General features: G+C 42.9%; 6 protein-coding genes across 16 annotated transcripts in view; 2 read left to right on the top strand and 4 right to left on the bottom strand.

The window, feature by feature from the left end:
- The first annotated feature begins 28,670 nt into the window (after nucleotides 1–28,670).
- ACBD5 (acyl-CoA binding domain containing 5) lies at nucleotides 28,671–85,797 on the top strand. Of its 5 annotated transcripts, none has more exons than XM_056519364.1 (14): nucleotides 28,671–28,815; nucleotides 36,122–36,246; nucleotides 38,368–38,488; nucleotides 40,903–40,975; nucleotides 50,517–50,631; nucleotides 50,760–50,792; nucleotides 64,119–64,277; nucleotides 65,949–66,158; nucleotides 69,898–69,998; nucleotides 71,486–71,654; nucleotides 74,520–74,719; nucleotides 77,549–77,596; nucleotides 80,515–80,624; nucleotides 85,358–85,797. In XM_056519364.1, the coding sequence occupies exons 2-14, from the start codon at nucleotides 36,171–36,173 to the stop codon at nucleotides 85,368–85,370; spliced, it is 1,428 nt and encodes a 475-aa protein (XP_056375339.1). In that variant the 5' UTR covers nucleotides 28,671–28,815; nucleotides 36,122–36,170; the 3' UTR covers nucleotides 85,371–85,797. The 5 variants fall into 5 exon arrangements, with proteins under 5 accessions (XP_056375339.1, XP_056375341.1, XP_056375340.1 ...); XM_056519365.1 differs by having other exon boundaries at nucleotides 28,672–28,815; nucleotides 69,901–69,998; XM_056519366.1 differs by lacking the exon at nucleotides 50,760–50,792.
- Nucleotides 85,798–97,635: 11,838 nt separating this feature from the next.
- LOC130273105 (NXPE family member 4-like) lies at nucleotides 97,636–133,597 on the bottom strand. Of its 3 annotated transcripts, XM_056519369.1 has the most exons (7): nucleotides 133,539–133,596; nucleotides 132,196–132,277; nucleotides 112,185–112,295; nucleotides 105,724–106,463; nucleotides 102,791–102,852; nucleotides 101,741–101,959; nucleotides 97,636–99,103 (listed from the first exon to the last, which is right to left on the bottom strand). In XM_056519369.1, the coding sequence occupies exons 2-7, from the start codon at nucleotides 132,259–132,261 to the stop codon at nucleotides 98,559–98,561; spliced, it is 1,743 nt and encodes a 580-aa protein (XP_056375344.1). In that variant the 5' UTR covers nucleotides 132,262–132,277; nucleotides 133,539–133,596; the 3' UTR covers nucleotides 97,636–98,558. The 3 variants fall into 3 exon arrangements, with proteins under 3 accessions (XP_056375344.1, XP_056375346.1, XP_056375345.1); XM_056519371.1 differs by lacking the exon at nucleotides 101,741–101,959 and having other exon boundaries at nucleotides 133,539–133,597; XM_056519370.1 differs by lacking the exons at nucleotides 132,196–132,277; nucleotides 133,539–133,596 and adding an exon at nucleotides 127,776–128,106 and having other exon boundaries at nucleotides 97,637–99,103.
- A 5,903-nt stretch (nucleotides 133,598–139,500) lies between these two features.
- Nucleotides 139,501–173,056, bottom strand: MASTL (microtubule associated serine/threonine kinase like). Its single transcript, XM_056519375.1, has 12 exons — nucleotides 172,876–173,056; nucleotides 167,288–167,425; nucleotides 162,921–163,060; nucleotides 159,215–159,303; nucleotides 155,876–155,982; nucleotides 154,887–155,019; nucleotides 153,459–153,631; nucleotides 149,916–151,106; nucleotides 146,375–146,501; nucleotides 141,786–141,899; nucleotides 140,557–140,658; nucleotides 139,501–140,400 (listed from the first exon to the last, which is right to left on the bottom strand). The coding sequence occupies exons 2-12, from the start codon at nucleotides 167,405–167,407 to the stop codon at nucleotides 140,243–140,245; spliced, it is 2,454 nt and encodes an 817-aa protein (XP_056375350.1). The 5' UTR covers nucleotides 167,408–167,425; nucleotides 172,876–173,056; the 3' UTR covers nucleotides 139,501–140,242.
- A 10,698-nt stretch (nucleotides 173,057–183,754) lies between these two features.
- On the top strand, nucleotides 183,755–231,503 carry YME1L1 (YME1 like 1 ATPase). Of its 2 annotated transcripts, XM_056519374.1 has the most exons (19): nucleotides 183,758–184,053; nucleotides 199,003–199,134; nucleotides 200,365–200,527; nucleotides 207,861–207,953; nucleotides 208,149–208,258; nucleotides 208,416–208,566; nucleotides 212,976–213,059; nucleotides 213,534–213,616; nucleotides 214,312–214,402; nucleotides 214,844–214,996; nucleotides 216,621–216,753; nucleotides 217,151–217,213; nucleotides 220,770–220,882; nucleotides 224,215–224,370; nucleotides 226,018–226,169; nucleotides 227,360–227,486; nucleotides 227,568–227,641; nucleotides 230,101–230,187; nucleotides 230,893–231,503. In XM_056519374.1, the coding sequence occupies exons 1-19, from the start codon at nucleotides 184,021–184,023 to the stop codon at nucleotides 231,034–231,036; spliced, it is 2,142 nt and encodes a 713-aa protein (XP_056375349.1). In that variant the 5' UTR covers nucleotides 183,758–184,020; the 3' UTR covers nucleotides 231,037–231,503. The 2 variants fall into 2 exon arrangements, with proteins under 2 accessions (XP_056375347.1, XP_056375349.1); XM_056519372.1 differs by having other exon boundaries at nucleotides 183,755–184,053; nucleotides 227,360–227,641.
- A 15,061-nt stretch (nucleotides 231,504–246,564) lies between these two features.
- Nucleotides 246,565–255,690, bottom strand: LOC130274522 (patched domain-containing protein 3-like). Its single transcript, XM_056522957.1, has 4 exons — nucleotides 254,968–255,690; nucleotides 253,242–253,363; nucleotides 250,057–250,202; nucleotides 246,565–248,447 (listed from the first exon to the last, which is right to left on the bottom strand). The coding sequence occupies exons 1-4, from the start codon at nucleotides 255,688–255,690 to the stop codon at nucleotides 246,565–246,567; spliced, it is 2,874 nt and encodes a 957-aa protein (XP_056378932.1).
- Nucleotides 255,691–279,631: 23,941 nt separating this feature from the next.
- The window catches only part of LOC130273109 (patched domain-containing protein 3), a 40,551-nt gene continuing 31,824 nt past the window's right edge, over nucleotides 279,632–288,358 (bottom strand). For all 4 annotated transcript variants that reach the window (XM_056519381.1, XM_056519383.1, XM_056519379.1 and 1 more), the window contains 2 exons: nucleotides 282,610–282,755; nucleotides 279,632–282,499 (listed from right to left, as the gene is read on the bottom strand). In XM_056519381.1, the coding sequence (XP_056375356.1) occupies nucleotides 280,836–282,499; nucleotides 282,610–282,755 (1,810 nt within the window). In that variant the 3' untranslated portion in view covers nucleotides 279,632–280,835. The remainder of the gene's footprint in view (nucleotides 282,500–282,609; nucleotides 282,756–288,358) is intronic.

Raw genomic sequence — 288,358 nt, forward strand, 5'->3', positions numbered from 1 at the left:
CTGCTCTGGTCTGAGATTGAGTAGACCAGAGCAGAAGATAGCCGATAACACTGATCAGTACTATGCCCTATGCATAGCACTGAACAGTATTAGCAATCAATGGACCCTATGGACCATTAAAGTGTAAAAAAAAAAACCCTAAGCATTAGTGGTAGCGATAAAATCTACAGTTCGCGATGCAAAAAATGAGCCCCATACTGCCCTGTATACAGAAAAATTAGAAAGTTATAGGTGGTCAAAATAGGGCAATTTTAAACGTACTAATTTTGTTTAAATAGTTAGATTTTTTTTTATAGCGGTACTATTATAGAAAAGCAAATAACATGGATATCATTTTAATCATATTGACCCACAGAATAAAGAAAACATGTCATTTTTACCGTAAAGTGTAGTGTGAAAATAAAATCTTCCAAAATTAGAAAATTGCGGTTTTCTTTTCAATTTTCCCACATTAATAATATTGTTTTGGTCGCGCCGTACATTTTATGGTAAAATAAGTGATGAAATTACAAAGTAAAATTGGTGACACAAAAAATAAGCCCTCATATGGGTCTGTGGATGGAAATATAAAAGAGTTATGATTTTTAGAAGGCGAGGAGGAAAAAACGAAAATGCAAAAATAAAATTGGCCTGGCCCTTAACCCCTTAAGGACGCAGGGTTTTTCCATTTTTTTAACTTTCGTTTTTTCCTCCTTACATTTTAAAAATCATAACCCTCTCAATTTTCCACCGAAAAATCCATATTATGGTTTATTTTTTGCGTCACCAATTCTACTTTTCAGTGGCATTAGTCATTTTACCCAAAAATTCACGGCGAAACGGAAAAAAAAATCATTGTGCGACAAAATCGAAGAAAAAACGCCATTTTGTTACTTTTGGGGGCTTTCATTTCTACGCAGTGCATATTTCAGTAAAAATGACACCTTATCATTATTCTGTGGGTCCATACGGTTAAAATGATATCCTAGTTATATAGGTTTGATATTGTCGTACTTCTGGAAAAAAATCATAACTACATGCAGGAAAATGTATACGTTTAAAAATGTCATCTTCTGACCCCTATAACTTTTTTATTTTTCCACGTACAGGGCGGTATGAGGACTCATTTTTTGTGCCGGGATCTAAAGTTTTTAATGGTATAATTTTTGTTTTGATCGGACTTTTTGATCACTTTTTATTCATTTTTTAATGGTATAGAAAGTGACCAAAATACGCTTTTTTGGAATTTGGATTTTTTTTGCGCGTACGCCATTGACCGTGTGGTTTAATTAATTATATATTTTTATAGTTTGGACATTTACGCACGCGGCGATACCACATATGTTTATTTTTTTTTTTTTATTTACACTGTTTTATTTTTTTATGGGAAAAGGGGGGTGATTCAAACTTTTATTAGGGAAGGGGTTAAATGACCTTTATTAACACTTTTTTTGCACTTTTTTTTTGCAGTGTTATAGGTCCCATAGGGACCTATAACACTGCACACACTGATCTCCTATGCTGATCACTGGCGTGTATAATCGGCGCTTGACTGCTCCTGCCTGGATCTCAGGGACGGAGCAGTCATTTGTCGATCGGACACCAAGGAGGCAGGTAAGGGCCCTCCCGGTGTTCTGTAAGCTGTTCGGGACTCCGCGATTTCACCGCGGCGGTCCCGAACAGCCCGACTGACTAGCCGGGATACTTTCACTTTCGCTTTAGAAGCGACCGCCGCTTCTAAAGGGTTAATACCGCACATTGCCGCGATCGGCGATGTGTGGTATTAGCCACGGGTCCCGGCTGTTGATGAGCGCCGGGACCGACGCGATGTGATGCGGGGGTTGCAGCGCGACCCCGCTTCATATCGCGGGAGCCGGTGCAGGATGTAAATATACGTCCTGCGTCGTTAAGGGGTTAAAGGGGTACTCCGGTGCAAAACTTTTTTTTTTTTTTTTTTAAATCAACTGGTGCTAGAACGTTAAACAGATTAGTAAATGACTTCTATTAAAAAAATCTCAATCCTTCCAGTACTTATTAGCTGCTGAATATTACAGAGGAAATTCTTTTCTTTTTGGAACACAGAGCTCTCTGCTGACATCATGACCACAGTGCTCTCCGCTGACATCTCTGTCTATTTTGGGAACTGTCCAGAGCAGCATATGTTTTCTATGGGGATTTTCTTATACTCTGGACAGAAGTAATTTACAAATCTGTTTAACTTTCTGGCACCAGTCGATTTAATAAAAAAAAAAAAAAAAGTTTTCCACCGGAGTACCCCTTTAAGACCAAAATGGGCCTGGTCCTCAAGGGGTTAAAGTCAGTCTTTCTGGTGTAGTGCATCAGTATTCAACATACTACAGACAAGACAAGCAGATCTACTTCAGAGAAACTCCTCTCTGCTGCCCTCTGCCTGTGGAATCAGGTTCAGGACTCCAGCACCTACACAGACAGAACTGAAGTATAGGAGTGAGTTTAACTGCAGAACCTTCAGTCACTCCCAAAACCGGGACCCAGACTCCAGTCTTATGTCACTGAGGCAAGAACCACAGAGATACATACCTCCCATTCAACATTTTACCAGCTGCTTGCTCACAATAGTTATAGATAGTGTGAGACAAAGACAGAAATTGTGGTCAGGGATCACTACATTTCCCCAAGGTACTTGTCATAGGTACCTACTAGGTTTCAGAAAGTGCATATCTCATCCAGGGAAAGCTAGGTGAGATCTGTGAAATCCAGAATAGTGTGAAATCCCTAGCTGCTAAGGAACCTTTGGTACAGTCCATTTTCAGGCATGGATTTTTATGGAATGACTGGCAGGTTGGTAGTTGAGTCTTTCATTTCCTTTCAGGATACTTCAGGTTTTCAGTGTTGCCAAAAATCAGCAGAGGTGCTGAAGACAGCTGGTTACTGGGATTTAAAGGGGTACTCCAGTGGAAAACGTTTTTTTTTTTTTTTTTTCTTAAATCAACTGGTGCCAGAAAGTTAAACAAATTTGTAAATTACTTCTATTAAAAAATCTTCATTCTTCCAGTACTTATTAGCTGCTGAATCCTGCAGGGGAAATTATTTTCTTTTTGGAACACGGTGCTCTCTTCTGACATCACAAGCACAGTGCTCTCTGCTGACATCTCTGTCCATTTTAGGAACTGTCCAGAGCAGCATATGTTTGCTATGGGGATTTTCTCCTACTCTGGACAGTTCTTAAAATGGACAGAGATGTCAGCAGAGAGCACTGTGCTCATGATGTCAGCAGAGAGCCCTGTGTTCCAAAAAGAAAATAATATCCTCTGTAGTATTCAGCAGCCAATAAGTACTGGAAGGATTAAGATTTTTTAATAGAAGTAATTTACAAACCTATATATGCAAACAAATAATGTCCGAGCACTGGCGCTTATGGAATAAATAAGCTGCTATGACACCCACTAGTGGTTCCCTGTTATACCCCTAAAAATACCGTAGATAAAGTACAAGAACTTAAATAAATAGAGTGTCAGCGCTAAAAATGATGGTGCCCGGCACCCGCCACGAGGTAACAGCACAAAGACTCTCACGAAATCAACGTCCAGAGGCACCGTCATCAAGACCTTCACATTGAAACCGTAAGTGTAACGACGTTTAACCCCTTAATGACGCAGGACGTAAATGTACGTCCTGTTGAGGTGGTACTTAACGCACCAGGACGTACATTTACGTCCTGTGCATAACCGCGGGCATCGGAGCGATGCCCGTGTCATGCGCGGCTGATCCCGGCTACTGATCGCAGCCAGGGACCCGCCGGCAATGGCCGACGCCCGCGATCTCGCGGGCGTCCGCCATTAACCCCTCAGGTGCCAGGATCAATACAGATCCCGGCATCTGCGGCAGTGCGCGATTTGAATGAATGATCGGATCGCCCGCAGCGCTGCTGCGGGGATCCGATCATTCATAACGCCGCACGGAGGTCCCCTCTCCTTCCTCCTTCCGGCTCCCGGCGTCTCCTGCTCTGGTCTGTGATCGAGCAGACCAGAGCAGAAGATCACCGAGAACACTGATCTGTTCTATGTCCTATACATAGAACAGATCAGTATTAGCAATCTTGGTATTGCTATGAATAGTCCCCTATGGGGACTATTCAAGTGTAAAAAAAAATGTAAAAAAATGTAAAAGTAAAAGTAAAAAAAAAGTGAAAAATCTCCTCCCCAATAAAAAAGTAAAACGTCCGTTTTTTCCTATTTTACCCCCAAAAAGCGTAAATTTTTTTTTATAGACATATTTGGTATCGCCGCGTGCGTAAATGTCCGAACTATTAAAATAAAATGTTAATGATCCCGTACGGTGAACGGCGTGAACGAAAAATATAAAAAAGTCCAAAATTCCTACTTTTTTAATGCATTTTATTAAAAAAAAAAATTATAAAAAATGTATTAAAAGTTTTTTATATGCAAATGTGGTATCAAAAAAAAATACAGATCATAGCGCAAAAAATGAGCCCCCATACCGCCGCTTATACGGAAAAATAAAAAAGTTAGAGGTCATCAAAATAAAGGGATTATAAATGTACTAATTTGGTTAAAAAGTTTGTGATTTTTTTTAAGCGCAAAAATAATATAAAAGCATGTAATAATGGGTATCATTTTAATCGTATTGACCCTCAGAATAAAGAACACACGTCATTTTTACCATAAATTGTACGGCGTGAAAACGAAACCTTCCAAAATTAGCAAAATTGCGTTTTTCGTTTTAATTTCCCCACAAAAATAGTGTTTTTTGTTTGCGCCATACATTTTATGATATAATGAGTTATGTCATTACAAAGGACAACTGGTCGCGCAAAAAACAAGCCCTCATACTAGTCTATGGATGAAAATATAAAAGAGTTATGATTTTTAGAAGGCGAGGAGGAAAAAATGAAAACGTAAAAATTAAATTGTCTGAATCCTTAAGGCCAAAATGGGCTGAGTCCTTAAGGGGTTAATACTATCAAAGTACAGTATATATTGTTGAATAAAAAAATATTAACAGACAATACATAATTATACCAGCAGTACATCTAAAATATATTGCCATCATCATCTTCTTGCAATAATGGTAATTTAACTAACAAAAATCACCATCAGCACCATCATTTTTAGCGCTGAAACTCTATTTATTTAATTTCTTGTCATTTACCATTTAATGAAGAAATGGAACTGTTTGGCTTTCTAGAGTAATAATTCATCAACATCAGCGTTCTGTACTCCCTTCATACTCCTGTTATCATCGTACTCCTGTCATCACTCACTTTGAGAGGTAAACATAGGGTTAACCTCAGGCAGCGTTCACTTATAAGTATCAGCTAAGTGTCCACAGGGCGCATCCAGACGAAGGAAATCCGCTGAATTTCCGAAACGCGTTGATGATCCAGCTTTGTGGACTTACAAGCACCCATAGTGACGTCACTATTCATCACCTACCATCGCGACTTACGGAACAGACGCAGTTTGGTTGAGGCGCTACCTGCCGGAGCGCTCTCCCACTGCCCGCTCATACCCGGAGGTTCACAGAAGTACGAAGGATAGCTCCATCGGAGTAGCTTCCACGGGAGTTTTCCACGGGAGTACCCTTTTAACCTTTTAAGGACCAAGGACGTATGAGTATGTCCTTGGTCCCGCTCCCGTGATATAACGCGGAGCGACGCGGCTAAAAGTGAAAGTAAAAAGTGCCGGTTAGCTCAGGGAGCTGTTCGGGATCGCCGCGGTGAAATCGCGGCATCCCGAAAAGCTGTACTACAGGAGGAAGGTCTCTTACCTTCCTTCCTGCAGTCCGATCGCCGATTGAATGCATCAAGCCTGAGATCCAGGCTTGAGCAATCAATCGCCGAAAACCCTGATCAATGCATCCCTATGGGGATGCATTGAACACAGTTAAAGATCAGTAAATGCAATGTTATAGCCCCCTATGGGGGCTATAATATTGCAAAAGAAAAGTGTAAAAAAAAAAAAACATTAACCCTTTGAATTATCCCTTCTCCTAATAAAAGTTTGAATCACCCGGCATTTCCAATAATAATAAAAAAAACAGTGTAAATAAAAACAAAAATAAACATATGTGGTATCGCCGCGTGCGGAAATGTCCGATTTAAATAAATATACTGCTAATTAAACTGCATGGTCAATGGCGTATGCGCAAAAAAATTCCAAAGTTCAAAATAGCGTATTTTTGGTCACTTTTTATATAATGAAAAGATTAATAAAAAGCGATCAAAAAGTCCGATCAATGCAAAAATGGTACCGACAAAAACTTCAGATCACGGCGCAAAAAATTAACCCTCATAGCGCCCTGAACACGGAAAAATAAAAAAGTTATATGGGTCAGAAGATGACAATTTTAAACGTATACATTTTCCTGCATGTAGTTATGATTTTTTTCTGAAGCAATACAAAATCAAACCTATATAAGTAGGGTATCATTTTAACCGTATGGACCTAGAGAATAATGATAAGGTGTCATTTTTACTGAAAAATGTACTACGTAGAAACGGAAGCCCCCAAAATTTACAAAATGGATGTAATTTTTCAATTTTGTCGCACAATGATTTTTTTCCCCTGTTCCGCCGTAGATTTTTGGGTAAAATGACTGATATCATTACAAAGTAGAATTGGTGGTGCAAAAAAATAAGCCATAATACAGATTTTTAGGTGCAACATTTTAAGAGTTATGATTTTTTAAAGGTAAGGAGGAAAAAACGAAAGAGCAAAAACCGAAAAACGCCCGGTCCTTAAGGGGTTAAAACAAGGTGTAACTTAGCCCTAGACTGAGAGGAACGTGAACCTCTGCCGTTATGCCGTTATGTGCCATATTTGCTCTATGGAGCTTATCTCCCACAATAGAGACACATTTTTGTAATTAGGAAACGTTATATATATATATATATATATATATATATATATATATATATATATATATATAACATGGTTCAACTATATATTTTTACCTCTTCATGTTGTATTCATGTTAGGCATAAGAACAAGGCAGACAATGTGCCTATTAAAATTAGATTACACAAATTATATTTTTATAAATTCTTCATTATAACTGAGGTTTGAATATTTATTCATTCAGGAAATTTGCTGTAGAACTAAAACATTAGATCCATGAAAAAATTTTAATGAAATCAGATGCGGAAAGTTGAGCATCTGTAACAGCGAAGTCTGTCACTATACATTTTGGTACTTGGGTCTCCAGGAGGTGAAGTATTAGATACCACTATTCATGTTAGGCTTAAAGGGGTACTCCGGTGGAAAACTTTTTTTTTTTTTTTTTTTAAATCAACTGGTGCCAGAAAGTTTAACAGATTTGCAAATTACTTCTATTAAAAAAATCTTAATCCTTCCAATACTTATTAGCTGCTGAATACTACAGAGGAAATTATTTTCTTTTTGGAACACAGAGCTCTCTGCTGACATTATGACCACAGTGCTCTCTGCTGACATCTCTGTCCATTTTAGGAACTGCCCAGAGCAGCATATGTTTGCTATGGGGATTTTCTCCTACTCTGGACAGTTCCTAAAATGGACAGAGATGTCAGCAGAGAGCACTGTGCTCATGATGTCAGCAGAGAGTGTTCCAAAAAGAAAATTATTTCCTCTGTAGTATTCAGCAGCTAATAAGTACTGGAAGGATTAAGATTTTTTTAATAGAAGTAATTTACAAATCTGTTTCTGGCACCAGTTGATTTAAAAAAAAATTTAAAAAAATAAAAAGTTTTCCACTGGAGTACCCCTTTAAAGGGGTACTTCACTACCCCAGTGTTCAGAACATTTTGTCGTGATGGGTCGTGATGTCCTGGCCATGGATGTCCTGGCCATGGATGGTATTATTATGGCCATGGATGGTATTAACCCCTATGTGTTCGTGACGCCAGTGTGGTTTTCGTGGGTTCCGGAACACCACAGGCCCGGATTCTCCACTATCCCACGGGCTAGTAGTGAATAAAGAGTCCACAACCAGTTGAGGGTAAACGGAGGCTTTACTGAATAGAAGACTGGTGTAATTATCTTCACAGCTAAGGCCAGAATTCCCAGAGACGTGACCAGTACCCAGAGGACCTCGCAGCTTACTGGACCAATACTTGTAATTAACTTGACTTGGACTTGTAATTTAGACTTGACTGTTATTAGACTTGACTTGACTATGTGCAGGACTTGACTAGATTCAGTGACAGCCGACATAGACTTGACTAACTGGAGACTTGTAGCTTTGTGGTACTCCAGATGCTGAACACTGGTCTCTAAGGCCACTGGTAGCTGCTTCAGCAAAGACTTGTTCTCAGCAGCAGGTGGTAAAGCTAAGAGAGCGAATTAAAGATGGCTGCCCCTTGTAAAGTGAGGGGGTTGGACTATAGACCATTGGTCAAGCTGTGGGTCATAGGTCAAGCCTGGTGATCTCTGGGAGTACATGTTGCAACAAATCATATAACAATATAACATGACATGTGATCAGACTTACTCACACAGGTCCTGGAGTCCTCCAAAAGTCCTATATACTATCTATACATTAGAGTCCTATCTATGGTCTGAAAGCAATACATACCACACTTACTAAATTAGCAAGATAACACAGGGAGTCCCTGCAGGGGAGCCCCCAGGTCACTCAACCTGACAGGGCCTACAGGTAATGCAGTTCTATGTACCTGTAGTGGGACACCACAGTAACTTCTCTGGTTGTTTTCAGTCATGTCTCTACTGGTATTTCCAGTCGATTCCTCATTTGGATCATCCACCATCTCTTCTTTCTCATCTCTTATAGGCTGCCTTCTTGCTAAAAAAAAACCAGAACTATTATGGCAACTGCTGTAAAATAACTCACCAACCCCATTCATTTCTATTTGTTTTGAGAAGAGAAGGAACTGTCCCAATTGCTTTTGTGTGATGGACGGTAAGCACATTGATACACCACCCACTTCTTGTGAATGGTAGTACAATTACAAGAAAAAGTGAATCCTTAAGAATTAAAGGGGTACTCCGGTGGAAAACTTTTTTTTAATATAATTTAAATTAACTGGTGCCAGAAAATTAAACAGATTTGTAAATTACTTCTAAAAAAATCTTAATCCTTCCATTACTTATTAGCTGCTGAATACTATAGAGGAAATTATTTTCTTTTTGGAACACAGTGCTCTCTGCTGACATCACGAGCACAGTGCTCTCTGCTGACATCTCTGTCCATTTTAGGAACTGTCCAGAGCAGCATATGTTTGCTATGGGGATTTTCTCCTACTCTGGACAGTTCTTAAAATGGACAGAGATGTCAGCAAAGAGCTCTGTGTTCCAATAAGAAAAGAATTTCCTCTGTAGTATTCAGCAGCTAATAAGTACTGGAAGGATTAAGATTTTTTAATAGAAGTAATTTACAAATCTGTTTAACTTTCTGGCACCAGGTAATTAAAAAAAAAAAAAAAAAAAGGTTTCCACCGGAGTACTCCTTTAACTGGGCTTTTACATTGATAACTAAGGCCTTGTTCACATCAGCGTTGTGTTCCATTGATAGGAACTCTGTTTCTGAGTCCGTCTAAATCACAGGACTTTAACGGGGAAAATAAATACTGTATGCAGTAGTTCTTTTACCACGAAAACAACTGACACCTGACGGAAACCGGATAGACCCCATTCATAGTCAATGGGACCAATCAGGACCCGGCAGTGTCCATTGTGCTCCGTCCCATTCATGTCGTCCATTTGCACAAAAGAATAAAAAAACGACCGCCCATTGAACGGGAAGGAGCACAACGCTGATGGGAACTCAGCCCAATAAAATGTAGTGTGATTCTTATCTGAGGCACAATTATAGACAAACAATCTAATTTATGCACAAAGAGTCATAGTAAGGATAGGGGATACGTTTCTGATTGTCGGGGTCCGACCGCTGGGGCCCCGACTCGCTGGCCAGAGAGCATGTGTCGACCACCGCACTGAAACGCCCCATCAATACAGCACTATGGCAGAGCCGGAGCACTGCCTTTAGCAATTTCTGGCTCTGCCATAGCGCTGAGCGGGAATGTCGGCAGGAGATAAGTTCTTCTACACTGGACTACTCCTTTAATGGAGCACATTTATCCAGATTTATAAAACTATCTGGTTTTGCCTATGGAAACCAATCACAGCTAAGCTTTCATATCTTAACGAATGTTGGTAAAATGAAAGCTGAGTTGTGATTGGTTGCTATGGGCAAATCGGTCGATTGAGAAATCTGGGCAATTGAGTAAACATCCATAGTGCAAGGGAAAAATGTAAATGAATCCTTTAATTTGATAACCTGTAGACCTTTCTTTAGTAGCAATTAGCTCCAGGAATATTTTTAGCTGCAATTAAGATTTATACAACACTGGAGATGAACTATTTGCATTTCCTCTCTGCAAATGTGTTTTAGGTGATCCATATTTCTGGATTGTGTACACAGCCCTCTTCAGGTCTTGCCACAACATCTTGATAGAGTTACGTTCAAATTCCTATAATTCCGGCCATTACAGCAGGAGTTCAGGATCCCTTTAAAGGACATCTGCAGCGATAAAAAATAATCCCCTATCCACAGGATAGGGGGATAAGTGTTTGATCGCGGGGGGTCCGTCCGCTGGGACCCCCGCGATCTCCCAAACGGGCTCCGGTAATGCCACTCTGTGAGAGCGGCTAATTCACGTAGCGCCGCGTAATGCACGTAGTGAGGGCGAGGGTACGCACCCTCCCCATACAGTTCTATAGTAGAGGTGGGGAGGCACGAATGCTGCATCACCGCTTCTCCCATAGAACTACATGGAGGAGGCATGCCGGTCCAAGTGTCATGCTGCGACCCGGAATGCCTCCTGCACGGGAGAGCCACGGCAGAGCCATGGCCCCGTGCAGGAGATCGTGGGGGGGGGGTGTCCCAGCGTTCGTACCCCCCTCGATCAAACACTAATCCCCTATCCTGTGGATAGGGGTACATTGTTTTTTGTTTTTTGCTACAGGTTTCCTTTAACAAGGGCACTACTAATACAATTTTTTTAATATTTCATTCATTACATTCATTAATCCTTCCAGTACTTATGAGCTGTAGTTGAGTTGTTCTTTTCTGTCTGACCACAGTGCTCTCTGCTGACACCTCTGTCTGTCTCATCAACTGCTATGGAGATTTGCTCCTACAGTGGACAGTTCCCGAGACAGACAGAGGTGTCAGCAGAGAGCACTGTTGTCAGACAGAAAAGAAGAACTCAACTTCAGCAACTGATAAGTACTGGAAGGATTAAGATATTTTTTTATATAAAAGTAATTTAACTTTCTGGAGCCAGTTGATATGAAAAAAATTTTTTTCACTGGAATACCCCTTTAAGGATAAAGTTTTAAAAAAATGATAGTAACCTCTTGTGGGCAGGACCCGCACGCCTCTTTTGAATATTTAGTGTGTAATATTGTAATGTCTGATATTTGTCTTTGTTTGTATCCTCAAAGTAGTAAAGTGCTGCAGAATTTGCTGCCACTATATAAAAAAATATTATTAATATTATTAATAATTCTTAAAAAAATATGCTTTTACTCCAAAGTTGTGATAATTTGAATATTCAATACTCCTGTTCCATTGAAATTTCGGAGACCTTAGCAAGAACAGTATTGGCTTGTATCCAGACCACCCCACTTTCTTGGTAGACACACCATTTTTCTTCCTAGTAGACAAAGCTTTGTGCTCCCTACGCAACTGGACTCAGATTGCCTTAAAGGGGAACATAGGCATGCGCAGCCTATTGCATTAGGGTGTGCACCCTAAAGCACAAACTCACTCCGCGCATGCGTGTGTGTGTGTGCTTATGTATGTATATATATATATATATATATATATATATCGCATACATATACACACACACACACTTGCTTGCATAGTGTAGGAGGATTGTATCCAGGGCCGGTTTTAGGCTTAACATGGCCCTGGGCAAAATCAGAAGTGGGGTCCCAAAAGTCGTAGTAGTGCACTAATCAGATTAGCACTATTAGTCACTTCAAATACCATAAAAAATATCTAAAAAGCAAAAAATAAAAAAATGGTACCGATAAAAATGACCCTCACATCCCCATATACAGAAAAATAAAAGTGCTATAGGGATCAAAATAGTACAATTTTATATTTTTGTATAGTTCCCCCACATTAGGTTGGCAGTATAGTTCCCCCACATTAGGTTGGCAGTATAAATCTCCCACATTAGGATGGAAATATATTTCCCCCACATTAGGTTGGCAGTATAGTTCCCCCACATTAGGCACAGTATAGTTCCCCCACATTAGGTTAGTAGTACAGTTCCCCCACATTAGGTTGGCAGTATAGTTCCCCCACATTAGGTGCAGTATAGTTCCCCCACATTAGGTTAGTAGTACAGTTCCCCCACATTAGGTTGGCAGTATAGTTCCCCCACATTAGGTTGGCAGTATAGTTCCCCCACCTTAGGTTAGTAGTACAGTTCCTCCACATTAGGTGCAGTACAGTTCCCCCACAGGTGCAATATAGTTCCCCCACATTAGGTGCAGTACAGTTCCCCCACATTAGGTGTAGTATAGTTCCCCCACATTAGGTGCAGTATAGTTCCCCACATTAGGTGCAGTACAGTTCCCCCACATTGGGTGCAGTATAGTCCCCCACATTAGGTGCAGTACAGTTCCCCCACATTCGGTGCAGTACAGTTCCCCCACATTAGGTGCAATATAGTTCCCCCACATTAGGTGCAATATAGTTCCCTCACATTAGGTGCAATATAGTTCACCCACATTAGGTGCAGTACAGTTCCCCCACATTAGGTGCAGTACAGTTCTCCCACATTAGGTGCAATATAGTTCCCCCACATTAGGTGCAGTACAGTTCCCACACATTACCCCAAATTAGGTGCAGTATACTTCCCCCACATTAGGTGCAGTACAGTTCCCCCACATTAGGTGCAGTATAGTTCTCCACATTAGGTGCAGTATAGTTATAATTGTAGGGAGAAGGACAAGTCTAGATTTACCATGAGGCTTACGGGACTAATTCTACCCCTGATCTTATATTTGCCAAGGGGTTCAATGGGCGGAGCCAAAGGGTTGTCAAAATTAGGTTTTGCCTAGAGTGTCAAAAATCCATGCACCAGCCCTGACTAGACCTCCCACTTGATTGTATGTTTGCTGGTGTTTATAGGGAGGCATTTGATGTGGATTTGAAAAAAAAATAGTAAGTTGAATAGTAAAACTCATGTTTTTCTTTACTTGGCAAACAGAAGAACGCTTTTACTATAAGATGGGGGCACAGAGGGGGGAATATTCCAAATAGAATTTTTTTTTGCACCAGATTGGTTGAAAAAGTGATGCGGCACCCAGCAAGCTTGGAGCAGTGTGCACGTTGTAGTTTTGGGTCTGCAGCTGACCACAAACTAGGACTCCCAGCATGTTACACCATAATCTAAATTGTACTCCCATATAGATGTGTGGAGTTGTAGTTTTGGTCATCATAGATTGTATCAGGGCATGCTGGGAATTGTAGTTGGTAACTGCACCTCCCAGCATTGCATTCCTTCAAGGAATGCAATGCTGGGATTTGCAGTTACCAACTACAATTCCCAGCATGCCCTGATACAATATATGGTGACCAAAACTACAACTCCCATTATGTTGCACTGGGGGTGCTGTGTGTGTGTGTGTGTGTGAAGTGCTGTGTGTGTGTGTGGAGGGGGTGCTGTGTGTGAGTGTGGGGGGGGGGGGTGCTGTGTGTTTGAGGGGTGCTGTGTGTTTGAGGGGTGCTATGGGTGCTGTGTGAGGGATTGCGTACATAATACATGCATAATATAAAATATATACATAATACATAAAAAATAAAAAAATAAAATTTTATTTCAGCAACCGAGTCGGTGCTGTAGTCGTTTTTAGTATATTTGCTGGTAGAAGAGCACGGACTGCAGAGAACAGGCCGTGTCCCGTGTATCAGAACAAAGGAAAAAAGAAAGTGGCCTCTTTCAAGGTGCTTGTAGTATTAAAACATCAAACCTTTAATCTGTATACATTAAAAATAGAAAAAGGTGACATCAATCATAAAAAAGAAGCGAAACTCCAACACGTTTTGAGCAAAATGTCGCTCTTAATCATGGCTATATGTAGCCCAAAACGCACTGGAGTTTCACTTCTCTTTTATGATGTCACCTTTTTCTATTTTTAATGTATACAGATTAAAGGTTTGATGGTTTAATACTACAAGCACCGTTATCCTTGGAAGAGCTGGAGGAAACTTTATTTTTTCTTTTGTTCTGATTCATAAGACATATATACATACGTCATACATACATACACACATCATACATGCATAACCTACACACACATATATATATTATATATATATATATATATATATATATATATATACACACACATACATACATAATGCATAAATACATACTATATGCATACAAACATCATACATATATAATACATGCATACATCATACATATATATGCACACCATACATAATACATACACAAATCCATTATATATACATAGACATCATACATAAATACATCATACATACATAACATACAGTACATACATAACATATATATGGTATGTATGTACTGTATGTTCTGTATGTATGATGTGTGTATGTATGATGTATTTATGTATGATGTCTGTGTATATATAATGGATTTGTGTATGCATTATGTATGGTGTGCATATGTATGTATTATATATGTATGATGTTTGTATTTATGCATTATATATATATATATATATATATTATACATACATAATGCATAAATACAAACATCATACATACATAATACATACACAAATCCATTATATATACACAGACATCATACATAAATACATCATACATACATAATACACACACCATACATACATATTACACACATGATACATACATAATACACATCATACATACATACATAATACACATCATACATACATAATACACACATCATACATCCCACCCCCCTCCCGTCCTCGGTCTGTGCACTTTTCTTACCTGCGGCAACCATGTTGGGGTCAGAGGCCGGGCACGTCCACTCCCATCTGCTGCACACTTTGCACCATCGCCCACTTCTTCCTCATGCCGAGGAATGGACACTCGGTGCCAGGAGTTGCGGCCAGGAGCATCCCAGTAGGTGGAGGCAGACGTGCGCAGCTGCGGGGCAGCCCCTGCGTCTGCAGTTAGCGCAGCAGTGTGCGCAGCCGAGGAAGGGGGAGGAGCGGCCCGGAGGAAGGGGAAAAGAGTGGCCCAGAGGAAGGGGGGATAGAGCGGCCGGAGGACAGGGGATAGAGCGGCCCGGAGGACGGGGGATAGAGCGGCCGGAGGACGGGGGATAGAGCGGCCGGAGGACGGGGGATAGAGCGGCCGGAGGACGGGGGATGGAGCGGCCTGAGCCGCAAATAAAAAAAAATGCATTTTTAAACATCCGGTGTGCCCTGAAAGTCTTTCAGGGCACACCGGATGTTTAAAAATGCATTTTTTTTAAAATTTGCGGCTCCGGCCAATCTATCCCCCGTCCTCCGGCTGGTGATGTCGGGGATGTCCGGTGGGGCTGGGGTTTAGTAGTGAGGAATAAAAAAATAAAATAAAAGTCCTGCAGCAGCGGGCCGCGGCTGCGGTGATTAGGGTGTGCCTGTGCACACCCGGCACACCCCGTGCGCACGCCTATGAAGGGGTACTCCGCTGCTCAGCGTTTGGAACAAAATGTTTCGAACGCCTAGAGCCGGCGCCGGGAGCTCGTGACATCATAGCCCTGCCCCTACACGACATCACACCCCACCCCCTCAATATAAGTCTATGGGAGGGGGTGTGACAGCCGTCACGCCCCCTCCCATAGACTTGCATTGAGGGGGGGGTGATGTCATGAGGGGGCGGGGCTATGACATCACGAGCTCCTGGCGTTGGCTCTAGGTATTTGAAACATTTTGTTCCAAATGCTAAGCGAAGTACCACTTTAAACTTCTTGTCAATCTCATGGCTGCTGAGATTGTCCGCAATTGTCCGCAATTTCCCTCAAGCATTGTGCTTCTTAAAGGGGTTATCCTGGAAAAAACTTTTTTTTATCTATCAACTGGCTCCAGAAAGTTAAACAGATTTGTAAATTACTTCTATTTAAAAAAATCTTAATCCTTTCAGTACTTATGAGCTTCTGAAGTTAAGGTTGTTCTTTTCTGTCTAAGTGCTCTCTGATGACACCTGTCTCGGGAACTGCCCAGTTTAGAAGAAAATCCCCATAGCAAACCTCTTCTAAACTAGGCGTTTCCCGAGACAGGTGTCATCAGAGAGCACTTAGGCAGAAAAGAACAACCTTAACTTCAGAAGCTCATAAGTACTGAAAGGATTAAGATTTTTTAATAGAAGTAATTTACAAATCTAACTTTCTGGAGCCAGTTGATATATTTAAAAAAAAGTTTTTTTTCCTGGATAACCCCTTTAAACTTTTTGTCAATCTCATGGCTGCTGAGAGCAAATATGTCCGCAATTTCCTTCAAGCATTGTGCTTCTTACTCCTATTTTAGGGGAGGGGAATGTTTCCCAGACTGCATTGCCAAATACGCCCGGACATGCAAACTTCGTTTCTTGTTACTCATTTGAAATGGAAAACATGAAACATTGTTTCCTTTCCTCAAAACACCAACATTTGTTTGTAAAGCGTCTAAACTGTTTGTAAACAATTTTAAAACAATTTAAAAAAAAAAAACATCCATTACCAGACAAAGTTTTCTCGGTTTCCAAGTGAGTACAATGGTCCCTCAACATACGATAGTAATCCGTTCCAAATGGACCATCGTTTGTTGAAACCATCGCATGTTGAGGGATCCGTGCAATGTAAAGTATAGGACAGTGGTCTACAACCTGCGGACCTTTAGATGTTGCAAAACTACAACACCCAGCATGCCCGGACAGCCATTGGCTGTCCGGGCATGCTGGGTGTTGTAGTTTTGCAACATCTGGAGGTCCGCAGGTTGTGGACCACTGTTAGAGGAAGTTGTACTCACCTGTCCCCGTCGCTCCGGACCGTCACCGCTCGTCACCGCTGCCTGGGATGTCGCCGTCCATCGCTGTCGCCGCATCCCCGAGGTGTCCCCAACGCTCCGGTAAGGCCTCTGCTTCCCCTGCATCCGCGCTCTCCGTCGCTGCCATCACGTCGCTATGGGATGACGGGACGGCGTGCGCGGCGACGTGATGATGACGATGGAGAGCGCCGATGATGCAGGGGATCCCTAAGAGGATGTGCCGGAGCCCCGAGGACAGGTAAGTGATCATCAGCGGACCACATGGGGCACCGTAAACGGCTATCCGGTGGCAGCTGAAGCAGTCGGCGCTGCCGGATAGCCGTTTATGCGATGGCCCCGATATACAAAAGCATCGTATGTTGATGCTGCCTTCAACATGCGATGGCCTCTGAGAGACCATCGCATGTTGAAATTATCGTATGTCGGGGCCATCGTAGGTCGAGGGGGTCACTGTACAGGGTTTAAAGGGTACCTCTCATCAAAAAAAAAACTTTTGATATATTATAGATTAATGTATGCAGAATAACTTTACAATTGCATGTTATTAAAAAAATATGCTTCTTTCTATTTAATTTTCCACTTTGAAGAAATGACCACTAGGGGTCTCCCTACCAGTCCTGGCAGCAAGACTTTTCAGACTCATGCTGGAGTCCTAAACACTACGAGCTGCCAGTCTGCTTTGTTCACAAAGGAGAACACTCAGAGCTGCCAGCCTGCTTTGTTCACAGCCTGTTTGGCTGTGAACAAAGCAGGCTGGCAGCTCTGAGTGTTTAGGACTCCAGCATGAGTCAGAAATGCTTGCTGCCAGGACTGATCGGGAAAAATACAATAGAAAGAAGCATATTTATCATTAACATGCTATTGGAAAGTTATTCAACATTCATTAATCTAAAATATATCAAAAGTTTATTTGATGAGAGGTACCCTTTAAAGGGGTACTCTGCTGCCCCAGCGTTCGGCGGAACACTTTGTTCTGAATGCTTGGAGAGGGCGGGGGGGTTTGAGGTGTGAGCGTTGGGTTGCTGCCACGCCCCCTCCCATAGACTTGCATTGAGGGGGCGTGGTGTGACATCACGAGGGGCGTGGACATCACAGCAATACCACTGTCACGTCATGTCATGTCACGCCCTCACCACCTGCTCTGATCTGTCGAGTTTTCCTCTATATTTTCACTATATTTTTCCTTTATATTTTCACTATATTTTCTGTGGAAACCTTAGTAAATATGTAGTTTGTGAAAATGTCAGGAACGCGCCCCGTTTCGGTGGCCACACCTCCTTTACCCAATGGGCACGCCCCCTTTTTGGGTTTTCTTAGTAAAATGGAGAGTTAGGGTGGGTTCACACCACGATTTTTCTATACAGTTTTTGGATATGTTTTTTTTTTTTTTAAAACATATGCACCCGTACAGCAAATCGTGGCCATAGACTTTACATTCAAGACCGTATGCACCATATTGTATACGGTTGTCTCCGTTTTTCACACCACACGTTTTCTTACTTTTTTTTTTTCTGGACAGAAAACCATAGCCTACCACGGTTTTTGATCCGGGTGAAAAACCATATTAAACCGTATACGTTTTTTTTTTTTAACATGGGAGTCAATGGGAACCGTACAGAACCGTATGTGCGTACAGTTCCATCCAGTTTTCACCGTACGGTTTTTGACTTTGCACAGTTTTTTTTCTTGGAATTTCAATCAAACAAGTGAAACTTTATTCACAATGGAGTGAAAAGTTCAAAACGTATATGTTTTTTTTCTTTAAAAACGGATGCAACCGGACATCATTTTTCAAACCGGATACGGTTTTAAACCGTATACAGATAAAACTTTGTACACACGTTTTGATACAGTTTAGTCAGGTTTTGAGGAATCCGTTTTGTTTTTCTTTTTTTGCTAAAAACCTGATAAAAAAAACTGTATTGAAAAAACGTGGTGTGAACCCAGCCTTAGTCGGGTTTTTTCAATTCTAGCGCAAATTATGGCGCAGACAGAATCTGGCGCATAACCCAACAAAACATGTCGGGTTTGCAATAGTAAATGAGGGCCCTTATGTCTTTGTATACAACTGTTAAGAAGAAGAAAAAAATACACATTTAAAGGAGTACTGTGGTGCAGGACAACTTATCCCCTATCCAAAAGATATTGGATAAGTGTCTGATCGCAGGGGGGGTCCGACTGCTGGGACCCCGGAAAAGAGAGACATTAGGAAAAACAAAGCGTCTTCTTATCAGAGCTTTAGTATTCTTGCCTGCAACCTTTTCTGTTAGCAGAATCGACCCTTAGGGGCATATTTATTAAAACCTGTGCAAAGGAAAGTGGTTCAGTTGCCCATAGCAACCAATTAGCTCACTTCTTTCATTTTTGAAAAGGCCTGTGAAAAATGAAAGAAGGGATCTGATTGGTTGCTATGGGCAACTCAGAAACTTTCCCTCTGCACAGGTTTTGATAAATCTCCCCCCTAGTACATATTGAAGCTGGGGACCTCTACTGGTCAGCTTCTGTCATGATTCTTTTTTTTACATTGTTAAATGTTTTCTCCTGTATGCATTCATGTTGTTCCTGTGTGTTATTACACGTTTCCTTCAATATTTTATGGAATAACTAATAAAGTTCAGGCTACAATGATTCTTTCCATAGTTTTAAAAAGAATGTTTTTTTTTTTACATAAAATCGTACTGAAGGTAAAGGTAGCAATTCCTTAAAGGGGTTATCCAGGAAAAAACTTTTATTTTATATATCAACTTGCTCCAGAAAGTTAAACAGATCTGTAAATTACTTCTATTAAAAAAATCTTAATCCTTTCAGTACTTATGAGCTGCTGAAGTTGAGTTGTTCTTTTCTGTCTAAGTCCTCTCTGATGACACGTGTCTCGGGAACCGCCCAGTTTAGAAGCAAATCCCCATAGCAAACCTCTTCTACTCTGTGCAGTTCCCGAGACAAGCAGAGATGTCAGCAGAGAGCACTGTTGCCAGACAGAAAACAACAACTCAACTTCACCAGCTGATAATTATTGAAAAGATTAAGATTTTTAAATAGAAGTAATTTACAAATCTGTTTAACTTTCTGGCACTAGTTGATTTAGGAAAAAATTTTTTTTTTTCAGTGGAGTACCCCTTTAATATAATATAGGAAACAGGCCGTGAAGACCTTTTAAGGCTGGGTCCACACTACGTTTTGTCCTATACGGGAGCGCATACGGCAGGAGGGAGCTAAAACCTCGCGCTCCCGTATGTGACCGTATGCGCTCCCGTATGTCATTCACTTCAATGAGCCGACCGGAGTGAAACGTTCGGTCCGGTCGGCTCATTTTTGCGCCGTATGCGCTTTTACAACCGGACCTAAAACCGTGGTTGAACATTTGGAACAGGCGACACACACACACTTTGGGGGAGATTTATCAAAACCTGTGCAGAGGAAAAGTTGCCCAGTTGCCCATAGCAACCAATCAGATTGCTGCTTTCATTTTGCAGAGGCCTTGTTAAAAGTGAAAGAAGCGATCTGATTGGTTGCTATGGGCAACTGGGCAACGTTTTGATAAATCTCCCCCTTTCTCCATATTTATATATATTTATTTTTGGACGTATTCCCTCTACTTAGGCAGTTTTCAGTTTGGGATATGGTTCTTCGTGGTCACACATAAGCAAAAAGGTCATGGATGTGACATTTACATTTCACAACACTCGTGATATATGTTTGGTTGAAATGAATAAGCTTCTAAACACTTATATCAAATTTAGGTCCCATGCACACAGCCATACCTCCCTAGAGATGAGCGAACTTACAGTAAATTTGATTCGTCACGAACTTCTCGGCTCGGCAGTTGATGGCTTTTCCTGCATAAATTAGTTCAGCTTTCAGGTGCTCCGGTGGGCTGGAATAGGTGGATACAGTCCTAGGAAAGAGTCTCCTAGGACTGTATCCACCTTTTCCATCCCACGGGAGCACCTGAAAGCTGAACTCATTTATGCAGGATAAGTCATCAACTGCCGAGCCGAGAAGTTTGTGACGAATCGAATTTACTGTAAGTTCTCTCATCTCTACTCCTAACCATCCAGCTCCAGCAGAGTCCTACATTTTTGGTGCTGTAATGGGAAGCCTGCTGCATGCCCTGATGTCTTTACTGTGCACTTGTTTAGTAGTCTTGTAAGCTGCAGGTAGGGTTGCCACCTTTCTTGCAAAAAATTACTGGCCATGCTAATTTGCATAATTAATTATATATGCGTGACATCACAGGATACACATATGCAGGAACAATTTTGTCTTATTCTGACCCCTATAACTTTTTTTTATTTCTCCTTATACGGGACCTGTATGAGGGCTAATTTTTTGCGCCCCGATCTGTAGTTTTTAACAGTACCATTTTTGTTTTGATGTGACTTTTTCATCGTTTTTTTTTTTTATTAAATTCGGGAGTTGCAGTTAACTCCCAGCATGCCCTGATACAGCCTGTGGCTCAGCAACTGCCCAAAAATGAAAACTACAACTCCCAGCATGTTGGACTATATAGTAGTATATACTAAAAGTCAATGTTTCTCAACCAGGGGTGCCTCCAGCTGTTGCAAAACTACAACTCCCAGCATGCCCGGACAGCCGTTGGCTGTCCGGGCATGCTGGGAGTTGTAGTTTTGCAACAGCTGGAGGTGCTCTGGTTGGGAAACACTGGTATAGTATATGGTGCAACATTCCGGGAGTTGGAGGATTGGTTGGAGAAATACCGGCTGCTGCATTATTTTTAATTTAAAAATACCGGCAAGGTGGCCAAAATACTGGCTGTGCCGGTAAAATACCGGCCAGGTGGAAACCCTAGCTGCAGCCTTACATGGGCTTTACCCACCAAGATGCCTGGACAGGAAACCAGCAGGGATAACCACAGAGGAACGCATGCTTTTGCATTGGGCTCACTTGCTAAATGTTACACGACAATTACCAATAACGTGATATCCCGTGATGGCAACGGCCACATTGACTCTTAGGCCGGGTTCACACCACGTTTTTGCACTACAGTTCCCGTATACGTTTTAAATGTGAAAACCGTACGGAACCGTATTGAAAACCGTATGCATTGCCTCTCCATTGAAAACCGTATGCCAAAAGATTCATCAGGTTGTGTCCGTTTTGCATCCTGTACGGTTTTGTCAGTTTTTTTCCCGTACCCAAAACCATAGCCTACCACGATTTTTGGTCCGGGGGAAAAACCGTATTGAAACGTATACGTTTTTTTTAAACATGGGAGTCAAGGGGAACCGTACAGAACCGTATGTGCTTACGGTTCCATCTGGTTTTCACCAGACGGTTTTTTACTTTGCACAGTTTTTTTTCTTGGAATTTCAAATCAAACAAGTGAAACTTTATTCATAGTGGAATGAAAAGTTAAAAACGTATATGTTTTTTTTTCTTTAAAAAAAAAAAAAAAAAACGGATGCAACCGGACATAATTTTTAAAACTGTATACGGATTAAAATTTGTACACACGTTTTGATTCAGTTCAGTCCGGTTTTGAGGAATCAGAAACCTGATACAGGAACTGTATTGCAAAAACGTGGTGTGAACCTAACCTTAGATAGGTGTTGAACTCTCGTCAGCACAGCAGAAGGCAACATTTGCCAGTCATGAGTAGACATGAACTTAAAGGGGTATTCCAGGCAAAAACTTTTTTTTATATATCAACTGGCTCCGGAAAGGTAAACAGATTTGTAAATTACTTCTATTAAAAAATCTTAATCCTTCCAATAGTTATTAGCTTCTGAAGTTGAGTTGCTGTTTTCTGTCTAACTGCTCTCTGATGACTCACATCCCAGGAGCTGTGCAGCTCCTATGGGGATATTTTCCCATCATGCACAGCTCCCAGGACGTGACATCATCATTGAGCAGTTAGACAGAAAACTTCAGAAGCTAATAATTATTGGAAGGATTAAGATTTTTTAATAGAAGTAATTTACAAATCTGTTTAACTTTCCGGAGCCAGTTGATATATAAAAAAAAGTTTTTGCCTGGAATACCTCTTTAAAGAAACATAAACCATGTGGTTTCATAAAATATGAAGAGGGTACAAAGACTGAGTGAACCATGGACAGATATTCAACCAAGCCACGCCTAGTTTATCAATTCTGGACAGGAATATAGCAGGTATAACCACCTGGAAAATGTGCTCATGCATTTGGCCCACTTGCTATGTGTCCCATGACAATGATATCACATCCGACATTACTGTCACCTGGTGTGGTGATACATGATGCCCACCATCTGCTCACTCAAAAGGCATGCTTTACCTATTTCCTGCCCACTCTTAAAGAGGTGCTCCAGTGCTTAGACATCTTATCCCCTATCCAAAGCCGCACCCCGTTTAAAATCAGTCCCCGGAGCGTGATCACTCCGGGTCTGATCACTGTCGATCACGGGGCCGGAGCGTTGTGACGTCAAGGCTCCGCCCCGTGTCACGACCCCTCTCATAGGCTTGCATTGATCAGTAATCAGATCTGGAGCACGCCACACCCTGTGGACTGATTTTAAACGGGATGCGGCGTGCAAGATCACGGGGGTCCCCAGCGGCGGGACCCCGCGATCAGGAATCTTATCCCCTATCCTTTGGATAGCGCCGGAGTACCCCTTTAAAGCTAAGCACTTGCCTGCAGCACCTTCTGAGGTCTATGTCCACCATGGCCCATCCAGACTACAGGCTCACATGGTCCTGATGCAGATAATATGGATAATAATAAGTAGGTTAGTACAGTCTGACAGGTAGTAGCTCTACCTGGTCTGAGGAATGCTGTAGTGCCAGTTCACCTGGCATACCAAAGAGCTCATAAGCTGAAATATTAAAATTCATATTAAACATTGTGGTATGGGGTGTGACGCAGGGCAGATGGAATTACCCTAGGGGCAGATAGCATTAACTCCTTGTATTCGTGACACCAGGGCGTGGTTTATCCTCAATACCACCTGAAGGTAATACCACTGGATCCTGGGCTAGGCACAGGGGCAATAATTACTCTGACGCCAAGTTACAGACAACAGTAGCTTTACTGAGTGACAGATGGTTCAGTCTATACAGTTCAGCCAGGGCCCACGGAGGTGACCAGTGACTTCAGAGACCTTACGGGCAATTTTAGTGCAGGCCACTCTGACTTGACAATAGATGATTGCGACTGACTTGACTTGAGACTGACAATGTTGTGGTTGTAGCTTATTGTAGAATTGTGTCTGCTGGACTGACTTAAGGCCTCCTATGGACTCCAGACACACTCTTGGACTTGACTGTACTGCAACTCAGCAGAAAGAGAGTGAAGAGACTCCTCCCAGGGCTTTTATAGGGGAGACTCTGGTGGGGTCCCATAGGTCACCCTTAAGTCACATGGTCACTGATACCTCCTGGGTTACACTCACATGACAACTCACATGACAACTGGTGATCAAATGTTAACCCCGCGTCATACCGGGTCAGTCCCGGCGGCTAATGAAAGCCGGGACCCTGGGCTAATAGCTTGCGGCACCGATCGTTGTGACGCGCGCTATTAACCCTTTAGACGCGGTATTCAAAGTTGATCACTACGTCTTAAATGAAAGTAAAAGCTTCCTGGCAGCTCAGTCGGGCTGTTCGGGGCCATCGCGGTGAAATCGCAATTTCCCTATCAGCTAGAACACAAGCGGAAGTCCCCTTACCTGCCTCCGTCGCGTTTAGTCGGCGATTGATTGCTCCAAGCCTGAAATCCAGGCTTGGGTAATCGACCACCGATAACACTGATCTTTGTCGTGTCAATGCACGCCAATGTTCTGTGTATGAGATCTGTATGTGCAGTGTAATAGCCACTGGGGGGAGCTATAACACTGCAAAAAAAAGTGTGAAAAAAAAGTTACTAAACATCATTTAACACCTTCCTTAATAAAAGTTTTAATCACCCCGCTTTTCCCATAAAAAAAAACTGTTTAAAAATAAACATATGTGGTATCGCGGCGTGCGGAAATGTCCAAACTATAAAAATATTTCATTAATTAAACCGCACGGTCAATGGCGTACGAGCAAAAAAATTCCAAAGTCCAAAATAGCGTATTTTTGATCACTTTTTATATCATGAAAAAATGAATAAAAAGTCCGATCAATATAAAAATGGTACCAATAAAAAAATCAGCCCTCATACTGGCCCATAGGCGGAAAAATAAAAAAGTTATAGGGGTCAGAATATGACAATTTGAAACGTATACATTTCCCTGCATGTAGTTATGATTTTTATTTAGAAGTACGACAAAATCAAACCTATATAAGTAGGGTATCAATTTAACCGTATAGACCTACAGAATAAAGATAAGGTGTCATTTTTACCGGAAAATACACTGCGTAGAAACAGAAGCCCCAAAAATTACAAAATGCCGGTTTTTCTTCAATTTTGTTGCACAATTAATTTTTTTCTGCTTTGCCGTGGATATTTTGGTAAAATGACTAATGTCACTGCAAAGTAGCCATAATATGGAATTTTAGGTGCAAAACTTAAAGCGTTATGATTTTTAGAAAGTGATGAGGAAAAAATGAAAATGCAAAAACTGAAAAACCCTGGGGTTAAAGTAATAACACTTTCTATATGCATTATACAGTATAACACATGGCAAACAATATATACATAAGGGGACAGGTGTAAGGGGGCCCAGGGGACACTGTAAGGAAGTTGCCTGACAGGGCAGCAAGGGTACTGGGCTACCACACCACCATAAATTGTGTTTAACTGTATAGAACAAGGCATATGCAAGGTTCTGGAATAATAGCGGATGGACACGCAGTAAAATGCAGCAATTAAAAACTTTTTCTGTGCACCCAAAATAATCATAACCTTAGTAGAGTCTCTCTCAGGTAGCCACAGGTCCCAACGGGTCTACAGGCCCACCAGCCACAAAGGTAACACTGGGATAGTTCAAACTTGCTGGCAGCCATAATTAACTATGGATAGTCTCTTAAAGGGGTACTCGACCCTAGACATCTTATCCTCTATCGAAAGGATAGGGGGATAAGATATCTAATTGTGGGGGTCCCGCCGCTGGGAACCCCCGCAATCTCTGAGCAGCACCTGGTGTTCCTTTAGAATGCTGGGTGCAGGGGGCAGGCGTCGTGACGTCCCGGCCAGGCCCCCTGATGATGTCACACCACGCCCCCTCAATGCAAGTCTATGGGAGGGGGCGTGGTGATTACCACGCCCCCTCCCATAGACTTGCATTGAGGGGGCGTGTTGTAATGTCACGAGGGACTTGACCGTGACGTCACGACCCCCGCCACCTGCTACAAGCGTTCGGAACAAAATGTTCCGAACGCTGGGGCAGCGGAGTACCCCTTTAAGTCCCAAGAGGAACTTCCCTGCTACAGGGATACTGCTAAGGCCTCTCCTATGCCTGTCTGGTACATTGCTACTCGCTGCTTTGCAGTTGCTTGCTCTTACTTTTGACCTCCAGGTATCGCTCAGCCTACAATGGTAGCCCTGCTCACCAACATAGTTCTGGACACCAAAAAGAACCACAGATAGCACAGATGGTCTTTTCTCTGTATTTTGAGCACTGAAACTCCTGGCTCCTCAACTTCGTGCCGCTGATTGTCCTCTCATTTAATAGCCTGCCTTAGTCCTTGTTCACATGGCCGAAAATGTGCGTAATGTCTGCGCAGAAAAAACAGGCAAACAGGCAAAACAGACATTCTGCTCATTTGACAGCAGAAAGAATAGATAGAATATCTATTCTTTTTTTATGAATTTTTTTATGAAGATGCAGGAATAGGGATTTCCGTGCCATAAATATCAGCCATGGAAATTCCAGTGACATGAATGGGACTCTGCTGCAGAGCTGCACGATTGTCCATGCGGAATATTCTGGCAGAATTCCGGACAAAGACAGAAATGCATTTCCGAGCATATTCAGCCAAAATAATTTTACGCTGCACAAATTCAGCCATGTGCACGGTGCAGCAAATTCCCATCGAAAACAATGGGACTCTGCTGCAACAGAATTTTCCGATCTGAATTTTTCCGCACCCATATCACTGATCAGTTAGATTGCTTTCACTGTTGAATGCAATCTAATGATTACCTATAATTGTCATCTTGGAGACTTTAAAAGTGTTACATTAAAAAAAATATTTAAAAAAATTAAGAAACATTTAAATCACCCTTTTACCTATTTTACAAAAAAACATCAAAACATCAAAATATAATGTCTATGACCCGCAGGATGTAAAAAGAAATACCAAATGACAGAATTGCTGATTTTTGTTCACATCGTATATCTGAAAAAGAAATTAATAAAAAGTGACCAAAAAGTCTCATCCAAACAAAAATTGTACTGATAAAAACCACCAGATCACACCGCAAAAAATAAGTCCTCATACAGTCCTTAACACAGAATATAAAAGTGTCAAAGGGGTCAGAAGAGGACAATTTTAAGCATACTTATTTTCTTACAATAAGTTATAATTTTTTTGAATTAGTCAAATAAAACAAAATCTATATAAATTTGAAATCGTATTGACTTACAGAATAAATGTAACATGTCATTTCAACCGTAAAATGCACTGTGTAGAAACGTATTTGCTAAATTGTGAGTTTTTTTTCCCCCCACCATAGACTTTCTGGTAAAATAAATTATGTACAGTAATTACAAAGTACAATTGGTCCTGCATAAAAATAGCCCTCTTGTATGGGGAAAAATGTAAAGACTTAGGGCTAACAAAAAGTGCTAATGAAAAAAATAAAAAAATAAATGAAAACGCAGAAATGAAAATTGGCCGCGTCCTTAAGGGCTCGTTCACACAGCCGCCTTCTCCCGTCCAAAAATGCCCGTTATGCAACCCATTTGCTAATTTTGCAAACGGGTTGTAAAGGGCTGTAAACGGATCCCATTGATCTCAATGGGATTTTTTTACAGTCCTTTATCACCCGTTTGCACCCGTTATGTTTCTAACCCGTTATTTTTGACGGCCAAAAGACGTTCCATGCCCAATTTTTTTGCCCGTCAAAAATAACGGGTGAAAAACGGGTCTTTTAAATTTAACGTTGAAGTCTATGGGAGACGGGTTACAAACGGGTTACCCTTTAATGTACCCGTTTGCCCCCGTTAATTTCAATCCGTTTTTCACCTCTATTTTCTTCTGAGCATGCTCAGAAGAGGTGGCATGAACCAGGAATTAACGGATTAAAGGATTAACGGATTAAAATGGGTGCAAACGGATATAATATAGGAGTTTTCAACCGTTAAAAAAAAAAAAAACGGGTTACTAGACCAGTTTGCACCCGTTGGTAACCCGTTTTTTTCACGTTCCGTTATTTTACTTGAACGGGTGACTATCGGGACGGGAACCAACGGCTGTGTGAACTTAGCCGAAGGGGTTAAACAGATTATGTGAACACTAAGCCACAAGGCAATCTAGTGTTTCCCAACCAGGGTGCTTCCAGCTGTTGCAAAACTACAAATCACAGCATGCTGGGCGTTGTTGTTTTGCAACAGCTGGAGTAACATTGGTTGGGAAAACCAGTATACTTCACTAGATAATTTACAAGATAATATATTACAGCAAATAAAGGATTCTATGTGTGCTTTATTATTTTACTTTTCTCATTATCCAATCCTCACTACAACAAAATGGCCGCCCCAATGTTTACAATTTGTTTCTCCGCTGGCATGGAAATGTCTGTATGAATAAAGTTATTCGGGAAAAAAACAAGAAAAAAAAAACAACCTTTAGCGATCACGCGTTGCTGTGTTCGTGATCTCCCTTAGGACTACACTTCCCGGGACGCTTTGCGGCGGGTTATGACAGATGGGGACACTATGACGGCTCCGGGCTCTGCAGGTGTCTTTTCAGGTGATTTGCTGTCTATGGCGCCGTCCTCAGCCGTCGCGCAGGCTCTACAATAGGTGGCATTAGTTGTGCGCTTTGTTTGCTGCGCCCGGCCGCACGTCACCCTGACCTTTGTATCCAGGGATGGGGTGAAGCTGTCGGCTGTGTTGTCATGGCGTTCTCTGCTTGGCTGGAGATGCTTTAGTGATTGCATAGGCTTATTGTGCTGTCAAGGCATGCTGGGAGTTGTAGTTCTGCAAGAGCAGGAAAACGGCGGACTTCCCCTTTAAGAAGCACTGTGGCTGTCAGGGCATTCTGGCATATTGCTATTGCAGAACTACAACTCCCAGCATGCCCTTAAAGGTTGAGGTCTTAAGGCAGTGTTTCCCAACCATGGTGCCTCCAGCTGTGGTGAAACTACAACTCCCAGCATGCCCGGACAGCCTTTGGCTGTCCGGGCATGCTGGGAGTTGTAGTTTCGCCACAGCTGGAGGCACCATGGTTGGGAAACACTGCTTTAAGGGGAAGTCTGCGGCTTTCTAGCTGTTGCAAAACTACAACTCCCAGCATGCCTTGGCAGACACAGTGCTAAAAACGGAAGTCTATGGTTTTATACTGTTGCAAAACTACAACTCCCAACATGCCCCTACAGCCAAGTGCCTAAATGGGATGTTTACAGTTTTTCAGCTGTTGCAGTACTACAACTCCCAGCATGCCCTGACAGCTACAGCGCTTTAATAGGATGTCTGCATTTTTTTTTTTTTTTTAGCTCACAGATACATCTGTGGTTTTCCAGCTATTGCAGAACTACAACTTCCAGCAAGCCCAGACAGTCTTTGGCTGTTCGGTCATGCTGGGAGTTGTAGTTTTGCAACAGCTGGAGGCACTTTAGTAGGGAAACACTGTTCTCATGACCTGTATCATAGGATGCTTGTAGTACATGTCTGCAGACCTGTGGTCGAATAGTAAGTGTGGCGGACAGGATATGAGGACGAGATCTGAGGGGTCAGGATATGAGGACGAGATCTGAGGGGTCAGGATATGAGGACGAGATCTGAGGACAGGATTTAAGGTCAGGCTATGAGGTTAGGATTTAAAGGGGTACTTTGGTGGAAAACATTTTTTTTTTTCAATCAACTGGTGCCAGAAAGTTATACAGATTTGTGAATTACATAATTATTTAAAAATCTTAATCCTTCCAGGACTTATCAGCTGCTGTATACTCCACAGGAAGTTATTTTCTGTCTGACCACAGTGCTCTCTGCTGACACCTCTGTCCATGTCAGGAACTGTCCAGAGCAGGAGTGGTTTGCTATGGGAATTTGTTTGTACTCTGTACAGTTCCTGACATGGACAGAGGTGTCAGCAGAGAGCATTGTGGTCAGACAGAAAAGAAATTCAAAAAGAAAAGAACTTCCTGTGGAGCATACAGCAGCTGAAAAGTACTGAAAGGATTAAGGTTTTTAAATAGAAGTAATTTACAAATCTTTTTTACTTTCTGGCATCAGTTGATTTAAAAATAAATTGTTTTCCACCGGAGTACCCCTTTAAGGTCAGGATATAAGGATGGGGACATGAGGTCGGGATATGAGGATGAGAGCGTCATTGCTTCTTTTCCTCTCCTACAAGGTTTAGGTAGGAATAGAGATGAGCGAATTTACAGTAAATTCGATTCGTCATGAACTTCTCGGCTCGGCAGTTGATGACTTTTCCTGCATAAATTAGTTCAGCTTTCCGGTGCTCCGGTGGGCTGGAAAAGGTGGATACAGTCCTAGGAAAGAGTCTCCTTCTACTGTATCCACCTTTTCCAGCCCACGGGAGCACCTGAAAGCTGAACTAATTTATGCAGGAAAAGTCATCAACTGCCGAGCCGAGAAGTTCGTGACGAATCAAATTTACTGTAAATTCGCTCATCGCTAGGTAGGAAGACCGGGCAATGCTGGATACTCTGCTAGTGTATGACTAAATAGCCAACTGGGTGTTACCATTTAGGGGCGTGTCTCTACACTGTCTGCTATTATAAACTCTGATTGGATAGTCTGACAGTGTAGGGACATGTACCCAGCTGGCAAGACCCTGTTTGCTTTTTAGTCAGACATTTCCGATAAGAACAACAGAGGAACGGCACAACACCGAGCTATAAGAAAAAATGTTCCAGAATTGTTATTTAAAGCACAACTGTCATGACATTTTGGTGCAATAACCTGCACACAGCCTTTGTACTATGTGCAGGTGGTGGGTATAGCAATGTTTTTACCTCATATTTGGCGGCTTTCATGACTGCAAAAAAGGGTTTTATTCAAAGCCACTGACGGTCGGATAGGCGTGGCGCGAGGTACGCGATGCCCCGCCGCCGCCACGCCCACCCCCACGCCTTCCCCGTATGTCTGCGCTGGGACCTGTGTGTGATTGACACACAGGTCCCAGCGCATGCGCCCTTCAGCTAATCGAACCTGCGCGCTGCTGTGTGTCATCCAGCAAGCGCTCGCTCCCACTGCCGTCTTCCTCCTTAGTGCGCCTCTGCAGAGCAGCTCGCAATCAGGTTAGTTCTCAATACTAGGTGCAGAGAGGAAGCGCGCTCTCTGCACCTAGCACTGCGCAGGCGCACTGAGGATGAAGACGGCGGCGGGAGCGAGCACTTGCTGGATGACACACAGCAGCGCGCAGGTTAGATTAGCTGAAGGGCGCATGCGCAAGGACCTGTGTGTCAATCACACAGAGGTCCCAGCGCGGACATACGGGGAAGGCTTGGCGGCGGCGGGGCATCGCGTACCTCGCGCCATGCCTATCCGACAGTCAGTGGCTTTGAATAAAAGCCTTTCTTGCAGTCATGAAAGCCGCCAAATTTCAGGTAAAAGTATTGTTATAACCACCACCTGCACATAGTACAAAGGCTGTGTGCAGGTTATTGCACCAAAATTTCATGACAGTTGCGCTTTAAAGGGGTACTCCGCTGCCCAGCATTTGGAACAAACTGTTCCGATTGCTGGAGCCGGCGCCGGGTGCTCATGATGTCATAGCCCCCACCCCCTCAATGCAAGTCTATGGGAGGGGGCGTGACGTCTGTCACGCCCCCTCCCATAGACTTGCATTGAGGGGGTGGGGCTATGACATCACAAGCTCCCGACTCCAGCATTCAGAACAGTTTGATCCAAACGCTGAGCAGTGGAGTACCCCTTTAATGGGGAATACAAGGATTTACTAAAACAGGTCAGAAGAGGTGACCAGTCCTATTTAAAGAGGTCGCCCATGAAGCCCTGGCAGCTTTCCCCAGAATTAATCCAGGTCCCCACAATCAACTCATTGTGGCGGTAGTTGAAGGCCATGTGACTGTTCTCCATGGTTTACATACAGACGGAGCAGGATATAACAGTGTCTGCCTGGAAGCCAAATATCTTTGGATTTGCTTATAAAAGTAACCAATGAGCCTACAGGCAACAATACTGTACCAGGGTCACAGGTCCCTGGCGTATTTTTAATATTTAAGGAAAACTTTCAAATATCAATTTACAGACCTTAAACCCTTACATTGTGCATAAAATGTTCCGATTTTGCTTTACTTAGTCGTCATTCACTTGGATAAGGATCCTTCCCTCGGGGTATTTGTCAGTGTTTACCAGCCAGGGTGCCTCCAGCTGTTGCAGAAACTACAACTCGCATCGTGTCCGGAAAGCCAACGTCTTGCAACATCAAGATCACATCACGTTTTGGGGATATGATAGTCTGATCTGGCGTGAGAATTTGAAAACCGTCTGCTACCGTATCCCCACTCGACCTGTACTGTACCCCATTTATTTGAATGAGCCAGAGGAAGTCAGTAGAGATGAGCGAACTTACAGTACATTCGATTCGTCACGAACTTCTCGGCTCGGTGGTCGCTGACTTTTCCTGCATAAATTAGTTCAGCTTTCCGGTGCTCCCGTGGGCTGTAAAAGGTGGATACAGTCCTAGGAGACTCTTTCCTAGGACAGTATCCACCTTTTCCAGCCCACTGGAGCACCTGAAAGCTGAACTCATTTATGCAGGATAAGTCATCAACTGCCGAGCCGAGAAGTTCGTGACGAATAGAATTTACTGTAAATTCACTCATCTCTAGAAGTCAGCTAGTGACTGTGGTCGGCTCATTTTTGCACCGTATACGGTTTTGTTGCAGACCACTGTTTTCAGACCGGCAACAAAACCAGATACGGTCAAAAAATGAGGTGACCAGAGTCACTAGATGACTTCATCTGACTCATTCAAATGAATGGGGTATGGCATTACCATATCCCCAAAACGTGATGTGAATGAGCACTCACAGTTATTTGGGGCACGCAACTTACTGTTGCATAACCCCTGTCTCTATGTAGCTCTAACCTTCAAGGAGTACTCTGACATTTACCAACTTATCCACAGGATCTCCCCAAGTCTTCCCACTGCATGGAGCGCAGGGTCAGTAGGGGGATTCAAAGCTCTGTTCTGGGATACGTTGTTTAATGTTGGAGTACCCCTTTAATAGCTCAGAATGCATTGAATTGAGCATTATGGTGTGATATAAAGGGGTGCTCTGGTGGAAAACAATTTTTTTTAAATCAACTGGTGCCAGTAAGTGAAACAGATTTGTAATCCTTCCAATACTTATCAGCTGCTGTTATGATCCACAGGAAGTTCTTTTCTTTTTGAATTTATTTTCTGTCTGACAACACTGCTCTCTGCTGACACCTCTGTCTGTTTCAGAAACTGTCCAGGGCAGGAGAGGTTTGCTATGGGGATTTGCTTGTACTCTAGACAGTTCCTGACATTAACAGAGGTGTCAGCAGAGAGCACTGTGGTCAGACAGAAAGGAAATTCAAAAAGAAAAAAACCTTCTCTGTAGTATACAGCAGCTGAAGTACTGGAAGGATGAAAAAAAAAAATTTAATAGCAGGGATGTGGAATTCCTATAGCCCAACGCCCGGGACATGCAGTTCCGGGCGCCGGGCAGGTGAATTTTTCCGGCCCTTAGCCCAGCTTCGGGCAAGCAGGGCCGGACATGACAAGTGTGGCGGCGCTCAGCAGTCTGTATGGAGAAGGCTCTCGACTTGTGCCCGCTCCATACTCTGCAGCCCCCGGCTGTTCTCAGTAGCTGGGGGCCGCCGATAATAGCCAGCATGCGGCGATTGCCGCGGCGGCATCTAAAGGGATATGTGAATGCTCCCTGGTGGGCTAGTGGGGTGGATCGCGCCCCCCACTATAGAGGTAGCCGGAGGGCTTACCTCTGTTCCCTAGTGATCATGGCTCTGTCATTGATAGATCCTGGCTGGACTAGGCTCTATCAATGGATCGCAGAGCACACAGATCAATGGATTTCAATAGAACTGTATTGATCTGTATGAGGAATCTAATGATTCCTCCTAAAAGTCTAATAAAGTATAAAAAAAAAAATTAATAAAAGTTTAAGGGGTTAAAAGATACACATTAACCCCTTCCATGTTAAAAGTTCAAATCACCCCCTTTTCCTTTATAAAAACATGTAAACATAATAAAAATAAACATTTAGTATCACTGTGTGCGTATTGTACAGACTATTAAAATATAACATTATGTATCCCATACGGTAAATGACGTAAATGTAAAAAAAAATACCAAACCACAGAATTGCAAGTTTTTATAATATCCCAGAAAAAAAAGAGTTAAAAAGTGATTAAAAAGTCGGATTAATACCAAAATGGTACCGATACAAAAAACAGCTGATGGCGCAAAAAAATGAGCCCTCATACAGCCTGGTATGCGGAATTTTTTTTTTTTTATAAAAACTACAGGGGTCAAAAAATGGCAATGAAAAAAAAATTCTAAAAAGTTCAGAATTTTTTTCAAATTAGTAAAGCATGACGGAAAGTATACAAATCTGGTATCGCTGTTATCAGGCGGCCTAAAGTATCAAAACAACATGTTATCTCAACCACAAGGTAAATGGCGCAGAAAAGAAAAACACGAAATTTGCTATTTCAATTTCACTTCACTGATTTTATATATATATATTTGGTTCGGAGAATATGTTATTGAAAAATTTAAAGGTATCATTATAGTAGGTAGTTATGGCTATTATAGGGCGAGAGTGTAAAAGCGAAAATTGGCCAGGACAAGTGGACCGTCATGGGGGACAAGTATATTTTGCTCCGTTTTAGTCCCGTAGACGAGTAGTTTTTTATTACTATTATTTTATTATTTATTATTATTATTAACTTTTTTTTTTTTCCAAATCAACTGGTGCAAGACAGTTAAACAGATTTGTAAATTACTTCTATTCAGGGGGTGTAGAAATTTAAAGGGGTTATCCAGGAAAAAACTTTTTTTTTTATATATCAACTGGCTCCAGAAAGTTAAACATATTTGTAATTTACTTGTATTAAAAAATCTTAATCCTTTCAGTACTTATGAGCTTCTGAAGTTTAGGTTGTTCTTTTCTGTCTAAGTAATCTCTGATGACACCTGTCTCGGGAACCGCCCAGTTTAGAAGAGGTTTACTATGGGAATTTGCTTCTAAACTGGGCGTTTCCCGAGACAAGTGTCATCAGAGAGCACTTAGACAGAAAAGAACAACCTTAACTTCAGAAGCTCATAAGTACTGAAAGGATTAAGATTTTTTAATAGAAGTCATTTACAAATCTGTTTAACTTTCTGGAACCAGTTGATATACATAAAAAAAGTACCCCTTTAAAAAAAATACCCCTTTAAATTTCTACATCCCCCTGAATAGAAGTAATTTACAAATCTGTAAGTTGATTTGGAAAAAAAAAAAAAAGTTTTCGACCGCAGTACTCGCTTGAGTAACATGGGGGAGGGGGGGGGGTGGAGATTCATCAAGACCTGTTCAGAGGAAAATTTCACCAGTTGCCCATAGCAACCAGCTCGCTGCTTTCATTTTTTTTTTAAAAAGGCCTATGAAAAATGAAAGAAGCGATCTGATTGGTTGCTATGGACAACTGTTCCACTCTTTCTCTACACAACGTTTAATTAATCTCCTCTTTAGTCTTTTGGAGTCTACATTGCAGGTAATGTCACATTTGGTGGGAAAAATCACGTAGCGCTATTTTTCTAGGAAAAACAACAACCACCACAACAGAAACCATCGGAACCGGTTTTCATTCAATATGGGGGGGTCGTGCAAAGGATCTGGCTGTATGGGGACACGTGGAGTCCCTTTATCTGTGTAGTACAGGGTTAACGGGGGCTCTGCGTGCCACCACATGGGGCTCCATTTCAAAGATTTTCCGTAAAATATGTCACCTAATGAAGCTTTCCGTATGTTTTTACTGCCAAATTCATACAGAATCTTTTTTTATTTTTATTTTTTCTCCTTTTCTTCCAGGATTTTGATCTTTCAGGATTAGTCTTTTTGCAATCTCCTCATCTGCAATATGGCGGACACAAAGCCCCTTCACCAAACAAGATTTGAAGCGGCCGTCAGCGTCATCCAAAGTCTTCCTAAGAATGGTAAGAATATGGCAATAGCATAAAACAGTGTTTCCCAACCAGGGTGCCTCCAGCTGTGGCAAAACTACAACTCCCAGCATGCAACTTTTCAGACATTTATAGCATAAAACAATGTTTCCCAACCAGGGTGCCTCCAGCTGTTGCAAAACTACAACTCCTAGCATGCAACTTATCAGACATTTATAGCATGTAGCAGTGTTTCTCAACCAGGGTGCCTCCAGCTGTTGCAAAACTGCAACTCCCAGCATGCAACTCATTAGACATGTATAGCATGTAGCAGTGTTTCTTAACCAGGGTGCCTACAGCTGTTGCAAAACTACAACTCCCAGCATGCAACTTTTCAGACATTTATAGCATAAAACAGTGTTTCTCAACCAGGGTGCCTCCAGCTGTTGCAAAACTACAACTCCCAGCATGCAACTTTTCAGACATTTATAGCAAAAATCAGTGTTCCTCAACCAGGGTGCCTTTATCTGTTGCAAAACTACAACTCCCAGCATGCCCGGACAGCCAACGGCTGTCCGGGCATGCTGGGAGTTGTAGTTTTGCAACAGCTGAAGGCACCCTGGTTGAGAAACACTACTTTATCCTATAAATGTCTGATAGATGCAGGCCCGGGACCCCGACCTATCTTGACATTGAGCCTTCCCATCCCGGCTCCAGCCTGGTTGTGGTCACCTGAGGTGATCACGAAGCTGAAACCCGTCAAGACAACTGTTTCATGCAATTTGCATAACTCCCTCAGTTGTTAATAGGAATTGCGTAAAACAACGTAGCACGGCGAGCGACATAGTTTCTGTAACTCCAGAGGGGTATCCCCTTCTTGACATTTATATCAAATGCACAGGATATAGCATCAATGTCTGATAAATGTGGGCCCCACCTCAGGGCCCCCTATCCCATTCTGGGCCTGCCTGATCTGTCTGAGGCTGGGTTCACACCACGTTTATGCAATACAGATTAAAAAAAAAAAACTTATTCCTCAAAACCTGACTAAACTGTATTGAAAAGTGTGTACAAATTTTAACCCGTATACAGTTAAAAACCGTATACGGTTTAAAAAATTATGTCCAGATTCATCCGTTTAAAAAAAAAAAAAAAAAAACACGTTTACGTTTTTAACTTTTCACTCCATTATGAATAAAGTTTCACTTGTTTGATTGAAATTCCAACAAAAAAAACTGTGCAAAGTCAAAAACTGTATGGTGAAAACCGGATGGAACTGTACACACGTACAGTTCCCATGTTAAAAAAAATAAATAAAAAAAAGGATAAGGATTAATACAGTTTTTCACCCGGACCAAAAACCATGGAAGGCTACGGTTTTGGGTACAGGAAAAAAAACTGACAAAACCTTACAGGATGCAAAACGGATACAACCTGATGCATCTTTTGGCCTACGGTTTTCAATGGAGAGTCAGTGCATACGGTTTTCAATACGGTTCCATACGGTTTTCACATTGAAAACGTATACGGGAACTATATTGCAAAAACGTGGTGTGAATGCACCCGTAGTGTACTGTTTTGGGCACGGGAAAAAAACTGACAAAACCGTACAGGATGCAAAACGGATACAACCTGATGCATCTTTTGGCATACGGTTTTCAATGGAGAGTCAGTGCATACGGTTTTCAATACGGTTCCATACGGTTTTCACATTGAAAACGTATACGGGAACTATATTGCAAAAACGTGGTGTGAATGCACCCGTAGTGTACTGTTTTGGGCACGGGAAAAAAACTGACAAAACCGTACAGGATGCAAAACGGACACAACCTGATGCATCTTTTGGCATACGGTTTTCAATGGAGAGTCAGTGCATACGGTTTTCAATGCGGTTCCGTGCGGTTTTCAAATTGAAAACGTATACGGGAACTGTACTACAAAAACGTGGTGTGAACCCGTCTTTACCCTCATGCTTTACACTGCAGCTCAGCTTTAGGTCACTGCTGGTGGAGGTGATGATAGCGCAGGCAGTGTTATTGTAATGTGTTACTATTTAGGTATCTGATTGTGTAATGCCTTAGGTACGTGTCCAGGTTAGTGAATTATGATCACATGTAGAATAAGTAAGATATAAATAAGAGTTTCACCTTACTGAACTGTGATCTTTCTCTGCAGGCTCTTTCCAGCCATCCAATGAGATGATGCTGAAGTTCTACAGTTTTTACAAGCAAGCGACACAAGGCCCGTGCAATGTACAAAGACCTGGATTCTGGGATCCTGTTGGTCGATACAAATGGTGATTCCCTATACCTGTGCAGTGTATAGATAAAGCAGTGGATTATGTTGTATCTATTTGTGTACAGTGATCCTTCAACTTACAATGGCCCCAGGTTACAATATTTCCAACATATAATGATCTTTTCTGGACCATTGTAACTTGAAACCAGACTCAACATACAATGATACAGACAGTCCAGATCTGTGAAACGTGTCAATGGCTGAAAGAACCGACCAATCGGAATGGGCATTCACTGGTAATTCACCTGTATTACTGAAGCGTATGCACTGACTGGCTGTCTGGTAGCGCCCCCTACAGTACAGGGAGGTATTACATGTTCTGTACCTGTGCCAGGATTAGCTGCTCCTGTGGACACCAGGTGAGGGCGGCTCCATGTTACTTTTTTAGGACACTGTGTGTACTGTACAGGACCCTGAAGAAGCTCCTGTCCTCTACATAGACAGTGATTACAGCTCCCAGCAGATCTTTCTTACTTTTATATGTAAGGACTTGATTTATCTATATTAGTTTTCTACTTATTTTCCTTTAATCCTCACTTTTTCCTATTTTTGGATGACATTTTGTTGGCTTCAGAACCAATTACCAGGTTTTCATAGAGTTTTATGTTCTCAACTTACAATGGTCTCAACATACAATGGTTTCAACATACAATGGTCGTCCTGGAACCGATTAATATTGTAACTTGAGGGATCACTTGTACTGGTTACTTTGTCATAGCAGACATCACTACCCTGTGTATCACAGGCTGCCTGCTTGTGGTTTAAAAGCTGGAACCTTTACCCTTTGTACTAATGTTTATCTGTTGATATAGCCTACAGATTGGCACCATGTATTTGTTTGTAATTGATTTTTTTTCTCATCAAGTGAAAATCACTTACTTAGTATAGTGAAACCTTGAACAATTAAAACAACAAACTCCACCCCATTTGAGAACCGTTTAGGGTACTTTATAGATGCAGGATCTGCTGCTTATTTTGCTGCACATTTTCTGCAGCTGATTTTTCTACACATTGAAGTCAGCAGCAGAAAATATGCAGCAGGTCCTATATGTGTGAACACAAGTGGATTTTTGTGCTGATTTTGCGCAGCTGATCTGCTGCTTTTTATTTTCTGCTGCTTATTTCCTGAAAATCCTGATTGCAGCATCCGCAGAAACATTGAACCTACAGTATTTCTGCGTATTCCACTTGGAAATGCATTCTGGCTATGAAGATTTTACATTTCCCATCGGTCCAAGTGCTGCTGAAACATGCAAATGCCCATTTTCCACCATGTGAACATAGCCTTAGGGTAGTGTCACACGAAGCAAATCCGCAGGGTATCTGATCCTGCGAATGCGTTACTGACTGTCCCTAGTGTGAGCCTCCTGCTGTGCCCATGCGTCCTGCTTTGTCTGCTCGTAGCAGCACTCCACTGCTACGAGCAGACACACATTGATCTGTGAGTTGCCGAGTCTCCTGCTAGGAGCAGATAAAGCAGGACGCACGGTCTCAGCAGGAGGCTCACTCTAGGGGCGGTCAGTAGCGCATTTGCAGTGTCAAATATGATGCGGATGCGCTATATGTGACCCTACCCTTAGGGTACGTTCACACGAGCGGACCCACAGCTATTTTACGCTGCAGATCCGCCACTGAAGGACCGCTACATGGTGGCTTAACATGTGTCTGCTCGGAGTGGCAATACGAGCAGACAAACTGAAGCGATGTGTGAGTCGCCGCGCATGCGCAGTGTACATGCACGCATCACGTCCGCCCCCTCTGCTCCATGAGCTAGGCAGAGAGCGGCAGCGATGTGCGAGTATACTGCACATAGAAGTGTGTCTGCTCTTAGCAGTGTATTGCCGCTCCGAACAGGCACATGAAAAGCCACCATGTAGGGGTCCTTCAGCGGCGGATCCACAGCATAAAGTACTTAGGGTACGTTCCCACCTGACGTATATTTTGCTGCATATTTGCTGCTGCATATTTTCCTACCCATTGACTTCAATGGGAAATAAAATACGCAGCAGCAAATACGCAGCAAAATACGCCAGGTGGGAACGTACCCTTAAGCTGCATTCTGCTGTCAGAGTTGGAAAAGCAACTGAAAAGAATTAGAATTCCCTGCAGCTGCTGTTGTCTAACTCACCAGCTGGTACAGCATAAGGTTACATGGGTGACAGATGAATATTAGGCAGTTGTTTTGCATTATTACTCCATAATATCAAAAAGAGTCTCCTGAAGCCTATTCCAATGATGTGTCAGGTATGCGATAGCTGTTTTAGTTCCACACTCCAATGGTCCATACCGTATAAACCAGCTATTTTAGCCAGTCATGGACCATTTTAGAAAGCATTTTAATAATGACCTTGTATCACGTTTGATTTTAAGAACTTTTCTTTCTTTTTTAAGTTGTTGAGTTAAATTTTCTAGGGATGCCTGGAACTCATTGGGTGACATGTCTAAGGAAGATGCCATGATTGCTTATGTTGATGAAATGAAAAAGGTAAGAAGTTGTAGAGTACTTTTAGATATTCTTTATGATAAAATTCTAAGAAAAGTCTCAAAGAAAAGTATTCTCCTAGCCCATAGAATAGTAAAAGGAAAGCTCATCATATTAAAGGGGTACTCCAGTGGGAAACTTTTAAATTTTTTTTTTTTTTTAATCCTTAATACACTGGTGTCAGAAAGTTATACAGATTTGTAAATTACTTCTATTAAAAAAATCTTAATTCTTTCCAGTACTTATTAGCATCTGTATACTACAGAGAAAATTATTTTCTTTTTGGATTTCTTTTCTGACCACAGTGCTCTCTGCTGACACCTCTGTCCATTTTAGGAACTGTCCAGAGCAGGGGAGGTTTGCTATGGAGATTTTCTCCTGCTATGGACAGTTCCTGAAATGGACAGAGGTGTCAGCACAGAGCACTGTGTTCGTGACAGAAAAGAAATCCAAAAAAAGAATGAATTTCCTCTGTAGTATACAGGCGCTAATAAGTACTGGATGGATTAAGATTTTTTAATAGAAGTAATTTACAAATCTGTTTAACTTTCTGGCATCAGTTGATTTAAAAAAAATTAAATAAAATAAAGTTTTCCACCAGAGTACCCCTTTAAAGTCTACGATGAAACTTAAAGTTTCACTCTGTTCCCTATGTGGTTTGTGTTTCTGCAAACATTACTATAGCCAAAGGCTTATTGTGCTTGTGCTTATACCAAAATACTCTTCCACCTACCTAAGGAGGTACCCCTGAACTTACACTAAGGTTCACTCTAAATTTAGGGACTTGATATTTTTATGATCTGCTTAGTTGGACTGCATGTATTCTGGACTATTAAATAAGTTTTCCTTTAATGACAATTTATTACCAATCCAATAGATCATATAGCTGGTTAGGAAACACTGGCATAGATGGTAAGTCTTTGATCAGGTGGGGTCCAACTGCTCTGACTCCCACTGGTTACAAGCCCTCCATTCAAAGTCTATGGGACTGCAGAACATAACTGAGTGCTGTGCCATATTTTGCATACTTGACCGCCACTATTGGTTTTGCAATTGCTTTAATTAGAAAATTTTCAGTACTTCATTCTGAAAAAGCCAGTAAAACAACTGCCCCCCCCCCCCCCCGCCTGCTTGGACACATACTAGTCCTGCTGTGTCCATGCGTCATCACCTAAGTCATGGACACACTTCCTTGATTGACAGATGTGAGCGCAGGGCTCACAGCTAGAGGAAAAATCTTCCCACTGTCATCTTGTGTCCCGCTACTGTCAGGGAGGACAAGCTGGGAGTTGTAGTTTTGCTAATGCTAGGGGAGATGTGAGCAGACAGCAAACTGAGGGAGGGGGCGGAGACATGCACAGTGAGGCCACGCCCCCTCCCTTTGACAGGAATTCAGACTAGTGAGCTAAATTAAAAGTGTAATAAAAAAAAAAAAAATAAAGGTGCTAAAAAATGTTTTTTTTGTTTGATCTGACAAGTACGCTTTAAAGAATTATTATTATGGGAAAATCCCTTTAAGTAAGAAGCACAGACTGTTGACCAGAAGATCTTTCCCCAAAAGCTATAGCTTCCAATTATCTTATATGGGGGGGGGGGGGGGGAAGGGGACAAATACCGGCCTTTTAACTGGTATTAACAGAATATATAGTGTGCAAAGAAACTGATCACCTATCGTGTTGCGCTCCGAGCACAACACCGAAAATTGCCTAAGGGGGTGGGCATTGATAGCAGCAGGAGTCCGTGTCTGTCCATACCCTGGATTCCTGATACGGTCGTAGAACTGGAGAATTCAACATCATGCGGCTGTGTGGGAGAAAGAGGACACTTCTCTGGCGCTTGCTGGATGTAGGTCCGCAATGAAGATTTCAGACTTCAGAGTGGTAGAGGTAAAACAGCGTTTTTATTTGAACAGATTGGAGGGACAACGTGTTTCGAGGGGACCGCTCCCCTCTTCATCAGGTCATGACCTGATGAAGTGGGGAGCCCTCCCCTCGAAACGCGTTGTCACCCCCATTTTGTTTTAAAAAAAAAAGGGTGTTTTACCTCTACCACTCTGAAGTCTGAAATCTTCATTGCGGACCTACATCCAGCAAGCGCCAGAGAAGTGTCCTCTTTCTCCCACACAGCCGCATGATGTTGAATTCTCCAGTTCTACGACCGTATCAGGAATCCAGGGTATGGACGGACACGGGCTGCTGCTGCTATCCATGCCCGCGGTGTTGTGCTCGGAGCGCAACACAATAAGGTGATCAGTTTCTTTACACACTATATATTCTGTTAATGCCAGTTAAAAGGCACAGGGTGCGCCCTCTGAAAAGGGATTAAATCATAATACACAAAAATGTGCAAGGCTTTTGGATTCTTGTTTCACTTGATGGAGGCTTTGGACTACCCCATAGCCCAGTTTTCCCCAACCAGGGTGCCTCCAGCTGTGGCAAAACTACAACTCCCAGCACATGCTGGGAGTTGTAGTTTTGCCACATCTGGAGGCACCCTGGTTGGGAAATACTGCCATAGCCCTTAGACTGGGGGTATGCCCTAGGGCTGGGCGGTATACCGGTTCATACAGAATACCGAAATTTTTGTGCTGCACCATATGAATTTTAACCCATACCGCAATACCGGTTTGGCCCCTCCCTCTCGGGAATGAATGAATCAGCCCAGCGCTGCGCTGTCCCCACATCGGGGAACTAATCCTATGTGACCTGCGAGCGCTGTTCTGCCCCCCCCACCCCCCCCCCCAATTAATTATCAGCCCAGCGCTGTCCCCATCAGGGTTCTACTCACATGTCACCCGCATGCGCTGCCCTCCTCGTCCCGTTTGTTGTAGCCGCAGGCGCTGACACTCTATACCAGTGGTCTCCAACCTGCGGACCTCCAGATCTTGCAAAACTACAACTCCCAGCATGCCCGGACAGCCGTTGGCTGTCCGGGCATGCTGGGAGTTGTAGTTTTGCAACATCTGGAGGTCCGCAGGTTGGAGACCACTGCTCTATACTGTGCGGTATCCCTATGCCTGGGCTGCAAAAAATAAACAAAAAAAAACTTTAAAACTCTCCTCCCGTTGGTCCGGGACCGGCCTCACTTGTTTCCTGGGGACAGGAACGTCGGACAGCCGTCAGCCTATCACCAGCCGCAGCGATGTTCCGCCTCGGCCGGTGATAGGCTGAGCCCACTGTCATGTAAGGAGCCGGCTTCTTACATGACAGTGGGCTCAGCCTATCACCGGCCGAGGCGGAACATCGCTGCGGCCGGTGATAGGCTGACAGCTTTCCGACGTTCCCGTCCCCAGTGTAAGGCCGACGTAGGTGCGTTAAAGTTTATTTTGTTTACCTTTTTGCAGCCCGGGCATAGGGATACCGCACAGTATAGAGAGTGCCAGCGCCGGCGGCCACAACAAACCGCACGAGGAGGGCAGCGCATGCGGGTGACATATGTCAGTAGTACCCCAATCGGGCTCTGGGCTGATGATTAAAATAGGGGGGGGGCAAGAAATACCGTTATATACAGTGGAACCGCCAAAAGTTTAAAAAATACCGTGATACACACATTTGGTCATACCGCCCAGCCCTAGTATGCCCTAAAAATCTGATGTCTAAAGTCTGTTCTAGCCAAAAAGTACTGGGCCTCCAGCTGTCTTTAGTAAGTGATAAATCATATTATACAAAATTGCACAAAAGAACTAAACTCTCAACCCATTTGCTAGAAAATGAAGCTCTTGCTATCCCCTTCTAAAAGCCTGCTGTAGTAATGTGAATTTCCGAAATATCTTCTCAGCATAGACCGATGATCTGGGTCATTAGATTTCTACAGGAAAATGATAAGTCCTCCTCCGGGATTTCATTACAGCTAAGTGTCTGTCTGTGGTAACATCATCCAGGAGCCGCTCACACCTCTCTTCCCCGCCACCTCACTTATCTTCTAGGACGTGTAGCGTCCTCTAGAATTTCACAGAAGGATAAAATGTTCTGTCAAATATCCGATCGTGAGATGAAAACCAGATAACGGCTTAAAGGGGTACTCCACTGGAAAACATTTTCTTTTAAATCAACTTTTAAATCAATCCTTCCAGTACTTATCAGCTGCTGTATGTTCCACAGGAAGTTCTTTTCTTTTTTAATTTCCTTTCTGTCTGACCACAGTGCTCTCTGCTGACACCTCTGTCCATGTCAGGAACTGTCCAGAGCAGGATAGGTTTGCTATGGGGATTTGCGCCTACTCTGGACAGTTCCTAAAATGGACAGAGGTGTCAGCAGAGAGCACTGTGGTCAGACAGAAAGTAAATAAAAAAATAATAATAATAACTTCCTCTGTAGTATACAGCAGCTGATAAGTACTGGAAGGATTAAGATTTTTAAATAGAAGTAAATTACAAATCTGTTTAACTTTCTGGCACCAGTTGATTTAAATTTTTTTTTTCTCAGTGGAGTACCCCTTTAAATACCTTGCGCAGTTTACGACGGGCGGAGCTCTGTAGCTTATTTAACTCGGGCTGATGTCTTCATGAATATGGGTTATGTTTGATATCAGGTGATCTGAAAGTAATTATAATATTTGGGTCACCGAGAGCGTGTGTACCCTGGTCGGGAAGGAAGCGGGTCTGTAATTGCTGCGCTAAATGGACTAAATGGATGTAATGGTAGATGTGGGAATGTTTATAATAATTGCTATAATCTAAAATAGAGCTGGACTGATCTACGTGGAGACTGTATTTCCTTGCTGTGGTTTGGCAGAGCTTTGATGACGGACTTGCATCATACACTGCTTGAATTGCGGAATCTGTGTCTATATAGGAGGCATGTTATTAGCGAAATATCTCAGTAGTGCAGCCTCAGGCTTTGTTCTTGTTAAGGGGGCCATACACATTATATAGCTTTTCCTTCTGACCTTCCCCATGTACATGCATACTTGACTCATCTGAGCCTGCATGTATTCTTGATATTAGAATATTACCGTATTTTTCACCCTATAGGACGCACCCTATTTTTAGGTGCAAAATCAAAAAAATTAAAGATTTTGAACCCAATAGTGACCTTCAACCTGCGGACCTCCAGATGATGCAAAACTACAACTCTCAGCATGCCCGGACAGCCAACGGCTGTCCGGGCATGCTGAGAGTTGTAGTTTTGCAACATCTGGAGGTCCGCAGATTGAAGACCACTGCATAGGAGGTAATACTCACGTGTCCCCGCCGCTCCGGACCCGTCACCGCTGCCCTGGATGCCGCTCCATCGCTGTCGCCGTGTCTGTATATAACGGTATTTCTTGCCCCCCCCCCCCCCCCCCAATTTTAATTATCAGCCCAGATCCCGATTGGGGTACTACTCACATATGTCACTCGCATGCGCTGCCCTCCTCGTGTTGTTTGTTGTGGCCGCCGGCGCTGACACTCTCTATACTGTGCGGTATCCCTATGCCCGGGCTGCAAAAGGTAAACAAAATAAACTTTAACGCACCTACGTCGGCCTTACACTGGGGACGGGAACGTCGGAAAGCTGTCAGCCTATCACCGGCCGCAGCGATGTTCCGCCTCGGCCGGTGATAGGCTGAGCCCACTGTCATGTAAGAAGCCGGCTCCTTACATGACAGTGGGCTCAGCCTATCACCGGCCGAGGCGGAACATCGCTGCGGCTGGTGATAGGCTGACGGCTGTCCGACGTTCCTGTCCCCAGGAAACAAGTGAGGCCGGTCCCGGACCAACGGGAGGGGAGTTTTAAAGTTTTTTTTTTTGTTTATTTTTTGCAGCCCAGGCATAGTGATACCGCACAGTATAGAGCAGTGGTCTCCAACCTGCGGACCTCCAGATGTTGCAAAACTACAACTCTCAGCATGCCCGGACAGCCATTGGCTGTCCGGGCATGCTGGGAGTTGTAGTTTTGCAACATCTGGAGGTCCGCAAATTGAAGACCCCTGCATAGGAGGTAATACTCACTTGTCCCTGCCGCTCCGGACCCGTCACCGCTGCCCTGGATGTCGCTCCATCGCTGTCGCCGTGTCCCCGTCGCTCCGGAACGTCTCTGCTGCCGGCCGGGTATCCTCGCTCTCCGTCGCCGCCATCACGTCGTTACGCACGCCGACGCACATATGCGACGACGTGATGACGAGGAAGGAGAGCGCCGGCCATACAGGAGATCCCTGAACGGAGAACACACCGAGGAGGCAGGTAAGGTCCCTCCCGGTGTCCTGTAAGCACTAACCCGGCTATTCAGTCGGGCTGTTCGGGAACGCAGCGGTGAAATCTGAACAGCCGGGTTAGTGTCACTTTCCCTTCAGACGCAGCGGTCAGCTTTGATCGCCGCGTCTGAAGGGTTAATACAGGGCATCACCGTGATCGGTGATGTCCTGTATTAGCCGCGGGTCCCGGCCGTTGATGGCCGCAGGGACCGCCGCGATAGGGGTGTATTCGCCGTATAAGACGCACCGACTTTTTCCCCCCAGTTTTGGGGAAGAAAAAGTGCATCTTATACGGCGAAAAATACGGTAGTTTTTTCTCTCTGTGAATTCACATTCTTGATATTAGTATTTCCCAACGAGTGCGCCTCCAGCTGTTGCAAAACTAAAACCCCCAGCATGCCCGGACAGCCTCTGCTGGGGGGGGGGTTGTAGTTTTTGCAACAGCTGAAGGCACACTTGTTGAAAAACACTGCTCTATATAAAATGAGAAATAAGCTGCTGCCAGACTCCTTCCTTAAAGGGGTACTCCACTGGAAAACATATATTTTTTTAAGTCAACTGATGACAGACAGGTAAACAGATTTGTAAATGACTTCTATTAAAAAATCGGAATCCTTCTAGTACTTATAATCTTCTGTATGCTCCACAGGAAGTTCTTTTCTTTTATAATTTCCTTTTCAGTCTGACCACTGCGCTCTCTGCTGACACCCCTGTCCGTGTCAGGAACTGTCCAGAGTAGGAGAGGTTTACTATGGGGATTTGCTTCTACTTTGGACAGTTCCTAAGACAGACATAGTTGTCAGCAGAGAGCACTGTGGTCAGACAGAAAGGAAATTCAAATAGAATAGAACTTCCTGTGGAGCATACAGAAGCTTATAAGTACTGGAAGGATTAAGATTTTTTAATAGAAGTAATATACAAATCTGTTTAACTTTCTGGCACCAGTTGATTGAAATCTTTTTTTTTTTCTAGTGGAGTACCCCTTTAAGAACAAAAGAATTGTATAGCAAAATGCAACTGTACATACGTATTGTACATATTGAAAGAGAGAGCTGCTGGGAGAGCATGTGACACGAGTGTAAAGGGGGTAGAAAACCACTGTCACTGACTATGCTGCTGACGGCTGATCCCCCTCAAAACAAAAGGTTCGGGCTGTTTAAAAAAACACATGCCAACATGGCGTCTTCCTGACATCTGCTTCCAGGAGAGAGTTGATAGGTCACCATATATGTTAGATGGTTGGCCTTTTCCATTGAAATTGGTGGATTCTGCCAACAGGTATCTAATGTGTTTAGGCAGCTTAAAGGGGTACACCGCTGCCCCAGCGTTCAAAACATTTAGTTCCGAACGCTGGGTGTGGGCTGCGGGAGTCGTGACGTCACTGCCACGTCCCTCAATGCAAGTCTATGGGAGGGGGCGTGGCGTCTGCCACGCCCCCTCCCATAGACTTGCATTGAGGGGGGCGTGGCCGAGACGTCACGACCCCTGCTGCCTGCACCCACCGTTTGAAACTAAATGTTCTGAATGCCAGGGCAGCGGAGTACCCCTTTAACTCTAAACCAACATAAAGATCAAGATATTAAAGGGGTATTCCAGGAAAAAAAAACTTTTTTTTACATATATATCAAGTGGCTCCAGAAATTTAAACAGATTTGTAAATTACTTCTATTAAAAAATCTTAATCCTTTCAGTACTTATGAGCTGCTGAAGTTGAGTTGTTCTTTTTTTTTTTTATCTAAGTGATCTCTGATGACACTTGTCTCGGGAACTGTCCAGAGTAGAAGCAAATCCCCATAGCAAACCTCTTCTACTCTGTGCAGTTCCCGAGACAAGCAGAGATGTCAGCAGAGAGCACTGTTGCCAGAAAGAAAAGAACAACTCAACTTCAGCAGCTGATAATTATTGGAAGGATTAAGATTTTTTTAATAGAAGTAATTTACAAATCTGTTTAACTTTCTGGAGCCAGTTGATCTACAGTGGTCCCTCAAGTTACAATATTAATTGGTTCTGGGACGACCATTGTATGTTGAAACCATTGTATGTTGAGACCAGAACTCTATGGAAACCTGGTAATTGGTTCTAAAGCCACCAAAATGTCATCCAAATATAGGAAAAAGTGAGGATTAAAGAAAAATAAGTAGATAACTAATATATATAAAGCAAATCCTTACATATAAAAGTAAGAAAGATCTGCTGGGAGCTGTAATCACTGTCTATGGCAGCGTTTCCCAAGCAGGGAGCCTCCAGCTGTTGCAAAAAAACAACTCCGGGCATGCTGGGAGTTGTAGTTTTGCAACAGCTGGGGGCACCCTGCTGGGAAACACAGATCTATGTAGAGGACAGGAGCTTCTTCGGGGTCCTGTACAGTACACACAGTGGGGGAGATTTATCAAAACCTGTGTAAAGGAAAGGTTGTCCAGTTGCCCATAGCAACCAATCAGATTGCTCCTTTCATTTTGCAGAGGCCTTGTTAAAATTGAAAGAAGCGATCTGATTGGTTGCTATGGGCAACTGGGCAATTTTCCTTCTGGACAGGTTTTGATAAATCTCACCCAGTGTCCAAAAAAGTAACACGAAGCGGCCCTCACTTGGTGTCCAAAGGAGCAGCTAACCCTGGTACAGGTAAAGAGTACAGAACATGTAATACCTCCCTGTACTGTAGGGGGCGCTACCAGTTATCAGTCAGTGCATACGCTTCAGTAATACAGGTAAAGAGTACAGAACATATACCTCTTTGTACTGTAGGGGGCACTACCAGTTATCAGTCAGTGCATACACTTCAGTAATACAGGTAAAGGGTACAGAACATGCTATACCTCTCTGTACTGTAAGGGGCGCTACCAGACATCAGTCAGTGCATACACTTCAGTAATACAGGTAAAGGGTACAGAACATGTAATACCTCTCTGTACTGTAAGGGGCGCTACCAGACATCAGTCAGTGCATACGCTTCAGTAAGACAGGTGTTTTACCAGTAAATTGCCCATTCTGATTGGTCAGATCTTCCGGCCATTGACAGGGTTTGCGGATCTGGACTGTACGTAGTATTGTATTTTGAATCTGGTTTCAACTTACAATGGTCCAGAAAAGACCATTGTATGTGGAAACTATTGTAAGTTGAGGGATCACTGTATAAAAAGTTTTTTTTTTCTGGAATACCCCTTTAAAAGCTATTTATATATACTCTGAAGGCTTTTATATATATATATATATATATATATATATCTACTCCAAAGGCTTTTTTATTTATTTTACATATTTATTTATGTATGGATTTATCTATCTATAGATAGAAGAAAGTTTATAATTTAAAAAAAATTAATGAAAAAAATCACATTCTTGTGCTATTGTGTGACGTTTTGGTAACTAGATTCTTGAGACAATGCCAGTCACGGAGAAAGTGGAAGAATTGCTCCAGGTTATCGGTCCATTTTATGAACTGGTGGAAGATAAAAAACATGGGCGAGGATCTGGTGTAACTTCAGGTCAGGCCAAAACTCCTTTCTATTCTTTTTCTTTTAAATAGTGTATGTTTATTGTTCTCATCTACCACTTTCTCCAATCAAAACTCTCTGCTATCTTTTTTTATTTTTTATTTCCTTACGCATGCCAGTACGACTGGACCGAGTTACTAGGTCTTTAGAAGGTATGAAGGAAAATTCTGTTCTCATTTCTATGTTTCTTTCTTCTAAAATAAAAGTATAAAACATTTTTTTTAAATTTACAGCATGCTGCCATCATACTGTTAAAGGGGTACTCCGGTTAAAAACTTTATATTATATATATATATATATATATATATATATAGTCCCAAAATAATGCAGCACTACTTATCCAGTCCAGCAAACAATAGTGGTGCCAGCGTCCAAAAAAAAGACTCGATCAAAGTCCTCCATAGACAGAAACCAAAAACAGGCGCAGCACTCTAAAAAATAGTGTGATTTAATATCTCATGTCAGCATTACAACGTTTCAACTCCTCCTGGAGCCATTTTCAAGCATAGTGATATACAAACACCACAGGGCTTTTATGCCCCAAACAATTAATTAGTGCAAAGCAATTCATAAAGTGCCAATCAAATAAATATCATATAAAAATATAAACAGTGCATTACATAATTATATAGCACATAGTGCATCAGTGTAAATGAAGTGCTATGGTGCATACAGTGCATAAAAATATACAAAAAGTTAAAATACAGCTTGAAAATACATCTCAAGATATGATTGCATATAATCATGCAATCATAAACACCTGTGTATATAATGAACATCATAAAATAGTACATACTGCATAGTAAGGAGGAAACATCCACCTGCTCCTACAATGGCGCCGCAAGCGTGGGCTCCTAGCTACTGCGTCTGCGCAGACAGGCTGTGAATACTTCCGCATACACACTCGCGGTCATGTGACTCACACGCTCACGTGATCCGCTACCCCGGCAACGGCCACCGCTATCTGCGAGGCAGTATACAGAGGCAGCCGGAGCACGATCGCAGGCGACAATCCAGACCGCGAGATGTGCATGTATAGAAATGAAGAAAACAAGAACACAGGTATCAGCAAAGAAGGGGGCACAAACAGGACCGTGGATTCAGATGCCAGAACAAGGGGGTTACACAGCGCATAACAGAATAGAAGAAGATTCAGAGCAAAAAGCATGAAAAAACGAATAATAAAAAGAAAAAAATTAAAAATAATAATAAAAATAAAAAATAAATAAAAAAATAAAAATAAAGATATAATCCATAAAGCATTGTTTCTTTTTTGTTTCTTTTTTACAATAGTGTTTTCATTGTTTTTATAGAATCTTAGTAGGGTTACACCTTGTTGGGCCAGGGATAGATAACTGACTTAACCCCTAATAGGGCCAAGGAGTCATCCATCAAAGGGGGGACGCCTGTGTTCAGGACCGTCAAGCCCTCACCCCACTGGATTCACCCCACCTGGGCTATATTCAAGGGCGCCCGCTTATCCAGCAGCGCTGAACCCTAGGCATACTGCCTAGTTTACTTCCAAATAAAAAGAACAGAACATAAATAAAAAATTAAATAAATGAATAAAAATATATGCAAAACAATATATTCTTTTTTTCTTCATATAAAAAATGAAAAAAATATAAAAACAGAAATGGAAAAAATAGAAATTTTTGAAAGATACCCAGAAAGATGTACTATGCGCATATATACCCCACATGATGGAATCCACCAACCACGGTCCAATCAGTACCACAACAGTGCTCAATCTGTGTAACTTTATTTAATTCATACAATAATAATGATACAAAAATTATAATTTAAAGATATTGTGGAAATTTATCTTAGTTCACATATGTTGGAGTAGGTGATGTCTCCTCCTGCGGTTGAAGAAATCTAAAAAATAAAATAAAAAAACATATTATTAGAATCGTGACATTATATTTGTATATCACATTACATATGTATAGAGGAGGTAAGTATAACAATGGATAAATGGAATTCAGGGGCTATTTATAAGCCACCTCTCTGTGTAAGTTTTCTACATAATATTGAAATCCGCATTAAGACCATAGGGACGTAGTGTTTTGAGTTTATGTATCCACCATAATTCACGTCGTTTCAAAATAGCTAATCTATCACCCCCTCTCACAGGATGTGGTATATGATCAATTGCCATAAAACGTAGGTCCTTCTCCAAGTGGCCAAGCTCAGTGAAGTGCTTGGACACCGGGAGATCTAACCGACGTTTACGTATGCTAAACCTGTGGTTATTAATTCTAGTTTTCAAATTCAAAGTAGTTTGCCCCACGTAGACCAAATTACATGGGCAAGTCAGAATATAAATTACCCAGGTTGAGTCACACGTGAGATAAAATTTAAGAGGGTATTCCACCCTGGAATCAACTGGTGCCAGAAAGTTAAACAGATTTGTAAATTACTTCTATTAAAAAATCTTAATCCTTCCTGTACTTATTAGCTGCTGAATACTACAGCAGAAAGTCTTTTCTTTGTGAAACACAGAACTCTCTGCTGACATTACGAGCACAGTGCTCTCTGCTGACATCTCTGTCCATTTTAGGAACTGCCCAGAACAGCATATGTTTGCTATGGGGATTTCCTTTTACTCTGGACAGTTCCTAAAATGGACAGAGATGTCAGCAGAGAGCACTGTGCTCATGATGTCAGCAGAGAGCTCTGTGTTTCAAACAGAAAAGAATTTCCACTGTAGTTTTCAGCAGCTAATAAGTACAGGAAGGATTAAGATTTTTTTATAGAAGTAATTTACAAATCTGTTTAACTTTCTGGCACCAATTGATTAAAAAAAAAAAAAAAGTTTTTCACCGGAGTACCCCTTTAATTCTATATTTTCAATGCATTTTAGAAATGAATGCCCATGTGTGACAACTCAGATCCAGCAGCTTTTTTTATTTTTATATTAATTCTCCTGCATGGATTTGATGCTGCAGGTTTCAATGTTATCAATGTTATTGAACACAGCAATATGAATGTACCCTTTTAGGGTGTATTCACCCGTTCAGTATCCTGTGCATATTTGATGTGCAGGATTTGAAGCTGCAGATTTTTTTGCTGCAGATTTCAATGCAAGCTAAAAGGCTTACCACTGATTCAAATCTGCAGCATCAAATCCTGTGCAAGATACTGTACGTGTGAATACACCATAGGGGCTATTCACACATACGGTATCCTGGTCATATTTGATGTACAGGATTTGGTGCTGCACATTTCATTGTAAACTAAATGACTTTAAATCTGCAGCTTCATATCCTGCGCATCAAATATGTGCAGCTAAGTTTTTAGGCCTAGTGGTCAGAATGGAAACTGCAAGATTTTAGGATTATTTTTAATTATAGATAGTTTAAAGGGGTACTCCGGTGGAAAACATTTTTTTTAATCAACTGGTGCCAGAAAGTTAAACAGATTTGTAAATTACTTCTATTAAAAAAATCTTTACCCTTCCAGTACTTTTTAGCACCTGTATACTACAGAGGAAATTCGTTTCTTTTTGAATTTCTTTTTTTCTTGTCCACAGTGCTCTCTGCTAACACCTATTGCCCGTATCAGGAACTGTCCAGAGCAGGAGAAAATCCTCATAGAAAACCTATGCTGCAGCAGAGAGCACTGTGGACAAGACAACAAAAAAAGAAATTCAAAAAGCAAAGAATTTCCTCTGTATACAGCTGCTAAAAAGTACTGGAAGGATAAAGATTTTTTAAAAGAAGTAATTTACAAATCTGTTTAACTTTCTGGCACCAGTTCATTGAAAAAAATAAAAATAAATAAAAGTTTTCCACCGGAGTACTCCTTTAATGGAACATCACCAAAAAATTTTAAGAAAATGTGTTTAACATAAAAAAAAACCTGATAAAAGCAATAGGTCCTTTTCTGAAGGCACATTCCCTATAACAACAACTTCATCGTCCATAAAATACCGCCGCAAAATGAATTTTAAAAGAGAAAGATAGAGAGCTATGTTGGTATTATGCAGGTACTGTTTGTCATTTCTTTGTATATATTTTTGCATCTTTTGTTTCCTGTTTTCGACTATGTTTGTCCTCTTCATATTGTAATAGGTGCTGCCCTCCAGCCGGGTGTTCAGGGTAAAATTCCACTTTCGCTGGCCAGACAGTTTTTGGCTGTGACACACACTATTTGTTTACTTAATCCACCGTATCAGTGCAAAACATTTTCATGCAAGTTCCTATTTTGTAACCGGCTTAGGATATCTAAGTTTATAGTGGTTGAGGGTTATAACTCCGTGTGCCATCCCGGAGGAGGGCATGTTTATTAAGAGCGAGCTGTAATGTTATGTGTATGTATTCTATAGGGCCTAGTTCTACAAACTGTGGACCTCCAGCTGTTGCAAAACTACAACTCCTATCATGCCCGGACAGCCAATGGCTGTCCGGGCATGCTGGGAGTTGTAGTTTTGCAACAGCTGGAGGTCCACAGTTTGGAGACCACTGCTATAGGGTATGTACCTGTAGAAGCTATCGGATCACATTCTTTTAAAGTCCTTTAGACTAGCTAATTTTGCTGCTCCTTGACTCCGCCCATTGGCTTCACCCTTTGACACGTCCCACCTTACTACTAGGGTGACACGCTATGACAAACCTTTTCCTTTTTACATAATCATCTTACTGGGGTAATACACTGTAACAAACCCCCTCCTCATGTAATCACCTTACTACTGGGGTGACACACTATAACAAACCCTCTCCTCATGTAATCACCTTACTACTGGGGTGACACACTGTAACAAACCTCCACCTCATGTAATTACCTGACTACTGGGGTGACACACTGTAACAAACCCTCTCCTCATGTAATCACCTTACTACTGGGGTGACACACTGTAACAAACCTCCACCTCATGTAATTACCTGACTACTGGGGGGACACACTATAACAAACCCTCTCCTCATGTAATCACCTTACTACTGGGGTGACACACTGTAACAAACCTCCACCTCATGTAATTACCTGACTACTGGGGTGACACACTATAACAAACCCTCTCCTCATGTAATCACCTTACTACTGGGGTGACACACTGTAACAAACCTCCACCTCATGTAATTACCTGACTACTGGGGGGACACACTATAACAAACCCTCTCCTCATGTAATCACCTTACTACTCAGGTGACACACTGTAACAAACCTCCTCCTCATGTAATCTCCTTACTACTGGGGTGATACACTGTAACAAATCTCCTCCTCATGTAATCTCCTTACTACTGGGGTAACACACTGTAACAAACCTCCTCCTCATGTAATTACCTTAGTACTGGAGTGACACACTGTAACAAACCTCCTCCTCATGTAATTACCTTAGTACTGGAGTGACACACTGTAACAAACCTCCTCCTTGTGTAATTACCTTAGTACTGGAGTGACACACTGTAACAAACCTCCTCCTCGTGTAATTACCTTAGTACTGGAGTGACACACTGTAACAAACCTCCTCCTCATGTAATTACCTTAGTACTGGAGTGACACACTGTAACAAACCTCCTCCTCATGTAATTACCTTAGTACTGGAGTGACACACTGTAACAAACCTCCACCTCGTGTAATTACCTCAGTACTGGAGTGACACACTGTAACAAACCTCCACCTCGTGTAATTACCTCAGTACTGGAGTGACACACTGTAACAAACCTCCCTTTCTAGGCAGCCGCCTTCTCTGCCTATGGGTGGCGCCGGCCCTGCAGACAACGTGGTGTTGATAAGTATTAATGTATTGATTGTCTGGATACTAGCTGAGCCAGATGATCACTGTATGCATTGTGGTAGGCAAAGGAGCCTTGATAACCAACTTCTGCTGATGCAGCGCACTTTATACCAATACGATCGTGCATTATAACCCTGGATATTTCCTCCATTACCTTCCTTATTAACTGCTAACAAATTACCTAATAAAAGCCTTAAAGGGGTACTCCGGTGAAAACATTTTCTTTTCTTTTAAATCAACTGGTGGCAGAAAGTTAAACATATTTGTAAATTACTTCTATTAAAAAATCTTAATCCTTCTGGTACTTATTAGCTGCTGAATGCTACAGAGGAAATTCCTTTCTTTTTGGAACACTTATGACATCACGAGCACAGTGCTCTCTGCTGACATCTCTGTCCATTTTAGCAACCATGCATAGCAGATGTATACTAAGGGCAGCATGGTGGCTCAGTGGTTAGCACTGCTGCCTTGCAGTGCTGGGGACTTGGGTTCAAATCCCACTAAGGACAACAATAAATAAAGCATTATTATTATTATAATATTGTCAGCAGAGAGAACTGTGTTTGTGATGTCATCAGAGAGCATTCCAAAAAGAAAAGAATTTCCTCTGTAGTATTCAGCAGCTAATAAGTTCAGGAAGGATTAAGATTTTTTAATACAAGTAATTTACAAATATGTTTAACTTTCTGCCACCAGTTGATTTAAAATAAATAAACTTTTTTTAAAATAAAGAAATTCAAAAATAAAAGAATTTCCTCTGTAGCATACAGCTGCTAAAAAGTACTGGAAGGATTAAGATTTTTTTTTATAGAAGTCATTTACAAATCTGTTTAACTTACTGGCACCAGTTCATTTAAAAAAATAAAAAAAAACTCTTTTAACCCCTTCATGACCCAGCCCATTTTCACCTTCATGACCTGGGCATTTTTGAAAATCTGACCACTGTCACTTTAAACATTAATAACTCTGGGATGCTTTTAGTTATCATTCTGATTCCGAGATTGTTTTTTCGTGACATATTCTACTTTATGTTATTGGTAAAATTTCACTGATATTTGCATCCTTTCTTGGTAAAAAATCTAAAAATGTCATGAAAATTTTGAAAATTTAGCATTTTTCTAACTTTGAAAGTCTCTGCTTGAAAGGAAAATGGATATTCCAAATAAATGACATATTGATTCACATATACAATATGTCTACTTTGTGTTTGCATAAAAAAATTGACAAGTTTTTACTTTTGGAAGACATCAGAGGGCTTCAAAGTTCCGCAGCAATTTTCCAATTTTTCTCAAGATTTTCAAAATCGTAATTTTTCAGGGCCCAGTTCAGGTTGGAAGTGGATTTTAAGGGTCTTCATATTAGAAATACCCCATAAATGACCCCATTATAAAAACTGCACCCCCCAAAGTATTCAAAATGACATTCAGTAAGTGTTTTAACCCTTTAGGTGTTTCACAGGAATAGCAGCAAAGTGAAGGAGAAAATTCTAAATCTTCATTTTTTACACTCGCATTTTCTTGTAGACCCAATTTTTGAATTTTTACAAGGGGTAAAAGGAGAGAAATAACCCTAAAATTTGTAACCCAATTTCTCTCGAGTAAGGAAATACCTCATATGTAGATGTAAAGTGTTCGGCGGGCACAGTGGAGGGCTCAGAAGGGAAGGAGCGACAATGGGATTTTGGAGAGTGAGTTTTTCTGAAAGGGTTTTTGGGGGGCATGTCCCATTTAGGAAGCCCCTATGGTGACAGAACAGTGGACCCCCCCCACATGTGACCCCATTTTGGAAACTATACCCCTCATGGAATTTAATAAGGGGTGCAGTGAGCATTTACACCCCACTGGCGTTTGACAGATATTTGAAACAGTGGACTGTGCAAATCAAAAATTTTATTTTTCATTTTCACAGATCACTGTTCCAAAAATCTGTCATACACCAGTGGGGTGTAAATTCTCACTGCACCCCTTATTACATTCCGTGAGGGGTGTAGTTTCCAAAATGGGGTCACATATGGATATTTATTGTTTCGCGTTTGTCAGAACTGCTGTAACAATCAGCCACCCCTGTGCAAATCGCCTCAAATGTACATGGTGCACTCTCCCTTCTGGGCCTTGTTGTGCGCCCCCAGAGCACTTTGCGCCCACATATGGGGTATCTCCGTACTCAGGAGAAATTGCGTTACAAATTTAGAGGGTCTTTCTTCCCTTTTACCTCTTGTGAAAATGAAAAGTATAGGGCAACACCAGCATGTCAGTGTAAAAAATAAATTTTTTTACACTAACATGCTGGTGTAGACCCCATCTTCACCTTTTCATAAGGGGTTAAAGAAGAAAAAGCCCCCCAAAATTTGTAAGGCAATTTCTCCCGAGTACGGCGATACCCCATATGTGTCCCAAAACTGTTGCCCTGAAATACGACAGGGCTCCAAAGTGAGAGAGCGCCATGCGCATTTGAGGCCTGAATTAGGGATTTGCATAGGGGTGGACATAGGGGTATTCTATGCCAATGATTCCCAAACAGGGTGCCTCCAGCTGTTGCAAAACTCCCAGCATGCCTGGACAGTCAATGGCTGTCCGGCAATACTGGGAGTTATTATTTTGCAACAGCTGGAGGCTCTGTTTTGGAAACCGTAGCATACCAGACGTTTTTCATTTTTTTGGGGAGGGGGGGCTGTGTAGGGATATGTGTATATGTAGTGTTTTTTTACTTTTTATTTTAGGTTAGTGTTAGTGTAGTGTAGTGTTTTTAGGGTACAGTCACATGGGCAGAGGTTCACAGCAAGTTTGCCGCTGGAAGTTTGAGCTGCAGCGCAAAATTTGCGCCATCTCAAACTTGCAGCACTCACTGTAAACCTCCGCCCATGTGAGTGTACCCTGTACATTCACATTGGGGGGAGGGGGCAAACATCCAGCTGTTGCAAACTCCGAGCATGCCCTTTGGCTGTCTGTGCATGCTGGGAGTTGTAGTTTTGCAACAGCTGGAGGAACACTGGTTTGGAAACACTAAGTTAAGTAATAAACTTTCAAGTGTTTTGCAACCAAACTTAGTGTTTCCAAACCAGTGTGCCTCCAGCTGTTGCAAAACTACAACTCCCAGCATGCATGGTCTGTCAGTGCATGCTGGGAGTTATAGTTTTGCAACAATTGCAACAGCTGGAGGCACTGTGGTAGGAAATGGACAATGTTGCCCAACTAGTGTGCCTCCAGTTGTTGCAAAACTACAACTCCCAGCATGCCCAGACTGCCTAGGCATGCTGGAAGTTGTAGTTCGGCAATATCTGAAGGATCATATGTTGCCGAACTACAACTTCCAGCATGCTTGGGCAGTCTGGGCATGCTGGGAGTTGTAGTTTTGCAACATCTGGAGGTCCACAGTTTGGAGACCACTGTATAATGGTCTCCAATCTGTGCTCTTCCAGATGTTAGAGAACTACAAGACTGGACAGACTGAGCATGCTGAGATTTGTAGTTTTGCAACATCTGGAAGAGCACAGATTGGAGACCATTATACAGTGGTCTACAAACTGAGGACCTCCAGATGTTGCAAAACTACAACTCCCAGCATGCCCAGAAAGCCAAAGGCTGTCTGGGCATGCTGGGAGTTGCAGTTTTGAAACTCCCAGAGGCAGCAGTGAGATCGCTTTACGGCGATCTCACTGCTGTCAATGAAGATGTCGCACTGCTGCCGGAAACTCACCTCCGGGACGCCGCTCGCCGCCGGGACCGCTCGGACGGGTAAGTGACGCCGTGGGACGGGTCAGGGACACTTAGCAGAGTGGTGTGTGTCCCGATCCCTGTGATCGGGACTCACACACCCCGCTGCTAAGTATTTTCATAGCGAAACGCTGCTATCAGCTAGTCAGATTTGACCAGCTGATAGCAGCGATCGCTGGGGGTGGGGTGGGGGATGAAACCCCCCGTGGTCGCATGGTAAGATGGCTAGCTATCAGTGATAGCCACCATCTTTCCGGGCGCTGCGGGGTGCCGCGAGTAGCGGCAAAAATGTTCATGACGTACCTGTATGTCATGGGTCGGGAACACCTTGCCACCCATGACGTACAGGTATGTCATAGGTCGGGAAGGGGTTAATGTTGCCAGAAATGGGGAAGAATCTAAAGAGGAGATAGAAGCTGAGGGCACAGGAGGAGGGGAGAGGCATAACATGGTGAACTGCAGCACAGTATGCCAATGAATAAGGGGACACAGGTGCACAGAAATCCGTTCCATCTCTTCAACTTTTTTGCTGCAGTTAGTGGGGATGTTTTTCTGGCGTTCCATTAGAGGTTTTGCTGTGGGTTCCCAGTTCTTTTGTTATGCCCAGTGGTTTCCCACTGCCGGCCTCTTCTCCAGTGATGACATCCAGTACCTGCTGTCCATTTGTTAACCATGTATTTTCTTGACAATGTTCTGTAAGTTATAGTTTAATGCAGAGTCTAATCCAGATCTTCAGCCAACCATAACATTACATAGCCGCCCTCCAAAAGTTGTCTGGCCAGCAGTAACTACACCTGATCCCCACAGTTTCAGATTGGGCAAACGTGTTGTTTCCATGGAGCAGGGAGGGATGAGTGGCAGCTGGGCACCTCTGGTACTATTGACCCGAGGAATACATTAGAGGAGCTGCCAAATAAATCCAACGGCCAGCTGGCACACATACACATAGCTTCTCTGAAGACCTCGCTAATAAACTAATGTCTATAGCAGTGTTTCCCAACTAGGGTGCCTCCAGCTTTTGCAAAACTACAACTCCCAGCATGCCCGGACAGCCTTCGGCTGTCCGGGCATGCTGTGAGTTGTAGTTTTGCAACAGCTGGAGGCACACTGGTTGGGAAACACTGGTCTATAGACAACTTCTGAGCATCTTCTGGGTAATGCAGTGAATCAGCATCAAGGACGGAGGTTGTCCGGGCATGCTGGGAGTTGTAGTTTTGAAACAGCTGGAGGCACACTGATTGGGAAACACTGGTTTATAGACAACTTCTGAGCATCTTCTGGGTAATGCAGTTAGTGAACATCAAGGCCGGAGGCTGTCCGGGCATGCTGGGAGTTGTAGTTTTGCAACAGCTGGAGGCACTCTGGTTGGGAAACACTGATCTATAGACAACTTCTGAGCATCTTCTGGGTAATGCAGCAAATGAGCATCAAGGCCGGAGGCTGTCCGGGTATGCTGGGAGTTGTAGTTTTGCAACAGCTGGAGGCACTCTGGTTGGGAAACACTGGTCTATAGACAACTTCTGAGCATCTTCTGGGTAATGCAGTTAGTGAACATCAAGGCCGGAGGCTGTCCAGGCATGCTGGGAGTTGTAATTTTGCAACAGCTGGAGGCACACTGGTTGGGAAACACTGGTCTATAGACAACTTCTGAGCATCTTCTGGGTAATGCAGCGAGTGAGCATCAAGGCTGGAGGCTGTCCGGGCATGCTGGGAGTTGTAGTTTTGCAACAGCTGGAGGCACACTGGTTGGGAAACACTGGTCTATAGACAACTTCTGAGCATCTTCTGGGTAATGCAGCGAGTGATCATCAAGGCCGGAGGCTGTCTGGGTATGCTGGGAGTTATAGTTTTGCAACAGCTGGAGGCACACAGGTTGGGAAACACTTGTCTATAGACAACTTCTGAGCATCTTCTGGGTAATGCAGTTAGTGAACATCAAGGCCGGAGGCTGTCCAGGCATGCTGGGAGTTGTAGTTTTGCAACAGCTGGAGGCACCCTGGTTGGGAAACACTGGTCTATAGACAACTTCTGAGCATCTTCTGGGTAATGCAGCGAGTGACCATCAAGGCTGGAGGCTGTCTGGGTATGCTGGGAGTTGTAGTTTTGCAACAGCTGGAGGCACACTGGTTGGGAAACACTGGTCTATAGACAACTTTTGAGCATCTTCTGGGTAATGCAGCGAGTGACCATCAAGGCCGGAGGCTGTCTGGGTATGCTGGGAGTTATAGTTTTGCAACAGCTGGAGGCACACAGGTTGGGAAACACTGGTTTATAGACAACTTCTGAGCATCTTCTGGGTAATGCAGCGAGTGATCATCAAGGCCGGAGGCTGTCTGGGTATGCTGGGAGTTGTAGTTTTGCAACAGCTGGAGGCACCCTGGTTGGGAAACACTGGTCTATAGACAACTTCTGAGCATCTTCTGGGTAATGCAGCGAGTGAGCATCAAGGCCGGAGGCTGTCTGGGTATGCTGGGAGTTGTAATTTTGCAACAGCTGGAGGCACCCTGGTTGGGAAACACTTCTGAGCATCTTCTGGGTAATGCAGCGAGTGAGCATCAAGGCTGTCTGAATGGTGTCACAATAGATCCATGTATAGGAGGTGACAGGAGAAGATGATTGTTACAACTCTGGTATATTCAGCAGATATACTGTAGCTCATCCCTTGAGTAATGAAAAGTTGTGTCATTTCGAGATGTACTTTGTGTATGGGAATTGAGAGATATAGAGATATTGTTGTAAATATTTGCTAAGTGGCATAGTAAGGCTTCTTTTTAGAAGGGTGGATGACGACGTAATACGGTCGATGCTTAGCCTTTACACGGTCCAGTCATTGTGAGTGAAGCGGATTGCTTACTGTCAGTAGCACTTATCCTGTGTACCCGGGTATGTGATTTATATAGGGCCACACAATCTATCTGATCAGCCAATGAACAAGTGATTTCACATTCATCCACTAGTCATTTGGTCTATTACATGGGGCAATATTTGGACAGGGGCTATTTGGACAACAATTGTCCCGTATAAAAGGGCCTAGGTAAAGAGTATTTTTTTGGGGAAGTATAACATCAATGTTCTGTAGGCCATCAAAGTCTGTTCCTCAGGACTACTGTCGATTAGCAGCACTGGATCACTAATACTGCAGCTTAAAGGGGTTATCCAGGAATAAACTTGTTATATATAACTGCCTCCAGAAAGTTAAACAGATTTGTAAATTACTTCTATTAAAAAAATCTTAATCCTTTCAGTACTTATGAGCTGCTGAAGCTGAGTTGTTCTTTTCTGTCTGGCAACAGTGCTCTCTGCTTGTCTCGGGAACTGCACAGAGCAGAAGAGGTTTGCTATGGGGATTTGCTTCTACTCTGGACAGTTCCCGAGAAAGGTATGATCAGAGAGCACTTAGACAGAAAAGAACAACTCAACTTAGGCAGCTTATAAGTACTGAAAGGATTAAGATTTAACTGCTCTCTGATGACACGTGTCTCGGGAACTGTCCAGAGTAGAAGCAAATCCCCATAGAAAACCTCTTCCACTCTGTGCAGTTCCCGAGACAAGCAGAGGTGTCAGCAGAGAGCACTGTTGCCAGACAGAAAATAACAACTCAACTTCAGTAGCTGATAATTATTGGAAGGATTAAGATTTTTTAATAGAAGTCATTTACAAATCTGTTTAACTTTCTGGAGCCAGTTGATATATATGTGTGTTTTAGTCCTAGAAAATCCCCTTTAGGGTATGTTCGCACACAGAACACTTTTTGCAGGTTTGCTGCACAAAGTGGGGGTCGGCTGCGCCCTCCATGCATCTCTATGGGAGAGCCCAGCTTGTGTATCTCCGGCTCTCCCAATGTGGAGCTTTCCTGTATCCATAGAGCGGCTTATAACAAAAGAATATGCATATTAGTCATTTTTTTTCTAGCTCGCTGCATGCTTTCTTATACAGATCGTTAGAATAAAAGAAACCTGCGCTGCCATTGCAGGAACGTGACTTACAATGCGGTTAGATCAGTATTTGACTCTCCCTTCCTGTAGATCTAAGCTCTGCCCTGACGTCCACACCAAACTGTAAGGCTGTGAACGGGAAAGCGGAGAGTAGCGACAGCGGAGCAGAATCTGAAGAGGAGGAGACCGGAAAACTGGAGGAAGAGGAGGAAGAGGATGGTAAAGAGGAGACCGAGTTAAGTGAGCAAGGTATTAAGAGACAGGTGTACTGTATTACATTCACTATAACTATGATAACATAAAATACTTTCCATAGTAATATCCATGTTGGAATGGGATAATGCTTTTATAACCCATACATTTTATTGTACGATATGTTCATATTTAAGGAGTCTGGTTTATTTGTGGCCAAATAGTGAATCTTAAAGGGGTACTCCGCTGCTCAGTGTTCGGAACAAACTTTTCCCAATGCTGGTGCCGGGAGCTCATGACGTCTTAGCCCCGCCCCCTCATGATGTTACCCCTCCCTCTCAATGCAAGTCTATGGGAGGGGGCGTGACGGATGTCACGCCCCCTCCCATAGACTTGCGTTGAGGGGGCGGGGTTATGACATCACGAGCTCCCGACTCCAGCGTTCGGAACAGTTTGTTCCAAAAGATGAACAAACGGAGAACCCATTTAACGTCATCTATTGGAGTGGAAGGGGAGAGGCCTCTCACAGCAGCCAGAGAACACTGGGTCAGAGAGGAGGAACACCAAGGTCCCCAGACATGTTGAAATTTTGCCTAGAAAGGGGGAAAAACCTGAGAAAAAGGGATGATGGAGTTTCAGTTTCTTCCACTTAGTGCAGATCTCAGATTCATCCACCTAATAGCAATCACCTTCCTAGCTAGAAATAGCACTTCTCTGAGAAAGGTGCGGACATGGTGGGGACACTCCTCCTCATCCTGGATTCCAAATAATCATATCAGTGGTTCTGCAGGGAGGTGGAGGGGTCTAATTGGCCGGGATTTTTAGGGTACAGCCACACGTACAGGATCTGCTGCATATTTTGTGCAGGTGATTTTGCTACCCATTAACTTCATTGGGTAGCAAAATCGGCTCCACAATATATGCAGCGGATCCTGTACATGTGAACGTACCTTAAACATCCTGCTGACTGTCCAGGTGGCAGGTGCAGAAAATAGTGTGGAAAACGGAGTATAAGGTTGAAATATAATGATGAGAGCCTTCATTTTTCTTTTTCTCTCCCACAAGGGTTAAAGGGGTACTCAGGCGGAAAACTTTTTTTTTATAAAACTCAACTGGTGCCAGAAAGTTAAACAGATTTATACATTACCTCTATATATTCTGCATGAGAAGATTTGTAAATTACTTCTATATAAAAATCTTAATCCTTCCAGTACTTATTAGTGGCTGTATACTACAGAGGAAATGGTTTTCTTTTTGGATTTCTTTTCTGTCTGTCCACAGAGCTCTCTGCTGACACCTCTGTCCATGTTAGAAACTGTCCAGAGCAGGAGAAAATCCCCATAGCAAACATATGCAGCTCTGGACAGTTCCTAAAATGGACAGAAGTGTCAGCAGAGAGCACTGTGGACAGACAGAAAGGAAATTCAAAAAGAAAATAATTTCCTCTGTAGTATTCAGCAGCTAATAAGTACTGGAAGGATTACGATTTTTTTAATAGAAGTCATTTACAAATCTGTTTAACTTTCTGGCACCAGTTGATTTAAAAAAAAATAATGTTTTCCACTGGAGTACCCCTTTAAGTAGGAAGCCCAGGCAATGCTGGGTACACAGCTAGTGTTCCTATAAAACAAGTAATAATATAGTGCACGTTTAACATTTGCATGTGGCATGTTGTCCATTGACCAGTAGAAGGATTTCTATGGACAGCTTTTCTTTTCCTTTTCCTAGAGGAGAAAGCAGTGAAGGAAGATGCCACCCCTGAGCCGTGCCCGGATATTACACTTTCCAATGGTTTACACGTAAATCACAGCGATTACATTCCACACATTCCCTGTCATGTACCCAACAAGTCTGATCTCAATGACACAAGAAATGACACGAATGGGAAGCCAAAGACCACACAGGAGGAGACTGTGAAAGATGTGGAAGCCAGTAAAGGTCAGTGTGCCCTCCCTGTCATCCATACATTGTACAGCATCGGTATATAGAAATGAGGATTCAAGAACATGCTGACAAAAGCCTGTCAACCTCTGGGAATGAGCATCTATTGTGCTATAAAGCTTGCTATTACTATTTACCCCCAAACCAGGGGCGTAACTATAGGGGGTGCAGGGGTACAGTTGCATCTGGGCCCCAAGACACCTTTGCACCTTAAAGGACTACTCAGCCCCTAGACATCTTATCCCCTATCCAAAGGGGTCTGATCGCAGAGGTCCCGCCACTGGGGACCCCCGTGATTTCGGCTGCAGCCCCCCAGACATCCGATGCACGGAGCGAACTTCGCTCCATGCTGGATGACTGGCGATGTGGGGCGGAGGTTCGTGACATCATGGCCACGCCCTGCTTGTGACTTCACGGTCGCGCCCCCTCAATGCAAGTCTATGGGAGGGGCCGTGACGCCCATCACACCCCCTCCCATAGACTTGCATTGAGGGGGCGTGGCCATGATATCACGAGCGGGGCGTGGCCATGATGTCACGAGCCTCCGGCGCTGCACCTGATACTCTAAACGAACGCGGGGTACAGCAGGGAGATCGTGGGGGTCCCGCCTTTGGATTCGGGATAAGTTGTTTAGGGGCGGAGTACCCCTTTAAGACTTCAATAGTATAAATGGCACATGGTAGACATGGGCCCCGTTACCGATTTTTACATTAGGTCTCATAAACTGCAAGTTACGCCTTTGCCCCAAACTATGAACAGCGTGCGCCTCCTAATACATTTAGGGGGAGATTTATCGAAAACTGTGCAGAGGAAGAATTGCCCAGTTGCCCATAGCAACCAATCGAATTGCTTCTTTCATTTTTCAGAGGTCTCTTTAAAAATGAAAGAAGCAAGCTGATTGGTTGCTATGGGCAACTGGGCAACTTTTCCTCTGCACAGGTTTTGATAAATCTCCCCCTTAGTGTATTGTACTTCAGTACACATTGGCTTAAAGGGGTATTCCAGCTGCTAAAAATACATTCCCTTTCCATAGGATAGGGGATAAGTGTCTGATAGCTGGGGGACCGACCTCTGGGACCCCCTGAGATCTCGAGAATGGGGACCAAACTTCTCCCACCCTAAAGTAGCAGGTCAACGCGCACTCCATTCATTCTCTATGGGCTATCTTCAGTGACTCCGCAGGGAATGAATGGAGCATAATTCCCCCCAAAATGAGACACATTTCCTATTCTGTAGATAGGGGATACATTTTTAATTCCTGAATTATTCATGTAAGACTATAGTGGGAAAACTAATCTTAATAAATTCTTCCCTTTGAGTCAGCAATAGAGATGAGCGAACTTACAGTAAATTCGATTCGTCACAAACTTCTCGGCTCGGCAGTTGATGGCTTATCCTGCATAAATGAATTCAGGCTTCAGGTGCTCTGGTGGGCTGGAAAAGGTGGATACAATCCTAGGAAAGAGTCTCCTAGGACTGTATCCACCTTTTCCAGCCCACGGGACCACCTGAAAGCTGAACTAATTTATGCAGGATAAGTCATCAACTGCTGAGCCGAGAAGTTCGTGACGAATCGAATTTACTGTAAGTACGCTCATCTCTAGTCAGCAAGGAATGCTGGGAGATTTCAGATGTAAGGCTTGCCGAATTGTAAATGCAGCTCTGGAATCAGTACAACATAAGTTATGTGATGTATTCTATATACCACTGTTTCCCAACCAGAGTTCTTCCAGCTGTTGCAAAACTACAACGCCCAGCCTGCCCGGACAGCCTCCGGCTGTCCGGGCATGCTGGGAGTTGTAGTTTTGCAACAGCTGGAGGCACACTGGATGGGAAACACTGGTCTATAGACAACTTCTAATGCAGCGAATGAATAATGCAGCGAATGAGCATCAAGGCTGGAGGCTGTCCGAGTATGCTGGGAGTTGTAGTTTTGCAACAGCTGGAGGCACACTGGTTGGAAAATATGTATACATATATATTCTGTAGTTTTTATTTAGAGGGAAGCATATGTTTTAGTAGGTTAATTCTAGAAATATGGATTAAAGAAAGTGCTGATTCTTTCAAGTGACCTTATGTCGCCCCACCTGGCGTGTACTGTTTAGGAGGGCATTGAATAGCAAATTATATGTGCTTTACTCATCCCGTGACCAGCAGGGTGTGGATGGGGGTTGGAGCACAGACTAATACTTTAATCTCCTATATCTGTATTAGTATTGTAGGAAAACCAGACAAGTTGCTTCGCACCCATACATAATATAACCGTTTTGCATGGTGCTGAGAAATACTCCTATTATTATTTTATTATTCCTTACAGCTCCTAAAAAAGAAATATGGCACCAAAAAAGACTATATGAATAATGATCATTCATGTTACCTAATAGAATTTAAAGAGTACCTGTCATGATCTTGTTAAATGTTATAATCCTCCCAGTTCACTGCCCCCATCATGATAAACCCCCCCCTGCCTTTATTTTCATTATTTTTTAGTTTTCTACCTTGATATTGCTCTGTATTTTCTGGTCAGTCTCAGTCACATTCACAGACTGGGAAGGGGCGTTACCAAGCAGGCGTGACATCATCTGAAGCCACACAGGGGAGAACTTCCTCCCTCACTCTGCTACACACAGCCCGGAGCAGTTCAGTGTGAGATGAGCTATGATTGGATAAGGCTGCACACACACCCCCCTTAGCACTCCAGACTGCATTTCCTGATTTTGGACTTCTGCCAGGTCAGAAGTCCTGTGCAAGAGATGGGGAAAATGTGCTCTGGCAAGTAGGGAGACACCTAGTGGCAGCTTTTTTAAACACAAATGAAACATAGAAAACTTTTATTTTTATTTTTTAAATAAAGTACATTAAAAAGTAATTCAATAGCAAAAATTAGTTTTTTTCCGGTGGAAAACTTTTTTTTTTTTGCCAGAAAGTGAAACAGATTTGTAAATTACTTCTATTAAAAAATCTTAACCCTTTCAGCACTTATCAGCTGCTGTATTCTCCACAGGAGCACTGACCACAGTGCTCTCTGCTGACACCTCTGTCTGTCTGAGGAACTGCCCCGAGCAGGAGCAAATCCCCATAGCAAACCTATCCTGCTCTTTACAGTTCCTGAGACAGATAGAGGTGTCAGCAGAGAGCACTGTGGTCAGACAGAAAATAAATGTAAAAAGAAAAAACCCATCTCTATAGTATACAGCAGCTGATAAGTACTGGAAGGATTAAGATTTCTAAATAGAAGTGATTTACAAATCTGTTTAACGTTCTGGCATTTAGTTGATTTAAAAAAAAAAAAAATGTCACCGGAATACCCCTTTAACTAAATTCGGCCCCAATATGCTGACATATACCACAGTCGTAGAGTCCTTTACTAATACAAACCCAGCTTTACTCAATATCCATACTTTTATTTTTAGCCCCTTAAATCTAGGTTGAAAATTATTACCAGGGAGGCTATAGAGCATACAGTAAAACCTCTCCAAAAGACCACCTCTTTGAGAAGACCACCCCCATAGGAGATCATTTTTAAATGCAATTTTGGGTGGTCTTCTCAAAGAGATTATGCTGCTAAGTGGTCAGTGGTCTTCATACGTGCTGTCAGGAACCGGAGGTGTCACCCATAGCAATCTCCAGCAGATTGATTGCTCTTGGCATCACCTTCAGATCACTGTCCTTGGCGTTAACTCCCTGTAAACATTCTCCAGAAGTCAATATTAACCATTAAACTCCTATCTCCCAGCAGATGATGGCACAGAGGATATTGCTGCAATGCAGCACTTAACGAGTGACTCCGACTCGGAGATATTCTGCGATTCCATGGAGCAGTTCGGACAAGACGATGTAAGTTGGGGTTTCCTTCCATGATAAGTGAACCTGGCATCGATGCAGCATTTTATAATGGATTCAGTGTTTCATTAACTATCTGGCACTTGAAGAAATTCCGGGAAAGCACATAAGAGATCTTTTCTCCTAAATGTTCCTTTATGTATCCTATTTCCAATGTACCCAAACAAAAGAGCGGTCTTTAGTATATTCTTTTTGGCAAACAGTAACATCACATGTCCTGGTTGTCCTTCTAATTCTTTTTAATGGCTAACTCCACCCATAAAGAAAAATTTAGTTCTGACGCCCATATATTTATCTGTGTCCTCAATGTCAATTTTCCATGGTAGGAAAGTTTGAAATAAAGCACAAGATCAAGAATATAGATCAGTTTAACACTAGGGGTGCCTCCAGCTGTTGCAAAACTACAACTCCCAGCATGCCCGGACAGCCATTGGCTGTCTGGGCATGCTGGGAGTTGTAGTTTTGCAACAGCTGGAGCTGCACCCAGGTTGCAAAACACTAATATACATTTTATATATATATGTGTGTGTGTGTGTGTGTGTATATAGAGAGAGATAGATAGATAGATAGATATAGAAATATATACACATACATATATGTGTATTATTTATTTTTATATATATGTTTTAAATATATATATTTATATATCTCTATATAGGCAGGGAGCCACAATAGACTTTCCATCTCCATCAAGCTAGCCCTACTTTTTTAACAAAAAAAAAACAAGGTTTAGAGGACTTTCTTGAACTCTTTAAAATTTTAGCAAGAATGGAAATAAACTTTTGGAAAAGATTCAGCATAAGAAAGTCTCCATTATTTCTTTCCTTCAGATATCTGATACTTTGGACTTAAAGGGGTACTCCTGTGGAAAACTTTTTTTTTTTAATTTTTTTTTTTATGAACTGGTGCCAGAAAGTTAAACAGATTTGTAAATTACTTCTATTAAAAAATCCTAATCCTTCCAGTACTTTTTAGGGGCTATATACTACAGAGGAAATGCTTTAATTTTTGGATTTCTCTTCTGTCAAGACCACAGTGCTCTCTGCTTACCTCTGCTGTCCATTTTAGGAACTGTCCAGAGGAGCATATATTTGTAATGGGGATTTTCTCCTGCTCTGGACAGTTCCTAAAATGGACAGCAGATGTCAGCAGAGAGCACTGTGGTCGTGACAGAAGAGAAATCCAAAAATTAAAGCATTTCCTCTGTAGTATACAGACCCTAAAAACTAATGGAAGGATTAAGATTTTTTAATAGAAGTAATTTACAAATCTGTTTACATTTCTGGCATCAGTTGGTTTTAAAATAAAAAGTTTTCCATGGGAGTACCCCTTTAAGGATAACTTGGGTGGGATATTACCATCCAGTCCAATCTAACTCTGTGCCTGTTAGCTTTTACTTAGAAGGTTGTCCATTGAAATCCCAGTCAGACTGAGCATTTTGTAATTCTCTCTTCCAATGTTGACATGTTGTCAATTTGCAGGTTGATCATAGTCAGCTGGTGGAACGCGCTCTGATGACCGAACCTGATGTGAGAGCTGGAGGAGAAGCGAAAGAAGGTGGAGAAGACGGGAAGGCCTGTGGACGAACCCCCCAAAAGGACAAGTCTGGGAATGAAAAGACAGATTACTTTACATCTAGAAGAGGAAGAGGTGACCACTTAGTATAGGTTAGTAGTCTCCAAGTTGTGGACCTCCAGCTGTTGCAAAACTACAACTCGCAGGAGGCCAGTACAATCGTTGGCTGTCCGGGCATGCTGGGAGTCATAGTTTTGCAACAGCTGGTGGTTCACAGTTTGGAGACCACTGGTATGGGTAAACCAACATCACCTGATATGTCTGATAAGTCAGAAGATCTCATTGGAAGGGGTATGTGCCTTGCGACCACTACTGATCACTAGAAAAAAGGGGCCACAGCACTTCCTGTTCACAAGTGCCTCGCCAACATTGGCTGCTGATATGGAGATTTCAAGATCTTAAAGGAGTACTACAGTATAGAAAAACTTACCCCCTATCTTTAGGATAGGGGATAAGTTTCAGATTGTTTAGGGTCCGACTGCTGGGACCCCCCCGATCTACTGTACAGTGCCCCGGCTCTTCTCCTGAATGGGGCATGTCGACCACCGTACAAAGCATTGGCCGACACGTCCCCTCAATGCATCTCTATGGGAGAGCCGCAGCGCTGTACTCGGGAATCTCCGGCTCTCCCATTGAGCTGCATTGAGGGGTTTGTCGGCCGCTGGTTTGCCCGGTTGTCAACACGCTCCATTTGGAAGGAGAGCCGGGGCGTTGTGTGGATCTTCGGCTATCTTAAATGTATCCCCTATCCTTAGGATAGGCGATACGTTTTTCTATCTTGTAGTAATCCTTTAAAGGGGTATTCCGGAAGAAAAAAAATGTTGCCAGAAAGTTATACAGATTTGAAAATTACTTTTGTTTAAAAATCTTAATCCTTCCAAATCCTTTTCAGCTGCTGTATGCTACAGAGGAAGTTGTGTTGTTCTTTCCAGTCTGACCACAGTACTCTCTTCTGACACCTCTGTCTGTCTCAGGAACTGTCCAGAGTAGAAGCAAGTCTGCATAGCAACCTCTCCTGCTCTGGACAGTTCCTTTCACGGACAGAGGTGTCGGCAGAGAGCACTGTGGTCAGACTGGAAAGAACCACACGACTTCCTCTGGAGCATACAGCAGCTGATAACTACTGGAAGGGTTAAGATTTTCTTAACTAAAAGTAATTTACAAATCTGTCTAACTTTCTGGCACCAGTTGATTTATAAACATTTTATTTTCTCTGGCGTACCCCTTTAAAGGGAAAACATTATATATATATATTTTTTTTTTAAAATCAACTGGTGCCAGAAAGTTAAACAAATAGTCTGGGAGAATCAGTGGTCATACATATTAGAGAGTCACTGGCTGCTTTGGCCAACTTTTTTAGGGCCTTTAGGGTCTGTAGTTGGGATCTCTTATTCAATGCAATGGAACAGCAGTCACTAAAATACAAGATGGGTTATTTAGGGTTTCTCCACGTACCTATAGTTTAAGAGCAATAAAAATATTTATTTTATTATCTGTGTGGACATTTTGGACAACAGAATCAAAGAATGTCCTTAAGTTGCGCGAACCCTGCGTGAATACGTTGATCATGTTATCCACACCTCCCTTAGGCTGCATTCACATCTCGTTTTTACACTACGGGTGCCGGATCCGGCTGGGGGAGGGGTATACTACGGTTTTAGGTCCGGTCTCAAAACTGGATACGGGTCAAAAATGAGCCGACCGGAGTCACCGTTTGACTCCAGTCGGCTCATTAAAGTGAATGGAGTTCAGCGCTTGTCCGGCTGGGGTGCGGGAGAGCCCGGTTGCCCCTCCCCCAGCCGGATCCGGCACCCGTAGTTTAAAAACGAGATGTGAATGCAACCTTAATACCTATGCATTTGTGAAATAATTTCCATTACAATCCACATCCACCAATCACATTTACAATTTAGTGAAGCGTTTCTGAACCAGGGTTCCTCCAGCTGTTGCAAAACTACAATTCCCAGCATGCCTGGACAGCCTTTGGCTGTCCGGGCATGCTGGAAGTTGTAGTTTTGCAACAAGCTGGAGACACACTGGCTGGAAAATGCTCATTTAGTGTATGTAGCCCGGCCTATACCACAAGAGAGCTCTGTGCTCCAAAAAGAAAAAAATTTCCTCTGTAGTATTCAGCAGCTGATAAGTACTGGAAGGATTAAGATTTTTTAATAGAAGTCATTTACAAATCTGTTTAACTTTCTGGCACCAGTTGATATATAAAAAAAAAAAAGAAGTTTTCCACCGGAGTACCCGTTTAAAAAGGTTCCACATGAACCTAAACCACAACAAGGGGGCCCTTCAAAACCCTCCCAGGGTGCCTGCCCTCAATATATACACAAAATTACTACATATGCATATGGACAAGAAAATACATAGTTTCAATGGATCAATTCAATATTACAATATCCTGTACATAATATGACTTAATAAACTTAATCCATAGCAAAGGAGCAGTATATACAAAACCCTCCAATATGATGGAAGAAGGTACCAGAACAGAAACATAGATATGTACTGTAGAGATGAGCGAACTTACAGTAAATTCGATTCGTCACGAACTTCTCAGGTCGGCGGTTGCTGACTTTTCCTGCATAAATTAGTTCAGCTTTCAGGTGCTCCGGTGGGCTGGAAAAGGTGGATACAGTCCTAGGAAAGAGTCTCCTAGGACTGTATCCACCTTTTCCAGCCCACGGGAGCACCTGAAAGCTGAACTAATTTATGCAGGAAAAGTAATCAACTGCCGAGCCGAGAAGTTCGTGACGAATCAAATTTACTGTAAGTTCGCTCATCTCTAGTGTACAGGTACCAGGCAGGCGCCCCCTGAACGCCATGCGTTCTGTCGCCTGTGGGCAACTTTCTCAAGGTTACCGCTATGTGACTGTGACTTGGTTGTGTTGTATATAACCAATTTCTATTTTTTTTAACCTTTCTCCTGTCCAGTCAATCGGATGCCTCCTGTGGGAGAAGGATCCCGCGGGGGTCAGATGGGAAGCGGGGGAGATGGCGACCGATGGGGATCGGAGAGAGGATCCGAGGGCAATATTAATGAACAGATAGCCGTGGTACTGATGCGCCTGCAGGAAGACATGCAGAACGTGCTGCAGAGGCTGCAGACATTGGAGGCCCTTACTGCTTCTCAGGTAACTGTCCCGTATTCGTGTCTTGTAGGAAAACATATCTGGATAAGGTTTATATTCACTCATTTAAGATGATATGCAGTTTAAGGATCTATTGACACATACAGTATCCTGTGCATATTTGAAGCTGCAGATTTTATGCTGTGTTCAGTCATTTAGTTTACATTGAAATCTGCAGCTTCAATATACTGTACGTGTGAATAGACCCTAATGGACAAAAGTCAGTACTCAATTTTTTTAGCACCTTTTTAACATGAAAGAACACAGTTCGCTCTGAAGCAACTTTGTCTTGTGATCTCTCCATACACATAGACGTTCAGCCAAGCGCTCACGTGTTCTGAATGGAGAAAGGAGGGGTACACCACTGCCAGACTCCTCTGGCAGTGACTCATCTCCCAAAAAACAAAAGGGTCAAGCAGTTGAAATCCTACACACCCAATGCATAATCTGTTGGGGGAGACTTGGGGAGCCCCCATTTACATTAGGAAAACAGCTGATCCTACCAGAATCAATGAGTTTAGTCGACTCTTTTCTTATGTGTATGGAGACCTTTAGACTACTGCTTCTCTCGTTGCTGGCTGTTTTGCCACTGAAGGGAAGCTGTAGTCAGTCACAGTAACATTTATCACCATGACCACTGTAATTAACCCCTTAAGGACTCAGCCCATTTTCACCTTAAGGACTCAGAAAATGTTTGTTTTTGCATTTTCGCTTTTTCCTCCTTCCCTTCTCAAAATCCTAACACTTTCAATTTTGCACCTACAGACCCATATAAGGTCTTGTTTTTTGTGTCACCATTTGTACTTTGTAATGACATCACTTATTTTATAATATAGTCTGTGACGAAATTAGAAAAAACATGCCATTTTGTAATTTTGGGTGCTCCCATTTCTACTGCATTTTCGGTAAAAGTGACACATTATCATTATTCTGTCGTTCCTTACGGTTACAAGGATACCCAAGTTATATGGGTTTCATTTTATTTTAATGCATTGGAAAAATTAAATTATAAATTAAATGCACCAAAATTAGTATGTTTAAAATTGGCATCTTCTGACCCCTATAACTTTTTTTTATTTTTCTGTATATGGAGCTATATGAGGGCTAATATTTTGCGCCGTGGTCTGTAGTTTTTATCGGTACCATTTTTGTTATGATGGGACTTTATTAATGCTTTTTACTAATATTTTTATGGTATATGAAGTGACCGAAAATGCACAACTTTGGACTTTGGTATTTTTTTACGTGTACGCCATCGACCATGTGGTTCAGCTTGGTTTTACGCACGCGGCGATGCCAAATGGGAAAAAAAATAATTAAAATGGGAAAAGGGGGCTTATTTTAACTTTTAATACGGAAGAGGTTAATGAACTTTTATTAACTTTTAAAACATGTTTTTATTTATTTTATACACAGCTCCGCTGAGCTGCTGGGATTTTTTTCACTTTGGATTTAGACGCCACGATTAAAGTTGAGGACAAGCAGGGCTCTGTACACTGAGGACAAGCAGGGCTCTGTATACTGAGGACTCTGTACACTGAGGACAAGCAGGGCTCTGTATACTGAGGACTCTGTGCACTGAGGACAAGCAGGGCTCTGTACACTGAGGACAAGCAGGGCTCTGTACACTGAGGACAAGCAGGGCTCTGTACACTGAGGACAAGCAGGGCTCTGTACACTGAGGACTAGCAGGGCTCTGTACACTGAGGACAAGCAGGGCTCTGTACACTGAGGACAAGCAGGGCTCTGTACACTGAGGACAAGCAGGGCTCTGTATACTGAGGACTCTGTACACTGAGGACAAGCAGGGCTCTGTATACTGAGGACTCTGTGCACTGAGGACAAGCAGGGCTCTGTACACTGAGGACAAGCAGGGCTCTGTACACTGAGGACAAGCAGGGCTCTGTACACTGAGGACAAGCAGGGCTCTGTACACTGAGGACAAGCAGGGCTCTGTACACTGAGGACAAGCAGGGCTCTGTACACTGAGGACAAGCAGGGCTCTGTACACTGAGGACAAGCAGGGCTCTGTACATTGAGGACAAGCAGGGCTCTGTACACTGAGGACAAGCAGGGCTCTGTACACTGAGGACAAGCAGGGCTCTTTGTGCTGAGGCTCTATAACATGCTCCTGGCTCACACAGCAAGATGACTGACAAGCCAGGAGCCTGCACAGAGCCCTGCTTGTCCTGTCCTCACTTCCTCTATTTGGACTCCTCATAGAAACATACAGGCAATAGCTGCAGGGACAGCATTTTTTCACCCAAAAATATATGCATTTTTTAACCAATATATAATTACAAATATACTTATAATGGTATTATCTATGTTATATAAAAGGTCTTAAAGTGTACATGTCGCCAACAAAAAATTTACTTCACATCTGATATGACCTAGACCATCAAGGAAGCATGCATTCACCTGTTCACTACCATAGATCACCAGGGAAGCAGACACTAGTAACCCAACTGAGCTTAGCTTTGGCTAATGCTAATAGACTACAGCCAATCTCTGTAAGAATGGTACAAGCACACCAAATTAAAGTGAATGGAGAAAGCTGTGTATTTACAGCGACTTCTTCAACTATCAGATCTGAGGTCAGGGGAAGGTTCTTAAGATTGGTGGGACCCCATCTGTAAGACATTTATGGTATATCCCGTGCACATGCTATTAATGTCTGAGATGGGAATACTGATTTAAAAGCCTTGAATGCTGGAGGCTGAAACCTGCCTCCAGCATTTAATCCAGTTTTAAATATTTTTTTGTAAGTAGTTTTTTAGGTCTTTGTTCCCATTTTGTTCAACACTTTTAATACATTTTTTATTATTTTAGGCAAGGTCAATGCTCCTGGAATCTAACCTTCATCAGTCAACTAACCAGGTAAAATGAAACACCTTATTGCCTTCTTTATAACACTGTTCAAAAAAAAAAGGAGGAACCACTAAGAAAACACATCCTAGATCTGAATGAATGAACTAATCGTATGAAATACTTTCGTCTTTACATAGCTGAATGTGCTGAGAACAAAATCGCACAAAAATTATCAATGGAAATAAAATTTATCAACCCATGGAGGTCTGGATATGGAGTCACACTGAAAATCACAGTGGAAAACCACACTACAGGCTGATCCAACTTTATGTAATGTCCTTAAAACAAGTCACAATGAGGCTCAGTAGTGTGTGTGGCCTCCACGTGCCCGTATGACCTCCCTACAATGCCTGGGCATGCTCCTGATGAGGTGGAGGATGGTCTCCTGAGGGATGTCCTCCCAGACCTGGACTAAAGCATCCGCCAACTCCTGGACAGTCTGTGGTGCAATGTGGCGTTGATGGATGGAGCAAGACATGATGTCCCAGATGTGCTCAATCGGATTCAGGTCTGGGGAACGGGCGGGCCAGTCCATAGCATCAATGCCTTCCTCTTGCAGGAACTGCTGACACTCTCCAGCCACATGAGGTCTAGCATTGTCTTGTATTAGGAGGAACCCAGGGCCAACCGCACCAGCATGTGAACTCACAAGAGGTCTGAGGATCTCATCTCGGTACCTAATGGCAGTCAGGCTACCTCTGGCAACCACATGGAGGGCTGTGCGCCCCCCCCAAGGAAATGCCACCAGACACTATTACTGACCCATCGCCAAACCGGTGAAGCTGGAGGATGTTGCAGGCAGCAGAACATTCTCCACGGCATCTCCAGACTCTGTCACGTCTGTGCTCAGTGTGAACCTGCTTTCATCTGTGAAGAGCACAGGGCACCAGTGGCAAATTTTCCAATCTCTGGGAAATGCCAAACGTCCTGCATGGTATTAGGCTGTAAGCATAACCCCCACCTGTGGACTTCGGGCCCTCATACCCCCCTAATGGAGTCTGTTTTTGACAGTTTGAGTGGACATATGCACATTTGTGGCCTGCTGGAGGTCATTTTGCAGGGCTCTGGCAGTGCTCCTCATGCTCCTCATTGCCCAAAGGTGGAGGTAGCGGTCCTGCTGCTGGGTTGTTGCCCTCCTACTGCCTCCTCCATGTCTCCTGATGTACTGGCCTGTCTCCTGGTAGCGCGTCCATGCTCTGAACACTATGCTGACAGACACCGCAAACCTTCTTGCAACGGCTCGCATTGATGTGCCATCCTGGATGAGCTGCATTACCTGAGCCACTTGTGGGGTTTGTAGACTCTGTCTCATGCTACTACTAGAGTGAAAGCACTGCCAGCAGTCAAAAGTGACCAAAACATCAGCCAGGAAGCATAGGAACCGAAAAGTGGTCTGTGGTCAGCACCTGAAGAACCACTCCTTTATTGGGGGTGTCTTGCTAATTGCCTATAATTTCCACCTGTTGTCTGTTCCATTTGCACAACAGCATGTGACATTGATTGTCAATCAGTGTTCTTCCTGAGTGGACAGTGTGATTTCACAGAAGTGTCATTGACTTGGAGTTACATTGTGTTGTTTAAGTGTTCCCTTTATTTTTTTGAGCAGTGCAGGTTGAGGTGTTCATTCTTTGTACTCCAGGAGACAATCGCCACATGTTATTTTAGGAAGTTGGATTTGGCTGCAGTGAATCAGCCACAACATTTGGATGCAATTCTCCCGACTAGACATACTTAGACTCGAGTGAAAACAATGGTGCATACTTAGACTATCTAGTCCAGTGTATCCCATCCAGGGTGCCTACAGCTGTTGCAAAACTAGTACTCCTAGCATGCCCAGACATTCAAAGGATGTTTAGGCATGCTGGGAGTTGTAGTTTTGTAACAGCTGGAGGAACTCTGGTTGGGAAACACTAACACTAAAACTAAAGTTAGAAAAACGGTTAGTTTACTTAATTTAGGCAAAAGCTGTACAGAGCATTTAAAGGGGTGTTCTGGCTTTAGACATTTTATCCCCTATCCAAAGGATAAGGATAAGATGCCTGATTGCGGGGGGCCCACACAAACAAGCCAGCAGCCAGTCACCTTATGTTGGATAACCCCTTTAAAGGGGTTCTCCGGTGCTTACAGGACTCCCGGGATCAGGCATCTTATCCCCTATCCTTTGGATAGGGGAAAAGATGTGTAAGCACTGGAGAACCCCTTTAAAGCGCAACTGTCATGAACTTTTACTGCAATAACCTGCACACAGCATGTGTACTGTGTGCAGGGGGTTTGTATAACAACCTTTCTACCTAATAGTTTCCTGCTTTTATTACCCTAAAAAAGGCTTTTTTATGAAAGCCACGGACAGTCGGGTAGACGTGGTGTGAGGTCCGCGATGCCCCGCCGCCAGCCATGCCCACCGACTGTAATTCAGCGCTGGAACTCTGTGTGATTGACACACATGTCCCAGCACATGCGCCGTTTACTTCTTCTAACGTGCACGCCGCTGCGTATAATGCTTGCGAGCGCTCGCTCCCTCCGCCGTATTTCTACTTAGGGCGCACTGCGCAGGCGCTCTGAGTAGAAAGACGGCAGCTGGAGCGAGCGCTCGCAAGCATTATATGCAGCGGCGTGCACGTTAGAAGAAGTGAACGGCGCATGCGCTGGGACCTGTGTGTCAATCACACAGAGTCCCAGCGCTGAATTACAGTTGGTGGGCATGGCTGGTGGCGGGGCATCGTGGACCTCACACCACGTCTACCCGACTGTCCGTGGCTTTCATCTAAAGCCTTTTTTAGGGTAATAAAAGCCGGGCACTATTAGGTAGAAAGGTTGTTATATAAACCACCAGCACACAGTGTGCAGGTTATTGCAGTAAAAGTTCATGACAGTTGCGCTTAAAAAATACTATTTAGCTCAATGGTAACTTATTTTCTTTCTTATAGAAAACATCTTGGTGGCCCTTTGAGGTCACATCAGGCACATTGGTGTTTGCAGTCGTCTGGCCATTTATTGCTCATTGGATAATACATCTATTCCTACAACGGAAACGGAGGTATGTTTTACACTGCGGCAATATCACCACTCTGTTCTGGATCCTCCTCGATGAGGCAGAATGGAAAGTTGCAGCGAAGAGACACTCTCGCTGTGGGGCCTCCTTCTGTAATCATAAATTACATCTTTTTCCCATCCATTTCAAGTGAACCCCATGTAACATCCCATTTTTCTGCTGGTTGCCAGTGGGTTGTAATGTAGCATGTAGCATATAAAATGTGAGTTTCAATGTTTTACTTCTATAACTGGGCTGGAAACTTCATAAGTGACAAAGTCAGCTTATCTGCAAGTTGAAATGGTTTGTTACCTATGACTTGCTTTAAAGTGTACTTGTCAGATCCAGCAGAACTGTTATATGTTACTCAGAACCTCATCCTGATCATGTACATGTAATCTTTGTCTCTATCACCCATATTTCACTAAAAAATATCATATTACAGCTGCTCATTGTCTTTTCAAGGGGAGGGAGTGTGTCCCTCTCTTGCCTGCACTGTGATGACTCCTCCCCCTCCCTTACTCTGCTGACTCCTAGTGGTGGGATTTTCGGAGGCAGTTTTCTTTAATAAAAAGTGAAAAGTATATTAGAAAAACTATTGTTTTGCCAAGATGAACAACATATAAAGAGTTTTTAAATGTTACACTGCCCATTTAATGTCTGTAACTATACTTACAATGCATTTAGAAAGTATTCACGTGACATTTAGCTCTGGAGCCTCCCATTTCATGTTTGAGATGTTTCTACACCAGTTAATTCTGTTGATTTGGAAAGAATAAAATAAAAAAACAACTGTTCCCTCATCATTCTGCACTTAATACCCCATAATGACAAAGTGATAACAGAATGTTAGGAATCTTAGCTAATTTATTAAAAAGGAAAAAAAAAATGAATGCAGTGACATAAAGTATTCAGACCCCTTAATAAGGACTTAGGTGAAGCCCCTTTGGCAGCTATTACAGCCTCCAGTCTTCCTCTTGGGGATGAGGCCACAATGTTTGCACTCCTGGATTTTCTGCCATTCTTCTCTGCAGATCTCTCCATTTCAGGTCTCTCCAGAGATGTTCTATTGGGTTCAGGTCAGTGCTCTGGCTGGGCCACTCAAGAGCATTCACAGAGTTGTCCTTTAAGGTGCTCCTGTGTTGTTGGCTGTGTGTTTAGGGCCTTTTTTGTCTGGTTGGAAGGTGAAGCTTTGGCCAAGAATATATCTGTACTTTACTTTATTCAGCTTTCCCTCAACCCTGGGCAGTCTCGCTGTCCTAGCTGTTGAAAAACACCCCCACAGCATAATGTTGCACTCGCCATGCTTCCCTGTAGGGATGGTATTGGGCAGGAGAAGTACCTGGTTTCCTCCAGACATGATGCTGCCCCCACCATGATCACTGTAGAGATGGTATTGGGCAGGTGATGGGCAGTGCCTGGTTTCCTCCAGACATGATGCTGCCCCCACCATGATCACTGTAGGGATGCTATTGGGCAGGTGATGTGCAGTGCCTGGTTTCCTCCAGACATGATGCTGCCCCACCATGATCACTGTAGGGATGGTATTGGGCAGGTGATGTGCAGTGCCTGGTTTCCTCCAGACATGATGCTGCCCCACCATGATCACTGTAGGGATGGTATTGGGCAGGTGATGGGCAGTGCCTGGTTTCCTCCAGACATGATGCTGCCCCCACCATAATCACTGTAGTTATGGTATTGGGCAGGTGATGGGCAGTGCCTGGTTTCCTCCAGACATGATGCTGCCCCCACCATGATCACTGTAGAGATGGTATTGGGCAGGTGATGGGCAGTACCTGGTTTCCTCCAGACATGATGCTGCCCCCGCCATGATCACTGTAGAGATGGTATTGGGCAGGTGATGGGCAGTGCCTGGTTTCCCCCAGACATGATGCTGCCCCCACCATGATCACTGTAGGGATGGTATTGGGCAGGTGATGGGCAGTGCCTGGTTTCCTCCAGACATGATGCTGCCCCCACCATGATCACTGTAGGGATGCTATTGGGCAGGTGATGTGCAGTGCCTGGTTTCCTCCAGACATGATGCTGCCCCACCATGATCACTGTAGGGATGGTATTGGGCAGGTGATGGGCAGTGCCTGGTTTCCTCCAGACATGATGCTGCCCCCACCATGATCACTGTAGAGATGGTATTGGGCAGGTGATGGGCAGTGCCTGGTTTCCTCCAGACATGATGCTGCCCCCACCATGATCACTGTAGGGATGGTATTGGGCAGGTGATGGGCAGTGCCTGGTTTCCTCCAGATGCTTAGAATTAAAGCCAAAAACTTGGTTTCATTCAACCAGAGCTTCTTGTTTCTCATGTGGGCTTTTTCTGAGGAGAGACTTCTTTTTGCCCACTCTGCCTTAACCCCTTAAGGACTCAGCCCATTTGGACCTTAAGGACTCAGACAATTTTATTTTTACGCTTTCGTTTTTTCCTCCTCCCCTTCAAAAAATCATAACTCTTTTATATTTTCATCCACAGACTAGTATGAGTGTTAGCGACCAGTTGTCCGTTGTAATGACATCACTCACTTTACCATAAAATGTATGGCGCAACCCAAAAAATATTATTTGTGTGGGGAAATTAAAAAGAAAACCGCAATTTTGCTAATTTTGGAAGGTTTTGTTTTCACGCCGTACAATTTATGGTAAAAATGACGTGTGTTTTTTATTGTCTGGGTCAATACGATTAAAAAGATACCCATGATTATACACTTTTCTATTACTGTTGCGCTTAAAAAAAATCGCAAACTTTTTAACCAAATTAGTACGTTTAAAATCCCCCTATTTTGAAGACCTATAACTTTTTCATTTTTCCGTATAAGTGGTGGTATGAGGGCTCATTTTTTGCGCCGTGATCTGTACTTTTTAATAATACCATATTTGCTTATACAAAACTTTTATTACATTTTTTTTTTTGGGGAATAAAATTTTTTGGGGAATAAAATGTTATAAAAAAGCAGCTATTTTGGACTTTTTTTCTTTACGTTCACGCCGTTCACCGTACGGGATCATATACATTTTATTTTAATAGTTCGGATATTTACGCACCCGGCGATACCAAATATGTATATAAAATAATTTGTTTACACTTTTTGGAGTTAATAGGGAAAATGGGACAATTTACGTTTTTATTGGGGGAGGGGGTTTTTCACTTTTTTTTTACTTTATTTTTTTACTTTTATTTTTACACTCTTATAGTTCCCATAAGGGACTATTTATAGCAACCATTCGATTGCTAATCCTGTTCAGTGCTATGTATAGGACATAGCACTGATCAGCATTATCGGTCATCTTCTGCTCTGGTCTGCGGGAAGGCAGATCAGAGCAGAAGACTCCCGGAAGGCAGCGGAGCCAGCTGAGGGGACCTCCGTCTGCCGTGCAGGATGATCGGATCGCCGCGGCAGCGTGGCAATCCGATCATCCTGTTAAGTGATCGCGATGCTGCAGATGCCGTGATCTGTATTGATCACGGCATCTGAGGGGTTAATGGCGGACGTCCGCGGGATCGCGGGTGTCCGCCATTACCGGCGGGTCCCTGGCTGCGATCCACAGCCGGGACCTGCCGCGCATGATGCCGACATCGCTCCGATGCCCGCGGTTATGCTCAGGACGTAAATGTACGTCTTGGTGCGTTAAGTACCACATCACCAGGACGTACATTTACGTCCTGTGTCGTTAAGCGGTTAAAAAACCCAGACTGGTGGAGGCTGCACACAGGATCTGCACACAGGATCTTTGGAGCTCAGCCAAAGTTATCATTGGGTTCTTGTTCCCCTCTCTTACCAAGGCCCTAGTTTGGTGGCTCAGACAGCTCTAGGAAGAGTCCTGGTTTATCCACGCTTCTTCCATTTAAGAATTATGGAGGCCATTGTGCTCTCAGGGACTTTCAGTGCAACAGAAATGTTTTTGTTCCCTTCTCCTGATCTGTTCCTCCACACAGTCCTGTCTCTGAGCTCTACAGGCAGTTATTTCCTTCACATGGCTTGGTTTTTGCCCTGATATGCATTGTCAGCTGAGAGGCCAGGGCTGTTTCTTTCCAAAATGTTCTATCAGTTGAATTTACCACAGCTGACTCCAACCAAAGTGTAGAAACATCTCAGAGATGATCAAGAGAAATGCTAGGCCCCATTTCAAGGGTCTGAATACATATGTCCATACATAATTTAACGTTTTTCAATTTTGACATATTTGCCAAAATTTCTAAAATCCTTTTTTACATTCTTATAATGGGGTATTAAGTGCAGAATGATGGGGGTATATATATATATATATATATATATATATATATATATATATATATATCAAAACGTAAGAACTGCTAAAGTGGAAGCTTTATTCATCACAAAACGCTATATTATTATTATTATTATTATATTTTTTATTTTTATTTATTTTTTAACATAATGCCCCAACATAACATAATGACAAAAAAGTCAAGGTGCCTGAAAACTTTCCGTATGTTTTATATAGATGGCCTATTTGTAGAGAGTGTCCCACGCTCTGCATAAGACAGTGTTTCCCAACCTGGGTTCCTCCAGCTGTTGCAAAACTACAACTCCCAGCATTCCCGGTTAGCCTTTAGCTGTCTAAGCATGCTGGGAGTTGTAGTTTTGCAACAGCTGGAGGCACCCTGGTTGGGAAACACTGGCATAAGGTCTTATACCGTTTAGTCACAGTCCCTTTAATATGTGGATTCATTCTGTACTTGTTTCCCCTCACCCTGTCTCTAGGAAGCCCACCTGAGCAGACAGTCAGAAGTAACTCTGGTTCGGAAAACCCACTCGGGACGCCCGGTGATTGTCCCCCCCTTGAGGAAGGAAGTGGCTGCAAGTTCCTTTATTTGCTCTAGTAAATTCCTTGCATTATGTGAATGATATAAAATAAGGACTAATTTTACTGAAGCTTGAATACGAGACATATACACTAAGCCGGCAGTAGTATTCATGTTTTCTTATCACATTGAATTTAATTAAAAGAAAACTAAATTATTTTTAAACTTCTCAGAAGCATGTAAGTAGATAAAATATACACTTATGAGGGTACAAGGCAGGTAGGCCGACACCATGGTTGTGATTTACACCAAATCGGACTGCGACGAATAATAATGTGAAACTGGAATTTTACTCCTGTAATATTTACTTTAGTAATAAAATCGATACATAAACACGGAGCGCCTGATCAGCTTGTCTTAAAGGGACAGTAAATTAGAAGAGGATTTGAATGGTCACTGTTGGGGTTCCAGACTAGATATAAAAATAATAAAACTTCATAGTTTGATAAAACTTTGTCAAACCTTTCCCTTTATAATATGGCTGTTTGTTCTGCAAGTCTTGTTCTGCCATATTACTCATCCAGTAGAGCTGCAATTCCAACCCAATCCCTGTTTTACAACTCCGCTAAGCTCCCATGACACTTACCACTGCTTCCCTGTTGTTATACCACTCCCTAACAGCAAAGCCTGCCAACCTGAATCATTGCTGATGCTGCTGTAATTACAGGATCTTGTTAAAGGGGTACTCTGGAGAGAAAACAACTGGTGCCAGAAAGTTATACAGATTTGTAAATCACTTCTATATAAAAATCTTAATCCTTCCAGTACTTATCAGCTGCTGTATGCTCCAGAGGAAGTTGAGTCGTGTAGTTCTTTTCAGTCTGACCACAGTGCTCTCTGCTGCCACCTCTGTCCGTGTCAGGTACTGTCTGGAGCAGGAGAGTTTTGCTATGGGGATTTTTTTCCGCCAAGATTTATCAATTTACCAAGCAATCAAAGCGCCAATGGCTAATGAACATTCACTGCATCCTAATCCCTGTTCTGACACACAGGAAACGGAAGTAAATGATATATTCGCTTACACACCCACAGAGTATAAGTGCACTCATGCATGATGCACACAAAGCCCCCGATTTACTATTGTAAACCCGACATGTTTTGTCAGGCTGTGTGCTAGACTCTGGCACATTGCGCCAAAAACTCTGTCTGCGCCACAATTTGCACCAGAATTGAAAAAAAAACCTGGCCAACTCTCCATTTAACTGAGAAAACCCGGTAAAGGGGCATGGTTGTTGGGGAAAGGGGGCGTGGCTACAAAAAAAGGGTGCATCCACAAAATTTTCACAAAAACCCTACACATTTACTAAGGTTTCCACAGAAAATGTGGTGGATTTGAACTGAGGAAAACCAGACAGATCAGAGCATGTGTAAAAAAAAAAAGAAGCTAAATGTAGGGTAAAGTGGAAAATGTAGGGAAACCTTAGTAAATACCATGGAAAATAAATTGTAGGGAATTAAATTAAAACCCACAAAGAAAATGACACTCCACTCAGGTAAATCAGGGACTTAGAGTATATTGTAGAACGGAACCCTTCAAACAGTCTTTCCAGCAAGCAAATAGACCGAAACAGGCAGGTGTCAGTAGTGCTTGGTTTATTGTAATTAGAGATGAGCGAACTTACAGTAAATTCGATTCGTCACAAACTTCTAGGCTCGGCAGTTGATGACTTTTCCTGCGTAAATTAGTTCAGCTTTCCGGTGCTCCGGTGGGCTGGAAAAGGTGGATACATTCCTAGGAAAGAGTCTCCTTGGACTGTATCCACCTTTTCCAGCCCACCGGAGCACCTGAGAGCTGAACTCATTTATGCAGGAAAAGTCATCAACTTCCGAGCCGAGAAGTTCGTGACGAATCGAATTTACTGTAAGTTCGCTCATCTCTAATTGTAATGATCCACTTACAGCAATAAGTTCCAACATACAAAACAAGCTGATCGGCTTTAGAGCAACTCCTCTCTGCTGCTCTCTGCCAGTGCTCACACACCTGTAAGATCAGGTTCAGGACACAAACACACACACAGACAGAACTGGAGAATAGGAGGGACTTTATATCCAGAACCGTATTTTTCACCCTATAGGATGCTCCGGCATATAAGACGCACCCAATTTTAAATGAGGAAAATCTAGAATACAATGTAAAGTATAGGTCACAGTGATCTTCAACCAGCGGACCTCCAGATGTTGCAAAACTACAACTCCCAGCATGCCCGGACAGCCGTTGGCTGTCCGGGCATGCCAGGAGTTGTAGTTTTGCAACATCTGGAGGTCCGCAGGTTGAAGACCACTGGTATAGGAGGTAATACTCACATGTCCCCGCCGCTCCGGACCATCACCGCTCCCCTGGATGTCGCCCTCGATCGCTGGGGTGTCCCCGTCGGTCCGGAACGTCTCTGCTGCCCGGTATCTTCGCTCTCCGTCTCCGCCATAACGTCGCTACGCACGCCGCTCCTATTAGATGACGGGGCGGCGTGCGGATGATGACGAAGGAGAGCGCCGGCCATGCAGGGGATCCAGGCACAGAGCAGACGACGAGGAATCAGGTAAGGTCCCTCCCGTTGCAGCTGGCTTAGTGTCACTTTCGCTTCAGACGCGGCGGTCAGCTTTGTTCGCCGCGTCTGAAGGGTTAATACAGGGCAGCACCACGATCGGTGATGTCCTGTATTAGCCGCAGGTCCTGGCCGTTGATGGCCGCAGGCACCGCCGCGATAGGTGTGTATTCGCCGTATAAGACGCACCAACTACCCCCCCCCCCCCCCCCCCCCCCGTTTTGGGGAAGAAAAAGTGCGTCTTATACGGCGAAAAATACGGTACTTCCAAAACCCAGACCAAAACTTCAGTCTTATGTCACCGAGGTAAGAAGCCTCAATGATACATACCTCACATCCAACATTTTATCAGCTGTTTGCTTACAGTATGTCCACCCACACTATATTCACACACATTCACTTACCTCACTTTATGCTGGATCCATAAGGCAGGTCTCCTCAGACTGTAGACTTCTCCCTCTCGCTCTCCGATAACTCGGATCCCTAAGTTTATTACATACCTCAAAAAACTAATTGTAATTAAAAACCCTACATTTTATATTACATATATTACACTGCAACAACATTCTCACATGTCACACAACAAGACATAGGGAAAAATGGGAATAAGTAAAAGGTAGGGTAGTCACAGGCCCGAAACCTTACTGAATGACAAACACACAAAGGGTAGACAGGGAAGGAGTAGGGTTTAGTCCTTTTCGTCATAGACGTCCGATGTGTCCATGATGGAGTCATCACTCAGCATCCTCGCCCTGTTCATAACCAGGTGTTTCAATAAGGTATCTTCATGAGGCACTATGCTTTCCTTTTCTGGGCTTCACTTACCTTGACCGCCATAAACCCACTCAAGCAGATGACTTTGCAATGACTCTATGCACTCTTGGATTATGGGGGTAAGATTGCTGCTTGAGGAAAAAGCCAAACTGCTGTGTTGAGTCTTACAGGCCATGCAATGCTCCACTTGGAAAAGAAAATATGCAAAGTACGGTAGCTCTTCTATAGAGGAAAGAGAGCTTACTCTCTGGTGCCACCTACTGGAAGAACATTTCTGCAATTCAACGTTCCGTTCCCTACTTAAAACTTGATTGTTAGCCAAGCCAGATTTTTTTTTCTCCAAAAGAACATTTACCGATGGGTAACTCTTCCTTTTGGAAGAGATTCTAGTTTGGCTAACAATCCCCAGTCATGTTTCAAGACTCTTAAAGGGGATTGAGCATTGAATTGCAGAAATGTTCTTCCATTAGGTGGCACTAGGAGTGTGTAAGGAAAAGCAGGAAAACTTACTAGCTGCTGAATGCTACAGAGGAAATTCCTTTCTTTTTGGAACACTGATGACATCACAAGCACAGTGCTCTCTGCTGACATCTCTGTCCATTTTAGCAACCATATGCTAAGGGCAGCATGGTGGCTCAGTGGTTAGCACTGCTGCCTTGCAGTGCTGGGGACTTGGGTTCAAATCCCACTAAGCACAACAATAAATAAAGCATTATTATTATTATAATGACATCAGCAAAGATCACTGTGCTCGTGATGTCATCAGAGAGCATTCCAAAAAGAAAAGAATTTCCTCTGTAGTATTCAGCAGCTAATAAGTACAGGAAGGATTAAGATTTTTTAATAGAAGTAATTTACAAATATGTTTAACTTTCTGCCACCAGTTGATTTAAAAGAAAAAAGGTTTTCACCGGAGTACCCCTTTAACTCCAGGCATGTTATTTCCATAGTCCAGGACTGCAAACACTGAGATCAGGCATCTGGCAATCTAGCATATAACTCACCGAATGTTGTTGTGCAATTCAGGAGGCACAACGCTCAACAGACTTAGTAGAAGCGCACGTCCTGGATGGAGATGGGAGTGGTGGTAGTTCCCCAGTAGATTGCAGCTCAATCCCTTTACTCGCATGGAGCATGAGCACATCAATGGTAGGAGAAATGCACCGGATCGTGCACAGGTAAGGGATGTTAGAAGCGCTATCAGCAAGGGGGGCAATTCATATAAAGTGCAAGGTTTATTAACATGTATACATGTAACGCGTTTCAAGAGAGCGCTGCCCTCTTCTTCAGACATGTTAGAACCAAACAAACAGCTCATTCAAATACAGGAACACGTAACAGGAAGTGACATCACAATTCAAAAATGTGCAAAAAAATACTGAACTATAAATGCAATTATAATGAATAAAAATAATTAAGGGATGTAAAAAAAAAAAAAAAAATTTCTTTGTTGTTTTCTCAATAATTTCATTCAAACCAAGGGGCCAGAGCGTGTTTAACTTAAAAATCCAAATAGACTCACAGTTAATGAGTCTTTGGTACCGGTCCGGACAATCAGCAGGTATAGTTTCCAAGATGCATAGGTTCACAGAATTCAGATTTCCACTGTGTTCTAGGGCAGTGTTTCCCAACCAGTGTGCCTCCAGATGTTGCAAAACTACAACTCGCAGCATGCCTGGACAGCCTTCGGCTGTCCAGGCATGCTGGGAGTTGTAGTTTTGCAACACCTGGAGGCACCCTGGTTGGGAAACACTGTCTAGGGTGATGTGCCGGGATAAGCTGTGCAAGGGAAATTTCTTGTTTATATTAAATCTATGCTTGTTCATTCGGGTACGCACAGGTTGAATTGTGCGGCCCACATATTGTAGCCCACAAAGACAGGTGATCAAATACTCAACATACATGGAAAGCTGCAGATTGCAACTTGGAAAGTCGATCCTCCTGGCGCTCAAGCGAAGATAGAAATAAATCCGATAATCCAAAAGGATAAAGTAAATTCTTTTATTCTAGCGCTGTGGACTACGCGTTTCAAGGGGTGGGACCCCCTCTTCGTCAGGTCCTCTGATAGGTTACATGTCAAATACGTCAGTTTTATTCAAAAAAAACGCAAAATTGGCGAGTCATTAGCAGCAAGATAAGACATCACACTTAAAACAGTATAAAACGCACAAAATATTGCCTTTGATGTCTCATGTGGGGCAGTGCTTGTATCTGCCGTCTCCCATCCAAACGCGCTGCCGCAGGGCAGGCTGTTTATCTGGCTATGATGCGTCCAGCTTCTCTTCCGAAGGGAACACAAGACATATTCATTATTTTGAGACAGCATTTACCACTGGTACACTCACAGTTCTTTTCTATTCAGAGCCATACTTATATCATGATCTCTTTAAAATTTTTGAATATTGGACAGGTAATTTTAATATGTGTAATATGATTATATTTCGTGCGTTTTATACCTTTGTAAATGTGTTTTAAGTGTGATGTCTTATCTTGCTGCTAATGACTCGCCAATTTCGCGTTTTTTTGTATAAAACTGACATATTTGACATGTAACCTGTCAGAGGACCTGACGAAGAGGGGGTCCCACCCCTTGAAACGCGTAGTCCACAGCGCTAGAATAAAAGAATTTACTTTATCCTTTTGGATTATCGGATTTATTTCTATCTTCGGTTGAGCGCCAGGAGGATCGACTTTCCAAGTTGCAATCTGCAGCTTTCCATGTGTGCATTCCTCGACCGCCCTGAATTACCTCAGTGACGGGAACGATCCAGGCTGCTCTCCGATTCCTCACCCGAACATTGGGTAATAAAAGCTACTACAGGTGTTGTGCTCTTAGCATAACACAAAAAGGTGAGCACCTTTTTTTTTTTTTCTCTTGTTGCTAGCGGTTACCTCTGCTCCATCAGAGTGACGGCACATAGTTGCGCTTTTGTCTGTTTTTGTTTTTCATATACCTCGAAATACTCAACATAGGAAGAGGAACAATCAAAATAACCTCTAAGGGGAAACCTCTCATTGGATTAATAGAATCCAATAAAAAGTTTGATTGCACATCACCTATAAATTCATCAGGGTTTAAAAAAATATTCTATTGCACATAATCCATTCTCTTCAATGATATTTGAATATAAAGCACTGACATCTAGTGTCAGGAAGGCAAAATCTTCATCTAAAGATAGTTCAAGTATGCAGGAAGACTCATAATCTTGTAAAAACAGGTCTACATAATGAGAGAGGTGACTACTTATTGCCCCATTGCCTGAAATAATTGGACTCCCAGGTGTTTTTTTTTATTTTATCCTTGTGAATTTTGGGCAAATAATAAAAAATTGGGAGCGAATAATTTTTAATTTGTAAAAAATTATTTTCTCTTTTATTTAAAATATTTTGTTCCACTGCTGATTGTATTAAAACATTATGGGGGAGATTTATCATTGCTTTTAGAGCATTTTTTTGTCTATGATTTGGCGCAGTTCAGGCACAAGCAGCATATTTAGTGACTTTTATGCACCTTTTGTTATAGACAGTTTCACTCTCTTTTTGCCTACCCGTAGAAGTTTTTCTTTTTGACCATGCAGTGGTCACGTATTTATCATTTGCGACTTTTGTCAAAAGCTATTTTGTGCGCAAAGTACTTTTTTAGACGCAAAGCTACACCACCTACCAGTAGGTGTGAGAATCACTTCTACCTTCCACAATTCGACCTTTAACCTCTTGCGGACGACAGCGTCCCACTCCTCTTCTATGACACGTGCTCAGGAGCTGAATGCGGGTCATAGCTGGGTGGTCCTGGCTGCTATCTGCTCCACTGTTTGCTCTTCCTACCGGTCTGGGATCACAATGATGGGGTACGCCCTTCATATCTTCCTTCCTGTATATTGATGGTTTCCACGGAGGCGTCACCTTGGCACCCGATGCAGTGCGGTCCGCCCCTACCGCCCCATTTTTTTAGGCAGTGCACTTAATGATAAAAATGACTCATTATCTTTATTTTGTAGGTCCATACTATTACAACTATACCCAATTTATGTAGGTGTTGTTTATTCTACAACTTTCAAAAAATTAATGCAAAACAAGAATTCTTATTATTGTCCTATTCTCACCTCCTATAATTTTTTTAATTCTCCATATGTATTAAGGTTAATTTTTTGCTCATTAAAGTTTTGAATTGACTTTTTGATCACTTTCTAATTAAACAGAAAAGAAAAATATTTGGTATAGCCAAATTCAGAAATGGGGACATTATTAGGGGGGAAGACTTCTGTGTGGGGGCACTAATGGGTGGAACTACTGTGTGCGTGTACTATAACAGGGCAGACTCCTGTGTTGGGGCACTATTATGTGGCAGACTCCTGTGTGGGGGCACTATTATGGGGCAGACTCCTGTGTGGGGGCATTATTATGGGGCAGACTCCTGTGTGGGGGCACTATTATGTGGCAGACTCCTGTGTGGGGGCACTATTATGGGGCAGACTCCTGTGTGGGGGCATTATTATGGGGCAGACTCCTGTGTGGGGCACTATTATGGGGCAGACTCCTGTGTGGGGGCACTATCATGTGGCAGGCTCCTGTGTGGGGGCACTAATGGGTGGAACTACTGTGTGCGTGTACTATAACAGGGCAGACTCCTGTGTTGGGGCATTATTATGGGGCAGACTCCTGTGTGGGGCACTATTATGGGGCAGACTCCTGTGTGGGGGCATTATCATGGGGCAGACTCCTGTGTGGGGGCACTATCATGTGGCAGACTCCTGTGTGGGGGCACTATTATGGGGCAGGCTCCTGTGTGGGGGCACTATTATGGGGCAGACTCCTGTGTGGGGCACTATTATGGGGCAGGCTCCTGTGTGGGGGCACTATTATGGGACAGACTTCTGTATGGGGGGCACTATTATGGGGCAGACTTCTGTGTGGGGGCACTATTATGGGGCAGACTCCTGTGTAGGGCACTATTATGGGGCAGACTCCTTTGTGGGGTACTATTATGGGGCAGACTTCTGTATGGGGGGCACTATTATTGGGCAGACTTCTGTATGGGGGGCACTATTATTGGGCAGACTTCTGTATGGGGGGCACTATTATGGGGCAGACTTCTGTGTGGGGGCACTATTATGGGGCAGACTCCTCTGTGGGGGCACTATCATGTGGCAGACTCCTGTGTGGGGCACTATCATGGGGTAGACTCCTGTGTGGGGGCACTATTATGGGGCAGACACCTCTGTGGGGGCACTATTATGGGGCAGACACCTCTGTGGGGGCACTATTATGGGGCAGACACCTCTGTGGGGGCACTATTATGGGGCAGACACCTCTGTGGGGGCACTATTAGGGTTTGACTACTGTGTGTGGGAACACTGTTTGAGTACTATGAATAAAAAGTTTGTATTAGTGTAGGTAGCTGGAAAAGTGTGAAGTAGAAGTTATTTGTCTTGCAGATTCTGAGGAGACAAGTCACAGCTGGAAGAAGTTGCCATTACCATTTAGGCCAGTAAGGAAAGTGAACGACTGATCAGAAAAATGTCACCGCACATAATGGCACTGTAGTCACTAAGTGATCACTATATGGGGGTGAAATTGGTCTGTATATAGCATTTTTTTGTACAGTAACAGTATGGCAGTATTTTTCAGTCATTAGGAGGCTATAATATGTGGTCATGGTGTAGATGATTATTTGTCCCCTGTATAGAGGTATCATTGGTAATATTGGTAATAAGGGAACACTAAGATAACACATCATAGATCTGAATGAATGAACTAATCGTATGAAATACTTTCGTCTTTACATAGTTGAATGCGCTGACAACAAAATCACACAAAAATTATCAATGGAAATCAAATGTATCAACCCATGGAGGTCTGGATATGGAGTCACACTCAAAATCAAAGTGGAAAACCAAACTACAGGCTGATCCAACTTTATGTAATGTCCTTAAAACAAGTCACAATGAGGCTCAGTAGTGTGTGTGGCCTCCACGTGCCTGTATGACCTCCCTACAACGCCTGGACATGCCCCTGATGAGGTGGGGGATGGTCTCCTGAGGGATGTCCTCCCAGACCTGGACTAAAGCATCCGCCAACTGCTAGACAGTCTGTGGTGCAACATGGCGTTGGTGGATGGGGTGAGACATGATGTCCCAGATGTGCTCAATCGGATTCAGGTCTGGGGAACGGGCGGGCCAGGCCATAGCATCAATGCCTTCCTCTTGCAGGAACTGCTGACACCCTCCAGCCACATGAGGTTTAGCATTGTCTTGCATTAGGAGGAACCCAGGGCCAACTGCACCAGCATATGGTCTCACAAGGGGTCTGAGGATCTCATCTCGTTACCTAATGGCAGTCAGGCTACCTCTGGCAAGCACAAGGAGGGCTGTGCGGCCCCCCAAAGAAATGCCACCTCACACCATTACTGACCCACCGCTAAACCGGTCATGCTAGAGGATGTTGCAGGCAGCAGAACGTTCTGGCTGTCTTTTAAATGCCTATAATTTCCACTTGTTGTCTGTTCCATTTGCACAACAGCATGTGAAATTGATTGTCAATCAGTGTTCTTCCTGAGTAGACAGTGTGATTTCACAGAAGTGTCATTGACTTGGAGTTACATTGTGTTGTTTAAGTGCTCCCTTAATTTTTTTGACCAGTGTATTAAAATTCAAATCTTTAGATCTATAATGTAGGACACAATTGTCATCAGGTACGGCAGCAAAGCAATGCCCTCTTGCATTATGGACCTACATTAAAGCAGTGAATTTGATTACACTGAAACAAAGTGCTAAACGTTTCCTTATGAGGCTGTATTCACACACAATAATTTGGGAAGGTTTTGTGCGAACACATGTAAAATGTCCATTTGACCAGGCCTAGGAAACAGAGCACACACTTTCCCACAATCCCCTTGCTTGCATGTACAGTGGAGACTAGGGCCTATTCACACTAGGTATTTTCCGAGCTGAATTCTTAATGGTATTCTGCTGCACCATTCACACAACGGAATTTCTATGGGGGACATTTTGCTGCAGAAATTCTGGACCCCAGACTCTGTGAAAGAATGAACATGTTCATTCTTTTGGTGGAATGTGCTCGGAAATGCATTGCTGTCTATGGAGATGGCACATTATAAATGTTCTTGGCGCTGGCTTGTTCAGCCAGCACCTGCTGTAGAATCTCTTCACGAAATATCTCCGGGCAGAGATTCTGAAGTGTGAATGAGCAATAACAGGTATCTACAAATACCTAGGAGATGGACCATACCATGTGTCATGAATCATATCAAGTACCAAGGGGAGTTTACACTGTGTTCAAATGGGTTATTGTTTTTTCCACTCTAGAAATACCCAATGACTTCAACTTTTAAAGAGTACCTGTCACCAAACTAAACTTTTAATATATTGTTTCTTATGTAATTTTAAGACATTTTTCTATATACATGCTGTTAAAATTCTCAACCTTTTTATATTTTTAATGTGATTGCAAAAACAGCCACTAGGTGGCTCTGTTCTGTTCCCTGCACAAGTCAAACAGTTAGTTTGGTCTCCACCCGGCTTGGCAGGAGACCAAACTCAGGACGTGCGTGCGGGGCATGGTGAGGCACAGCTTTCGCAGGCTTCAGTGATGTCGCCCCTGCTGGGGAACGCCCACTTTCTCCTGCCGGGGGCTCACACAATGTGAGCAAGGGGAAAGGTATGATACAGAGCTTGTTAAAGCTCGGATTTTTTTTTTAAGGGTAGAAGGGGTGTTAGGAGTAGTTAGGGAATATAATCTTAGTTAGTTTAGAAAATATGGTTTGATGACAGGTACACTTTAAAATAAATAACTAAGCATATTTTGACTTTTTGTTAGTAGATGCATAAATGAATCTGCCTATGTTTTGTGGTTCTGTGTTTTTTTTTTTTGTTTGTTTGTTGACTTGGCAATCAAAGTGTATAAAATTGAAAATTCTTGAAAAATAACATAATGGTATTTTTTGCCGAATTAAAATATTAATATTTTTTTTTCTAAAACTGACATTTGTAGTGAAAAAATATCACTAAAATGACCATTTATGAATATACACCCATTTATGAAATTGTTTTGTCCAAACAATTCTCAGTAAATTAAATTCTGATCCACCTTGTAATAAATAAACTTGTAAAAATAAATTCTATATACTGTATAAAATCAGAAGAGAAATCCAACTCCCAAAACAAATCAGATTAAAATCTCAATAATTTATTATGTCATATTAAAATAAACTGTAGAAGAATAGAAATGCTAAAACGATGCAAAACGCCAACACAGTTTGCATCGTTTTAGCATTTCTGTTTTTCTACACTTTTTTTATATGATAAATACTTCAAATTTTAATCTAATTTTTTGGGGAGCTGGATTGCACAGGATTGCACAGTTTTCTCTTTTCAAGATGCCAAACATCAAACTGAAGTTCTACGCTTGGATATTGGTTTTCTAGCAGGTAGTAGGTGTGTTCGGGGGAAGGGTGAGGGGTTGAGTTATGGTAACTAGTTAATTTTCCCCTATTAAGGAGATGCCCCCAGTAGGTACATAATTTCTCCCCATTATGTATTTACCACCAGCAGGTAGATAACTCCTCCATTAGGGAGAAGCCCCCCAGTAGGTAGGTATGTAATCCCCCCACCTTTACGTAGATGCCCCCAGTAGGTAAGTAGATATGTAGGGAATCCTTCCAGTATGTAGATGGGTAAGGAATCCCTTTACCCCTTCCCCAATAAGTCAATCTATAGGTAGATGCCCCTAATAGGCCCCCGTCCACATTACATTTGCCTAAAGTAAGCCACCTACTAGTTAGTGTAAACTAAAACTGGACTGTGAAAGCTGGTGGGAGTTTAGGTTGGTAGAGATGGGCAAACAGCAGTCAGAGACAGTGACACAGTTCAGACGCAGGGCTTGTTCTGCTTTTTATTTTCAAACAGAAAATACAGTTGTATTCATATTGGCACAAAACAAAACCTGCTTGTCTAGCACTAACTAATCACTTTAAGTTGCCCTCACTATACAGGTGGCTTACTACCAGGAGCCCGACAAAACAAACTTTAAAATGTGTTACCTCAGACAAACTGATTCAGTAGAGGAAAGCAAACCTAAGGACTTAAAGGGGTACTCCGGTGCTTAGACATCTTATCCCCTATCCAAAGGATAGGGGATAAGATGCCTGATCGTGGGAGTCCCGCCCCCATGTGACATCACGCTGAGTGCCCATGTGAGGTCACACGGGGGCGGAGGCGTGACGTCACACGCTGCCGGCCCCGTGATCAACAGTAATCAGACCCTGAGCGAACACGCTCCGGGGACTGATTACAAACGGGGTGCCGCATGCAAGATCACGGGGGTCCCCAGCGGCGGGACTCCCGCGATCAGGCATCTTATCCCCTATCCTTTGGATAGGGGATAAGATGTCTAAGCACCGGAGAACCCCTTTAAGGTCAAGTTCCTTACACAGCCTCTCTGTTACCTTTTTCTTTTCTTTTTTAGCCCAGTAACAATCTGGCTTCAGCACCTCTGCTGATCTCGGCTACTGTGAACCAACCCTACCAACCTTGTGATGCCACTGGGCGGCACTCTGGTTGTATTCCAAGGTACAGGGAGATGGTTCCCAAGCCTTCCTTATAAAGTTTCATTTCTTATAGCTCTTCAAGGTCAGATTTATGGTAAATGGGTTTATTTGACCTTCATCAAATCATTTACAGATGGCGTGCTCAGTTTCCCTGAGAGACTAGTTTTATATAGCAGTCTCATATCTTTTCCTAGCCTCAGTAAAGAAAGATAAAATTCTTAACAAGCCATGGAGAACGTCATGCTCAAAATATTATTAAGTGTGTATCCAAACGGATGAACAGACTCTATGCAGGAAGCCACCGTCATGTCCCACGCATCCACAAAGCCCACATTCATCCCTACAAAGACTTCCCTTAGCACCAGGTATTGGGTATAACCGTGGAAGTCACCAACCCTCTCTGGAAGAGTAGCAAATTGTCTGGTGTTTTCTGTCTTGATGATGACTTTGGTATCCGGACTCCGTAGGAACAGACGTTCAACGGCTCTGCGGATGTTTATAGCTCGTCTGATGTAGAGTGTTAGTGGAAACTGTCTAAAATGTTGTCCCATACTAATAACAAAGATGGTGTCTTTCCCTCCGCCACGTTGATCGATCTGACGACTTGTGTACATGTCCTCTTTAAAGTAATAGAATCCGAAGCTTTCCAGTGGAAAGCCATGTCTCTTGTAGGAGACATAAATGTCTTTATCCATGTTCAAAGCTTCTAGTGTTTTCTGCCAGGAATGCCATCCGCCCTCATGAAAACGGAAATATTTAACAACTGGTGGAGACAAAACGGTGGTCGCAATGAATTACAGATTATGTTTAGTTACTTATTAAATGTTACAACTGTTACAGTTTTATTCATATAATTATATTACACTATTACTGAAAATAAGTCTCTGGACCCATGTTGTGCAGCTAACTACTGACCCCTTCTCTAATCTCTATTTCATCTCTAAACTCCAGGAATTTTAGGTCTACTGCCATCTATTCCACTATCTCTCTGATAACTGTCTTGTCTGGTTTTAATACTTTACACTCTTAGGGTAGGGTCACAAACAGCGCATCCGCTGCATATTTCACACTGCGGATGGGCTGACGGCAGTCAATGAGGAACGGCAGAGTGAGCTCCCTGCTGTGGCCGATAGCTCTGTGTAGGACAATGGTAACTGCTGGCAGTCACAAGCGGACACACAGAGCTATCCGGCTGCAGTATGGAGCTCGTTCTGCCATTGCTCTGTGACTACCGCCAGCGCATCCACAACATAAAATATGCTGCAGATGTGCTGTGTGTGACCCTACCCTTACTTACAATTTGCTCTTACTAGTTACAAATGATCTTCTGACAGCTAAATTTAAACACCACTACATTCTGTAGATTCTTCTTGATCGCTCTGCAGCATTTCACACTGTAGATCACCAACTCTTAAACAGTATGCTCTACTCTCTATTCGACTCTGCTCTCTCCTGGTTTTCTTCCTTGTTTAGAGTATTATTTTCCGGCTCTACTTCTCCTCTTGAGTATTATTGTAATGTTCACCTTCTAGTCTGTGCAAGATGCTCCCTGGTTTGGTAAGGGTTACAGATCCCAGCCAGTGAGCTTAGAGAGCGGGTTATTTAATTCCAGATAACTTGCATTAAGCGCTGCTGATTTGGTTTGAATTCACTTCTCACTTTATCTCTGTATGTTCACATGCACTTTGTGTTTCCCATGGCATTCTGTCCTGTTATGCTTTTAGCCTTGTTAAATATTCTGATATTCTTGTTACTATGTGTACCTGGTCGTGTTTAGTCTGTCCTGTTAGTATATCATTGTGTATTGTCTGTTGGTGTGTGTTCACACCTGCTTTTATGAATCTGTATAGTATCTGTCCCCATGTTAGATGTATTTTGAGTTTCCTTCAAGGCTAGTTCCTGTTCACACAGTGGTGCGCCCTGTAGTTTGGAGCCTATTTGGATTTGGAATTTATGTCCCTCCATGATTGGAGTTTGGGTTTATAGTGTTATCCAGTTTCTCCTATGGTTAGTTCTATTTCCTGAGCTTCGCTTTGTCCCTAACTTAGAAGTCAGTTTGTTTGTATCTAGTGTGTATCTTGTTGTTGGTCCATGTTCAGACCAGTTGGTCTTTGAGCGTTTGTGTCTGTTCTTGTCATTCTAGTATTTGTATATCCTTGAGTTATAAAGTGTCTGTCTTTAGTCTAACCTTGTTCATCCCCTGCATTCCTGGATATATCTAACCGTATATAATTCCTAGTTTATCCCGTCTTGTTCATATTTTCTTATCTGCCGTTTATCTTGTTTTGATTCTTAGGCTGTTGGCTGTACACTATACTGTATTCCTTATACTGTGTTTCACTGATGTCTGTTTTGTGCTACTTTGCAGTTGTATTCCGTATTCTTCTGTATTGACTGTGTGTCCCTAACTTGTACAGTTCTTGTTTACTATGTTGACCATAATGCCCCTACACTTTAGATAGGAAGGGAATGGTACCCAGTTGTAAATGCCATTAGGGCAGTTGAGCAAGTAGGCAGGGAAAAAGGTTTGGGGTCAGCTTAGGGCTTATTCTTCCCTGCCTTATGTGACTTTACGTGACGCACGCTCAACCTTAACAATTATTTGCGCTACTCTTTACCTTTTCTTACTGTTGGGACTCCAAGGGGATCAGATCAGCCCATGTTGGAAAAATTAAGGTGTGATATATGATAACACCAACTTTTTAAATTTTGCGCTCCTGCTATGCACACTGTGCCTCTTGATTAATGTTGGAGTACATTTACATGCAACTTTTGAAAGCCCTGCTGCACACAGATTTGTGCTGGCCCGGCGAACCTTGATACATGTATCGTCACATGTACTGGAGATAAGTTATGATGCTATGCTGGACGACAGTCCTCTCACCAGCCAAGCCAGAACACCCTGCTCTGTACTTATAAGGGGCAACACCCCCAAACAGCAGAGAGAATTTTGGCTTGGCATTAAATCCAAATCATTTTCTGAGACTCTGTAACTGGAGCTAAGGGTCAGGGGTTGAGGTCACTATTTAGGGGGCATATATAAGGGGCAAAGAGTGAGGTCAGTATATAGGGGCATATAGTAGGTGGAAATTGTAAGGTCAGTACTGTACAGTATATAGGGGGCAGAGGGTGAAGTCAGTGCAGTACATTATACTGTATATAATGTATATACACAGTACTGACCTCACCCTCTGTCTCATATATACTGTACAGTATTGCATAGGGGGGCAGGGGATATTGGGGCAATGTGTTTAAGACTTTTAATACTCAAACATTTAATACTCACTATCTGATCCAGGATACACAGGAACTGGATTTGTTATATGATCTATCTACACAGGCAAACATCATAGCTCACATAATGAATCCTTCAGTAGAGGGGGACACAGGTGACACTTACTCTTGGTTCCCTCAGTTAAGTGTATGATGTACTGACGTAGCGTAGAGTCTCCGATGAGGAAGAGCTTCTTCCCCTGTAGACATTCAGTGAAGTCATCCTGTGTTTTATAGACTGTCATCTCACAATAATCCGGGTGCCAGGTGCGGTTGTAGAAGTGTCCACTGGGGACGGGAGAGCTCATCCCTGTCTGACATTTTGGCTTTGATGTTGATGAATAAGCTAGAAAAATGATTATAATAATAACTAGTAGTTGGGTGAACAGTAGACCTCTATCTAGCTACCTCATATCTATCTATCTAATCTAATATCTATAGATCTGCTGCATAACTATTTCACTATCTTTCTGTGTATCCATCTTATACCTATCTATCTGATATCTATTTATCTATCTCATATCTATCTAATTTCATATCTGTCTATTTATTGCATGTCTATAGATCTCATATGTATCTACCCATATCTATCTATCTATCTATCTATCTGTCATATCTATCTACTTATATCTATATATCTATCTATCTTTATTAGAAACACAAAGTAGAAACAAAGAGCACTAGGCACTGCTTGCTGTATCTGTAGTCATGGAAGTCTAGGGTTAAATCTTGCTAGCTTCTGTGTGGGGTGCAGATTCTCCTAGCAAACAATCATAGATATTAACTGTATCGAATAGATTCGAGAAATGCACTCACCACAACGTAGGGTATGCTGTATATTGCTGGTTTCTTTATTGAAGCCCAGATTAGACACGGTATACAACTCTTGCTGCTAGACAAGGATACGGCGGGGAGGACGGGAGTGATCCTCCCCGCTGTATCCTTGTCTAGCAGCAAGAGTTGTATACCGTGTCTAATCTGGACTTCAATAAAGAAACCAGCGATATACAGCATACCCTACGTTGTGGTGAGTGCATTTCTTGAATCTATTCGATACAGTTCATATTTATCTATCTTTATATTTATTCTTCTCATATCTATATATCTTTATATTTATTCTTCTCATATATATCTACTTATCTATCTCTATCTATCTATCTACCTACTTATAACTTACATCCACAATCCGTAATGACTATGGTCTTCAAACCTTTGGCCATTTCCACACCAATATTGGACCTTTAAGAAATTAAGAAAAAGACAGTTATCCATGAATTATTGCACAAACAACTGTAAGAAAAAAATCTATATAAATATTGTATTTTATTGTATATTATTGCTGGACTGAAGGTCTTTCCATTCATGGGAAAAAAAATCAATGGTCTAACTCTTTAACTTTTGCCTTCTCAGTGGTAGTTTTGAAAAAGTGGCTGGCTGAACCAAAGCTTTCAGACCATGGTGCTAAAGGGTCATACTGCCCCATACTTCAAGTTATCTAAGTCCTCTTTCTCAGAGGGTTCTGGAATAATGTGAAAAAAGGGCCAGTTCCTTGTACCTTAGAAATTAGGCTGTACATGCAAGGAGCTCACCAAGCACTTTGAGATACTAATGTTATAAGTTTCAGTGTACATGGATTGGTCATCATCCAACCTTTTCATAGCTCATATCCAGTTGTTGTACTCAAAAGAAGGCATGGCCAGTGGCAGAGATGAGCGAGCTGAATCTGGCGAACCCAGATTCGATCGAAACTTCAGGATTTTGCTGTCTCGAGCTTATACCGATTTGGCTTGCGCAAGCCAGTAAATAGCGTGAAAAACCTGAAAGCATGTTTTTGTTTTTTTTGTCAGGTGGAAGAAGCAGAGCGGGCAGGGGGCGGGGACATCTTAATCACAGCCTCTGAAGGGCTCATCTTTTGCTACAACAAATCCACAGCCTTTTTCAAGGCTCATACCTGCATATACCTGAATTGAGTTGTGTTCCTGAACTATCTCCAGTAAGGTGCATTGATCTGTACCACTTACCCACAAAGCGTATTCAAGTGGCACCTATATACCTATAAGGCCTGTCAACAAAATAGTGAATAAAATAGATTTCCAGAAACACCTTCAGTACACATTGTGCTGTCATCCCTACCACCCAAAAAGCATGTTTAAGTTACACGTATCTAGCCTGTAGTGTTATATGGTTCTGGTGCATTTAATATTGTTCAGCAAACACCTTCAGTACTCATTGTGCTGTCTCCTCTGCCACCCAAAAAGCGTGTTGAAGTTACACGTATCTAGCCTATAGTGTTATACTTTTCTGACACATTTAATATTGTTATGCAAACACGTTCAGTACTCATTGTGGTGTCTCCTCTGCCACCCAAAAAGCATGTTGAAGTTACACGTATCTAGCTTGTAGTGTTATACGGGTCTGGGGCATTTCATATTGTTCAGCAAACAACTTAAGTACTCATTCTGCTGTCATCTCTGCCAGTCAAAAAGAGTGATAAAGCTACACGTATGTAGCCTGTAGTGTTAATACAGATCTGTTGCATTTCATATTGTTCTGTAAACACCATCAGTACTTATTGTGCTGTCATCTCTGCCAGTCAAATAGCGTGTTGAAGTTACACGTATGTATCCAGTAGTATTAATATAGGTCTGTTGCATTTCATATACTTCTGAAACACCTTCAGTACTCATTGTGCTGTCATCTCTGGCACGTATCTGGCCTGTTAACACAGTTTTGTTGAATTTCATATTTTTCCGCAAACATCTTATATCTTTCTAGTTGTGTACATGAAAACACACATAATACTAAAAAGCCTGTGCATTCCAAACACATTAGGCTTCTAAAGTGAATTTATTTTTTTTAATTTTGGTTTTATTAAACGTGCCTTATATGTACCTTTATATATGAAAAACACATTTCAAAGCATTGAAACTTAAAGTTGACAAGTAGGTTGGTGAAAAATCTGCCAAAAAAGATAAAATGATCCCATAAAAAAAATATGTCTGGTAAAGGAATTGTTTGTTCCAGATGGCCTGTTTTCTCATCTCTGTCTTTGCCCCCTTACTGCTACGCAGAAGGATAGCACTGGCCACGAGGAGGAGTTAGGAGTTACCAGATGCAGGAAAGCAGGCACGGTGCTGTAGCTGTGGAGAGAAAGTAAGGCACAGGCAGGGTCCAAATTGGGGAATTAGGCATCTCCATCAGCACCTCATGTATCACATAGCCTGGGTAGAAGTATACCTAGTCCACCAATGCCTGCTCTCTGCTGGCTACAGGTAACTCTACCTCACCACCATCTGCTGTATGCTGGCTACTACTAGTAACACCAATCCACCATCACTCTACTTCCATCCAGGCCTTTACGTACACAAATCATCATCCACCATAAAAAGGGATAATTTTTGGGACACTTGGAAAAATCCATGTCATCTTCTTCACTTGCTAGACTAACAACCTGTTGCAACTCCGAAAAAGAGAACATTTTTTGCACGCTGGGATAAAACCATGGCATCTTCCCATGCCTCCTTGTGCATATTAACACAAGCAGGCATCTATTTACAACCAGGGATACTTTATGCCGCTTTATTTTGGTGTGAATAAGCCCTAGAAATAGGTGAGCTGTAATTGCTACCATGGGTTACCGCAAGTCGTCATAACTGAACCTTAAAAACACTTTAAAACTACTTGAATTCACTGCTAACAGTGTAAGAGTTGTAAGGCAGTGTTATATACATGTTTAGGGGCTATTTTCATTGCCGGTCGAGTCTGACCGTACTTGAGATTTCCGAAAAGTTCTGTGAACCAAACTTTTCAAAAGTACGCTCAACTCTAGTCAGTGGCATACCTGGTTAATGCCTAGGTTGATGCCGGGACCACTTGTGGCTGTATTAGCTTCAGCAAAAAGGGTAATTGAACCTGGAACCTTGCAGGTGCCTAATGGCCTGGAAAGGTCGTTTGTTGGGGGGCCTTTCTCCTTGAGTTAGGAAAAAAAAATGAAGGGTTTGACTTTTTATGGCCAGCTGACTGAAACTTGGAATTGGTATCTATTGGGCAGATTGCAATTATTATGTTCTAGGCATTACCCAGAACCTGGAGGTAGATTTTAGACCATACCTTGCAAATAGTGACCCCTCCCCCTCGGTAAGGTAGGACACTCGAGGATCCACAGCTCTCATATCATGTAAACATTCACAGGAAATGTTCTTAGGTTTAATACAGTAGAAGGCCTCTTCATAGAACTTATCTTTGTACTCACAAACCTCTTCGGTTGTGTTCAATTGAAAGTGACAGTCTGTGATAGCTTCCTTACCAAGGCATTCATATTTTCCATTGAAACCAAGTACCCCTAGACTGGCATGTCGTGCTCTCCAGAGGGCTGCAATCCCTTCACTGGGATGCATCAGTTGAATGGACACCTTGGTTTTATTACTGTCCACCCAACGCAATGGAAAGTGCACATGGTAGGATCCATTATGAAAGTCTTCAACCCTCCCAGACACAGCAGCTCCGAGTTTGTGAGAAAAGAGTCGTGATCTTATGAAGTCTCCTCCATAGGTTTTCCTGTCACCCAGATGATCGTACATATCAACTTGTACCACAAGGTCTTCTCCAAGACAGTAATGCTCCCTCCTGTTGACTATGGACACCTTACTGATTTTCGCACTTGTACTTCTATTAAAAAAGGTGAATGTAACATTTGGGATGATTCTTTGGATTTTGTTGAAGACTGAATTTATTTCAGACTGAAGATCAAACGATCTTGGCCGTGGAGCTGCTGCTTTATTCGGCTGGAAGGTGAAATTAATTCCCATGACTGGACCAAAACAATTTCCCATCAAGTGTTTTAGGGAATCCTGCAAATATGAAAGAAGAAGGCTTAAACACTATTGTGAAAGTTAATTTAGGATGTGCATTGTGGCATACAATCTAAGGCTTCTTTCACACTACAAAATTACTCAGTTTTAAAGTTCCGTCTGAAAATCGGCAATAAAACGGCAGTTAGAAAATCCTATACGGCCGTTATATTTTCCTAATAGCCGTTTTAACCCGTTATTGCCCATTATTAATAACAAACGTTATTTTGTGATGGACGATAGTAACAGGAGAATTAGTGCATGCACTATTTCTCCCGTTCATTCGCCCGTCACAAAATAAGGGCTGTTATTAATAACGGGCAATAACGGGTTAAAACAGCTATTAGAAAAATCCCATAGACTATAATGGGTTTTTCTAACGGCCGCATAGGATTTTGTAACTGCCGTTTTACTGACTATTTTCAGATGGAACTTCGAACGGATCTTTAAAACTGAGTAATTTTGTAGTGTGAAAGGGGCCTAAGGGTGCAGATTTTATTCTTGGTCCACAAGTAACGTGCATCAAAATCCACAACAGCTCATTACTACCAGATTTAATGACAGATTTTTGGCACAATTAAACTCAATGGAGAAAATCTGCACACAGTGCATAGCAGGTAAAATTCCATGTGCAAAATTTCTGCAGGTTGTAAAATCTCATCTGTTTGGCTGGTACCATAATCTGTTGTGGATTTTACCTGTGCGCATCCAGTGAACTGTATAGAACAAAAATCTGCACAATGCACCTATTATGTTGTGGGTTTTCACATTTGTGCAAGTTTACTGCAAATTTGCATAGGAACGTGTCAGGAAGTAGCTTGCACATTTGTCTTGCTGATTTTTGCAGCAGATTCTCTACTTGTGAACTTAGCCTTTGAGCTGTTTTCTTCCATCCTTTAGAATGTCACTGAGTTTAAAGGGAAACTCTCATTAAAACTAATTTTGCTATTGCACTCCTTATGGTAAATAAAAAATATTTCTAATATACTTTGTTTAACCCCTTAAGGACCAAGGACGTACCGGTACGTCCTTGGTCCTGCTCTTCTGATATAACGCGGGGTTACACAGTAACCCCGCGTCCTATCACGGCGGGCCCAGCGTCATAGTGAAGCCGGGACCCGCCTCTAATAGCGCGCAGCGCCGATCGCGGCGCCGCGCGCTATTAACCCTTTAGCCGCGCGCTCAGAGCTGAGCCGCGAGGCTAAAAGTGAAAGTGAAAGTTCCCGACTAGCTCAGTCGAGCTGTTCGGGATAGCCGGGGCTAATCGCGGCATCCCGAACAGCTGACAGGACAGCGGGAGGGCCCCTTCCTGCCTCCTCGCTGTCCGATCACCGAATGACTGCTCAGTGCCTGAGATCCAGGCATGAGCAGTCATGCGGCAGAATCGTTGATCACTGGTTTCTTATGAGAAACCAGTGATCAATGATGAAGATCAGTGTGTGCAGTGTTATAGGTCCCTATGGGACCTATAACACTGCAAAAAAAAAGTGAAAAAAAAAAGTGAATAAAGATCATTTAACTTCTCCCCTATTAAAAGTTTGAATCATCCCCCTTTTCCAATAAAAAAAAAAAACACAGTGTAAATAAAAATAAAAATAAACATATGTGGTATCACCGCGTGCGGAAATGTCCGAATTATAAAAATATATCATTAATTAAACCGCTCGGTCAATGGCGTGCGCGCAACAAAAATTCCAAAGTCCAAAATAGTGCATTTTTGGTCACTTTTTATATCATTTAAAAATGAATAAAAAGTGATCAATAAGTTCTATCAATGCAAAAATGGTACCGTTAAAAACTTCAGATGACGGCGCAAAAAATTAGCCCTCATACCGCCCCATACACGGAAAAATAAAAAAGTTATAGGGGTCAGAAGATGACAATTTTTAAACGTATTAATTTTCCTGCATGTAGTTATGATTTTTTACAGAAGTCCGACAAAATCAAACCTATATAAGTAGGGTATCATTTTAATTGTATGGACCTACAGAATACATATCAGGTGTCATTTTTACCGAAAAATGTACTACGTAGAAACGGAAGCCCCCAAAAGTTACAAAACAGCGGTTTTTTTTCAATTTTGTCGCACAATGATTTTTTTTCCCGCTTCACCATAGATTTTTGGGCAAAATGAATGATGTCATTACAAAGTAGAATTGGTGGCGCAAAAAATAAGCCATCCTATGGATTTTTAGGTGTAAATTTGAAAGAGTTATGATTTTTTAAAGGCAAGGAGCAAAAAACGAAAATGCAAAAACGGAAAAACCCCCGGTCCTTAAGGGGTTAAAAAAAATGAAGTTTTCTATGTTTTATTTGTGCTTAAAAAAGCTCCAGAGCACATTTTCCCCCATCTTATACACAGACTTAGGACCGAAGCCCAAACACAGGAAGTGCAGCCTGGAGTGCTGAAGGGGGTGTGTCCAGCCTCATCCAATCATAGCTCCTCTCATACTTAACTGCCATATGCTGTTGGTTGGACCCCCCCCCCCCCCCTCAGCACTCCAGGCTGCACTTCCTGTGTTTGGGCTTCGGTCCTAAGTCTGTGCATAAGATGGGGGAAAATGTGCTCTTGAGCTTTTTTAAGCACAAATAAAACAGAAAACTTAATTTTTTTTAAACATAGTATATTAGAAATATTTTTTATTTACCATAAGGAGTGCAATAGCAAAAATTTGTTTTAATGAGAGTGTCCATTTGATTAAATGTTATTCCCATTCTGGATGATTCAATTGCCATTCACTATGGATAATTGTGATAATCTTGGAGGTGCTGGTCATCTTCCTGGAGGTGTTATCCCTGAAGTTGTCAGCACCATTAAAACAATTGTATAATTATTCCCAGGATAATTGTAGAGCGACTGCAATATGTAATAGTCAAGATTGACATCCTTAGATAGATTTATCCCCTTAAAGGGGTACTCCGGTGAAAACCTTTTTTCTTTTAAATCAACTGGTGCCAGAAAGTTGAACATATTTGTAAATTACTTCTATTAAAAAAATCTTAATCCTTCCAGTACTTATTAGCTGCTGAATGCTACAGATGAAATTCCTTTCTTTTGGAACACTGATGACATCACGAGCACAGTACTCTCTGCTAACATCTCTGTCCATTTTAGCAACCGTGCATAGCAGATGTATGCTAAGGGCAGCATGGTGGCTTAGTGGTTAGCACTGCTGCCTTGCAGTGCTGGGGCCTTGGGTTCAAATCCCACTAAGGACAACAATAAATAAATAAAGACTTATTATTATTATAATAACGTCAAATAACATCAGCAGAGAGCACTGTGCTCGTGATGTCATCAGAGAGCTTTCCAAAAAGAAAAGAATTTCCTCTGTAGTATTCAGCAGCTAATAAGTACAGGAAGGATTAAGATTTTTTAATAGAAGTAATTTACAAATATGTTTAACTTGCCGGAGCCAGTTGATTTAAAAGAAAAAAGGTTTTCACCGGAGTACCCCTTTAAGGACTCAGCATTTCTCACTTTTTGCATTTTTGTTTTTTCCTCCTTACCTTTTAAAAATCATAACCCTTTAAATTTTTCACCTAAAAATCCATATGAGGGCTTATTTTTTGCGCCACCAATTCTACTTTGTAATGACAATACCGTAGTCATTTTACCCCAAAATCTATGGCAAAACATCAAAAAAACATCAAAAAAATTTATTTTGCAACTTTTGGGGGCTTCTGTTTCTACACAATAAATTTTTCGGTAAAAATGACACATTATCTTTATTCGGTATGTCCATATGGTTAAAATGATACCCTACTTATATAGGTTTGATTTTGTCGTACTTCTGGAAAAAATCATAACTACATGCACAAAAATGTATATGTTTAAAATGTCCTCTTCTGACCCCTATAACTTTTACATTTTTCCGGGGATGTATGAGGGCTAATTTTTTGCGCCATGATCTGAAGTTTTTATCGGTACCATTTTTGTTTTGATTGGACTTTTTGATCGCTTTTTATTATTATAATTTTTTTTGTATAAAAAGTGACCAAAAATACACTATTATGGACTTTGGATTTTTTTTATGTGTCCACCATTGACCGTGCAGTTCAATTAATGATATCTTTTTATAGCTCGGACATTTATCCACGCGGCGATACCACATATGTTTATATTTATTTTTATTTACATAGTTTGTTTTTTTTTAATGGGAAAAGCAGGGTGATTCAAACTTTTATTAGGGAAGGGGTTAAATCACACTTATTAACTTTTTTTTTTTTTTACACTTTTTTCTTGTAATGTCATAGCCCCCATAGGGGACTATAACAAGCAGTACACTGATTGCCAGCACTGATCAATGCTATGCCATATAATTGCATTAGTCAGTGTTATCGGCGGTCGATTGCTCATGTCTGGATCTCAGGCTTGGAGCAATCAATCGCCGATTGGACATGCAGGAGGCAGGTAAGGGACCCTCCTGATGCATCCTAGCTGATCGGGACACCACGGTTTTGCCACGGTGGTGCCGATCAGCCCGACTGAGCCTGGAATGCTTTTTTTTTACTTTAGACGTGGCGATCAACTTTGATCGCCATGTCTAAAGGGTTAATAACACACGTCATCGCGATCGGTGACTTCCGCTATTAGCCACATTCCCGGCTACCGTTAGCTGCCGGTACCGACCTAATATGACTGCATGACCCCGCATTAAATCGTGGGAGCGGGTGCCCTGCATCCTTACGGAGTTAATAGGATCCCTATTTATGTATAGGGAGCCTTGCTTAATAAGTAGATGGAAGTAATTTTGGCAAGGAAAACCACTATAGTACATTGTGGCAAATGGTTGTGCAAAGTTTGTATAGAAATGTCCTTTAAATAATTGTTTTATTATCTAATAAATTATATATGATTTATTATTTCATAATTTTATTTCTGTGTGTCCAACTCTCCACTTTCCTTTCAGGTCAACATTAAAGGGGTACTCCACCCCTAGACATGTTATCCCCTATCCAAAGGATAGGAGCTAACATGTCTGATGATGGGGGGTCCAGCCGTTTTGACCCGCACGATCTCCGGGCTGATGCTGCGGCGTTCATGAGCATGGAAGCCTGGGGCTTCCGTGTTTGTGATATTACCCCCTCCATTCATGGCCATAGACATGAATAGAGGGGGCGTGGCGTGACGTCCCAGAAGTCCCAGACTTCTGCGTTCATGAACGCAGCAGCACCGGCCCGGAGACGAAGCAGACAGGCTCCCTGTCTGCTTCAATGGGTGGAGAGATCGCTTGGTGGGAGAGAGATCAATCTGCAACTAATGCAACAGCTGTAGGCACCCTGATTGAAAACCACAGGTCTTTTGAATGGATGCAGCTCATTTATGTTTAAATGGGTGGGGTGGCTGATGTGTGGGAGGGAGGAAAATGGAATTATGTGATTTGTAGTCAAAAAAAGAAAACTCAAACAGGAAATACCAGTTCACAAAAAGCTAGCCACAGTGTTACAGTGTTATGGTAATCTCACAACATAGCCATTTATCCCCAAGACAAGCGCAGATCCTTCCTAAGCATGTCCATTACTATCTGTCAGGTAGGTACTAAAATAACCTTATGGTGGTTAACCCCTTTAACTGTTACTTAGAATGGTCTGTACTACTAATTCTCTTAAATATGTGATATTGTAATTTTGTTATTTATACAATAAAGAAATACAGTGTAAGCCATCGACCAACCAATTTAAGACTCTCCAGAGATTAGCTGATGATATGTTCCTCACCTGGAATACACTACTGTACCAGAGGAAACTCAGCAGGAAGATGGCGGCAAACAACACTGGTGCAAAGGACTTGTTTCTCACCAGAGCCATCGGAGAAAAGGCAATGGTGCCCTGTGTGAAAAATCAAGATTATACAATTTATAGATTATACAGTATGCATACATTACTGTCTGAATGTTAACAGTATACAGGGCCAAAATGATATCACCATAGCATGCTAAAATAATGCCAACATGCTGTGCTAAATACCACTATACAGTGCTTAAACAATTCTGCCATATAGTGCCCAAAAAAACGGATGATTTCTAAATAATACCACCATGAGATGTCAAAATAATACCATCACGAGATGTCTAAATAATACCACCACTCAATTCCAACCCAACGCTGCTTTACCAAAATAACATGTTAAAATAACCAATACTGTTATACAGGTCCCGAATAATAGCACCTAACATGGTTCAAATATTACCACCATACAATCAATGTTTAAAGAGTGTGAACCATGCAGTAGAATAGGGAAAAGATCAGTGCAGGCACTGCACGCAGTTTTTTACTAGCAGTCTTAGTATGGGAGCGCAGGCGGTAGAGGTGTCAGCTTATCGGGTGGTGCTCATTTGTAGAAAATCGCAGCATATGCATACAGTTCAGTATATAGGAGAACAAAGGCACTCACCCAGAGCTGTGAACAAACTTCTTCTTTATTTCACAGCACTGGGTGAGTGCATATTTTCTAAACTAAGTCAGATTATATTCCCTAACTACTACTAACACCCCTCCTGGTCTTAAAAAGTTTTCCGAGCTTTAAAAAGCTGTGTATTATACCTTTCCCCTTGCTCACATTGTGTGAGCTCCTGGAAGGAGAAAGTGGGTGTTCCCCTGCAAGTGCATTGTCACTGAAGCCTGCGAGAGCTGTGCCTTTCCTGACTTGCGGCAGGGAACAGAACAGAGCCACCCAGTGGCCACATTAAAAACATATAAATGTTGGAACTCAACATTACACACGTGGGACCGCCTGTACCAGCAGAGCAAAGCTGTGACTGACTTACTAATGCAGCAGACATATGATTTTTGGAGTCACTGTGACTTTCAGCTCAGACATTGGAAGCTTATCAGAGACACCTGTCATGTGCTCAGGCCTTTTGAAGAGGCAGCAAGATTTGATAGCAAGGACAACAGTAGAATTACTGATGTTATGCTGCTGATATTCCTTCTGGAGCAAACACTCCAGAAGGAGTGATGATAATGCAAGGAGGGATGGAGGAGGGTTAACATCTGGCTGGCAGCAATATAAATGTTCTTCTTGAGGAGGGGTTTGATGAGGTGGATAAAGAAGTGGGACCTGAGGAGGATTTGGAATCAGTCGTAGGGATAGAGGACAAGGAACCTACACAAGGTGAAAGTGATGATGATGTTGACGAGGACTATATTGACCAACCTTGGCAGTATAGGACAGAGGTAGACCAAGCCAGGCCCTTGGAAAAGCTAACAAGGATGGCTAGCTGAATGCTTTTGTACTTGCGCAGTGACTGGCATATTGAAGGAAAGAGATGAGTATGTGATGAAACTTACTCTTGAACCCTCGGTATAAAGCCAAATTGGGGTATTTACCAAGTGCACCGAATTTAGCAACCCCCCCTTGATAGTATGATAAATGTGTCGCCCTTAAAGGGGTACTCCGGTGAAAACCTTTTTTCTTTTAAATCAACTGGTGGCAGAAAGTTAAACATATTTGTAAATTACTTCTATTAAAAAATCTTAATCCTTCCTGTACTTATTAGCTGCTGAATACTACAGAGGAAATTCTTTTCTTTTTGGAATGCTCTCTGATGACATCACGACCACAGTTCTCTCTGCTGATGTTATTATAATAATAATAACGCTTTATTTATTGTTGTCCTTAGTGGGATTTGAACCCAAGTCCCCAGTGCAGCAGTGCTAACCACTGACCCACCATGCTGCCCTTAGCATACATCTGCTATGCATGGTTTCTAAAATGGACAGAGATGTCAGCAGAGAGCACTGTGTTCATGATGTCATCAGTGTTCCAAAAAGAAAGGAATTTCCTCTGTAGCATTCAGCAGCTAATAAGTACTGGAAGGATTAAGATTTTTTAATAGAAGTAATTTACAAATATGTTTAACTTTCTGCCACCAGTTGATTTAAAAGAAAAAAGGTTTTCACCGGAGTACCCCTTTAACCATCTCAGGACACAGGGCGTATGGATACGCCCTGCATTCCGTGTCCTTAAGGACCGAGGGCGTATCCATACGCCCGTGGGAAATCTGGTCCCCACCGCTAGCCGGTTGGGGACCGGAGCCGGATGCCTGCTGAAATCATTAAGCAGGCACCCCGGGACATCGCCCAGGGGGGTCCTGAGACCCCCCCATGTCGGCGATCGGAGAAAATCGCATGTCAATTCAGACATGCGATTTTCTCCAATTCCGGGCTGATCGGGTCTCTGTTGACCCGATCACCCAGAAAATAGGGCTGATCGGAGTTGTCAGCAACAGCCCCGATCAGCCTAAGGGATAGGAGTGAGGTCGCAGAGCTGCGATCTCCTCCTATCCCCTGCCATTAGTCAGAACAGAGTTCTGACCAATGGCAGCGCAGGACAGGGGGTTGCCATGGCAACCCCCGTTCTGCCTGCCTCTGGAAGTCGAGGGGATCTGGGAAGAAGATGGAGGCCGTACCTGCAGGAGAAGATGCCTGGGGATCTGGGATCTTCGCTGGAGCCTGCTGGATCCTTGCTCAGGTAGGGAATCGACGGTGGGGGGAATTGAAAGTGAAAGTAAAACTATCTTTACTGTGGCAACCACTAGGAAGGCCAAACTGCAACTCCCAGCATGCCCAGACAGCCAAAGGCTGTCTGGGCATGCTGGGAGTTGTAGTTTTGCAACATCTGGAGGGTCACAGTTTGAAGACCACTGTTACAGTGGTGCCCAAATGGTAGCCCTCAAGATGTTGCCAAACTACAACTCTCAGCATGCCTCGACTGCCCAGGCATTCTGGGAGTTGTAGTTCTGTAACATCTGTCCCTTCAGATTTAGCAATTTTCATGAAATTTTTGAAAATTGCTGCTCTACTCTGAAGCCCTCTAATTTTTTCAAAAAGCAAAAATATGTTCATTTTATGATGCCAACATAAAGTGGACATATTGTATTTGTGAATAAAAATAAAATTTATTGTGAATATCCATTTTCCTTACAAGTAGAGAGCTTCAAAGTTAGAAAAATGCTAAATTATCAAAATTTTTATGACATTTTGGGATTTTTCACCAAAAAGGATGCAAGTAACGCCGAAAATTTACCACCAAAATAAAGTAGAATATGTCACGAAAAACAATCTCAGAATCAGAATATTCGGTAAAAGCGTTTTCGCGTTATTAATTCGTAAAGTGACAGTGGTAAGAATTGAAAAAAAGGGCTCAGTCCTTAACCCCTTAAGGACGCAGGACGTAAATGTACGACCTGGTGAGGTGGTACTTAACACACCAGGACGTACATTTACGTCCTAAGCATAACCGCGGGCGTCCGCCATTAACCCCTCAGGTGCCGGGATCAATACAGATCCCGGCATCTGCGGCAGTTCGCGATTTAAATGAACGATCGGATCGCCCGCAGTGCTGCTGCGGGGATCCGATCATTTAGAACGCCGCACGGAGGTCCCCTCTCCTTCCTCCGTGCGGCTCCCGGCGTCTCCTGCTCTGGTCTGTGATCGAGCAGACCAGAGCAGAAGATCACCGAAAACACTGATCTGTTCTATGTCCTATACATAGAACAGATCAGTATTAGCAATCATGGTATTGCTATGAATAGTCCCCTATGGGGACTATTCAAGTGTAAAAAAAAATGTAAAAAAATGTAAAAGTAAAAGAAAAATCCCCTCCCCCAATAAAAAAGTAAAACGTCCGTTTTTTCCTATTTTACCCCCAAAAAGCGTAAAAAACATTTTTTATAGACATATTTGGTATTACCGCGTGCGTAAATGTCCGAACTATTAAAATAAAATGTTAATGATCCCGTACGGTGAACGGCGTGAACGAAAAAAAAAAAAAGTCCAAAATTCCTACTTTTTTAATACATTTTATTTAAAAAAAATTATAAAAAATGTATTAAAAGTTTTTTATATGCAAATGTGGTATCAAAAAAAAGTACAGATCATGGCGCAAAAAAGGAGCCCCCATACCGCCGCTTATACGGAAAAATAAAAAAGTTAGAGGTCATCAAAATAAAGGGATTATAAACGTACTTGTTACGCCTAGCGCTCCGGGTCCCCGCTCCTCCCCGGAGCGCGTACGGCGTCTCTCTCTCCGCAGCGCCCCGGTCGGTCCCGCTGACCGGGAGCGCTGCACTGTCATGGCCGTCGGGGATGCGATTCGCACAGCGGGACGCGCCCGCTCGCGAATCGCATCCCAGGTCACTTACCCGTTCCCGTCCCCTGCTGTCATGTGCTGGCGCGCGCGGCTCCGCTCTCTAGGGCGCGCGCGCGCCAGCTCCCTGAGACTTAAAGGGCCAGTGCACCAATGATTGGTGCCTGGCCCAATTAGCTTAATTGGCTTCCACCTGGTCCCTGACTATATCTGACCTCCTCCCATGCACTCCCTTGCCGGATCTTGTTGCCCTTGTGCCTAGTGAAAGCGTTTTGTGTGTCCTAAGCCTGTGTACCAGAACTTCTGCTATCCACCCTGACTACGAACCTTGCTGCCTGCCCCGACCTTCTGCTACGTCCGACCTTGCTTCTGTCTACTCCCTTGTACCGCGCCTATCTTCAGCAGCCAGAGAGGTAGAGCCGTTGCTAGTGGATACGACCTGGTCACTACCGCCGCAGCAAGACCATCCCGCTTTGCGGCGGGCTCTGGTGAAAACCTGTAGTGACTTAGAACCGGTCCACTAGCACGGTCCACGCCAATCCCTCTCTGGCACAGAGGATCCACCTCCTGCCAGCCGGCATCGTTACAGTAGATCCGGCCATGGATCCCGCTGAAGTTCCTCTGCCTTATATCTCTGATATCAGCACGGTGGTCGCCCAGCAATCCCGACAGATCGCCCATCTAACCCACCAGCTGTCGGAAGTGTCCACCATTGTGCAGCAACTTCAGTCGCAACTTCTGCAGCAATCATCTCCTCCGCCAGCTCCTGCACCCCTTCCGCAGCGAGTGGCCACTCCTAGCCTCCGCCTGTCCTTGCCGGACAAATTTAATGGGGACTCTAAGTTTTGCCGTGGCTTTCTTTCGCAATGTTCCCTGCACTTGGAGATGATGTCGGACCAGTTTCCTACTGAAAGGTCTAAGGTGGCTTTCGTAGTCAGCCTTCTGTCTGGAAAAGCCCTGTCATGGGCCACACCGCTCTGGGACCGCAATGATCCCGTCACTGCCTCTGTACACTCCTTCTTCTCGGAAATTCGAAGTGTCTTTGAGGAACCTGCCCGAGCCTCTTCTGCTGAGACTGCCCTGCTGAACCTGGTCCAGGGTAATTCTTCCGTTGGCGAGTACGCCATACAATTCCGTACTCTTGCTTCTGAACTTTCCTGGAATAATGAGGCCCTCTGCGCGACCTTTAAAAAAGGCCTATCCAGCAACATTAAAGATGTTCTGGCCGCACGAGATACTCCTGCTAATCTGCATGAACTCATTCATCTAGCCACTCGCATTGACATGCGTTTTTCTGAGAGGCATCAAGAGCTCCGCCAGGAAAAAGACTTAGATCTCTGGACACCTCTCCCACAGTCTCCATTGCAATCTGCGCCTAGGCCTCCCGCCGAGGAGGCCATGCAAGTGGATCGGTCTCGCCTGACCCTGGAAGAGAGGAATCGCCGTAAGGAAGAGAATCTTTGTCTGTACTGTGCCAGTACCGAACATTTTTTGGTGGATTGCCCTATCCGTCCTCCACGTCTGGGAAACGCACGCTCGCACCCAGCTCTCGTGGGTGTGGCGTCTCTTGATGCTAAGTCGGCTTCTCCACGTCTCACGGTGCCTGTACGGATTTCTTCTTCAGCCAGCTCTTCCCTCTCAGCCGTGGCCTGCCTGGACTCTGGTGCCTCTGGGAATTTTATTCGGGAGTCCTTGGTGAATAAATTCCGCATCCCGGTGACCCGTCTTGTCAAGCCACTCCACATTTCCGCGGTCAACGGAGCCAGGTTGGATTGCACCGTGCGTTTCCGCACGGAGCCCCTCCTAATGTGCATCGGACCTCATCATGAGAAAATTGAGTTTTTGGTCCTCTCCAATTGCACTTCTGAAATTCTCCTTGGACTACCCTGGCTTCAACACCATTCCCCAACCCTGGATTGGTCCTCAGGGGAGATCAAGAGCTGGGGTACCTCTTGCTTCAAGGACTGCCTTAAACCGGTTCCCAGTACTCCCTGCCGTGACCCTGTGGTTCCTCCTGTATCCGGTCTCCCTAAGGTCGTTATGGACTCTGCCCGCCTTAAGAAGTGCCTCTCCCCCCCTCCCAGTCCAGTCAGTCAAGCCTCGGTGCCTCCTCGTGGCCCTCGTCCTGGTGTCACACTGCCCCGTGCCAGGCCTCGCCCTCTGCCCTCCCTCCCCATTCCCACTCCTGCTGTACTGCCTGCCGTTGAGGAATCCCTCCATCCTTTCCCGGTGTCCTCATCCCAGGGGGGGCAGTTACCGGACAAAGAGAAGGGGAGACCTAAGGGGGGGGGGTACTGTTACGCCTAGCGCTCCGGGTCCCCGCTCCTCCCCAGAGCGCGTACGGCGTCTCTCTCTCCGCAGCGCCCCGGTCGGTCCCGCTGACCGGGAGCGCTGCACTGTCATGGCCGTCGGGGATACGATTCGCACAGCGGGACGCGCCCGCTCGCGAATCGCATCCCAGGTCACTTACCCGTTCCCGTCCCCTGCTGTCATGTGCTGGCGCGCGCGGCTCCGCTCTCTAGGGCGCGCGCGCGCCAGCTCCCTGAGACTTAAAGGGCCAGTGCACCAATGATTGGTGCCTGGCCCAATTAGCTTAATTGGCTTCCACCTGGTCCCTGACTATATCTGACCTCCTCCCATGCACTCCCTTGCCGGATCTTGTTGCCCTTGTGCCTAGTGAAAGCGTTTTGTGTGTCCTAAGCCTGTGTACCAGAACTTCTGCTATCCACCCTGACTACGAACCTTGCTGCCTGCCCCGACCTTCTGCTACGTCCGACCTTGCTTCTGTCTACTCCCTTGTACCGCGCCTATCTTCAGCAGCCAGAGAGGTAGAGCCGTTGCTAGTGGATACGACCTGGTCACTACCGCCGCAGCAAGACCATCCCGCTTTGCGGCGGGCTCTGGTGAAAACCTGTAGTGACTTAGAACCGGTCCACTAGCACGGTCCACGCCAATCCCTCTCTGGCACAGAGGATCCACCTCCTGCCAGCCGGCATCGTTACAGTACTAATTTGGTTAAAAAGTGTGTGATTTTTTTTAAGCACAACAATAATATGAAAGTATATAATAATGGGTATCATTTTAATCGTATTGACCCTCAGAATAAAGAACACACGTCATTTTTACCATAAATTGTACGGCGTGAAAACAAAACCTTCCAAAATTAGCAAAATTGCGTTTTTCGTTTAAATTTCCCCACAAAAATAGTGTTTTTTGGTTGCGCCATACATTTTATGATATAATGAGTGATGTCATTACAAAGGACAACTGGTCGCGCAAAAAACAAGCCCTCATACTAGTCTGTGGATGAAAATATAAAAGAGTTATGATTTTTAGAAGGCGAGGAGGAAAAAATGAAAACGTAAAAATTAAATTGTCTGAGTCCTTAAGGCCAAAATGGGCTGAGTCCTTAAGGGGTTAAGGGGTTAAGCAAAACCAAAGCAAAAAAAAACAAAACACTAAGACTTCAAAACTCACTTACAAAGACAACAATGATATATCTCCCCATATATGTAGTAATATTCAGTCACTGTATGGTGCTATTATTCAGTCACTATATAATGGTATTACTCATTTAACCCCTTAAGGACATTGGACATCAATGTACATCCTGGTGCCCTGGTACTTAATGCACCAGGATGTACATTTATGTTCTGTACATGAAGCGAGCATAGGAGCTGCGTTCGCTTCATGCACGGCAGGTCCTGGCAGAGTCATGATGGTCACCAGTGGTTTTCTTTTAAATTTCCCTCTCCAAATAAGAATTTTTTGGGTTTGCGGTACATTATAAAGTACAATCGGTTGCGCAAAAACAACAACAAGCTCTCATATGGGTCTGTGGATGGAGGAAAAAACTAAAATGGAAAAATGAAAATTGGCTGTGACCTCATGGGGTTTAGATATGGTGGTATTATGAGGTATTATTTAGTCACTATATAGTGGTATAACTTATTTAAGATATAGTGGTATTATGTGGTAATATTCAGTCACTATAAGGTGGTGTTACTCATTTAAGATATAGTGGTATTATGTTGTAATATTCAGTCATTATATAGCAGTATTACTCATTTAAGATATGGTGGTATTATGTGGTAATATTCAGTCACTATAAGGTGGTGTTACTCATTTAAGATATGGTGGTTTTATGTGGTAATATTCAGTCACTATAACATGGTATTTCTCATTCAAGATATGGTGGTATTATGTGGTAATATTCAGTCACTATAAGGTGGTGTTACTCATTTAAGATATGGTGGTTTTATGTGGTAATATTCAGTCACTATAACATGGTATTTCTCATTCAAGATATGGTGGTTTTATGTGGTAATATTCAGTCACTATAACATGGTATTTCTCATTCAAGATATGGTGGTATTATGTGGTAATATTCAGTCACTATAAGGCGGTATTGTTTCAAATTAATTTAAAAAAAATGTGCACAGAGGGAGATGCTGTAAAAACATCCATTCAATAGCACATAGGACAGAGCTGGGGTGTTGCAACGGTGTAGCAGAGTCTGGTGGTATTAACCCTGTGGGGTAAGGTGTTATTAACCCATGATTTGTCGTTATGCCAGGGTGAGGTTGTTTTCTGTATAAGGCCCTACCGACAACCGGCCCAAAAAACGGCAGGAAATAATGGAATGTCCACAGCAGGAATTATGAGATAACTGGAACTTTTACTTAAACTTCTTATAGAACAGTCTTTACAATTATGAAGTTTCTCTAGAGGCAACCGGGATGCAGGATACCTCGCAGGCTTGCTGGGACTTGTAGTATTGAGATTTATGCAGGCCACTGTGCTACTAATTATATGCTTGAGTTGAATAGTAGTCACTAGGAATTGTAGATAGAGCTTGATAACTCACATTTTATAGTGGCCGCAGGTTCCTTAGGCTTTGGCCTAGTTGAGATGAATTGAGTATATGCTGAGATTGTGCTTGCTTTGGATCCAGGAAATAAGAGAGTGAATTTAGAGACTACAGCCCCTTATATACTAGGGAGGCTGGACTAAAGCCCATTGGTTGCAATCCCTGTAGGTCCTGTACCCAGGGAACTCTGGGTACATCACATGACAGTATCACATGAAGATCCTATACATTTTAAGCATTTGTACAACCTTATAGATAATAGACAATATGTACAATACAGTGGGGATCAAAAGTTTGGGCACCCCAGGTAAAAAAAATGTATTAATGTGCATAAAGAAGCCAAGGAAAGATGGAAAAATCTCCAAAAAGGCATCAAATTACAGATTAGACATTTTTATAATATGTCAAGAAAAGTTAGATTTTATTTCCATCATTTACACTTTCAAAATAACAGAAAACAAAAAAAATGGCGTCTGCTAAAGTTTGGGCACCCTGCAGAATTTATATGCACTGCCCCCTTTGCAAAGCTGAGACCTGCCAGTGTCATGGATTGTTCTCAATCCTCATCTGGGAAGACCAGGTGATGTCAATCTCAAAGGTATTAAATGCCCAGACTCATCTGACCTTGCCCCAACAATCAGCACCATGGGTTCTTCTAAGCAGTTGTCTAGAAATCTGAAACTGAAAATAGTTGACGCTCACAAAGCTGGATAAGGCTATAAGAAGATAGCAAAACATTTTCAGATGTCAATATCCTCTGTTCAGAATGTAATTAAGAAATGGCAGTCATCAGCAACAGTGGAAGTTAAAGCAAGATCTGAAAGACCAAGTAAAATATCAGACAGAACAGCTCGCAGGATTGTGAGAACAACAATTTAAAACCCACGTTTGACTGCACAATCCCTCCAGAAAGATCTGTCAGACACTGGAGTTGTGGTACACTATTCCACTATAAAGAGATACTTGTACAAATATGGTCTTCATGGAAGAGTCATCAGAAGAAAATCTCTTCTACATCCTCACCACAAAAATCAGCGTTTGAACTTTGCAAATTAACATATAGACAAGCCTGATGCATTTTGGAAACAAGTTCTGTGGACCGATGAGGTTAAAATTGAACTTTTTGGCCGGAATGAGCAAAGGTACGTTTGGAGAAGAAGGGGAACAGAATTTAATGAAAAGAACCCCTGTCCAACTGTTAAGCATGGGGTGGATCAATCATGCTTTGGGCTTGTATTGCAGCCAGTGGCACAGGGAACATCTCACGAGTAGAAGGAAAAATGGATTCAATGAAATTTCAGCAAATTTTGGATGCTAACTTGATGCCATCTGTGAAAAAGCTGAAGTTAAAGAGAGGATGGCTTCTACAAATGGATAATGATCCTAAACACATCTCGAAATCCATGGGGGATTACATCAAAAGGCATAAACTGAAGGTTTTGCCATGGCCTTCACAATCTCCTGACCTCAACATAATTGAAAATCTATGGATAGACCTTAAAAGAGCAGTGCGTGACAGACAGCCCAGAAATCTCAAAGAACTGGAAGACTTTTGTAAGGAAGAATGGGCAAAGATACCTCAAACAAGAATTGAAAGACTCTTGGCTGGCTACAAAAAGCGTTTACAAACTGTGATACTTGCCAAAGGGGGCAGTACAAGATATTAACTCTGCAGGGTGCCCAAACTTTTGCAGTTGCCATTTTTTTCTTTTCTGTTATTTTGAAAGTGTAAATGATGGAAATAAAATCTAACTTTTGTTGACATATTATAAGAATGTCTAATCTGTAATTTGATGCCTTTTGGAGATTTTCCCATCTTTCCTTGGCTTCTTTGTGCACATTAATACAAATTTTTACCTGGGGTGCCCAAACTTTTGATCCCCACTGTACATTTACAATGCATTTATATAAGGTGTAACTGATGAGCAAAGGGGAAGAAGCCCTGCAGGAGAGCCCTATGGACTGCAGGGACTCTTCCTGAGGGGACTTAAGGCAGGAAGAGGACGGGGTCCTGTACCGGGACACCACACATGATTAGCTTAGATACAATGGGGGAGATTTATCAAAAACTGTGCAGAGAAAGAGTGGTGCAGTTGCTCATGGCAACCAATCAGATCACTTCTTTCATTTTGTGAAAAATGAAAGAAGCGATCTGATTGGTTACCATGGGCAACTGCTCCACTTTTCCTCTTCACAGGTTTTGATAAATCTCCCCCAATGTCTCTCTACAATGACTAGGCCTAAACATGTTCTTGTGGTTGTAATTATCCTCATTTTACAGATCACAGTAAATGCAGGTAATCCCTTTAATACTAGTATACCAGGGACATGCGTTACTTAGAATCTTTAGGATTTATTACCCTTTTCCAATTTGTACGTATTTGTTAGTTTGTTTAAAAAGTCAAGAAAAGTTCAGTTTGTGACAACTCTGGTGTTGATACGAGATCGGATGGTCACCGGTTATATTGCTTCATGCAAGTTCTTAAAATTGCCCCGGCTTACGTGATCCAACAAGTTGTTTAGTTTATTAGAGGAGCGGCTGATGTCAGTCACACAGTGCGGGGGAGGGGGAGAGGATGTAATTTTTGCCACTCGTCTACTCGTCGGATCGGAACACTCCATATAGCCTGAGATGGCTGATACCAGGGAGCAACAGATTTCAGCGTCAGCTTTCAGCTACATAGATATGAGATACTTTGCAGTCGGTGTGAAATTTCAGGTATGCAATATAGAAACTATAAAAGGACATGTAATACTTTAAAACTTCATAATGGTACAGTAAATGGTTTACCATTACATCAAGTCTCTTACATGGTCTATAGTACATATTATATTATGTATTACATGGTCTATAGTACATATTATATTATGTATTACATGGTCTATAGTACATATTATATTATGTATTACATGGTCTATAGTACATATTATATTATGTATTACATGGTCTATATTGTATTATGTATTACATGGTCTATATTATATTATGTATTACATGGTCTATAGTACATATTATATTATATATTACATGGTCTATATTACATATTATATTATGTATTACATGGTCTATATATTGTATTATGTATTACATGGTCTATATTATATTATGTATTACATGGTCTATATTATAAATTACATGGTCTATATTATATTGTGTATTACATGGTCTATATTATAAATTACATGGTCTATTTTATTTTGTGTATTACATGGTCTATATTATAAATTACATGGTCTATTTTATTTTGTGTATTACATGGTCTATATTATAAATTACAAGGTCTATATTATATTATGTATTACATGGTCTATATTATAAATTACATGGTCTATATTATATTGTGTATTACATGGTCTATATTATAAATTACATGGTCTATTTTATTTTGTGTTTTACATGGTCTATATTATAAATTACATGGTCTATATTACATATTATATTATATATTACATGGTCTATATTATATTGTGTATTACATGGTCTATATTATAAATTACATGGTCTATTTTATTTTGTGTATTACATGGTCTATATTATAAATTACATGGTCTATATTACATATTATATTATGCATTACATGGTCTATATTATATTGTGTGTAACATGGTCTATATTATATTGTGTATAACATGGTCTATATTATATTGTGTATTACATGGTCTATATTATATTGTGTATTACATGGTCTATATTATAAATTACATGGTCTATATTACATATTATATTATGTATTACATGGTCTATATTATATTGTGTATAACATGGTCTATATTATATTGTGTATAACATGGTCTATATTATATTGTGTATTACATGGTCTATATTATATTGTGTATTACATGGTCTATATTATATTGTGTATTACATGGTCTATATTATAAATTACATGGTCTATATTACATATTATATTATGTATTACATGGTCTATATTATATTGTGTATAACATGGTCTATATTATATTATGTATTACATGGTCTATATTATATTGTGTATTACATGGTCTATATTATAAATTACATGGTCTATATTATATTGTGTATAACATGGTCTATATTATATTGTGTATTGCATGGTCTATATTATAAATTACATGGTCTATATTATAAATTACATGGTCTATATTACATATTATATTATGTATTACATGGTCTATATTATATTGTGTATAACATGGTCTATATTATATTGTGTATTACATGGTCTATATTATAAATTACATGGCATATAATATATTATGTATTAAATGGCCTATAATACACATTATATATTACATGGTCCATATTATATATTATATTATAATATATACGGTACATACAGGCCCACATTTATCATTGTAGGTGTAAGTGAAGCATTTTTTTTGCACCTTTTTTGTGTGCTGTAATGTGTAGGAGCACCAAATATATTATATGGTCGCAGAGCATTTGATAAATTTTGTGCAGGTCACATTTTCTGAAATTTCTCTCTTCCCATACACCAAAAAGCTATGGCAGGTCTGGGATGGTGTCGTTTTAGAGACTTTTCAGTGACTTTGCGCCTTTTTTGCACCTTTTCAGAAAAAGGCACAGTTCATAAAACCCTTCCATATCATGTGTATTGCCAAAATCAGCAGAAATGTATAAACCCAAAGGGGCAAGAAAGGCGCAAATAAACCCTGCTTGCGTCTTTTTTGCGCCTTTTGTAGACACAAAAAAACGTCTAAAGACAATGATAAATATCGGTCATTATATATTACATGGTCTATATACATTATCATATACATTATATTATATACATATAGCATGCTCTATATTATATTAGATTATTACATTGTCTATATTATATAATATATTAAAAGGTATATATATATATATATATATACACACACATTATATATTACATGGTCTATATCAGTGGTGTTCAACCTGCAGACCTCCAGATGTTGCAAAACTACAACTCCCAGCATGCCCGGACAGCCAACGGCTGTCCGGGCATGCTGGGAGTTGTAGGTTTGCAACATCTGGAGGTCCGCAGGTTGAAGAGCACTGGTCTATATTATATTAAATTACATATGATATATTATATACATAATATACATATGACATGGTCCATATTACATATGACATATGATTATATATATATATATATATATATATAAATATGTGTGTATGTAAAAAATATATATTATATACATATTACATTTTATATTACATGGTCTATATCATATTACATTAAAACATGTTTATATTACATCGAGAAATGTCCTTATCTCTATAAACTATTCACTAGAGATGAGCGAACTTACAGTAAATTCGATTCGTCCCGAACTTCTCGGCTCGGCAGTTGGTGACTTTTCCTGCGTAAATTAGTTCAGCCTTCAGGTGCTCCGGTGGGCTGGAAAAGGTGGATACAGTCCTAGGAAAGAGTCTCCTAGGACTGTATCTACCTTTTCCAGCCCACCGGAGCACAGGAAAGCTGAACTAATTTGCAGGAAAAGTCATCAACTGCCGAGCCGAGAAGTTCGTGACGAATCGAATTTACTGTAAGTTCGCTCATCTCTACTATTCACCCCTCTTGGCTCCCATGATATAATAGTATATAACAGATAGAGGATATAGATCGGACCTGACCATCCGGTGTCTGTAATAGAATTGTGTTACCAGGTGTTGTTACCTGTTCATTTTACCCGACAGGTGAGTGTCTGTCCTATGAGTCTCCGCAGTATAAATTCCAGATTTTATTTTACAGTGCAAATAAATGCTGTTTCCCTAAGGCTAAGTTTCCACTTGGTTTCTTTCTGGCAGTTTTTGAGCCGAAGTCAGAAGTGGATCCATAAGGGAGGAGAAGTGTAAGTTCTTCCTTTATCTGTCCTATTCCTTTTGAATACACTTCTGGCTTTGGCTCAAAAACTGCCAGAAAAAAAACCAAGTGGAAACTTAGCCTTTATTTGAACCAATGGAGTTTCCTCTGTTGTTCCCTGTTATCAGCTGTACATGGCTGCTGTGAGATTTATTATAGGATTTCCGGGCATGCTGGGAGTTGTCGTTTTGCAGCAGCTGGAGGCACCCTGGTTGGGAGACACTGCTGTAACGTGTGTAATGTATTGACTGTAATGTATTATTCCCTATTGTCAGCCATTGCAGGAAGGAAAGCGGCCACATGCAGGACAACAACATATAAGCAATGGTTCCCTGTTGTGAGCCACTATGAATATAATCTGTTGTTTTTGTAATCGACCTTCTCAATTTGAAAAGAGGTCCTTAAAGGGTTCCTGTCATATCCCACAAACATGTTATATGTTTTTTAGTACCTAATACTCATCATGTTAATATCAATTTTGTGTCTAGCACCTATATTTCTTTCATAAATACCTTCTTTCTCTCTTGCTTCTTCACCCTGTGCAGGGGCCTGTCCGTCTTTCGCCCTCACTCTTCATGACTCCTCTTCCTCCTTCTGTTTGCTGTGACTAAATAAGGTGACGTCATCCAATCACTGTGCTGTAACCCCCTCCTTTCTGTTTTCAAAGGATTATGACGAGGCTGCCGTTGGCTTCTTATTCAGCCTGCATCTTATTTGCTGAAGTTTGTTTCTTCTTCAAACCTTTTCTAAATGTATTTATCTGCAGTAAACCTGTTTTTGTTTTTGTTTTGTTTTTATTACACAAATGTTGAATATTATCTTATATTAAAAAATCTAGCTTGTTTGAATCATTGCTTTAAAAAAAAACAAAAAAAAAACAGTGTTTTGAATAAGTAACTGATGATTACAGAGTCGGGAGGAGGGGAGGGAGGCAGTGAATAATGATTAGCCGGGCCGAGAGCCGAAGAAACGACGCTGACGTGACAGTGCCAGACGGCTGAATCGTAACCCCGCCCGTGCCACTTACTGCTAATTTGCATATTCAGAAAGGAGAGATCAGACAAACGGAGAAACAGATCCATGAATTGTAAGCATCGTTTTTCTCAGCGTCACTGGCACTACCAGGCAATACCACTGGTTTGTGCGGGTGACTATTGACAGTTTTCATTTAAGGTGGGACACTGAGTTAGGGGTGGGAATTGAAAGAAAAAGGGCCCCTACATAACACCCGACTGTTTCCAGGTAAACTACAGCCTTCGGCTGTCCGGGCATGCTGGGAGTTGTAGTTGGAGTCAAACTGGTTGGGCAACAATGCATTACAGAGAATAATATATGACATTTACTTGTCCTATAATAAATCTCTCAGCAGTAACATACAGCTGATAACAGGGAACAACAGACTGCCCTCCATTGGCCCACATTTAGGGGACAGCATTTATTTGCTTTAGAAAATCTGGGATTTATAGCGAGGAGACTCCTAGGACCGACATTGGTGCCGTGTGCTAACCAGCAAAAGGGTAACACCGGGTGACACCGTCCTATTACAGACACCGGATGATCAGGGCAGATCTATACTCCTCTATCTGTTATATACCATTATATCATGGGAGACAAGGGGGGGGGGGGGGGATGGTTTATAGAGAGAAGAATACATCTTAAAGGGGTAATATATACCGTAATATGCATAACAGAATATGTATATAATATGTAATATAGACCATGTAATATATATATATATATATATATATATATATATATATACGCTATAGACAATGTAATAGACTCGATGTAATGGTAAACCATTTACTGTTGCAAAGTTTTAAAGTTTTACGTGTTTTACGTGTCCTTTTATAGTTTCTATATTGCATACCAGCTGTAAATGATCTCATATCCGTGAAGCTGACGTGGAAATCTGTTGCTCCCTGGTATCAGCCATCTCAGGCTATGACTGTATAGAGTTTTCCGATCAGACAAGTGTCAAAAGGTGCCAAAAATCCCCCCCCCCCCCCATGTGACTGACATCAGACGCTCCTCTCATAGTGACGAAGACACTTTTCTATGAAGTAACGGATTATAAAGTAAAGAACTTGTTGTATCGCGTAGGTGAGGGAAATATTAGGAACTTGCATGAAGCGACATAACCGGTGACCATCCAATCTCTGTTATCTCTGCCAGAGGTGTCAAACTGAATTTTGCTTGACTTTTTAAACAAAAACAAAAAATCTACGTTGTTTTGTTTTTCAAACAAATTGGAAAAGTGTAATAAATCCTAGATTCTAAAATGAGGATAATTACATCCACAAGAACGTGTTAAAAGGGTACTCCGCCCCTAGACATCTTATCCCCTATCCAAACTTCAGATGTCTGGTGATGCGGGACAGAGGCTCGTGATGTCCCGGTCACACCCCGCTATTGATGTCACGGCCACGTCCCCTCAATGCAAGCCTATGGGAGGGGGCGTGACGGCCATCACGCCCCTTTCCTTAGACTTTCATTAAGGGGGCGTGGTTGTGATGTCACGAGCCTCCAGCACTGCACCCAACGCTCTAAACAAACGCTGAGTGTAGCAGGGAGATCGCGGGGGTCCCCAGCGATCAGACATCTTATTCCCTATCATTTGGATAGGGGATAAGATGTCTAGGGGCAGAGTACCCCTTTAAGGCCTAGTCATTGTAGAAAGACATTGGAAGGAATTTATCAAGCTGTGCTTACGTACACTGTTTTCCATTTAGAAAGTGTTTCTTACATGTCACAAATTTATAAAAATGTGGCACGCTATTGATAAATTTGTCGCATGTAAGCACCTGCTAAGAAATCACTTACATATGTCAAAAACCTACCGTATATACTCAAGTAAAAGCCGACCCTATTATAAGCCGAGGCCCCTAATTTTACCCCAAAAACCCAGGAAAAGTTATTGACTCAACTAGGGTGGGAAATACATCATCTCCCCATGTAATCATCCAGACCCTGATCATCACCGCCTGTCAATCCCTTCATCAGTGGTCTTCAACCTTCGGACCCCCAGATGTTGCAAAACTACAACTCCCAACTCCCTCGGCGGGAAGTTAGGGTGAGCTGGTCCGGGCCATCTATGCTGCAGGGACCGTCCGGTGGGGAGGATTAGTCGTTGCGAGCTGTCCATTTTCACCGGGGGGGGGCCTCTTCTCCGCACTTTGGGCCCGGACTAGTGACGTTGCCTTGACAACGACGCACAGGGATGTTGTGCATGAACGTCACTAGTCCGGGTCCGAAGCGCGGAGAAGAAGCCCCCCCCCCGGTGAAAATGGACAGCCCACAACGACTAATCCTCCCCACCGGACGGTCCCTGCAGCATAGATGGCCCGGACCAGCTCACCCTAACTTCCCGCTGAGGGGAGGTGAGTAGAAAACAAAGGGGGGGGGGGGGGGCTGGATGATGACGAAGGCCGCAGTGGTCTTCAACCTGTGGACCTCCAGAGATTTCAAAACTACAACACCCATGCTAGGAGTTGTAATTTTGCAACATCTGGAGGTCCGCAGGTTGAAGACCACTGATGAAGGGATTGACAGGCGGAGAGTTCACTCAAGTATAAGCTGAGGGGGGCGTTTTCAGCATGAAAAATCGTGCTGAAAAACTCTTTTTTTTTTTTTTTTTTGCTTACACTGCAATAATGTCTAGTCGGAGAATACGGCAGAAAAACAGGTTTTGCCATCTACATCTTCTGCTACTGAGAACATAGTGGTTCCTGGTGTGTCTGATGATGCCTCCCTAGGTGTAGTTCAAAGTCCATCCTCCCAAGGTGCATTATCCGAAATTGATCCTTTATTGTCCCAACCTGAAGGAGTAGTTACTGAGCGACAGACTAGTCAGGGCAAGAAAACAAATAATACGAATCAAGAAGTTGAAGTTCTTTTTTTTAGTTATTCTTGTTGTTAATATAAAATATTTTAAAATGCGACTGTTTAGGCTCCTAGATTTGTTTCATGTATTTACTGGTGTCCTCATATTTTTGTTTTGAACCTCAGGTTTGCTGACTTCCATGCTGTCCTTTAATGATGAGACCAGTGTTTTCGAACCAAGGTGCCTCCAGCTGTTGCAAAACTACAATCACTGCCGCATGATCTCCGACCCAGTGATATCTCCACCCATTCAAGCAGACAGGCTCCTTTAAACACATAACTAGTGATGTCACGTCTCGGGCTGCAGTACAACCTGGGAAAACCTAAGACGACATTAATTTTGTATGCTGCTAAAAAAACAAACAAAAAGAACATCATGGCCAAGTTCACCTAAGAATTGCGACACCACCATCACACACAGGTACAGACACTGTATCAGGAACTACCTTTACTTTACAGCCCCTGTAGCATAGTGAAATAAAGAGAAAGTCAGGAATACCCCTTTAATGCAAACAGGGGCGTACCTAGAGCATTTGGCACCCGGGGCGGACCCTTTGTTTGGCACCCCCCCCCCCCCCCACACACACACACACCCTCCCTCCCCCCTTAATTTCAACCCTCCCCCCCTTAATTGCACCCCCCTCCCTCCCCTCCCCCCAGGGGCTGACAACGATTGGGGCCCCCGGACCAAAAAAAAAGGCAAGGGCCCCTGCTAGTCTCTGCAGCTCGTCAATCTTCTGCCACGCTCCTATTCCACCCAAATCCCACGCACAATAGACAAAAAATTATATATGTAAGAAACACTTTAACATAGGTAAATTTCCATGACCAATAATACTGGTATACAAGGAGTAAATATATACCACCACTCAATAACTGGATAATACCGCCATACTGTACTGAATAAAGCCACTATACACAGACCAGTATACTATAAAGGATCTGTATACAATATAAGTGATTATATACAGGACCATATGGTGGTAGATATCAGCTGTACACAGGATGTGTATACCATATAAGTGATTGCAGTTACATTTAGGGACTCACAATTACGTATTTTCTGATCAGCGGCGTCCTCTTTCCTTTTCTTCTCCGTCCAGATAAGACCGCCATGTGGATCTCTTAACATCTGCAGGAAAAACATGTCAGACTCTGCATATATTCAGTGCCCTCCTCTCCTCTACACAATCTTCCCATCTATAGGCCCACAAACTGTAATGATGCCCTCCTTGGTGTCCTGCACAGTAAAAGGGCAGGTAGGTAGGTAGCCAGGTAACCTCCTCTTTCCCATAGGCATATGCAGAGTTACACCCCCCCTCTTTTCCATAGGAATATGCAGAGTTACACCCCCCCCTTTCCCATAGTAATATGCAGAGTTACGCCCCCCTTCTTTCCCATATGAATATGCAGAGTTACACCCCCCTCCTCTTTCCCATAGGTATATGCAGAACTACACCCCCTCCCTTCCCCATAGGTATATACAGACCTACACCCCCCCTTCCCCATAGGTATATGCAGACCTACACCCCCCTCCCTCCCTTCCCCATAGGTATTTGTAGACCTACACCCCCCCTCCTTTCCCCATAGGTATATGCAGACCTACACCCCCCTCCCTCCATCCCTTCCCCATAGGTATATGCAGACCTACACCCCCCTCCCTCCGTCCCTTCCCCATAGGTATATGCAGACCTACACCCCCTCCCCTCCCCATAGGTATATGCAGACCTACACCCCCTCCCCTCCCCATAGGTATATGCAGACCTACACCCCCCCTCCCCTCCCCATAGGTATATGCAGACCTACACCCCCCTCCCCTCCCCATAGGTATATGCAGACCTACACCCCCCCTCCCCTCCCCATAGGTATATGCAGACCTACACCCCCCTCCCCTCCCCATTGGTATATGCAGACCTACACCCCCCCTTCCCCATAGGTATATGCAGACCTACACCCCCTCTCCCCTCCCCATAGGTATATGCAGACCTACACCCCCCCTCCCCTCCCCATAGGTATATGCAGACCTACACCCCCCCCCTCCCCTCCCCATAGGTATATGCAGACCTACACCTCCCCTCCCCATAGGTATATGCAGACCTACACCCCCCCTCCCTTCCCCATAGGTATATGCAGACCTACACCCCCCCCTCCCTTCCCCATAGGTATATGCAGACCTACACCCCCCCTCCCTTCCCCAGAGGTATATGCAGACCTACACCCTCCCTTCCTCCCCTCCCCTCCCCATAGGTATATGCAGACCTACACCCCCCTCCCCTCCCCATAGGTATATGCAGACCTACACCCCCCCTCCCCATAGGTATTTGCAGACCTACACCCCCCCTCCCCTCAGATATATGCAGGGTTAAAAAATAAAAATAAAAAAGGATGCTCACCTGATATCCCACGCAGCGATTTCCTCAGCTGCAGGGCCGCTTCTTCTCCCCTCCACAGTACAGGCGCCGGAAGAGTGACATCATCAGCGCCTGTACTGCACGCTGCATGGGGGCGGAGGTCACGTCTCCTCTCTGTAGCTGTGGCTCACACATAGGGGACGCCTTCTGTTGGCTGTCTGCTGGGGATCTTGGACGAGTGTCCCAGATCCTCAGTAGTGGCGGCGGCGGGTCAGTCCCCCCCCTGGCACCCCCCTTGTGAGTGGCACCCGGGGCGCCCCCCCCCCCTTGGTACGCCACTGAATGCAAAACAAAGATACATTTACAGTAAGGAACATATTTTTTTAATTTAAAGTTGCTGGTATTTTGTGTGATTTTGACTAAAAAGGGGAAGCGGAAACATTTTTGAATTTGTGTGGTGATGTATGGTTTACTTTAGGTTAAAAGAATTTAAAGATATACTTAGTGATTTTTTTTTTAATTAAATAGGTAGTCCAGTGGTGAACAACTTATCCCCTATCCTAAGGATAGGGCATAAGTTTGAGATCGCGGGGGGTCCGACCGCTGGGGCCCCCTGCGATCTCCTGTACGGAGCCCTGACAGCCCGCGGGAAGGGGGCGTGTCGACCTCCGCACGAAGCGGCGGCCGACACGCCCCCTCAATACAACTCTATGGCAGAGCCGAAGCGCTGCATTCGTCAATCTCCGGCTCTGCCATAGAGATGTATTGAGGGGGCGTGTCGGCCGCCGCTTCGTGCAGAGGTCGACACCCGCTATCTGGCCGGAGAGCCGGGGCCCCGTACAGAGAGATCGCAGGGGGCCCCAGCGGTCGGACCCCCCGCGATCTCAAACTTATCCCCAATCCTTAGGATAGGGGATAAGCTTTTCACCACTGGACTACCCCTTTAATGTCACTTTTTTTTTTTTTACTTTTTACCTTTTTTTTCCTACTTTTGTTTTTTTTAATTTTATAAAGTGTTAAGGTATGTGATTTTTGGTAAGCCAACTTTTTTTGGTGTAGATTTGCGACTTTTTACCCTGTTTGCGACTTTTTGTGTGACATTTTAATAAAAGTCAGAGTTAGTAAATCCCTTACTAAAGCTATGTAAAAAGCAAAACTAGTGTAAAACAGCTGGATTGTGAGAAATCAAGTAGCCCAGCGTACCTCCAAAAGTCACACGTACGACTTTTTTGCACCAAATATACATGAAAAATCCTTTGTAAATCCCTTGATAAATTCCCCCATTGTATCTAAGCCTGTCATGTGCGATATTATCTAAATAAACAAAAGAGGAAGCTTTTGACTTCATATCCCGTCCTCATATATTGTCATATCCCAACTAACTATCCCGTCCTCCTATCCCGACCTCCTATCCCGTCCTCCTATCCCTTCCTCCTATCTCGTCCTCCTATCCCTTCCTCCTATCTCGACCTCCTATCCTGATCTCCTATCCCGTCCTCCCATTCTGACCTCCTATCCCGTCCTCCTATCCTGTCCTCCTATCCCGACCTCCTATCCTTACCTCTTATCCCGTCCTCCTATCCTTATCTCGACCTCCTCTCCTGACCTCCAATCCCTACCTCCTATCCCATCCATCTATCCCAACCTCCTATCTCGACCACTTATCCTGACCTCCTATCCAGACCTCCTATCCCATCCTCATATCCCCTGCTCCTATCTAGACCTCCTATCCAGACCTCCTATCCCGTCCTCCTATCCAGTCCATCTATCCCAACCTCCTATCCCGACCTCCTATCCCGTCCTCCTATCCCGACCTGTAATATGTGTACCAGGTATTGAAATATCTCCAGCTGTACGGAAGTTATGTGGGAACATATATTTCCCATTGATTTTCATGGGACTTAAAACAAAAGCCCTGACCCTCACAAAAGGGGGTAGTTAATGGTTAAATTAACTATCCTATATTTTAAGTGGACATATAAGTAACATGTGACCAAGTATTATGGAAAGATCTCCAGCCGTTTGGAAGTTATGCAGTAACATATATTTCCCATTGACTTGTATGTGGGTAAGGGTTAAATCACCTCTCCTATGTTTGTTGTTGACATATAAGTAACATGTGTGCCAAGTTTCATGTTAATATCTTTAGTCATTTGGATGTGATGCTGGAACATACACACATACATACACACACATGTTAAGTTTTATATATATATATATATATATATATATATATATATATATATATATATATATATATATATATATATAGATTACCACATAATGCCACCATATCTTAAATAAGTAAGACCACTAGATACTGACTAAATATTACCGCATATCACCATATCTTAATATGAGTAATAATACACTGCTCAAAAAAAATAAAGGGAACCCTAAGATAACACATTATAGATCTGAATGAATGAACTAATCGTATGAAATACTTTCGTCTTTACATAGTTGAATGCGCTGACAACAAAATCACACAAACATTATCAATGGAAATCAAATTTATCAACCCGTGGAGGTCTGGATATGGAGTCACACTCAAAATCAAAGTGGAAAACCCCACTACAGGCTGATCCAACTTTATGTAATGTCCTTAATACAAGTCCCAATGAGGCTCAGTAGTGTGTGTGGCCTCCACGTGCCCGTATGACCTCCCCACAACACCTGGGCATGCTCCTGATGAGGTGGGGGATGGTCTCCTGAGGGATGTCCTCCCAGACCTGGACTAAAGCATCTGCCAACTCCTGGACAGTCTGTGGTGCAACGTGGCGTTGGTGGATGGAGCAAGACATGATGTCCCAGATGTGCTCAATTGGATTCAAGTCTGGGGAACAGGCGGGCCAGTCCATAGCATCAATGTCTTCCTCTTGCAGGAACTGCTGACACACTCCAGCCACATGAGGTCTAGCATTGTCTTGCATTAGGAGGAACCCAGGCCAACCGCACCAGCATATGGTCTCACAAGGGGTCTGAGGATCTCATCTCATCTCTGGCAAGCACATGGAGGGCTGTGCAGACCCCCCAAAGAAATTCCACCCACACCATTACTGACCCACCGCCATGCTGGAGGATGTTGCAGGCAGCAGAACGTTCTCCACGGTGTCTCCAGACTCTCTTGTCTGTCACATGTGCTCAGTGTGAACCTGCTTTCATCTGTGTAGAGCACAGGATGCCAGTGGCGAATTTGCCAATCTTGGTGTTCTTTGGCAAATGCCAAACGTCCTGAACGGTGTTAGGCTGTAAGCAGAACCCCCACCTGTGGAAGTCGGGCCCTCATACCACCCTCATGGAGTCTGTTTCTGACCATTTGAGTGGACACATGCACATTTGTGGCCTGCTGGAGGTCATTTTGCAGGGCTCTGGCAGTGCTCCTCCTTGCACAAAGGTGGAGGTAGCGGTCCTGCTGCTGGGTTGTTGCCCTCCTATGGCCTCCTCCACATTCTTCTGATATACTGGCCTGTCTCCCGGTAGCGCCTTCATACTCTGGACACTATGCTGACAAACACAGCAAACCTTCTTGTCAAAACATCAGCCAGGAACTGAGAAGTAGCCTGTGGTCACCACCTAGCAATAATAATTAAACGCCAAACACCACTTGCTTGCTTTTTTCAATGCACAACAGCATGTGAAATTGATTGTCAATCAGTGTTGCTTCCTGAGTGGACAGTGATTTCACAGAAGTGTGATGACAACTTATCCCCTATCTAAAAGGATAGGGGATGAGTTGCCTGATCGTGTGGGGTCCCGCCGCTGGGGACGCCCGCGATCTCGCACGCAGCACCCTGCTCTCATCAGGCCCCGGAGCAAACATCGCTCCGGATCTGATGACTGCTGATCACAGGGCTGGAGTATCGTGACGTCACGGCTCCGCCCCCATGTGACGTCACGCTCCACACCCTCAATGCAAGTCTATGGCAGAGGGCGAGCACAGCTGTCTCGCCCCTGCCATAGACTTGCATTGAGGGGGCGGAGCGTGATATCACACAGGGTGGAGCTGTGACATCACGATACTCCGGCCCCGTGATCAGACCCGGAGCGGATGTTCGCTCTGGGGCCTGATGAGAGCGGGGTGCTGTGTGCGAGATATCCTTTAGATAGGGGATAAGTTGTCAGCATGGTAGTACCCCTTTAAGTGTTCCCTTTATTTTTTTGAGCAGTGTACTACCTGAAAGACTGAAGATTGCTCTTCATCAGATTTCCTTTTTCTTTTTACCATATATAAGATTTTACCATATATAATGTGTTGCCATGCCTTTTATGTATGTTAAAATCTACTGCTTGGTTCCCTTTTTTAAAAGGGTTTTCACATACATAAAAGGCATGGCAACACATTATATATGGTAAAATCTTTATCCTCACCATCCCCGGGGACATATTTGCACCCAGGGATGGTGAGGATATGAAGTTATAAAGTCTCCCCTGCCGCCCCATTAGGGTCTATGGACACATACAGTATTCTGGGCAGATTTGATGCGCATGATTTCAAGCTGGGTTCAGTCATTCAGCTTACATTGAAACCTGCAGCAGAAAATCCTGCGCAGAATACTGTACGTGTGAATAGCCCATTAGTAGTCCCCTTGGCCAGGAGTTATACTTACCAGGACCTGTCACTCTGGCCATAGTGGAGCCCCCTCAGCGTGGTTGACAGCCTGCATCACGGATCTACTCTGTCTGCTTAGGCAGCAGAGCGGTGACATGGGCCGTCAATCACACCGCGGAAATCAATACGGCCGGAGCGACGGGACCTGGTAAGTATAACTCCCGGCCAAGGGGGACTACTAATGGGGTGGCAGGGGAGACTTTATAACTTCATATCTTCACCATCCAAGAAACAGATGAATTAATCACATAGTCCACAGGAGTCAGCTGACAGAACTGACAGCATCCTCTTAGAACACATAAAACCATATACATTTTCTTGTGGTCTCCTCGTGACACATTTTTAATATGTATGTATTCAGTTGCAGAGCTGGAATAAAACAGATGACACTGTGGAAACACTGTAGGTGAGTGTTCATTATATGGACCAGTACTTCCTGGTCAGAACAGGAGATTGCAGGAAACACAGCAGGTACATGGGGGGTTGGGAGGTATATCTCACACAGGACATTTCTTAGATACCTGTTCATTTGAAATGTGTTTTGTTTCACACTATGCATTACTTTAGACCCATGTTGCTTTGGGAGACAACCGCTTTAAGGCCCACGAAGCCCCACACTGATTCTATAAGTGTTTTGGTTCACAACAAATGAGTTGACTGGGCAACTACAGCAGTGCAGAATTTTTAAAGGGGTATTCCAGGATTTTTTTTTATTTGACTATGCTACAGGGGCTGTAAAGTTAGTGTAGTTCATAATATAGTGTCTTTACCTGTGTGTGACGGTTTTCTCACAATTCATGTGATTTTCACCCCAATATTTACTTTTAACCGCATACAAAATGTCTGCTGTCTCGGATTTTTCCCAGCTTGCAATGCGGTCGAGACCTGACATCACTAGTCAGCTGATGACAGGGGAGCCTGTCTGCTTCAATGGGTGGAGGGATCAATCTGCAACTAATGCAACAGCTGTAGGCACCCAGATTGAAAACCACAGGTCTGCAGCTCATTTATGTTTCAATGGGTGGGGTGGATGATGTGTGGGAAGGAGGAAAATGTAACTATGGGATTTGTAGGCAAACAAGAAAACTGAAAACAGGAAATACCAGTTCACAAAAAGCTAGCCTCAGTGTTATGGTAATCTCACAGCATGGCCCTTTAGCCCAAGACAAGTGCAGATCCTCCCTAAGCATGTCCATTACTGTCTGCCAGGTACGTACTAAAATCACCTTATGGTGGAGAACACCTTTAACCACCTGAATTGTTGGAGTAGTATTAGGTTTAATTTTTCCAAATTTTTTTCCTACTTTCTGGTTTACTTTACCAATTTAGCTTTTTGTAATCTGAAATCAAAGTGAAACTGAATAAAAATAAAACTGAAACCTTGTAACAGTTCAGACATTATAATACTTTATTTTAAATTAAGATTTACAGTTGCATTTTCCAGGCTTAAAAAGGAAATCTGTCAAGAGTTTCATGCGGCCCGAGCTACGGATAGGATTCCTCATTACACCCTCCTTACCTATTTACCCTGACAGGCTACAGTGTTTCAGAGAAGTTATTGAGGTGAATTTATTAAGGTCTAATCTAATCTGCCCCAGGCTTGCATAGGGGGCATGGCAGAGGGATCAAACACTAATCTTCGTAAATTAACCCCATAAATATGGACGGGGAACAGGGTGAAAAATTATCTGGAGGGTCCTTTGTAGCGTCTTTCTCGACAGGTCTCTTCCTATACACAAATAGGAGAGAAGCCAGCTGGGACCTCCAAGATGACTTTTTGCCCCATTCTCATTTTTAAACTATGATCTCCCAGAAACCCTTTTATTCAGAGTAAATGTTTTGTGGCTGTACTGAGGGAGCCTGTCCTTGTTTCATGCTCCTCATGGTTCAAGCAGCAAGAAACTCCTGACAGGTTCCCTTTATTGTAAGGTGCACAGGTCAAGAGCAAAATATTTACAAAGTCTAAAATCAACATCCGCGGTCAAATTTTTTATACGTATGGGAATATCACACGCCTCATTAAAACTACAAAACGTAGGCAGCTTAGCTAAAAACCTGAATAAGTAATATAGGCAGTGTTCACATTCACAAACAATAAAAAAGTGAAAAAAGGAAGGTTCATGGGCAGAGAGTCCTACAGGCTGAATCCAGACACTTTAAGATCCTGGGCGTTATTTCTGGCTTCAAAGTAAGTGGTGTCCGTTTCATCGTCTGGCTGCGGAATGAAAGGCATTGGCTGGTTCTGCAAGATTTCCCATTCTATGCCATGGAAAAAAGGATGAGCCTTGAGTTCTGCACAAGAGTGAACATAAAAAGGTGTGAAAAACATAAGTTCCACATGCTACGCCATTTCCATCACATATAAATGAAGGTGAATCATATTGAAAATTAATTGTGTAATACAACAACTTTATTCCCACACAGCCAGTCCACTAGAAAATCCATTACCCTTTAATCCCGCTCTCTTTGTGTTGTCCAGGGTGAGGAGAATATTTATTGCATCTTGAGCGTTAACCGAAAGGGTTTCCTCATCTTCTGGCCAAGGAATATCTGCAGACACAAAAAGTGTGCATTATAGTAGAGAAGAAGCAGACTACAAGTCAACTTATAACCAACATTAGTTATAAGGGCAATCCACAACAGAGATGACCCGGCACTGCTACTTCACTATTCACTATACCGCTATGCTCTTCTCTATAGGTGACCTTCCCAGTGCTCACAAATGACAATCCAGTACATAATCCATAGTAGAAAAAGTAAGAATGGAGCACTCACCAGGTCATCCAGTAACAGCAAGCTTCTTTATTTCATGATAGCTTGACAGCGTTCCAACATGTGTGGGAGAGCGGAAGGAAGCAGAGGGGTGGGGGAGAGGGTTGGGCGACGGTCCGTATCGCGCAATCAGCGCTTCGTCAGGCCCCTATGGGGCCTGACGAAGCGCTGATTGCGCGGTATGGACCTAAGGGGCCTGACGAAGCACTGATTGCGCGATATGGACCTAAGGGGCCTGACGAAGCACTGATTGCGCGATATGGACCTAAGGGGCCTGACGAAGCACTGATTGCGCGATATGGACCTAAGGGGCTTGACGAAGCGCTGATTGCGCGATATGGACCTAAGGGGCCTGACGAAGCACTGATTGCGCGATATGGACCTAAGGGGCCTGATGAAGCGCTGATTGCGCAATACGGACCGCCGCCCAACCCTCTCCCCCACCCCTCTGCTTCCGTCCACTCTCCCATACATGTTGGATTGCTGGCAAGCTATCATGAAATAAAAGAAGCTTGCCGTTACTGTATGACCTGTTGAGTGCTCCATTCTTTCTTTTTCTACTATGGATTATGTATTAGTTTTTAGGGTGTTCTGAAGTTTTTAAAAAATATATATGTTGCTGGGACCACAGAAATAATAATAACCAAAAACACAAAACCTAAAATGTACCTACCCCAGTCCTCCGTAACGCCAGGTTGGCTCCTGAGCGAGACCTGCTGGCTCAGCCAATCACTGTCCATAACAGGACACCATAGCAGCCAATGATTGACTGAGCAAGAAGAACCTGCCCCGGGCACTTGTCTCATAAGCTGGAAAAGCTCTTAAAATGTAAGTTTTATAGATTAAAAGTATCCCTTTATCTGGAGAAAAAAAGCCAGACAGTGCATGTAATAAAATGGACATACCTCTTTTCAGAATATTCTGGAACACTTGAGCTGGAGTTTCATCATTAAATGGAGGTATGCCGGTCAGAAACTCAAAAAGACAAACTCCAAGGGCCCACCAGTCCACTGCTGGTCCTAAAGAAATACATACAAATCAGTAGAGTAAACTAGGTCACCCTGATCACTTAGTGTCTTGTGTTAGAAGTGTCAAGCCATGGCAAACCTTTCCACGTCCAGCAGCCAAACCAAGCAAAATCTGGCGCAGCTAGTGAGAAAGCATATATAGACCCAAGCTGGCGCAGTGCTTAATGCCTAGCCCTAAAAAGACCGTAAAGCCTAGGCTGTGAGGGGTCAATAGACTTTAAGTTGATATAAGTGGCAAAAGACATGTCTGAATCCACATCCACGTGTGGTAGCCAATGGACACACCTAAAAAGAGCAAAGAGCTTAGTGACAAGAATGAAGGCGCGCTCTTGATTTTGATCCAATGGTTTAAAAGAAACCAGTCATCAGATTTTTCCATACATAATGCGTGGCAGCGGGCATATATCTATCAATAATATATATTCCCTTACCAAGCCTGGAAGATGTTCCTGCCGGCAGTAATGGTGAGGATATGCAGTTTGAAAGTTGTTCCCAGCTGACCCATAAGTAGTCCCCTGGGCCTGAATTATACTCTTCTAGTCAAGTCTACTCCGGATGTCTTAGCAGAGCAATGAGGCATGTCCTGTCTGGGCTGTCACTCTCGATGAGGGGGCGAGATTACCGCTGGAGCAGATGGGGCTCCCATCCCAGGGGACTACTTACTGGCCAGCAGGGGACACATTTTTTTATTCACCATCGCTGCTGGCAGGAACATCTCCCGGGGATGGTGAGGAAGAGGATTTTATGATCAATAACACATTGCCACGTGTTATATATGGAGAAATGTGAAGACCGGTTTCCTTTAAAGTGCAGCTGCTGGTAGTTTGGTCTCTAAAGAGGCTGCTGTACAATACCACACACAACCTGTGGACGGGGTTTTTTTTTTTTTTGGAACAAAGTGACAACCCATTTAGCATATCAGCGCTATTGGTTATGTCACTTAGGTCCCAAAATGCAAGTCTCCAAGATGATCTGTACTTTATAGGTTCCTAAACCTAAAAATTAATGATTTTGCTCACAATGTCTATACCAAAAGAACAGCCAGAAAAACCTGCAAACTAAAAGCTTTGTAGAAATCTTACAAAGGGCTCAGAAGAAATCTGCCAAAAAAGTTACTTCTATTTTTGGCTGGACATGACCAAGGGCTAGGGCTTAAAGTGTACTTGTACATTTAAAAGGAAATCTGCCACGGAAAAAAAAACCATATCCCCCCCATCAACAGGATAGGGGATAAGTGTCTGATCGCAGGGGGCCCGAACGCTGTGATCTTCTGCACGAGGCTCCGACTGTGCCGCGCATCTCCCGTGCAGGAAGAGTGTCGGCAGCAGCACGACGTTCGGGCAACACGCCTCCTCCATGTATCTCTATGGGATGCAGTGTTCATGCCTCTCCCAATAGAGCTGTATGGAAGGGGGGTGTCTGTCAAGCTCAGTGAGGTCGACACCGGCAATGCCGATACCTCATTTTGGAGATCGTGGGGGGTCCCAGCGCCCAGACCCCCTGCGATCAGACACTTATCCCCTATCCTGTGGACAGAGGAGAATTTTTTTTTTTTGCTGCAGATGTCCTTTAAAATACTTTATGATTTTGTTACATTAACTCTTTAGCGTGGAGACATAGTCTGACCACAGCATCTATAGGATTGAAAGGGGGAGGGGGTGATGGCGGTGTACTGATGGTTGTCATGGCAGCAGAAAGCCAGCTGATGGCCTATCTGCTTAGCATGGAAGCCGAGGAGGCACGGTGAAGGACAGTTAAAAAATAAATAAATAATATCAATTAAAAGATCACTAATGTTGGTCCAAAAAGTTAAAATTAAAGTGATCAAAAAGGTAGCATGTATCCCAAAAATGGTACCAATAAAAAGTACAGCTCATCTCTCCTCTGTCTTCACTGGTGCCTATGGGGTCTGTTGTTGGTCGGTCCCAGCCCCGGACGGATTCTTTTGTTATGTGTTTTCTCATCTACTCTCTCTATGGTTTCTTTTTTTCTTTGTTGTCTTTGTCCTTCTTACTCTCGCAGCGTTTCCTCTACATGCCTTTTCATTCGCACTTCTACGTCTGTTATACCGTCTTAGTTCTGTACCATATGGTTCTTTTTTCCGTCCTTTCAGCCCATGGGCCCGGGCAGCCTTGGCTCTCTACTTGCTTGCTCCCTCACCTTATTACTTCCATACCCCTGCTCTGGTGTCTAGACTGTTTCCGCAGTAACTTTTACCTCAATATCTCTTGGTGCTTTCGCACATTTGTTCCAATGTTTTATTTCTTTATTGCTACCTGTATATTTTGATCCATTCTATTTCGGCCCATCAGGCCGTTGTTACCTTACGTTGTTTGCTTACTTAAGTCATTGTCATAACAAAAGATAAATGGTTACAAAAGAACTCAAATATGCTAAAATGGGAATCCGATATGGGGATAACCTTTTCTCAGACGGGATGGATTAACTCGCTTACAATAATAAAGAAAGCGACTGCATGTGCAAACATGTGGGAACACCACTGTAAAATTGTGAATAGATGGTACCATACTCCCAAAAAATTGTCATTGATACTTCCTCATATATCTCCTATGTGTTGGAGGGAATGTGGAGAACAAGGTTCCTTAAAACATATTTTTGTCACATGTCCTGTTATATTTCACTTCATATCTGATGTTAAAAAAAATTTGTTATCAAAACTGCGTCTTCAAAATTCCCAAATTAAAGAGGAACTGCTCTTACTATCATAGGCATAGATAACTTTCCAAAAAACATTCAAGTGCCAATTGTTCACATATGTCTAACGTTCAAATCATTAATAGCCTCCAAATGGAAAACTAAGGAAGTTCCCCATGTTGGAGAACTGATTAATACCTTGTTAACTAACTACACTTTTGAATTGGTCCTGGCTGGACAAAAAGGCAAGAGAGAGAGGTGCGAGTCTTTATGGGATTCATGGATAAAACTATATAAACCCCCATGATTACTCTCTTATTAGCACATGACCGGACTATACATTTCTATTTGAGGATGTGTAGAGATAGATGGTGTACATGACTATTTCTACCTGAATATATATATATATATATATATATATATATATATATATATATATATATATATATATATCTCTATCACTTTAAACCCAATAGTTAATTCTAAATTCTTACATTAGTTAAAGGGCAATACTGAAAGATAATAGTACTCGGTGGAGGATAAAATTGTTCGATATTTTCTTTTTGTTTATTTTAATTTTCCTTCTTTAGTTTCACTGGTTATAACTATGTTAGTCCAAACTTGGATACAATTGTTTTACTTGTATGTAATGCAATATATCAATACTTATATGACATATACACATAACATGAGACGGAAATGTACGATGTCGCTTCATAAAGAAGCTTCCCTCTTTATGTGTTGCATGTTACTTATGTTTGTATCAAAATTAAATAAAAAAAGTTTGTAAAACTTAAGTCATTGTCATAATTTGATTTACATAATAAACTTTCTGAATTTGAAAAAAATTAAAAAATAAAAATAAAGTACAGCTCATCGCAGACAAAAATAAAGAAATGGGAAGACAAAAATGGATTTACGTTAGTTGTGAAGAGAGAAAAAAAAAAAAAAAAAAAAAAGCTATATAAATTTGGTGTTGCCATAACCGTACCAATGCACAGAATAAAGCTAACGTACTTTTATATAGCACAGTGAATGCCATTTAAAACATCGGGGAAAAAAATAAATCTCTGAATCGCTTAGCTCAGTAAAAGCATTTCAAAGTTATTACCACTTTAAGGGTATGTTCACACTACAACTAAAGAGTGTGAACGGAATCTCCGCTCGCTGAATTCAGCGAGCAGAGATTCAGACTGGCAGCCGGCGGTGGCGGTAGGACCGCGCGGCACTGCCCCGTCACCATTGACGGCTATGCAGTACTCGCGGACTTCCGCGCAAAGAATTAACATGTTCATTCTTTGCGTGGAACAATTTCAGCGGCGGAACTGTCCGCCGCTGAAAATCTGCAGGGTGAACGGGTCTCGCAGAAGACCCATTCACACTGATGGTAATGTTCACTGTGCGGACTTTTACTCGCGGAATTCCGCAGTGTGAACATACCCTTAGGGACACAGGCCACATTAGAAAAAGGAGTCCAGGTCATTACAGTCAAAATAAGCATCGTCCTTAAAGGGTTAATGCAATAATGATGCACAGCGCAAAGACTATAGTAATAAATCTGAACTCTTCTATAGAAAGGAGCAAATGTTGTTAGACTGTGACCGAGTATAAAGCAGCTTCCCACTACCAAAGCGCTATCGGTTGACTTACCAGATACCAGCCATCCTGTGTACAAAGAAAAGATATGTTACAGTGAAAATTGCAAAACTTATTCCTACAAACTGGAAAAAAAAAAAAATGTGACCAATATTCCATTATTACTTAGGAAGACACTAAACTGATAATGGACCATTCAGTATGGAGACACTCACCATGGGATTTCCCAAGTAGCAGCTCTGGAGCTAAGTAGTCTGGAGTCCCAAGGATTTTCTCTTTCTCGGGCTGGACCGCTCCTCGTCGCACACTCTTTGGTGTCCTATATGGGGTTTCTGCCTGACCCTAGAAGTTATATAAGGATTACTTATTAGCCTTATAGGCCTCTAGTTTAGTGGTCTCCAAACTGTGGACCTCTAAATGTTGCAAAACTACAACTCCCAGCATGCCCGGCATGCTGAGAGTTGTAGTTTCACAACATCTGGATGTCCATGTATGCCACTAAAGTGGTTCACATATGCTACTAAAATGTCTGGTTTTGTTGGAACTAGGGACGTCCCGATACCAATTTATTTAAGATAGAGTACCGGTGGATTATAATTTTTATATATATTATATATATATATATATATATATATATATATATATATATATATATATATATATATATCACACATATTTATAATTTTATGTCAAGTGACAGTTTTTTTCTCTTCAAAGAGTACCTGTCATCAAACCATATTTTCTAAACTATCTCAGATTATATTCACTAACTACTCCCAACCCCACTCCTGCCCTTAAAGGGGTATTCCAGGAAAAAAACTTGTTTATATATATCAACTGGCTCCAGAAAGTTCAACAGATTTGTAAATTACTTCTATTAAACAATCTTAATCCTTTCAATACTTATGAGCTTCTGAAGTTAAAGGGGTACTCCGCCCCTAGACATCTTAAGATAAGATAAGAAGTCAGAACGCCGCGGTCCCGCTGCTGGGGGGCACCGCGCTATCATTACAGCACAGAGCGAGTTCGCTCTGCACGTAATGACGGGCAATACAGGGGCCGGAGCATCGTTACGTCACAGCTCCGCCCCTCGTGACATCACGGCCCGCCCCTTTCAATACAAGTCTATGGGAGGGGGCGTGGCGGTCGTCACGCCCCCTCCCATAGACTTGTATTAAGGGGACAGGCTGTGATGTCACGAGGGGCGGAGCCATGACATCACGCTGCTCCGTCCCCTGTATCGCCCGTCATTACGCACAGAGCGAACTCGCTCTGTGCTGTAATGATAGAGGGGTGCCGCAGCGGGGATCCAGGGGCTCCCCAGCAGCGGGACCGCGGCGATCTGACATCTTATCCCCTATCCTTTGGATAGGGGATAAGATGTCTAGGGGCGGAGTACCCCTTTAAGGTTGTTCTCTTCTGTCTAAATCCTCTCTGATGACACCTGTCTCGGGAAACGCCCAGTTTAGAAGAGGTGTGCTATGGGGATTTGCTTCTAAACTGGGCGTTTCCCGAGACAGGTGTTATCAAAGAGGATTTGGACAGGAAAGAACAACCTTCAGAAGCTCATAAGTACTGAAAGGATTAAGATTTTTTTTATAGAAGTAATTTACAAATCTGTTGAACTTTCTGGAGCCAGTCGATATATATAAACAAGTTTTTTCCTGGAATACCCCTTTAAAAAAAAAAAATTCCGAGCTTTGAAAAGCTGTGTATCATACCTTTCCCCTTGCTCACATTGTATTAGCTCCCGGCAGGAGAAAGTGGGCATTCCTCAGCAGTGGTGACGTCACTGAAGCCTGCGAGAGCTGTGCCTCACCATGCCCCGCACATACTTCCTAAGTTTGGACTTCTGCAAGTCCGGGTGGAGACCAAACTAACTTTTTGACTTGCGGCACATTAAAAACATATCAAAAAGGTTGAGAATTGTAACAGCAAGTAAATAGCAAAGTGTCTTATTTATAATAAGTTTAGTTTAGTGACAGGTACTCTTTAAATGGGAAAAAGGTTTTTTTTTTTCCTCTAGTTTTTATAAGAGGAAGGGTTTTTCTATATTTAAAAAAAATTATATACTTTTTTTTATTTCATTTAAACTTTTTGAAAAGGGGGGGGGGGGGGGGATACATTTTTATGAGGGAAAAGGTTTCACATTATTATAATTCCCCCCCCCCCCCCACCACAATTTTTTAGTCCTGTAGTCATGTAGACTATTACATGAAATCTGTATATGGCATACACTGATCGATGCTATGCCATAGCATAGCATTGATCAGTATTAACAGCGCTTCTTTACTACTGCCTGCAGTACAGGAGCGACGATTGAACAGAACGGTAAGGGACCTCTGGCCGCCCCCTAAGCTGACTGGGACTCTGCGATTTCACCGTGGTGATCTCATTTAGCATCCCTGAACAAACCAGCAGTTAATTTCAGGACTTTTAGACGCTACGATCAACTTTGATTGTGGCATCTAAAGGGTTAATGCCAGACATCACCGCAATTGGTGATGTTCAGCATTAGCCACGGGTCCCAGCTATGACACACACTCAGCTGTTGAGCGCGCTGCATAGTTCGGGTAGCAAGCACAGGGCACCTCTGTGGTACCTGCCGGCTAATATCGGATTAGGTATCGGGGATATTAGCACGAGTAAAAGTACTTGTATTAAGTCCAGTACCAGTCCTGATACCAGTATTGGGACATCCATAGTTGGAATTACAGGTGGCAATAGGGAAACATAGGGAAACATAGCACCCATTCAGAAGACTGGGTAACTATAAAATAATAATAATCATAAATTAATAAATAAATAAAGGGCATACTTGCTCCACTATTCCAACTGTGAGATCTTCGGTTCTCGTTGTGCTCCTGTTCTTCCTCCTTCCTACTCAGTCAGTGACTAAAGGGAGGAGCAGGACGTCAACAGAAGATCTCACAGCAATGTGCTTTTTTTGTATTGCACGGGTAAGTATGGATTTCTTTAGCAAATTTCAATGGATTTGCTGCTGAAATTTTCCACAGCAAATTCCGCATTTGAGGACTTAAAGGGGTACTCCGGTGGAAAACAAATGTTTTCAAATCAACTGGTGCCAGAAAGTTACACAGATTTGGAAATTACTTCTATATAAAACTCTTAAAGGACATCTACAGCCTAAATACACTTAACCCCCATCCACAGGATAGTGGATAAGTGTTTGATCATGGGGGGTCCAAACGCTGGGCCCTCCGATCTCTTGCACAGGGCCACGGCTCTGTCGTGGCTCTTCCGTGCAGGAGGCGTGCCGGCCGCTGCCGACATGCCTCCACCATGTAGTTCTATGGGAGAGGCGGGGATGCAGCAATCGGGCATGCCTGCCTTCCCCATAGAGCAGTATGGGGAGGTGGCAGCACAGCGCGGCAATGCCGGGGCCCCGTTCGGGAGATCGTGGGGGGGGGTCCCAGCGGTCGGACCCCCCACGATCAAACACTTGTGTGTTTAGGCTGCAGATGTCCTTTAATCCTTCCAGTACTTAGCTGCTGCATGCGACAGAGAGGAAGTTGTGTAGTTCTTTCCAGTCTGACCACTCTCTCCTGTGTAAGGAACTGTCCATTGTAGAAGCAAATCCCCATAGCAAACCTCTCCTGCTCTGGACAGTTCCTGGCACAGACAGAGGGTTTAATTTACTTTTGCAGTGATAGCTTTTTGCCTTAACACAGATTTGTTTCCCAGACTGTATTACAGGATTGCTCTATCGCTATAAAAAAGAACAGAAACTTGTACCTGGAAATTCAGGCACGTTCTATCCTTCTGCGCAGGAGTAACCATCAATGGGTAAGATCTGGTACACCCCAAAGAGAAGTGTATTTTATCCACCGACCCAACACTTATCCGAGAACGTTCTGAGAGGCTTGACACGTTTATAGGACTGTTGTAACTCCTGAAAGCCACTACGGCTCTTCTTGTAGACTTGTTTATAGTTCTTGTTGTTGCTGGAGATGCCAAAGAATCATTGACCGATTCTGAAAAACCAGCCACCATACACCTTCCGTTCCTTTGCTCTTTATGTTCAGATATTGCAGCTGCATTTGCTTCCTCAGAAGGGGATCCGCCATTCTCCTCACTCTGTGACTCGAAGGACAGTTCTTTCATGCTTTTATCTACATCACACAGCTCCTTCTCCAGCGGGTGTTCTGTAATAGACATATTAGGACAAGGCTCCGAACCCCCATCTGGACTTTGTTTCCAAGCACTGTCCTTCTCTGGTCCAGAGTTGATGTTCTCCTCCTGCTCACAATTCTCATTTAACTCGCACAACAAGTTCTTGGCAACTGGATTTCCCGAGCAATGATTTTCGGGAGTAACCGGAGCAGGGACAAAAGCATCTTCGAGTTTATTATCCTTCTCAATACTTTTATGGAGGCCACCGAGAAACATGGACTCTATCTCCATTGTCAGACCTGTACTGGGGTTGGCTATAACCTCTGAGAGTTTGCAGCCTCTCTTATACTGAGAATTGTTCTTTTTTTCCTTAAGCTCTTCTCCGGGACTCGTTTCAACAAGTGAAAAACTTCTTTTGACTCCGACCCTATCACCATTTTCATCTTCATTGTACTTTAAGGGATCCAAAGATGAACTTGCCAGCCAAGGAGGAGATTCCGGAGATCTGAGTAAGTCTTTAAATCGTCCATCTGCACTTAAGTTTTCCTTTTCTTCATGCAGGTTGGGGTCATAGAGACATTTCCTTATGATGCCTTTTGCATTCAGACCAGCAATGGGAGTATCTTCTAAGTCCATGTCATTGTGGATATCCAATTTCTTGCCGTTTCTGCGAATAACAATGGGGGAGATGGCCGACTCTAGATCTTTTATGCACTTGCCAACTTTTCCTAGCTGGAGTTTACTTAGTGACTTATCGGACATACTATTCTTTATTAAACGGCTGGAGCTGAGAAACGGAGGACCTTCTAAATCCTAGAGCAAAATTGACATGAAAAAACAGAATATAAGACCAGTAATAATAGTACATGGCAGTGTATGGGGAAAAAAAAAAAGTTACATTATGTCAAATATAGAAAAACACATTACGAGTTCAGAAATGCTACAGAGGTGCCCTATGTTCAGTATCCTCGCTCATTGGCAGAGTTAAAGTAGTACTCCGCTGCTCAGCGTTTGGAACAAACTGTTCCGAATGCTGGAGCTGGGAGCGCGTGACATCATAGCCCCGCCCCCTCATGCCTTGACACCCCGTCCCCTCAATGCAAGTCCATGAGAGGGGGGAGTGACAGCAATGGAAACTGACTGTAGTAGATTGCTGGAGCTCTTTGGGGTGCACACCGTGGGTACTACGGACACAGTGATGGGAAAAAAAAATCTGGTTTATTGGACGACGCGTTTCTGGAGCTCGTGCCCCCTTGGTCAAGGAGACTTGACCAAGGGGGCACGAGCTCCAAAAACGCGTCCTCCAATAAACCATTTTTTTCCCCCCATGGTGTACGCTGTATGTCCGTAGTACCCATGGTGTGCATCCCAAAGATTCATTATTAATCTTCCTCAGAGGGTTCCAGAGATCCTCTATAAATGCCCATGGGCTATGTCACTAAAATAATTATAGAAGATACGTAATACCATATACAACCTGGGCACTGTTTTTTGGAGGAAAGCAGCCATATTTATATAATCCTGGACAACCCCCTCAAACAGTCATCTTCATAAATTACAATATACATTTGCATTGATTATTAATTTGTTTTTTAAATAGTCTTAAAAACATCCTTCCATTGTGCCCCAGTAGACTCAAAGAGAAGGCTGTCAGATAGCTGTGTGTATTTCCGATAGGCCGGGTTCACACGACTGAATTTGCATGAATTTATAGCCAATTCACTTCAATGAAATTCCAGCAGCGGAAATTCTACTGTGGGAATGGGACAGCGGAAACCCATTGAAGTGTATTGGCAATAAATTCATGCAGAAATTCTACTGTGTTCACACGGCAGAATTTCTGCAGCAGCATCATCTGTCGTGGAAATTCGGCCATGTGAACAGAGCAGCAAAATCCTGATTCCAGTGTCCCCAAAAACATTCAACCTGTTCTATGTTTTAGCGGATTCCACAATATTTTTGCATTGCCATCTCTAATATGGTACATATCTGAGTGTTCCATGTTCCGCTGTCTGTGGAATATCTGCATGGAAATTTTCAGTGCGGACATTCCACAGTGTGAACATAGCCTTAGAGATCAGGAATTGTACACAGCTGCTCAAAGTGTAAACAGAGCATCAATGGAGGGCAGCTCACAGACTGTAGATAGGAAGGACAGCAAATACAAGACAGTTTTTTGTTTTTTAGAGAATCACATTAGCTGTGCACAAGTGTAAAAAGAAAGCAGAAAACCCACACAAACTAAACTCCTGAACAGACAAACCTCACATCCAGCATGTCTTACTGGGAGGACACATTAACATGAGAAGAACCTGAACCTAGAAGCAGGCTACAAAACTAAATATCAGGGGTCTGAAAATTAATTAAGGAATAGGGGCCCATTCAAACTACGTATTTTGAGTGGAATTCCACTCCACAGTTCCACTGCGGAAAATACAGTGCAGCAGCTTCCCATTGTTTTCCATGGGATTCTGTTGCACCATCCATACATGGAAATTCTGGACCCCAGACTGTGCCAAAAGAATGAACTAGAGGCGGCGCATTACTGAGCTGAACTAGCACCAGCCTGTTCTGGCGGCGCTCACTTTAGATAAAGATTTTTTTGTGTGTGAATGGGCCATAAAGATTGTAGACTCAAAGCTAAGGTCTCATTGTTATGTCTTTATTACATCTGCAAGTCCCTATCCCACTGCGGTACTAGAGATCTGAAATGACATAATCACAGATCACTACGATGCTCTCTATTCAGGCCATTAGACCCAGGGTCTGGCTAGAACTTGCGGCTGTAGTATGGACACAAAACTTGACTGTATTACCTTTCGGTAAAACCTGTCTAAACGCAACATTTAAGGCAGCTATCAATATACTGTATGTAAAAATATCCCCACCCAATATGTCGGTGGTCTCCATAGCATGTTTCATAATATCCAGACACCATTCCATCCTATGTTGGTTGAGAGACCGCAATAAGGATGTAATGTATTAATACATCACACTGTATGACCTGAAGGTATGGCAATACCTTGTACCTTGGTGTACATTTTATGGTCAGTAATGTAGAAGTTTTACAAGCTATTGAGCAGCCTGCCGATAAAAGCCTCCTTGGTGCACTGGTGCGGTATCGGCCTCGCCGAGATCATTTCCATACAAACTACATTAGCCAACCTGGTTTCCGGTTTCCCATTTTGGACTGCTGCAATATTCCGACTCCATGCTTGATAAGCACAACCGGGACTGACTGCTGGTACTGGAGGTGCCCAGCCGTCTCCTGAACTTCAGAAGGTTGGGTGTCAGACATTTAACTGGCATGCTGGGACTGGATGTGTTTACTTCAGGACCTGAAAGGAGAAAGCAGTGAGTGAGCAATCATCAAGGCATCTTTTATTTCTGGTTGCTTGATATTTAAGTATTCTGCCAGAGGGGTCTGCAAAAGGTGCTTGCAAAATGTTTCTCCATAGAACTGATGGCCTAGTGCAGTGGTCTCCAAACTGTAGCCCTCCAGCTGTTGCAAAACTACAACTCTCAGTATGCGGGGAGGTGTTTTGAAACAGCTGGAGGGCCACAGTTTGGAGACCACTGGCCTAGAACTACTACACAAAGCAGCAATGCAAGGTACTGCAGCCTTATCCCATTCAAGTAAACAGAACAATACCGCAGTACCCCCGCACCACCACTATTAATAGTTGACCCTTGAAAAGGTTGCAGCAGTTGTACAGCCATGGCCCCTGTAAACAGCTGGAGCCAGAAATCAGACCCTCCTTCTGATATCATATTGATGGCCTATCCTGAGGATAAACCATAAATTTCACAAGTCTGGATAAGCCATTTAAAGAAAGGTCTTCTTTAAATGTCTTATTCAGACTTGTGCAGCAGGTAAGCAGGGGTATAAATCAACCAATAGCTAAATAGGACTGGTCATTGTGATTCTGGGAATACCTCTTATTTCAAAATCCTCTCTATCAGTGAGATATAAGTCTCTACCTTAGGCCCCTTTCATACTACCGGTCGTTGGGGAGAATAGTGGGAGAAAAAAAATAAAAAAATACTGCTTGTGCCGTATTTTTCTCCCGCTGAAAAACAGTGGTGCCTGACAGACCCCATTGACTATAATGGGATCCATCGGGACCCGCTGTTGCCCGTTGCGCCCTGTCAAAATGGCAGCAGTCATAAAATAAAAAGAGTTTGACAGCCATTCTTGACTGGGCACAACAGCAGTGTGAAAGAGGCCTTAATAGGCAAATGAGGCTCAAGTACCCAGAGGGCGTTCCCTAGAGCCTAGACAACCCAGGTCCTCTTTATCTAGTGCCTGTCAATTAAACAGGGTAGGCAGATCTGTTAATAGGATGGGTTTGATACTACAGTGTACACAGCCAAGGCTTAATGTACACTGTTAACATCTTAGCACCACAGCTGTGTAGAATAGTTGATAAGAGGAAACACTGGGTGGTCAGTGCCTGGACAGCCGACTTGCATTACATCCAAACAGAAGGCGTAGAGAATTGTGGAGACCATGCATATTCTCACGCATCAGAAATGATAAGTCTGGAGATCCACTTGAAAATCAGCTGTAAATGTCTATTACAATTCACTTACATAATATTTGGAGCTTGCTGGCTCTCACTGTATTTTCTTTATTTCCCATTACAAGAGGTGTAGCGTTGCTCTGAGACGACTCATTCAGTATTGAGGAACTGGATCCCTGCACCTTACTGTGGACTGGAGAATTCTGTAGTGAAGGAAAAAGCAAAAAAGTTACCGTAAGTGGTCCTAAACTTTTCAAGACAAGCTGCCATGTGTATATATGAGGAATAGCACAATGTCTGGCTAAAACATTATATATAGACCCAGCAATGGGGTGACATATATAACACATTTACTGGAGCTGTCAGCAGCACCTATCTGTCTCTGTCTCACTCTGCAGATTTCTCCTTCTCCACCTCGCACGAAGCGGTGGTTGACCCGTGCCCTCCATGCATCTCTATGGAAGAGCCAGAGATACACGAGTACAGCGCACCGGCTCTCCCATAGAGATGCATGGAGGGAGTGTGCTGACCCCGTGCTCCGCTCTGTGAGGGGAATTTCTATGCATTATATATTTCAATACATTTTATTCATTTGATATTTGAAGCACGGTCTCAGCCATTAAATTATTGTACTAAACTACCAAATTTAACTTCTATATTATTACTGTCCTTGAGGTGTGGGCTGGTTTTTCTTTTTCATTTCAATTGGTTGCATATAAAAAATCTGCAAGGGAAATTGACCTACGGTGCAGATTTTAAATTTGCATCATGTGAAGTGTTGTGTTGTATCGATTCTGCGAGCAGCGATTTGTACAGTACTGTATGCACTTCTGATCACCACTGTACAGGAGCAGGGAGTCCAGGGATAAATAGGAGTCCCTGCTCCTGTACGCTATGGCAATCTGCGCCAAAAGCCGTTTATTTACTGCTGCAGCAATGGCATTTTTTCACTGCAGAAGATCTGTATCATTTGCACCACCACCTATATTTTAGCAATAATTTTGTTATTGTCATATTAACCAACCATTCATCTTTTGAGTCATTTCAGAAAATACTTACAAATCCAAGAGAGCTTATTAGGGATAGAACTTGTCCTGGAGTGCGGAAGTAGTCTCGATTGGGTTTGGCCATTGAAGGTGTTGTAAGAATATCCATCATGTTAATTTCTTAAAAAAGAAAAATGAATACATTTGTCAAGTATGAACTAAAATTTTACACAAATATCTTTCCACCATTGCATAAAAGATATATGAATTTATAGCATGTAAAACCCATGTCAGATTTAGAGAGGAACATAAGCTAATAGAATAATAAGACAAGTCCAAAGACTGCTGCCAGTGTGCGAGCTATGAATGACTAGGACCGGAGACTGCAAAAAGGCATAAACCTAAGGTTTACACAAATTGGAAAGTGTCTGCAAGTTTCCATCCCTGCACTTACTGGATTATAAAAGAGAACAATACATTATCTCTTGCTGACGTGTCAATTGCATAACACTACAACTACTAAACTTTATATAGGGCCAACATATTCCACAGCACTTTGCAATACAGAGGATAATGGTAGAGGCAAAAAGGAGTCATTACAGAGAAAAACTATTCACCATATTAAACAATGGGAATAAGGGTTCTGCTCACAAGAGCTTACGATCTATGAAGATATATGAGTGACACAAACGGTAGGGGTCATTGCTTTGTACAATGATACAGCCATCTAATATACTACATAAAGTAGTACACACAAGGTTAATGATGGTCACCAGCCAGTGTCTGTGTATACAGAAATTAAGTGAAGTTGGGTGCAAGGGGTGTGGGGGATACTGTTAAATGATAGGATCAAATTCAAAGGAGATGAGAAAATGGACTCAAAATTAACTTGCTTCGAATTTCCCACCAAAATTTGGATTCGTCCAAATGTGAATCTGGATTTGTTCCAGGCCCATTGTAAGTATGTACAGGAGCAAAAACAGCTGTCGGGAGTTATTGCTCATGTTCAAGTTTAAGTGTTACTGTTGCTTTAATAAACTTTTGACATATTGCACAGACATGTCAAAAATTTTGATTAGTTGAGGTCTCAGCGATGAGTCCCCTTCAATATTTAGAAACAGTTAGGTGAGGCATGCAGCAGCGCGCTTCCCTCCCTAGCTTGTCGCTCAAATAATAGACTTATAATGGAGCCCGTCTTCTGCAAGCGGTCAGATTGAGCTACGAGTCGAGTAGTGAAGCGCCCTGCCAATCACTTTTCCTGGCTATATCTAGAGATTGGTGCAGGTCTCAGCATTGAAACCCTGACTTATCTAAAAATTTTGACATGCCTGTGAGACATTTTAAAAGTGAATTTAAATAACTGTAATGGTTTAAAGGAGTATTGTAGTACAATATAACTTATCCCCTATCCGAAGGATAGGGGATAAGCTAAAGATCACGAGGAGTCTGACCCCTGGAACCCACCACGATCTTCTGTATGGGGCAGCGGCAATCCGCAGGAAGCCGACGCAGGAAGTCGCGGCAGACTTGCCCCCTCAGTGGGATACATGGAGGGACACATGGGATACATGGAGGGGGCATGTCTGCCGCCACATCATTGCGGAGGACGGAACATCCCCTTCCTGCAGGCTGCCGCAGCCCTGTACAGGAGATTGCGAGGGTCCTAGGGGTCGGACACCTCACAAGCTATAACTTCTCCCCTATCCTTTGGGTAGGGGATATGTTTTTTCCACTACAGTACTCCTTTAAATTTGCTGGGTCAGGCATGGAAAAATATTCACAGAGAGTTGTACATCTCTAGACAGGAGTCACTTAAGACCTGCCAAAAAAAGATGTGCAGTTAGGGGACACTTAAAGAGTACCTGTCATCAACAAAAACTTTTAATATGTTGTTCATAATCATTAATGAAGAGATATTGTAATATATCTTCATTAAAAATTATTAATATTTATACCAGTTTTTTCATTTTATACTTTTGGCCACTAGGGGTCACTCTTCTATGCCTGGTCTGCAGGCAGCTTCCTATGCTTTTCATAGTAAGTGTACAGCTTTTAGGACTAATGCTGAAGGGCTCTGGTCCTTCCACCGGAAGTTCAGTACTGTGAGCTACAAGCCTACACATGCCTCTCATATAACAGCCAGTCACCTCCCCCTCCCCCTGCTCTGTGTTCTCCCTGCCCCTCACCACACGTTATCTTATACATTGTATCATCTCACTGCACTCCCTGCTCTGTGCCCCCCCCGACATTCATCTTAATTACTGCCTCTGTAATTGCTCCCACCGCCCCTGTTTCTCAGCATTGACTTTTTAGTGCAGAAAGACACAGGAGAGAGAGAGACAGAGGCTGCCGTCCCTTCCCTGTACTTAGTCTGTATGCACACTGCAGAGCAGTGTTTCCCAACCAGGGTGCCTCCAGCTGTTGCAAAACTACAACTCCCAGCATGCCCGGACAGCTGTTGGCTGTCTGGGCATGCTGGGAGTTGTAGTTTTGCAACAGCTGGAGGTACCTAGGTTGGGAAACACTGCTGCAGAGGGAGAGCAGCATACAGGAAGACTGGCACAAGCAGAGTCCCGGCCAGGCTTCGTGTGACATCATGCCTGCCGGGACCCGCCTCCTTCCACTCCTCAGAAAGACAGTGCTCCTGAGCTAATGAAGAGGGATGAAAAAAGGTATTTCCACAGCGTTTTAAACCTCAATAAACACAGGGATAGGCATAGTTAGAGAAGGGGACAGATGGGAAGGGGGGTCAGGGAAAGTTTAGATGATGACAGGAACTCTTTAAAACTATGAATGTTGGGAGTTAATCTGATTATTCAGGTATCACACTCCAGAAGCATGGGGCAGCATGAGAAGAGCCTTGTCAGGAATGAGAATTTTCAACTATGGAGGATGTTCTAGTCTTCGACCATTGGCAGAACGTAGAGCCCAGGTAGGGTGGTTGACTGTGGTGTAGTACTGTGTTGAGCTTTGTGGATGACAGTGAGGAGTGTAAACTAAAATTCTAAGAAATGAAGGGGCAACCAGTGCAGCGACTGGCACAGGGGGAGGCACTGGTGTATTGACTAAAAAGAACGAGGAGTCTGGCTGCTGCATCCAGGATAAAATGGAAAATTTAGGGAAGGGCAATGATCAGACACGTATCCCATATCGGGTTAAACAGGCCACGGGCTCTCAGAGGGCACGTGCTCCATTTATGTCTATGGAGTGCCAGAAATGCCCAAGTACAGCACTCAGGTCTCTTTGGCGCTCCCATAGAGAATAAATGGAGCACGTGCCAACTGCAGTATGTGCTCCTCTCAGAGAGCCGGGTTCTGTTTAAGGGATCGGACACTTATCCCCAATCCTGTGGTAAAGGAATGAGCTGTTTTTTTGCCGGAGCACCCCTTTGAGACAGCACATTGACACTTACCTCTCTTTAGAGTTACTTTGGAGAGTCCGAAGTCTGTTAGCTTAATGTGACCTTCATTGGATATCAGCATGTTATCTGGTTTAAGGTCCCTGTGAAAAACACAAAGAACAATGGAATTGTACAGATTAACGCGGATTAAAGGAAAACGTGTACACAGACTAAAAGACACACAAAACTCCTATACAGATTAGACATGAGAAGCACAATGTTCTGCAGAAAATCTCTCTTGTGCAACTCTGCTCTGTGGTTATTCACATATAGCTGATCTGATCTCTGTAAATCTGATGCCAACATGACTGATGTAACAAAAGTGTTCACTTCTGGAATGGTGATTATTGGTGGGATGTGTCTGGTACTACACAGGGTACGCAGCCAAGGCTTCCAGCATTGTATACTGTTCACATCGGGGTGTCAAAGATGTTGAGAACAGTTGATTAAAGAGGTGCCAGGTGGTTTATTGCAGAGTTTTCAAATCGGTGTGCCTCTAGCTGTTGCAAAACTACAACTCCCAGCATGCCCGGACAGCCGTTGGCTGTCCGGGCATGCTGGGAGCTGTAGTTTTGCAACAGCTGGAAGCACCCTGGTTGGAAAACACTGGTCTGGTTTTACCAGGAAGACCTATGTAAAGTGTACCTGTCACCAACAAAAGGTTTTGATGTAATTTAGATAATACCATTATATGTATATTTGTAATATACATCGATTAGAAAAATGTGTATATTTTTGGGTGAAAAAATGCTGTCCCTGCAGCTATTCTATTGCCTGTGTGTGTCTATAAGGAGTCCATAATACAGGAAATGAGGGCAGAAGAAGCAGGGCTCTGCAGGCTCCTGGCTTGTCAATCATCCGACTGTGTGAGCCAGGGGTGTGTCGCTGATCCTCAGTGCACAGGGCCCCGCTTGTCCTCAGTGCACAGGGCCCCGCTTGTCCTCAGTGCACAGGGCCCCGCTTGTCCTCAGTGCACAGGGCCCCGCTTGTCCACCCACACTTCCTGTATTTGGACTCCTCATAGAGACACACACAAAAAATAGCTGTAGGGACAAAAATATTTTAACCAATGTATATTACAAATTTATATATATATATATATATATATATATATATATATATATATATATATATATATATATATATATATATATATATAGATTAGTTAGGAGTAGCCGTATTAGTCCAGTGATGCAAAAAGCAAAATCATCGGTAGTTGCAGTATCTTGTAATACCTTTTTTATTGGACTAACAAGATTTTGTAGAGACAAGCTTTCGGGATTCCTCCCTTTATCAAGTCATAAGCATTTCTGAGCTCACAAGGAGAAAACACAGGTTCTATCTCACAAAATATGCAGGGGTTAAAACAACATTAGTGGAGAATGGACATTAAGTTGGGCCATAAATTGTATAGCAATAGGACGATAGATACAGATAAGGATGAGGAGGGGGGGGGGGCTGGAGAGCAGAGGTGAGAATGGGGAATACGCTGGACAGACAATTTTACTACAGAACCATAGACTGAAGATAAGACTAGACAGGGGAGGGGGAGCAGGGGTGTGATGGTGTTAGAGCAGGGAGAGGGTAGAGAGTTTAGCAAAGGTTATAGGAAATTTTGATAATGGGATAAGAAGCTTAAATCCACATTAAGTCCTCTGTTCTTGGAGTCATAAAGAACTATCATTTTGGCTTCAAATGTCTTTCTTTCCTGGGTGTTCTTGAAGTTTCCTTTCAGGATCTTGATTTTGAGGTCCTGTAGGGAGTGACCTGTTTGAGTGAAGTGGTGTCCAACTGGGGTGCAATAGTCCTTTTCTCTATGGTTGTTGATGGACGATCTGTGGAGGTTCATCCTTTTGTTGAGTGGCTGACTGGTCTCACCAATGTAACATCCCAGGTCACACTTGGTGCATTGTATCATGTAGACTACATTCTCTGTGGTGCAGGAGTATTGTCCCTTGATGTTGTATGCCTTGTTGTTGTGGGAGGCCTCAGAATTTGTGCAGATGTGTTGACAGAGTTTACAGCGCGGTTTGGCGCAGGGTTTGGTCCCATTGTCTGTATCTGATGTTTCTGTGGGTAGTTTCCTATTGACCAGTTTTTGTTTTAAGTTGGGTGGTTGTCTGAAGGCCAAGATGGGTGGTTCAGGAAAGATTTGCTTTAACACCTCATCTTCTGCTAGTATTGGCTGCAGGTCCTTGATGATTTTGCGTATTTCCTCAAGGGTGGGATTGTATGTGGCTACCAGTGGTATGCGTGATGAGGTTTGTTTCTCTCTGTATTGCAGCAGGTGTTCACGTGGTGTTTGAAGAGCAGAGTGGATTTTCTTATGGATGGTCCTTGGTTTGTAACCTTTTTGTTTAAATTTCTCAGCTAGCGTTTGTAGATGTGTGTCTGTCATCAGGGTTGGAGCAGATGCGGTGGTACCTGATGGCTTGGCTGTATATTATGCCTTTCTTGGTGTGGGACGGATGGGAACTTGAATTGTGTAGATAGCTGGATCGGTCTGTGGGCTTTCTGTATACAGATGTCTGTATTGTGTCCTTGTTTATAGTTACAGTGGTGTCCAGAAAGTTTACACTTTCTGTAGAGAAGTCCATTTTGAGTTTGATGGATGGATTAAATGTGTTGAAGGCATCATGAAATTGTTTGAGTTTATCCTCTCCTTCAGTCCAAACAATGAAAATATCATCAATGTATCTGTAGTATCTGTAGGGTTTGTGAATTTGGGTATTCAGGAATCGCTCTTCAAGGTCAGCCATGAACAGATTGGCATATTGTGGTGCCATCTTGGTCCCCATAGCAGTTCCCATCGTCTGTAGGTATATTTCATTGTTGAAGCTGAAGTAGTTGTGTGTGAGAATGAATTCTATAAGTTTGGTGATGATCTGAGGGCTGTATTTCTGGTTGTGAGTCTGGGAGGAGAGGAAGAGTGAACAGGCCTCAATTCCATCTCTGTGTGGGTCACTCCCTACAGGACCTCAAAATCAAGATCCTGAAAGGAAACTTCAAGAACACCCAGGAAAGAAAGACATTTGAAGCCAAAATGATAGTTCTTTATGACTCCAAGAACAGAGGACTTAATGTGGATTTAAGCTTCTTATCCCATTATCAAAATTTCCTATAACCTTTGCTAAACTCTCTACCCTCTCCCTGCTCTAACACCATCACACCCCTGCTCCCCCTCCCCTGTCTAGTCTTATCTTCAGTCTATGGTTCTGTAGTAAAATTGTCTGTCCAGCGTATTCCCCATTCTCACCTCTGCTCTCCAGCCCCCCCCCCCTCCTCATCCTTATCTGTATCTATCGTCCTATTGCTATACAATTTATGGCCCAACTTAATGTCCATTCTCCACTAATGTTGTTTTAACCCCTGCATATTTTGTGAGATAGAACCTGTGTTTTCTCCTTGTGAGCTCAGAAATGCTTATGACTTGATAAAGGGAGGAATCCCGAAAGCTTGTCTCTACAAAATCTTGTTAGTCCAATAAAAAAGGTATTACAAGATACTGCAACTACCGATGATTTTGCTTTTTATATATATATATATATATATATATATATATATATATATATATATATATATATCTATATCTATATCTATATATCTATCTGTATTATCTACATTATAGAAAGAGTTTTTGTTGATGACATGTACACTTTAATGCTTATATACAGAGTTGAATTATTAGAAAATAAATATCTGTGACAACGCTCCTTACCTGTGAATTATTCCATGCCTGTGTAAGTAGTCGAGGGCCAGAGCGACCTCAGAAATGTACTTAACCGCCATATCCTCATCAAAGTAACCGTAGATGTGCAGGAGAGACTTCACATCTCCTCCAATGAGATATTCCATGACCTGACGGAAGACGCTGCTGTTATTTAGGTGGATCCATACAATGAGCGCATGTACATACTCTATAATACAGTGCAATATAAAATATGACACAAGGACTATTTGTCTTCACTTGGGTTCCATCATCCTATGTAGAACCCTGTTTTTTTTTTTTAAAGGAAATCTCTGCCAAAAATAACTTATTCCCTATCCACAGGAGCCCCCCCCCTCCCCCCGCAAACACCGAGACGGAATCCAGCACTCAGTGAGGAGCACGTGCTCAATTCATTCCGATGCGAGTGCCGAAAAGACCAGAGTACAGCTCTCGGGCATTATCAGTGCTCCCACCTAAATGAATAGAGTGTGAGCACAACACGCGCTCCTCACTGAGAGCACCAGGATCCCGTCACGGTAAATGTGGGGGCCCCCGCGGTTGGATCCCCCATAATCAGCTACTTATCCCCTGTCCTGTGGATAGGGGATAAGTTATTTATCTCCCGAGAACTATTTTAATGTAATTTTTTAATGCCACTGCCACCCGCTACATGCGTGTTCCACTCTTGCACGCTTCCGCACAGTGTGTGTTGAATACTGACCAATCCTGCAAACATTCTGCACTAGTGATGGTGGCCATGTGTTTTCTCTACAAACCACATGTGCCGTTCAGGAGCCTGGGAAAGCTAGTCCGGACATTCTCACCTAGCTTTTTTATGCTCCTGAATGTCATATGTGCACTCACAGGTACTATAGATAAGTCATGACAGTGAGACAGTATACAGTGGCATCTTCAAGTATTATACAGGATTAAGTACAGTACACACAGCTAAACAAAATCTTTGCATAGGGCACTATATGGAGTACAGTCAAGAAGTGTATGGTGCAACCCATACACCCATACATAATATGACATTTCACAATATATACCTGTTAAAAAAAAAAATGTACATTTTCACCTGAAATTCAAGCTCAAAATAGCCACCACTAGGGGTCGCCTGTCTTTTAGCCAGACAGACTAGTCTAGATTTAACAGCATACTGGATACCGGCCGTAAAGCATACCGGTATCCAGTATAGGAGATTTCTATTGAGTATGCAAAACTACAGATAAAGGATGTGTGGGCATGCTGGGAGCTGTAGTTTTACAACAGCTGGAGGCAACACTGCTCTAACACAGTTATTTACAAACATTGCAGCTTCAGTTGTTACTAAACTACAACTCCCAGCATGCTGAAATAGTCAAAGCTTTCTCGGACTCCTGAATGAAGAAGTTGATCAGACATTCAGGAGTCTGTGAAAGATGAATGGCACACATAGTGACAGCTATGCTGATTAGCATCCAGCTTTACTAGGAGAAGATAAAACAGATAGAACATGTATTCATAAAAATGCTGTACTTTTATCTAAAAAATCCTTGCACTAATTTTATAAAGATCTATTCTTATATTTATACATTTTATCCTGTTTTGAATTCACCATAATGTCTTCTGATTACTGCAGGCAAGCTCCAAGTATCTTCCTCTGACACATGACACAGCATAAAACCAGAGAGGAAAGGGTTACAGAGTAGAGAGTACTGATTGGCTGACTGCCCAGGCTTGCTCCTGTGAGGGAGACAGACCGACACGCCCCCTCCAGCCTGCACAATGAAAAAGTAACTCACCAGCAGATAAATGCTTATATCTCTGGATATATAGGTCCGAGACACATAAACATTATATGCACATGATCAGGATTGGGTCCTGAGTAACATATCACTTTTATTCTTTTTTTTGCACTATGACAGGTACGCTTTAAGGCTGGACCTGAGGGGCGCATGAGTGCAACACTGTCACTGACTGGTCACTGTACCACAGCATGACAAGCGTCCGAACATCGGGTGAGATACATTTTAGTGAAAGTAACTTCATGTTCAGGGCTGCTTTTTTTCCTGGGACATATAAAGAGCAGAGGACTTGGGTATGCTGAGTGCCCTGTTGTGCAGGAGTGCACAGGTCCTACAGGTATAGTGTGACCACCTGCTCCTGCCCACAACATACTTAAAGGGGTACTCCGGTGGAAAACTTTTTTTTTTTGATCAACTGGTGCCAGAAAGTCAAACAGATTTTTCCACTTTCGTTTTTTCCTCCTTACCTTTAAAAAATCATAACCCTTTCAATTTTGCACCTAAAAAATCCATATTATGGCTTATTTTTTGCACCACCAATTCTACTTTGCAGTGACATCAGTCATTTTACCCAAAAATCTATGGCGAAACAGGAAAAACAACATTGTGAGACAAAATTGGAAAAAAAAAAAAAAAACGCCATTTTGTAACTTTTGGGGGCTTCTGTTTCTAAGCAGTAAAATTTTCGGTAAAAATGAAACCTTATCTTTATTCTGTAGGTCCATACGATTAAAATGATACCCTACTTATATAGGTTTGATTTTATAGTACTTCTGAAAAGAATCATAACTACATGCAGGAAAATTTATACATTTCAAATTGTCCTCCTTACCCGTATAACTTTTTTTATTTTACCGCGTATTGGTCGGTATGAGGGCTCATTTTTTGCACCGTGATCAGTAGTTTTTAGCGGTACCCTTTTTGTATTGATCGACTTGTTGATCACTTTTTATTCATTATAAAAAGTGACCAAAAATACACTATTTTGGACGTGAATTTTTTTGCGCGTACGCCATTGACCGTGCGGTTTAATTAACTATATATTTTTTATAATTTGGACATTTCCGCACGCGACGATACCACATATGTTTATTTACACTTATTTTTTTTAAATGGGAAAAGGGGGGTGATTCAAACTTTTAATAGGGGAGGTGTTAAATGATCTTTATTCACTTTTTTTTGCAGTGTTATAGCTCCCATAGGGACCTATAACGCTGCACACACTGATCTTTTACATTGATCAATGGTTTCTCATAGGAAACCAGTGATCGATGATTCTGCCGTTTGACTGCTCATGCCTGGATCTCAGGCACTGAGCAGTCATTCGGCGATCAGACACCAGGAGGTAAGGTAGGAGACCCTCCTCGTGTCTAACAGCTGTTCGGGACTCCGCGGCGATCCCGAACCGCTCCCTGAGCTAACCAGCATGGTTTCACTTTCACTTTAGACGCAGCGTTCAAATTTGAACGCTGCGTCTAAAGGGTTAATAGCACGCGGCACCGCGATCACTGCCACGCCCTATTAGCCACGGGTCCCGGCCATTGTTAGAGGCCGGGCCCGACCCGCTATGACACGGGGCCACGGTTATAGAAAGGGAAAGGACTCAGGACGTACTAGTACGTCCTTGGTCCTTAAGGGGTTAAAAATCTTTATTCTTCCAGTACTTATTAGCTGAAATATACTACAGAGAAAGTTCCTTTCCTTTTGGATTTTTTTTTCTGACCGCAGTGCTCTCTGCTGACACCTCTGTCCATTTTGGGAACTGTCCAGATTAAAAGCATATCCCCATAGCAAACCTATCCTGCTCTGGACAGTCCTAGACATGGACAGAGGTGTCAGCAGAGAGCACCGTGGACAGACAAAAATAAGAAATCCATAAAAGAAAAGAACTTACTCTGAAGTATAAAGCAGCTAATAAGTACTGGAAGGATAAAGATTTGTAAATTACTTCTATTTAAAAAAATCTGTTGATTAAAAACAAAAATGTTTTCCACCGGAGTACCCCTTTAAAGGATAAGTCTCATGCTTATGGAGGCAGACATTTGGCAATTTTCGGCTCTCCCATAGAACTATATGGAGGGGACGTGGCAGCGTCGGCTTCGGGCAGTGGTCGTGACGCCCTCTTGTACTAGCGCACAGGGGCTCCAAAAAGGAGATTCGAGGGGGCCCTAGCAGTCGGACCCCCCGCAATCTTAAACTTCGGATAGTGGATACATTATTGAGCATGAGGCATGTCCTTTAATATCGCCCGCAAGTTTTACAACAAGTTCTGCAGGATCCCAATCCCAATGCAGTCCTCTAATCCAAAAGGGCTAAAACAATGACCTGTTCAATAGCATTATAAGGGTATGTTCACAAGGCGGAATGCCCGAGTGAAATGCCACCCAAGTCCCTATGATTTCTTTGCACACGGTGGAAACAAATGTCACGGAAATCCCAATTCCCCAAAAAATAGACATGTTTATTCCTTCCATGGATTTCGCTTGGAAATTCATTGCCATTGAAATGTGCAGAATGTCTGCCTGTATTTTCAAGCCAGATTTACATCTGTTTGTAGAGCAGTAAATCTGCCGTCTTTCAGGCACTTACCAGGTAGATATTGTTGGCCGACTGTAGAGAGTAGTATAAGTGTACAATAAAAGGGCTTTTACTCAAAGCCAGAGCGTCCCTTTCAGCCTGAACCTGGTGAACCATGTTCTTATTGATCATATCCGCCTTCTTAACCACCTGACAAAAAGAAGAACACATAGTATAAATGTAGAGGTCCACTGACTTCAAGGGGGTTGTACAGGTATTACACAAAAACACAATACTTAGCCTTTTTGCCTACCCAAACATTCAACAACAAATGCCCGAAGAACTTATCCCCCTATCTACAGGGTAGATAATCTGAGCAGTGGGGGAGAGACCACCAGGACCCCCCCGCTAAGAATGGGGACAATATTATGTCTGGAGCAAATAGAGCACATTGGCCCTGATTTACTAAGAGTGGAGTGAAGGTTTCTTTGTGGATTTTAATTCCCTACATTTTCCACGGTATTTACTAAGATTTCCCTACATTTTCCATTTTCCCTACATTTGTCTTTTTTACACCTGCTCTGATCAGTGGGATTTTCCTCCACATTTCCACATTTTCTGTGGAAACCTTAATAAATATGTAGTTTTTTTTGTGAAAATGTAACCACGCCCCTTTTTGGTGACCACGCCCCTTTTGCTGTTTTCTTAGCAAAATGGAGAGTTAGTCGGGTGGAGGAAAAGTAGGACAGTGGTAGGGTAGGGTCACTCGTGCCGCATCTTGATGCATATTTTCTTAAGCTGATTTTGCTACCTATTGACTTCAAATGGGTAGGAAAATTCTCAAATTTGCAGCAAAATATGGCACGTATGACCCTACCCTTAGTGTGTAAATGTGACTCGCGTGATGTGGTCATCTTTTCGTTTAGCCAATAAGGCTGCGTGGGCCACCGTGTTTTTGAGTCGCACACGTTTGGCAAATAGTCTAATTGGGGGAAATTTATCAAAAACTGTGTAGAGGAAGAAAGGTGGTGTTGCCCATAGCAACCAATCAAATAGCTTCTTTCATTTTTCAGAGGCCTTGTTAAGAATGTAAAAGGCGAGCTGATTGGTTGCTATGGGCAACTTTGCCTCTCCACAGGTTTTGAAAAATCTCCCCCATTGTGACTACCTTTGATCTAAATGTGGCCCATTAAAGTCAACGGAGGGAATTTACTATTGGTGCAATTTTTTTGCGCAACAGGAAACCTGCTGCACAAGTGCGTGCGCAAATGTATTATGTTACGCACGTCACACATCTGTGCAAATGACAGGAAAAATTTGCTGAATTTATTTATTTTAATTTTTTTGGCATTACCCAGGGCAGTGTTTTCCAAACATTGTGTCTCCAGCTGTTGCTGTTTGCAATAGCTGGAGGCACATTGTTTAGAAAACACTGCCCTGGATAATGCCAAAATATCTAAATAAATTATAATAATAAATTCAGCGCACCATCCAATGCATCCACACAACATGAACGTGTATAAACATATACACATAAGATCATGTTCACACTTGTTGGCTTTATGAGATGACTTATGGGTCACATTCTGGACTATAAAATCTACAACAAATGACAGTAAAATACAAATGTCGGAAATACGTTTTCAAAACCCCATTCACCTATAGCGGATCTTTTTGCTGCAAATGTTTAACCCATTCAGGTGACAGGCTCTCTGTGTCTGAACTGAATTTTCAACCAAGTCACTTTTTATTTTAATGAAGCGCTTGAAAGGAGAGGTTATACGCCATTGTGTCAAGTAATCTCTGCGTATACAAAACTGCTATAAAAGTAGAACAGATTGTGCGACTACGTACAGTCCTTCAGCAGTATAAACACCTGTATATTGTGTGCAGCACAGCTATACGCCCAGCCCTCCCTCACCATAGACCATTATAGGAGATTGTCAGCTCCTAGGACAATACTAAATGATTGCAGAACAATGGGAATTGATAAGGAACGTATAGTGATGGGGTCAGTGTTTACTTGTCTCAAAAGATGTGGTTTCAGCACAGGACCATTGGGTGTAATAACCGGCGGCGAGGATTTTAAATCTGCAGAATCTGTCAATTTAGGTCGCTAAATTCCCCTCGGAAAACAACAAGGTAGGTTAACGCTACTTCATAAGCTTTTATTTTATTTATTTTTTTATTATTATTTATTTAATTTATTTTATTGTTTTGCTGCAGTTTTTTTCCCCCCTTCACTTAAGTTGTCTTGTGTGCATTACCCTATGGGTATGTTTACACATGATGTTTTGAAAATGTGCCAATTTTGGTGTCCGAAAAAAGAGTGGTGCCACTTGACACTTTTTTCAGAGCTGCAGAAGCTCTCACTGAGGTTGTCAGGGATGGCCCGAGGGGGAGGCTTTCAAATGTGATTGACTGTGCTGTTATATACTGCTAAGTGTCGACATAAGAAAATATACACCAGACAGGATGTTGGTATGAACTCTCTCTCAGCATACTCGCAGCTGCCCCAAAAGAGTTCTGTTTAATCCAGGAAGTACATTTAGTTTTTCCATTGGACAAAGAAGGAGGTTTAGTTATGACATCAATATTAGAATGTTACTTTTTGATTGGTTGTTTGATTATTGTGTCCGTATATATTAGCATATTTAGTGTCCATTAATTTCTTGGCAGAAGTTTCTCTACTGGGAAATTCCAGAGTTCTTTGTTCGTCAGATATTTTGTCTTTTACTCCTTATCTCAGTTGTATCGGCGTCATGGCAAGGCCTCCATCGTAGTCACGAGCATATTGCAAGCTGATGTATATGGGGTAGGGAACAAATATATTTTTCCCATCAGCAATGGCATATTAGTATATTGATCAGTCATTAGAAACATAAGGGTCATCCCTATCAAGGTCAATGGCAGCTTCAACCCCCTATATCTCTGTGGGTTCAAAAGAAAATCAATGCTTCACACCAGAGCATACTGTGCTGCGTGGACATACCCCAACTGTGGCCCCTCGTGTTCCCATTAGAGATAACCAAGTACAGGACTTACGTACCTCTGGCACTATAAAAGAAAATGCACGAAGCATGTGCTGACCCCATGCTTGAGTTTGGCCGACCTATTGAGTATGCTCCCCAATCTCTCCGTCCATTTACATTACGATCATGCCCAGAATGGCACATACATACATCACTTACTGCGAATATGGGATGCTTAACATTTACACAGCCCCATTGTTTTTGGTGGCTCAAGTATAGCCAGATAGTGACTATGTTCAGAGCATTTCCCACACAAATACATGTTTCGTCTCAGTGTTAAATCATGGTCTGAGAAACACGTATACACTGAAGATAGTCACTAGTTAGTTATGTTCGAGCCATCTGTACACATCACTATCCCAATTTGACAGATTCCACAGTCGTAACGTGAACATGGCCGTATAGCTACCGTCCAAATGCTTGTCTGACCGACTGCTGCTTCCCCTACAGATGTGCTGGCTCGGCTGGGCAGAGCATGCATGTTCTTTCAGTTGGGAAACAGCAATAAGCTGCTGAAATCCAACATGCCCCTCAATCTCTCACATACCCCAATACTCATCAGATCAGTGTTCCCCAATCTCTCACAGATCCCTCTACACACCCTAATCTCTGAGGCCCCCAAAGTCATCAGATCAGTGTTCTCTAAAGTGGTGCTCTACAGCTGTTGAAAAATTGTCTCACCAATCTCTCGGCTGTCAGGACATGATTGGTGTTGTAGTTTTGCAACACCTGGAGAGCTAATGTTTGGGGAACACTGATCTAATGAGAAAGCTCATGCATACACTGATCTGATGAGAAAGCTCATGCATACACTGATCGGATAAGAAAGCTCATGCATACACTGATCGGATGAGAAAGCTCATGCATACACTGATCTGATGAGAAAGCTCATGCATACACTGATCTGATGAGAAAGCTCATGCATACACTGATCAGATGAGAAAGCTCATGCATACACTGATCGGATGAGAAAGCTCATGCATACACTGATCGGATGAGAAAGCTCATGCATACACTGATCTGATGAGAAAGCTCATGCATACACTGATCAGATGAGAAAGCTCATGCATACACTGATCGGATAAGAAAGCTCATGCATACACTGATCGGATAAGAAAGCTCATGCATACACTGATCGGATGAGAAAGCTCATGCATACACTGATCTGATGAGAAAGCTCATGCATACACTGATCTGATGAGAAAGCTCATGCATACACTGATCAGATGAGAAAGCTCATGCATACACTGATCGGATGAGAAAGCTCATGCATACACTGATCGGATGAGAAAGCTCATGCATACACTGATCAGATGAGAAAGCTCATGCATACACTGATCTGATGAGAAAGCTCATGCATACACTGATCTGATGAGAAAGCTCATGCATACACTGATCTGATGAGAAAGCTCATGCATACACTGATCTGATGAGAAAGCTCATGCATACACTGATCTGATGAGAAAGCTCATGCATACACTGATCAGATGAGAAAGCTCATGCATACACTGATCAGATGAGAAAGCTCATGCATACACTGATCTGATGAGAAAGCTCATGCATACACTGATCAGATGAGAAAGCTCATGCATACACTGATCTGATGAGAAAGCTCATGCATACGCTGATCTGATGAGAAAGCTCATGCATACACTGATCTGATGAGAAAGCTCATGCATACACTGATCTGATGAGAAAGCTCATGCATACGCTGATCTGATGAGAAAGCTCATGCATACGCTGATCTGATGAGAAAGCTCATGCATACACTGATCTGATGAGAAAGCTCATGCATACACTGATCTGATGAGAAAGCTCATGCATACACTGATCTGATGAGAAAGCTCATGCATACACTGATCAGATGAGAAAGCTCATGCATACGCTGATCTGATGAGAAAGCTCATGCATACACTGATCTGATGAGAAAGCGCATGCATACACTGATCTGATGAGAAAGCTCATGCATACACTGATCTGATGAGAAAGCTCATGCATACACTGATCTGATGAGAAAGCTCATGCATACGCTGATCTGATGAGAAAGCTCATGCATACACTGATCTGATGAGAAAGCTCATGCATACGCTGATCTGATGAGAAAGCTCATGCATACGCTGATCTGATGAGAAAGCTCATGCATATACTGATCAGATGAGAAAGCTCATGCATACACTGATCTGATGAGAAAGCTCATGCATACACTGATCTGATGAGAAAGCTCATGCATACACTGATCTGATGAGAAAGCTCATGCATACACTGATCTGATGAGAAAGCTCATGCATACACTGATCTGATGAGAAAGCTCATGCATACACTGATCTGATGAGAAAGCTCATGCATACACTGATCTGATGAGAAAGCGCATGCATACACTGATCTGATGAGAAAGCTCATGCATACACTGATCTGATGAGAAAGCACATGAATGCTCTGCTCAGCCGAGCGTGCACGTCTATAGGGGGAATCAGAAAGAACGGCAGTGCAATCTCTTGCAAAACTACTATTCCCAGCATGCCCCGGAGCCCAAATGCTGTCAGTGCATACTGTGAGCAGCAGGGTCCACCACTAAGCACTACAAGTCTCAGCATGCCCCGCACCACCTATCACACGCCTCTCTCTCACCTTCACGGCGAACAGCTTGCTGTTGTTGTTGTTCTTCTTTTTCCGGGCCAGATAAACCTTCCCAAAAGCGCCGCGGCTGATGGGCTTCACTATGGCGAAGTCCTCGATGGAGGGCGGCTGCGGGACCGAGAACTTCTTCTCCCCGCACAGGGACTGGTCCCCCTTATCCGCCGTGGACTGGTCCCCCTTATCCGCCGTCTCCGGGGCTCCCATTAACCCCATGTCACCCGCTCGCTCTGATGTCAATGTGTCTGCACGGGAGCCGCTGCAGTTTAAACGCGAAACACGCCTCCACGTGACGTCAGAAACCCTCCCTACCAATAACCTTCTAGCATTCTGGCAGGGATGACGGAAGGAGGGATTGGGACCAATCGCTGTAGAGAATTCTTGTTTTAACCGCGCCTCCCTGTGACGCATGGCGGCCATGATTACTGAGGGCAGATTCCCATATGTTTGTTTTCAAAACTTCGTCAAGTTCCTTCTAGTTTTCTGTGGCAGTTCTGAAGAATAAGCCGAGTATTAGTCAGCAGTCTATAGCCTGGCTTCTTCCCTAGGCCTCCAAACTGTGGACCTTCAGCTGTTGCAAAACTAAAAGTCCCAGCATGCTAAAGGCTGTCCATCCTGGGAGTTGTAGTTTTGCATCAGCTGGAGGCACCCTGGTTAGGAAACACTGGCATAAGCCCTAAGTTTCCAAACTGTGAACCTTGAGCTGTTGCAAAACTACAAGTCCCAGCATGCCCAGACAGCTGGTGGGTGACTTCGCCCCTATTATGTAGATGCAGCCAGTAGATAGCTAAGTGATTCACCCTCCTTTATTAAAGGAGTAGTCCAGTAGTGAACAACTTATCCCCTATCCTAAGGATGGGGGATAAGTTGCAGATCGCGGGGGGTCCGACCGCTGGGGCCCCCCCGCGATCTGTACGGGGCCCCAGCAGCCCAAGCGAAGGGGGTGTGTCGACCACCGCACGAAGCGGCAGCCGACACACCCCCTCAATACAACTCTATGGCAGAGCCGGAGCGCTGCCTTCGGCAATCTCCGGCTCTGCCATAGAGATGTATTGAGGGGGCGTGTCAGCCGCCGCTTCGTGCGGGGGTCGACACCCGACATCTGGCCGGAGAGCCTGGCCCCCGTACAGAGAGATCGCAGGGGGCCCCAGCGGTCGGACCCCCTGCGATCTCAAACTTAGGATAGGGGATAAGTTTTTCACCACTGGACTACCCCTTTAAGTAGAAGCTCTCAGCAGGAGGGTAGGTAGGCAATCTCCTCCCGCTATTAGTTAGCAACCCCCAGCTGGTAGGTAGATAATCCCCCCTCCCAATTAGGGTAGAAGCCCTGAGTATGTAGATAGTTAATTCTCGCCCCTATATAAGTTTAAAGTCCACACTATGCAGGTAGGAAGGTAATTTAACCCCACCCCAAAAGCCCCTAGTATGTAAGTAGATAGGTAATTTTATCACTTCTATTTTAAAATCTTAATCCTTCCAGTACCTAACTTTCTCTGTAGCATACAGCAGCTGATATTTTTTTCTTTTCTGGACCATTGTAACTTGAAACCAGACTCAGTATACAATGCTTTGGACAGTCCAGATCTGTGAAACGTGTCAATGGCTTAAAGAATTGACCAATTACAGTGGTCCCTCAACATACGATGGTAATTAGTTCCAAATGAACCATCGTTACTTGAATGCATCGTATGTTGAGGGATCCGTGCAATAGTAATATAGAAAGTTATACTCACGTGTTCCCACCGCTCCGGACCGTCAACGCTGCCCTGGATCGTCGCTGTCATCACGTTCCCCGGGGTGTCCTCGCTGCTCCGGATCGTCACTGCTGGCCAGGATCGTCGCTCTCCATCACCGTCATCACGTCGCTGCGCACTCCGCTCCTATTGGATGACGGGACGGCGTGTGCGGCTACATGATGACGACGAAGGAGAGCGACGGCCATGCAGCAGAGCCCAAAGAGGACGGTCCGGAACGTTGGGGACAGGTGAGTGACACTCACCGGACCACACGGGGCACCTTAAACAGCTATCCGGTGGCAGCTGAAGCAGTCTGCGCTGCCGGATAGCCGTTTATGCGATGGCCCCAATATAAAAAAGCATTGTATGTTGAAATTATTGTATGTCAGGGCCATTGTAGGTCGGAGGATCACTGTAGAATGGGCATTCACTGGTAAAACCCCTGGATTACTAAAGGGTATGCACTGAATTCCTGTCTGGTAGCGCCCCCAACAGTACAGGGAGGTATTACATGTTCTGTACTCTTTACCTGTACCAGGGTTAGCTGCTCCTGTGGACACCAGGTGAGGGCGGCTCCATGTTACTTTTTAGGACACTGTGTACTGTACAGGACCCTGAAGAAGCTCCTGTCCTCTACATAGACAGTGATTACAGCTCCCAGCAGATCTTTCTTACTTTTATATGTAAGGATTTGCTTTATCTATATTAGTTATCTACCTATCTTTGTTTAATCCTTACTTTTTCCTATTTTTGGATGACATTTTGGGGGCTTCAGAACCAATTACTAGGTTTCCATAGAGTTATGGTCTCAACATACAATGGTTTCAACATACAATGGTCATCCGGGAACCAATTAATATTGTAACTTGAGGGACCACTGTATTTGATGCTGCTTATTTCTGTGCTTGAAGAGAAGGCAAAAAAGCAGGGGCCTCCAGCTGCTCCAAAAATAGATGGTGGAGATTAAACTTTCACTTTTATTCCATAGTTTAAAAACAGAGGATATCCATAATGATAAAAAAAACACACACAAGGAAAACCGACGCGTTTCAAGCCAAATCTGGCTCTTAGTCGTGGCACATTATGTGAATAATGTGCCATGACTAATAGCCAGATTTGGCTCGAAACGTGTCGGTTTTCCTTGTGTGTGTTTTCTTATCATTATGGATATCCTCTGTTTTTAAACTATGAAATAAAAGTGAAGTTTTAATCCCCACCATCTATTTTTGGAGCAGCTGGAGGCCCCTGCTTTTTTGCCTTCTCTTCAAGTCCATGTCCAGGATACGGCCCGCTGTTTACCTGCCCTGCTCTCCTACCCATACTGGATCTTCAGTTGTTTCTACATAACACAGAGGTGAGCTGAATCTATCTTTCCTATGCTTTATTTCTGTGCTATCACCAAACAAAACAATAAAAGGATTGTATGCTGCTGAAAAACCATGAATTATCAACACCAAAAAGAATACATACAGCAACAAAGATGCAAAACAAAATATAAATCTTTATTCGACACATATGTGATAAAAACATAATAAAAGAAGTATAGGCACAGTGGGCATCGCTGGACAGAGTGCAAGGGGTAAAAAGCACAAACATTGGTACAAAAGTATAAAGGTATGTAGCAGACATTAGATGAATACAAATACAAGCATGAGTGGAATGAACCAGGATGTTTGAGAAAACAGCTACAAAGAAGTATAAGACAGATATCCAATGCAGAGCTATTTACCACCAGCACTTACCCCAACGTATGTTTCGCACGAAGCGCAATTGCGCTAAACGTATTCATTTAATGTGTCCTATTTGGTTTGTTTGATCTGCTACATACCTTTATACTTTTGTACCAATGTTTGTACTTTTTACCCCTTGCACTCTGTCCAGCGATGCCCACTGTGCCTATACTTCTTATATTATGTTTTTATTACATATGTGTTGAATAGAGATTTATATATTGTTTTGCATCTTTGTTGCTGTATGTATTCTTTTTGGTGTTGTTATTTCTGTGCTAGCAAAGGAGTAATAATAAACACCAACAGACTTTGCTTGCACTGAAATACGCAGCGTCAAAGACATTGCGTATACGCTACTTGTGACCCTACTTAAAACGAGTCAAAATGAGGCTCAGTAGTGTGTGTGGCCTCCACGTGCCCGTATGATCTCCCTACAATGCCTGGGCATGCTCCTGATGAGGTGGTGGATGGTCTCCTTAGGGATGTCCTCCTAGACCTGGCGTAAAACATCCACCCACTCCTGGACAGTCTGTGGGGCAACGTGGCGTTGGTGGATGGAGCGAGACATGATGTCCCAGATGTGCTCAATCGGATTCAGGTCTGGGGAAGGGGCGGGCCAGTCCATAGCATCAATGCCTTCCTCTTGCAGGAACTGCTGCAGGCTACCTCTGGCAAACACATGGAGGGCTGTGCAGCCTCCAAAGAAAATGCCACCCCACACCATTACTGACCCACCGCCAAACCAGTCATGCTGAAGGATGTTGCAGGCAGCAGAATGTTCTCCACGGCATCTCCAGACTCTGTCATGTCTGTCACATGTGCTAAGTGTGAACCTGCATTCATCTGTGAAGAGCACGGGGCATCAGTGGCGAATTTGCCACTCTTTGTATTCTCTGACAAATGCCAAACATCCTGCTTGGTGTTGGGCTGTAAGCACAACCCCCACCTATGAACTTCTGGCCCTCATACTACCCTCATGGAGTCTGTTTCTGACCATTTGAGTGGACACATGCACATTTGTGGCCTGCTGGAGGTCATTTTGCAGGGCTCTGGCAGTGCTCCTCCTGCTCATCCTTGCACAAAGGAGGAGGTAGCGGTCCTGCTGCTGGGTTGTTGCCCTCCTACGGCCTCCTCCATGTCTCCTGATGTACTGGCTTGTCTCCTGGTAGCGCCTCCATACTCTGGACACTATGCTGACAGACAGCAAACCTTCTTGCCACAGCTCACATTGATGGGCCATCCTGGATGAGCTGCACTACCTGAGCCACTTGTGTGGGTTGTAGACTCCGTCTCATGCTACCACTAGAGTGAAAGCACTGCCAGCATTTAAAAGTGACCAAAACATCAGCCAGGAAGCATAGGAACTTAGAAGTGGTCTGTGGTCAACACCTGTAGAACCACTCCTTTATTGGGGGTGTCTTGCTAATTGCCTATAATTTCCACCTGTTGTCTGTTCCATTTGCCCAACAGCATGTGAAATTGATTGTCTATCAGTGTTGCTTCCTTAGTGGACAGTGTGATTTCGCAGAAGTGTCATTGACGAAAGACTTGGAGTTACATTGTGTTGCTTAAGTGTTCCCTTTTTTTTTTGAGCAATGTGTGTATGTATATATTATATATACTCAGTACGGGGGACACTTATCAATGATCTTACCCCTTTTTGATGTTTATTATTAGACGCATAATTTTGCTCAGTGTCACTCATTGTGTCTTTTTTGGTGGAACATTTTCAGATGTTGTCTATTGTTCATGCACCGTGGAGCGAAAAATGTAGTGGACACTAATTTATTACCTGCGCAAGGTTTGTTTACGCTGTCAGACTTTGCGCATTGCCGACATTTTAAACGCAAGTATAGAACATCAAGGAGCCCATGTAGCAGCCGCCTGCAGCCAGACTACTACTACTCCCATCATGGAACAGACTCCATTCCATGATGGGAGTAGTAGTTCCCTGGCTGCGGGAGTCTGCAAATGGCTGGGGAGGCTACATTAGTGTTTGTACTACTACCCCCATCATGGAACAGAGTCTGTTCCATGTTGGGGGTAGTAGTACAGGGGATAAGGGATTGATCGCACCAGGTCTCACTTCTGAGACCCGATACGATTAGAAGTTATAAAGCAGAGGAGCAGGCGGCATGCTGTGCTCCCCTACGATGTACATACTACTGTGTAAACTTTCATTTTGAAATCCCCGGCCGGGAGCCCTGAATGGACGGCCCCGAGGAGCCATTCAGGGCTCCTGGCAGGGTTTTTAAACTACTTCTTTGACCCTCAAATATATGCCTACCCATGCATATTTATAATAATTCATTGGCCCCAGTGTGTTTATAATAATTCATTGGCCCCAGTGTGTTTATAATAATTCATTGGCCCCATTGTGTTTATAATAATTCATTGGCCCCAGTGTGTTTATAATAATTCATTGGCCCCAGTGTGTTTATAATAATTCATTGGCCCCAGTGTGTTTATAATAATTCATTGGCCCCAGTGTGTTTATAATAATTTATTGGCCCCATTGTGTTTATAATAATTCATTGGCCCCAGTGTGTTTATAATAATTCATTGGCCCCAGTGTGTTTATAATAATTCATTGGCCCCATTGTGTTTATAATAATTCATTGGCCCCAGTGTGTTTATAATAATTCATTGGCCCCAGTGTGTTTATAATAATTCATTGGCCCCAGTGTGTTTATAATAATTCATTGGCCCCATTGTGTTTATAATAATTCATTGGCCCCAGTGTGTTTATAATAATTCATTGGCCCCAGTGTGTTTATAATAATTCATTGGCCCCATTGTGTTTATAATAATTCATTGGCCCCATTGTGTTTATAATAATTCATTGGCCCCAGTGTGTTTATAATAATTCATTGGCCCCAGTGTGTTTATAATAATTCATTGGCCCCAGTGTGTTTATAATAATTCATTGGCCCCAGTGTGTTTATAATAATTCATTGGCCCCAGTGTGTTTATAATAATTCATTGGCCCCAGTGTGTTTATAATAATTCATTGGCCCCAGTGTGTTTATAATAATTCATTGGCCCCAGTGTGTTTATAATAATTCATTGGCCCCAGTGTGTTTATAATAATTCATTGGCTCCAGTGTATTTATAATAATTCATTGGCCCCAGTGTGTTTATAATAATTAATTGGCCCCAGTGTGTTTATAATAATTCATTGGCTCCAGTGTGTTTATAATAATTCATTGGCCCCAGTGTGTTTGTAATAATTACTTGGCCCCAGTGTGTTTATAATAATTCATTGGCCCCAGTGTGTTTATAATAATTCATTGGCCCCAGTGTGTTTATAATAATTCATTGGCCCCAGTGTGTTTATAATAATTCATTGGCCCCAGTGTATTTATAATAATTCATTGGCTCCAGTGTATTTATAATAATTCATTGGCTCCAGTGTATTTATAATAATTCATTGGCCCCAGTGTGTTTATAATAATTCATTGGCCCCAGTGTGTTTATAATAATTCATTGGCCCCAGTGTGTTTATAATAATTACTTGGCCCCAGTGTGTTTATTATAATTCATTGGCCCCAGTGTGTTTATAATAAGGCATTGGCCCCAGTGTGTTTATAATAATTAATTGGCCCCAGTGTGTTTATAATAATTAATTGGCCCCAGTGTGTTTATAATAATTCATTGGCCCCAGTGTGTTTATAATAATTCATTGGCCCCAGTGTGTTTATAATAATTCATTGGCCCCAGTGTGTTTATAATAATTCATTGGCCCCAGTGTGCTTATCCTTATTCCCCCCAGTGTCCTTATTTCCCCTCCCGCTGCCTGTTCCTCATCTTCCTGGAACAGGGCAGCTGCAGGACATGTCAGGAAACGGTGGCGGTGAATGAATGAACCCGACATGTCCCCGCTGCTGCCTTGCTCCTAGCGCAATCAGCACACCACCGGGACATGCCTATTCTCTGCTGCTCATCACCATCGGGTACAGAGATCAGCAGCAGAGAATAATAGACATGTCTCGGCGGTGCACTGATTGCGCTTGGAGCAAGGCAGCAACGGGAACATGTTGGGTGGTGGCGGGTGGGGGGGGGGGATATAAGGATAAGCACACTGGGGCCAATGAATCATTATAAACACACTGGGGCCAATGAATTATTATAAATACACTGGGGCCAATGAATTATTATAAACACACTGGGGCCAATGAATTATTATAAATACACTGGGGCCAATGAATTATTATAAATACACTGGGGCCAATGAATTATTATAAACACACTGGGGCCAATGAATTATTATAAACACACTGGGGCCAATGAATTATTATAAACACACTGGGGCCAAGTAATTATAATAAACACATTGGGGCCAATGAATTATTATAAACACACTGGGGCCAATGAATTATTATATACACACTGGGGCCAATGAATTATTATAAATACACTGGGGCCAATGAATTATTATAAATACACTGGAGCCAATGAATTATTATAAATACACTGGGGCCAATGAATTATTATAAACACACTGGGGCCAATGAATTATTATAAACACACTGGGGCCAATGAATTATTATAAACACACTGGGGCCAATGAATTATTATAAACACACTGGGGCCAATGAATTATTATAAATACACTGGAGGCAATGAATTATTATAAATACACTGGGGCCAATGAATTATTATAAACACACTGGGGCCAATGAATTATTATAAACACACTGGGGCCAATGAATTATTATAAACACACTGGGGCCAAGTAATTATAATAAACACATTGGGGCCAATGAATTATTATAAACACACTGGGGCCAATGAATTATTATAAACACACTGAGGCCAATGAATTATTATAAGCACACTGGGGCCAATTAATTATTATAAACACACTGGGGCCAATGAATTATTATAAACACACTGGGGCCAATGAATTATTATAAACACACTGGGGCCAATTAATTATTATAAACACACTGGGGCCAATGAATCATTATAAACACACTGGGGCCAATTAATTATTATAAACACACTGGGGCCAATTAATTATTATAAACACACTGGGGCCAATGAATCATTATAAACACACTGGGGCCAATGAATTATTATAAACACACTGGGGCCAATGAATTATTATAAACACACTGGGGCCAATGAATTATTACAAACTCACAGGGGCCAATGAATTATAATAAACACACTGGGGCCAATGAATTATAATAAACACACTGGGGCCAATGAATTATTATAAACACACTGGGGCCAATGAATTATTATATACACACTGGGGCCAATGAATTATTAGAAACACACTAGGGCCAATTAATTATTATAAGCACACTGGGGCCAATGAATTATTATAAACACACTGGGGCCAAGTAATTATTATAAACACACTGGGGCCAATTAATTATTATAAACACACTGGGGCCAATTAATTATTATAAACACACTGGGGCCAATTAATTGTTCTAAATGCACTGGGGCCAATGAATTATTACAAACACACTGGGGCCAATGAATTATTATAAACACACTGGGGCCAATGAATTATTATAAACACACTGGGGACAATGAATTATTATAAACACACTGGGGCCAATGAATTATTATAAACACACTGGGGCCAATGAATTATTATAAACACACTGGGGCCAATGAATTATTATAAACACACTGGGGCCAATGCCTTATTATAAACACACTGGGGCCAATGAATTATTATAAACACACTGGGGCCAATGAATTATTATAAACACACTGGGGCCAATGAATTATTATAAACACACTGGGGCCAATGAATTATTATAAACACACTGGGGCCAATGAATTATTATAAACACACTGGGGCCAATGAATTATTATAAATACACTGGGGCCAATGAATTATTATAAACACACTGGGGCCAATGAATTATTATAAACACACTGGGGCCAATGAATTATTATAAACACACTGGGGCCAATGAATTATTATAAACACACTGGGGCCAATGAATTATTATAAACACACTGGGGCCAATGAATTATTATAAACACACTGGGGCCAATGAATTATTATAAACACACTGTGGCCAATGAATTATTATAAACACACTGGGGCCAATGAATTATTATAAACACACTGGGGCCAATGAATTATTATAAGCACACTGGGGCCAATGAATTATTATAAGCACACTGGAGCCAATGAATTATTATAAACACTGGGGCAAATGAATTATTATAACCACACTGGGGCCAATGAATTATTATAAACACACTGGAGCCAATGAATTATTATAAGCACACTGGGGCCAATGAATTATTATAAACACACTGGGGACAATGAATTATTATAAACACACTGGGGCCAAGTAATTATTATAAACACACTGGGGCCAATGAATTATTATAAACACACTGGGGCCAATGAATTATAATAAACACACTGGGGCCAATGAATTATTATAAACACACTGGGGCCAATGAATTATTATAAACACACTGGGGCCAACGAATTATTATAAACACACTGGGGCCAATGAATTATTATAAACACACTGGGGCCAATGAATTATTATAAACACACTGGGGCCAATGAATTATTATAAACACACTGGGGCCAATGAATTATTATAAACACACTGGGGCCAATGAATTATTATAAACACACTGGGGCCAATGAATTATTATAAACACACTGGGGCCAATGAATTATAATAAACACACTGGGGCTTCCTCAGCTGCCAGCAACTGGGGGAACTACAACTCCCATCATGGAAATGAGTCTGTTCCATGATGAGAGTAGTAGTAGTCCCCCAGCACTGCAGGAGTCTGCTGATGTCACTTCTGAGCATGCTCAGAAGTAAACACAGTTCAGAAACGGATATTATAAACCGGGGTCAAACGGATGACATTAAGGCTAGGTTCAGACTACGGAATTCCCGACAGAAATTCAGTTGTAAAATTTCCGTCCGAAATTCCGCTTGCTAAAATGTCTAGTGTAGTGAAAGGAGTGGTTCTGCAGGTGGTGACCACAGACCACTTCTCAGTTCCTATGCTTCCTGGCTGATGTTTTGGTCCCTTTTGAATGCTGGCAGTGCTTTCACTCTAGTGGTAGCATGAGACGGAGTCTACAACGCACACAAGTAGTGCAACTCATCCAGGATGGCACATCAATCTCACACTTGAGAAAGGTGGTGTGAGACCACAGAAACATTGTCTTATTTTTAGCTGGAATAAAACACTTTTTTGCACTTTTGGATACTCCGGTGTGCTGCAGCCATCTTCTTTGTTTATATTTACATATATATATATATATATATATATATATATATATATAAAATAGTTTATTTAATAATAATAGTTTATTTATAGCAGTGCTATATATATATATATATATGTGTGTGTAAAGTACTTTTACACTATTTTATTTAGCTTTATTCTTCACTGACCCCCTCCCTCTCTGATCCCCTATTGACTCTGAATAAAGTCCATCCAGCGTTGGCCACCACTAGGTGTCACACTTTCCCTAGACAATGCTGTCACTATGGTGACAACAGCTTAGCAAGGGCCGGAAGTGACGTGACAACCCGGAAGTTCCTGGCTGTCGGGTTATCCTGGTCACCTTTGTTACATCACGCCGCCGGGTGGCAGACGAGTGGCCGGAGATCGAGTGAAAAAACACCGGGTTGAACTCCTCCCGGTGTGCGGACACCATGTTCTCGCTTAGCAACACGGTGCAGCCGCAGGTGAGTGACACCACGTGATCGCGTCATGTTCTAGAAGGAATCCACCGGCGCCGTGCCCCGTCAGTGACGTAGTGGGAATGTGACGGCGTCAGCGGTCGTGCTGGGACTTGTGGTCTCCCAGCAGCTGGGACAGACGTTATTTCACGGCACTGTGGAGACATGTGGTGTTGTCATGTGACTGTTGTCCTCCCAACTCGTGGCTCTGCAGCTGTTGAAAAACTACAACTCCCATCATGCCCTGACAGCCTTTGGCTGTCAGGGCATGCTGGGAGTTGTAGTTTTTCAACAGATTTGGGAGTCATGGCGTGAATATAAAATTTATCTAAGTTATCAGCCAGGACTTTTGTACTCCGTCTATTATGTTTTGTTATTGTTATTGTCTTATAACATAGAATTGTGATATTATTCATTTCACTTCTAAATGAATTAAAATCTGGCGCATCTTACACCGCCTACACGTCTGCACCGCCTAAAAGCTGGCTTAATTAACACATTTATGGTGCATTTGGTTACTTTTTGGCGCAGTTTGACCCCTGCGTGCTAAAAATAAATAAATAAATAAAAAAAGTAAAAAAAAAAGGGACCCACATGGTGTAAACATCATGTGTAAAGTATTTGAAAAATTGGCGATAATAAGGTGAGCTCCATTAGCGAATTTGTCGTAGGATATGAAAAAAAGAAAGCGCTGAAAGGGGAGATTTATCAAAGCCTAAAGCAACCAATCAGATTGTGTTGTTTTTTTTTAACCCTTAGAGGACATGCAACATATACATGTACCTAGCGCACTGTGGCGTACATGCCCGTGATTGGAATGTTGTGAGCAACCAGGACCTCATGGATAATGGCGGACATCACCCATCCTGCTGATGTCTGCCATTAATCCTTCACGGCATCTGAAGTATGTGGAGTTGTCCAGACTTACACTAAGGAAGGGGTTAAATAATCTTTATTATCTTTTTTTTCCACTTTTTTTTTTTTTTTTTTGCAGTGTTATAGCCCCCATAGGGGACTATAAAATATGCAGTACATTGATTCAATACACTGATCAATGCCATTGCATTGCATTGATCAGTGTTATAGACGATTGATTGCTCAAGCCTTGGAGCAATCAATCGCCAATCGGACGTGCAGGAGGCAGGTAAGGCACCCTTCTGCTGAGTCCTAGCTGATCGGGATATTGCAATTTTACCGCGATGGTCTGGATCAGCCCGTCTGAGCTGACGGGAAGCTTTCACTTTCACTTTAGACGCGGCGATCAACTTTTATTGCCGCGTCTAAACAGTTATTAGCCACGTGTCCTGGCTTCTGATACCAGCCGGGACCGTGCGGGTATGATGCGTGCTCCGCTCCTGAACTCGCTTCATAACCCTACCGTGCCGCAGCGCCGGTTAGAAACTGCGTTTTGCGGCAAGGGGTTAAAGGAGTACTCCCTTGGAAAACAATTTTTTTTTTTTAAATCAACTGGTGCCAGAAAGTTAAACAGATTTGTAAATTACTTCTATTAAAAAATCTTAATCCTTTAGTACTTATGAGCTTCTGAAGTTAAGGTTGTTCTTTTCTGTCTAAGTGATCTCTGATGACACCTGTCTCGGGAAACGCCCAGTTTAGAAGCAAATCCCTATAGCAAACCTCTTCTAAACTGGGCGGTTCCCGAGACACGTGTCATCAGAGATTACTTAGACAGAAAAGAACAATCTAAACTTCAGAAGCTCATAAGTACTGAAAGGATTAAGATTTTTTAATAGAAGTAATTTACAAATCTGTTTAACTTTCTGGAGCCAGTTGATATATAAAAAAAAATGTTCTTCCTGGATAACCCCTTTAATCCTTCCAGTACTTTTTAGGGGCTGTATACTAAAGAGAAATCCAAAAAGAAATGCATTTCCTCTGATGTCCTGACCCCAGTGCTCTCTGCTGACCTCTGCTGTCCATTTTAGGAACTGGAGAAAATCCCCATAGCAAACATATGCTTCTCTGGACAGTTCCTAAAATGGACAGCAGAGGTCAGCAGAGAGCATTGTGGTCAGGACATCACAGGAAATGCATTTCTTTTTGGATTTCTCTTTAGTACACAGCCCCTAAAAAGCACTGGAAGGATTAAGATTTTTTTAATGGAAGTGATTTACAAATCTGTTTAACTTTCTGGCACCAGTTGATTTAAAAAAAAAATAAAATAAATAAATAAAAAAAAAGTTTAACCCTTTAAGGGGTTCAAAAGGCCTCTGAAAATTGAAAGAAGCAATCTGATTGGTTTCTATGGGCAACTGCATCGCTCTTCCTCTACACAGATTTTTATAAATCTACCCCCTATATCAGTGGTCTCCAAACTGCGGCCCTCCAGATGTAGCAAAACTACAACTCCCAGCATGCCCGGACAGCCGTTGGCTGTCCGGGCATGCTGGGAGTTGTAGTTTTACAACATCTGGAGGGCCGCAGTTTGGCGACCACTGCCCTATATGGATAGGTTTGCTGCATGTTCCTGGAGATAAACAGATGGGTACACCTCACACGTTGTATGGAAGCAGCCGAACTCCGCACGTATCCCCCCCGACTATGACGACATTATGGGCAGGGGTTGTGCATATGAGGTCACCCCATGAGTGTATGCAGCAGGAAGGATCATTCTTGTAAGCCCACATGGTCACTTAGAATTAGCAGGGTGCTCGGGGCTGACAATAATGCACCTGCATACTATAGGACGGCATTGTATGGATGAGCACACTATAAAACATCTTGTTTAATGCTTGTAAAACCTCATAAATCCACCTATAAAACAGGCTGGATACTTGGTGTGGCTTGTTTTTTTTAATCTTTTGTTATTGTTTCTAATCTTTACAGCATTGTTTCCCAATCGGGGTGCCTCAAACTGTTGCAAAACTACAACTCCCAGCATGCCCGGACAGCCAACGGCTGTCCGGTCATGCTGGGAGTTGTAGTTTTGCAACAGCTGAAGGCACCCATGTTGGAAAATAAACACTGCTTCACCTAAACATTGCGGAGCTGGAATTGCTCAGACTAGATACAATTGTATCAAACACCCAGCTGTGAGCAGTGTAGAATGTGTGTGGGTTTTAGCCTCAGAATTTAAAGGGAATCTGTCACCAGTTTTGTATACAGGGAGGAACATGTCACTCAGCTATTGCAGTACGTTTCGGAGTAAATCATAGAGTTTCGCGATTCCAAGTTTTATGCTGCCCAGTGGTTTGGTTTCTATTTAAAGGGAATTTGTCAGCTGTATTTGCGATAAGAGCTGCAGACACCATTGGATAGCAGTTAGGGTATAAAAGAAGACCCGGAACTGATGGCGGTCACCAAGCTTATATATTTGCCTTTTTATTGCTCAGACAGGTGTCAAGGAGGCGGGGCTAAGCTGCTAAAGTGCTCCACCTGACGTGCTCTCCCAGAGGAGAGAACATCAGTCTAGATTGTACATCAGTCTAGGAGGCGCGGGGAGGGCTAGCCAGGCTGTGGCACTTGAGCAGCTTGGCCCCACCTCCCCGACACTTGGCTGAGAAAAAAAAAAGCTAATAAGTTTTCCAACCACCATCAGCTCCAGGAAATTACAGCTATCCAATTGTGTCTGCAACTCTTTGCGGTAAATAAAACTGACAGATTCCCTTTAGGGCACCATGACGTACTATCACAACAAGGTAATGATGCAGCCACAGTGGCAGTGCCTGCTCTATCTCCACTGAGATGTCTGGAAAACAGGCCTCGACAAATGTTAGGTGCCGTTTCACCATGGCAACAGAAAAAAAAAAAATATATATATATATATATATATATATATATATATATATATATATAAAAAACAAAGACGAGGTCCGGTGTGAGGTGGTTTTTTGCGCCCCCGTAGATCCATGCGTACGCTCCTCCCCCAGCTCTCCGAACATTTCCGAAGCTAGAACTGGGGGAGGGCAGAGCAAGGGGAGGGAGAAGGTCCACGCCCCCTCCCTCATCTCCCCTCCCTGAGCTCGGCTGCTCGGCTGGACGCAGATCTCTACGGCACGCCCCCTCAGTGAGGACGTAAATCTCCACTGCAGGTCCCCTCCCTCATCTCCCCGAGCTGAGGACGTAGAGCAGTGCTCCCAATGAGCTCTATGTGTAAAGGGGACATACTGTACGGGCTAAAGGGGGACATTTAGCCCCTGCAGTATGTCCCCCTTTAGCCCCTGCAGTATGTCCCCCTTTAGCCCCTGCAGTATGTCCCCCTTTAGCCCGTATAGTATGTCCTCCTTTACATAGAGCTCATTGGGAGCACTGCTCTACGTCCTCAGGGAGGGGAGATCTATGTCCTCAGGGAGGGGGCGTGCCGTAGAGATCTGCGTCCAGCCTAGCTCAGGGAGGGGAGATGAGGGAGGGACCTGCCGTGGAGCTCTATGTCCTCAGGGAGGGGGCGTGGCCGTGGAGATCTGCGTCCAGCAGCCGAGCTCAGGGAGATGAGGGAGGGGGCGTGAACTTTCTCCTTCGCCTTGCTCTGCCCTCCCCCAGTTCTAGCTTCGGAAATGTTCGGAGAGCTGGGGGAGGAGCGGACGCATGGATCTACGGGGGCGCAAAAAAACACCTCACACCGGCACCAGGCTGGTTGCAGATAAAAGCTTGCGTTATTTTATTGAAGATATCGCAGTACAAGGCACAGCGTCTGACGCGTTTCGCACGTGACCGTGCTTAATGGTAGACTACGATTAAGCACGGTCACGTGCGAAACGCGTCAGACGCTCTGCCTTGTACTGCGATATCTTCAATAAAATAACGCAAGCTTTTATCTGTAACCATCCTGCTGCCGGACCTCGTCTTTGTTCTTGTCTAATAATGGGCTGGAGACGGTACGAGCCGGTCCACTATGCGGATTGAAAATAATTGTTACACTGGAAACATAAAATGCAGTGTATGTGAAAGTATAATGCTTGAGAGTACAGCTTAAAGGGGTACTCCGCCCTTAGACATCTTGTCCTCTATCCAAAGGATACGAGATAAGATGACTGATGGCGGGGGACCCCTGCGATCTCGGCTGTGGCACCCCAGACATCCAGTGCTGGATGACTGGCGATGCAGGGCGGGGGCTCGTGATGTCACGGTCACGCCCCGCTCGTGATGTCTTGGCCATGTCTCCTCAATGCAAGTCTGTGGGAGGGGGCGTGGCAGTGACGTCACGAGCCTCCGGCGCTGCACCTGACACTTTAAACTAATGCCGGGTGCAGCAGGGAGATCAAACATCTTATCCCCTATCCTCTGGATAGGGGATAAGATGTTTAGGGGTGGAGTAGCCCTTTAAAGGAAAACTCCGGAAAGAGAGTGTGTGTTTGTGTGTGGTGGCGCTTTTTTTTTTTTTTTTTTCTTTCCCCCTTCTTATATTGGCCTTTGTGTCAGATATAAAAAAAATTTAAAGGGGTATTCCAGGAAAAAACTTTTTTTTTTTTAATCAACTGGCTGCAGAAAGTTAAACTGATTTGTAAATTACTTCTATTAAAAAAATCTTAATCCTTTCAATAATTATCAGCTGCTGAAGTTGAGTTGTTTTCTGTCTCGCAAAAGTGCTCTCTGCTGACATCTCTGTCTGTCTCGGGAACTGCTTAGTAGAAGAAGTTTGCTATGGGGATATGCTTGTAAACTGGGTGGTTCCCGAGACAAGTGTCATCAGAGAGGACTTAGACAGAAAAGAACAACTCAAGTTCATCAGCTCATAAGTACTGAAAGGATTAAGATTTTTTAATAGAAGTAGTTACAAATCTGTTTAAAGGGGTACTCCGGTGAAAACCTTTTTTCTTTTAAATCAACTGGTGGCAGAAAGTTAAACATATTTGTAAATTACTTCTATTAAAAAATCTTAATCCTTCCTGTACTTATTAGCTGCTGAATACTACAGAGGAAATTCTTTTCTTTTTGGAATGCTCTCTGATGACATCACAAGCACAGTTCTCTCTGCTGACGTTATTATAATAATAATAACGCTTTATTTATTGTTGTCCTTAGTGGGATTTGAACCCAAGTCCCCAGCACTGCATGGCAGCAGTGCTAACCACTGAGCCACCATGCTGCCCTTAGCCTACAGCTGCTATGCATGGTTGCTAAAATTGACAGAGATGTCAGAAGAGAGCACTGTGCTCGTGATGTCATCAGTGTTGCAAAAATAAAGGAATTTCCTCTGTAGCATTCAGCAGCTAATAATTACTGGAAGGATTAAGATTTTTTAATAGAAGTAATTTACAAATATGTTTAACTTTCTGCCACCAGTTGATTTAAAAGAAAAAAGGTTTTCACCGGCGTACCCCTTTAAATTTCTGGAGCCAGTTGATATATAAAAAAAAAGTTTTTTCCTGGATAACCCCTTTAACTAATAAATCTACTTACCTCCAGAGTTCCTTTGGTGCCTCTCGTGTCCTGCTCCGGTCCCCCTCAGCAGTCGCCTTCCTGAAGCTTTAGCGTGACTGAGGTCTACGGAAGCACCCCGACCCAATGTGTCATACTGCAGCTCAGTGAATCACTGGCCGAGGCGGGACATCACTGTGATCAGTGATTGGCAGAGCTGCAGTATGACACATTGGGCCCGGGTGCTTCCATAGACCTCAGTCACGCTAAAGCTTCAGGAAGGCGACTGCTGTTGGGGGATTGCAGTGCATTGTCGGCATCGCAGGAGTGCTGGAGGTTAGTAGACAACGATTTTCAGTCTGGTTCACAAACCGGCTACGGGTTGGGAATGAGACACTAGCCGACTCCAGTCGGCTCATTGAAATCGATGAGGTACGGCGCAGATCTGGCAGGTGGCGCTTTTGAAATTTTCCCGCCATATCAGGATACCAGATTCGCAATCCGAGATGTGGACGCAGCTTAATAAAACCTGTGTATATGTTACATGTATTTTTTAACCCTTCAGGCTGCATTCTTGGATGTTCACTTGTTTGCTTGTGAATTTGCAAATCTATGAGACATTTTTGGCGTATGTGTAAGTAACCCGTAGGGGGAACAGTATGTTGTGACTGTCCTGAACCAGGTAGACCGGTCCTAAACCCGGTTTATGTTCTCCTGTGGGCAGACGATAAGAACTTCTATCAGAAGTGTCAGAAGACCACAACCCATGAGCAATCCTATAGACCAGTGTTTCCCCACCAGGGTGCTTCCAACTTCTGCAAAACTACAACTCCCAGCATGCCCGGACAGCCAATGTTGGTCATGCTGGGAGTTGTAGTTTTGCAACAGCTGGAGGCACACTGGTTGGGAAACACTGTAGGTTTGTAGTATTACACCACTATAGCCATTTCCCTCTGTCCTATTGCGTTTCTCTGCTCTATTTTAGACAGTGGAGCTGTCTGTCTATAGCGGGGGAATGTGACAGGCGATCAGGTGATGGCGCTCTGTCATTGTGGCCTTAACCACCTCCCATGTTACACTGTGTCAGTTCTCTGGGTCAAAGTTCTGCGCTCTTGCATAACCAACACGCATGGGATTCTGTTACACTTGTGGGTAAAACAGATATTTGCTATAAAGCTGTTGTCATAAACAAAGGGGATATCAGGCAATTTTATAGTCACAATGAATCCTCATTGCTTAAAGGGGTACTCCTCCCCTAAAAATCTTATCCCCTATCCAAGGATAGAGGATAAGATGTCTGATCGCGGGGGTCCCGCTAATGGTCATCTGTAGCACAGAGCCGAAGTTTGCTCCGTGCCTGATGACTCACGATACAGGGGCCGGCGGTTCGTGCCGTCACGGCCCCGCCCCCTCATGTCACGCTCTGCCCCTTAATGCAAATCGGCGTGACAGTGGTCACGCCCCTTTCCATAGACTTGCATTATCCTCTATCCTTGGTCATAAGATAAGATGTCTAGGGGAGGAGTACCCCTTTAATCCTTCCTATTGTATGTTTTGGATTCTATCAGTATTTTTGATCTGATCTAGGGTGGAACTTGCCAAATAATGTCAGTATTATCTGATATCGGTAGGACCTACCAAAATCATCCTGTGGGCAACTCCCTGAATATAGGATTAGTCCCCCCCCCCCCATATGAATTTTGTGTCTATCCTGCTATGGTGGGCGGTCATTACATCATTGTGACACCATGACTAGAAATGAGCGAAGTTACAGGGATTCGATTCTGCACGAACCTCGCTGCTCAGTGGTTGCTGACTTTATCCTGCATAAATTAGTTCAGCTTTCAGGTGCTCCGGTGGACTGGAGACTCTCCTAGGACTTTATCCACCTTTTCCAGCCACCGGAGCATCTGAAAGCTGAACTCATTTATGCAGGATAAAGTCATCAACTGCTGAGCCGCGAGGTTCGTGCAAAATCGAGTTACTGGAAGTTCGCTCATCTCTAATCATGACCTGCAGTCACCAGTAATTTAAAATGTGAACTTATGAACTGCTAAAATCTCTATAATGCAATTCATATCTCTGGGCCTGACTATTTACACAGAATATTTAAAAGCTCATTGATTTACACTATGGCGGTAAGTTTTACAATATCATGAAATAACACACAGGTATGGTTATGAGTAATAAACAAAATGAGTATATAAAGACAAAGGATATACATATACAGTCATGGCTGTAAATGTTGGCACCCCTGAAATTTTTCAAGAAAATGAAGTATTTCTCACAGAAAAGGATTGCAGTAACACATGTTTTGCTATACACAGGTTTATTCCCTTTGTGTGTATTGGAACTAAACCAAAAAAAGCAAATTGGACATAATGTCACCAAACTCCAAAAATGGGCTGGACAAAATTATTGGCACCCTTAACTTAATATTTGGTTGCACACCCTTTGGAAAAAATTAATGAAATCAGTCGCTTCCTATAACCATCAATAAGCTTCTTACACCTCTCAGCCGGAATGTTGGACCACTCTTCCTTTGCAAACTGCTCCAGGTCTCTCTTATTGGAAGGCGCCTTTTCCCAAAAGCAATTTTAAGATCTCTCCACAGGTGTTCAATGGGATTTAGAGCTGGACTCATTGCTGACACTTCAGAACTCTCCAACACTTTGTTGCCATCCATTTCTGGGTTCTTTTTGATGTATGTTTTGGGTCATTTCCTGCTGGAAGACCCAAGATCTGGGACACAAACCCAGCTTCCTGACACTGGGCTGTACAGTGCGACCCAAAATCCGTTGGTAATCCTCAGATTTCATGATGCTTTGCACACATTCAAGGCACCCAGTGCCAGAGGCAGCAAAACAACCCCAAAACATCATTGAACCTCCACCATATTTCACTGTAGGTACTGTGTTCTTTTCTTTGTAGGCCTCATTCCGTTTTTGGTAAACAGTAGAATGATGGATTTTACCAAAAATCTCTATCTTGGTCTCATCTGTCCACAAGACGTTTTCCCAGAAGGATTTTGGCTTACTCAAGTTCATTTTGGCAAAATGTAGTCTTGCTTTTTTTATGTCTCTGTGTCTGCAGTGGGGTCCTCCTGGGTCTCCTGCCATAGCGTTTCATTTCATCTAAATGTCGACGGATAGTTTGCGCTGACACTGATGCCCCCTGAGCCGCAGGACAGCTTGAATATCTTTGAAACTTGTTTGGGGCTGCTTATCCACCATCCGGACTATCCTGCGTTGACATCTTTCATCAAATTTTCTCTTCACTCCATGCCCAGGGAGACTAGCATCACATGCTTGAAACAATCTTATTTTTCCACAATTTTGAAAGGGTGCCAATAATTTTGTCCAGATAATTTTTGGAGTTTGGTGTGACTTTATGTCCAATTAGCTTTTTTTTTCCCCTCCTTTTTTTTGGTTTAGTTCCAATACACACAAAGGGAATAAACGTGTATAGCAAAACGTGTTACTGCAATCCTTTTTCTGTGAGAAATACTTAATTTTCTTGGGGTGCCAACATTTATGGCCATGACTGTGTATGTATCTTAAATCAATGTTACACATATAGAACATTATTTAAGCGTTATTTAATATATAAGCACAATGACTACATATATGAAACATGTAAAATAAGAAATGTATAAAACATATATAGAAGCACGCTAAGCTTATGCTGATAGTAGCTATATAGAGGCTACAGAATTACAGTAGCTTCAAGTGACTGTGTTGTACACACATCAGTCACTACACGGTCAGCAAATTAAATCTATGGCATCACTCCCCGAGAGAATATTATTCCAAGATGAATACAGAATGGGCACCCCCCCCCCCCCATTCTTTAGATATAGAAAATACAAGTGACACAATTGTTAACACGAGCCCATCTGCCTAACCACACACAACGGAACAATAATTTAGATCCAGCATAATATATATACATTTGATCGGCAACTATGCTAAATGTCATGCCCCCTTTCTCTGTAGATGAAAGTTGGATGATCACTATATACTAAACATACTACAATCTCTAAATGGAGATTTAATATATCTATTCTCTATCTCAATTACCATAATGACATCCACGTCTTCGTAGGGATCGACCGATTATCGGTATGGCCGATATTATCGGTATCGGCAATTACCTTGCCGATAAGCCGATAATGCCCCGCCCCGCCCCCACCGCACCGCGACCGCCCCCGACCCACCGCATCGCACCCCCCACCATAGTGCCGGGTGGTATACCGGTATGGATTTTTGCCCATACCACTATACCGGTCGGGCCCCTCCCCCACCCTCCGAGTCAATAAAAAAAATTTAACTTACCCGTAATGGGGGTGGTCCGGGCCATCCATCCTTGCTGTAGTGTCCGGTGGCATTCCGGGTGGAGGGTGAACCAGTCCGGGCTCTCCTTCTCCGGGGGTCATCTTCTCCACTCTGGGCAGGCTCCGGCCTAGTACGTTGCATAGACGCCGCTACGCCTTGACGTCAGGTGCGTCGCTGCGCATGGGCGTCACTGCGCAGCGGCGTCTATGCTGCTTTACTAGGCCGGAGCCTGCCCGGAGTGGAGAAGAAGGACAGCCCGGATCGGTTCACCCTTCACCCGGAATGCCGCCGGACACTACAAGAAGGAAGGATGGCCCGGACCACCCTGACAGGTAGGGGGAGAGAAGCAGGTGGTGGCGGCGGCCTATGGCACCGCAAAAGCCACTGCAGTGCATTGATTTAAAGCGCCCGCTTTAAATCCATGATCTGCAGCGGTGTCGCGGGGGGATAAATAGCCGATAACTTATACCGGAATATCGGTATAAGTTATCGGCTATCGGCCCTAACCTGCACCGATTATCGGTATCGGCACTAAAAACAGATATCGGTCGATCCCTACGTCTTAGCTCTGATTCTTTCCATCTAAGAAGTTAACTTGTTACCAGTTGCATGTAACAAAGTGGCTATTGTATATAGGAACAAAGAAAAGAGGAAAAGACATAATACGTAACTATAATGTTACCAGGTATTTTTCCAGGACACACAGCAGCACCTGGGGCAGTCTCTCAGGGCCTTCATCTTGGCATGCGCCCACCCTTGGGGCGGGTGGAGACATCTTACTACCTCATGACTTCTTCTGGTGAACACTGTTCCCATCAACCGCCATTACTTCCTTTCCCCAGATGCTTTTAATCTCTTGTTGTCAATCAAGTAGATCCCGTGGTACGGACTTCTTAACCAATGGGTATAAATGGCCTAACACCCCCCCCCCCCCCCCTCCCTGTGACAGCACTGTCCAAATTCCCTTTCAGATGGTGCTATACAGTACCCATCTACAGGAAAATTACCAGTGACCACACAGATATAATTGAGACCTGGGACCTCTACCAGTATTTCAACAAATCATATATTTTGGCTTCATTTACCGTGAGATTTGGCCGTAACCTTTAGATTGTTTAGGAAATTTCTCATTATCGGCATTTTGTTATTGTAGAATTGGGAACATATTGGAATTGGCGTCAGCATATTTCAAGTAACTCCATTTAATGTATTTTAAAGCTAATCTTTGAATGAAGCAGTTTACACTTTACGTAACGATGGCTTGTTGTAGGCAAAAGGGAGTCTTACATGTTGGACTTAGCCCAAACTATCCGACCTCTCTACTGGATGTGTAATCTGTAGGCGCTGCAGAATCTGTAGGCGCTATATAAATAAATAAAAATAAATGTGATGTAATCGCCTATAAAGCTTTTGGTAGGGATCACACACTGTGCATACGAATGTCATTACTCGCCTGTAAATATGGAATTTTTGGGGTCTGACTGCCGACACCACCCACTGATCTCAAAGGCTTGACGTGTATCCCAGCAATATTCCAATACTTTATTTGGTTGGAAGAACATCGAAGGCCGAGTTCACATCAGCATTAGTTTCTGTTGAGAGGAGCTTCGTTCGCTACAAAAAACCCCCCAAAAAACCCCAAACAGTAATTTTTTTTTTGTCTGCTAAACAACGTATACCTGACCGAAACCCCCAGACAACATTCACAGTCAACGGGATCTGTCTAGACCCATAAAGGGTCTGTTGTGCACAAAAAAAAGTGGGTTTTAGTAGTGGTGTTTTTAGGGGCATAAGATGTCTGATCACAGAGGTCCCGTCGCTGCTGACCCCTGCGACGGGACGAGTTTGGAGCTTGCTTGTTTGTGACATCATGCCACGCCATGCCCCCTCCATTCATATCTATGGGAGGGGGTGTGACTGTTAGTACGTAGCCGTCACGCCTCCTCCCATAGACATGAATAGAGCGGAGTTCGCTCCGTGCATGGATGACTGCAGAGCCATACCGGAGAGAGTGGGTATTACCAGCGGCCAGATCCCCGCGATCAAACATCTTATCTCCTGTCCTTTGGGTAGGGGATAAGATATTTTTTGGCGGAGTACCCCTTTAAGGATTTCTATTGAAGAAATGGAGGGAAATAGACTAGTATGAAAGAGAAACACCATTTTGTCCAAAAAATGCCATAGTCTCAACATGCTGCACTTTTGGAAAACTGCAGTTTTTCTGTGGTTTTGGGCTTATACTGTGCGTAAAGGACATCTGTAGCGTTACAAACACTTATCCCCTATCCTCAAGATAGGGGATAAGTGTTAGATCGCGGGGGGTCCGACTGCTGGGGCCCCTGGCGATCTCCTGTACGGGGCCGCGGCTCTCCCGTGCAGGGGGCGTGCCAGCCGCAGCATGACGTTGCGGCCGGCACGCCTCCTCCATACATCTCTATGGGAGAGGCAGGGAGACAGCATTCGTGCCTCCTCGCATCCCCCATAGAGCTGTATGGGGAAGGGGAGGAGACGGGGCGTCACCGTCGACCTCTAGGTCGACGCTACGTGCCTTAGCGCTCACCATGCGCGCTTATGGCGGCTCCCCGTTAGGGAGATCGGGGGGTCCCAGCGGTCGGACACCCCGCGATCAAACACTTATCCCCCCTGTGGATAGGGGATAAGCGTAATGCCACTGCAGTTGTCCTTTAACCCCTTAACGATGCAGGACGTAAATGTACGTCCTGGTGACGTGGTACTTAACGCACCAGGACGTACATTTACGTCCTGAGCATAACCGCGGGCATCAGAGCGATGCCGGCATCATGCGCTGCAGGTCCCGGCTGTGCATCGCAGCCAGGGACCCGCCGGTAATGGCGGACACCCGCGATCCCACAAATGTCCGCCATTAACCCCTCAGATGCCGTGATCAATACTTAACAGGATGAGTATTTTTTCATGGAGTATTTTTATTTTATTTTTTTGCAGTTTTTCTAATCATTGTATATATACAGTATATATATTATAGCGGCATGCAATATCTGATGTGTATAATATGTGACACTTATTCTATTTTGTTAGAAACAAAATGACGTATATTCCTGTATAGAATTTACGAAGGAAAATCCCGCTTAACAGGATGATCGGATCGCCCGCAGCGCTGCCGCAGCGATCCGATCATCCTGCACGGCAGACGGAGGTCCCATCACCTGGCTCCGCTGCCTTCCAGGAGTCTTCTGCTCTGATCTGCCTTCCCGCAGACCAGAGCAGAAGATGACCGATAACCCTGATCAGTGCTGTGTCCTATACATAGCACTGAACAGGATTAGCAATCGAGTGATAGCTTTAAATAGTCCCCTATGGGGACTATTAAAGTGTAAAAAAAAAAAAAAAAAAAAAAAAAAAAAAAAAATTTTTTTTTTTTTTTTATATACATATTTGGTATCGCCGCGTGCGTAAATATCCGAACTATTTAAAATAAAATGTAAATGATCCCGTACGGTGAACGGCGTGAACGTATAAAAAAAAAAGTCCAAAATAGCTGCTTTTTTTTTATAACATTTTATTCCCCAAAAAATTAATAAAAAATGTAATAAAAGTTTTGTATAAGTAAATATGGTATTAATTAAAAGTACAGATCACGGCGCAAAAAATGAGCCCTCATACCACCGCTTATACGGAAAAATGAAAAAGTTATAGGTCTTCAAAATAGGGGGATTTTAAACGTACTAATTTGGTTAAAAAGTTAGCGATATTTTTTTTTTAAGCGCAACAGTAATAGAAAAGTGTATAATCATGGGTATTATTTTAATGGTATTGACCCAAAGAATAAAGAACACATGTCACTTTTACCATAAATTGTACGGCGTAAAAACAAAACCTTCCAAAATTTGCAAAATTGCGGTTTTCTTTTTAATTTCCCCACACAAATAGTATTTTTTTGGTTGCGCCATACATTTTATGGTAAAGTGAGTGATGGCATTACAACGGACAACTGGTCGCGCAAAAAACAAGCCCTCATACTAGTCTGTGGATGAAAATATAAAAGAGTTATGATTTTTTGAAGGGGAGGAGGAAAAAACGAAAGCGTAAAAATAAAATTGTCTGAGTCCTTAAGAAAAAATAAGTGGTTTTGTCGGTTCAGAATACATCCCTATTGACTTGTAGCTAACATTTTGCTGCTGCATTTTTTTTTTGTTAGAAAAATGCTGTGCAGCATTTATAACTTTTTTGAGGGTGTTTTTGAAAAAAAAAAAAAGTTAACTTAGACTTACTGATAACAAAAAACATTGGGCTCCCTTTTAATGTTTCCTTTTTTCCTTCTTCATAGGTTACAATACCACTTAGCCACCTTATTACTGCCTTCCACTCTCCCAAAACTGCAGTGTATTTTCCCAGCTCGGCCTCCTCTCAGGTTCTGCAGCGTGAATTGACCAGTGATTGTGAAGCCTACAGCGCTGAGGTAAGTACAATTCTCTACTATTATCATTAAATTGGGCCTTTAATTCTATGTGACTACTCTCTTGCTGCAAATTCTTCAGCTCGACTATAGAATCCTGGCTTCTGTCAGCGGCCGGCAAGCTGCCATAAAGTAGTCGCTGTACATGGAATTTGACTTTCCTGAGTTTAGACTTGCCATGCCCCCCCCCCCCCATACATGTGCACACTCAGCTAAGCCGAATGTGCATATGTTTGCATGTTTTTTCAGTGGGAAGTAGAGAATCAGAATGGGGCATGTTGAAGTTTGAAGGGGTTATCATGTTTGGTAAAAATGTTTAAAAGTCGCCAAATGCTTTTAAATTACAAATTATTGTTACTTACCATTCTTATACTGTGCTTTTCAGCCTCCGGTCAGCACCCTGCTCTTACCTCAGGAGCGGATGTCACATGACTGGCAGCTTCAGCGGTCCTGCTCTGTGTTCCTGGCATCACCTCAGATAGTGATGCCATGTGTAAGAAGTGTGACCCCTGAGACTGCTGACATGTGTTGTCTTTTCTTAACATAAGAATGGGGTGCTGACAGGAGGGTTAAGCACAGGATCTGAGAGAGAAGTAACTGTTTATTTATTTATTTTTATTTTTTTAATTGGCACTCTCATTAAAGCTAATTTTTACTATTGCACTCTTATGTTAAATAAAAAAATCTTTTTTATGTACTTTGTTTAAAATAAATGAAGTTATTTATATTTTATTTGTGTATTAAAAAAGCTGCCACTAGGTGTCTCCCTACTTGTCCAGAGCACATTTCCCCCCATCTCTTGCACATTTCTCCCAGTCTCCCAGTTCATAATCAGGAAATGCAGTCTGGAGTGCTGAGGGGTGAGGAGGTGGTGCAGCCTTAGCCAATCAGCTCATCTCACACACTGAACTGTTCTGGGCTGTGTGTAGCAGAGTGAGGGAGGAAGTTCTCCCCTGTATGGCTTCAGATGATGTCACGCCTGCTGGGGAACGCCCCTTCCCAGTCTGTGAATCTGACTGAGACTGAGCAGGAAATACAGAGCAATATCAAGGTAGAAAACTAAAAAAAAATATAAAAATAAAGGCAGGGGGTGGTTTATCATGAAGGGGACAGTGATCTGGGGAATTTAAACATTTAACAAGATCATGACAGATACTCTTTAAAGGATGATAACACATTTACATTTTGACCAACCTGTGATACTAGTATAACAATGTCCCTTTTTTTTTGCAGCCTCTTCTAAATCTCAGGGACCTGGGTTTGTCCGAGTTGAGGACCGCAGACCTTGATACACTTCTGGTCAGGCTTCTTCCTGGCTTCTTCTCTGATAAAAAGAAAACCTCCAGCTGGAATACATCATATGTATCTGCTGAGTCTTTCTTTGAAAACAGAAATGGTGAGTGCTGCTTGGACTCTATAAACCTTTATCGGACGCTGTTGGTTTTGTGTTATCTTAATGCTTGACAATGGCAAAGACACTGCTTAGTATCAAGAATGGCTGATTGCTGATTACATTATATGGTGTGAGAAGCTGTAGAGATGAGTGAACTTACAGTAAATTCGATTCGTCACGAACTTCTCGGCTTGGCAGTTGATGACTTTTCCTGCATAAATTAGTTCAGCTTTCAGGTGCTCCCGTGGGCTGGAAAAGGTGGATACAGTCCTAGAAGAATCTTTCCTAGGACTGTATCCACCTTTTCCAGCCCACGGGAGCACCTGAAAGCTGAACTAATTTACACAGGAAAAGTCATCAACTGCCGAGCCGAGAAGTTCGTGACGAATCGAATTTACTGTAAGTTCGCTCATCTCTAAGAAGCTGTCCTGCATACACTTCTCTCCGGGTTTAAAGGGGTTATCCAGGAAAAAACTTTTTTTATATATCAACTTATATATATGTAAATTACTTCTATTAAAAAATCTTAATCCTTTCAGTTCTTATGAGCTGCTGAAGTTGAGTTGTTCTTTTCTGTCTGATGACACGTGTCTCGGGAAATCCCCAGTTTAGAAGCAAATCCCCATAGCAAACCTCTTCTACTTTGTGCAGTTCCCGAGATAAGCAGAGATGTCAGCAGAGAGCACTGTTGCCAGACAGAAATAACAACTAAACTTCAACAACTGATAATTATTGAAAGGATTAAGATTTTTTTAATTGAAGTAATTTACAAATCTGTTTAACTTTCTGGAGCCAGTTGATATATAAAAAAGTTTTTTCCTGGATAACCCCTTTTAAGAGTGACACCAGAGCACCCTGTACAGTTCCCTCAACATTAAATGGTGATTGGTATCCACATTGGAGGTACTCTGTAAATGACTTAAAGGGAACCTGGCATCCACATTGGAAGTACTCTGTAAATTACTTAAAGCTTACCTGTCATAGTGCAAAAAAAAAGTGTTATGTTACTCATTACCTAATCCTGATCATGTGCATGTGTACTGATCATTTTTATGTGTCTAGGTCCTATATATCCCTTACAAATAGCCTTTATATGTAGCTCACTTGCTTTTTGTTCTTCCTTATGGAGGGGGCGTGTCCTTCTCTCCCTCACTGTGATGACTCATCTGCTCTGAGTCTGGGAGCAGCCTGGCAGTCTGCAAATCACTGCACAGTAGTTTCTATGCATACATTTTCTATCTGTTCCTAGTAAAGCTGGGTACTAATCAACATAGATCTCACTATGTGTGTCATTCAGCTTTCACAGACACCTGAATGTCTGATCAGCTTTGTTGTCATTCAGGAGTCAGAGAAAGCTTTGGCTGTTCAAGCATGCTGGGAGTTGTAGTTTTGCAAGAGCTGGAGCTGCAGTGTTTGTAAAGCACTGTGTTAGAGCAGTGTTGCCTTTAGCTCTTGCAAACCTACAACTCCCAGCATGCCCACACATTCTTTTTCTTTAATTTTGCAAGAGCTGGAGGCACACAGCTGGAGACTACACAGCTCTAAAACAGAGTTTTACAATGGTTGTACCCCAGATGTTGTAAAACTACAACTCCCATCATGGGAGTTGTAGTTTAGGAACAGCTATAGGCTGCATACCAAGATGCTTTACGGCCTGTATCCAGTATGCTGCAAAATGCAGAGTAGTCTGTCTTGCAAAAAGTAGTCTGTCTTGCAATTTTTTTTAAAGTAAAATTGACATTTAAGATTACTTTTTTTAAATATACATTTATCAGTAGTACTACAAAATATAAAAAGTTTTTCATAATGACAGTGCCTCTTTAAAGGGAACCTGGCATCAATGTCATGCTCAGCAAAATTAAAAAGAAACATAACCAGCACAACTACCTAATACACGGGTCCACGCTGCTGTGGCAAATACACAGTATACAAAAAAGGTTGCAGCAGCACTCTTGGTCAAAAAATGGAGACTCTTAGTGCACTTTTTGATCAAAACGTGTCCCCCCCCCCCCCCCCATCCACCACGCGGAGGTGGCCTCATTCCGAATGGGACCCTAACACTTATTTCACTCACCTCTGCTGGGCATATGGCTTCTGACTGGGTGACATGCTGGATCCACTTCAATTTAAAAAACATCCTGTGAAAAAGGGGAGGGGTGCTCGGCTACAGAGGGTGCATCTCCCCCTAAATTTCACAGTAAAAACAAAAAGAAACATAGCCAGCACAACTACCTAATACACGGGTGCAAGCTGCTGTGACAAATACAGAGGTGAGTGAAATGAGTGTTAGGGTCCCATCCGGAATGAGACCACCTCCGCGTGGTGGATGGGGGACACGTTTTGATCAAAAAGTGCTCCAAGAGCCTCCATTTTTTTGACCAAGAGTGCTGTATCAATGTCCTGCTGCCTGGTCTATGATCAGCATGAAGCGGAGAGGCTCCCTTATAACAGTGATGTATGATTCACTGGGAGTCATCAGGATGGTCTGCGGCAGCTTCACCACAACTCAACGGCCCTGACTGATCTTTCCTTATACACAAGTAGGAAGAGATCTATGACATAAGGCTTGTGGGGAGCTTCTGGGGATCATCCCCATGATTCAGAGCCCTCATATGGCCAGTGCAGCATTTTAGAATGCATCATTGTAATAATGCTGCCCGTGGTTCAGACAGTATGACACTGATGACAAGTTCCCTTTAATTTCTCCAGCACCAGGCTGCTATCGGAGGCATCAAACTAAGTTCACACAATTAATCAATTAGTGTTATGTACAGTAAGGACTTGCTCACATGGGCCAAACCTTGTTAAAAGTATAAGTGCCATAATATAATGTAAAGCTCCCATTGACATCGGTGGGAACAAAACACAAAAACAACTGGATATTATGCCATATAAAAAAAAATAAACACAAAAATCAGGATCGAAATCCACACAGCAGACCATTTTTTTTTTTGACCATGTGAACGTATTCTTAGAACAAGGTTGTCCAATCTGTGGCCCTCCAGCTGTTGCAAAACTACAACTCCCAGCATGCCCGGACAGCCGTTGGCTGTCCGGGCATGCTGGGAGTTGTAGTTTTGCAACAGCTGGAGGGTCACAGTTTGGAGTCCACTGCCTTAGAGTAAACCTGCACTCCGTTTGCTCCCCCAGGTGGGAGCCTAGGGGGAGATTTATGAAGCTGTTCCCGTCATTTTATTTATTATTTATTTTTTTGCTGTAAAAGGCGCATATTTATTGCGCAAAGCATTTTTTTTTTTTTGCGTAAAAAAATTCGCCTTTTGCTTATATGCCACTTTCAAATAAATAGCTGCAAGAAGCATAATTCCGTTTTGTCTTATGCAGTGGACGATATTTGCTGTCTTTTAATTTTAGCACATCAATGGGTGCATATCATTGAAAAAAATGCGCAAATCTAGACCAGGGTAGAGGCAACCTTTGGAAAATGTCCGCAGAACCCTTGTACAGTTTAGTCCCTTGTTATACTGCTCTAATAAAGTTGTGTGTTCTAAGGCTGGGTTCACACTACGTTTTTGCCATACTGTTTTCAATCCATTTTTCTAAAGAAAACCGTAGGGCAAAAAAACGGATGAAACAGTATGGAAAAAAGTAAACCGTATGCGTTTTTAAACAGATTTTGTCTCCGGTTTAAAAACCGTACTGCAACCGCATACGTTTTTTTTTAACATGGATGTCAATGGGAAACGCACATGTATATACGGTTCCATACGGGAAAAACTTATACGTTTTTACTTTGCACATGCGCATTTGAATCCTAAAGTCCCCACCCAAGACCCCTCCCATTAAAAATGGACAAAACTTTCAAAAACGTATGGTTTTTTTTTTCTATAAAAACTGACGGAACTGTATGCACTTTTAAAAACAGTATACTGTTTAAAAACGCATATGGTTTACTTTTTTCCATACTGTTCCATCTGTTTTTTTGCCATACGGTTTTCTTTAGGAAAACGGATTGAAAACAGTATGGCAAAAACGTAGTGTGAACCCAGCCTAACACTGTCATGCTTGGTTATGTCCTCTTTCAAATTTTCGTTCGCCAAAAATTATCGGCCCAAAAATGCCCCTTTCGGCATTTTCGGACGAGTGAATTATCCGCCAATAATTTCGGTGGGCGTGGATTATTCCTCTCCCGACCCATGACATAAATGTACGTCGTTGATCGGGTGAGGACATGGCGCAGGCCGGGTCCTCGTCATGCACAGGAGATGCCCGCTGCTATCAGCAGCAGACATGTGCCTGTAATGACAGACATTGGAGATTGCTCCAATGTCAGTCATTTAACTGACTCGAGCCCGCACCATACCCGACGACCCCTGCTGATTCTTGTAGCAGAGGGCCGCAACGAATAGCTGACACGCGGCTATTATTAACCCTGTAGATAAGTGCTATCAAAGCTGACAGTGGTGTCTAAAGTGTGCCTTAAACACTCCCTGGTGGTCCAGTGGGGTGGATCGCCCCCCTGTAGCCCAATTGCGCGTGGGAGGGGTGGGGGGGGGGTCGATCCACTGTGGAGGTAGCCAAAGGGCTTACCTCATCATCCCTGGGGTTTGTGGCTCTTCATTTGATTGAGCCAGGCTCAACCAAATGAACGCAGAGCACACAGATCAATGGAGTTCTATGGAACCCTATTGATCTGTATGAGAAATCTAATGATTCCTCTTATAAGTCCCCTAAGGGGATTAATAAAATGTAAAAAGTAAAAAAAAAAAATATTTAAATATTTAAAAAGTGAAATAAGTTTAAAAAAACAGCCATTAACCCGTTCCATAAAAGTTTAAATCACCCTCCTTTTCCCATTTTCCATATAAAAAATATAAAAATACATGTGGTATCGCCACATGTGTAATTGTCACAACTATTAAATTATTTTGTTTCTGATCCTGCCGTGTGAACGGCATAAACGCAAAAAAAAATTTTTATGCAAAAACTGCTGATTTTGGTCACATCACATCCCCCCCAAAAAGTTATAAAATGTAACAAAAAATACATTTAAAAAAAAAAGAGGGCGGGGCGATGCATTTTTAGTTTCAGTTCCAGTTTTCGGCCAAGCACAGCCTAAATTTCTGTTTTTTGTTTTGGCCCAAATTTACTCTTTCCGTGCATCCCTAATTAATAATATGAGCTTTAGTATGTTGGCCCTTTTTTTTTATTTTTTATTTTAATTACCTCTATTTCCTTTTCAAGAACAAGATGATGTACAGATGTTACTTCAAGGATAAATGTCCATTTTTAAATATTCCCTTTATTAATTTGCAGAGATGGCATGTATCCATTTATTAAATTGTTTCATCTTTACCCAATTAAATGTAAAAAAAATCTAGTTTCTTTCTAATCTACAAATCCGTATTTTTGGTAAAGAACAGTTTTGCTTTAACCCCTTTACTCAATAGCCTGTTTTGACCTTAAAGGGGTACTCCGTCGCTAAGACATCTTATCCCCTATCCAAAGGATAGAGGATTAAATGCCTGATCGCTGGGGACCCCCGTGATCTTGCACGCAGCACCCCGTTAGAATCAGTCCCCGGAGCACGTTCGCTCCAGGTCTGATTACTGGTGATCATGGGGGCTGGAGCATTGTGACATCACGGCCCTGCCCCCGTGTGACAACACGCTCCGCCCCCTCAATGCAAACCTATGGGAGGGGGCGTCATGTACTTAGAGATATCCCATATGTGGCCTTTGTGCGCTACGTGTCTCTCACAGGCCTCAGACATGAAGGCGTGCTGTGTGGATTTTGGGGCCTCCTTTTAGTTTAGGATATTTTGTTCGTCAAGATCTTCTAGATAACACAGTAATGTTCCCATAGCCAGGCATTATATAAAATTACCGGGGCCTTGGGGTGCAAAAAATATTTTTGTGAGACAAGTTGGCACTTTCATTGGTACCATTGGCACTTTCATTGGTACATGTGACACTCTGATCGTTTTTTATTTTATTTTTTATGAGGTGGTATACATTAAAAAATCTATTCTGCTGTGTTTTTTTTTTCTTTGTCGTTCGTCATGCGGTATAAATGACATATTAACATTACACTGCAAAAAAAGTTGTTTTTTTTTTACATGACATGTTGATGTATTTGGGGGTGTATTATACACATATATAATGTATTTTATAAATGTTTTAAATATTTTTTTTCAAATTTTTTTTTTTATTCCCTTTATTTTTATATACATCTGTTCTCCATTGAATTATGCCTGTCTCTGTCAGTACTGACAGGCATAGGATAGATCAGTCCCTATCTTAGGTAGGGACTGATCGCTTATGTTGCCATGACAACAGAGGCAAGTGTAAGGTGACAGATCAGTGACAGAGGGAGCTCCCTCCCTCTGTTACGCTAATAGACACTGCGGTCTCAGTGACCGCAGCGTCTACAGGGTTAACCCAGGATCGGAGTGCAGCTCCGATCCTGAGTGCCCGCGGGTGGCCTCCCCTGATGGCCCCCCAACCACCGATCACCTCACACAGTGAAGTGACGGAGGAGAGGGGGAAGGAGGAGACCCGCACCAGATCCCTGCTATTTGTCCGTCTGTACTGATGGACCAATAGCAGTGATTGGTCCCTGGCCGGCTTCAGGGAGGCTTGGCTATGCAGCACAGCCGAGCTCAATAAACTATCACAGCGCCCGGCGTCGCTGTGACAATTTATTCTCCTCAGGTACATGTACATGATGATGCGGGAAGGGGTTAATATCTCCACCTGCCCACAGCTGTTTGAATTTAGTCATTTTCCATGTAAAAAGCCAAACCCTTTGTTTAATTTTTTTCATTACTTCCAAGTTTTCATTTATTTATTTTTATGTCCAATAAATAGCAACGTGTGGCTGAATTATCTAACCCTTTGACATGGAAAAATTGCTGTGTTGCACATAGTGTTGCCTGATTTTAAATTGTGGTTTCCTTTAAAAAAATGCTCTGTGGAAAATGCCTGTGCTTTTGGCGGCCGTCGAAAAGAACGCAAAAAGAAACTGCATGAAAGCTGCTTCTCACAGACAACATTGATAAATCTCCCCCCTAGTGTGCACGTTGCTGAATAACCTATTACTTTCTCCATGTAAACAGTCAGAATCAGTTATTTAAATTAAAACAAAATTAAAGCTGGTGACAATAATAAATGGTCTATTGGGTTATTATTAAGCAACTCCTCCCTAATATATGTTGTTGGATGCTGAGGCTTCACCACCACAGTTGACCATGCGTAACCTTCATATACCTGTGGAGACTATTGTGGTCACCTAACTTATCACAAAACTGCTGACGACTTTAAATATTTCCACTTTTATTAATTTCACTTTCCACTTTTTTTTTTTTAAACTTTATTAGGATATCCAAACACTTTCAGTGCTTTGCGACCATTTTCCATGCAACAGCAAAGCCCATTAAAGCAAGTCAGCACGGACCTCCAGCGTTGGCCAGGTAAGATGGCTTCTATGTTTACAGATTTGATTTCTGCTGCTATTTTATTTTTTAAGATGCACAGTACAATTGTACCTTTTATAGTCGATGTATTTTCAGACTTCAGAGAAGATGTCTATACAATTCTCTGCAATGTAGGAAAGATGCAAATATAAACCTGCAGTTGTAATATGACAAACTTGAAAATGTTCTTAGGTTACATACAGACTCGGGGATTCAAGACTGTGAAAGGAAGAGTCAGACGTCTGCAGTCCACCTCTGAGCGCATTGCCGCGGCAGAAAATGCTGCCCCTTCATTTGTGAAAGTATGGATGAGTATGACTATATATATATAGTGCTGGTCATGTGATGGTCAGAGTAATACATTTATCGGGTTTTTTGCAGGAATTCTCTGTTCAGTTTGTGTTTTTGTTTTCTCCTCATGAAAATATCTACAGTTGTTTTTTTTTCTTTATTTTTAAGGGATTCTTGATGAGAGACAGAGTTCCAGATGTAGAAAACTTGGACAAGATTGTTAAAAATAAAAATGTTCCAGAAGGACAGCAGGATGCCTTCAAGAACGGGTTTGCCGAGGGATTCCTAAAAGCTCAAGCTCTTACTCAGAGGACCACTGGTATGGGAATAGCAAGCTTTACTTAAAGGAATTATGGCATGGATTTTATTTAGATTTTTTTTCTTTATTGGATTTTTATAATGTTAGTATAAGCAAGAAAATAAAACTAATTTTTGTTCTAATTAAATTGGCCACCAGGGGGGTGCTTTGGGTTTATACAAGGCTTGGAATATGCTAAACATTCCTTCTTGCTGTGTATGTGAAGCTCCTGATTGATCATTAAAGGGGTATTCCAGGCAAAAACTTTTATATTTATTTATATATATATATATATATATATATATATATATATATATATATATATTATCTCAACTGGCTCCAGAAAGTTAAACAGATTTGTAAATTACTTCTATTAAAAAATCTTAAAGGGGTTGTGCGCTGCCCTGCAGTTCGGAGCTCAGCTCACTGCGTCCAGAAGTTCATTACTCCGAACGCTGTGTGCAGGCTTCCGTGTTCGCAGCCGCCTGGCCCCTTCGTGATGTCTCGCCCGCCCCCTCGTGACGTCACGCCCACCCCCTCTACCAAAGTCTATGGGAAAGGGGTGTGACAGCGGTCGCGCCCCCTTCCCATAGACTTTCGTTAAGGGGGCGGGTGAGACGTCACGAGGGGGCGGCGAGACGTCAGGAAGGGGCCGGGCGTGACGTCACGCCCGGTGGCTGCGAACACGGAAGCCCGCACACAGCGTTCGGAGTAATGAACTTCCGGATGCTGTGAGCTGAGCTCCGAACTGCAGGGCAGCGCATAACGCCTTTAATCCTTTCAGTACTTATGAGCTTCTGAAGTTAAGGTTGTTCTTTTCTGTCTAAGTGCTCTCTGACACCTGTCTCGGGAAACGCCCAGTTTAGAAGAAGTTTGCCATGGGGATTTGCTTCTAAACTGGGCATTTCCCGAGACACGTGTCATCAGAGAGGACAGAAAAGAACAACCTTAACTTCAGAAACTCATAAGTACTGAAAGGATTAAGATTTTTTAATAGAAGTAATTTACAAATCTGTTTAACTTTCTGGAGCCAGTTGATATATATAAAACCCCGCATTGCTCTGTCTTATCCAGATAGGAGGGGGGAAACACATCGGGAATAATAATTATATGAATTCGGGAAGAAGAAACAGACATGGTCGCACATCTACAATCTTGTATAATGATCTAATTGCTCCTCAGCATAATATCAAAAACTAACAGGTTATTAGTATACATTTTTGATCAAAAAGTACAAGCCCCACTCGCCACGTCAAGGCCACCTATTTGAAGTGGGTCCCTAACGTCCCTAGCATAATATGGCGTAGCACCGGGCGGCGACCACCACCGCCGCGGCACCAGTGCCTCGGGGGGGAACGACCCACTAGCAGAGCGGCCCCAATGCCACTCAAACCAGTCGACACAGACACGGCGGCAACGGACGCCGCACAGCACCACACCAGTGTGAACAAGGTGTAATGGCTCACTTACCATGCTCTCCCAGTCTGACTGGGAGGGTGCTAGGAAAGAAATGGCCCTTGTGTAGCTAACTACTACTTATATAGGGTTGGGCTGAGGGGGTGGGGAAGAGTGCAGACACATGTTCAAACAAAAGAAAAGGAGGGGATAGAAAACACAAAGTGAATTCAGGTAGAAGAAACAGACATGGTCGCACATCTACAATCTTGTATAATGATCTGATTGCTTCTCAGCATAATATCAAAAACTAACAGGTTGTTAGTATACATTTTTGATCAAAAAGTACAAGCCCCCCGTGGGCACTGGTGTCGCGGCGGTGGTGGTCGCCGCCCGGTGCTACGCCATTTTATGCTAGGGACGTTAGGGACCCACTCTAAATAGGTGGCCTTGACGTGGCGAGTGGGCTTGTGCTTTTTGATCAAAAATGTATACTAAAAACCTGTTAGTTTTTGATATTATGCTGAGAAGCAATTAGATCATTATACAAGATTGTAGATGTGCGACCATGTCTGTTTCTTCTTCCCGAATTCATATAATTATTATTCCCGATGCGTTTCCCCCCTCCTATCTGGATAAGACAGAGCAATGCGGGGTTCATCAGGGAAAGTAATAGTAGGAAAAAACAGAAACAAACGGACTCCACAGGAGGATTATTAGATGCCGGTGCAGTCACCTCCCGATGGTTTAGATGGTGGTGCATAAATCCCTTGAATCCAGGTAAATGTTAAACAAAGTCCAGAGAGTAAGAACAGGACTGCACTCGCCGAAGTTGCAAAACAACCACCTTCTTTATTCCGGGACAGTAGAATTACAAGCAGTAGGACAATAGCATGTGCGTTCAAAATACAAGCAACAATTGTTTCGCGCTGCTGCTCACACCAAAATTTTTGGACGTGTCTCAGAGACATTACACCGGTTCAGACACATAAAAATTAATGAATAAATATATTCCTGACAAAAATGACTCTTAGAGGTATTGAAAAACCAGGATAGGGTATGGCGGCCTTCGCTTTGGGTGGGGGTCGTAAAGCGATCTTGTGCACCAGCGGTGGAACCCTCCGCTATCTAAAACTTATCCCCTACCGTCCGGTCTCCACACTGTTACCCTCATTGGCCCTTGTGGCTTTATACTCTCTGGCGTCAGGTTCGCTTTGTTTTCCCTTCAGTCTCCTATTTCTCCTCCAATAACTATTCTGTCTAACCCTCTTTTTTCTCCTGGCATGTCTCCGTTATGTTTTTCTTGTTGAGAAGATGCCAATCTTACTAAACTACATGACTTCTTGATTAGGCGACGCTTACCCACACTTGAATCATTTTGGTTGTCCTGTACGGTTTCCTTTTCTGAAATATTTAGGGCACGTCAGATTTTTTTCCTTTTTTTTTTCCAATCCTAAGTAACCCGTTCACTAGACTTTAAACCCACGTTCTTTGAAGCTCGCTCTATATAAACTCCTCATCTCCCGGGCCGATTGTCCATATTATATTCATCTCAATGCTCCACCCTCTGATTTGAAACTGAAATTTATGCGCGATTGGGAGGGTGACCTACACGCTTCCATGTCACTTTCTCAATGGCAAGACAGTTGTACAGTGATAGGCCATGGCAGTTGGCAGGTGTCCTTAAAGGGGTACTCCCACCCTAGACATCCAAAGGATAGGGGATAAAATGTCTGACCGCTGGGGACCTCCGCAATGTTGCATGCGGCACCCACCTGTTTCTTGTCCAGAAGCACTGGAGGGTCTCGGTCGCGACCACGGGAACGGAAGTCCGTGACGTCAGGACTCCGCCCCCGTGTGACATCACGCCCCGTCCCCTCAATGCAAGTCTATGGGAGGGGGAGTGATGGCCATAGACTTGCATTGAGGGGACGGAGGGTGGGAGTACCCCTTTAATGGAGACGGCACTTAAAGTACTTTATAGAACTTAAGTCCCTGTTAGACTGCATGCCATCTATCCCGCGGTTTTTCGTTTTAAGTTTCCGTGATTGCGGTATGGTGGGAGCGATGTACCATGTGTGGTGGTCCTGTCCAGTAGTCTCAGTTTTTTGGACTCAAATATTAGACCTCCTGGATTCCATTTTACCCGACCGTGTCCCGAGGATGCCTGCCTACTGTCTTCTCGGCTGTAAGCCCATCAGAATGCGGTATAAAATATTCCGCCTTTCTCAATACATACTTCTGGCAGCTAGGATTCATGTTGCTTCACTATGGAAGCAAGCAGTTTTACTCTTTGGAGATGTTCTGTCAAGAATGATGCTATATGAAAAGCTAATGGCTATTAGGGAGGATGCGGTGGATCGCTTTAATGGTGTGTGGGAACCATGGTTGTTATCCTCTTATTGCCCAGATATGACTCGTTGCCTGTCGCTATACTGAGGGGTAGCTCTCTTTAATTTATGTTGGGGTCAGCCAGAATGTACTGTATATTATCATGTCTTATTGTATTTTCTGGTTTTATTCCCAATGAAACCTTGACTAGCTTACCGGAAGCTTTATCATGTCCTCTCATTTCACAAGAGTACCATTGTTTTTCGTTGTTTATTCGGTCCTAGGACCGTTTTTGTTCATATTATGGAAGCTGTACCTGTTTATTGTTTTACTATACTTCAATAAAAGCTTCATGGTTTCTGTTTAAAGTTTTTGTTCATAATACTTGTCCTTTAATGAAATTAGTTTTAGTCTAAGACTTCGGGGGAGATTTATCAAAACCTGTGCAGAGGAAAAGTTGACCAGTTGTCTATAGCAACCAATCAGATCGCGTCTTTCATTTTTCAGAGTTCTTTCCAAAAATAAAAGCCATCTGATTGGTTGCTATGGGCAACTGGTCAACTTTTCCTCTGCACATGTTTTGATTAATCTCCCCCTTTATAACTACACATATTATTGTTTAAATGTCTCATCTTTGTTTTATTTACAACATCCAATCAGAAAATAATTGTTATATTTTGTACATTTTTTTTTTTTTTTTTTAGAATCTCTGAAAAGAACCCGCTACATCCTACTGGCTGTGTTGTTACTTGGCATCTATGGTTTATCAAAAACCCCATTTTTATCGGGTGAGATAAAGATTTGTGCTTCTTTTTTACAGTTTTAAACTTCAGCCTGAAATGCTTGTGATTACTCTGTTAAAAGGAATATCCAGGAGCAAGAAAGGTATTACTTTCCTCACTCCCTGGTGCCTCACTTCTGTCTCGCTGTCTTCTCAGAAGTATAACTTCCAAAATGGTTGGGGGATTTGGGGGCAGTTACTGTGTTGCAGTCATCACATTTGTGCGAAACCCTAAACATGTGGGTAAACTGTAACTGTAACCATCACCTATTGTGAATGGTGGATCCTCTGTTATCTATATATAGGTGTTTTTGAAATTCTGTAAAGATAAGGGGACTTCTGGTTTGGTTGCCAGAATGATAACTGAAAGATTTTAGGATTTTCTTTTTTTCTGACTATTTTTTGATAAAAAATAATGTTGAATTTTATAGTTGAAATCATTGCTTAACTTTATAACTTCCATTTCCTCCATTTCCTCCAGTTCGTTTCAGAGCCACCTCTGGTCTTGACGCAGCTGTAGATCCAATACAAATGAAAAATGTAACCTTTGAACATGTGAAAGGGGTGAGTACAGATGTTGGGGGAGGGGCACTGTTCCAAGGACTAGCTGACACCACTTCTGTAAGGGCATGCTTCTGGTTGGACCGGCCAATGAAGAAAAAAGAATTATCTTCATAAAAGAAAACATTTATGTGTGCATAGTTAACCATCCTGACCCTACTGGTTTGAGAGGCTGACCTCTGGGGTACTCAATACACAAAAGACCAAACTTAGTAGACAACGGCAAGACTTGCATGGCGCTCGGCCGTGCAAGTCTTACCGTTGTCTACCAAGTTTGGTCTTTTGTGTCTCGTATACCGTCCGGGGGCAGGAAGGCAGCGGAGGGACTTAATTTACATCCATACATGCCTTAACCTCTGGTCGTGTATAGTTTTGCACAACTATTGCGGGTAAGCGAGATCGTATTTATTCTGTTTACTCCACTTGGATATAATGCACTATGGAGCACTGTTCATTTATGCTCTGGAGTACTTTTCTCATACTGGAGAATTGCTTTATCTGTTCCCACGCTTCACTATGACAGGGTGGAGACAGTGTAGTCACTGGGGAATTGTTTCTCTGGCTAATAAAAAAAAAATAAAAAAATGTTTCTACTTTTTCTACTTATTAACTGTTTGAAGAAAATGGGAGACTGGTTCTTTTTTTCATTATGTCGTTTATCAGAATGAATAAATAATTAAGGCTTTAAATATCAACAGGTTGAAGAGGCAAAACAAGAGCTACAAGAAGTGGTAGAGTTCTTGAAAAATCCTCAGAAATTCACAGTTTTAGGAGGAAAACTTCCCAAAGGTACAGCACATTCTATGATACGCAAAAAAAATGGAGAATATTTTATGAATGGGATTCAGAAACATTTTGTTCAGGGAATGTCATGGCCTTCTAATCTGTTTGGCCTCAAAATATACTAATTGGCTATTGTTGTAATCGTGCCGATCAAGATAATGTGGAAGTATAACCGCATGATGAACAGTATTTAAAAAGAAGCCCCCCCACCCTACAGCTGCATAATTGCATTTTTGTTTTCGGATTTGAAGCATATTTTATGGAAAAATTAAAGAAGCCTTTACAAAGTTTAATTGGTTCAGAAAAAATAAGTTATGACTATTGAAAGGAGGAAAAAAAAGGTGCAAAAACAAAAAAAAATGGCCACGTTTATAAGGGGTTATACAATTGTTCCTTTTCTGATTACAAATGACCTTTTACTTACTTCTTAGTCTTTTTTCCTTTTAGGTATCCTTCTGGTTGGACCTCCTGGAACTGGGAAGACTCTCCTCGCTCGAGCTGTGGCGGGGGAAGCTGATGTTCCTTTTTATTACGCCTCCGGCTCTGAATTTGATGAGATGTTTGTGGGCGTCGGAGCAAGTCGCATTAGGAATCTATTCAGTACGTGACAGGCAGCAGAAATATTGTTAGAGCATTTGATTTTCGTCAATATAAAATTTTATTTGTACACTGCTCAAAAAACTAAAGGGACCACTAAGATAACACATCCTAGATCTGAATGAATGAACTAATCGTATGAAATACTTTCGTCTTTACATAATTGAATGCGCTGACAACAAAATCACACAAAAATTATCAATGAAAATCAAATGTATCAACCCATGGAGTTCTGGATATGGAGTCGCACTCAAAATCCAAGTGGAAAACCACACTACAGGCTGATCCAGCTTTATGTAATGTCCTTAAAACAAGTCAAAATGAGGCTCAGTAGTGTGTGTGGCCTCCACGTGCCCGTATGACCTCCCTACAATACCTGGGCATTCTCCTGATGAGGTCGCGGATGGTCTCCTTAGGGATGTCCTCCCAGTCCTGGACTAAAGCATCCGCCAACTCCTGGACAGTCTGTGGGGCAACGTGGCGTTGGTGGATGGAGCGAGACATGATGTCCCAGATGTGCTCAATCGGATTCAGGTCTGGGGAACGGGCGGCCAGTCCATAGCATCAATGCCTTCCTCTTGCAGGAACTGCTGACACACTCCAGCCACATGAGGTCTAGCATTGTCTTGCATTAGGAGGAACCCAGGGCCAACCGCACCAGCATATGGTCTTACAAGGGGTCTGAGGATCTTATCTCTGTACCTAATGGCAGTCAGGCTACCTCTGGCAAGCACATGGAGGGTTGTGTGGCCCCCCAAAGAAATGCCACCCGAATTTGCCAATCTTGGTGTTCTCTGACAAATGGCAAATGTCCTGCATGGTGTTGGGCTGTAAGCACAACCCCTACCTGTGGACGTTGGCCCTCATACCACCCTCATGGAGACTGTTTCTGACCGTTTGAGTGGACACACGCACATTTGTGGCCTGTTGGAGGTCATTTTGCAGGGCTCTGGCAGTGCTCCTCCTTGCACAAAGATGGATGTAGAGGTCCTTCTGCTGGGTTGTTGCCCTCCTACGGCCTCCTCCACATCTCCTGATGTACTGGCCTGTCTCCTGGTAGCGCCTCCATGCTCTGGACACTACGCTGACAGACACAGCAAACCTTCTTGCCACGGCTGGCATTGATGTGTCATCCTGGATGAGCTACACTACCTGAGCCACTTGTGTGTGTTGTAGACTCCCTCTCATGCTACCACTAGAGTGAAAGCACCGCCAGCATTCAAAAGTGACCAAAACATCAGCCAGGAAGCATAGAAAATGAGAAGTGGTCTGTGGTCACCACCTGCAGAAGCACTCCTTTATTGGGGGTGCTTTGCTAATTGCCTATAATTTCCACCTGTTGTCTGTTCCATTTGCACAACAGCATTGATTGCAAATTGATTGTCAATCAGCAAATTGATTGTCAATCAGTGTTCTTCCTGAGTGGACAGTGGGATTTCACAGAAGTGTCATTGACTTGGAGTTACATTGTGTTGTTTAAGTGTTCCCTTTAGTTTTTTGAGCAGTGTATTTGCATCAGTTTTGTTATTTGCAGCACAATAAATAAGGGGATGTTACGGCAAAGCTGAAATTCTATTCATCATTTATCTGTATACTTATTTTTTTGAATTTTTTTTTTTCTTTAAAGGGGAAGCCAAGACCAACGCACCATGTGTCATATTTATTGATGAGTTGGATTCTGTGGGCGGTAAAAGGATTGAATCTCCCATGCACCCCTACTCTAGACAGACTATTAACCAGCTCCTTGCAGAGATGGATGGGTATGTGTGTCTTTATCCACTTTGAAAATTGTAATGCTATACTAAGCTAAATAGTACTACATTCTATGTGACTGATAAAATGAAGGCTTCTTTTACACTGCCATTATGATATGGCAGTCGGGTAGCCTGGGGAGAATAGTGGGAGGAAAAATACATCATGCAACGTTATTTACTCCCGTTACTCCCATCAAAAAACAACAGCACCTGACGGACCCCATAATAGTAAATGGGATCTGTCAGGACCCATTGTTTCCCATTGTGCCCCATCAAAAATAACGTCCATTATAACGTCTATTAAGGCACAAAAAAAACAGACATTTGATGACTGGGCACAACGTGTGAAAGGGGCCTAAGCATGTAGTATTTACCCATCTTTCAATTTTATCCTGTATTTCAGCTTCAAACCCAATGAAGGTGTCATAATCATTGGAGCCACAAACTTCCCAGAAGCCTTGGATAAGTACGTAAATATTGCTGAACCTCCAAGTGTTATTTATTGTATCATTTAGCCCCTTAAGGCCTTTTTCACCTTAAGGACTCGGCCATTTTTTGCAATTCTGACCACTGTCACTTTAAACATTAATACCTCTGGAATGCTTTTAGTTATTATTCTGATTCCGTGATTGTTTTTTCGTGACATATTCTACTTTAACATAGTGGTAAATTTTTGTGGTAACTTGCATCCTTTCTTGGTAAAAAATCCCAAAATTTGATGAAAAAATTTAAAATTTTGCATTTTTCTAGCTTTGAAGCTCTCTGCTTGTAAGGAAAATGGATATTCAAAATAAATTTTTTTTGGTTCACATATACAATATGTCTACTTTATGTTTGCATCATAAAATGTATGAGTTTTTACTTTTGGAAGACATCAGAGGGTTAACAGCAATTTTCACATTTTTCCCAAAATTTTCAAACTCACTATTTTTCAGTGACCATTTCAGTTTTGAAGTGGATTTGAAGGGTCTTCATTTTAGAAATACCCCACAAATGACCCAATTATAAAAACTGCACCCCCCAAAGTATTCAAAATGACATTCAGTAAGTGTTTTAACTCTTTAGGTGTTTCACAGGAATAGCAGCAAAGTGAAGGAGAAAATTCACAATCTTCATTTTTTACACTCGCATGTTCTTGTAGACCCAATTTTTGAATTTTTGCAAGGGGTAAAAAGGAGAAAATTTTTACTTGATTTGAAACCCAATTTTTCTCGAGTAAGCACATACCTCATATGTCTATGTAAAGTGATCGGCGGTCGCAGTAGAGGGCTCAGAAGGGAAGGAGCAACAAATGGTTTTTGGGGGGCATGTCACCTTTAGGAAGCCCCTATGATGCCAGAACAGCAAAAAAAAAAAAAAACCCACATGGCATTCCATTTTGGAAACTAGACCCCTCGGGGAACATAACAAGGGGTAAAGTGATCCTTAATACCCCACAGGTGATTCACGACTTTTGCATATGTAAAAAAAAAAAAAATTCCCCCCTAAAATGCTTGGTTTCCCAAAAGTTTAACATTTTTAAAAAGGGTAATAGCAGAAAATACCCCCCAAAATTTGAAGCTCAATTTCTCCTGATTCAGAAAACACCCCATATGGGGGTGAAAAGTGCTCTGCTGGCGCACTACAGGTCACATTTGGCTTTTTGAAAGCAAATTTTGCTCGGGGGGCATGTCGCATTTAGGAAGCCAGAACAGCAAAAAAAATAACACATGGCATACCATTTTGGAAACTAGACCCCTCGAGGGAACGTAACAAGGGGTTAAGTGAACCTTTATACCCCACAGTTTTTTCACGACTTTTGCATATGTGTAAAACATTTTTTTTTTTTTTTACCTAAAATGCTTGTTTTCCCAAAAATTTTACATTTTTAAAAAGGGTAAAAGCAGAAAATACCCCCCAAAATTTGTAACACAATTTCTCCCGAGTACGGCGATACCCCATATGTGACCCTAAACTGTTGCCTTGAAATACGACAGGGCTCCAAAGTGAGAGCGCCATGCGCATTTGAGGCCTAAATTAGGGACTTGCATAGGGGTGGACATAGGGGTATTCTACGCCAGTGATTCCCAAACAGGGTGCCTCCAGCTGTTGTAAAACTCCCAGCATGCCTGGACAGTCAGTGGCTGTCTGGTAATACTGGGAGTAGTTGTTTTGCAACAGCTGGAGGCTCCGTTTTGAAAACAGTGGCGTACCACACGTTTTTCATTTTTATTGGGGCGGGGGGCTGTGTAGGGGTAGGGTATATGTAGTGTTTTTTACTTTTTTATTTTGTGTTATTGTAGTGTTTTTAGGGTACAGTCGCACGGGCGGGGGTTCACAGTAGTTTGTCACTGGCAGTTTGAGCTGTGGCAGAAAATTTGCCGCAGCTCAAACTTGCAGTCGGATACTTACTGTAAACCTCCCATGTGAGTGTACCCTGTACGTTCACATTGGGGGGGGAGAGACATCCAGCTGTTGCAAAACTACAACTCCCAGCATGCGCTGACAGACTGTACATGCTGAGAGTTTTAGTTTTGCAACAGCTGTAGGCACGCTGGTTATGTATCACTGAGTTTGTGACCTAACTCAGTGTTTCACAACCAGTGTGCCTCCAGCTGTTGCAAAACTACAACTCCCAGGATGTACCGTGCATGCTGGGAGTTGTAGTTTGCAACAGCTGGAGGCACACCGGTCGTGAAACACTGAGTTAGGTAAAAAAACAAAAAACTCTTGAGTTTCACAACCAGTGTGTCTTCAGCTGTTGCAAAACTACAACTCTCAGCAGTCACCGACAGCCAACGGTCATGCTGGGAGTTGTAGTTATGCAACCAGCAGATGCACCGCTACAACTCCCAGCATGCACTTTAGCTGTTTGTGCAAGCTGGGAGTTGTAGTTATACAACAGCTGAAGGTACGCTTTTCCATAGAAAAAATGTGCTTCCAGCTGTTGCAAAACTACAAGTCCCAGCATGCCAATAAGGGAATGCTGGGAGTTGTGGTGGTCTGCCTCCTGCTGTTGCTTAACTACAGCTCCCAGCATGCCCTTTTTGCATGCTGGGAGCTGTTGCTAAACAACAGCAGGAGGCTCTGACTCGCCTTCTACTGCTTCAAGCCGCCGCTTCAGGTCAGTCCCTCGCCACCGCTCCTGGGGCCCCGATCCCAACAGGGACGCCTGGGATCGGGGTCCCCAGCTGCCGCGGTCCACTTCCCGCACCCGATCACGTCCTCCGGAAGAAGGGTGGAGCGGGTTGTGGGAGTGACACCCGCAGCAGGTGTCCTGATTGGTCGGTCGGTAAACCGGCCGACGAATCAGGGCGATCGTGAGGTGGCACCAGTGCCACCTCACCCCTGCTGGCTATGTAGGAACCTTTGCATATTTATTTTGCAGTGTGTTGTATGTTTTATCTGGAGTTTAACATTTCTTCAACTGGTTTTAATAAGAATTCTTTACCATTTTCTTCTGCAGCTTGCATGTATTACAGTACAATGCAAGCTGCTTAATGCAGACAGCCAACTCTCTCTCTGTCCAGCCTGCAGTCTCTTCTCTTATATGCGTGTCTAACCTTAAATCTGATCTGATGTAAAGATAGATGCACATTCATGAGAAGTTAGGAGGTGCTAGATCCATTGAGACTGAACGAAAGTGAGCAGCTTGGAGTGTATTGTAATATATGGAAGCTGCAGAAGGAATACCAGTTACAGAAATGATTTATTCCACATAAAGCATAAAATACAAAACAAATAAAAATAATTTATTCAAAGGTGTCCATCACTTTTAAGCACTTTGGCTTTTGTAAAGGGCTCCAAGATCTGAATATTGGGTCTATAAGCTACACACTGCATTAAAACATATTCATTCTGGTTTTCATTATCCAATATCATATGTTTTAAACCAGGACTGATATTTGTCACTTTAGGGAACAACTGGAAATGGGCTAAATAATTTTATTGCACTGTATGTATATGTAGTGGATAAAGTTGTCATATTGAAATGAGTTTTTTTTTTTTTTTTCATTTATGACATTTTTTCTTTCTCTGTATAGTGCCTTAGTACGTCCTGGTCGTTTTGATATGCAGGTGACAGTCCCCAGGCCAGATGTAAAGGGACGCACAGAAATCCTGAAATGGTACCTGAACAAGATCAAATATGATCATTGTGAGTTTTCCTCATTTAGTTTCTATGTAAACTGAATTTATATTAAGGTACAATATTTAGTACATACATTTATGTAACCTGCAAATTCCAATTGTCAACAGTGGGTAATCCAGCGCTAATAAAATCGTATTCCCTATCCACAGGTATATCATTTGGGTTTCTCCGGTGCTCACATAGACAATGAATGGAGCACTTGGCAACACCCTCGATTTAGGGGTAAGAGTCTGGACTCTTATCCTTTATCCTGTGTATAAGGGTTTTGTTTTTTAAGCTCTGGAATACCCCTTTAAGATTGAAATTATTAGACCAAGCACATGAAGCATCCGGGAAGGTTGTAGCTCTTCATTGGGGGACACCTATACTGATGGGGTATATGCTCTTGCCACTAGGAGGCGTTGACACTAGGGAAAAAAAAGTAGGCTCCTCCCTGGCAGGATATACCCGCCCACCTGCAGTGAGGTTATCAGTTTTAGCTAGTGTCAGTAGGAGGCAAGACACAGGTCTGGTGCTCTCCAGACTTGGTCTTTTTTTTTAAATTATTTTCTTGTAATGGCTGTTTAGTTAGGTTCTTTACTCCCTTTTGTTTCCCTTTTTCAGGTGGGGTTCAGGGGCAGGGTGCTACCTGTTCCCCATATGCGATGAAGGGGCACAGACATATAGAGTATGTACTGTTAACCCCTTCTCGCCAACGGCCAGTGCCTGGAGGTTGTACCCTGCTTGCCCCACTATCTTAACCTGGTATGATGCAGCGTGGCCATAAGCTGGTTGAAGATACTATCATGCAGTAACCATGTTTGTGTTCCTACATATGCTAGGCCACGTGTAGAGCCCACCTTCCCTTTTTTTAGGTGGACTGTGCCTCGGGCCTTCCTGTGATCTGGTTTCCGATGGTTAAGCACCTCTGTTCTGGCATGTGGCATGAGGCAACACAGTCGTGTCCAATCGCCTCCATTTCATGTCCAATCGCCTCCATTTCATGTCCAATCGCCTCCATTTCACATCTACCTACCAATTTTATGCCCACTGCCTATTTCACATTCTCCCCCCCATGTCACATTCTCCCCCCCCATGTCACATTCTCCCCCCCCATGTCACATTCTCCCCCCCCCCCATGTCACATTCTCCCCCCCCATGTCACATTCTCCCCCCCCCATGTCACATTCTCCCCCCCCATGTCACATTCTCCCCCCCATGTCACATTCTCCCCCCCCATGTCACATTCTCCCCCCCATGTCACATTCTCCCCCCCATGTCACATTCTCCCCCCCATGTCACATTCTCCCCCCCCATGTCACATTCTCCCCCCCCCCCCCTCTTGTCACATTCTCCCCCATGTCACATTTCTCCCCCCTTGTCACAACCCCCCCCCCCCCCCCCTTTCAGTCACATTCTTGTACTGCAGTAATACACTGGGTTTCCCTGGCAGTTTTCAAATCTTCTACGGGACCCGGGAAACCTAGTGTATTGCTGCAGTACAAGACCTTTCCCCATCAGCCAATCACTGGCTTGACATGTGTCACCACTGCGGCCATTGATTGGCTGAAAGGGGAAAGGTCCTACTGTACTAAGAACAGAGGAACCTCCGGAGCGCACGGAGACGAATCTGCAGGGACCGGGACTAGGTGAGCAGAAGTTTTTTTTATTTTTCTCCCTGCGCCCTTAGCTCAGTGTTTTTCTAGCAGGGTGCCTCCAGCTGTTGTGAAACTACTACTCCCAGCATGCCCGGACAGTCTTTGCCGGTCCGGGCATGCTAAGAGTTGTAGTTTTGCAACAACTGGAGGCCCCCTGGTTGGGAAACACTGACTTTTAGTATTTTAAATTCGTTTTTATCTGCTCTGGCCGGCCCCTGCCAAGGGAGCCAGCCCGAGCAGATAATCGCATGTTTTCCCGGGGGGCCATATTGCAAAAAAGCAAAAATCGCGATTCAATTGCTTTTGCGATATATCGTGCAGCCCTAGTCTGCAGCTGTTCCGGTCATCGCTTTTATGCTACAGGCCTCTCCAGAGCCAGTCTCCATCTTTCTTTTTTTCCAGTGGTTTTTCTGGTCTCCACCTGCTGTACTCTCCTTCTGCTCAGACGTACTCTGCGCTCCCTGGCTTTTTTTCCCACCATATTCTCTTGACTCGGTTGACTCTGGATGGGGTTCTCTTGTGCCTTTTTTTCCTATTTTTTTTGTTTCCAAACCTGGCCAGCCCATTGTCTGGTTCTGTGTTCCTTGGAGTAGATTTCCTATCGTCTTCGGGTTGGTTCCAGCCCATCTGGTTTCCGGTCGACCTTTTCTTGTCTCTCTATATGGGCCATTGGCTTGGAGTCTCTACATAGGATGGTCTCTTCTTGGCGTTCTAGTCCATATCCATGGACAGGGGTTCTTCCGGGAGCTTTGTTGGGCCTTGCTCGTCTCTGCCAGGATCTCGTCCTCAGGCCTTACAGTTGAGTGGGTTTCGGTCCCTGGACTGATTCCCCTTTCGCTGTTGGCTTATCCCACCCTAGCGGACCGCTTTGGTATCAGTATAGGTGTCCCCCAATGAAGAGTGACCGAGAAAAGGAGATTTTTTTTTTGTACTCACCGTAAAATCTTTCTCGTAGCCTTCATTGGGGCACACCACCCATTCTTCATCTTTTTTCCAGATTATTTTTTTCCAGTTCTTGTTTTTTTTTATCCGGGATTTCTTTCTAGGGTCCTTCAGACATATTTCTTTGTTGGCTTTTCCTACTGCTTTGTGACCAAATGGATTACCTCACTTCCAGTGGGCGGGTATATCCTGCCAGGGAGGAGCCGACTTTATTTCCTATTGTCAGTCAGTGTTATTTCCTTTTTCATGTTTTTCTTAGCTGAGATAAAAACATAGAATGTGTCGGCAGATAAGAACCATTCTAGTCTCCCCAATAGTCTGTAAAATATGAATAGTCCCTGGCAATATCTTATATGAAGACTAGCCATATTCTTATCCCATGCATGCACAACTTTATATAACATTACATGTTCAGTACAATGATCACTAAATGGATATAGAAACTTTGTAAAGAAAACCACTGTTGTGGGAATGAGCCTAAATGCTGAATTAGTGCTGAAGTTCCTTCATTCTCATGACTGGTGAGGGTCCCAGAGGATGTGCCCCTACCCAAGATTTGTGGGGCCTGTTATGGGTTCATAAGTCAACTATTTTGCTGTAATAGTGTTAATAATATATTAGTAGTATTTATCAAGACTAGTTTCTTGTGAACAAGAATTACATGGACAGTCATGCAAAAAAATGTATCATTCCTGGTTTACCAACTAAACAGAAATGGTAAAATTTTAAGTCCTTTAAATTGTTCTCTTGTCTTCACAGCCATTGATGCTGAAATAATCGCTCGTGGCACGGTGGGTTTCTCTGGGGCGGAGCTGGAGAATCTTGTTAACCAGGCCGCACTGAAAGCTGCTGTGGATGGAAAAGAGATGGTTACCATGAAGGAAATGGAGTTTGCCAAGGATAAAATACTCATGGGTGCGAGAAGTTCTTTTACATATGCAATGTTTATTATTATTATTATTTTTTTTTTATATATCTGAAATGTAAGGGAAATGTGCACCTACACATAATGCTGTACATTTTGTGTGTAGATTTGTGCAGGAAAAATCTACCACATATTCATGTGCTTAACATGTAGAGGAGATTTTACTGCAGATTAGCGTATTTATCGGCATATAACACGTACTTTTAAAACTTAAATTTAAGGCAAAAAGTCTGCCTGCATGTTATAATCAGTGACCAGCGGCGTCTCCACCCCGCACTGTCACTTGTTTTCTCCCACACTATCCACAGGTGTGGGAGAAAACAAGTGAGTTTCACTTTTCATTTTCCCTCCCTCATCATTCCCTCTTTCCCTGCTTTTTATAGTTTTGTTTATTTTCCTTACCTGTCTGCGCTTCGGCAGGTCAGGTCAGGCAGAGGGTCTTGCGGGATCAGTGAAGCAGATGAGTTACGTCCTCTGCCGGCTTCTCAGTGCGGCATCACTTCATTTCCTGTAGTCGCCGCCCAAAAGTGACATCCGTGATGCCGTGCAGAGGAGCCGGGAGAGGACGTAACTCATCTGCTTCACTGACCCCGCAGCCCGCAAGACAGCCGAAGCGCAGACAAGCAAGGAAAGGGGAAGAGTGGTCTTCAACCTGCGGACCTCCAGATGTTGCAAAACTACAACTCCCAGCATGCCCGGACAGCAGTTGGCTGTTCGGGCATGCTGGGAGTTGTAGTTTTGCAACATCTGGAGGTCCACAAGTTGAAGACCACTGGATGCCATAGGAGGAACATGATGGGGGGATGATGAGATGGGGAAATTATGTGGGGGGGGGGGGGGGAATGATGGGGGGGGGGGAATGATGGGGGGATGAGATGGGGAAATGATGGGGGGATGAGATGGGGAAATGATGGGGGGATGAGACAGGGGGAAATGATGGGGGGATGAGACAGGGGGAAATGATGAGGGGGGGATGAGACGGGGAAATGATGAGGGGGGAAATGATGAGGGGGGGAATGAGGTGGGGATGATGAGACGGTGGGGGGAATGATGATGAGGGACATGATGAGACAGGGTGGGGGGATGATGAGGGGGAATGATGGGGGACATGATGAGACGGTGGGGGGATGATGAGGGGGGAATGATGAGACATGGGGGGTGGCGATGAGAGGGGTAAATGTGGCACAGGGACTGATAAAAGGGAAGGAATGATGTGGCACTGGAGGAGACGGGACCAAACTGAGGTGCAGAAGAAAACGAAGTTGGGGGGATGATGTGGCATTTAGTCCGTCATTTATTTTACATTTAATTTTTTTTACTTAAATCTCCCTGTTAAAATGGGGGTGCTTGTTATACGCCGATAAATACGTTATCTTTTTTGATATTGTGGCAAATTTTCCTCTACCTACCCAGTTACCCTAAAAGTGCTAGACCGCTGAAGATACTGGCAGCTGCACATTTCTTATCGGACAGTACTTTTATAATTTTATATTTTAATATCAGGAGTTTTTATGTGTTTGTTTTTTGTAAACAGTAAGCTTGCAGACAGATTATTGGTACCGCTATGGGCGGAGTACTTCTTTTTTCTTTTGTTACATGTTCCATGGCTTATCTAAAGGTACGTTTTTTCCCTGCAGGTCCTGAAAGGAGAAGTGTGGAGATAGATGACAAGAATAAAACAATCACTGCCTATCATGAGTCAGGGCATGCTATTATTGCTTATTTCACCAAAGATGCAATGCCTATCAATAAAGCAACAATCATGCCACGGGGCCCAACGCTTGGTCATGTGAGTCTTGCACAACATACAATGTTAGTTCATCATTAGTTGAACCAGTGTTTCCCAACCTTTTCCACCTTAGGAATACATGTTAGAATTTTTTTTTACCTTTGGGAACTCCTACCGAATAAAAAAAAAAAGTAATTGAAAAGAAGCAATCCACAATACCCAATGAACAATAGCTATGTAGATTATGGTTCTGCTATATCCAATGTCTTCTCTGATCGGAGTCATTCATTTTTTTTCCTTCTTCATCTTGCCTAGATGGCCATGACTATTTCTTCCATTCAAAATTCATATTTGCCGAACATGCCAGACAAACCTCTTAGGCTTTGCACTTTTCAGACCCCCTTTTTCCCATCTATAGGGGGAGATTTATCAAAACCTGTCCAGAAAAAAAGTTGCCCATAGCAACCAAATAGCTTCTTTCATTTTGCAGAGGCCTTGTTAAAAATTAAAGAAGCGAGCTGATTGGTTGCTTTGGGCAACTGGGCAACTTTTCTTCTGGACAGGTTTTGTTAAGTCTCCCCCATAGTGTCCTGAACGGTAATAATTGCACCATTTGGTGTTGCACAAAGTTAAATGGGTTGTTGGTGAAAAGTAGGTAGGTCCTCCCAATTAGGTAGAGAAGTTGCTCCAGTAGATAATTGTTTTTATATAAGGTAGGTGGCCCCAATATGTAGTTTGTAAGCTGGAACCCCCAGTAGGTAGTTTCCCCCAGTGTAGAGTTCACTTCTTTGAAATATCCACAGTATGCAGTTCCCTCTATTATGTGGTTTGCTCTCTGTAGGTAGGACCCTCTTGTAGGTAGGTTGCCCCATGTAGTTAAGACCTCCCTGAAGGTAGTTTGCCCAATGTAGTTAGTTTTCCCCCTGCAGGGAAGACTTTTCCCCCTGTAGGAAGAAACCCACTGAAAGGAAATACTCACCTTCTTGACTCCCACTGCAGTCACTGCTGTCTTCTGCTCCTGCTTCTAGACTGCAGGCAACATCTTCCTACAGCCACTAGAGGCCGGGAAAGTTTCTATATTCAAGGCATGCACAGTGACATCACCCATTGTACGTTTCACAGAGGAAAAGGTACTCCCGGCTTTTTTTGATGAACAGAAGACAGCAGTGACTGTATCCCGTTTGGAAACCACTGGTCTTAAAAATACCAAATGTGTATGTATTCTTAATCTATTTCTCTTATTTCTGTAGGTGTCTCTTTTGCCAGAGAACGATCGATGGAGTGAGACCAGGTCCCAGCTTCTTGCACAGATGGATGTAAGCATGGGAGGCAGAGTAGCTGAGGAAATCATTTTTGGACCAGAAAACATTACTACAGGTAATCTCCTATCTGACCTGAGTCTAGTTACTGCACAGCTCACAGGTTTACTGATCTGTTTTTTTTTTGTTCTACTTTTAGGGGCTTCAAGTGACTTTGACAGTGCAACAAAAATAGCAAAACTAATGGTAACAAAATTTGGAATGAGTGAAAAGGTACAAAGTTTTTCTTACTTAAAGGTCCTTTCACCTTTGTATATTCAAAAGATGTACATGTAAAGCATGTGCAACCTAAACTGGCAACACATGAAATAATTTTAAAGTTGGTTATGATACAAGGAGATACTGGGTGTTTAACAGAAAAAATACACATGGATAGGACCCTCTAAGATGCTGAGCCCACTTCTCACCATTTCAACCAACTTAGAAAATTCAATATTATACTATCTATTGGCATTGGTTGGTGGACAGGATATGTCTGCAATAATGGAAATTCCCAGTGCATATAGTCATAAGTTAGGATTCCTATTAGGGATGTCCCGATACCAGTACGAGTACCAATACTTTAAGACCGAGTACCAATACTTTAATTCTAGTACTTGCCGATACCAAGTACGAGTACTTATATTTTAAAGGGAATGTGACAGCAGGGTGACCCGGTCTTCGGTGCTGTTTACCGTATGATATGTGGGTCCTTGTGTGCAATGGCGGTGGGTGCTGTAGGAAGAGCCAAGATTTCTCTCTTCTCCATTGTGCAGAACAGGGAATTTGCATTGGTGGCGAGACCGATGTCTCCGGCGCGATTGCACTGATGTTCACATGGTGAGCAGCGGTAGAAACCGGGTCACCTGCACTATCTATCTATCTATCTATCTATCTATATATATATATATATATATATATAAAACTCAATGTGTGTATGTATGTGTGTGTGTATGTATGTATGTGCGTGTGTGTGTGTATGTGTGTGTGCGTGTGTATGTGTGTATGTTCCAGCATCACGTCCAAACGGCTAAAGCTATTAACATGAAACTTGGCACACATGTTACTTATATGTCAACAACAAACATAGGATAGGTGATTTAACCCTTACCCACCCCCATTTGCCACAGGCAGGGTTTTTGTTTAAAGTCCCATACAAGTCTATGGGAAATATATGTTACTGCATAACTTCCAAACTACTGGAGATATTTAGATAATACTTGTTCACATTTTACTTATATGTCCACTTAAAATATAGGATAGTTGATTTAACCCTTAACTACACCCATTCGTGAGGGTCGGGTTTTTGTTTAAAGTCCCATGCAAATCAATGGGAAATGTATGTTCTCACATAACTTCTGTACGGCTGGGATAGGAGGTCGGGATAGGAGGTCAAAAGCTTCCTCCTATGTTTATTTTCCTCCCCAACAAGGATTAGGAAGGAAAAACTGGGCAATGCCGGGTGCGCAGCTAGTTTACCTATAAATTCAAGTTAGTGCAGGTGACTCTGCTGTAAGATTGCCTTTAATAGTAGGTATTATCCTCTTGTAGGTAGTATAGATAGCTGCAGACATTAGACAGCAGGGCCCCACTTGTAGCCAGCAAGTCCCCCTTGTAGCCAGCAGGTAGTTATCCTCTTGTAGGTAGTATAGATAGTTGCAGACATTAGACAGCAGCCCCTCCCCCTTGTAGCCAACAGGACCCCCACCTGTAGCTAGCAGTCCCCCTTTGTAGCCAGCAGGACCCCCCCTGTAGATAGCAGCACCCCTTTGTAGTCAGCAGCCCGCCTTTGTAGTTGCTGTCCGGTGTCTCCACTCTGCAGCTCTGTTCTCATCACTGCTGCTGCCCCGTTCTGACGTCCGCATTATGGCGTCTTATGGAGGAGCATGTGACATACACGTCACTCTGCTTCCTCCGTAGCATTACGCTGGACGCAGTGGAGTGACGTGTAAGTTACATGTTCCTCCATAAGACTCCATAATGCGGACAGCAGAACGGGGCAGCGGCAGTGATGCAAACCGGAAGACAGGACAGCAAAGCACTACACCAGGTATCTGGCTTGGTATTGGGGACATTAGACGAGTCCCCGATACCATGCACATACCTGGTATCGGCCCCGATACCGATACTAGTATCGGGACATACCTAATTCCTATGATGGCATGCTGCATCAGGTCACAAGTTACTGATTGGGGACCACTGCTTTAATCCTTGCTTTAGCACAAAAAGGTAGTGGCTACCACAGAGGACAGCAAACATACATACCTACACACTGCAGACATATGCCAATGATCTATCTCAATAAAAACATGGTGTTTGGCCGTTCTACCAACTGGTGCAGGCAACTGTTGATACTTAACCATACAATGTTTTAAGCATTACTTAGCAGTCAACACCATAAAAACCCATAATTGTTTGTCAGAAGGGTCACTGGACAATGAGCTCTTTATAGGACGCTCTGTGGGCACCTCCAGTGATCAGCTATATTCTGGGTGGTATCTGGTAGCAAGTATTTATTTCTGTGACCACAGCGGCACTCCTTATTCTGGGCTACATGTGAGGGTCCAAAAGGAGGATCCCTTTTAGGAGGATGTCTGGTTTAGAAATCCAATAAAGTTTTTCGTAAGCTAGAGCTAATGTAGCGAGTATGGGATGTTTCTGTGTATTTATCATGATTTCTTATACTTATACAGCTTGGGGTAATGACTTATTCTGACACTGCGAAACTGAGTCCAGAAACACAAGCTGCCATTGAACAAGAAGTTAGGACATTGTTAAAGGTAAACTGGACAAAATGTTATACATAAAATCAGGCTGGACTGTGTCATGTACCCAGAATGGCACGTTTTAGGGTCTGTGTCTGTCATAGGTATCCGTTGAGAAGCTTTTCTCTGTATACCACTGACAGATGCCATTGTACGCTTACACACCCATAGGCTGCCATTATTTAAAAAAATGTATTTGACTCCCAAATCTCTCTGTTCTGCTGGTCGCTCATTCTGACATCCACTGCTCAGGAAAGGGCATGTCCGAGGCAAGCACTGAGCCCGTCCTCACTCACCATACATTCACTCCCTCCCAGAGTCTGCTGAGCTGTGCTGGGTCTCTTCATTCAATCACTGCAGGCTGCTTTTAAAACCTTCCTCTTTTTTTCATGCTGGACAGGAGTGAGCACTGAGGAGTGCTAGTCCCACCTTCACTTCCTGGACTTTGTCCCAGCCTTTTCTTTAGCTGGGAAAAAGATAATGCGGCAGCAGGACAGTATTATGTTCTGGATGGTATGGGGACCCCTAGTGGTCTTATTTTTTTTTTTATAAGCCATGATTTCTATAAAAAGGAGATAACTTATATATATTTTTTTAATGAAATATATTAGAAAGGTTAAAGTTTTACCAAGATGTACCCAGTGTCCAACAGTGCCCATTTAAATATGGTTTATCTTAAAGAAAGTTGAAATAAACTATAATTTTTTTCTTTTTTCTTAGGATTCTTATGAACGGGCAAAAACCATTCTGAAAACTCGTGCAAAGGAGCACAAAAATCTGGCTGAAGCTTTACTAATGTATGAGACTTTGGATGCCAAAGAAATTCAGATGGTATTAGAAGGAAAAAAGTTAGGTGCTAGATGATATCTATATAATGGACTGTGAGCTCCTCATTGTTTTATCGTCTCTGCGGAATTCATTCTCTATATTTACATGCTACTTTTTATTTAAGGTATGCCAAAATATCGCTCAATTTAAACAAGCCACAATCGATACCTTATTTGCTCGCACAGCTTCATCATTATTGAGTTAGGAAGTACCTTGGAAATAGAGGCCTGTGTCAATAAGAAGTGGGGAGGACCTCAGGGCAGGCTGTACAGGTATCTGACAGTATAGCAAACTTACACCACATTGTGTAGGCAGGAAATAGTCCAGTGTGTTATCATAACGTCCATCACCTCTGTACAGCTACATCCACCATTCACAGAACATGGCCTCATGGTGCTTGAGTCGGCTATTGCCAATATGTGTATTGTAATATGTACCAGCTGCACTTCTTAGAACTTGTACAGTAACCCCCCGACATGCGATGGCCCCGACATATGACCAAATCGACATACGATGGCCTCTCAGAGGCCATCGCATGTCGATGTCAGCAACGACATACGATCCTTTTATATGTCGGGGCCATCGCATTAACTGCTATCCGACAGCGCAAAATGCTTAAGCTACTGTCGGATAGCAGTTTAAGCATCCCGGACAGGTTCACTTACCTATCCCCGCTGCTCCGTGGCCAATTCGCGATCCTCCGGCGTTTTCTGCATCTTCTCCGGGTCCGGGCCTCGCTTTCCGGCATCGTTATTATGTCGCTGCACACGCCGTCCTGGCGCCGCAACGTAATAACGTCACCAGAAAGCGAGGCCCAGACAACGGATAAGATGCGGAAGAAGCCGGAGGATCCCGAAGAAGACGCCGGAGCAGCGGGACAGCATCGGGAGCCCCTGGGACAGCATCTGGAGCGGTGAGGACGCGGTCCGGAGCGGCGGGGGCAGGTGAGTATAACTTCCTATACTTTACATTGCACGAATCCCTCAACATACGATGGATTCGACAAACGATGGATCGTTTGGAACGAATTACCATTGTATGTTGAGGGACCACTGTATATGACTTGAATGGGTCGGCTGAAGAGAGCAGAAGTGCGACCTAGAGATCCTCATGGCTGGAATCAAACAAAAAACTATTTGCTGTGTATATCTAAAAAGGTGCATATTTAGCTATAAATGACTAACAGGTGTCATGGGTCTGGATAACATAAAGAGAATCTGACACCATGTTCACCCACATTAAACCCAATATACTGGGTTATAGCTTTACAAAGTGGGGTCACATACTTAAATCTGTTTAGTATTTGCAGAGTTCTGGCACGGTTATCTTGCTTCTGCATTGCGTTCCACCGTGCAGTGGAGGCAGGGAGCCGGCTCACCCAGCTCCCGTCCGCCTCCATATTCACTGTCCGCCCTCCCTCATTATTTATTTGCAAATTTCTGCAGTTGAGCACTCTGCCCTCTGTACGCTCACCTGCGATCTTCATTAGCATAATAATGTAGGTGGCGGGGCAGACAGAGAATATGAAAGAGACAGGGGAGCTGGCTGAGCCAGCTCCCCTGCCTCCATTGCACACAGCAGCGCAATGCAGGTGAACATTACAGTGCCAGAATGCTACATATACTGAACAGATTTCAGTAAATGACTCCTCTGTAAAGCTGTTCCCCTGCACTATAACCCAGTATATTGGGTTTAGTGCACATGAACAGGGTGTCATATTCTCTTTAAGGGCAGGGACACACATAATGTATCATCTGCTGAAATTCCGAAAATCTGCAAGTGGATCATGTTGCTACCCTTTGTGGAATTTCAGCCACGGATAAGTTATGTGAACCCAACCCTAAAAAAATATTCCCATCTTCTAAAAAATTCACCTTCCCGATCATGTCCTGAGGCGAGGCAATCAATGAAAAAAATATGGAGGTAAAAGACATGGTTATTGTGGTGTCTTTTCTGTTGATCCATTTAGTTATAATGGTTCATGTGTCGAAAAAGCCCAGTAGGTCATTGTTTTTCCAACCGTGTGTCTCCAGCTATTGCAAAACTACAAATCCCAGCATGCTGGGAGTTGTAGTTTTGCAACAGCTGTAGACACACTGTTGGGAAAACAATGCAGTAGGTGAACAGGAAGCCTTTGAGGAGTCCGCATAAAGTATGGCTTCATTCTCTTCTATTTGATAAAGGGAAAACGTCCAGCTTTAGCTTTCCCACCGCTCCTGATCTGTCATCTGTATCAGCCAGTGCTAAAATGTATATATGGCTATTATCAACGTGTCTCTGGCTGTTGAGCATAAAATAACACTTTTTTTTTTTTAAAGTAATGATCTTTGACAACATTGCATTTTATTGTGTGCAGGAGTCATTTTAGGGTTATTCCACGTTACGTGTGTGATTTTTTTTTTTTTTTTTTTTTACTGCAAGCAGTGTTTGTGTAGCTGCAAGCCATGGCGGGCCCTGTTGTACAGTGGATCTCCTTAAAAAAACTGCTAACTATTCTGTCAGAAATGGAATGTAGCATATATTCCTACCTGTGTAAATTGAGGTGTATGAAGCATATTTAAATATGTAAATAAATCGAAGTTCTTATGATGAAATGTGTGCGTTTTTATTTTCTGTTTTTAGTTTTTTCTCAATCGGCTCCATTGGAGGACACAGAAACCATGGATATATGCTGCTGCCACTAGGATGCTTGACACTAAGCAACAAAGAATAGTCGGCCCCTCCCAGCAGGATATACTCCGCCTACAGACTCTGAGCTAACAGTTTTAGCTTAGTGTTAGTAGGAGGCAGACACTAGGGATGTATCGATACCATTTTTTTTTAAGACCGAGTACGAGTACCGATACTTTAATTCTAGTACTCGCCGATACCAAGTACGAGTACTTATATTTTAAAAGGAATCTGACACCAGGGTGACCCGGTTTCTGGCGCTGTTTACCGTATGATATGTGGGTCCTTGTTGTGTACAATGGAGGCGACTGCTGTAATATGAGCCAAGATTTCTCTCTTCTCCATTGGGCAGAACAGGGAATTTGCATTGGCGGTGAGACCGATGACCACATGTTGAGCAGCGGTAGAAACCGGGTCACCTGCACATGCACGGGTCATCTACCTTTAAATTCAAGTTAGTGCAGCTGACTCTGCTGTAAGATTGTGTTTAATAGTAGGTAGTATCCCCTTGCAGACATTGGCAGTCATTAGTAGCAGCCCCCCTTGTAGACAGCTGCCCCCCTTGTAGACAGCAGCCCCCCTGTAGACATAAGTAGCAGCCCACGTGTAGACCACAGCCCCCCTTTAGACAGTGGCCCCCCCCTTTAGACAGCAGCAGCCCCCCCCCCTTTAGACAGCACCAGCCCCCCCCCCCCTTTAGACAGCACCAGCCCCCCCCCTATTAGACAGCAGCAGGGCCACCCAGTTTAGACAGCAGCAGGGCCCCCCCCCTGCTTAGACATTAGTAGCAGCCCCCTCCTTGCAGGCAGCTCACCTCCTCAGGTCGGGTGCTGGTGCTGCCGCTCTGCTGCCCCATTCTCCCTTCCTCCGGTCCGCATCGTGTCATCCTATGGAGGAGCATGTGACATACACGTCACTCTACTTCCTGCGTAGCATTACGCTGGGCGCAGGGGAGGAGGCAGATTGACGGGAGTGTCCCATGCTCCTCCATGGAACACTATGATGCGGACGGGAGGATGGAAGAACGGGGCAGCAGAGCGGCACCAGGTATCGGTCATGGTAGCCCCCTGTTTGGAGCCCACTCCTGCTCGGCCATTCTGAATATTGGGGACAGAGATAGTGGTGCAGGACATTTTGATATGTTTTTTCACAGTATTAGGGGCATTTTTACAGCCCTACTTCGGCGCCTGCACTTTGCGCATGCATCAGCACATTTTCGCTTCGGCTCCCTCCACGCGCAAGGTGACCGGAGTGCCGGAGGTTCTGGAATGCTGTCGGCTGCGCTGTTCGCGCACGGCCGACAGCTTCCCTTCTCCCGGCCATACTTGCCTTTACTATTAGACGCCATACAGGGGATTTTTAATACGGGCCCGTCCGTGGTCTCCTCACGGTGTTGAGCTCCGTCCACTCTCCACCGGCCGGCTTTCGACGGGGACTCTGACCCTATAGAGCTTCAGCGTGTGCTAGAGGGGTCATTTTGGAGCAATGAGGACCTGGCTGTTTTTGGCCCTGCCCCCTTCTTCTCTTTGGGCTAGTTCTCTCGCTCTTGAACTGCTTTTCCACACAACCTGCTTCTCCTCTTCTCCTGAGGGGCACACCGGGTGAGACTTCTCCATTTTTTTCTCTTGCTTACACTATGTCCGAACCCAGAACTGACCCCCCCTCCCTCCAGACAGGGCACTGCGGCCCTGGTCAATTATGCTTATGTGGGCGGCAAAACAAAAGTGCCTTGTGGTTCTGCTGAACCCACTTGTCCTGCCTGCAGCACTGCGCCCCCGCGCCCTCCTGGTATCTCTTCCCAGGACTTTCCGCCAGAATCTGTGGGATCTGCTCTCCCTCCAGGATGGGTCTTTCCTCTCCCAGTCTATTTCTGACTTGGTGCAGATTTCCCGTTCTGTGGTGACTGCGTTGGAGAGGTCTTCCTTACGCAAGCCCTCCTGAGAGGCCCGTTTCTCCTTTATTTTAGGCACTCACAAGCGCCCTGGGGGTTTCTCCTCTGGCTCATCTCCAGACTCCGGAAGTCAGGATAGCCGCTCTACTCATAGGTTTAGCTCCCCTTCCCTGGCACCCCAAAAATGCCCCTCCTCTAAGGGCCACTCTCCTGGTCGCCGTCCTAGGTCTCCAGATCTGCGTACCATGTCCGTCTCACCTTCATACAAGGCTGCCTCCACCTGCTCCCACTCTTCTGGGGAGCTGTAAGGTGAGGCGTCAGGTTCTACCTCTGACTCAGAGGACCGAGCCAGCATGTCCGACATGGTAGACAACTTGGTCTCTGCCATCAGGGACACTTTTCATCTAGAGGACCTAGGAACTTTGGAGCGATGAAAGGAAACTTCTGGAACTGGGTCCAGTCACTCTCCTAAGGTTTTCAGTTCTCATGCTGAATTTGATGCCTTACTAGAAACAGCATGGATGCATCCTGATAAATGCTTTCAAGGGACTAAGAAGGTTCAGGCACAGTTTCCCTTTGCCCAGGACCTCATTGCGAGATGGACATCTCCACCGAATGTAGACCCTCCGGTTTCCCATCTGTCAAAAGCGACTACTCTACCCTTGCGGATGCAGCATCCTTTAAAGGGGTACTCCGGTGGAAAACATTTATTTTTTTAAAATCTACTGGTGTTAGAAAGTTAAACAGATTTGTATTCTATTAAAAAATATTCGTCCTTCCAGTACTTATTAGCAGCTGTATGCTACAGAGGAAATTCTTTTCTTTTTTAATTTAATTTCTTTTTTGTCTTGTCTACAGTGCTCTCTGCTGACACCTGATGCTTGTATCAGGAACTGTCCTGAACAGGAGAAAATCCCTATAGCAAAGCTATGCTGCTCTGGACAGTTCCTGACACGGGCAGAGGTGTCAGCAGAGAGCACTGTGGACAAGACAAAAAAATTAAAAAACAAAAATTGAAAATCTGGCAAAATTCACCTTTGAAGCAGCAGGGTCATCTTTACTTCCTGTAATGACATAAAGAAAACATAGCCTGCACTCACCGTACAGTACGGGTCTCGCGGCCACGGACTTCGGACCTCTTGATAGCGTGAGATATACAGCGTCTGCTGATAGCGCTCAGAATACTCTCTGTCCTAGCACCGCCGTTGGGTCAGAACAGAGACTGTCTCAGCTATCCCAGAGATCCTAAGAGGTGATTGAAGATTGAGGATACTAGTGCCACTACCTGTCTTTTTCTTTAAGAAGTGTGTCATTTTTACTTCCTACCTTCACTTCGGCTTGGGCGTCAAAAGCCCTTTAGGTCTGGGCTTCCCATTTTGTTCGGGGCCCCTTCGGAAGATTTGGCAGTTCTTGCACTTCAACTCTCCACTGTTGGAGACTATTTGTGCCATGCTTCAACACAGTCTGGACGTTGAACGGGTTTTGCCACAGGTAATCTAGTGGCACTTCATCGTTCAATGTGGCTCAAAGCCTGGGACGCTGATGCCGCTTTAAAAAAAAAATCTCACTGAGCTACCTTTCATTAGGTCACGACTTTTCGGAAAACGCCTTTATCTCAGAGGCGTACTGGAGGTAAGAGCTCCTTACTATCGCATAAGTCTCGCCGTACCTATTCCTGCAGGAAGTCAACTTCCTTTCGGTCCTATGGCTCGGGTAGGGCGACCAGACCAGCACCCTCACAGGATAAAAGAAGGCTCCTTCTTTCAAGGCACATCCCTCCTGGAAATCTGATAACCGTTCCGGCTGTTTCGCGGCCAAGTAGGGCACCCATAAGCCTCCCTCCCCGGAAGGGACGCCCCCACCCGAACATTCTTCTCAGGTGGGAGGTCGTTTGTCTGCACACGTGCAGGACTCTTGGTTCCAAGATGTCGTTTCCAACTGCTATCTGATCGAGTTTGCTTTCCTTCCAAGGGACCGCTTTGTTCGTTCCCGCCATTCTGGTTTCCCTTCCTTGGCGGCGGCTTTTTGGGTCGAGCTTCGGACCTTTCTTGCTCAGGGAGTGATCACCCCAGTTCCTCCCAAGAAGCGTTTTTCAGGTTTCCATGGATCAAGGGGAGTTTTTTACACTGGTGGATATCCGAGACGCCTACCTCCACATCCCCATTTTTCCAGCACATCAGCGCTATCTCGGCTTCGCAGTTCCAGAGGGCCATTTTCAGTTTGTGGCCCTACTCCACCTTGGAATCTAAATTTGTTTCTCAGTGCCCTACAGGGTACTCCCTTGGAAGTGGATGTTCCTCTTCTTATCCTTTCCTGGAAGGTGCCCTTCCTCATTGTGGTCACTTCCATTAGGGGAGTTTCGGGTCTGACTGCTCTCTCCTGCTGTTCTCCCTACCTGGTCTTACACCAGGACAATGTTGTTTTTAGTCCAGTCCCGTCCTTTTTGCTTAAGGTAATCTCCGCCTTTCCCTTAAATGAGGACATCATCCTTCCGTCCTCTTGTCCTCCATCTCATCCCAGAGAATGTTTGCTTCATGGTCTTGATGTGGTATGGGCCGTTCGGATTTACTTTTCAGTCACTTCTTCCTTTCGCCAGAGTGACTCCTTCTTTGTTTACAGAGGGTTGTCGTTAGGGTCTTCTTGCACCATTTCACGGTGGATCCGTTCTGCCATTTCGGGAGCCTACCGCTGCAAGGGCAAGACTCCTTTCAGGGTCTCAGCTCATTCCACTTGTTCTGTCAGGGCCTCCTGGGCTTTCCGCAACAGGGCTTCGGCCTTGCAAATTTGTAAGGCGGCCACCTGGTTGTCCTTACACACATCGCAAGGTGTTGCAGGCAGCTGTGGTCCAGCCTCCCACCTAAGTTGCTTGCATTTTTTGCCCACCCCGGGGACTGCTTTGGTACGTCCCACGGTTTCTATGTCACCTATGACTCCCTGAGCCAGACAGTCTTGGAAACATACTAAAATGAGGTTAGTGGTGGGAGGTATCAGAAAATTTAGTAAAACATTTAGGAAAATTATCAGAACATAGAACATTAACCCCTTCCTACCCTAGGAAGGATGCATACGTCCAAGTTGCTTGTTAGTGCAACTAGACGTATGCATACGTCCTAGCGATCTCCTTCACAGCGAGATGCGCTGCAGGAGATCGCCGGCGGGACCCGGCTTTCAATCATAGCCGTGGTCCTGCTGCAGCTTCCGAAACCGGGATCGCGCCGCTCCCAGCAGCATTAACCCCATAGATGCTGTGATCAGTCCTGATCCGGAAGCTATGGGGTTGACAGGGGGAGGGGGCTCCCCCTGTCCACCAACAGCGTTGGTTGCTATGGCTGCAGGAGGCCAGCTTATGGCCTCCTTTTTGCCTAGTTTGGCATCCTGCAAGGTTGTTTGTCAGTGCAGTACTGCCTGTTATACTGTGCTCCAGTACAGATGTACTGCAGCATAGTATAACAAGTAACAAAAAAAAATAGGTTTTTAAATAAAATAATGGTGTAAAAATAAATGCCCCTTTGCCAATAAAAACCCTATATCATTGCTCAAAAATAATAAAAAACTCCCAAACCTAAACATAATAGGTAAATAGGTATTGCCACATCCGTAATGATAAAACAATAATGGTATTTATCCCGCACGGTGAACACTGTAAAAAAAACAACAAAAATGCTAATTGTTGTCCAAAATGTGAAATAAAAAAGATCAAAAGGTAGCATGAATTGCAAAAATGGTACCAATAAAAAGTAAAGCTTGTCCCGCAAAAAATAGGCCCTCACACAATGGCATTGGACAAAAAATTTAAAAATTATGGCTGTAAGAACATGACAACACAAGGGGGAAAAAAAAATGTTATTTAGAAAAGGTAAAAGAACGTAAATCTATATGAATTCTATACATAAATCTATATAAATTATATACATGTCGCCATAATTGTTCCGACCCACAGAATAAAAATACATTTTAGCATACAGTGAATGCCATAAAAAAAATGCCAGAAATGTTCACATTTTTCACAATATTTTGGAGTTTTTCACAAACAAAGATTTCCCACTAAGTACAACATGTCACGAAAATACAGTCTCAGAATCGCGTCACTAAGTAAAAGCATGCCGGAGGTATTCCCACTTAGAGACACATGCTGGGTTTGAAAAATTGGGCTTGGTCATTAAGGTAAAAGCCAGCGGCGTCCTTAAGGGGTTAATCTAGGACCATATATCAGTGTCAACCCATGTACACAGCATAAATCTGTCGCCATCATTTAACTGTTGATTTTTTTTCTATTACCAGCTGAAGAAACCTTACGGTTCAGTGGTTTATTTTGACTAAACATCTAAGGAATGAAATTAATTATGTTTGTCATAAATATCAGTATCTCAATGCTGATGCGATAATGTTCTCTTAAATAAAATGAGTTGACATAAGATAAATAAATGTGTAGTTATGGATAATTTATTATACGACATGTTTCAGTGTGTACGTAACACTTGACACATATTTGTGATAAATACACGTAAGGACATTATCATCTAGATTTTTGTCTTTATATGAATGGGTTATTTAAAGGGTACCTGAACCTTTTAAAATTTATGAAACTGCCTGGTTTTGTTACATTAACCCTTCAGAGTGATAAGGTTATTTTTTAGTGCTTAGAGCCCTCAGCACTAAGCAGTAATCACCTGTACTTCCTTTACCATACTTCTCTGGCCAACTTACAAGACAGCACCTACACCTCTCTGCTATGCCTTGGCATAGTGCTGGAGAGTGCATCGGACTGAATGGGCTGCCCTGTGTTGGGGGATGGTTTAACGTACAGTACTATAGATGGCATGTTGAGGGGGGTAGAGACGGGGTAATTGACGCACTCGCACTGGGTTTGCAAGATGCAAGGATACAAAGCGCAGCACATTCAATTCACATGGTAAAATACAAGTATTTACTCAGGGACAGTTGCCAGGAAATAAGAGGGAAGCCTTGGCCTATCTTCCAGGCACATTGTGGACCCTCTGGGGAAAGCAGACAGGCTTAATTTGAAAATGCACAGTTCAGCCCTGCATACTATTATCTAAGCCCTGACCTCATTTCCTTCATTTTGTCTTGGTTTTTTTGAGTTCTCCTCACAGATTACAGCTAATAAGTGGAATTATTTATTGCATCTATTCTTTTCCAACCCCATAGGGGATTAGTATAAGTAATCATTACATTAAAGTAGACTGTTATGCCATATCGGCACTCTGCATGCACAGCAAGGATCGGCAGCACAGAAGTAAGGAGGAGGCTGTCACTCCCGAGACCACTTTGTCTCGGAAAGAGGGGGCAGGAGAGCTCTAAGGTGAGAGACAGGCCCTGTTTAGAACTTGTCTTATTTTGATGTAATGCTTCTTTGAACATTTACAAAAACTAACATCAGGTAGTAAGTATGACTTTTGATCAAACTGTATGAGCCCACTTGCCACTTTACTACCACCTGAATCAAGTGCGTTCCTACCTTTTAAAATGGCTTGGAGCTGAGTGGCAACCACCACCTTCTCTCCTCTGCTGGAAGCCAGGGGCTAATTCTGGCAGTAGTGGGATTGCTGGACCACTTGGTCATTCCTTCTATGGGCAGGGGTGTTGCGGGGCCCACTTGAATAAGGTGGCCGGCAAGTGGGCCTGTACAGTTTAATCAAAATGTATACTTGAGAAACAATAGATCAAAGTTTAATGTGAATGTGCGGCCATATTTTTTTTTCTTTAAATTTTTGTCACAGTCCTTTGATGTCAATGCCAAACACATCTGGCTTTAGGCATCTCCTCACCTCTCCAAATTGAGCTGATGTGCCTTGAAATGCGCCTAGAACACTTGTATCTTGTACAATTTTTGGCATGGGCATTCAGCAGTATAAATCATGCCTTTGACTCATTCAAGTGATAAATTGGGAAATCAAATCTAATTGACATCTATGTTTAGGATTGTGTAGTTCAAACTAAAAATTCCCAGCAGAACTCCAAAACCTACTGATGAGACATGAAATTGGTTATGTCCTGCTGTACTTCCTATTCTTACAGGACCAGCACGCGTGGATACATTTAAAGTAGGCAGTGTGGGCTTACACTATAGAGCAGGCACCCTTGCTCTGCCTGACAGTAGTGGATGGGAATGTGCCGTACTATCTGAACACCATACACTTCGCTTCCTACTGCTATCCTCACAAATAACCCGTGACATTCCCATCTCAAGCTTATTGATATGCAGAGCGGGAGCCTGTGGTGTTTTTCTAAACTTCCTTGTTGACAGTCTGGCAAACTTCTGCGGCAGTTCACATTTCCTGCGTTCTTTATCAGCAACAAAATAATAAAAACCTGCAATAGAAGATGGTAGAAAGTTGTTTCTGATGTCAAACTGAACCTGGCAAGTTTCTTTATGCAGTCTGGTCTTGTAACCATGTCTTTCGATTTTAGTCTTCACTTCATAAATCAAAAAGAAGCTGTTAAAATAAATGTCTTCAGTAAACACAAATTGATCCTCCCACCATGTTACAAATACACTTGCAAACATTGGTGTGCAGTTGGTCCCCATGGCGGTACCTTTTTTCTGCTAATAAAACGTACAACCAAACAAAAAATTATTGTGCCAGTAGCACCGATGAAAATAATTTTATGCTTTTGAAATAAGTACTCTCTGTGCACAGAAAGTGTTGTACAGTTTCGTGAATAGTTAAAATGATCTTTCTTACATCCTTTCAGAGGTATGGTCCTTTTTTTCATCTTCCCTTGTTGACTGCTTATTGTCCCGGTTACAGACCACCTCTGTGCTCTAGAAGCAATGATTGGTAGGGCTGGTGACATTCTCTGTCTGTCTCTCTCTCTCTGTCTGTCTCTCTCTCTCGTTTTCTTTCTCTCCCTTTCCCTCTCTCCCCCTCCCCCTCTCCCTCTCTCCCTCTCCCAGGAAAAAACTTTTTTATATATATCAACTGGCTCCAGAAAGTTAAACAGATTTGTAAATTACTTCTATTAAAAAAATGTTAATCCTTTCAGTACTTATGAGCTTCTGAAGTTAAGGTTGTTCTTTTCTGTCTAAATCCTCTCTGATGACACCTGTCTCGGGAAACGCCCAGTTTAGAAGAGGTTTGCTATGGGGATTTGCTTCTAAACTGGACGTTTCCCGAGACAGGTGTCATCAGAGAGGATTTAGACAGAAAAGAACAACCTTAACTTCAGAAGCTTATAAGTATTGAAAGGATTAACATTTTTTAATAGAAGTAATTTACAAATCTCATAGTATCCGTGAAGAAAAATGAAATATCGCCACTCACCAATGTGGCGGCAGGGTCTTCTTTATTGAGACATACTCACATGCGGGGTACAGAAGAGATGGGAGTGGGGGGACAAGTGGTGGCGACCGAGCTCTAGTTTCGCACACTTGGTGTGCTTCGTCCGGCCCCTCTCTTCTGTACCCCGCATGTGAGTATGTCTCAATAAAGAAGACCCTGCAGCCACATTGGTGAGTTGCGATATTTCATTTCTCTTCACGGATACTATGAACTTTGCTTGCATTATCTGAGCACCACCTGAGGCATTATAGCTACACCAACTCCTACCTGCCATCCCAAATCCAGTACACTCACGCAGTGCTGCACTACCTTCTATAGTAATTTACAAATCTGTTTAGCTTTCTGGAGGCAGTTGATATAAAAAAAAAAAGAAAAAAAGTTTCTTCCTGGAATACCCCTTTAACGACGCAGGACGTATATTTACGTCCTGCGTCGGCTCCTGTGATATGAAGCGGGATCACGCCGCGATCCCGCATCATATCGCGTCGGTCCCGGCACTCATCAACTGCCGGGACACGCGGCTAATACCACACATCTCCGATTGCGGCGATGTGCGGTATTAACCCTTTAGAGGCGGCGGTCAAAGCTGACCGCCGCTGTGAAAGTGACCCGGTGAAATCGCGGCGTCCCGAACAGCTTGCAGGACACCGGGAGGGCCCTTACCTGCCTCCTCGGTGTCCGATCGGCGAATGACTGCTCCGTGCCTGAGATACAGGCAGGAGCAGTCAAGTGCCGATAACACTGATCACAGGCGTGTTAATACACGCCAGTGATCTGTGCAAGAGATCAGTGTGTGCAGTGTTATAGGTCCCTATGGGACCTATAACACTGCAAAAAAAAAGTAAAAAAAAGTGTTAATAAAGGTCATTTAACCCCTTCCCTAATAAAAGTTTGAATCACCCCCCTTTTCCCATAAAAAAATAACAGTTTAAAAAAAAATAAAAAATAAACATATGTGGTATCGCCGCGTGCGTAAATGTCCGAACTATAAAAATATATCATTAATTAAACCGCACGGTCAATGGCGTACGCGCAAAAAAATTCCAAACTCAAAAAAAGCGCATTTTTGGTCACTTTTTATACCATTAAAAAATGAATAAAAAGTGATCAAAAAGTCCGATCAAAACAAAAATCATACCGATAAAAACTTCAGATCACGACGCAAAAAATTAGTCCTCATACCGCCCTGTACGTGGAAAAATAAAGTTATAGGGGTCAGAAGATGACATTTTTAAACATATAAATTTTCCTGCATGTAGTTATGATTTTTTCCAGAAGTGCGACAAAATCAAACCTATATAAGTAGGGTATCATTTTAACCGTAAGGACCTACAGAATAATAAGGTGTAATTTTTACCGAAATATGCACTGCGTAGAAACGGAAGCCCCCAAAAGTTACAAAATTGTGTTTTTTCTTCGATTTTGTCGCACAATGATTTTTTTTTCCGTTTTGCCGTGCATTTTTGGGTAAAATGACTAATGTCACTGCAAAGTAGAATTGGCGACGCAAAAAATAAGCCATAATATGGATCTTTAGGTGGAAAATTGAAAGGGTTATGATTTTTAAAAGGTAAGGAGGAAAAAACGAAAGTGCAAAAACTGAAAAACCTTAAGGGGTTAAAGTGTAGTGTGTCCATCTGTCTGTGGGTGTGTATGCCACTGGCTTGAACTCTATGGGACTGACAACACATGTCGGGGCCAAACCAGGCAGCTGCACTGATCCACAGGTAAAGAAGCAGTTTGGTATACCCTTTGAAAGGAAATATGTCTATACAAATGAAAAAATAGAGTATAAAAAGAGACACATTACACAATTTGTTTTATTGACAAATTGAATTTATTTATTTTATTGATGCATTAATCAGTATAATATCTCTAGGCTGCTTTAAAATTCTATACAGAGATTTTTTTTGCTAAAAATTATGAATACATAACTTATAATTCTTGTTATAAATTGTTAGTGATTATAATGTAATAAATTGTAATTTATGTAATTAAAGTAATAAACATATAACACTTACACTTAAATATTTATCAAAGGGATGTTCAGTAATATATTCATATCATTATCACTTTGTATACGTAAAAAACTCATTGCTAGTTAATAAGTAATTGCCATGAGTAATAAGTATATTTTTTTATAGGCAGTAGAGTCTGAGGAACTATGGGGGAGATTGAGCAGGAAAGACCATGGAGATATAGTAAAATAACTTTATCAATATATGTTAATTTATCAGGCAGTTGAAAATAGGTTTCATTGTCGGACAACCCCTTTAACAACACAATACTAATGAATCATTATGCTTTACTTTAAAAAGAAAATAAATTATATGGATTCTGCAACTTTAAATTTTGCTCCTTGGTGAAAACCAAAATGAAAAAGGCAAAAAATATATTCTTCTCTTGATAATATTTTTTTCAATGTTTTTACCCCTTATTCTAAATATGGGAATATTTGTAAAAAAAAAAATGTGCCCAACACACCTTCACTGGTCAGCAAGATAATTCTAATGACATGAATGATTTTATGTTGATAATGGAATAAAACTCCCGGTTTAATTGCTGCCACAATTTCCAAAATGTCTTTTTGATTTTAGTTTTCCTGGACATGTATGGTCTTTTGGGTAAGAGATAATGAGGGAGATTTATCAAAACGTGCAGAGGAAAAGTTGCCCATAGCAACCAATTAGATGGCTTCTTTCATTTTTAACAAGGCCTCTGTAAAATGAAAGAAGCGATCTGATTGGTTGCTATGGGCAACTGGGCAACTTTTCCTTTGCACAGGTTTTGTTAAATCTCCCCCAATGAGTATGTTTTGCAAGCATTTTCTTATAGCCTTTATGGGGCGCTGCACCAAAATGCATCACCTGGGCATTTAGAGATTTCACATATCCCACACATGGTGTCCAACCCTATGGAAAAGCAATTGCAAAATATACACCTTTATTACCTCGTATAATAATTATGAAGTGTTAACCTGCTGGCAGTGGTGTATGGGCAATGAACGCAGTGAGACTGTATTAGGTGGTACACCATAACCTGTATGCTAGCCCATCCAACCTAATGTCAGCTATGTGCCAACTATATAATAATGGTAAATTATTCTTAGTTCAATACAGGGGTCAAAACAATAATGGGGTACACCAGGCAAATTTTTAATTTATCCTTTATTTCCAGGCTTCCAATATTCAGCTAATAAACTTTAAAGGAGTACTGCAGCCCTAGACACTGCGGATAGGGGATAAGTGTTTCATCATGGGGAGTCCGACCGCTCCATACAGCTTTATGGGAGAGGCAGGGATGCACGAATGCTGCATCTATGCCTCTCTCGTAGAGATACTTGGAGGGGGCATGGTGGCAGAGTCAGGGCCCCATATAGGAGATTGCGGGGATCCCAGTGTTTGGACCCCCACTATCAGACACTTATCCCCTATCCTCCGGATAGGTATAAGTGTCTATGGCTGAAGATCTCCTTTAACTTACCTTCTGGCCCTCCTCTGGTGACACAAATATCAGTCACCTGGCCTCGGTCTTTTTCCTGGGGCCCGGGCCTGTTATGTTACACTGCTGCTCAGCCTATCACCGAATGAGGCAGGCTTCAAAACCAAGAAGACGACAGGTAGACAGGAGACCTATATTGGGAGCAATAGGGGAGTGCCAGGAGGTACATTATTTGCAAAATGTTGTAGATTTGTTTTACTATTGTGTGTGCTTTGCGATGCCACAGTCCCGATCAGGTTTATCTTCCAGGTATACCTGCAGCATTCTCCTCCTGTATTCCACAAGTGTAATTCCATTATCATCATCCTTTTGTTTGACATCTGCATGAAGAACAGAGTAAACGCCTCCCTGCCAACTCATACAGCAGTAATCTCTGTTGAGACTATTGCACTCCCTAACATTGCTTGTTGCCAAGATGGCATATCCTGGCAAACTCACCTCCGGTCTTTTCATTTGGATATCAGATGCTAAAGGATGAACTCTGTAAATAACTGCAGGAGGCGAAACTTTTTCATTATTACCCTTGTCATTTTTAGATTCGACTATGCTGTTCCCTGGTTTTGTACAAGTTCCTACTGTCATTAAAAACACAGGCATCAACAACAACCCATGAAGTGCCCCAAATGTGATAACAAGGAACATGATCTTAAAAAAAGATCTGAATATGTAGCTTTCTGCTGCAGAAAGTGTGGCAATTCCTAAAATGGTTGACAGCGCCCCTTGTACAACTGGATACCCCAGGACATGCAGGGCATCAATCACTCTTTGGTTTGCATTTGGCTTCCTCTTACATACACTGGCATATACAATATGAGCTGAGAAGTCAACCGAGAACCCAATGCAGATGACCAGATTTATCATCGATATAGAATCTAAATTAACTTTCCAAAAGTACATGAAGCCGTTCACACTGGCTATAATTGATGCAATCGCAAAGGTCACCCACAATGAGCACAATGGGTCTGGTATGAACAGAATCGAAATGACCAACATGACCACAGTCGCGACTACGATATTTTGAATTGTGTTTTGAATTATTACGACATATTGGTCCAAATAGATGAACAACGGATGATAGACAAACACTTCAATGTTGCAATTAGCCGTGACATCTCGTAAGTGGTTTAACATATTTTTACCATCATCCACGGTCACTGTGTCAATGGCCTGGATGAAGAATCTGGATGTCTTAATGTCATGCCCATCAGTTACGATGTCCTGTTCAAACTGAGAAAAATGTTGATAGATTCGATTTAAATGTTTCATAAAATTCTCCTTAGTGGTTATGTTCAGATTTTCATCCTTGGCTATTTTCTCATATATTCTCAACCAAGACACTGTGTATTCTTTGGCAATGTGATGGTTCTTTTCTAATGCTCGCATACAAGCCTCAATGATCTCCCTAGTCTTTATATCCCAGTAGTCTACCTCATTGGTCACCACCACCATGACTCTTGGGCCATACTTAGAAAAATACAAAGCTTCTACATCATAAAAATGGGTCAGGGAAGAATTAGCTTTAGCCAAATTTCGAATATCAATTCCATCTTGTATCTGAACACATCCGTAAATACTAGCAGATAAGTATAACAGATACAAGACTAATACAAATACCTTTGTCCAGGGTTTTGTAAGAAATGGGCCATAATACTTATAAAAGAACACGGTAATTGGATGCTCAATTTCTGTCTCCCGTGTTGGGTCATACAAGCCACCAACACAACATGCATTATACAAAACGCTCCTTTTATCGTCTTTTTTATCATTCACTTTCATACAAATTAACCAGTGTCTGTTGTTACTTTCGTGTAACCCGTTCAAAGCCAATATAGCTCCGAAGAAAGTTATGCAGTAGATATAACAGAAGACCAAGGCAGTTCCTGTGTAGATGCAGAATGACTGCACGGAGGGAAAGTGGGTCATTATACCGATGTAGAACGCAAGTACGTCTGTGAGAGTAGTGATGGTGATGGAAACTGCTGCTTCTTGGTATGTGTCAGCCATTCTTTCTTCAACTGTGCTCGTCACCTTGGTTTGCCGCCAACAGGAAATTATTATGAACATGTTGTCCACCCCGACTCCTAAGGCAAGACAAAATCAGGGGCATTTACTGTGTTAATGTAAACTCCATTCTGGGTACTATTGTAAAGTATGTTGGGGCTATATAAATAATAAGAAATCAATAAATAAATAAACAACTGTGCCACTGACAATCTACATCCAAAAGTGTATACATATGAAATAATTTTAGTGTTTAGTTTTCATTGGTCAGGGTTTGAGTGTTTAGAGCCAGACCAACCAATAGAATGAGCCACGAGTATGCGGTCTATCCCAACTCTGCATTACATGACTGAGACTACCTCATAATGTACAACTATAGAACTGCCTCACGATTTCAGGACAATGTCTGATTATGGAGGTAAATATTGACATTTCGATGTGTGATTGCAATATAATAAACAAATTGTGAAATCCCCAATTTCACATCTATCCACCCATTTCATATCCACGCCCCCATTTCACATTCCCCCCCCATTTCATCTCCACACCCCAATTTTACATACCCCCATTTCATTTCAATCTCCCCCATTTCACATCTATCCACCCTCCATATCATGTCCACCCCCATTTAATTACTATCACCAATTTCACATATATCCCCCCATTTCACATGACCCCATCTTATATCCCCCATTTCGTGACAATCTTGCCCATTTCATGTCCATACACCTATTTTTCATCCACCCCATTTCATGACCATCCCCGTATTTCACACACCCTATTTTATGTCCATTCCCCTATTTCATGTCCGCACCCCTATTCCACCCTCTATTTCATTACCATCCCCCCATTTCACATCCACAGCCTTATTTCCTTCCCCACACCCCTATTTCATGTCCATCCCCCATTTCGTATCCACACCCCTATTTACCCCCCCCCCCATTTCATGTCCACACCCCATTTCACCCTCCATTTCATCTCTATCCCCCCATTTCACATCTCGCCTATTTTTTGTCTATTCCCTTTAATAGGGTGTCAGGGCATGGGAGAAACCTAGCCTTGCCTAGTTTACCTAGCCTTGGTCCCCTTTGGGTCTGCTTTAGATCCTGTTCCTCTGCATGCTGTTCCGGTGTCTTCTGTGCTTCCTTCTTCAGAAACAAGCAGCTGGTTGCATTTAAAGGACCTTCCTGCTCACCTCTGCGGCCACTGATTGACTGTGCGGGAAGGTCCTAACACCAGCTGCTCATCGGGAGCACAGAGAAGACACCCAGACAGCACAAAGGAGATTGGAATCTGTGGGGGACCAGACTAGGTAAGCATGATTTTTTTTGTTTCCCCCGTGCCCCAGCACCATATTACACACACAGTGTGCAGGTCTGGGGCCAGAGACCTACCAAAATTCAAAAGCTAAGGAATAATCTCCAGATTTTGTGGGCTCGTTATCAAGAATGGTATTAATTGCCATTCCATTATTTTTGCAGCCATAATATACACAGAGTGAGAGAAGCGCACAGCAGGACACCTTTCAGCGCTCACTCTACTGATCGGTCAGGCTCTGAATGCTCAGACCTTGACAGATAAAGCAGATTTTGATATGTCCCTGTTACATAGGAACCATTTCTTTAGATGACAGTTCCAATTGAATTATTTTATAAAAGTAGAATTGTAAAAATACAAAAAAATTCTCACCAAGAATAAGAAAGGGTGCATTGGCAACTGTCCTGGCAAATGGTACTCCACACAGTAAAAGCATGCCAAAGCTCGTCAATATGGCTAAACCAGGGGATATCACTCCAGTTGTAGCCAACCAGATCTTATTTCTCACGTTGTCAAAGCTGAAACAAGGCAAAACAGATTTTTCTATGAAATTACAAAATTAATAAAAAAAAAAACGAATGCAGCTATTTTTAGTTACGGCTGTAGTTTTCTACATCCCCAAGAAATCTTTTAAAGTGGTATAGGGTGATCCCTCTGGTCACTGACCATAACAACAGGTTGGATTTTTTTTTGCCTAGGATAGTTCCATAGAACATATAAACCATGGTTTCCTTGGACAATGTTAATCTAACACAGTATAATAACGGACTGTTGCAAGGATTGTAAGAGACTCCATCATGTGGAAAAACTGTGTAAAATAAAATTGTCAAGAGTGTTAAAGAGAGACCTGTTCTGTCTGGATAGTGAGGCTAAGCTCTCTGAGCATCACTATACTAAAAAAAGGTACAAGGAGTCTGTCTTATTGTCTCCAAATTACAATATATTTTCTATAACACTAAGAAAATTTAGGTTTTAAATTATCAGTTGCCATTGGTAACTAAAGTCGCTTTTTCGCCCTTCGTCGAATGCGTTTACTGCTCAAGGTAGAACATAATCCAACACATGCCAAACTTATTAATTAAAAAGATGAGAGGCCTGTAATTTTCATCATAGGTTATAACCTCAACTATGAGAGACATAATGAGAAAAAAAAAATCCATAAAATCACATTTTGATCACATCTGATTTTTAAAGAATTTATTTGCAAATTATGGTGGAAAATAAGTATTTGGTCAATAACAAAAGTTGATCTCAGCACAGTGCTCTCTGCTGACATCTCTGTCCATTTTAGGAACTGTCCAGAGCAGCATATGTTTGCTATGGGGATTTTCTCCTACTCTTGACAGTTCTTAAAAAGGACAGAGATGTCAGCAGAGAGCACTGTGCTCGTGATTCAGCAGAGAGCTCTGTGTTCCAAAAAGAAAATAATTTCCTCTGTAGTATTCAGCAGCTAATAAGTACTGAAAGGATTAATATTTTATAATAGAAGTAATTTACAAATCTGTTTAACTTTCTGGCACCAGTTCATTTAAAAAAAAAAAAAAAAGTTTTTCACTGGAGTACCCCTTTAACATGAAATAAAAAACAGACTATGCATTTTGGAGTTCAACACTTGCTCCTTCCTCAGGTCCATAGTATTTGGCATATAAAACACATATTGTGGACACATAAATAACTCTAAATAAGAATCCAACCTCTCCACCTGTTGTTGTTCTTTTATAGTAATACTAGCTGAGTACCCGGCATTGCCGGTTTTTCTTTCCTAATCCTTGTCGTGGAAGAAAATCAATACTCAATGCTTTTGACTTCATATCCCATCCTATATTGTTGTCATATCCCAATCCCATATCCTGTCCTCCTTTCCCGTCCTCCTATCCTGTCCTCCTATCCCGTCCTCCTATCCTGTACTCTTTTCCCGTCCTTTTATCCCGTCCTCCTATCTCGACCTCCTATCCTGACTTTTTATCCCGACCTCCTATTCCATCCTCCTATTCCGTCCTCTTATCCCATCCTCTTATCCCGTCCTCCTATCTCGGCCTTCTATCCCATCCTCCTATCCTGACCTTCTATCCCGTCCTCCTATCCCCACCTCCTATCTCAACCTCCTATCCCGACCTCCTATCCTGACCTCCTATCCTGTCCTCCAATCTCGTCCTCCTATCCTGTCCTCATATCTTGTCCCACTATCTCAACCTCCTATCTCGACCTCCTATTTCGACCTCCTATACCGACCTCCTATCCTGACCTCCTATCCTGTCCTCCTTTCCCGTCCTCCTATCTCGACCTTCTATCTCAACTTCCTATCCTGACCTCATATCCCGACCTCCTATTCTGTCCTCCTATCCCGTCCTCATATCCCGTCCCCCTATCTCGACCTCCTATTTTGACCTCCTATTTTGACCTCCTATCCTGACCTCCTATACTGTCCTCCTTTCCCGTCCTCCTATCTCGACCTCCTATCCAGTCGTCCTATCACGTCCTCATATCCCGTCCTCCTATCTCGACCTCCTATCCTGAACTCCTATCCCGACTGCCTATCCCGCCCTCATATCCCAACCTGTAATATGTGTACCAGGTATTGAAATATCTCCAGCTGTACAGAAGTTATGTGGGAACATACATTTCCCATTGATTTGCATGGGACTTTAAACAAAAACCCTGGCCCTCACAAATGGGGGTAGTTAAGGGTTAAATTAACTATCCTATATATATATATATATATATATATATAAGTAACGTGACCAAGTATTATCGAAATATCTCCAGCCGATGCAGTAACATATATTTCCCATAGACTTGTATGGGACTTTAAACAAAAACCCCGACCCTGGCAAATGGGGGTAAGTAAGGGTTAAATCACCTATCCTATGTTTGTTGCTGACATATAAGTAACATGTGGCCAAGTTTCATGTTAATATCTTTAGCCGTTTGGACGTGATGCTGGAACATATATACACACATACATGCACATATTGGGCGAGATTTATCAAAACCTGTGTAGAGGAAGAACGGTGCAGTTGCCCATAGCAACCAATCAGTTCGCTTCTTTCATTTTCCCCAGGACTCTTTCAAAATGAAAGAATCAACCTGATTGGTTGCTATGGGCAACTGCACCGTTCTTCCTCTGCACAGTTTTTGATAAATCTCCCCCATTGAGTTTTATATATATATATATATATATATATATATATATATATATATATATATATATTTACCTCCAGGAAACAGATTTTGGAAATACGGTAGCATGAACCAAACAAATTCCCAGTCCTCTAGGATATCACCTGGTCATACAAATTCAAGTCCATAATGATAGCAGAAATGTAAAGTGCTCCTTTTTAATGTGTGAATGGTGCCCATGAATTTTAGGGAGACCGTGCTTCAAATACAAAAACCTCTTTAAGAATTGATAATTATCGCTACTAAGTAAGGGGTCTTTTATCAGTTTTTTTGTAGGGGTTTCAAATAAGTGGCAGATATTTTCAGCAGTTCTCCTATAGTAATCTGACTGATCTAGAATGTTCCATACTTTACTGTGGGCTCTGAAGTTCACTTACCTGACACAAGATAGTATAGAGAACAATACAGTCACAACATAGGTGAGGCAGAACAAAGGGATAATGTTTTCGGTGCTTCTGTCAAATTCTTTTTGGAGAGAAATAGACGTCGAGTGATAAACCTGTGTTTGGGGCATAGAGAATGGGGATTATTCACAAGGACCTTTAAAGGGGTACTCCAGTGGCCAGCGTTCAGAAGTAAATGTTCGGAACATTTACTTCTGAACTCTGGCCAGTGGAGTACCCCTTTAAAGAGAACATAACAATTACTCAGGGGGGGTTTAGATGTAATGATGTTGTGTATGAGCAAACAGCTCCCTTTCCTGCTATCTACTGCCTTCTGTAAATAAAAATCTAACAAAAAATGGAGTCACTTAGTGAATGTAAAAAAAAAAAAGTATATCTAATTTTTACTATACCGTTTAAAATTAATGCATAAAAAACTTCCAGTATTCTGCAGCTGAATTTGCTACCCATTAAAGTTAAAGGAGAACTCCCGTGGAAAACTTTTTTATTTTTTTTTCAATCAATTGGTGCCAGAAAGTTAAACATATTTGTAAACTACTTCTAATAAAAAATCTTAATCCTTCCAGTACTTATTAGCTGCGGAATACTACAGAGGAAATGTTATTCTTTTTGGATCACAGTGCTCTCTGCTGACATCATCTCTGTCCATTTTAGGAACTGTCCAGAGCAGCATATGTTTGCTATGGGGATTTTCTCCTACTCTGGACAGTTCTTAAAATGGACAGAGATGTCAGCAGAGAGCACTGTGGTGATGATGTCAGCTGAGAGCTCTGTGTTCCAAAGCAGCTAATAAGTACTGGAAGGATTAAGATTTTTTTAATAGAAGTAATTTACAAATCTGTTTAACTTTCTGGCACCAGTTGATTTAAAAAATGTTTTTTTTTCCAGCAAAATCAGCTGCACAAAATATGCATAAAAAATATGCAGCAGATCCTGTACATGTGAACGTACCCTAATATGAAAACGCACAAAAAAAAAATGACATGGCAAGCATAAAAACTTAAACCAAATGGTGAAAAGTCACATACGAACTGATCCAATAGCAATAGAAAGGTATGGAGGTGAAGAGGATGACGTCTCCCCAACGTGCCTTTCATCACAACGAAGACATTTAAAAATGTTTTTAATTTTTAAATTTTAATGTATTTGGGAGTTGATATAAATACACAGATTAGGTGATGGGCTATTTGTCTTAGACATGCTGAGATTTAACCTGTATGTTCCATGCCTAATTTCAGTATGAAATTTGATTCATCAGACTAGGCCATATACTTCTGTTGCTCAATGCTACAGTAGCCTTTCTATGGGATCAGATCTGACAGTCTACCCTTCATTCTCCATGCACATCGATAAATCTTGGACACCCATGACTATCGCTGGTTCCCTGGTTGCTCTTCTTTGGACCACATTTGATAGGTACCAACACTGCACATCAGACCACAAGATGTTTTGCCCTTGTCATCTAGCAATTGCTCTTTGCTAAAGTCACTGAGATCTTTACTTTTGTCCGTTTTTCAGTTCCAACACATCCATTTATAGACTTGACTGTACAACGTATATCCAACTCCTTGACTGCTTATGAGATCATTCATGTTATTCACTTTATCTGAGAGTTGATTTAATGGCACAGCATATTGGTGTATAAGCCTTAGAGACATGTCAGGAACAACAAACTAGCCTTCATAAAAAAACAACTTACCTTCAGAGATTTGAGATGTAATTTTTCTATTTCACGAGGAAGAACTTTCATGAAGTGCTCCAACCATTCCAAACTGTTGCCTTGAAGGTTCCCTTTATCATCTTTTAGGTAATATAAGAATCGTAGAGCCTGAGCCTTCTGCAGGTGGTTACCAGGACCTAGCGTCACACCTCCAATGTACAGTCCGATGTACTCCCCATTTGGTAGCAGTGGGTAGGTTATTAGGATATCCTTTGTACTATTGTTCATTGAGTTGAGTAAAGGGTTAGCTGGGAGGCAGGAAGGACCATTGATTTCAGCACACACTTCACTGAATCTTAAGCAAGACTTTGAGGTCAGGTTTTTCACAGTTGCATCCAGCTTTAGAAGTTCTTCGAAATTGCTCCCATTGAGGATATTTTTTGATGTGCTTACGACAATAAGAGAAGCAAATGTTCCCACTGTATACAGTCGCTGTACTGAGAATTGGCCTGAGTCATTTATGGGAAAATACATCTTGATAAAGTCCCTCTGAACCTTTGCGATTCCCCACTCCGGAGTGAAGAGCTCTTCCAACTTGTTGATTTCTCTTTGTTCCAGAAAGCATAACCCAACTCCTAACCCAACCGATAGAACAATAGGAATAATTATAAAACCCCAAGGGTTCCTGGCGATAACTTTACCCAGTTTACGAAACCCCCTAGAAAGTGGCCTCTCTAAGCAGTCTGCATAGCATTCACCCATGTTCTGCTAGTCTGTGCCTATGGCATCTAAAGAATTGTGAATACTCTACAGTCAGTTACACAGTCCTCCAAAGTAACCTGGCACCGATATAGTCATGAAATATCTGCGAGGCTCCAATTTATAATCTATCATTACACCCCCAAGAACACATATTTTTATTCTGAATAATTAAACAGATACAGTTAAATAATTACATATAATTATTCATTATTTTGACATGTCAGTGTTTACCTTAATGTTACAATTTAATACAAATTATCATGGGAAACCTGCCAATTTGCCTACTAGCATTTACAAATATATTGAAGTATATCACCTTTCCATTTTAGTAGCATCTGTCGTCTGTTCAGTACAGTGTATGTTTACTGTAGTGGTTCAAACCAAATATTATCCAGAGAAATCATTAGTGTCTTATAAAAGTTATCTATTTATTTGTGATGATTTCACCTGAATTACTGCTACACACCGATGTTGTTTTTTCCTCCTATCCTTCTCATAGCCATAACACTTTCAATCCCCCCCCCCCCGCCTACAGACCAATACGAGGACTTGTTCCATGTAATGACATCACTCATTTTACCACAAAATCTTCAGTGAAACTAAAGAAAAAAAAAACAGTAAGTATGAGTAAGGCTAGGTTACCTGGCCGAAACGCGTTACTTTTTTATCCTGTACCTGTTGGTGCTTTAATAAAGAAGTGGATAGCATAAGTTCTGCGCTGGATTCATCCTTCCTTTACATATTGCTGCTGGTGTTGGGTCACACCAATCCGGGCGCGGACATTTGGCATTTAGGGGTGAGCTGATGAACTCTGCCTCATATATATATGGAGCAACATTGAAACCCTCCCACCATTTTGCAACTTTTTGGGGCTTTTGTTTGGGCACTTCTCTGTAAAAATAAAACATTATCTTTATTCTGTAGGTCCATACGATCTAAATGCTTTTAAAAAAAACTACTACTTTAAAAAAATGATAACTCTTTGTAAGAAAATCAGCATGCTTAAAAATCTGAGCCCCTTTATAGTAACACCACACGTCATGGTCTGTAGTTTTTTATCAATCCCATATTTGTTTCAATCAGACTTTTTGATCACATTTTTTAAATTTTTTTTTTTTTATGAAGTGACCAAAAATCAAAATTTCTGGATTTTGGCATTTTTTTTTTTTATTTTTTACTCTTGACCCTGCGGTTTCAATACACTGGTCCTCCACCCCTAAACAGCTGTCTGATCATGGGGGGTCCGGCCACTGGAACCCCACGATCTCTGGGCTGGCTGTCAAGTCTCTCCCCTGTAATCGCCCGTCACCCGGTACTGAGCTGAGTTAGATCTGTGCATTGGATGACTGGGGTGCCGCGCCCAGGGGGTCCCAGTGGCCGGACCCCCGCCATCAAATATCTTATCCTCTACCCTTTGGATAGGGGATAAGTTGTTTAGGAGGGGAGTGCCCCCATAACATCATATTTTAATAGTTTAGGCATTTGGACATGCAGTAATAAGAACATGTTTTGTTTATGTTTATTTTTGCTTACATTATTTTATTTAAAATGTAGGAAAGGGGGGTCAATTGAAACTTTTATTAGGTAAGGGGCTTATTATTACCATTTTTAACAACATTTTATTCACTGTTTTTTAGTCCCCTGAGTAACCTCTGACAGCCCATTCCCCAAAAATTGTACCCCCATATTAGAGACATATTGTAATGATTATAGTATAATTCATATGCTTTACTTTCCTCTATAACAGGCCCCCTGTTCCTCTCCCTATCTCCTCAGTCCCACCCCCAATTTACAGGTGACGTCTTCTCTAAACGGAGTTGTTTTCTTTTCTTCACTATCTGGCCTAGACCGCCATTAAGATTTCTCCAATACAAGACTTCTCCAAAGAACCAGCCAAACAAACATTCACGTCAGCCTACCATTTCTTTCAAAGTGGTCCAGACCAGTGGCTGTGGCTGCCATTACTGATGTTTTTTTTCAAGTACCCCCTGGAGAACTGCTAAGTACCCCTGGAGGTACATGTACCCCAGGTTGAGAACCACTGCCATAGGACACTATTGCACATAATCTTTTGATTATCCACCAAAAAAAGGAGGTAAAACAACACCTACCAAAACAACACTAGTGTACCTCATAAACATTAGCCCCAAATATTTCCACTACTTATTATCAAAATATAAATCTTTATTAAACATACATATTAAAATACATAGAATAAAGAAGTACTAAAAACTGTCCCCTCAGGAACACATTCAAAAGGGAGGCAATATATTAAAGGACGAAAAATAACTTACTTCTAAGCGTTCCAAAAATGATCCCCTTTGCAGTAGCAACAGGTTTTTTGTCTGCCAAGGGAAGAAGATAGCATGAATTTTTCCAAGCGTTCCAAAAATCATCCAGGATTGGTGTCCCAAAATAGTAAAGAAATCTACTTTCCAGGAAACTGTTCATCTAGGAATGCTCAGACCTGGCACGTTCCCTGAGTTTTTCCAGCAAGATGGTGCACCACCACATTGTGTCAGGTCCGAGCATTCCTAGATGAACAGTTTCCTGGAAAGTGGATTGGTCGTCGTGGGCCAGTTGAATGGCCGCCAAGGTCTCCCGATCTGACCCCCTTACACTTTTATCTTTGGTGTCATCTGAAGGCAATTGTCTATGCTGTGAAGATATGAGATGTGCAGCACCTGAAACTACGGATACTGGAAGCCTGTGCTAGCATTTCTCCTGCGGTGTTGCTATCAGTGTGTGAAGAGTGGGAGAAGAGGATTGCATTGACAATCCAACACAATGGGCAGCACATTGAACACATTTTATAAGTGGCCAGAAACTTGAAACCTGTTCTAGCATTTCTCCTGCGGTGTATATAGTAGTATATAGCAGTGTATACGGATACTGGAAGCCTGTGCTAGCATTTCTCCTGCGGTGTTGCTATCAGTGTGTGAAGAGTGGGAGAAGAGGGTTGCATTGACAATCCAACACAATGGGCAGCACATTGAACACATTTTATAAGTGGCCAGAAACTTGTAAATAACTCATGAAAGAATAAAGTTACGTTAAAACCAAGCACATCATTGTTTTTCTTATGAATTTACCAATAAGTTTGATGTGTCACATGATCCTCTTCCTATTGAAAAAAACAAAAGTTGGATTCAAAATGGCCGACTTCAAAATGGCCACCATGGTCACCACCCATCTTGAAAAGTTTCCCCCCTCACATATACTAATGTGCCACAAACAGGAAGTTAATATCACCAACCATTCCCATTTTATTAAGGTGTATCCATATAAAGGGCCCACCATGTATTTCCCCCGCCATTCCTGTAAGCCAGCCAGAGTCAGAGGTGGATCTATAAGGAAGGAGAAGTGTAAGTCCTTCCTTTATCTGTCCTATTCATTTTGAATACACTTCTTGCTTTGGCTCAAAAACTGCAGTGGCAGATATCCAAAAACTGCCAGAAAGAAAACCAAGTGGAAACTTAGCCTTATACTGACATGGATGTATAAACTGAATTCTTTGTTAAAACAAAACCACATAAGTCATCTTTCTGAAAAATGAAGAATCCAAGACACCAATGTTCACAAGACAAAATTCCTCTTTATTATCAATACATAAAAAATTGGGAAAATACTACTGCAACACTTTGGCCTATATGGCCTTTGTCAAGCCTAAAAATGAAGTACAAGGACAAATACAAGGACAATTCTTTTTGGCTTCAAAAGGCCATGTTTGCTGAAATGTCAGAGTTGTATTTTGGCAATTTGTAAATCTGTCATCAGTATCACCCCCACTAACCTGTTGTACAGGCTTATAGCGCGGGTGCCTAGACAATGATACGTTCCAGTCCCAGCTCTATGCCTCCATTCCACTGCAATCCTGGTTCTTCAGTACATGCTTATGACTAGGGATGAGCGAATCGAATCTGACAATCCGAATTCATTACAAATTTCAGGATAAATTTGATTTGCAACAAATCTGAATGTCGCCACGATTCGATGAAACAAATTGCTTCATTAAACTCCATATAGTGTTGTCCAGGCTCCAGGGCATCTAAAATGGCGGATCCACATGTGAGTACATGGGGTAATGAACTCTGGGAAGGTGGGAAGGTAGGTAGGCGGGATGACCCTAAATCACATGCAGCCTATCAGCAGCCGGCCAGTCCTGTGATGTCACAGCCCTAATCGGCAGATATTTTGCGGCCAGCCATTCCAGCGTTTTATGTCAGAGAGAGCGTTTTATTGCAGAGACAGATAGAGAAGGTGTGTGAACAGCTTCACAGCTACGATTCACCACAAGTCTAAATCACTGCACTGACAGGGAAGGGAGAGAGAGAGAGAGAGAATGAGAGAGAGAGAGAAAGTACACTCTTGGGTGTACTACACAGTGACTCTGTACTGCTGCAGTGTGGTGTAAAGCTTATAGGGGCCAGTTAGGCTGAGCACTAAAAGCCATTGTCACCTGCTATTAGTGCATAATAATACTGTACTGGGCTGTACTACACAGCAACTCTGTACTGCTGCAGTGGGGTGTACAGCAACTCTAAAGCTTTGAGGGGCCAGTTAGGCCGAGCACTAAAAGTCATTGTCACCTGCTATTAGTGCATAATAATACAGTAACCCCCCGACATGCGATGGCCCTGACATATGATCAAATCGACATACGATGGCCTCTCAGAGGCCATCGCAAGTCGATGTCAGCATCGACATACGATGCTTTTATATGTCGGGGCCATCGCATTTACTGCTATCCGACAGCGCAAAATGCTTAGGCTGCTGTCGGATAGCAGTTTAAGCATCCCGGACAGGTTCGCTTACCTATCCCCGCTGCTCCGGGTCCACTTCGGGATCCTCCGGGGTCTTCTGCATCTTGTCCAGGGTCCGGGCCTCGCTTTCCGGCGTCGTTATTACGTCAGTGCGCACGCCGTGCCGGCGCAGCAGCATAATAACGTCACCAGAAAGCGAGGCCCGGACCCTGGAGAAGATGCGAAAGACACCGGAGGATCCCGAAGAAGACGCCGGAGCAGCGGGACAGCATCGGGAGCCCCTGGGACAGCATCGGGAGCGGTGAGGACGCGGTCCGGAGCGGCGGGGACAGGTGAGTATAACTTCCTATACTTTACATTGCATGAATCCCTCAACATACGATGGATTCGACAAACGATGGGTTGTTTGGAACGAATTACCATCGTATGTTGAGGGACCACTGTACTGTACTGGGCTGTACTACACAGCAACTCTGTACTGCTGCAGTGGGGTGTACAGTAACTCTAAAGCTAATAGGGGCCAGTTAGGTTGAGCATTAAAAGCCATTGTCACCTGCTATTAGTGCATAACAATACTGTATTGGGCTGTACTACACAGCGATTCTGTACTGCTGCAGCACTAGTGTGTACTACAACTCTAAAGCTAACAGGGGCCAGTTAGGGTGAGCACGAAAAGCCATAGTCACCTGATTTCAGTGCCTAACACTGGTTGTGTAGAGGAGCGTGTTGTCCTCTCATAAGTGTAACCTATGCGTACGTAGGTGGTGTACGTTTTCTTTCCCTTTCAAACTAATTTGGGCCTACTTACTGTGAAAGGCCCTCCAAAGCTACACACTTGTTTTTGTAGCCTAATACAGTTTTAAGCAGAGCATATTGTCCACCTCTCAGAAGTGTAAACTGTACATACACCTAAGTGCTGTACGTTTATTTTTTACTGTTAAACTAATTTGGGCCTAGTTACTGTGAATAGCCAGCCAAAGCTACACCCTTGTTTCTGTTGTCTAATACAGTTTTAAACGTAGTGGAGCGCATAGTCCTCCTCTCATAAGTGTAAACTGTATGTACACCTACGTGGTGTCCTTTATATTTTTCCTGTTAAACTAATTTGGGCCTAGTTACTGTGAATAGCCAGCCAAAGCTACACACTTTTTTCTATAGTCTTATACAGTTTTAAGCATAGTGGAGCGCATAGTCCTCCTCTCATAAGTGTAACATATATGCACTCAGCTGGTGTATGTCAGGCAGAGAAGTGCAAGGACTTGCACAGAGCAGTGGCAGAGGCCTGTATTCATCAGACAGAGGTCACCGCAGACTAGGGGCGAGTGGCAGCAGGAATTGCAGCGAGAGGCCTGAGCTCCCAGTATCAGCTAGCGGTCGTGACTCGACCAGCAAGCATCTGCCGTAATTGATTGATTATCTCGGTGATCCACTTCATCACAAGTGACATCTGACACCCCCAGTCAACACTCGATTGGTTCCTCAGACACAACCCTCAGTTGGCATGGCCCAGGAGCAGTCCCTGTCCTCCCATTGCCTCTGTCCTATGCTGTTCCCTCCCCCACAGAAGTATCGAATGCTGTGGGTTCAGCTCCACTATTAAGTGAGGACAATCTACTAGAGGACAGTCAGCAGCTTATTGCCAAGCCAAGAAGTGGAGGAGACAACCGCCGCTTCCTCCGCTAGGTGGGCAAGTAGTGATGAGGAGAGTGGCTTGGGAGGTGGTGTTGTGAGCGTTCAGGCTCCTGAAGCAGACACTGTTGAGGAACCTGAGGAGGACATCAGTGAAGTGTAGACACAATTGATGATGATGAAGCCGATCACACTTTGAAGGGGCTTCATCATCATCAGGAGAAGAGGGTGGCAGGTTGCCTGTGAGGCAGCAATTGAGCCAGCAAGGTGGTAGCATGGTTGGCAGTCAGCATGGTGGCAGCAGTAGGAAGTCTGGAGTCAAACATGCCCAGGGTAGACCACCTGCTTTGCGGCAGCCTACCTTCCCGGGAGGTAGTGGAACAGGGGTTCCTGGAGTCGGCGACAGTAGCAGTCAATCAGTGCGGACTGTTGGGGGTAAAATCAGCTATTTGGCAGTGTGGCAGTTTTTCATCAAGCATCTGGAGCATGTTAACCTGGCCACATGCAAGTTGTGTTGTCAGAAGGTGAAGCGTGGGCAGGGTCCCAATGTTGGCACCATGGCCCTGCGTCAACATGTGTAGCATCACCATAAAGCGGCCTGGGAGGACCGTGGCTCCGATGCGGGGGTCTAGCCTCCTGCATCACCCAGTGGTACGCCACTCCCTGTCTCAGCCAGCCAAGGCTCCCCCACCTCAGCCGAAGGGAGCTGTCTGTCATACCCATCTTCTGTCGGTCCAAATGCTCCTTCTCCTCCTAATTCAAGTCAGTATTTCAGCCAGCAATCCATCAGTCCAAGTGACAACCCTTTTAACCCCTTAAGTATGGAGGGAGTACCCTGTACGCCCCATTTCAGAGTCCTTAAGGACTGAGGGCGTACAGGTACTCCCATGGGAATTTCGGTCCCCGCTGCTAGCCGGTCAGGGACCGGACTGGGATGCCTGCTGAAATGATTCAGCAGGCATCCCAGCACATCAGACTGGTGATCTGCGGCGATTGTGAGTTGCCTAGCAACATCTGGAGGGCTACAGTTTGGAGACCACTATACAGTGGTCTCTAAACTGTGGCCCTCTAAATCTTGCAAAACTACAACTCCTAGTTTGCTGTCTGGGCATGCTGGGATTTGTAGTTTTGCAACATCTGGAGGGCCACAGTTTGGAGATCACTGTGCAGTGGTTTCTAAACCGTGAACCTCTAAATCTAAAACTACAACTCCCAGCATGCATGAACAGCAAACAGCTGTCACGCCATGCTGGGAGTTGTAGTTGCGTACCTCCAGCTGTTGTTTAACTACATCTCCCAGCATGCCCTTCGGCGATCAGTACATGCTGGGAGTTGTAGTTTTGCTACAGCTGGAGGCACACTGGTTGGAAAATACTGAGTTAGGTAACAGAACCTAACTGAAGGTTTCCCAACCAGTGAGCCTCCAGCTGTTGCAAAAGTGAAACTCCCAGCATGCACGGTCTGTCAGTGCATGCTGGGAGTTGTAATTTTGCAACAGCTGGAGGTTTCCCCCAATGTTAAAGTACAGGGTACAGAGGGGCGTGGCCTGGCTGCAGGACTGAATGGTCGCGCAGTAACTGAGCTCCGCTGTTAAAAGCCCTGAAAAGCGACCTAAAATCGACTTCCAGAGGAATCAAGCTGACCCACAGGTGTGGGAACAACTTTGCAACATGCCAACGAGGAAAAGAAAGTTGAGCAACCACAAAGCTCTAGCGAAATTTTACTTTACAAAGAAAAGGCCCCGCTCTCAAGATGGAGCCGAGGAGCAGGACTCTGAGGTACATCTGATACTCTGTCCCTTCCAAGTCAGGCGGAGGCGCCTTCTCACTCCTCGCTGCCGCAGAGGCCACAAACTCGTGCGCAACAGCGCTGTAAACAGCCCCCAAATGTATGGGACCAAGTTACCTTCCCTGCTGCAGAGACAGATGAGCTCCAGCTAATCAATGTCAGTGACCAGGCAGTCACTGATACACAATTAAAGAACATGTTACTCACCTTGCAGAGGTCCTTTAGGAGAGACATGATGGCCGCAATTAACCCTATACATGCTACAGTGGAGGATCTGGGCTCAAGGGTGGACCACATTGAGGTTAAATTTGGGGAGTTTGGTGTTTCCCATAATGAAGTCATTGACTCCCACCATGCTGTGGAGGAGGAGGTAGCCACCCTGAAAGCAAAGGTTGCCGAAGACCGCAGCAGGCGCAACAACATCAAATTGTGCGGGGTGCCGGAGTCTGTAGCACCATCAGAAATACCCACTTATGTTCGCTCCCTCATACAAGCTGCCCTTCCCTCAAGCACTCCTCAAGAGCTAGAAGTGGATCGTGCTCACAGGGTGACCCGACCCAGACACCTTGATGACTCTGTGCCACGGGACATTTTAGCAAGGGTCCACTTTTTCAGCGTTAATGAAAAATTGATGAACTTTGCTCTCCTCAATGGGGGTCTGCCTGCTCCATTCCATCATGTGGCCATCTATGCAGATTTGTCTGCAGCAACCTTACAACTCCGTCGGGAATTGCAACCGCTCACTGCAGCTTTGCGGTCCGCAAAGATTCAATACTGCTGGGGGTTCCCTGTACGTTTAATCATCCGCTATAGGGACAGCACTCATGTCATTCGCAATTTGGAAGAGGGATCAGCTCTACTGCGCAAATGGAATATCCCTGTGGACTACAAAAAAGACCAACCCAAACAAGCCCAAAAAATGCACACTGACTGGGCCTCAACCTGATGACTCTGGTCTGTACTGCTATAACTCTTTTTTCAGGGGCTTGAAAGCTGTGTGACGTCATCCGGCTTCGGCGTGGACATTTCCCCCACCCAGGAACCGAGGCCTCAGCCTCTACCTGCTATATCCTTTACCTTACTCTATGTTTTTTATGTTTTTGTTTGCTGGAAGTTGGCACATTATCTGCTCGTCCGTAGCTCATTGCTCTTGCTCATTTGACCTAGGCGTGCTGGCTGGGAGGCGTCTGTGGTCACCTTCTTATGTGATTTTCATTCATGTAACAATGCTTTTTATTTTAATTTATGGTTATTAAGCTTATTAATAAAAATGTGAACGGCCTTAACAGTCCATACAAGCGGTCATTTATGTGTAGTGAGGCAGTAGAAAGGGGAGCAGACGTGGTCTGCATACAGAAGACTCACCTCCTGGAGAAAGACGCATTCAGAGCAAAACACCATTCATACCCACATGTGTTTCAGTCACACTTCAGAACTAAATCGAGAGGGGTTCTGCTGGCTATCAGGAACACAGTTGCTTTCACTCTAGAAGACTGCATCAGTGACCCCAATGGGAGATATGTAGCAATAGTTTGTTTAATAAATAATCCTCCCTACATACTCCTATCTATATTCGCACCTAATTTAGGTCAACATAGATCCCTCCGGAAAACATTGACAATAGTGAACCGCATTAGAAAAGGTCCGCTCATAATTTGCAGAGATTTTAATGTGGTGGTAGATCCCTCAATAGATTCAACATCCACTTCTAGGACCTCCTCCACCTCCTTGGCACATTTCCTCTGCTCTGAGGAATTGTATGATGAATGGAGGATCCAGCACCCCACGGAGAAAGAATATACACACCATTCCTTGACACATAATACTTACTCCCGTCTGGACATGTTTCTTGTGGACAAGCTGTCACTGTCTAATGTAGCATCTGCCACCATTGAAATAATTTCGTGGTCGGATCACGCTACTATAACATTGTCTCTACACGACACCACTGACACGGACGCTTTTACACTGTGGAACTGCCATAAGGCATACATGAGGGGCTTCTTTATTAAATATGGAGCTATCTGTAATAAAAAGAGGGAGGCACACTTGCAAATATTTCTAGATAAACTAAAAACCCTAGAAACTCAAAATAGGGATCACCCATCCCTTGATTTGGCCAGAAAACTGACTGTCCTTAAACAGGAACTCAGAGGCTTGCTGCTCTTTCAATATGAAAAGAACCTAAGAAGGACTAAGGCCAGATATTACTCTCAAAATGATAAAGCCGGGAAGTTATTGGCATCCCGCCTTAAGCAGAAACATGAATGTTCCCGCATAGCTCGCCTCCGACACCCTGTCATGGACTCAATTGCTTATAACCCCACCTATATAGCTAATAACTTCCAGGCCTTCTATTCATCTTTATATAATTTAAAGGACTCCCTCCCAGCACCCCCCAACCTGGAGGAATCCATACATGATTTCTTGTCGGGACTTGGACTGACACAACTGTCCACTGCCCAATTAATGTCACCTAATAGTCCCCTATCAGAGTTAGAAATAGTAAAGACTATTAAATCCCTCCCATCCCAGAAGGTGCCTTATAATCTATATTATAAGGTTTTCTGCACCACTCTCTCACCATATCTAAAAAGATTCTACCAATTAGTGATAGATAAAGGTACATTTCCGTCTGAGAATCTACAGGCGCTAATAGTTACCCTCCCTAAACCCGGGAAGTCCCAGGACCTACCTCAAAACTACAGACCAATATCACTTTTGAACCAAGATTTAAAAATATTCGCCAAAATAATAGCATCCCGTTTAGCGAATATACTGCCCTCCCTGGTAAATGCAGATCAATCGGGCTTCCTGTCAGGCAGACAAACATCGGACAACACAAGACGTCTGATCAATGTCTTCCACCACATCGAAAAGAACCGTACCCCGACACTGATCCTGGCCTTGGACGCCGAGAAGGCGTTTGACCGGCTCCGCTGGTCGTACGCCTTCTCGGCCCTCCATCATTTGGGCTTTAAAGGTTCAATTCTACAAGCTATACAATCACTATATACTTGCCCTACAGCAAGAATTTTTACAAACGGATCTTTGTTGGAACCCCTAAATATCACTAATGGCACAAGACAGGGGTGCCCCCTGTCCCCCCTTATTTTTATATTGTGTTTAGAACCTCTAGCATATGCCATTAGGGCGGATCCTCGCATTCATGGAGTGGATATTGGGGGAAGAAAAAATGTCATCTCGTTATATGCGGATGATATCATCCTCTCTCTGACCAAACCATCCATATCGGCTCCAGCAGTGTTGGAGACTATTGAAAACTTCAATAGGATATCCTATTATCATTTAAATGCATCAAAAACACAAGCCCTCCCACTTTATCTTAATGATGACACGATAAACACCCTGAAATCATCCTATCCCTTTGATTGGTGCACCACCGATGTGACCTACCTAGGTATAAAGCTAGCCTCCCCTCATAAATTGCTTTATCAACTGAACTATATACCCTTATTGAAAGACATAGAAGAAGAGGCCAAGCAACTTTCTCAAGATGATATTTCATGGGTAGACAGGGTAGCCACATTCAAAATGTTACTTTTACCACGCCTTCTGTACATATTTAGAACAGTGCCATTTTCGGTCCCGGGCTCCTTTTTCTCACTGGTCCAGAGAGTGGTGTCACATTTGGTTTGGGCAGACAGGAAACCAAGAAGAGCAGCTTCGATTCTTGCCAAGGATAGGGAGGTGGGGGGTCTGGGGATACCGGATATTCAAGGATATTACATTGCCACCTTAGTCGGGTCGACAAGGGGGTGGTGGAAGGGCTGCTTAGAGGTACCATGGGTATATATTGAACATACAGATGCGTTCCCTTTCCAGACAGCGGATGTCCTGTGGACTCTCATTTAGAATACGAACTCCGTGCTCCCAACCTCTAACCCGTTAGTTAAAGCGACTCTTGCTGCCTGGAATACTTACAAAAAGCGGCTTCTAACACTGTAGCCGACTGCGCGGCTCTTCCCCTCACATTTATCCAAGCATCTATTCCACAGCTAGACGGTCACAGGTGGACAAATAGGGGCATTGTCCTTGTGAAACAATTATATGATGAGGGAAAGCTTATGTCATTTCAAGAACTGCAATTAAAATTCTCTATTCCCAGACAAGATTTTTACATGTATCTGCAGATTAGGCACTTCCTAAGTACCCTGACACCCACGGGCATCAACCCCCACTCAGGGACAAAAGCCTTTCTGAGTAGCAATCTGAAAGGCCTGAAACTGATTTATTCCACATACACACACTCTAGGTACGGTACTTTGCTAAATCTCATGCTTTTCGCTCTTGGGAGAGATCATTAGGCATGACTATAGACGATTTAGAATGGAAACAAGCTTTCAGTATAGCCCAAAAAGCTTTTCAGTGTGTCTCGCACATTGAAGCTATAATTAAATCTACCCTACAGTGGTACTACACACCGGACCGGTTAACGCATATTTACCATGACTCCTCCCCCATGTGCTGGAGGAATTGCGGTCACACAGGTACCCTCTTACATGTGTTGTGGGACTGTCCGCTTATCGTCCCATACTGGAAATCATGCAAAGCATTAGTGGAGGAGGTGTTGTCAAATGAAGTTGCATGGTCCCCGGGTATGGTCCTCTTACTGATCCACATGCATACTTTTCCGCCTAAACTCAAGGATCTAGCAAGTATTATCTGTGTTATTGCAAAAATATCCCTCACTAAGGTCTGGAGATCTCCAGAAGTGCCTTCCATAACAGAAGTGATTAATAAAATAATTGTCACCTGCTTATATGAAAAAACCATTTCTTTAGGTAATGGCACGTACAGCAAGTTTCAAACAAGATGGGGCAGATGGCTTTTGTCAAAACATTACAACAGTATAGTTGCATGAAAACTCTCATACTCTATAGAATAGGACTGTTTCACAAGAAATGTATTTTCCTTAGTTCTTCATAGCATACCTGAGCAATGTTTCTTTTCTAATATGTGTATAGGATAAGATTCATTTTGGACGGTTTTGCATATGTACACCCTATAGTTGCAAACTTGGATGCCTTACGCTTCCTAATTTCCTTTGTTTACCCCCCTTCCCTTGTTATGTATGCCTAGATGTAAAAAAAAGTACAAGGGGCTTTGGTCCTACTTCTGTAATATTTATGTATCATTTATGGCATATTATGTTGTAATGTTTGTTTAATATTTATCAAAAAAACCTATTAACAAAAACTATTGAACCAGAAAGTACAGGGTACATTCACACGGGCAGGGGTTTACATTGAGTTTCCTGCTTCAAGATTGATCTGCAGCAAATTTTACACCGCAGCTCAAACTCCTAGCGGGAAACTCACTGTAAACCCCCCGCCTGTGTGAATGTACCCTAAAAACACTACACTACACTAACACATAATAAAGACTAAAGCACTACATATACACCCCCTTACATGGTCCCCCCAATAAAAATGAAAAATGTTTTGTAAAGCAGTGTTTCCAAATCAGTGCCTCCAGCTGTTGCAAAACAACAACTCCCAGCATTTCCGGACAGCCACTAACTGTCCAGGCATGCTGGGAGGTAAGCAGCAGCTGGAGGCACCCTGTTTGGGAATCACTGGCATAGAATACTCCTATGTCCACACCTATGCACTCCCTAATTTAGTCTTCAACTGCGCATGGCGCTCTCTCAGAATACGGAAATACCCCATATGTGGGCGTAAAGTGCTCTGCCGAGCAACAACAAGGCTCAGAAGAGAAAGAACGCCATTGGGCTTTTGGAGAGAAAATTTGTGCAGAATTGAAGGCCATGTGTGTTTACAAAGCCCCCATAGTGCCAGAACAATGGAGCCCCCCTCCCATGTGACCCAATTTTGGAAACTACACCCCTCACGGAATGTAATGAGGGGTACAGTGAGCATTTACGCCTCACACGTGTCTGACAGATTTTTGAAGAGTGGTCCGTGAAAATGAAAAATTTAAATGCTCAGGGCCCCCGACTTCCATTCCAAATAAATTCTCTCTCCAAAAGCCCAATGGCGCTCTTTCTCTTCTGGGCATTGTAGTGCAGCAGAGCACTTGACGTCCACACAAGGGGTATTTCCATACTCAGAAGAAATGGGGTTACAAATATGGGGGAGGCATTTTCTCCTATTACCCCTTGTAAAAATAAACAATTTGGAGAAAAGTCAACATTTTAGTTAAAAAAAAAATGTATTTTTCATTTACACAAAATTTAACGAAAAGTCGCCAAACACCTGTGGGGTGTTAAGGCTCACTGTACCACTTGTTACGTTTCTCGAGGGGTGTAGCTTCCAAAATAGTGTGCCATGTGTTTTTTTTATCTGTTCTGGCACCATAGGGGCTTCCTAAATGCGACATGCCCCCCAAAATCCATTTCAGCAAAATTTGCTTTCCAAAAGCCAAATGTGGCTCCTTCTCTTCTGAGCATTGTAGTTTGCCCGCAGAAAAAATGGGGTTACAAATTTTGGGGGGTATTTTCTCCTATTACCCCTTGTAAAAATGTGGAATTTGGGGAAAAATGCATTTTTGTGAAAAAAAATTTTTATTTACACATCTGACTTTAACGAAAAGTCGTCAAACACCTGTGGGGTGTTAAGGCTCACTGTACACCTTTTTATGTTCCTTTAGGGGTGTAGTTTCCAAAATGGTATGCCATGTGTTTTTTTTTGTTGTTGCTGTTCTGGCACCATAGGGGCTTCCTAAATGTGACATGTCCCCCAAAAACCATTTCAGCAAAACTCACTCTCTAAAATCCCATTGTCGCTCCTTCCCTTCTGAGCCCTCTAGTGCACCCACTGAGCACTTTACATCTACATATGAGGTATTTCCTTACTCGAGAGAAATGGAGTTACACATTTTTTTTTTTGGGGGGGGGGGGGGATTTCTCTCCTTTTACCCCTTGTAAAAATAAAAAAAACGCTCTACAAGAACATGCAAGTGTAAAAAATGAAGATTTTGAATTTTTTCTATCTATTCTTGTAAAACTCCTAAAGGGTTAAAAAACTTTGTGAATGTCATTTTGAATACTTTGAGGGGTGCAGTTTTTATAATGGGGTTATTTGTGGGGTATTTCTAACATGAAAGCCCCTCAAATCCTCTTCAAACTGAACTGTTCCCTGAAAAATTCCAATTTCAAGTTTTCGTGAAAAATTTGAAAATTGCTGCTGAACTTTGAAGCCCTCAGATGTCTTCCAAAAGTAAAAACATGTCAACTTTATGATGCCAACATGAAGTAAACATATTGTATTTGTGACATAATGTATCATTTATTTGGAATATCCATTCTCCTTACAAGCAGAGAGTTTCAAAGTCAGAAAAATGCAACATTTTCTAAATTTTCATAAAATTGGGGTATTTTTTTTACAAAGAAAGGATGCAAGTAACGAAATTTTTTTTACCAATATGTTAAAGTAGAATATATCACGAAAAAACTATCTCGGAATCAGAATAAATGATAAAAGCATCCCAGAGTTATTAACCCCTTAACAATGCAGGATGTAAATGTACGTCCTGGTGAGCTAGTACTTAACGCACCAGGACGTAGATTTTCGTCCTATACATAACTGCGGGCATCGGAGAGATGCCCGGATCATGCGTAGCAGGTCTCGGCTTCTGATCGCACCCAGGGACCCGCCAGTAATGGCAGACATCCGCGATCGTGCGGATGAGGAGACCATAAAGTGGCTGATTGACACAGCATGGAGGTGGCGGAAGCATGAGGAGACCACATGGTTGCTGAATGACAGCGTGGAGGTGGTGGCAGCATGAGGAGACCATATAGTGGCTGAATGACAGCCTGGAGGTGGCGGAAGCATGAGGAGACATATAGTGGCTGAAGGACACAGCGTGGAGGTGACGGCAGCATGAGGAGCCCATATAGTGGCTCAATAACACAAGTGGGAGGTGGCGGCGATCTGATCATCCAGAACAGCAGACGGAGGTCCCCCCACCTGCCTCCGCTGCCTTCCACGGGTCTTCTGTTCTGGTCAAAGGATTGCTATAAAAAGACCCCTATGGGGACTATTAAAGTCTAAAAATAAAAGTAAAAAAAGTTTTAAAAAAGTAAAAAAAAATTGAAAAACCTCCTTCTCCAATAAAAACGTAAATTGTCCCATTTTCCCTATTTCACCCCCAAAAAGTGTAAAAATAAATATTTTATATACATATTTGGTATCCCCGTGTGTGTAAATATCTGAACTATTAAAATAAAATGTTAATGATACAGTACGGTGAACGGCTTAAACAGAAAAAAAAGAAGAAGTCCAAAATAGCTGCTTTTTTAATAACATTTTATTCCCCCAAAAATTAATAAAAAATGTATTAAAAGTTTTATATAAGCAAATATGGTATCAATAAGAAGTAAAGATCACAGAGCAAACAATTTGCCCTCATACCGCCGCTTATATGCAAAAATGAAAAAGTTATAGGTCTTCAAAATAGGGGGATTTTAAATGTACTAATTTGGTTAAAAAGTTTGCTATTTTTTTTAAGCGCAACAGTAAAAGAAAAGTATGTTATCATGGGTATCATTTTAATCATATTGACCCAAAGAATAAAAAACACATGTCATTTTTACTGTAAATTGTACGGCATGAAAACAAACCTTCCAAAATTAGCAAAATTGCGGTTTTCTTTTTAATTTCCCCACACAAATAGTATTTATTTGGTGCGCCATACATTTTATGGTAAAGTAAGTGATGGCATTACAACGGACAACTGTTCACGCAAAAAACAAGCCCTCATACTAGTCTGTGGATGAAAATATTAAAGAGTTATGATTTTTTTGAAGGCGAGGGGGAAAAAATGAAAACGTAAAAATAAAATTGGTCTGAGTCCTTAAAGGGGTTCTCCGGTGCTTAGACATCTTATCCCCTATGCAAAGGATAGGGGATAAGATGCCTGATAGCGGGAGTCCCGCCGCTGGGGACCCCGGGATCTTGCACGAGGCCCCCCGTTTGTAATCAGTCCCTGGAGCGTGTTCGCTCCGGGTCTGATTACCGACGACCACAGGGACGGCGGCGTGTGAGGTCACGCCTCCGCCTCCGTGTGACGTTACGCTCCACCCCTCAATGCAAGCCTATGGGAGGGGGCGTGTCAGCTATCACGCCCCCTCCCGTAGGCTTGCATTGAGGGGCAGAGCGTGACGTCACACGGGAGCGGAGGCATGACGCCACACGCCGCCGGCCCTGTGGTCGTCGGTAATCAGACCTAGAGCGAACACACTCCGGGGACTGATTACAAACGGGGTTCCGCGTGCAAGATTCCGGGGGTCCCCAGCGGCGGGACTCCCGCGATCAGGCATCTTATCCCCTATCCTTTTGTATAGGGGATAAGATGTCTAAGCACCGGAGAACCCCTTTAAGGGGTTAATGCATAGTGACAGTGTTCAGAATTGCAAAAAAGGGCTCAGTCCTTTAGGTGGAAAAGGGCTCAGTCCTTTAGGGGTTAAGGGGTTGCTGCTGATGCCACCTCCAGGCTGTCTCATTCTGCCACCATATGTTCTCGTCATGCTGATGCACCTCCAGGCTGTGTCAATCTGCCACCATATGTTCTCCTCATGCTCATGCCACCTCCAGGCTGTCTCATTCTGCAACCATATGTTCTTCTCATGCTGATGCCACCTCCAAGCTGTCTCATTCTGCCACCATATGTTCTCCTCATGCTGATGCCACTGCCAGGCTGTCTCATTCTGCCACCATATGTTCTCCTCATGCTGATGCCACCTTCAGGCTGTGTCATTCAGCCACTATATGGTCTCCTCATGCTGCCGCCACCTCCAGGCTGTGTCATTTAGCCACTATATGGTCTCCTCATACTTCCACCACCTCCACACTGTGCCAATCAGCCACTATATGGTCTCCTCATGCTGCCGCCACCTCCAGGCTGTGTCATTCCGCCACTATATGGTTTCCTCATGCTGCCGCAACCTCCAGGCTGTGTCATTCAACCACTATATGGTCTCCTCATGCTGCCGCCACCTCCAGGCTGTGTCATTTAGCCACTTTATGGTCTCCTCATACTTCCACCACCTCCACACTGTGCCATTCAGCCACTATATGGTCTCCTTATGCTGCAGTCATCTCCAGGCTGTGTCATTCAGCCACTATATGGTTTCCTCATGCTGCCACCACCTCCAGGCTGTGTCATTCAACCACTATATGGTCTCCTCATGCTGCCGCCACCTCCAGGCTGTGTCATTTAGCCACTATATGGTCTCCTCATACTTCCACCACCTCCACAATGTGCCATTCAGCCACTATATGGTCACCTTATGCTGCCGCCACCTCCAGGCTGTGTCATTCAGCCACTATATGGTTTCCTCATGTTGCTGCCACCTCCAGGCTGTGTCATTCAGCCACTATATGGTCTCTTCATGCTTCTGCCACCTCCAGGCTGTGTAAGTCAGCCACTATATGGTCTACTCAGGCTGCCGCCACCTTTTCCCTTTTTTTTTTGCAATGTTATAGCTCCCATAGGGGGCTATAACACTGCACACACTGATCTTTTAAATGTATCAATGGTTTCTCATAGGAAACCATTGATCAATGATTCTGCTGCTTGACTGCTCATGCCTGGATCTCAGGCACTGAGCAGTCATATGGCGATCGGACAGAGAGGAGGCAGGTAGGGACCCTCCTACTGTCCTTTTTTGAAGGCGAGGGGAAAAAAATTAAAACGGAAAAATAAATTGGGCTGAGTCCTTAAGGGGTTAATGCATAGTGACAGTGGTCAGAATTGCAAAAAAGGCCTCAGTCCTTTAGGTGAAAAAGGGCTCAGTCCATTAGGGGTTAAGGACTCATGATGCTGCTGATGCCACCTCCAGGCTGTGTCATTCCGCCACCATATGTTCTCCTCATGCTGATGCCACCTCCGGGGTGCCTCATTCTGCCACCACATGTTCTCCTCCTGCTGATGCCACCTCCAGGCTGTGTCATTCTGCCACCATATGTTCTCCTCATACAGATGCCACCTCCAGTCTGTCTCATTCTGCCACCATATGTTCTCCTCATGCTGATGCCACCTCCAGGCTGTCTCATTCTGCAACCATATGTTCTTCTCATGCTGATGCCACCGCCAGGCTGTCTCATTCTGCCACCATACGTTCTCCTCATGCTGATGCCACCTCCAGGCTGTGTCATTCAGCCACTATATGGTCTCCTTATGCTGCCGCCACCTCCAGGCTGTGTCATTTAGCCACTAAATGGTCTCCTCATACTTCCACCACCTCCACACTGTGCCATTCAGCCACTATATTGTCTCCTTATGCTGCCGCCACCTCCAGGCTGTGTCATTTAGCCACTATATGGGTTCCTCATGCTGCCGCCACCTCCAGGTTGTGTCATTTAGCCACTATATGGTCTCTTCATGCTTCCGCCACCTCCAGACTGTGTAAGTCAGCCACTATATGGTCTCCTCAGGCTGCTGCCACCTTTTCACTTTTTTTTTGCAATGTTATAACTCCCATAGGAGGCTATAACACTGCACACACTGATCTTTTAAATTTATCAATGGTTTCTCATAGGAAACCATTGATCAATGATTCTGCTGCTTGACTGCTCATGCCTGGATCTCAGAGGAGGCAGGTAGGAACCCTCCTACTGTCCTTTTTTTGAAGGCGAGGGGGAAAAAATGAAAACATAAAAATAAAATTGGGCTGAGTCCTTAAAGGGTTAATGCATAGTGTCAGTGGTCAGAATTGCAAAAAAGGCCTCAGTCCTTTAGGTGAAAAAGGGCACAGTCCTTTAGGGGTTAAGGACTCATGATGCTGCTGATGCCACCTCCAGGCTGTGTCATTCCGCCACCATATGTTCTCCTCATGCTGATGCTACCTCCAGGGTGTCTCATTCTGCCACCACATGTTCTCCTCCTGCTGATGCCACCTCCAGGCTGTGTCATTCTGCCACCATATGTTCTCCTCATACACATGCCACCTCCAGTCTGTCTCATTCTGCCACCATATGTTCTACTCATGCTGATGCACCTCCAGGCTGTGTCAATCTGCCACCATATGTTCTCCTCATGCTGATGCCACCTCCAGGCTGTCTCATTCTGCCACCATACGTTCTCCTCATGCTGATGCCACCTCCAGGCTGTGTCATACAGCCACTATATGGTCTCCTCATATTTCCACCACCTCCACACTGTGCCATTCAGCCACTATATGGTCTCCTTATGCTGCCGCCACCTCCAGGCTTTGTCATTCAGCCACTGTATGGTTTCCTTATGCTGCCGCCACCTCCAGGCTGTGTCATTCAACCACTATATGGTCTCCTCATGCTGCCGCCACCTCCAGGCTTTGTCATTTAGCCACTATATGGTCTCTTCATGCTTCTGCCATCTCCATGCTGTGTCAATCAGCCACTATATGTTTTCCTTATGCTGCCGCCACCTCCAGGCTGTGTCATTCAGCCACTACATGGTTTCCTCATGCTGCCGCCACCTCCAGGCTGTGTAAGTCAGCCACTATGTGGTCTCCTCAGGCTGCCGCCACCTTCACGCTGTGTCGTTCAGCCACTATATGGTCGCCTCAAAAAATTTGCTAAATTGCGGTTTTCTTTTTGATTTCCCCACACAAATAGTATTTTTGGGTTGCACCATACATTTTAAGGTAAAATGAGTGATGTCATTACAAAGGATAACTGGTTGCATAAAAAACAAGCCCTCATACTTCTCTGTGAATGAAAATATAAAAGAGTTATGATTTTTAAAAGGTGAGGAGGAAAAAAAAGAAAATGTAAAAATAAGGCCAATATGGGTTGAACCCCTTGGGGATGGAAGGTTTTTCCGTTTTTGCACTTTTGCTTTTTCCTCCTTACCTTTTAAAAATCATAACCCTTTCAATTGTGCACCTAAAAATCCATGCGATGGCTTATTTTTTGCGCCACCAATTCTACTTTGTAATGACATTAGTCATTTTACCCAAACATCTACGGCGAAAGGGAAAAAAATCATTGTGCGACAAAATTGAAGAAAAAATGCCATTTTGTCGTACTTCTGGAAAAAAATCATAACTTCCGTATTTATCGGCGTATAACACGCACTTTTTAGGCTAAAATTTTTAGCCTAAAGTCTACCTGCGTGTTATACGCGGATAAGCCGCTGCAGTTCAATGATTTAAAGCGGGCACTTTAAATCAATGAACTGCAGCGGCTTTGCAGGTGCAGAGACCTGCCGTCGCTGCTGGCTTCTCTGCCCCTGCCTGTCCTGGGGTCTAGAGCCCTGCTGCCGGCCCTTCTCTCGCCCTGGCTATTGGTGCCGCTGCCCATTCTCTCCCCCTGGCAATGGGGCAGCGGCGCCGACAGAAAGGGGGAGAGAAGGGGCAGCAGCACCCGTTGCCGGCGCCACTGCCCCGTTGCCTCCCCCATCCCCGGTTGTATAATTACCTGTTGCCGGGGTCGGGTCCGTGCTGCTTCAGGCCTCCGGTGTGCTTCCCCTGCGTCGTTGCTATGCGTTGCGAGGCACAATGACGTCACTCGTCATTGCGCCACGCAGTGCAGTGCATAGCAACGACGCATGGGACGCACACCGGAGGCCTGAAGCAGTGCGGACCCGACCCCAGCAACAGGTAATTATACAACCGGGGATGGGGGAGGCAACGGGGCAGCGGCGCCAGCAATGGGTGCCACTGCCCCTTCTCTCCCCCTGGCTATCGGCGCCGCTGCCCCATTGCCGGCGCCGCTTCTCTCCCCCTGGCTATCGGCTCCGGCAATGGGGCACGGCACCCATAGCCAGGGGGAGAGAACGGGCAGCGGCACCGATAGCCAGCGGGAGAGAAGTGGCGGCAGCAGGGCTCTAGACCCCAGGAAAGGCAGGGGGAGAGAAGCCGGCAGCGACGGCCTCTCTCCCCCTGCCTTTCCTGGGGGTGTATCAGGGTTATGCATGCACACACACGCACCCTCATTTTACCAAGGATTTTTGGGTAAAAAACTTTTTTTACCCAAATATCCTTGGTAAAATGAGGGTTTGTGCTTTAGGCCGGTGCGTGGTATACCCCGATAAATACGGTACATGCAGAAAAATGTATGTGTTTAAAATTGTCATCTTCTGACCCCTATTACTTTTTTATTCTTCCACGTACGGGGGGGTATGAGGGCTCATACCCAAAAATACGCTATTATGGACTTTGGAATTTTTTTTTGCACGTATGCCATTGACTGTGCAGTTTAATTAACTATATATTTTTAGAATTCGGACATTTCCGTACGCAGCGATACCCCATATGTTTATTTTTATTTACACACTTTTTTTTTTAATGGGAAAAGGGGGGTGATTCAAACTTTTATTAGGGAAGGGGTTAAATGGTCTTTATTTATTTTTTTCACTTTTTTTTTGCAATGTTATAGCTCCCATAGGGGGCTATAACACTGCACACACTGATCTTTTAAATGTATCAATGGTTTCTCATAGGAAACCATTGATCAATGATTCTGCCGCTTGACTGCTCATGCCTAGATCTTAGGCACTGAGCAGTCATTCGTCGATCGGACAGAGAGGAGGCAGGTAGGGACCCTCCTGCTGTCCTGTAAGCTGTTTGGGATGCCGCGATTTCATCGCAGCAGTCCCGAACAGCCCCCTGAGCTAACCGGCAATGGTTTACTTTCACTTTAGTTGCGTCGTTCAACTTTGAATGCCGCGTCTAAAGGGTCAATAGCGCGCGGCACCGTGATCAGTGCTGCACGCTATTAGCTACAGGTCCCAGCCGTTGCTAGGTGCTGGGCCCGACCCACTATGATGTGGGGCCATGGCGTGGCCCCGCGTTAAAGACAGGGAGCTGGCTGAGGGCGTACAGGTACTCCATCCCCAACAGCTTAAGGGGTTAAAGACGATTTAGTATTATAATTGATGAAAAGTGACTTGTAAAATTTCAAATAAAATTTAATAGAATTTAAATAAATAATTTTGATACATAAAAGCCAGATAAGAAGTCCAGAATGGAAGGTAACTCTTGTCACTACATTCCCATGACATGAAAGACATTTCCAAAACAATCTGCATGTCATATTGCACAACAGTATTATTTCTACTAACCCAGCACACTCCCATGCGTGTTACCCAGAAATAGCCATTTTTAATAGCGATTCACTACGAATAAGTTCCAACCAAACCTACGTTTTTCGGGAAATTCGCCTAATCGGCCAAATCAAATTTTTCAAAAATTTGCTCATCTCTACTTATGACCTGCTTTGTGCATGGGGCCATTCCCAAGCTCCTGTGCATGTTGACGTCCATCTGGCATCTTCATGGTAATGCTTGGACCCTTCTCCTCCTCTGTGCTGAGTCTTTGAGGATTGAAACTCCATTCTGCAGCAGAGGAGGATGAGCACATGGGTGGAGGCGTAAATAGGAAGATGCTGTCACCATGCAGGGAAAGCTTGAGAACACCCTTGTGCATTAAGCAGGTCATTTGCATGTAACAAAGAACTGGGATTGCGCCAGTACTGAGACACAAAGCGAGGACCAGCAAGTATTTTTGCCATCAGCGTCACCCATACTACAATCCTGTACAGGTTAGTGTGGGTTATACTGATAACAGGTTCCCTTTATTGGATTCATAATAAAGAGGAATTTTACCTTTTGAAAATTGGCCCAGTCGCTTGGTTCCTTCGTATATTATATTAACAAGTGACCAGGTGAAAAGTGATGCATGTGAAAAACTACTATGTGGATCTCATAAGTAATTTTTCTTCCAGGGCAAACAGAGCATCCAAATAAATATAATTCAAAGGGTAAATAACATAAGAAAACCACAAGTGACTCAACATTTATTTAGTAGAAGTTCCTGTACAAGAAACACATCAGTACACAGGTGAAAAGAAACTGAAAAAGCGTATATCCTTTCCAATGTGTATAACGGCTTATGTAATATTCTAGATTTATAGAAATTTCTTAATAGCTGAGATGTATGTGGTGACTCATAAATATGGCTGTTTCATTAATAGTTAAATGTTAATGAATGTGATGCTGTGATTGGCGGAGGTCACAGATTATTGTTAATGTAAGCCATGAAAAAGTAAAATCACCCACATAGACCAGTTAGTTGGCATAAAACATTTCTAAATAGAGACTCATTTTGGATTTTCATGCCAATTAAAGGGGTTATCCAGTGAAATGTTTTCATTCTGCCCGGGCTACAAAAACAAACAATAACATACTATAACCTTCTGCCGCTCTCCCAGTGTACCGATATCGGTCTCCCGTCTTCTAGGCCCTCGTCTTCTTCCGTATTCTGGGGCCCGACTGAGCTGAGCTTTTCACTGGCTGCAGTAATGTCCAGCCAGGACCGATCCTACACTGAGTGGTTGTGTCATGTAACAGGCTCCAGGAAGAAGGCAGGGCCCGGGCCCGTTACATGACACTGATACAGTGTATCACTGGCTAAGCAGGACATCGCTGTGGACGGCTTTGAGCTCAGCACAGTCTGCTTTTTTCTGGCCCCAGAATGCGGAAGAAGACCAGGGCTCTTAAGACTGAAGACCAATTTCAGCACACCAGGGGAGCGGCAGAAGGTAACTAAAGTTTTGGAGCCCAGGCAAAATGGAAACATAAAACATTCACTAGATAACCCCTTTAAGAGTTTGAGTCTTTGGTCCAGTTTGAACTCATTGCTGTAATGTAATTACTTTTCATTCTATATATATATTTATCTCAAACTGTTTTTTTCACTTTTTTTTTACATCTTCTCTTCAATTTTGTTCCACCATCTGATAGTCAACACCAACAAGATCATGTGTTGTCTGTACACGTAACGTTCTTCTATTTCAGATTGTGAACACTAAAGCTAAATGTCTAGAGAAATGCACCAGTGACTCCTATTATGATATGATATCTACAATTGTGTACATAATAAATGGAATACAAAATATATTGGTCATTAAAAAAAAAAAAAGTGCTGATTGAATACATGTTGTTTACAGATCCCAGACTCACTCGATGACTAATATCTATCATAAAAATATGTGGTTACTTTGGGTAATTCTCATCATAGTTAAAAGCCTGATTAGAACACACGGTTATATTTTTGCCATCTTCTATACCATTTTTAAGCTTTAAATTCCCTTTCAAATCCAAAGATGCCTTTATCTTTGTGTTTTTATCAGGTTTTATGCCACAATTTCCAATAATTGTTAAAAACACAGGAAGAAAAACCAAACCATGTAACATTCCGAAAGCAATAACAAGGAATATGATCTTAAAAAATGTTCTAGCGATGTAACTCTGAGCTGCAGAGAGGACTACCACCCCCAGGATGGTGGACAAACCACCCTGTACTATAGGATAACCCAGAGAATGTAATGCATCGATCGCTCTTTCATTTACTAGGGTTTTGTCATTGGAGAAAAATGCATATGCAATGTGTGCCGAAAAGTCTACGGAGAAACCAACGCAGATGACAAGGTTGATCATGGAGATGGAATCCAAGTTCACATTCCAATAAGCCATGAAGCCTGTAACACCCACTATAATAGATGCTATGGTAAATGTCACCCACAAGGAGCACAGAGGGTTTGGAATTAGCAGGATTGAAATCAGAAACATGGCACCTGCCGCAACAGCTACATTCTGTATGGTGTTCTCTATGATTACGGCATATTGGTCGAAATATATAAATGCTGGGTGATAGACAAGAACCGGAATCTCACAGTGCTTTGCTGTATCTCGGACTTGGTTTAACATGTTTTTCTCATCCACTGCTGAGGTGACATTTACAGTCTGGATGAAGAATCGAGAAGCTATTATAGCTCCTGACTGGATGATCACATCTTGTTTAAAATCTGGAAAAAACTGAAAAAGTTTAGATAAATTCCCCATAAAGTAACTTTTCTCACTTATGTCCAATCTTGAAAGTGTAGCAATGCCCATGTATGACTTTAACCAGGACTCGGAAAGATCTTCAGTAACATAGGAGACATTTTTCAATGAGTCTATACATGTCTCAATTTTGTTATATGTATCTAAATCCCAGTATGAAACCTCCTCAGTCACCACCACCATAACTCTTGGGCCATACTCTGAAAAATACAAATTATCGTCATCATAGAAAGAACGAACGTAAGAACTGTCAATGGCTAAATTTCGCAAGTCAATTCCTTCCTGAACCTGAAAACATCCATAAATACTACTGGCCAGATATCCGGCATAGAGAAGTAGTACAACGATCTTGGTCCAGATATTTGTGAGGAATGGGCCATACTGCTTAAGAAAAAAGCTAGTGATGGGATGTTCTGTCTCTTTACCAGTGGTTTTGTCGTATGTTCCTCCAACACAGCAGATGTTATACATTTTGGAATGATGGGCATCTTTCTCTTTTGCCAGTGTCTTACAAATGAGCCAGTGCCTGTTATTCTCCTCTCTCCTGCCATTCAGAGCTAAGAAAGCCCCAAAGAATGTGATGTTAAACAGGAAACAGAACAAGATGGCGGTCCCAGTGTATATGCAAAAAGACTGCACCGACCTGAAAGAGGTCAAAATGCCAATGTAGAAAGATAGAACATCTGTAAGTGTTGTGATTGTTATGGAGACAGCAGCTTCAGAGTAGGTCTCAGCCATTCTTTCTTCAACCTTATTCTTTACCTTCGTTTGTTGCCAACTGGAAATCATAATGAACATATCGTCCACCCCGACACCTGGGAACAAATAGTGGAAAAAAAGTCCTTACAATACAGTTTTTTTTATCAGTTTATTGTCATGTTATATTTGTTATTATTATTCATATTTTTTTTTCCATTTTATTTACCTAAAATAAGAAATGGAGCATTTGCAACAGTGGCATCAAAGGGTGCTCCACAAAACATTAAGAGTCCAAAACTAGAAAGGACAGCCAATCCAGATGAAACGATTCCAAATATGGCAACCCAGGTTTTGTTTCTTACCATATCAAGTCTGTAGAAACACGAATATTGGAAAAATAGAATTACAAACAAAAATTAACAATATGGACCAATTTTATATTTACGTAACTATATTCATAAGGTATTATTTCAAATGACTATCATACAATGCAGTTTTAGAATTAGTTGTGTTGAGTTTTAGAAACGAAGCAAATGTCAGAGAGATTAGGAATGCAAATATACATATTCTTAAAAAAGTCCCCATAAGGCCATCACATTTTTGATTTCGGCTAGGTCTCCACACGTTTTTTTTCTGTCATTTTTCTACAAAACTGCCACTACAGTTTTTGAGCCAAAGTCAGAAGTGGATCCAGCAGGAAGAAGAAGAAGAAGTATAAGTCCTTCCTTTATATTTCCCATTCCTTTTGAATAGACTTTTGGCTTTGGCTCAAAAACTGCAGTGGCAGTTTTAAAAAAAACACAAAAAAAAAACCTGTGTGGAAACCTAGCCTCAATCAAAAATTTGATGGTGGTTTCTATATGAAAATATAAAGTACTCTATATTTTATTTAGTTCATGTATCTTTCACACTTTACATATAGAAATTTACCGAGCCAAATTGGGCCTTAAAGGGATTATCCAGAAATAGAAAAACAGAGCTAATTTCTTTCAAAAACAGCTCAATGTCTGTCCCCAGGTTGGGTGTGGTATTACAACTTGGCTCCATTCAATGAAACTGAGCTGCAGGAGTGACAGGAGTGTTTTTTTTAACCCCTTAAGGACCAATGCTATTTTAACCTTAAAGACCAGGACAATTTTATTTTTGCGTTTTAGTTTTTTCCTCCTCACCTTCTATAATCCACAACTCCATCTACAGACCTATATAAGGGCTTGTTTTTTGCTTGACCAATAGTACTTTGTAATAAAACCTCTCATTTTACCATAAAATGTACGGCGAACACAAAAAAATATTTTTTAGGGAGGAATTTTAAATGAAAACCACAATTTTGCACATTTTGGAGGGTTTGGTTTTCACACTGTACACTGTACGGTAAAAATGACATGTGTTCTTTATTCTGTGGGTCAATACGATTTAAATGATACCCACAGAATACCCACATGATACCCAATTTAAAAAAAATCTAAAACTTTTTGAACAAAATCAGTAATCAAAAATAGCTCTATTTTGACTACCTATAACTTTTTCATTTTTTTATATATAGGGCAATATGAGGGCTCATTTTTTGCACCATCATCTGTACTTTTTATCGATACCACATTTGCATATATAAAACTTTTAGATCATTTTTAATTATTTTTTGGGAATAAAATGTGACAAAAAAAGCTGCATTTTTGATCATTAACATTATATTTTGATAGTTCGGACATTTACGGACGATGCGATACCAAATATGTTTAATAAAAAAAAAAGTTTTACATTTTTTGGGGGGTAAAATGTGAAAAACTGACAATTTAAATTTTTATTGGGGGAGGGGCTTTTTCACTTTTTTTTTTACTTTTTAATTTTTACATTTTTCAACTTTTATTTTCCACTTTTTATGTTCCCATAGGGGACTATCCATAGCAATCATTTGATTGCTAATACTGTTCAGTGCTATGCACAGGACATAGCACTGATCAGTATTATCGGTCATCTTCTGCTCTGATCTGCTCAGTCTTCGACCAGTGCAGGAGATGCAGGGAGACGGACGGAGGCAGGTGAGGGGACCCCAGTCCGCCATTACAGATGATCGGATCGCCGCCGTGGCGCTGCGGGCGATCCGATCATCTATTTTAACTTGTGCATTGCCGCAGATGCCGTGATCTGTACTGATCACGGCATCTGAGGGGTTAATGGCGGACATCCGCGTGATCGCAGATGTCGGCCATTACCGGCGGGTCCACGGCTGCTGCTAGCAGGTCCACAGCTGCTGCTGATGCTCGCCGTCAAACACAGGACGTAAATGTACGTCCTGGTGTGCTAAGTACCGGCACACCAGGACGTACATTGACGTCTGTGGTCGTTAAGGGGTTAAAGTAATTAGTTCTGTTTTTTTATTCCTGGACAACCCCTCAGTTTTCTTTATTTTATTCATCGCCATATTCTTAGAGCTATATATGAGGGCATGTTTTTTTTTTTACAGTACAAGTTGTACATTTTAATAGCATCATTTTGGGGATCATATAACTTATTGATTACATTTTATTAATGACTTTTTTTTTGGGGGGGGGGATATTGAAAAAAACACATCTTTAATTGTTTTTCTGGTTTAAGTTTATACCATGCTAAAAATAACATTACTAATGTAGTAATACCAAATATGTATAGGTTTTTAAAATGATTTAATGTTTTATACTAATTATTTTATATAGGGACTGTCACCAGGGATCTTCTGATCACTCATATAATACATTGCACAACTACCATAGTAGCCACCGTAGCTGCCATTGAAATTCCTCATTTTGCAATGGTCATATTTTGACCATGGCATGTAAGAGGTTAATTACCAGGAACAGAGGTTTCACTCCTGGCAGTGATCACAGGGACCCATGCCAAACAGCAAAGGTGCCTTTGATCCGGAGCTACAACCTGTTTTTTACCCAAAATATGCATTCTCAATTCTGCAGGCTCATGACTGAAATCTCCCAGCATTCTTTGCTAGCTCACAGGCTGAATGAATGTCAGTATAAGGGCATGTTCACATGGCAGAATTTTTCAATTCAGAAATGCTCGCTGAACGGAATAGCAGAATTCTGCCGGAATTTATGCGTTCCCAGAACACAGAATTTCGCCAAATTTACACCTCATTAATTTCAATGGAATTGCTGCGGAAATTTGCTAAATAAAAGACTGATTCTAAATGATACTATACTGAAGTAGAGATGAACTGCAGTATATCATAAGGCTAGTTTCAAATGTCGGAATTGCCGTGCAAAATTCCGCTTGGCATGTCCGCACGGAAATTCCGCTGCAGCACAGTCCCGTTGAATTCAATGGGATTCTGTTGCACTGTGGACATGGTGGAATTTCTGTGCCAGATGTTTCCGGCACGGAAAATCCAATTTCTGGGTCTGCACAAAGAATGAGCACGTTCCTTCTTTGTGCGGAGACTGCACAGAATGCATAGCCGTCTATGAGATGGCGCATTCCTGTGCGGTCCTAGCTACAGCAGATTCTGCTGCGCACGCACTGTACGGAATGCACAGAGATATTTTGTGCGGACATCCCGTCATGTGAACATAGCCTTATAGCAATCAGAAGATTGCACCTTTAAGTTCTCTAAGGGAAGGAACAAAAAGTAAAACAAAAAGTAAAAATACGATGTTTTAGAAAAAGAAAATAAAGTGCAAAAAAATTACAAATCCCCTTTAAAACTTCCATATATTAGGTATCGCTGCGTCTGTAATGATGTATACTATAAAAATATAATGTTATTTATCCTGTATGGTGAATGTGGTAATCCCCACCTCCCCAAACATAATTATGCCAGAAATGCTAATTTGGTAATTTTTCCACACAGTTTTTTTTCTGGCGTTTTTTGTATATCTGCCCCTGCAGTATTTGATCCAAAGTCAGAGGTGGATCCAATAGGAAGAAGTATATGTTTGTCTTTTATATTTCCCATTTCTTATACATACAGTTCTAGCTTTGATTAAAAAACTGCAGTGGTAGTTATCCAAAGAACGGCAGAAGAAAAACCTGAGTGGAAACCTAAAAAAAACTAAAAACCAAAAAAAAAAAAAGTACAGCTCTTCCCTCACACCCTCACACAACTCTGTTGGCAGAAAGAAAAAAAAATTATGGCTGTCAGAATATGCCAACACAAAAAAGGGGAAAAAAAACTTTTTTCACATGATTTTGTTGTGAAAAGGAAGAAAAACACAAAAAAGGTACTGTATATACATATCGCCATACTCTCACCGACTTGTAGAATAAAGATAGCATGTCGTTTTTACCACATGGTGAACACCATTTAAAATAAAAATACAAAGACAGAATTTATATTTTTCTCATCTTGCCTCCTCAAAAAAATTTATAAAAATTATCAAAAGGTCATATGTTCCCCCATAATAGATAGTAAAAGTAGCAACTACAGCTTGTCCTACAAAAAATAAGCTATCACAAGACTCAGTGTGCCAAAAAATAAAAAAAGTTATGGTTGTCAGAATATGGAAACAAAAAAAAGGAAAAACAAATAATCATTTCAAATGATTTTGTTGTAAAAAAGAGGAATAACATAAAAAAAATTAATTTAAAATCTGGTATGTCCATAATTGTACCAACTGTAATAAAAAAACACTGCATGGTGAACAATAAAAAAAAAAAAATCAATGAAAGAATTTTTTCTCATCTTGACTATCGAAAACAACAACAAAAATTATTGTTTTTATTATCTTGCTTCCCCAGAAATTTTTATAAAAATGTCATATGTACCCCATATTAACCCCTTAAGGACCGGAGGTTTTTCCGTTTTTGCATTTTCGTTTTTTGCTCCTTGCCTTTAAAAAATCATAACTCTTTCAAATTTACACCTAAAAATCCATATTATGGCTTATTTTTTGCGCCACCAATTCTACTTTGTAATGACGTCAGTCATTTTGCCCAAAAATCTATGGTGAAGCGGGAAAAAAAATCATTGTGCGACAAAATTGAAAAAAAAACGCTGTTTTGTAACTTTTGGGGGCTTCCGTTTCTACGTAGTATATTTTTCGGTAAAAATGACACCTGATATGTATTCTGTAGGTCCATACGATTAAAATGATACCCTACTTATATAGGTTTGATTTTGTCGGACTTCTGGAAAAAATCATAACTACATGCAGGAAAATTAATACGTTTAAAATTGTCATCTTCTGACCCCTATAACTTTTTTATTTTTCCGTGTATGGGGCGGTATGAGCACTAATTTTTTGCGCCGTGATCTGAAGTTTTTAACGGTACCATTTTTGCATTGATAGGACTTATTGATCACTTTTTATTCATTTTTAAATGATATAAAAAGTGACCAAAAATGCACTATTTTGGACTTTGGAATTTTTTGCGCGCACGCCATTGACCGAGCGGTTTAATTAATGATATATTTTTATAATTCGGACATTTCCGCACGCGGTGATACCACATATGTTTATTTTTATTTTTATTTACACTGTGTTTTTTTTTTTATTGGAAAAGGGGGGTGATTCAAACTTTTAATAGGGGAGGAGTTAAATGATCTTTATTCACTTTTTTTTTTAACTTTTTTTTTGCAGTGTTATAGGTCCCATAGGGACCTATAACACTGCACACACTGATCTTCTATGTTGATCACTGGTTTCTCATAAGAAACCAGTGATCAACGATTCTGCCGGATGACTGCTCATGCCTGGATCTCAGGCACTGAGCAGTTATTCGGCGATCGGACAGCGAGGAGGCAGGTAGGCCTCCCGCTGTCCTGTCAGCTGTTCCGGATGCCGCGATTAGCCGCGGCTATCCCGAACAGCCCGACTGAGCTAGCCGGGAACTTTCACTTTCACTTTTAGCCGCGCGGCTCAGCTTTGAGCGCGCGGCTAAAGGGTTAATAGCGCGCGGCGCCGCGATCGGCGCTGCGCGCTATTAGAGGCGGGTCCCGGCTTCACTATGACGCCGGGCCCGCCATGATATGACTGTGTAACCCC

Source organism: Hyla sarda, chromosome 5 (genome assembly GCF_029499605.1).
Source record: "Hyla sarda isolate aHylSar1 chromosome 5, aHylSar1.hap1, whole genome shotgun sequence".
NCBI lineage: Eukaryota > Metazoa > Chordata > Amphibia > Anura > Hylidae > Hyla > Hyla sarda.

Coding starts and splice junctions, on each gene's coding strand:
- ACBD5 (XM_056519364.1), top strand. CDS start 36,171: ATGGCGGACACAAAGCCCCTTCACCAAACAAGATTTGAAGCGGCCGTC. Junction 38,489..40,902: donor CCTGTTGGTCGATACAAATG/GTGATTCCCTAT, acceptor TAAATTTTCTAG/GGATGCCTGGAACTCATTGG. Junction 50,632..50,759: donor AGGATCTGGTGTAACTTCAG/GTCAGGCCAAAA, acceptor TACGCATGCCAG/TACGACTGGACCGAGTTACT.
- LOC130273105 (XM_056519369.1), bottom strand. CDS start 132,261: ATGGCGGTCTTATCTGGACGGAGAAGAAAAGGAAAGAGGACGCCGCTG. Junction 112,296..132,195: donor TGATCAGAAAATACGTAATT/GTGAGTCCCTAA, acceptor TTTTTCACACAG/GGCACCATTGCCTTTTCTCC. Junction 102,853..105,723: donor GAGGGGTCACTATTTGCAAG/GTATGGTCTAAA, acceptor AATTTCTTAAAG/GTCCAATATTGGTGTGGAAA.
- MASTL (XM_056519375.1), bottom strand. CDS start 167,407: ATGATCAATAAGAACATGGTTCACCAGGTTCAGGCTGAAAGGGACGCT. Junction 155,983..159,214: donor CAAAGTAACTCTAAAGAGAG/GTAAGTGTCAAT, acceptor TTCTTTTTTAAG/AAATTAACATGATGGATATT. Junction 155,020..155,875: donor TAATAAGCTCTCTTGGATTT/GTAAGTATTTTC, acceptor CCTTCACTACAG/AATTCTCCAGTCCACAGTAA.
- YME1L1 (XM_056519372.1), top strand. CDS start 184,021: ATGTTCTCGCTTAGCAACACGGTGCAGCCGCAG. Junction 216,754..217,150: donor CTCCTTGCAGAGATGGATGG/GTATGTGTGTCT, acceptor CCTGTATTTCAG/CTTCAAACCCAATGAAGGTG. Junction 217,214..220,769: donor TTCCCAGAAGCCTTGGATAA/GTACGTAAATAT, acceptor TTCTCTGTATAG/TGCCTTAGTACGTCCTGGTC.
- LOC130274522 (XM_056522957.1), bottom strand. CDS start 255,690: ATGGGTGAATGCTATGCAGACTGCTTAGAGAGGCCACTTTCTAGGGGG. Junction 253,364..254,967: donor TACATCTCAAATCTCTGAAG/GTAAGTTGTTTT, acceptor CCCCAAACACAG/GTTTATCACTCGACGTCTAT. Junction 248,448..250,056: donor TGCACCCTTTCTTATTCTTG/GTGAGAATTTTT, acceptor GTCTTGCCTTAG/GAGTCGGGGTGGACAACATG.